Source organism: Sylvia atricapilla, chromosome 7, assembly GCF_009819655.1.
Source record: "Sylvia atricapilla isolate bSylAtr1 chromosome 7, bSylAtr1.pri, whole genome shotgun sequence".
Taxonomy (NCBI): Eukaryota; Metazoa; Chordata; class Aves; order Passeriformes; family Sylviidae; genus Sylvia; species Sylvia atricapilla.
The window spans coordinates 32,118,893-32,407,250 of record NC_089146.1 but is presented as its reverse complement, the minus strand read 5'-3'; the positions used below and the strand labels follow the sequence as shown (position 1 = coordinate 32,407,250).

Below are 288,358 nucleotides of genomic sequence, written 5' to 3'. Positions count from 1 at the left end.
TTTGCATTCCTCGTATCTCTTAGAGTTAACAAGGCCCATGTAATTTCACCTTGTCAGCACCAACAAAAAAAAAGTACTATTTATTGCATTTCCAGACATTTTTCACAAGTTCCAGTACAGGTCTTTACATTGCTCAACTACTATTCTTTTTCTTGAGTCCTTATTTCTCACCTTCTTAGAGCTCCCTAATCCGCAAGAGAACTTCCTTCTTATACTGAGATAATTTTTTGAGTGACTTTATCCACATAAACTGTATTTACTATTGTAGCTACAAGATTTCCTGTCCTCAAGTAATGAAAGAATTCTAATAGACTGCAAAGATAATGTTTTCCTTAACAGGAACTATTTTGATTCATTCTTTGATAACAGCTTTATCAAAATGATTCATAAAACCCCATACCAGCATGATCTCTACATTTCTTGCAGCAACTAGTCACAAGGCTAAGACTCACTCTCTCAAACCATTTGTACTCCCTACATCTTCCACTCTTCCCTTTATCTATTTGCTTTATCTTTATGTTTGCCTTTCACTTAGATCTTCAACTATTTGAGGATGGCTTTTACTCTTTTTTATGTTTGGACAGGGTAGAGTGTGGTGAGACTGGAGCACACACATACAAGGAGTACCTTGCAAAGACAATAGTGCCATATTGCATGGCAAATGTTTCAAATAAAATGATTTACTGCTTATCACATGCAAACAGACATTTCTATATCTTCTGTTCAGGTACTTCTCTGCTCAGTCCTGATACTAATAAAAATAGTTCTTTTTTTTCCCCATGGTTTTCTTACATCAGCACTGCACTGATCCAAAATAATGCCACTCTTAGATTAACTCTACTGGATGTACAAGAAATGAATCTGGAGACCTCTGTCTATGCAGTTACCATCCTTAGACTTCAGATTGTATCAGTTCAGACAATGATTTTTCTTATCTCCATTTCAGAGTAAGTTTTCTCCTTCTCCCAAGAAGCAGTTCAGTATTAAAAGTTAGGAAATGCCATCACCTTGGTACAAGCCTCTCTACTGTCAATAAAGTAAACTGCTTGTTTGCAAAAGCAAGTGATGCTTTCATTACTTTTACCAAATAAAATGTTATTTACACCCTATTTAGTGGCAAATAACCAACTAGGGCAGATGGTGCCAATCCCCTGTGCTGTAGCAGGAGGAAGAGCAAAGACGAATGTGACAGAGCAGATGTCCAGGATGCATGTGGAAGATGACAGACAAATGAGTCACACTCAAGGATCCCACTTCCACTTCCACAAATGGATTTGTCAAAGGCGGGAGTGTGAGGCTGAACACCAGAAAACTGAGACATCTCATAGGAGGCCAGCTTGTTGACAGAGGAGAGATTCCAGGAGAGTTCCCAAAGGTTCAGGGAATGGTATGACTAAAGGAAAACCTTAAAGCAAGTTATGTGTGTCATGGCTCCTGCAAACAGCTTTCACTGGAGAGAACACTACACTTTAAAGAAACTATACAGTCATGGCTCTTGGAGACAGCAGAACTGCAAGCTCTGAGATTACAACAGATTTACCCGGCTACACACCAGAATAGAAAGAGAGAAAATGGTATTTTCCTTTCTCGAGAGAAATGGTAGGAAGAGGCTACCTCAGAGAATGGCAGATTAGAGATAGGGTCCAAGAACCTGCTCACCATCATAAGCAGGCACAGTCACTTTGGCAGTACCTGCCTCACTGGGCAAGTGAGCCCTCTGAGCCCTCTCACCAAACCCCTTTTGCCCCCCACCCACACAGCTTCTTGATTATGTCACTGTCAAACTCACCAACACTGCAGCAGGAAACCTAAACATCCCCTCTGCCTTTACAAGAGGCCCCAGCCCACTCTGGTTGAGCAAGATCAGTACTGGGAAGGGTTTAACACTGAGCACCAAGCCAGCAGCTATCCAAGCTTTCCTTTTCTTGAACAGTCCATGGATTAATTAACAATGTCCAGAAATATTCTCATCTCTGTATAAAGTCTGCACTGGAAATAGAAACGGCCAATATTCAAATAGTTTTCAATTCTTTGTTTGCTAGTGTAGACACAGCTTTAGTCTCTATTCTACAGTGCTACAAAAAAAAAAATATCCCCAGTCAGAGCTGGCAGTCAGCTTCCCTCCTGGGGCACTGGAGCTGGCAGTGCAGCTGACTGTTATCATGTCAGGAGCAGACAAGGAACTCTGCTCAACAGTGACAGTGATGAAATCTATTGTTCAGTCCACAGCCAAGATGAATCACTCTCCTTTTCATTTCTTAGTGTCTGCAGACCTTTTAAGTTTAATACATTAGGTTATTGTGGAAGGAAAAAAAGAAAATAGCACTGAAGAAGAAATTAAGCAGGGCCTAATGAAATGAGTCCATCTCAGGATAGTGGGAGTTTGCACATTCCGCATAGTCTTAAACTCTAAAGCACTCTTAGCATCAACAGGCTTGTTCAAAATATGGGAATAAGTGGGTACAAATAAAGGGAGACTTTGGGATTGTAGGTGATCAGTTTTACCAAAGATCCCTGAAAGATTTGAGCACAATGCTTTCTTGAAAAATGTCAGTATTAAATGAATTTTTAAAAAGCAAGCCAAAGGTAAAAGCCAAGATAAACGTAGACACCACTACATCCATTGATATATGACTGCTTGACAGATGACTGATTGACAGATTCATACCATAAACATTTATGATCATACCATAAACACTAGAATCTGGGTGTGAAAATGCCCTTGAGGGGTTGTGCAACCACACCAATTCCTATCCAATACCAATGTGTAACACTTAGCATTCACAGGTGTCGAAAAATTTAAACACTATTTATTGAAACACTGGCTTCCACACAATATTTCATATATTTTTCAGAATATCTTGTATTTCAGTATCTGATGAAACATCATAGTATTCTCCTAAACATAAAACTAATGGGAAGCTGGCAATAATGGTTTCACATGATGAATGTTTAAGATGTTTCCACTAAGAAAAGCTTACAACTCATAATTCATGTAAAACCAAAAAGCTCTCTGAAATAATTTCGATACAACCTTCATTTTAATTCAGGATAAGTGTATGCCAAGCTGTCTTCTTACCTGCATTGTTTGTTTCACAAAAGAGTAAGTTGAAAGACACCTAGAAATGCTCACAAGCTGCCAGAGCCAAAACTGATGTGGCATTTTCTTTCTAAACTTCAGTTTTCAGAAACAGCAGCTTTGAACTTCACCTTCTGGGGAGAATTGCTCTTAGGACATAGAGAGAAAGGACTTTTGAGAAAATTTTAAGGAAAGCCATGACCATTTGAGCTAGCACGTGTAGAAAGCTTAACATGCATTTAAGAATGTGCTTCCATGTGTCCATCAGACCAAGGATGGACACTCACACACCTGCCCTCACTCTCTCTTGTGTACCCACAGCCATGGCAGGAAAGGAGCCACAAATGCAGCTCACAATCCTTCCTTAAAACACAATCCTGCCTTTTCAAGTCAATGATATAACCTTGAAATCATGTACACACTGTGTATTATAAATAAATTTGAGCTGGAGCTCAGGCTGCAGCCTGCACTTGATACACAGCATGCACATTCTTTGTCTCAGCTGGACAGAGAAAGATCAAACAGGATCTTACATTAAAGGGACACCCACTGCTCACCTCAGTGCTTATTGATTTCAATAGAAATAATATTCACCAGTTATGCAGAGTTTCACTGGTAGATTTGAAAACATTTTACAAAGGAAGTCAACAATATTATCACCATATTATAGCTGTGAAATTTGAAGTAAAGGGAGGTAAAGTGGTTTGCCAAGAGTCTCCAAAAACCCCAATGGACTGAAGGAAAGTGACACGAAGTCCAGCACAAGGACTGTGTTAAGAGCAGGGCAGGACACTACAAATGCATTTTATTGAAAAGAGGTGCTAACAGAATGTAAGAAAAAGCAAGGAAAAGAGAAAGATTAATGTAGAGACCAGGATCATACAAAAGAAGAATCTTGACAGGGAGATCTGGAGCAGCACAGTAGACATGAGCAGATGCTAAAGGAACTATCAGAGCCAGTGCAAAGCAGAGGCAAGAGGGATGTGAGAAAGAAAAACACAGGATCGAGCTCTTTGGTATGGACCATAAAGGGTCCTGAAAGGCCAGAAAACAAAAGGCTGTAGCAGTCCAGATGAAACCAATGATACGTGTTGGCAAGACAGGGTTGAAGCTGTGCTCAGGTGGTTTCTGACCCAAGCAACTTGAGGTTGAGGGTTTTTTTAACTTCAAGCTGCAATCCACACTGCAGCTTTGCTAAAACAAAGGAGTGTATTTGCTTTTCATGTTTCTCCTCTACTCGTATTTTTTTCCAGGGCAGTTTTCTCTTTTCTGCTGATTTATTCCCTTTCCTGTCACTTTTTTTTTTCCCCTATGCTGATCTTTACTATCAGTTCTCAGATTTTGTGAGAATACCTCCCCCCTGGATAGTACAGGGCTCTTTATTTAAATTGATTTAAGCTTTAGTTTTTTGCTGTAAGAAATTTCTCTTCTCTTCTGCATTGCCACGACCAACACTTCTGCCCTCTACCTCAATCAACATGATAATGGCATTTGTGATGCTATGCTATCCAGCCTTGATGTCAGAATATTTTGTGGAGAAAAACAGAGTGGCAGAGAATTCATCTATTTCAGATGCAAAAAAATCAGGAAATTTTCTGTCACTCTCTCAGTGAACATGCCTGTGCATTTCATATACCAATCTATATCAGTTTGGAAAGGAGCACAGTATGAGAATAATGCCCTTGCATAGAAGGAGGTTTATTCATATTTGGACATTTCTTCACTACTGGAAAGCAAAATGTAAGATCCTGTGATTGCAGCTGCAGTGGTGGAATGCAGTAATTTACCTATTTAAGCTTGTGTGTTTGCAGGCATGTGGTACATCCCCTCCACCAGTACAAAACCACATGAATTTTACACCTTAACTTGTGCAAATACAAGTCCCAAACTCTGAATCATCTATGATTCAGAATTATCAAAGTCCTGTTCCCCTTGCTTGAAGCTACAAATATGACTTGACTTTATGACAGTTGCCTAGAGAGGATATGAGATACAACTTTACCATTTTGTCCTTCTCTCTCCTGTCCATGTGCAGATAACCCAAAGTCTCTTTATTGATGGCACTAAGGACATTTCATGGCACAGTTCATGAGTTGACTTTTTCAGGCTCGACTGAGCCTGGGTTTCTCAGTATGTGACACTGAGTGTCTTCTAAACTATCACATGCTTAAGGTTCTTTTGGACATAGCTTTTCTAAGCCACACATCTCTTGGTTTTCTCCCATGCACACTTTAGGGAAAAGAAGCCAAAACTGGTAAGATGCTAAATTTGTTTTCATAGTAGTTAATATTTCTGACCTATCCCATTTTTTGAAGCTCAGCCTGACTGGAATTTAGGAATAAAAGTTAAGTATTGTTAGTGTATATAAAATACTATGTATTTTTGAGAATATGCTGTGGTGGGGTTTTTTCCTGGTGTTTAAGCATCATTGATATTTTTCTGATTAATATCTTCTGAGACCTTCTCAGTTTCCCTAAAACTGTCTTGGATCTTGCTCAAGTATAAGCAATTCATCTCGTTACTTCCTTTTTTGTGTCAGGGAGTATTTCTTTCTAATGACCATCCACATATGCTACATTAATTAATTTGTTTTGGTCACAAAGGAATTAATGCAATTGTAAATGGATACTGATAGCCCTCTGCAACACAACCTTACATGCAACATTTCTTGAGGAAAAAAAAATCATAAAAGGAAAATCTTTACTCCAAAACCGGAACTCCAAAAGTGTCATCTTTTGAATGAAGAAAATCATAGAGAACTTAAATATGTGTCACCAGGCACAAGGATAGTTGAGCAACATATTTTTGCACATAATTCACTAATGCTTGAAGAACCAGGGCTCTCCACCTAAAACATCCTGTATCTGCTTTTCCACATTTCTGGACTGGCATTCCTGCTAAGTTCCAGGCTTGCCCAGTGCACGTCAGGTTAATTGCTTCACTAGTGAAATATCAAAATCTTTCTGCACCATATTTTTAAAATTATATCAGTGTGGCTGAATAATTTAACAGGAATACAAAATAGTAAATTCCTACATCTAAATATTTTGATTTCCAAAGATTCACAACATCAAAATCAGATCTTTTTCAACCTGACTGTTGAAATGTTCCGCTGTGATTTTTTGTTCTTCTTGAAAGTCCTTGAGCTGCTTTCATATGAAGCACTGTGGATCAAATAAAAAGATTAAGACTTAGACAAATGTTTTCACAATGCCTGGATCTTCTGAGCTCCCCAGATATCAAAGGACGTTAATCAAAACACAGCACAATTTGAACTTAAATAATTGTATCAAATCTTTGACTCATCACGTAAGGAAATACTAGCTCTTCAGGCAAGTACATGTGACAAAATTAAGAACCTTCCTTAAATTCAAATGAATGAAGAAAATAATATCAAGGCATTGCCAAAAAAAATTGTCACTTGCAATTTTTTATATCGAGTCCATTGCCAAAAAAAATTGTCACTTGCAATTTTTTATATCAAGTCCTCAAAATGGGCACCCAGACAATATCTATACCTGAGGGTAATGAGCAGGAACGAACAGCACAACTTCCAAAATACTGTTTTGCCTTTACAGCTGTTCATGTATTCCATCCTCAGCAGCACCACACATTTCTGACATACACATAAATAACCATTAAAGAAGCCTAATGAATGGTGCAGCATGGACTGCTTTCTTTTGTGCATGTTTCACAACCAGCTCACCAAAGGCACATCAGAAATTAGGCTTTACTCACATAATGATTTATTTAAAGAGCAAGGTAGGAAAGATTGCCAGCTACATCTGCTCATTAACAGGCTGAAACACCTCTGTTGGTTATCAGTGCCTTTTCTCTCAGGAAATCCCAGGAGGTAATTCCCAGTGTGTTTGTTTTCTGCTTCATGTGTGTGTCTCTCCCTGTTGTAAAACCACTGTACAATATGCATGGATGTTTGCTACATGCATATTGCTACACATGCATAATGCATATACACATTGTACATAATGTACAACATCCCACATAAACACATGCACAATGTTGTACATTAATACCAGTATTTCCAGACTGAAGCAATTAATGAATCTCAAAATAATGCACACAAGAATGTGTCTTTTCAGTTGTACCATTATAAAAATAGGAAGGGTCTGGATTTAATAAACCTTCTCAATGAAGGCTTGCTTCCTCAAGGCTGAGAGGATCAGGAAAAGAGCATTTTTTAAATATCAAAACAATTTTTTTTAATGAAGGAGATTATATGCAGGTCCAAAAACACATCTGTACAGAGGACTTGCAGTGAGGATCTGTCTCACTGAGCCTGCAGTGCATAACAAAGCATGGGGAGAATGATACACATTGTAATGCCGTGCAAACCCAAGGCATCCAAAAATCACTCCCTTATTGAATCAGTTCAACTGATACATTTGAAACAACTCACATTATAAACTAACCCACATTTTTAAAAAGAACTTCTTTTCAGTTAGCATCTTTCTGTAGGTTTCCTCTTTAGACATTAAGAACCTGTATTTACAGTCAAATAATTACATATGTGACATTTAAAAAGAAACAGATAAGGTCTTTGGAATAATGCTTATGTTTTTTACTTAAGAAATTGAAGGTACAGGCTGAAGACACAAACTTATTGTGAAATTCCCCTTTTATATATAAATCACAGAAAAGTAAAAGGAAGTCATTCATTCAGCTATATTATTAATACTTACCTCTAAGCCTAAAAGAACTCACATTATGTCTGTCAAAATCCTGAAAATTATTCTTTTTCAAGTCTTCAAATATTGTGCAATGGATTTAAATCCATTAAAGGAAGATTTCACTTCAGATCCATAGCATTATATTAGAGTCATCCAGGGATATTTGAAAATTTAAGTCTGTGGTACCTTCACAACTGATTACTTAATGGCATTTAAGATAATACACACCAACTGTTTGGAATTACCTGTCTACATCAGTGTCACATCAAACTAGTCTTTCTGCCTACATTGAGATTTTGTGGCTCTATCTGGGAATCACTGTGTTATTCCTGTCATTCACACTTTTAGTGCTGTGCTGTTATTCACCGCTTAAGCTAATGAATAAATAATAGCTATTTTCTCTATTTTTGTCAAATTAAACTTTACTTCAGTTGGTCTTTTGCTATTTTTTCAGCTCCACTGGGAGGAGAAGGGATTTACAGGAAGGTATGTTTTCTGAATTTAAACTTAGCAGCGAATCTCTCTCTTCCTAAGCAAAGGAGTGTATTAAGCCAACCCCAGCACTGCATGCAAGCAAAAGCAGAGGCTGCTTGATTTCTCTGTTCATCCCAGCCCAAGCCTGTTTGATGGCTACAAAGGAAATATCCCAGTCCAAAGGATCAGAGAGACACTCAGAAGCCAAAATCACACAAATGCTGACTGTGTGGAAGATCTTCACATTTTATTTTTTCACCCAGCTGTAAATTCCCTTTCCTGAGTACAGATGCCAGATTGTCACCTGAAAAGGCTGAGCAGGAGCACAGCCTGCGTCCTCCTCCCAGCTTTCCAAATCCCAACAGATGTGCAGACCCTGATCCTCTCCAGTCCAGCAAGAGGGACCATGATGGGGGTCCTGTGGATTTGCTTCTGTGGCCTCTTGCAGAAGGCAGCATGGAAATATGGGAGACAGGAGGGAGAAGTCTCCCAGGCTTTGTGGTGTGCCATCTTCCCATATTGTACATGTAGGAACTCCCAGTGCAGAATATGGCTTTTTTTCAAAGGTTTCTCAAGAAGACTCCTGAGCTAGATCTGTCTGTATCTTCCAGATAAAATCAGCAATCAAATATCTGGTAAATCTCTACCCCTTCTACAGAAAATAAGAACTGGAAAATATCTTTGAACTGGATAAACCCAATGAGAATTAGCCAAAACCACCATCAGAGAGGGAACAGACGACAAGCAGAGAACCTTGCAGTCTGTCAGAGAGAACCTCTTATTCTGTTTGTCAAAAGGCCTGCTAGTGATGCAGTTTATATAGTTTTGCCTTTACCCAAGATGAATTATGCAACTTTGTGTTACATCCAGATTCTACGATTAGAGTGAACATTTTTAGCTGCTTCTTCGACTTTGCTTCCACGAGTTCAGCTCCAAGCATCACCTTGGCTTCAATGGCTGCAGCTAGGAACTATTGTAGCTACAAGGGATCACTTAGGAGAATCCCAGCTTGAGACCAGAGCTTTTCATGCTGCTTAGCCATGTCCAGCCTTTCACTTTTAAAATGTACTGCAAGAGTGTTTGTGACACGACAGTTTGTCATCCAGGAGTTTCCAGACCCACTCCTGCCTTTCCATCTGGCTTTTGGGTTGGCTTGTAGAATATCAGAAGTGTAGTTTCCTTTGCCAAGTCCCTGCAGCTGTGAGCATGGGAAGTTTCTGTTCATCTGGTGGTGACACTGAACTATTTTGATATTGAAATTTTTAAATTCATATTGTTTGCTGAATATTTTATGATTAAGTCTTGTTATTTAAACACCGCAGAACACCTGCAACTACAAAAAGTCTTGCAGCACAAGAAGCAAACTTCACTTACATACTCCATCTAGTTAATAAGGCTTTGTATGGAATCTAATGACAGACAACAGGAAAAAATCTTTTACCTGTGCTTGGAACAGAAAATAATTTAAACTACTGGGAAATTTGGCTTTTTAGATGTCATGGAAAATGCATGATGTGTTATAGTCTAGATGGCTACTGACAAATTATAGAATAACTTAGGAAACCGTAACAGTGAAAGTTAAGGGATTTTGCATGCAAATTGATAGCTGGGATATAAGTTCTAGGTTGGATCCCAAATAGGAAAGGATATTTTCCAGTATAAACAGAAGTATATCCTTCTATCCCAGGCACACCCTGGGCCTCACAAGGCTTGTAACATTTATGACCAAAGACTTTGTGAGAAGACCATGTTAGAATTAAACTTCATCCATGTTAACCCACAGCCTTTATGTTCATCCTCAAATCTTACTGCTCTGCTCCTAAGCCTAATCCAGATCTAAACTTGCACAAAAGATATTAAGGGATAGGCTGTTCTATCCCTGTTGAATATTGTATCTTTGAATACATTATAGGTTTTTATTTTAGTCTTCCAATTACAGACACCATGAAAGCATGCACATTTGGTAGCTACTTTTTAAAGCTGAATTCTCTACAAAGTCTTACTCGATACAGTAAGGATCAAACAAAAACACACATGAGGGGTGTCATAAAGCATTTTCATAGGTCATCCTTTGACACCTTCCTCAGTGGTAATGAAGCCAACTTCCTTTGCTGTTTTCAATGGAGTTGTCACATGATAAATTTTCTCCTAAAGTAATTCACAGATGGATGATTTGATCAGCTGCTGTTTTCATGCAGTACAAAAGGATTTCTCTCCTGTCTCAGCTCTGTGGTACAAGCATGAGCTGCAAAAGTGGCACCTGTGCCCTCTCTGAGCTGCACCAGCATCCTTCAGACCGGAGGAATTCTGAAACACGTGGAGGTGGCACCACTGGCTGATTGCAAAGCCTGAGACTCAAAAACACTGCTTTTCTTTCTCTGGTGGGGTCAGACCAAGAAATGCTTCAAACACCAAGAACTAAATAAGAGCTTTCCCTACTACAAAGTAGTAATTTTTTCTTAAAATAGATGTTTGCTCTGAAGTGTTTTTTACCTTCCTCTGCCTATTTTGTGAAATTCTCTCTTACATCTATAAATTATAGCTACACAGGCATAGGATAACAGCTCAAAGGCAGTAGAGTGTCAGGGAATAAACATGCTTTTAGATGCTTTCATGGGGTATTTGCTTTGACATTTCCATGTAATTTAGGGTTAATGTATGTGCCATTACAGCCAAACGTGTAATGCCAAACACTGGGGAGTGGTGAGGGTTTTTTCCTTTCACTCTTTTCCTTTCAGCTTGAGCATTGCACCCGATTTTCTGTCACAGCCTTTGAGTGGCAGCGCTCCTGTCCTCACTTGTGCACACCTGGGGGATGCAGATTCTGGACCTGCAGACAGCACAGTACCAGAGCCCTGCCCGTGTCAGGAACATCCACAAACGCCAGGAGTTTATGTCCAAAAAGGAGACAGGGGAGTCCCGCAGCTTTATTCGAATGAAGGCGGAGAGTCCACTGGCGCACACGCCCGTGGGCTTTTTTCTCTCAGGCTTTCCGAGGGCACGGCCTCCCTTTTACCCCAAACTCCCGGCTGCATGTTGCCCCCTTCCTTTCCCAGTTGGCTGAGGTACTAGGAAGGTACAGCCTTCCTGAACCACTTTCTACATACTCCCCCCTTGAACCTACTGTTTTACCCCGAAGTTCAGAAGTTCACAAGTTCAGGCTTGTGCAGACCGTCTCTTTCAGGAGCCAGGCTGGCTGGGATGTGTAAATAACCTGCTGCCCAAAGTCAGTAGAGACAGTAAGATCCATTTCAAAGACGTTAACACCCATACCTTCACCCATCAAATTGTCCGTAAAGACATTAGCTTTCCTCTCACCCGCAATTCCCTCCTCCTCTGAGGAAAATGGAAGGAGTAAAGATTTGCATTTTCCCTGGGCTGATAGCTGCGAGCCGCTCGCTGGCCGTATGGGCACCGGTTAATTCATGTCCCCACGCTGGCCGCGCGTTCGTCTGCAAAACCACGGGCGGGCTTAAAGATTTGGAACAAGAATCGTCATGGAAGCATTTTCCGTGGAGCCGTTCATCTCTGAAGACCGGGCTGATTTTTAAAACAAGGAGGGTTTGGGGTTTGGGTACACCAGGCTGCCCTCCGGCGGCGGCCGGCGCGCCTCGCCCGCTCTCTGCTCTGCCAGAGCCGCTTCCCGGCCTCGCTTCTCCCGCTCCTCCGCACACCGAAGCGGCCGGGAGGAGCTGCTCGGGGGCACAGGCAGCTCAGGGATCCCCAAAGCCTCGGGAGAGCCGCCTGTGAGCCGGACAGGCTCCCAAAGCCTCGTGCCTGGGCTCCCTCCCCGCGCTCGGGCTGCGACCTCCCGCTCCGGAGGGGGCAACCAGAGACAGAGACAGATGTTCTTTGTCATCATTTTTGAAATAAAAATCTAAACGGTAGAGAGCTGCCCCAAACACGTGTCGTTCCTGGCAGTGGTCGGTGCTCTGTGTCCCTGCGAGCCGTGCCCATGGGGATGCCATCCTCCTGGTGCTCCGTGTCCCCGTGACCTGTGCCCATGGGGACAGCATCTTCCTGGTGCTCCGTGTCCCCGTGACCTGTGCCCATGGGGACAGCATCTTCCTGGTGCTCCGTGTCCCCGTGACCTGTGTCCCTGGGGACAGAATCTTCCTGGTGCTCCGTGTCCCTGTGACCTGTGTCCCTGGGGACAGCATCTTCCTGGTGCTCCGTGTCCCCGTGACCTGTGTCCATGGGGACAGCATCTTCCTGGTGCTCTGTGTCCCCCTGACCTGTGTCCATGGGGACAGCATCTTCCTGGTGCTCCGTGTCCCCGTGAGCCACCTGTGGGGATGGTGTGTTCAGCTGATGCTTTCAACCTGCCTGTGAGTCTTCAGGGACCAATTGTAGGCTGCTGGGTCAGTATTAGGAAGGAAGCAATAATTGCATTTGGTTTCTAGACACTCTGAAAAAACTGCTTCCTTTAGTTATTACAGCAAGATAAATGGAAAATGCTTCACGTTTATTTTTAGAGGAGATGGTTACTATAACCCTCAAGTCAATTGCTATTATCAGTGTTCAGAGAAGAAAAGGAAGTGCTGCTTTCAGAGTGCAGCGGTCTCACCTGCTCCCATTTGATTTTAAATGCCTCTCAAAACCAGGGGACATTTAGTAACTTGTCACTGTGTATTCTACGAGCTGAATCAGCTCCAGTGCAGAAAGGCTGAACCTGGGGCCAGTCGGATGCAGCAGGTTTGTTCCTGTTCATGCTCAACCTGCTCAGATCACAGGCATGGGAGATGAGTCATGTGGAACCAAGGATCACTCCCTTGCAGCAATGACCTGAATTTGTGTGTGAATTCAAACACTAGCAGTGGTGGGGAAAGCAGCAGTGTCACAGCTCTGGCTGCTGACAGGGTACAGAAGTAGCCAAAGCCAGCACTGAAAGTCAGTGATCTGTCAATAGGTATGAGGCAAACCTCTCTTGCTTTCCGTGTTTGGTAAAGCTCTTATTTTCCTTCAAATTCAGAATTTTAGGGTAATTTTCCAACACAATTACATGGAAGAACGCCTCTACCTCTAAGAGGACAGTGGCCAGAGGAGATGCAAAGTGTTACATGACTATTTAGCAAACTCTGCAAAAGGCTGGTGTCCTGCAGGAAAGGACCTACATGTACTCTACAGATCTTGGTGCAGAGATGTAGAGAATGGAATGCATAAGAATGTGTAAGAATGCACTGGAGGTTGTTTCAGCATTTATGAGCCCAAAACATCACTGATAGCTCCACTGTGGCCATCTTACATTCTGTCACAGAAAACTATCAAATGCCAGGCCAGGTCTTCCTAATATCTGTGCTAAAAAGGGAAAATACCCTTGATATGCAAAGCAGGAAGGATCAGTCGGTTTGCAGTGGACACTAATGGTATGAAGAAGCACTTTATTCAATTCTACCACATCTCTGCTAAGTATGAGAGAAAGGGTGCCCTGCACAGTTAAGTTAAAGGGTGCCATGCTGCTGGGGTTAAAAAGCATCTCCCCAAAACAGTGTGAATGGGAATATGGCTCTCACGTAAAGGAGATTCATGTACAGGTCACCCTTACACAGCATCACAAACCTGAGTGCAAACGGTACAAGCACTACCATAAGCAACTGACCACAGAGATTTGACACACATCATCACCTCTTTAACAATTAGCTTATTAGATCAGATTTAATTTAACCAGGAATCTGGTTAAGGGTTAAATCTCTACAATTAAAACCTTCTCTTGCTGAAGATTTTTTTTTTTTAATAAAGAGCTTGTAGCTGAATGGTAAATAAGATTTAGACCTGTTAGAAGATTAAGTGTTCTGCTCTGTTCCTAAGCTTAATCTTAAGTCAATTAATAGTTCTCAAGGTCTGAACAGGAGGGATATGCATGAATTTTCTTAATTCCACCAGCTGAAAGTGAGTAGAATGACTTCTGCCTTACATGGTCACATAAACACTGGCATGGCTTGCAGTGATGTAAATCAGCAGTAGTACAAGATTATCCACCAGTGATCCATAGAAAGAGTAGTACACCATAATATATTACAGCAGATTAAAAATGTGTAAAAGAAAATCCTTTTAGAGATCATAGTAAGAACAGGGACTGTTTGGATGTTTTCTTCCCTTAACTTACCCTCTTATTCAACTTTCCTGCTGAAATGGATTAAGTTAATGAAGCAGTTCATAAAAAATAAAATAGTTGTCCACATCTGCATTATACTGTGCTTATTGTGTGTGGGTATGTGGTGTGACATGCACAGGGATATATTTCCATCCTGGAACATAAAAGAGCATAGGCACAACCTCTGTTTTCCCAGGTCAGGATCCCGAGACTATTTTTCTTGACTTCCCATTCCCACTGTTTCCAAATGAGCACTGCAATCCCATAGTTCCCTTTTTAAACTGTATATACTCATTTTGTCAGCCTCTCTGTCACGTCCTGAACAAGGAGTACAAGCAGCATTCCTGGGTGATCAGCTGGGATCACGTTTGGACCAAGACAGAAGCTGTGAGAAGCTGTGGATTGATGTTGTGGCATGCATTCATCACCTGGACGCCCCCACGCAATGCCTTTTTGTGGGAGTCAGCTTTAACAGTATCAAGTGTTAATTTGGTGCTCCTGGTGCCTGACAATGACACACTTCATGGACCAGCAGCAGGTCACAGAGCAGAGCTGAGCATGGCTTAGGAGGTTCTGGATCACATGGTGGTCACAGCTGCTTTTGTCTCCCAAACAGTGACCCATAAAACAACAGCAAATACAGGAAGTGATCATTATGAAACAGCCTAATTAGGTTTGCCATCTACTAACTTATGGTGTTATGAATCACTTTATCAGCAGGGATTATATCTTTATTTGAAGTTCCCACTTTGTGCAGTAATTATATCTAAAAGCCCTGTGCAGTCTGTTCACCTCAGGAAAGGTGAGTTACATTGTTAGCATTGCAGAATTGAAATTCTCTCACCCCCTCAGGTGAGACAGTGTCCTCAATCCACACCCTTCAAGACCCACAGGCAGCAAACCACCTGCAGCCAAATTAATTATTTTTTTTAACAGTGTTTCAGCTTTTTTTTTTTTTTTAATAAACCACGATTTATCTTCCTAATAATTTGAAATAGTCATAGTAATATCATTAGTGTTGGCAAAGAGAGAAATTCCTCCTGTTTGGGTGCTAGTCACTCCTCACTGAAAGGTCTGTGAGTCATTCTGCTATTGTCTCTGTTTGGCTAGACAAGGGGACTTGTTTTTTAGTTAAATTATATTAAATGTAAAACACAGTTTCTTGTTTAACTGCGTGCTCATGTGAGGACATTTTCATTGCTCTTCAGAACCCTTCTGCTTTCAGGGGCACAGGTTTAGCTGATTAATTGTTCACCAATAAAGACAAAAAATCCCTTATACCTACGAAGTATCCAGCAGATTTTCTTCTCAGTAACATGTTAGTGAATACCTCTCATTTGTAGCTTTAGAGTTGTGCACCATATTCTCAGAGGTTTCTAATTAAATCCTCGTTAATTTTTGCATTATAGAGAAGGAGCTTTAAAATTTCAAGTGGGTGTCAAGTTGCATTAGGACTTGTGTACTCATTCTGCCTGAACTGTTATTCATGCACAAACAGTGTAAGAAGTGTAAGAGTGTCCTCTTCTAAAAGAGGAGGATGCTGCAGACCTCATGGTGTGAGCATTTTCATGTGTATTTCATAAAAAATAAAATTGTTATAATGTGTGTGTTTGGTGTGTATTTTGGTGTGCATTCTACATCCCATGGTGCAAGTTAATAAGAAAAACACATCAGTATCATGCCAAGGCAGGTTTCTCTGTTCATCAAACAATTGCTCTGCATATCAGTCAGTCTGTCAGAAATTGTCTGCTTTAGGAACTCTAAACACATTTTTTCCTGTTTCCTCCTGAGTAAAGTTCTGTGCTATGCCTGAAAGTAAGTTTGGCTATAAAAGATACTTTCACTAGTCCAAGAACACAGACAACATGTATGCACTGAGATTTCTATGATTTTTTTAATAGTACTATTAATAAATTTCATTGACTTTGTGTTCTATTTTGCTATTTAGCTCAGGTTTTTGTTTTCTTCTGTCATGTGCAAATTGTACTGATATTCCACAGGAAGTTAATAAGACAACTTTCTGTAACTCACTGAAAAGGGCAGGAGGTAGGAGTCTTCCTTTCCAAATGCCCACCAACAATGCTGTCATCTCAAGTTCAAGGCCATGTGAGCCATAACCAAAGAATCACGAGGACAGATACCTAATGATATGAGATCTTTACTCAGCTGCATGAAAATTGAACCATTTAAACAGTTTCACTGCCGCAGAATAAGGCAGCTGAAAGGACTTTTTTGCCTCAATTTCCTGATGAAGCACGAGAGCAACCTTGCAAGGAACAGTGACAGTAGAAATACAGCACACACACGCCCTGACAAATAAAACTGTTCTTTTCTCAAATGCAGGGTAAAAGCAGAGTGACTGCTAATTCACTTTTGAACCTGACAGTGTTGCTCACCTGTGGCAGAAATGTAACAGTCTCTACAGTGCCTGATTTTTATGCTAGAGTTTGTTTCTCTAGGAGAGCATGGGAAGTTGATTGAGTCATGGAATTTTTAAAACTTGTAACATAACAATCTCTCTGTAACATAAAACCACAACCAAACAATGTTGAGGTTTAGATATTTCTACCTGCCAGAGTAATGTGACTGGTCAGTATTATTCCCATTATTTGCACATTTTCTTAAAACTGACCCTTACACATGCTTCCTTTCTTTTATTGAGTATGCCAAAAACCAAAAAGGCTGTGCATGAATTTTTCAAATCAGTATTAACCTTTTTTTTTCTTAAGCTATAAAAAATGTAACCTATTTCTGTTTCAAAGTTATTACCAGGCAAGCTGATGTTCTGCTGGATGCTTTCAAAGCTTTTCAGTGCAGTAAATATTGTTGATATAATTCCACCGACATATGGATCAGAATAATAGAGATAGTTCATAGCCAATTGTTTGAGATACGTTTGTGTAGGAGCATCTAAGAGGAGTGGGAAATAAAACAAAAGCTTGTAAAACTTGCTGCCAGCATCGAGATCAGTGGAGAAAGGGGTATTTGAAAACATTCCTGTTTTACAGCAGAGGAAGGATTGTTATCTTATACAAGGTCAAATATGTGGAAAAATCATCCCTTATTTGAATAAAGTGTAAATATTAATTAGCTCTAACATAGGAGCCTGGAACTAAATTAATTTCTAAAAATATGTGATTATGTATTAAATATTCACCCAAGGATCAGAATAATAAGGTGACCAAGAGACAGTCTAGTATATAAACTGGAACAAACAAAGAATTACAAGCAGCCTCCTTGCAGTGTAATCGATCAAAGACAGTTGCACTTAGAGCTGTGTGTGTGAATGTGTGCTGACAGGGTCCTTTACTAGCACAAACACAGAAAATGAAATGGCCATTTCCCAGTAAACTGCCATCTCTGCCACTGATGGGCTGCTTTCTGCAAGGTGAGTTGGCTCATTCACTCTCCCACCGTCAGCCTCCAAGCTTCAGGTCCTGGAGAAGGAAGCATTTCCTTCCTCATCACCAACACTCTGAACGTGCACATTGCTGCTGTCAGGTCCAGGGAGGCACTTCTGTCCTCCAAACCTCAGAGCACTTAACTGCTCGCGTGGGGCACTCTCTGATCGCCTGTCACTGACAAAGACAAGAGGAAGAATCAAAAGCAAAGCTTTTCTTTTTTTTCTTGTTTTAAGAAGTGAAGACAAGAATAACTTACTTCCACCCCTGATTAAACTAGTCAATATATTTTTAAAGTTAGGCATCTCCCAAACTGCATGGGGTGTCCCTGTGTAGGTCCAGGAAGCAGAAAAACTCTCCTCATACAAAAGTGGAAAGTATGAGAAGAAATAACTATGTTATTCACAGATGCATTAATTGCAATAAAGAGAGTAGAGTGGGAATGAAAACTACAGCTCACTTGGCAGGGTGTAAGCAAGCAGAAACAATCCCCTGAGAGGTCATGTAATCAGCATGGCAGGTGGTTTTATTGTTGTCCTACAGGCCATGGAAAATATCCATCAGAATTGACATCCAACACATGAACATCAGTGGATATTAAATAAGGCCATGAAACAATTTTTGTCCCTGATTTCCAGCAGCATTTCTAGTTCAGCCACACCAGCTTTTCTATTTTTATTCACAGAAGAGAATCTCATTTCTGTCCTAGTATTGTAGGTCCCTCAGAATTCTCGCATAATGCAGACATAGCTATTCTACCTCCAAAATGCTTCTCTGACCTAAACTGTGTCCTAAAATTAAACCATCCAAGATTCTGATATACACAGTGAAGAGTGACATTGTCCATAGCTGCTGGCAACGCAGCAGGAGGTTTTCACTTTGGAAGGGAACCTGAAATGGAGGCACTCCAAAGTTAAACAGCAGCTTCAGGCTGTCCTGGTAAGGGATGGAGGTAACACCTTAATGTTACTGAAATGTGGTGTCCATACTGGCCATGCAAATATACACAAGACCAGCAATGGAGAAATGGTTTCCTGACATTTCTAATAACAAGTGTGAATTTGGAGGCCTTCACATTCTTTATTCCTCCACATCCTTTAAAGTGCAGCACTGTTGGTGAAGTGGAAAGGGAGGGAAAAGGATTTTCAATGTAGCCCCACTACACCTCTCACATACAGATTACAGCTGGTAAGAACAGACAGACCATCTTTTCCAAGCTTTATAAAACGTGTCCTTAGGCAGCAGTTTCAAAACCACTTACTCTGAATTTTAAGTCTTCTGAAAGTGATTCATTTTCTCCATGAATATTTGATCCTCACCCAGACACAGAAAACGGAAAGAGTTTTGCAGTCTTTATTCCTTTCCCACTCACTTAACATGGAATTTGGTAAGGATGATGTTACTAGATACCAAATCAACCAATTAGCAAGACTATTTATCTCATGCTTCTGCTGAAGAAGGAACATGGGAGACTTGAGAATACTGAAAGAGCAGTAGAATGTGCAAACCATCAGGGTGTTTCATAGACTGCAGCCACTTTTCACACAGAGAGCGAGGATTAAAAAAAATCTCATTTAATTATTTCATCTCCCACTGTTGCTGTCACCTACTATAAACAACTGAGCAAAGAAAGATGAACTAGGAAAAGTAAACTAAAGCTTAATTAAGAAGGTATTTTCCTTTCTTTCCTACTCAGGCCCATGCGTGCATCATGTCCCTAGGATACAGCAGATGTGTCATTTCCTTACTCTGCTAATTAGAGACACCATATTCCCTGAACAGAGTGTTGGAGGTATATTTTCAACCATTTATTTTAAAACAGAGTGACAGTCATGTCTCTAACTTGCAAGTATTTGTGTAAATGCAGCTTATTTACCCAACACCACTTAAATCAAATTGACATTTCACACCTTTTCAAAGCTAGAACTGTTTGAAAAGAGGTCAACATTGAAAGCCTTGGGTACGACACCAGAAAAGTTGTAGTAGGTGGAGCTGAGACAGGAACATATTTTAGGCTATCGCTGAAAGCCTGTGGAGGCCTGAAAGACATGAGCCCTAATTATTATATCTGAATCCAACTGAAACAGTGGAGTGACTGCTTAGCAGGCAGATTAACGACCACGCGGAATATCTGTAAATTACCAAAAGAAAAACCAAAATCTACCCAGCAGATCTGTGGCATGTTATGAGCCTGTACAGACCAGGAAGTACTTAACTTGAGTATTTAAAGATGCCTATCACAAATAAAATAAATAGTGCTGCCAGTAAGTGGAATTTTCTACATGTTTATGCATGGATAAATAACCAATTTCAAGTTGCATTATAGAAGATAATAACCAGGAGGAGAATGCATAATACAATGTAGGAGCTGGCATACAAAGGGGATGCACAGCTTCCCTTCTTTGGATTCAGGCTGCTAAAGCTCTGTGTGTGCCGTTTCATCAGCACAGTGTGTATCTGTCACCCTGCTCTCCCAAGGAAATTGCCATGGCAAATGGACTCTGAGGAAGAGTGTGGTGGCTTTATAAGGACTTGGAGTAGGCAATGGGTGCCCCTGGAAGAGCAATTTGCGTGTGGAATACCCGTGAGTGGGTTGGCTTGAGTCCCCTTAGCTCCACAGGGACAAATGTGCCTGAGGTTCTGATTAAATCCACATTATTTCAGCATTATAGAAAAGGTACTTTAACATTTCAGGTCGTTGTTAAGTTTCTTTCATCTGATGACCCTGTGGCCTCTGGTTCCATCCTGTGCCCACAGCTCCAAGGGGTCTGGTCCCATCACCTGCCTGCTCTATTCTACTTTGTGGTTTATTGTAGGGTCATGGATATTTGACTCTCACTAAGGACAACTTGTCATTACCACCTATTAATTACAGAAGCACACACAAGCATAAGCATTAGTGCTACATGTGCAGGGGCTCTCCTTGACATCACCAGCCATATAACAGGGGTCCATGTGCTTAGGTGGCTGAACAGCATTTTAATGCTTTTACCAGCTTAAAGATAAACTTCCAACAACCGCAGCCAACCTCCCCATCTTTAATAGGAAGGACAAACTCAAAAATCTCTAGTAACCTTGCTGAACACATTAAATGGAAAATGTCTGTAAATGTATTGAATATTAGAGCTGAGCATCACCCTTCACATAACAAAGCTATTCAGGGAGGGCATTTCCATCTCAGAAAAGTGCCCAGTATCTTGCAACATATAATTTGCATAACCAAGAGATGGCAGCACTCCATCAACGGTTTGCCTGAAGCAGTTATTTGGAAATGATAATGCATCTGTAAGCACCATACCTGTGTGTATGAACAGCACTAGGAGACTAAAAACAATGGAATAACCATGAAGCGAGACCTGTGATTATTATTCTATTGCTTTACAAAGGTCAGGTAAAGATGAAATTCATTTACCAGCAACTTGAATTATTCTTTACCCACCTTTTACTACGACTAGGACATAGCAAGTATTTGTTTTCATTTGGTTGTCTCATAGATGTATATTCTCAAAGCATATTTTGTAAGATTAAAAAAATGACCCTTCACAAAAACTTAAGGAACACATATATATCAAATATACACTTTCATTTAAAGCACTTTTTCAGAAGCTGAAAAAGTTTCTTCATTATAATCTTAAGGATCAAGGCATGTGTAAAAATTTAACATTTAATTTTATTTCTTTATTTATATATATTACACATATATACAGGTGATTTTTCCTGCAGACTGATGCTGGAAACAAATTGGAGGAGTTTGGGATTTCCCAAAAATCTCCACTATCCCGTATCATCAGACTCACATGCACACAGGGGGTTTGGCAGCAGTGATAATTAACATCTTTTACCACACTCGGTGCAATTTCTTTTAGATTCTGTGAATAGGGACTCCAGCAACAGCCTTTGAACAATGCTATAAGGAAAATGAGCAGCACAACTCTTTGGATACTATGAGGTGATGAGGAAACTGGGTAAAGGGCTGATAGCAATGAAATGGATTGAAAAGGAAATTGTTGAACAGAGTTGTTGTTCTTGGATGAATTTTGAAAGCAGCATTATTTAAATTAATGAGACTCAGAGCTGACTAATGTTAACACTACTTTCCACCTCTGTTCTTTATTGCTGAAAATAATTTTCCAAGAAAAAGGCCAGCTTCAAACAACATTGATTATATTTCAGAAAAACACATCACAAATAAGTTGCATAGTGTCACTAAGGGTGTTTCAGGTTTTTTTGATGTAAATGTTATTCTTGCTTTAAAATATCTGATTAGATACAACCTTTTAACCTTAGTCTAACTCCATTGGTGGTACATTTAATTTAATCCAATATACAAGGACAATCTATTTGTTTTCTTAAAAAAATATTTGTGGCTTTTGTTCTTTTTTGTTTTTTTTCACTGTGACCTTGTTCTTCCATGGTATCTCCACCTCCACAGAAAACATTCACCACTACAGGATTCATTCCTGGTGTTTCTAGTTGTACAAAATATTGTCTTCCTTAGAAGACCAGCAAATGGGATGAGTTTTATTTAATAGTCTAATAGGAGTGAGAGTATCATAGCAGCAAGAGCATCACTCAAAAAACAATTCGGTATTTTATCAGACAATACCAACTGTAGGCGATAACCACAAAATGGAATATGTTTTTATTCTACACTAGTGTGTACATCCTAAATTACAACAATCAGACTAGATGAGACTCCAGCCATCATGAGAACAAGTCTAACTGTTCATCACTTCTAGTTTTTACCTACAGCAGAAGGCTGAAGCATCAGCTCTCTCCTCTTTCTCACACAAATTAATCCTGCTGCCTGTAATGAGCTCCAGTGTCACTGGAAGGAGATCCAGGTCACTGTAGATCAGTGATCAAATCACTCCATTCACCAAATCACTCCACGAAACTGAATAAGTTTGCCCAAAAACTGACTGGAAGCTAAGTGTTTCTATTTATGGGCCTGGAGTCCCCATTCATTGTTAGTTCAATGCATTTTCAGAGGGTGGAAAAAGAAACCTTAAGAACATATATCCCAGGAATTTATAACAGCATGTTTCTTGGATTATTATTAGCTCAATAGAAATCCTGTCTTACATAAATAACTTTAAAAGACCATCCAAAATAAATATAATTCCTGGAGGTAAAAATAGGGTTTTTATTTTTATCCTCTCTCCTATCTATGCTTCTGGAGCTCCTCTTCCTCCCACTCTGTGATGCGGTTGTGTCAGAATCAATGATCTACTTATAGATAAAGGGACAATTTTTTTACTCAGCATTGAGTAGATTTATACTGCTTTCAGCTGTATTTAGCATCCCTTTTAAGTTGTTGGGCATTTTTTATGTGGACAGGAAACTTTAGATAACTGCTTTGATGATAATTCTCATATCAAGCGAAAAGCACAAAGATGACTAAAGTTCAAAACTTAAAGTTCTGGCTAAGGGAAGAGAGAGACCTCCAAGCTGTTCAGAAACACTGATATTTAGCTCATTTCCTTTCTCAAGTTTCATACTTCTCAGCCTCTATCTTTGCTTGGAATTCCTCAACCTGGTTCACATCCCCAGTCTGCTGGTCAGCCAAACAGATTGTGGTTTTATTTCTTTTCCTCATTTCTGTGACAGAGGCTTAATTTTAAGATACCCACTCCTGATACACCCATTTGTAACATGTTCTTATGTGTTCTAAATGCACTTTTACATACCTTTCTAGGCATGGATCTCCCGAGTTTTTATAAAGTGAAATTTAACCCTTTTACAAATGAATGTATGGTGCCTTTTAAGTTGTATTCCTACAATTTTATTCAAAAGGGCAAAATCTCTCCATTTAAAAAATGCTCAAGGGCGGTGGGCAGCACCACAGCAGAATTTAGATACAAACTTTCCAGCACTTGATGTAAATTTTGAGTTGAACCCTCCAAGGTGCTTGTGTCACTCGATCATTATTTGTCGTGATTTGGGTTACTTAAATGAATATCACACTTTGCTATCTCTGAAGTCACTTCTGGTTTACCACAATTAAAAGACAGTTAGTTTCAGGGCATTATTTGATGACATTTAAAGCCAGTTTTAACTCAAAATCAGTAGGAATGCATACGTGCTTACTAGAGAGCACATTTGTCAGCTGAAGAACTCAGTGGAAGTTCTTAGGAAGGACCTAAGAAAGGTGTTTTGATCATGCTTCATGTAGAAAAATGTTTGCATGATCCTTATCCATTCTAAGGTAACAATTTGCTGAGAGATTTAAGCACAATCTCCAAAATTTGAACCAATTCGTCACGAAGCAGAAATAGAGAATGTGTCTTGAGTAAAATTATGTATCATAAATTAATGCAAGCTGCTGAATAACATAATATTGGAATTTTCAGATCAGTGGTTTGGTGGCAGAATTCAGGGGGCGGAACAGCTGTGGTAGCCTGACCCATACCAAAACTAAGCTGCTGGAAATTTAGGCAAGCTCAAAAGTCACTTTTGTCAAAATATCTTGAACAATAAGCTTTGTTTTCGCCCTGCTTTTACAGCAGTGGAAACTCCGGTGCTCTGCCAGGGGGAGGAGCCACGGTTCATTCAGCTCCTAAAGTGAGGCCGATTAGAAAGGAATCTGACTGTAGAGCCTTGAGAAATTTCTCCGATCACCTGCAAAGCGATCCTCAGTTCCGTGAAGAAAAACACATTTAGAATTAAATGTCTCCGCATTAACACCCCCGATCTCAGCTCCTTCCTCTTACTTCGAATACAATTGCCTACGAATTGTAAATTTGCACTCCTATCTACCAGTTAAACACTGCATTTGTTAAGCGGCGGCGCTTTCTCTCTTTCTTTCTCTCTCTCTCTCTCCTTCTTTCTCTCTTTCTTTTTTTTCCCTCTCTCTCTCTTTGTTCCCCACGCCCGAATTGAAGCACAGTTTTGGTGTTTTTGCAGGAAGCCGCTGCCCAGCAGCCCCTCCAGCGCTCCCCGGCCCTGGCCGTGCGTCTGTGCGGGGCCGGGGAGCGCGGGGCTCTGCGGCTGCCGGCGGGCTCCTGCAGCCCCTATCGCTGATCGCGATAAACCCTCGTGTCCTGCTCCGGCCCCTGCAGCCCCTACTGCTGATCGGGATAAACCCGCGTGTCCTGCTCGGGCTCCTGCAGCCCCTATCGCTGATCGCGATAAACCCGCGTGTCCTGCTCCGGCCCCTGCAGCCCTATTGCTGATCGGGATAAACCCGCGTGTCCTGCTCGGGCTCCTGCAATCTCTATCGCTGATGGCGATAACCCTCGTGTCCTGCTCCGGCCCCTGCAGCCCTGCTGCTGATCGCGATAAACCCGCGTGTCCTGCTCCGGCCCTGCAATCCCTATCGCTGATGGCGATAACCCGCGTGTCCTGCTCGGGCTCCTGCAGTCCCTATCGCTGATGGCGATAACCCGCGTGTCCTGCTCGGCACGGAGCCCCGGGGCTCCTCCCTGCCTGATGGAACGTTTCATTTCACAGATAAACCCAAGAGCCCGCTCTGCCCTGAGTAATGACTCACATCTTCCTAAACGCTCCGTTGAAGTTTGTTTACAGCGCCGGCGCTTGCTACATCAGGGCAAGGAGGGCTCTGTGTTTCCTTTTTTACTTTTTTTTAAAAAAGCAAACACAACTGACAAAACTGTCAACTCTTTTTATTGTTTTCTAGTTGTATAAACAGAATTAGGCTGCAGGGAGTCTATTAATAAAGTCCTACACAACAAAACCGTTCACAATCTTCAAGGCAGGTTTTAATCTCCCAGGAAAAAATCAATTTTATTTAGAATAAACTAGTAAAGAATGGAGATTACTCCAGGGAATTAGTCTTTAAAGTATGATGGAGAAATATAGATTTTCTTCTCTATAGGAATATGATGTTGCAATGCATATAAAATGTGCCATAACAACTACAGAAAGGCTTCTTTTAAATTTCCAGGCTCATTAGTCCTATAGCTTTCTAGAAACAAGTGCTTCTGGGGAGGGAAAAAAAGCAAGGAGAAAAAAAAAAAAAAAAAAAAAAAGGCACGTAATTATAGAGACAAATACCTGGCAGAAAAAGTTTAGTGTCTTGAATGCGTTCCACTGCACTAATGAAGCACTCCACCAAATCCCAGGAGGTCAAAACATATTATGTGTGTGACTCCAGTGCAGGAGAAGTAACCTTGTGCCCTTGCTTTCCATTTCTATGGCATCTCCAAACTGTCACAAAGGGATCAATGCAGAGGGTGAAGATATATTAATACAAGTTAAATGACCACCTGGAATACAGCTGCCAAGACCTTCGCTCACAGATGGCGACACTTTGTCTTGGAGGCTAAATCTGGACAAATAATCCAAAGATCACAAATTCTGCTCTTGGCTATACCTGTGCTGCTCTGCAGCTGAGCATGTCTTCATCAGCTGCGGAAGAGACAATGAAGCTGGTTTTACTGAACACAGAACCCGAGGCATTTCCACTCCAGTACAGACACTGCTGGGTTTTAACATTTATAGCTTGGAGAAGTCAGAATAACTTCAAGTCCTGACACTCTACATTTACTTGTTAACAGGGTCAGGATTTCACTTTTACCTCTTGTTTTTATTTCTCTTAGCCACATAAGTGAAAACTGAACTCTGGTTATTATCCCCACTGCAAAAATTTAAAGCCCCTTTTGTGTCACTGAGAAACAAACAGCGTAAGGCTGTACCACAGGCAAAACCACTGCTCAGATCTTTACATTCTTTAACTGTTTATGCCCCAAGATCTTAATCAAGTATCTGTTAAAGCCTTGTCCTAACAATGAATTAGAGAAAACTATCATTTGTATTTTGCAAAAACTACAGAGCTACAAGTGCAGTGACAGCTGTGTGGTTTAGGAGGAAGGTTTTATTGGTTGGTGGAGTTCATGTACACTTTCTAAAGACATTTAGCTTGCTTTTTTTCAGACAAAGAAGCAATCTACCATCCCAAGCTTGAATACTCCATGACTCTCAGAAATTGCTTTTTAGCAGTCACAGCCACTTTAGGCAGAAGGCAATCTTGTGTCTGAGCAAGGAGAAAAGCTCTGATCCAGAGCTCAGCTGAATTTTGTAACTTTCTTGTCTTTATTAAATTCTGTTATATTCATGAATATTTAACAGTTAAAATATTGTTATTACTGCACAAACATTCTTCCAGCCTACAAATTGTTATATTCTGCTTCTGTTTATACTTTAATTTGATTTTGCTCCAAAGCAACTATTGTCTATTTTTGCAGAGAATTCAGTTTTCTAGTGGAAAACCTAACTTCTCCTCCATCTGTGGAAAATATTTATTGGCCTTAATGATGGCAGGACCTTTTGCTTAAGGTTACATTAATTAATAATTCAGCTAATTTTGGTGTAAATGGCCTGCACAAGAATAAAACCAAGCTGACACAGAGATGGCTTGTGTGGTGTGAGACCCAGCTGAGCTGAGTGTCACAAACTCGCGTGGAAGGGTTTGATCTGGTGTGACTCTCACTGGGGGGAGGAGAAAAGCTCGCAGAGTTTTCATCAGAAGGTGGGTGTGGGTGCAAAGGCAGCAGTATGGCAGCAGTTAGCACTTCTCCTGTACACCCACACTGCTGAGGGAAGGTGGAAGCTCTGCGACAGCTCTGCTCTAACCACGCATCAGGGGCTCCGCTTACATTGTCGCCTGCAGCGTTTCAACACCGGCTGCCTTCCGTCCTCCTCCTTCATCCCAACTCCCCTATTCTTTGTTGTAGGAAATAACAACCCAGACAACGGCAATGTCTCTTTTCCTTATTGGTAAACACTCTCTGGGCACATCTGCAGTGATGATGATAAGGCAGAGGTCTGCTCTCAAATGGGAAAAACAGAATGTCAGTTTACATAATGGCCAGAAAACAAGAAAAAGAACCTACACGCTCGAGCAGCAAGCCTGTTTCTATCTTGCTTCATTGTCTTAACAGGATTCTTATTGTGTTTATATTTAGAGACATGGGAAACTGTGCTAGCCATGCTCCCCATTGTTACTTAACCTCAAACAACCTATATAACACACTGTCCATTAAGGAACCTGAATGAAGACTCTAATCAAGGTGGCTAAACAAGATATAGGAAAATAAAGCTCGGTGCTTCCTCCTTGTTTGGGAAAAAACAAACAGGAAGGCTCCCTCTTGTACTCACCTCAGCAGAAAAGAGGGAGGGAGAGTTTGTTTTTACAGGCTCACAGAAGATTTTAGCTCTCTGTTGTGCACCTGTTTGGTTTTGCATCATTCACGCTGCCAACAAATGGATAGAAACACTTCAGCTACTTATTTCCCAACTGGGAAACTTTTTATTTTCTTTACTTTTTAGGAATAGTGTTTATTAGAAATTCATGTTTAAAATCAACAGTGGAAACCTGACATAACAAAGCAAAGACTATGAGTGGTTAATCATCAGAAAGCTGCTTTTGATAACCTGTTAGTGCTTGGGGAAGCTCGCCTGAATGCTGAATAACAAACGAAACATTACCAAAACCTCAAATCCACATAACCAATATTAAATTGAATGCAATGACAACAGGAACTCAATTGCTAGGAGTTAATGATTCCAACTCATAGAGACCAGGGTTGAAGAGGATTAGAAGTGGCAACTGAGCCTGAAATTCTGAATGCAAAACCATCTCACACATAGAAAATATTTACGATGACTCTTGGTTAAAAAATTTTATTATTTAAACAGCACATTTTGGTTCTACTTTTTTGTTCTGAAGCCACAATATGTGGGCCTTTCAAATCAGCCAAGGATGACAATCCTACAAAATCATCCACAGATGGCATTTTACAAAATCAGCCAAGAATGACAATCATAAATCCTTTAAATGAACAAATTTATATAGAGAGCTTTCACCTCTTTCTGTGCTGTTCTGTCTTGTCCTAATCATAACATCCGAGATTCCTCAATAACTATGGGGAGTTCTTACAGAAACATTCAAACTTTGGACATTCAATTGAACATAAAATCTTCGCAGTCCCTGGCATATATCAGAGAGACAAGGTGCCATCAGAAAGAGTTCAATTCTTTTTTTCTTTCCAATGATTTGGCCCTGGTGCATGTCAGGCTCTGAAGGTGCCCCATCAGGCCTGCCTGACTAGATAAGAGCCTGAAGACAAGGTTGCTCAGTGCTATCCCTCAGTAAATATACTTCCTTGGTGATCACACTTCTTACTGTCTTGTCACCCAGTCATCAACTATGAGATGGATGTAAAGAGAGTGCAAAGTCTGTGCTTCTTTCTTACTTCTACTTTCACCTTCCAATACCTCTGGAATCCTGTGCAAAGATCAAAAGGAAAAGCAGGAAAGGAAGGAGAGAGGCATGCAGAAGGAACATCAGTCTCCAAGAGGAGCTCAGAGAGATCCTTCATGGCACCTTCCTACACCACATGCAAGGAGAGAACCCTTTCCTGTCCTAGTTTTGTTTCTCTACTGCTCAGGTTTCACACATGTACCATACCCAGCACATCCTGGATTTAGTGCTAGAGGTGAAAACAAACTGATCTCTGGGTGCGAGGTCAAAGGCCAGCCTCATTGGGAATGGCTGCAGTAGGATTTCAGTTAGATTTCAGAATGAGACATCCCTTTACCATGCTTTCATCTAATTGTCCTCACTGCTTTCTCCTCCCCCCTTAGAGTCTCCCTTTCTTTCAGGTGGTGGCACTGCTGCACCATTTGTGGTGCTCGGCACAGCTTCCTCTGCCAGATTTCAGAGTGTATCTTAACAAGTAATTAGAGCAATTTTCACTAGCTCATGCTGTCGGCTCTCCAGCTCCTGCATGATCCAAATGGCTCTCAGGGGATGTTACATTATGGTTGGTTTGTTATTGTTTGTTCCAGGCCAGTGCCACTAGACAAAAGCGTTATAAAACCGGTGAGTGGTATTAATCACAATTTCTTAGATGTCTATGTCTGCAACGTCCCTATTCTCACTTTCCCATTTTTTTGCTTATCTCTCATTTTGTTCTGAAAGAACAATTAGGATGTGATGTACAGAGTCCTGTGCCATATAAAAGCTCAGCAATAGGCTCAAATATTTATAAGGTTGGATAAAAAAGCAGGAGAGAAAGACAAGAATTGCATTTCAGCAACTCCACCTCTTTGTTAGGAATGACTGGATTAGTACCAGAGAGCTTCCTTGCAAACAGCCAGAATCCCACCAGCTTTGAGTATTTCAGGCCCCTAAATTCAACTGAAGCTTAACGACTTACCCATTGTGTGTCTCCATATCTAACTTGACTTCAGCATACAATGCAGAATGTCCCCTGCTGTGCAGCCCCAAAACAAGCCCCTTTGAAAATAGTATTTCTTTCAATTCAGTTAATCCTTGTCATTTCAAAACTCCACTGGCTTTGAAATTCACAGAGATGTAACCCTATCCCTGTAGTAAGAGATTCGGTCATGTAAGGGGAAGAAAATAAACATAGTAAATATAACTAATTTATTCAGTTTCTGGTCTTATTGATTCCAGGTCTGGGGGGCTTTTAAACCCCTTAATTGAGGCAATAACAAGTAATAATAGGTAATAATAACTTTGGCCTGTCTTCCTCCTGGGTCTTTTCAGCACAATGAGGTGGCTATTGAGTGTTATAAGAAAGAAACCTTCCAATTGAAAACCCACCAGCACAACTGAGGATTCTCTAAAAATATGGAAGAGAAAGAAAAGACAACCACTTTGATGGGGTGGCTAAAGGGACCTGGACATCTGTTAACTATGTTTTGCAAAGAGGAATATGATCCTGGTAAATCATTGACTGAAGCAGCAATAATAACAACAAGCCTGCATTTACATGGTACTTTACACCTTCAAAGTGCTGTGCAAACAATAACTAATTGATCTAGTCAAAAAAGAACTGATTCCAGTGTAATATCAAGTATGTAGTCACAAGAGAACACGTTATTAACTCAAGGAAGCAATTTATTTCAAAATCTATTACCATAAATTATAGCAGTCTCTTTTTCCTCCTTTTTTAAGTTATTCCCTCTGCAGTCTGATTAATGCCTGGATTAATTTGCTCAAGATTTCTGGAAATTTAGTAAGTGCAAACTTAATAGGAGACTGATAGAAATGTCAGAGGTAATTGATGCTTTAATGGGCATGAAATCTGGAAAAGTACCCGATCAGAATAGATTCACAAAGGCCTTTTTTAAAGCATGAGGGTAAAGGCTCATCATCCTGGAGTCACTTCTTTAGACAAGTTTAGTAAATTGTGTACTGTGAGTACTCTCTGCTTCCTAAACTTAGAGGCACAAAAGGTGTATCAGATCAATATAGCACTTTTTCCATTAACTCCAGACATTGTATTATTTCCTACCTCTTTTTTATCAACATTTTAAAAATATGACATTTTCAAATGAATGTCTGCAAAAAAGATTTTTTTAAAATTATAATAAGTAGGTTGTATTATGCCACACGAGGATAAAAGTATTATAGAAGTTGCAGCCATTCTATTTCTTTATTTTTCCCTGCTTGTATTGATACGGAAAGTTGCTGTTCCCATTCTTGGTTTGCCTGTTCCTTTAAGCAAGGCCTGATCTGATCTCTGAATCAGGTAAATCCTATTAGTCCGTTTCAGCCATGAATACAAAGGAAACATTCCATAATCTGTCCACAAGAATCTAATCCACGTCTGTTTCTTAATGCAATACACACACAATAACACATATATTGTGTGTTATCAGGAGCCAGAAATGTCTTCATCTGTGCATGCTGTTAGGTGCAAACACCATGTTTATCACTGCAGTGTTTGAAAGCCTTTTCTTTACGGGAGAAATAAGCTGGAAAAACACCAGCGAGTCTCAGTGTGCCCCAACAGACTGTGACACTCTTTCCTCAAAGCCTCTGCCATGTATTTGAAGTCAGTTCCCACTCCTTTCCCTTTCTCTCTGTACCATGGAGTTCTGGCTGCTGCACTTGCACTACCCAGCCCCACGTTAGCTCTTTGCAGTAGGCAGTAAGTAAAAACCATTGTAATGCTGTCTGGCTTGTAAATGAGAAGAACAATAAGGAAAGTCTGAGTGTGACAGCCAGCAGTCCATGGTGATTACAAAGAAAAGGGACCGCATTTTTTACTCGCTTTTTGTTATTGTTATTAAGGTCAGTGTCATCCATCAAGATGCGGAGTTATTTCTGACACAGTTTCAAAGGTCAATTGGTCATGTGCAACGACAAAATAGATCCATGGAATAATGTACCCAAAAACTCGGGAATGTGCCTTTCCACTTTCTATTGTCATGCCCCTACTCATATTTCAATGCCAAAAATCAACAAAGAGAGACATTTGAAAATACCAGTTGAGCAAACAAACGAGAAGAAACTGCTACTCATTGATGTATAGTTTGAAAGCCATGGAATTTCTCCTTCTAAGCTACCATTCTCTTCATTCCAAATATCCAGTCAGTTTTTAGCCAGGAGAAATATTTCATGGGCCTCCACTTTCTACAAAGCAACAGATTTCTTTAAAAGGCTCCAATGAAAGTTTAATAGGAAAACTCTGAGTGTAACATCTCATGCTACAATTCACTTGGCTGGCACACAACCATCTTTGTCTGTCCTTAAGGAGGAATCTTTTCCTGAGTTTTAGTTCATGGGAAATTTTGGGAAAAGTCTGCTGAGATTTCATCACCATACCTGCCACATTTCCTCAGGAAGAACTGCTGGAAATGCTAATAAATGGGTGAATCCAAGAAGCAGCAGGACACTGAATGAGAAAATCCACTCTCACCCTCTCCTGTTCACTAGCTGCACAAATACAAAGCTGTAATACCTTCTGTCACCCTCATCCATCTCTCCTTGATAGGAGAGCTGGAGCATCAGTGCTTCCCATGTTCTAGAGCCAGGCAGAGGAGGATTCTCTACAGAAAGAGACAAGAGGCCCTTGACTCCCGCACTCCACTCCTTTATGACAAATAAACTCACTGGTTTCTTGTTTCTCAGTGAATAGCTTTTGAAACAAGGACATCTTTTCCTAGTGAGTTACAAAGCTGAATTTCCAGGGAATAGAAACAGTCTGATTCTCTTTTGAACTGATCTATCTATGGACATGCATGGTATGGGCTCTCAGCATCCAGGCTCACAACTGCACTTCTGATAAGTCATGTAGCAGTGTTCAAAGTGACATCTTTGTGCATTTATAGAGGGAATTGAGCACGTACCAAGGCATGGGTCGGTACCTTCAGCATTTCCACTGCAGTTTAGCTCATTGCATTTGGTAACAGCTTATTTGCAGGCCACTCACAATGTGAGTGGTCCTGGCACTCATAATCACTGTTGATCAGTTAATTGCAATGTGGTACCATCACCGGGGTAAGGAAATTATACGGTAAGTAATTACCAAGCAAACAGCTGCTTTTGTTTCATTCGATTTCGCAGCTTTGCAATGTTTATCATGGTAGTTCATAAATTTAAGGGGTCCCACAAGTGGTAAAAAGTGTTTGGTATTAGTAAGTTGAGTTTTTTCTTGCTTCAGATGTCTGCAATATAAAAATCAGAAAGCACATGTTGGAGGGTGCATTATACAATTCAATATGGAGTACAACAACCAAAAAAAGAAGTAAGTCTATATGGAAGGATATACTTGGAAGTCAGTCTGTGAGGCACAAGACACTAGTAATCTCTTCTTTACTGCTAAAGTTCATTGTTCATAGTCATCATGTGTCTTTACCCAGCCCTGGTTTTCTAAACCAAAATAAATACAAAACTAATATTTTGAATGGATTAGTCAGATGCATTCAGTTTAACAGGAATCAGGACATATGCACTGAGTCAGGTGTTAACAGCCTGTTTAGTTCCACTTCAGAGATACTGACAGGCATCAGATACTGACAAAACAGCTCCCAAAAGTAAAAAACATACATTATTTAACTGTAGGATCAAATCAATCATTAAAAAATGACACTGTGAAGAGCTGGAGACATTTCTGGTTTATCTTCGTCAAAAGCTCACTCTGTCAGCCATTGGGATGGGCAGACCTTGCTCTTTCAAACATGCACACCCCAGCCTGCCTCCCCCAACAACTCAGTGACCTCTCTACTGAGGGAGAACCCCCATTTCACCACCCAGTCACAAGTGTGTTGTCCCTCTGCATTCTCAGGGTTTGCCCTTCCTAGATAAAACCAGTACTGTAAACTCAGCAGGAGATTAAGACAAAGCTCTCAAAACCAATGGCTCAACCATTGTCCCTCTCAAGTGTGGGATCGAGATAAGGCACCTCTTGGAAATAATTTCTTTTTTCCTGCTTCTTCCTCTCCACTGCCTTTTAGACAAACACACTGGGTTAATGCATCTGATGGCCCAATAACACAGAAGTTAAAAGACAATAGTCAAAATTACTGTAAAATAGCTTCAAATTCTGTCATCTATTTTCAGAGCTTTGGTAGTTATCACATTTAAAGGTACAACATTTTAAAACAGGCTTCCCAGTTATTCTCTTAGCTCCTGTTACATTGTGGTTCCTTCTATGAAAAACATTTAAAATATTAGTTAGATTATTTTCGATTAGTTAGATTATTAGTTAGATTATTTTGCCTCTGCTAAAAGAGAAATAACCTGGCACTAAGACACGTTGAGAAATGGAGTTGCACAATTTCTTTAACTCTGTGTATTGCTCATTTTCCACTGGTAGACAAAGATTTTCAGTGAAAGGATTATCTTTTCTAAAATGTTGGGATTTGCAGGCGCTAAGAGGTCCTAATGGCCCTGCTCAGCTCCCCTGGGACCCACTCCCTTGCCCTGCGGTGTGGCCCGGGGGCTCCGTTTAATTCCAGGCTTTCAGTCCCTGCCCTAGCTGCTCTTTAGGCATGTTTGTCTCCAGCTTTTTCTGCTGCTGGACCTTGACCCAGGCGGCGGGCAGCGCTGGTGCACACACCGCGGATGTGTGTTACAATCCAAACCCTGGCCGGGGCCGCATCCCCCAGCTGGATTTTGAACCCACCGGTGGCTTTGTCTCCAGTCCTGCCCCTGGCCCTGTCTCCTTTTACCCCTGACTGGGCTCCCTGGAAGGGCCCTGGACCTGCTCCATCCCTTGCCTTGTCTGGGGCTGTTGATGGACCCCGTCATCAGCTCCTGTCTCTGTCTGACACCGTGGCCAGACCCTGATGGACTGTGACAGGATCAGTGAGGGCACTGCTACCACAGGGATCACCCTCAGCACCAGTATCACCTTCCCCTTCCCTTGACGATACAAAACAAAAATCTATAAAAGTGCTCTAACAGCAGCACTAATAATAATTTAATTTTCAACCTCGGCAAAAACTAAACCAGAAAAGTGGAACTTCCTCAGTGTTCCCCTTTAAGCAACTGAAGGTGAAATGAGTTGTTCTGAAGTCCTGCTCAACCCTCCCCACAAAGTGCCTTCTGTCACAAGTGATTAAGATGGATGACATCCCATAAATATCATTTCATATGATGTGCTGTAATTGCCATAAGCCATAAGTTAAACTAATTTATTTTCAAAGAAAGGACACTCATCAGTTGCAGCCTTGAAGTTTCCATCCACTAATTGTTAAAATTCTTCCAGGTGAAAACAAAGAGCTGGAAATCTTCGAGCCTTTCAAATTTAGGAACTTCTCTGGTGGCACAAGTTGAGAATGTCAGGCAGTCATATCCAAAGGTTACTTATCTCAGAAAAACAATGCTCGTTTTAACTCAGGTATGCACATGACCACTTAAGGAGTTGACTCTATTGCTGTGTATAGAAAAGAACTCACATTTTTAAGGGCAGAAACAAATTTTCATGGTTGGAAAAGGAGCTAATTTGACCTGCTGAAAGCATGCCAACCATTACAGGTCAGCACAAGACTTAGAGAAAATGGAATACAGAAAACAAGATGGACTTGTTCTTTCTTTTTGCTCAAAAGAGCATATTTGTGCTGCACAGGGCACGCTGATGTATGAGCATTTGCATTGTTGTACACAATTTGAAGAGACATATGAGAGTCAGGGGTCAAATTTCCAGTAAGCGACGTTGCATAGAACATAATTTTATCATTTATTGGAAGAATGATTACTTCTGAACTAACTCAATATGTCAGTATGTATAATCAATGTATGTTGACCTATGGACATGCTGAGGTTTGTCAGCTAAGGCTCCCACTTGTCAGGGAAGAATCTAAACTGCATTTCCATCAGTAGTCCACATCTGCTCCTCACTCCTTATGGGAAGAGACCCTTCCCATAAAAGTCACATCCTGCCCCAGTATGCACCGTTGTAAAGTCAGTCACCCCACTGATTTTAATGGTGTTATTTGTTCATTACACGAGCACCCGAGAGCAGAACTTGCTGTTGTATGACCTCAGTGTTCACTCGGCATCGACAGAGCGATGCTGACTGTTTGCCAAACATGAAATTGAGTTTTAACATTGTTTTAAAGACCTATGGGGTTCTGCATAATTTCATAAGTTGTCTATTAAATTGAATTGCTGACTCTAAGGTACAGATATCATTCAATTCTGATCTATTGATCATACAAAAAATGCAGGCTAAAAGTGTGTGCAACACTTGCTATAAATTTCTATAAACCAGACTCAAAATGCACCGCTGGCCAAGGTATGAAAGCCAAACAGACATCCCTGCTTCAGCCTAAAGATCTTTGCTCTTGATAACTTTAGCCTCCAAGCAAAAGACAATTCTGTATGACAGAAACACTATTTTATTTTATTTTATTTTATTTTATTTTATTTTAAAGTACTTCAGAATGTATTTGTATATGGGATGCTTGTACACCTGAATGCTGAATTATGAGGACTTATGTCACACTGATAAATTGTTTTCTTTGCAAGATGCAGCGCAGCTTTCACAGGCTCATACCTATTCAAATTTAAAAAGCACTCAGCTTTCAACTTAAAGGAGAAAAAAGACTGAAAATATTATGAAAGATAATTAGATAGTATCTTTAGTATTTTCCTGTCATTTTGTTAATCACATGTATAAATGGTAAAAATGACCATACATTCATTTTCATAAATACAATCATTTTACAATGACTACCATTGTACTGTGACCCAAAAATCAGGGATAATATTAGAGCATTCCAGACAAGCAAAGAATTCCCTGGAATTACGGGAAAGATTAGCAGAATAAACACTTCCAGGCTTTCTTACTAAGTTTGTTTAAATAAGAGAGAAGGTGGAGACACTAAAAACAACTGGAGAAGTCACAAGTCTGACAGGACGCCCTTAACTGGCCACTCCCTTCCCTAATGTCCTTCACATTAGCACAAGCATCAGTAGACTGTTGTTTGGTCGATCTTTTGCACTACAGCTACTCAATTTACCAGCCCTTATCAGCCAGAGGCCCAGGAATCCCAGGCCTGTTTGTTTCAAATCTATTCTCTCCAAAAGGCTCTCCCCTGAGCAGCTGCCATTTGCAGTTCTAGACAAAGGAACACATTATCACTTGCGTTGTTTTCAGCTCTCCTGAATCTTCCTTGGCGTTCACTCTGAATCCCTAAGGAATCCTGACCTCTTCACTGTAAATTCGGACTGTAAACCAACTGATTTGTGTCTGCTTTACCTACTTGTCTGGTATGGTCCTTGGAGCATTTAAATTATGTTCGTGAGCATGATTGTAACAATAAAAAGCGTAAAAATAATAAAAGAGATATTTTAATTGCTCACGATAAAGTGTTATTCCAACAGACTGAATGAAGTATTAGCATCCTATGGTTGTGTTTTACTCCTAAAGAAGAGCGGAGCTTGGATAATGTGGATAGATGCGTACACAGTTTGTAATTACGAAAAGAGCTGTCAATAACACCCCACCACTGTCACTTTTATTGCCTGGCTCCCCCTCCCGTAACACCACCTCATTTGTAGCCATGGTAAGATGCCAAATTGCTTTATTTCCAAAGTGTATGACTACATTTAAAAAAAGCCTTTGTGTGCAATATATTCCACAGTGCTTACTCTCATTAGTATTGCCTCAGCATGCACGGATTCACGACCAGCATCCTTATTTCATATGGAGGCATCCTTTAAAGAAATTGGATGCTAGAGGGTCTATACATCAATGTTATGATGCTGTATTTTTCACGAAATCTGTAAATAAGGTCAACACGATAGGGATATTCCAGATGACAGAATCTCTAATAGTTTTTGAGGAGCAGCCTGTTTCCCTTTAAAAAGTCAATTTGCTTTCAACCCATGCCTATTAAAAAGTGCACTTAATCTAGCAGGGGCAAAGCCCAATTCCAGCAGTTTTCGTGGCTCAGGGTAAATATTGCTGGGGTGATGTATGCAAGGCTGGCTACCCATGGCTGAGGAGGGGCAGTAATGGGGACTCTGGATCATTGCAAGTGGCTTTGTTTGACTCTGTATTTCAGGATCTCAAACATGATGAATTCATAACTGAGATAGTACGGCAAGAGAGAATAAACAGCGGCGTTGGCCTTGTGAGAGCTGTGCTTTAGAGAGCCAAGAATGCCATTTCTGTTGCTACACATGAAATTTTAAATAGCTTAAGCTTCTTCCAAGACTTTGGACCCCATCCTGATTCCCTGGGTATCACTGACTTCAGCAAATGGAAGGTCAGACTATTTCACAATAGAGAGATTTGTAGTTTCTCCTCCCAGCCCCTGTTAGCAGCTAATCTGAGGCCACTATAGAACTTTGAGCTCAGGTCAGAGGTACCAGTAGGATCCAGGCTGAAAGTCACCACAGCTGGGCAACTGAGAAGTAAATTGGGGGTGGTGGGAAGCTAATTCCTGGTGAATGTGTGTCCACGGTACAGAAATCACCTCTGTAAGGAGAGGGGTAACAAAGGGCAAACAAAAACTAATTGGAAGAAAATACAGAGGGGGAAACAGATAAGAAGATATAAAGAGAATCAAATGAGGCAGGCAAAACCAGAGCACAAAGCAGTCCAGACATTCAGGCCAACATCATTCTTTGTCTTAGCTAGAACACAGAAAATGAAAAGAGGAAAACTAAATTAATATGAACAAAAGTGAATAGAAATAAGGCGACCAGAATAAGACAAAATAAATGAGATTATTTATAACAATGGGGATGTAGTTGTGCATCACACACCTGCTTTCTGGCCCATTCTTATAAAGTTCCCTCCCTTCTGCCACTGACTGACTTAGATCCTGTAACTGTCCCCAGAGCATAGGGAACAACAGGTTACCAAAAATGGGTTAGCAAAAAACAGGAAAGGTTTGTGTTTCTGCTGATGAAATTCTCATTGTACTGATCAGTTAGTCCATAGCAACTTAAGAACTGATGTCTTTCAAGAATAAATGATTAGACACAGAATCTTTAAAAAGATTAATGGACATCGAATCTTTAAATTGGCCTAATCTGCCTTTATTTACACTCCTTTTCGACAACTCTGTTTTCCTTTTTTTTCATCCCAGTCCAAAACATCTTCCTCTTTAGAATGGAAAGTGAATTTAAGTCCTTTTCCTTTTCTTTCAAGATTTTATCTCCTGCCTGAGCCCATCCCAAACTGTTCCCTTTCCTTTTGTTCCGAGGTGCAGCCACATGTTCCCGGGACCATTCAGGTGGGGAACCCACCTGCTGGGTCTTGGAGCCAGTGTGACGGGACATTTCCCTTCCACACCAAAGAAGACACAATCACTTTGTCACTTTCATGGCACCTCTTTTACTGCAAAGGACTTTCCCTTTTGGAGAACTCCCCTAATTCCTTAATTGCTGGCTTCTAAAGACCACGTGTTTTGCAGCACTGATTAGCTTTGGAGAGTATACAACCGTTTGTCAGAGGAAGATTTTTATATGAAATGGGCAGAGTTTGTTTTACAGGATAAATCCCTCCGCTGTATCTTTGGCAGCAATATCCCACATTGTCAGTGCAGTCAGCTGAGTGTATGGCCACCAACGTCCCCTAAGGAATGTGGGAGCCTAAGCTCAGTGCACTATAGTGGGGAAAGGCATGGGGAGAATAGTTAGCCCACAAAGAAACTATTAGTGGCATTAACAGAAATTAGCCACATTAGCGGCACCATTCAATCCCTCTGTGTTCAGTGGATTTCAGGATTCCTGCTGTGACATGTATTCGTTCATCCTTGTTCCTAAGGAAGTGTCTCAGCTTTTCATCCATACCTACCATACATTAATTAAGTCTTACAATCTTAGCCAGTCTGCTATGTAGTTTTATAAAAGGGTCAGCAACTTTAGGCAGGGTGTGAAGATATAATTGCATTTTTACTCCTGTGTGATTATTGCTTCTGGTTCATCAAAATCAAGTCATTTTCCTACCTAACCTTTCCCTGCCTAATCTTTCTGCTGTGTGGGATATAATGTGCCTTCAACTCCAAGAAAGCCATAGAAGTCCCCATTCCATGACAGACTTGAACCCACCTCCCTGGACATTTTAATGCATTTTAGCGCTGTAATATCTCATTCACCACACTGCAGTTTGTGTTTATTAGAGGCATATAGGAATTTGTCCTATACACGATACCACTTCCTAGACAATCAAACAAGTGTCAGGCTGTTATCTGTCAATCCTTCCACCTTTCATCATCTTCTGGCAGAGATTTAACCACAGGAACAAGGATAAAGAATAGTCTGTAACTTGCTAATTTTCTTATCCATCCATATCACTAGCAAAAAATGTTGGCAAATACAAGTTTACTCTTGCAAAAAGTGTTGCTGAAGTTACTATTCTCACAGAGCACAGAAATAATGAAGCAGCATCTGGCAAAGATAGAGGCAAGAGTCCTGAGTTCTGTCATCAGTTCCTCTGACATATTTTGGGTAATATTATCAAATCAAATAAAATCAAATCTTTTTCTTGAGTCTCCCTACGTGTTGAACAATCCTTCAGCACCTTTTAAAGTTCATGGGCATCTGCAGCCAAGAAGTACTAAATACTTCTATGATAAGCTGATTGGAACAAACATGTCATGGTGTCAAACTCCCAGGCTTTATTTTAAACAAAGCTTTGGAGAAAAAGCTGTTACACAATTATTAAAGTCAAATGAAATTTTTTCAAAAAGCTTCATGTCTGATTGAGATGACTGCTATTCAGTATTTTATCTGTAATTCAGTAAAATAACAAAGTCTTTAGCTTGCAGGCCTTTTTATATACTAACAAAAATATATATTTAAAGTCTTATCCTGATACTGGTTGAGTCTGTTGGCATTTGGCATTAGATTTCCTAATGTATCACTTGGAGCCCTTCCAAAGAAGAAAAGAAGGGGAGACAGAAGAGGCGGGAGAGAGAGAAGACATAAAGAGAGAAAGAAAATTTGATTTATGTTATTTTTTGTTTTAATCACTTCTCTCTAAAATAACACACAATGGACTAGAGGGTTTCAGTGGTAAATGCTGAAATATTATAAGCAGTTCAAATGGCTGTGGATTCTTCCCATCTGTCATGGACTGCAACTGAGCAGTATAACAGAAAAGTGATATTAGTTTCAAACCAAAAATAAATCATCAAGCCAAGTCTGTATGTCTAATCCTACCTACACTGCCCTACCAGTGACCTTTCCATGGCCAGGACAAATCATATTCTGTAGGGAATTCATAAATTCATTCTTCATGCTAGCTTGTTTTGGGTCTTTTTGTGGGGAAAAAGAAAACCTCAGATCCCTCAGATTGAACCCACCACATTAATGTCTCAGACTGTGGCAATGCTAAGCTTCTCTCCATCCCAGTCCAGCCATATTGAAGATCTCTGAAATTGTCTACCAGGACATTAGAAGGGCTAAGTCACTAGCAGCTGATGCTTGTCCCTGAAGCATTCCTGTAAACAGGGAAAAATAATGGAGTCTCACTCCAGACACGAATAACAAACTGGGAGGTAGCATTTTACACATACAAGAGTAAATGCAAAGATAATTTCTGCATACATTTAGCATCCTCTTCCAAGGCCTAAGCAGGTGCACTTTCAGGAACTATAAAATCCACTGAATTCTGTTACACGGGACAGGATCAAAGCTGCTTCTTTTCCACACAATTGATTCAGGCCAAGCTAGATTAATTCTTGAAGTCAGATTCATCCTGCTATAATCTTTGTAATGTATAATCTTCACTCATTCATGAAAATGGCCTGATTAGTTTGTGCTACTTGTTTGAGAAAGACAAACAAACCCAGTAACTGGAACCTATTGGTAGAAGAAAACAACATCATCATTCTTATTTTAAGAAGATCTCATCAATAGTCCAGAAAAGGGAAGTGAAAAGATGTTCTGCACAATGGGCTACTATATGAAAACAAAGTATTTATACTGTAGTGCCTTGCTTTAAGATGTGTATTTTAGAGTGGGAAAAAAGTAAAGTTTCTCACAGATGACAACTAAAATCACAGATATACAGAATATCTGAAATAAAACAGGCTTAAAGTACCTTTTGTGTCTGAAAATACAAGTGCCTGAAAGAAGAGGCCTTTAAAAAAAAGTCTTTATGTGACAAGGTCCAAGGCCAAACAAGATGTTTGTGTCTGAATCTGGGAAAGGACTCAGGCTTCCCAGATCCACATCTTAAACAAATGATTTGCCTTTGTTTGCTTCTGAAAATGCTAATTTGCACATACAAGTTACTAGTGTGCATCTATGACCATACATGTTTGTGGGAGCAAATTTAGAGATTGCTTTCCCAAAGCTAACTCATGAATCCAAACTTATAAGAAAGGCTCCACACAAAAGGTAAGTTTCTGAAAATAAAGAATCACAATTTCTAATCAGTTTCATTGATGTTCAGTGTTTCTTGTCCCCATGGTAACCTACACACACAATAAATGGTGTTTTGTTTAATCAGTCATGAGAAAGAAGTCTGGGCATGGTGAATCAGACTGAATCAGAAACAGTTTCCTTTACTACTCTAATCAAAATAACTTTGGTGTAACTATAGGACAATTCCAATCAGCAAGACAAGATCAGGCTGTGAAATTCAGATCTCAGTTCTGTTTTCAGACACTCCTCCCAGAAGCTCAGATGAAAGTTTTACCTCTGTTTCAAAGACAGGAGTTTCTGCAGGATGAGATTAGCTCAAGGTTCAGATTTTATCTTGCCTTTACTGTAGGTAGCTTGCACCTGGCTGAAGTCCAGCAGAGGCAATAGATGTTCAAGCCAGAAAAACTCAAAATAATTTTAGGCTCACATAGTAATTGAAAATATTAAAAGAGAAAATATCTCTTAAATAGGGAAAACATCCCAGATTTAATAACAATGGAAATAAAATTTCCTTACTCCAAGTCAATGCTTTAATGCATCTATGGCTGGAGTCTGCTTTGCACCAGAGGAAATAAAATATAATTATTAGATAGTTACACATTTTTAGATAGAAAAATAAAAAACATGTAAACTAAAGGCATTGAGGAATAGGGAGGTTTCTGATGTTCTCAGAAAACACTTATAAAAGTGGCATTCACGTGGCTGGTCCTAAACCAGCTGTGGAGTGGAAAAGGATTACCTTTGATGTATGAAGATCAAAACCCCCATTTTTTTTCAGGTAATAAGATCTCTCTCAGATGGATTTCAGTAATATGAACATGTTTTCCACGGCATGGTAATAAAAATAAAACAATGTAATAAAACTACATCTAGGACTAAGTCAGTCACCCTTGAATTCTTAGTGGAATGTCAAACAAACTCACAGCTGGTGTTAACAGTTTCTAATGTAACAGTGATATGCAAAGAAAAATTATAAAAGCAATGTGGGGAGTAAGACTTGAAGTAATTTTGCAGCTCTGGTGACATCATAACAAGATTGATCAAGTGGCCTATGATACAACCACAACTGTAACAATTTTTTCCAGAATTTCAGATTTTAAAGGAGCTTTAGTAATGTGAGTGGAGAAGGAATATAATGTAAAACTTTTCTTTGTATCTATGTTTAATTCCTGTTCAGACTATACCATGAACTTTATTCCTTTCCCTTGCTAATTGTACCTTCCCTCCTAGAGGCACTAAAACCTGAACATTTTCACAGCCATTGCATTCATCACACTTTCATAAGTAATGAATCTTTTTTTCAAAGCAAACCAAGTTTTTTAATTGAGTACTCGATCCTCGAATTTTCAAGTACTGCTAATTTCAGTATATTACAGAACATTTCAATGCAAATACTTTAGAGACAGGCAAGATGAAAACAGAGGTTCAGTGTGAGAGAGTGGGAGAAGCAGGAATTAGACCCTGCAATTCTGAGAGTGGGAACCCTTTCCACCCATTGAGCAGAATCTTTCATAGTAGTTTCTGAACTTCTGGGACTCTTCTGCTCAAGGCAGGACAAGTGGAAGTGAGGGCTATTGAATGCCATGCCAAAGCCAGGGGAAAACATAAGAGCAGAAAAAATTACTGTGGCTATCAAATTCACATTCCTTGTGGATGGCACCTTGGTAATAACAGCACATTGAACTGCTTTGTTTGAACATACTTGTAATGGGTTGTTTCCAGTGAAATGCTACATATTAGGAAAGACTGCTTAGCCAGAAAAAAATGCCAAACATGCTGTTTTCTGTCTTTTGTTTGAATCCTGTTGTGCCTCCCATTGGTGTAAAGGCAGGGAAACACCTGTACATTTACTCATTTCATCTATTCAGTTCAGTCACAGAACCAAGTTTCCACTGCAGTCTTTGCTTTTTACCTAATTTTCCGTCTGAGCTGGCAGAAGATCAAGAAGGTCAAATGATTTGCTCGGGATCACATAATGAGTCAGAATCTTGAGCCCAGATTAACGCAAGACAGTCTCTGGCTCCCGTGCACGGGACTTGCCTACTCAGTAAACCACACCAGTTCCAGCTGTTTTCCCTCCTCATATGAACAGAATATGAGGAAGTTTGTAGAGAAACTGTCTGAAGCAGAAAATCATCCAGCAGCAGGTTCTCTGTAGTGAAATGCTGGATTTAATGTGGGGATAAATCAGTACTCAGGACTGTGTGCTACCTGGTACTGTACTTTCCATTTCTTATCCCCTTCTGTCTCATCCAAGAAATAGGGAAAGGTTTTTTTTTAAGTTTTTGTTATCACATGTAATCTCTGAAGACAGAAATAAACAAAAAGAAAATATTGCACCACAGAACATTTCCTGCAGCTGCTGGAGTTCATGCTTTTATTCATTTGCTAGATGGAGAAGCTGCATCACTATTAGGTAAAATCACAGCAGAGGAGAAGCCTAATCTAGATGAATTACAAGCAAGAGTCAGTGTTTCAAATATTCACCACAGATACAAATTAATCTTCATGGCAGAATTAGAGAGCTCTTACAGGTTACTGAGGATTCCTGAAGGAGAATTTAGGAGTACATATAATTTCTACTGGAGTAAGATAGGAGCATTAGGAATTATCACTGCAGCTTGAAGCTCTCAATTTTTTTAACATCTTGTCTGAGTTAATAAATTTGAGCTTTAATTAGGTAAGGGCTGAAACTTATCTTGCATGGGAGACCACTATAATACCAAACTTAAAGGGATGCTATTCTATCATCAGTGCAAGTTCTGCAGCAGCCTAGAAAACCGAAGTGCACTTTATGTAATTAATAAGTTACAGGGTTAATTTAAATTAAACACTATTCCTAGTAGGAATGCTACTGAATATCTTTGAAGAAAAGTTTGTATGTCACAAACAAACAGATGAGGGACTCCTGATTTGTTCTTCAGTGATGTCAGCCTAAGGAACCATTTGAATGCTACACTGGTCCCAGCTCTGTCACTATTTACTGTTAAGGCATACAACAGATCTGTTACTTACAGTCTCACCAAGCCCTCTCCACTAAGAATTGACATTTTGGCCAGTCCAGCTCTTACCACCTTGACTATGTCAGATTCTCTCCTTTGATCCCAACAAGGATTTACCAAGTTCTCTGTAAAAGACCATCCAAAGGCAAAGGCCTAGGAACACTTCAGCATCTACCTCTAAGTTAGACTGTATAACTGCCCCTGAATTCCTCAGTCCTATCACCACTGTGATGTTCCTGTTACCAGCAAAATCCCACATGCAGAAAGCAAACTGGTGGGAGATCATCCTCAAAGAAGATGCACATTCCTCTGTAAGAGGCACCTTGTATCCACACCCTGAGTATTGCTCTCTGCATAGTGCTTGGTTTCCAACAGTCACAAAACTGCTTCTGCACCCTGGTAGAGCAGAGACCAAACTGTGCCACTGAGGTTACAGACACAGAAACACCACAGCTTAAAAGGGTGCCCTAAAAATAGATACACCCCACGTGATCCAGCTCTAGGATGCTCACACCCGAGAGGCTGCTCTTTCTTATCTACCCACTAGATCATAACAATGCAGAACATGAGTACAGAGGTGCTGACCCTCAGGAAATGCCAACAATTCAAATTATAGCAATGCATGTCCCCTGAAACACTCACTTTCATGAATGTATTAAATATGTCCTGCCTTGACACCCACCAGAATGATGAATAAAGTTTAAGACCATTCATTTTAATCATATGGTGCTCACCAGTTTGCTGCCTGGCAAGACGTACAAATTATTTTATACACCTTTAGGGTAAAGGCTCTTTTTGACAGCTTCTTGCTTAGAACCTTCAGAGCCGGATCATAATGGTGACACTCCCTCATCCATCCTAGAGCAGGAATATTCTGCATTGCTGACACAAGCCTACAGAAGGAATTCCCTGGAGAAGGAGAATGTGCTTCCTTCTCCATGTTGCACTTGTCTGACCTTATTTTCTCTAAAACAAAGAAAGATCACTCTGCATACCAATATGTGCCTGCACCTCTCTTTGTGTTTCTCTGTGCATGTGTGTGTGTATATATGTATAAATTTGCATATTAAAAGCTTGCCAGATTAATTCACTGTGTGCACGCTTGCTCCCAGGGAGCACGCCAAGCATCTGGCTGAGTGTACAGAGGGAAGAGCCTCCAGGGATGAGCACAATACCTGAGTCTGCCTGGAACAAACCATCAGCACTTCCACTCACGGAGGATGTTAACAGGGCCACAGCCCCCAGCTGCTGCCAGCACTCTCTCTTTTAAAAGTTACAAGGTAAAGTTCAACTTTATAATTCCTTGTAGGTTCACACAAACAAAATTGACTCATAGGAAAATTGCTGGGGCTTAAAAGCTGTGAATACAAAAATATAAACCTCAGATTTGAGGCTGACAATGGCCTGGTCAAATATGCACAAAGCTCTCAATCATATATTATGAATGTCAAGTGAAAGAAAATGTTAATATTCTGATTCCTCTCACGGTTGTCTGTGACCCAGTTATTTCCATTAGTACCACTCACACCCTTAGTGCAACATTTGCTTTGACAATCTGAATCTGTCTGAGGTGAAACTCACATCATATCATCATCTATCCAACAAACTGATTTTTAAAAACACAAGACAGACAAGTACACTGATTAGAATATACTTTCTACTGGCAATGAATATCTCATATATGAAGAAGCTATACACATTTTGCTCAGGCAAGTTGTCGGCCTGTTCATCAAACACAGGCAGCTCCTTAGCTGTGATCAGAAACCCTAAATGGACAGGAAAATCAGTGGAAATTATCCTTGTTACCTTGCTGCAGCTTAAATGCAATTTCAATGCACTTAAGAGCCATTTTACATTGTTAGAGCCCTGCAAAGATCCCTTAATTGTAAATAAAAGCAACACCTAAGTGTTCTAAATGTTTTTTATTTTAAATTAATAGTTATCACTTCTGGGGACATAGTTAATCAAGCAACACAAACCAGATGAACATGTACTTCCTTTTGCTGCAGAATAAACACTTTTCAGATTTAATAAAAGTTATTCTGAATTCATGCTGAATCAGAAAAGGAAGAGCAAGCCAGTTCTGACTGCACTCCATCTGCTACAGTGTTTGGAACTCTCAGGATTTTATTGCACATAACACCTTTGTGTTTTGGTTCAGGCCTCTGCTGATGTAATTGTGGGCCACCATGTGACCTCAAGGAGGAACACTGGCCAGTGTGACTTGGGTGTATCCTGAAGACACAAAAACAAGAAGTCAAACAAAAAGAACTTCACAAGTATGGCAGCTTCAAATTCTCATGACTTAAGCAAATCTCATGATGCTTTGGAGGCCTGCTGATGAGCAAGGGAGGAGAAGCTTATCCTTGTGGTTGGCAATGTAGCTGATCTTTTAGAAATGATGGCATCAAAAAGCCACTTTGAGAAAATCTAGCACTCACAGCCAAGAGAGAGGCAAAGTGTCTTGCATTCCTTAGAACCCTTAGAACAGCCCAAAGAGAACAAATGTCTAGATGACCCCCTGTGGGGACCCTTTCTCTAAGATGACCTGGCATTTCTACTCTTGGAGAGATGAATCTGGGAAGCTCCCACTGACCCACCACAGCCATCCTTACAGAAACTGTGAGGTTTCTTTTTAAAGTCAGGAAACAGCATTTCCTATTTCCTAAAAAAACATTCCCTCTAGGAAGTGCTAGATTTCAGGATCATGTGTACCCAAGGATGTCCCTCCACTCTCCTTTCCTCTCCCAGATAGAGGGGATAACACACATATGGACATTTTTAGTTGCAGATACAGAGTATGATATTAGACCCAAAATTATTACTATTTCACCCAAGATTTTACACATAGAATACCATTAACTTTCATTAGTAATGACTTTTTATATCAGGCTTACAAAATTCATAATAGACTTGACTGAAAGAAGTTTTCATTTGTCCTCCATGTGAAATAAGGCATTTTTGAGTGGCTAAGTTGCACATCAAGAAACAAGAATTGTAAATAAGGAAGTACTTTGACTAGTGCAGAAGATTGATACAGCACCTGACAGCGTTCATTACGTAAATCTAATTTATTTCAGTAAACAAGTGACTGGAATCATGCATCATTTCTAAACGAGCTGACCCTCAGGTTTACATGGTTGGCTGATATGGGTTTGAAAACAGGAAACTCCAGCTGTAACATGAGTGACCCAGACAGAAAAAGCTAGACACCAAACTAAATTGGAAGGCAGAAGTCAAAGTTCATGCTCATACCACAAACAATACAAAAATAATGAAGTTCCTCTGAGATACATTTGGCAAAGCCAAATGTCATTGTGAAGCATAAAATATAAAAGAATGTATAATATAAATGTTTATAGAAAAACAGAGCAAAGAATTGTTGACAATTTTCCAACAGTGTTCCAAAGAGCTAATCTATCTGCATACATTTCCATAAACACTGTATGTCCACCATAAACGGAACACTGACAGGATGCCTAACTCCCTGAGGCTCTCTTAACCAGGCCATTCAAAAGCTCTGGGTTTTGATATCTTTATTCCTTGGTTTCCTAAACCTTGATTTTAGCTCTCTCTCAGCTCCCAGAATACTGCTAGCATCCCTGCTCCATTAGGCACTTCTCTCCTGCTCCTCTGTCGCTCTATTGTAAAGCATTTTTTACTTCTCTAGGGACCTGCCTCTCGGCACTTTTGAGCTCTAGAGTGTTCCACAGGTTCACACAAAGCCTTTACAGCCCACATCCAGAAACATATCACATCCTGTTTGCATCAGAGCTCCCCAACGATTTCCCCAGCAGCTACGCTTGGTCTGTTGCTGTTACCTCCCGGGACCACGTTTCTACACAAACACTACAGAGACAAGGGGACGTGCCTACAGCAGAGCCAAGGGCTCATTCTGGGGACTGAACAAGCCAGTGCAGAAGAAAGTCTAACACCTAACAGACGTGCAGCTCTGCAAGTCAGGGATAACACTGCTGAAGCAAATTGAGAGATTGACATCTGAGCAACTGGTGGTTGCCAGAGTCCTAATCTAGATGTACACAGATCCCTGAAAGCAGGAGTTTTATTCCACACCAGGGCTGCAGCAGTTACACTCTAATCTTCCTAATTCCACTCTGCAGGATAAATTTGAAGTTTAAATTTCATGTACACTTAATTTATCTGGAACTATAATTCATCCCTAGTGTTCTGCAACCAACCTCCCTTTGCTCTGATCTGTCCCACAGCCTGGAGCTCAAAAACTGCAAAGGTAATTTCTGCCTCTGCCTCTCTGAGAGGCATCATCCCCATTATGTCTATAAACAATGGAAGGATTGATACAGCTGCACCCTATGTATCCTACAGAAGATATTTCTCTGCAGAATTCAGGCACTGGAGCCTGCAGACACAGAAGGTAAACTCTGCATTGTCAAACATCTGCAAGAGCTCACAGCTGATCTAACACTTCACCACACAAACAACATTGGTATTTTCCACAAACCTTGCTCAGATGACTTTTTTTCTGAAGTTCCTTTTTAATCTAGTTTGGGTTTTTTGCTTTCCAACTTCTCTTGTTTATTGCCTTGACTTCTTTGTTACAATGAACCTCAAAAAATATTTTCCCCTGTTAAAAGAGTGGCCATCAAGTCACTGCTGGGCTTAGCCATGCCCTAGAGACCTCCTGAAGCCAAGGGGCTTCAGCACATGCATGTTTTGTGGAACCAGCTTCTGTTTTAGAATGTGGATAGATTCTTTTAAATTGCAACACATGGGAAAACTGAAATAAAAGACAGGGATTTTAAAAAGCTTCCTCTTTATTGACTACATGTTTTCATAATAGGCTGGGCAGTTTCTGTATGAAAGAAGGTTTTTAACATTTGAAGCTTTAGTAAAATACTGTCAATTTACCTGGCAAGAGTGCAAACCACATGAATTCAGAAGCTTTACAAAAGCTTTACTTCTGTTAATAGTTACTGCGTACACAGAGGTCATTAGCACATGCCACCATTATTAGTAACTATTTTATTCACAAGAGATGTCAAATCTCTTCAAGAAAAGGCAAAAAACTACAATAAAAACAAGTGAAGTTTCCTTTGTCATCAATATTTTGTAAATGCAAAATCAAATGCAAGTGTAAAGTCCAAAGTGCAGACCCACAGGCTTGGGTCTACACTTTGAAGACAATGTAGCATTTTGCATTCTGAAAATCTGCATATTAATTTTGAGATTATGGACCCATTCTTCAAATGAAACTTTAGTGCCACTATTTACTGCTAGATTTGCTATGGCAACACTGAACTGGGTTTGGTGATGCAATAGCACAGGAAGAAACACAAGGCAGGAGTGTGGGATAAACTGGTACCTGCATGTACATTGGTCTGGAGTGAAAATACAGATGTGTAAATCTCTGAAAAGCAAACACAACATTTTAAGCTGGATATTCAGGGGCTGGCAATCATTTTAAAGATACAAGGGCTCAGGCTGAGGTTGAATTGTGAAACAAATTGAAGACCATATTAAGGTAAGGGAATATGTTGGAAAATATCTCAGTAACTAGTCAGTGAAACTTAGTTTATCCCAATTAAATGCTAGCTTTGTATTTTTCAATAAATGTAATTAGTAGAATTATTGCAGCTTCTATAAAACTTCTCTGATATATTTACAGTGCTTTAAACCTTTCTTGCACACAATTCCCCATAAGATAAAGAAGTCTACAGTCTCAGGGGAAAAAACTTAAAAAGCATTATCAAAATGGATAAATGGATTTAATGACAGGTTTTGTTTTACTTATGCCTGGTGTTTTCACATTTTGCAACTTAAGTTGTGACAGAGCTTCAATTTGTTTCCTCACTCAAGTAATTGAAGTTGCAATACTGTTTCCTGAATTTGCAATTTCAATTTGCTCATTCTTCTCCTGAGACTCATCTTTCCTCTTCATAGCAAAGGTTAACAGAATCAGTCAAATATGTCTTATCTGTGTCCCAGATTGGACCAGTGACAATTAATAATGTTCTGTGCCTCACCTGGTTTGACATAAAGGGATTAGAAGTGTTTAGGAAGGGAAGATAATTATTATCCTCTTGTTTAATTATGGTGATAGGTTACTAACAATCACTTCAGGGAGGGAAAAATGCTTTTTGCTAGATATTTACAGCATTTTCTAACGAAGATTTTCTCATTCTAAAGATCTGTATGCATCAAGTGGACAGAACATGTAACTCAAAGGTGAATGTTGTACATTCACATAACTTTTTTTTCTCCCCAAGCCAGCTGGATTTGAACCCAGCATCTTCAAATTATTAAAACATGCCTGTCCATCACTTGACCAAATGGAGCAATTCAATAACTAGCAGATGTGCAAACAAGCTCTCAGAGCATTTACTGGTGTGTCCCCAGTCTCCCAAAACGCTGCTCTGCATGGCCCAGGACACAGCAGCTCTGCTGAAGCAGCCTGAAAAACAGGCACAGGCAAAGTGTAAATCCTTAGAGCAGAAAAAATGGTTTGCAAGAGGCCAGTTTTGACTTCCCTACTCAAACCACTGGGAGCAAGTTCTTTCCCATGCACTGAACAATGCTAGTTGAACTTGTAAGGTGTGCATCTAAATATATTTTATTGAAAATAAAATCTGATGGCATTTTTAATTAGTTGAGCAGTTTTATGTGGCATTTTCCTTACATAAAATAAATAAATATCCAAGTTCACCTATGCACTGTGGATTTTTTGATCTCAAAAGCTCTTTCTTTCTCTATTTCTCTATGTACCCTTCCAGATAAAGAAACTTGGTATAAATTTGGTATGAATTCAAAATTAATCTCTATTAACTACAGAAAACAGCAAAAGTCTTGCTTCTGCTGTGATGTCTAAAATGGAATGGACTGCCTGGGCACGTGCACAGCACAAAGCACATTTCTCAGCTGGCTTCAAATCCCAGCAAAGATCACTCACAAAGCAGAAAATGAGCAGAAATGTGAAGCAGTAGGTTTTTAACAACAATGCTTAAACAGCAGCAATATGTTATTTTGCTCTGATCTGAAACTGAAATATTTTCAGTAGACAGAGTTTGGAGCTGATCTTTTTCAAGGACGGGGAGGAGAGTTTTTCTAAGTTATTAAATCAGAATTTATAGATTCAGCCACATAGAACAAGATCAGATGTGTCCAACAACTCCTCTTCACATGTGTTGTACCCATCAAAGGATAAGGAGGCCCAACCTGCCAAACAAATGTTTTATATTGAGCTGGAGGGTTCCAAATGTCTCACAACAGTGTCAGATAAACAAAAGGAGACACAAGAAGGTGACAGGGAAGCTCTCTCTCAAGCATTGCTTCTGTTTCAAAGATGAGTGACAGACAAAGAATTTTCCCCCACTTAACAACAAAAAGAAATCTCAGACTACTCAAGTCAGACAGCCAGAAATATCAAGGTTATAAAAAAATCTTTTCTAAGATAAAGTGGAAAAATATATTTCTGGTCTAAAGAGAAACCCAATCAAAATAGCATAAATTATGTTTCCAATTGTAATGTTTAATAAGAAAATCAATACCACAGTAATAACATTTCAATAATGTCATTAAACATTAAACTTTACTGACCAAAGAGATTGCCCAGTTATCAGTTTAATTTCTTTTCTGCTAGAAAATAATTGTATCAGATAGCAATTGATTGGCCAGTAATGATTCATGTAATAAATGTAATAAATATACATTTAGCTCCGTGCAAAATTACTATAAAATAAATTTCCCCAGAAGAAGCATGAGATGGCAGAATTAAAAAAACAAGAGACAACCAGCAGAATATCCATTTTTTTTCCTGTGATGGATATTGATTTACGATACAGCGGAAGAGCTGAAACCACTGCCTGCTTTGCCACAGTAAAACTGCAGCCCAGCAGCAGCCAGGGCCTGTCTCAGCACCCCACTGGGGGAGTGGGGCAGGCTGGGGCAGCTGGGGACACCCCAGGACACCACCAGGGCCTGGTGACAGAGGCAAGGAGCAGGGCTGGGCAGGGCTGTGGCACCTCACTGGGGGCACAGACGGGGTCCTGAGCCATGGGTGGGGTGGCAGAGGTGCCACAGGGGCTGTAAGGGCTCTCGGTGACCTCTGTGCCCTGGCAGCAAGTCAGTAAATGCTGTCCACTGAAACTAAAATACAGCAATGTTCACCTCCAACCACCAATTTCCAAGGAAAAGAGACACCTAACATAAGAAAGATCTGTTTTGATAGAGCCACAGCCTGCCACTGGGAAAGCTGTTACACATATTTCCATTTTGGGGGGGTTTTTTTTGACTTTTTACGTAAATTTATTAAGGGATAAGTCAGCCTGGGCAGATCCCACAGTCCCATTAGGACCTGTGCATAAATGGGAAGCCTGTAAAGATGCAAATGAAATATATATACAAAGCTTTTTTATAGATCACTGAAGAAATGAACTTGTTTCTTTTGATGGGTATAACAATCTTCCTAATTTAAAAAATATTCCTAGCACTTCCCGACTATTTTAAGCCTACTCACTTGAATAAAGTTACTTCTAATTTCAACCCCTGTAAGACGGAAATCAGACATCAGTGCCAATGTCCTCGCTCTGTAAATTTCTCTCTCTACTAAAAGTGAGATTTCACAGTCAATTTAAGCTGATCTAAGACTGCACTGCTCCTGAACAGGGCAATCCAACTTTCTTTTATCTCCAGCTGCGTGTTCCCACCACTTCCCTTGTGTGGGCTCTAGAGATCATACAGCCAAAGGATAAACAAGATCAGCTCACTGATCCTACTGAAAACTAACACTGAAAATACTGAGTTTTCCAGTTTCCAGAGAGTTGAAAACACCCCTCTGTGTGACAGTCTACAGTTAACCCTTGCATAAGTTGCTTGTGAAAGCTCACCATTAGACATAAACCCAAAGAAAAGGAATTTATCAATAACTGAGTAACAAGTTAGATACTCCAAAAACTTGGCAGTATGTTGCAAGCAATTACAATATTTTAAAAGAACAGGGTTTTTTTCAGTTTAGAAATCCCCAGTCTTCACAGATGCTAAGGTATAAGAAACAACAGTTAAAATGAAACAAATTTCAGCAAAATGCTAATTTTTCAAAATTTATTTCAAATCTACAAATACTTAGTTCACATAAGAAATATGATCCAAGGAAAAAACTCAAGATGAAAATATTGTCACTCTTCTCTTAATTTTTCTTTAGCATTTTTCTTACCTGATTGTTTTAAATTTTTATGTATTTTTAACCTGGCATTGGAGATTTTAATTTGCATATTTTTTCAGGTATCTTTTGCAAACTCTGCTTATAAAGCAATTAGGAAGATCTTTTTTCCCCTGTTCCCATCTTTCATGTTTGCTAGATTTTATCTGGGCATTCTTGTGATGATAAGCATCCTGTTCCTTTCTGAGGTTCATTTTGTGCTGTTTCTGTTTTTATCTATCTTTTAATGTGTGTTGTAAGATGAGAAAGAGTATCTTTCATAGCATCTAAAGATACAGCAATAGAATCATGTGGGAAGAATAGGTTGCTCTTACTAAGTTAATTATACCATTATGAAGTGGTTTAATGTGGCAATATGGATAAATGACATCATCCTAGACAAAATTCTATTCATTAATAATATCAAAACAATTGGCCAAGTTCTGAATTTTGAAAACAATCGAGCTCAGAAGTGTAATCATTCTTTTCAGCCCTGTTCTGATGCTTACATTTTATAAATACACATTTTTTAATCTTGTAAAGATAGTAACCCATCTGATGTGGTCTCTATGCAGGTGGAATTCCCCGAAAGGATTTATAAAGAGCTTCCAAATGTCCCCACACTGTCAAAAGTAAATTAAGGGCATCTATGAAGTCTGCTAAAACAAGATTCTTATTGCAGTCATCATTTTCATGCTGTAAGCACACAAATTAAGACAGGTAAATATCTTTATTATAGGCCTTTGAAAAACAATCAAACAGTAACATTTGGTAGATACAGACCTAAACTTGATTTGAATTGAGGACTAAAAAGCCTTAGACAATCTGTCCTATTACTGTTCTCTGTAGCATTTGGCTTTTTAAGTGTTCTTTTTTTCTAATGTTATTATGAACTGGATTATTACCAATTGCTTGTATGTGCAGCTTTTCCCCTGTGCACTGATTTGTATTTTTAATAAAATATTCCCCATTCACAGACTAAAAAATCAGTCAATCAGCCAGCACGTACAGATTATTGAAGTTCTGTGCAGAATGGGTCAGTATCAGTTGGTGCTCTATGTCTAAACTTTATTTAAACATTAGGTTTTTCATGGTGCCCTCCCAAACCAACAGCTGGGGCAAAAAAGATGATTTTCTTGAGAATGGGCAGCAGTCATCCACACACCAACAGGTCAAATTAGTAAAAATGGGAAGAGCCTTCTTTTTGGCTGATCATGGCCAGACAGGGATTCCTGGAGATTATTCAGTGACTCAGTAAACTCACTAAACGTGACAAGATGCTAAACCACTAATGGTTTCTATTCTGACCTTTTCTACTCTTTATCTTTTTGTCTGTCTTTTTATCATGTAACCTCGTAGGGAAGGAAATATTGCCTTCTTTTATGTTGGGAAATTGCCCAGAACATTGCAGACACTACCCAAACAAGGAGTAACTATAATAATAACAAAAAGAGGAGGAGGAGAAGGAGGAGGCTTACTTGACCCCATACCAGCATTCCCCTAAAGACTCCTATTAGTCTTGATGGAATGGTAACCTGCCTTATTGCTTCAGCAAAATTGTCTGTAGTAAATTGCATCAATATAAAAAATGCTATCAAAATTTACAGCAGAAAGGGAGCATTGCTGTGCAATCAAGAGATAGCTGAACTATCTAGGGATGATAGTGAGTGTAGCTACTCAAGAATATACAAATCCATACCTGTTGTGCTGTCCTGAGACAGAGTTAAAGAGATCTAGTCAGTTCTGCTCCTGACTTCATAATCTTCAACATGGCCCTGGGAGATAACTCTTTATGTCCCCATCTCACCATCTGTAAAACAGAGATAATGGTTTTCTGCATCAGAGCATTTGGATATCTACAAATAAAATGCTGCATAAGAGTTCAATACCATTAACAGTCTTCCTCCACTGAATATGTCTTACAGACAAACCTTTCCCTCTGATCTTTTTTTCTGCAGCATGCCCTCTGCCAGTCCTCAACAACACATTTTAAGTAGTGTATGAAAAAAAAAAAATTCAATGAAATTAACTCTGCAAAGACCTCATTTTCCCTAGATTTGATGATGGAGATTCTCTACCGTGGTAACATTTTTTAACCTTTATAATTTCACAAAGTGCTCATACCAGATTCTCTTAGTCCTCATATTTCATGACATGTAGTCCCATTTATCTCCCATCTATGAAATACAGCACGAGCATGACATTTCAATTTTATAAACTTGCAGTGCTACACAAGGAACGCTCCTTCCTGTGTCATTAATACCAACATCATGATTCAGACCCATGGCCTCTAAGTCTTTCTTTTAGGTTAATTTATAGCAGCAATAAACCAATTTCTTTGCTTCCTTCTACTGTTTTATATAACAGTGTAAAAATTCGAAAAGCATATAAAAACTTCATCTATCCTTAGAATTCTTCTAATATTTCTATGATCTCACATATGTGATTTTGCCACCAGCCCTGTGACTACTGGTGGGGCACCCCACGAGGATTTGTTTAGTTTTTGTTGATCCTTATGAGTATTTGGTATACCAGACAGTAAAATAATCATTTGTATAGTTGTCATAATCTGTTTCCTTAATTAAGAGTGATCTTGCTCTGTGCTGCATGGGAAATCTGGACTATAAAAGAACAGAGTTTCTACTGGAAAAAGAAGATGTATTAATACAAATACAAATACAAATATAAATAGAGAACATGTGTTAAATAACAATTCCTATTGAAAAAATTGCCCTAAAATAACAAGCAGATTCAAAGGTATCTTTGACCAAGGCTGTATTTGCAGCTCTGTTACTGCTCCTCCCTCCTGCTACTGTTCCATCTCCTGCTATCCACAGGACTTTCCTTGGTGCAAAGGACTTTTCTTCACAGCTCCATACTTTGGTGTGGTTTTAGTTTAAGTCCTGGGAAAACGACATCTGGCTCCCTATGACTGTTTCTCCCATGACCCAGCTTTCAGTTTCATTTCTGATTCTGGACAGTATCAGCAACAAAATATTTAAAATTCTCATAAACTTCCTGAAAGTTCCTTTGTTGTATTTGATAGCTTTCTCACTGAAAAATACTTCAGCTACTGTATTACTAATATTAACAAGTCCAAATGTCCACATGCAGAAAATCTGAGAACTACTTTCTCACATCAGATCCAAATTACTCAAAATTTCTCCAGTTGGTGCTGGTTCAGAGTATGTTATGCATGGATTTGAACTTTTGAAACACCATTTTTTATTGCAGATTGTGATCTTTTAAGACAATCAAGACTAGTAGCATTAATAATAAATGAAATTCTGATAGTTTTAGCTAAGGAAATACAGCTGAAGCCAAAATTATTCACTTTGTATTGATCATGTTTGGTGGAAATTTTGTCTTAGTAAAGCTATCAGAAGGGGCTTAAAACATTGATTTTAAAAATGGAAGAAATCAGTGGGGTTTTACTCCCTAAGACTTTTAAAATAGAAGGCTTGATTAAGTGATAGTTAAAGACTGCAAAAAATATCTTAAAAGAAAATACTAGAAATAAAATTTAAAAATGCAGATTAAGAGCTGGAAGTAGGTTTAAAACATAAATTATTCTGTGGCATTGCCAGACCTGTGTTAAAGGTTATCTACACACACAATAAAATGCAAATACAAATAATGCATTTCTACTAAGACAGAGCTGTTCCAAAGATACAAGTACAAAAGCACATTTCCTTAAAGTATTTCCTAAAGTTAATACATATAAGACTGTGCCTCTTTATGTGGCTTTAATGTTTAAGGCAGCTGACACAACCAAATTAAATATATTTGTATCAAAAATATGTTTAAATAATTATAAATTTGTAAATCCAAGCCTTGACAATGAGAGAAAATGGAAGAAAAGTAGAAAATAAAGATTGGTCGTCATGTTGGATTTGTTTCTAATCCCATCTATTGTCCTACAATTCCTACCCATAAAAAAAATTAAATCTATTATTTATGGAAGCATCTATAACCTTAAGATCATCACACAGAAATGCCATTATGTGGAACCTTGTAAAAATGTTGCCAGCAGTGCCTCTGCTGTACTCCATAGCTGGCATTTCAGCCAGCCTTCTGCAGCTCAGAGTCACACTAACAAGATTTTGAAGTTTAAATCTCTTTAAAGGAGAAAAAGCTGCTTTTTCATCCCTTTCTCCAAGCGTACAATATAATTGGCAAAGTATCAGGAATAATAAGACAACTGGTTGACACAAACCCCAGGAGGAACAGAGCAGCTTTTGTTCTGAGCTCTCATCAAAATCTTGGAAATCTTGCAATAGGAAATGTTGCTGGAATGTAAGTTCTTATTCAGAGTTCTGACACGTTAGGCCTGCAAGATCTGAAATCTCTTACCTGTGTCCATATCCATTGTACACCTTTCCTTGTGCTGCCTGCAGCTCCAACTGCTCTACACTTTACTATTCAAAATTTTCTTGGTACAAAAGATTTCATTCTTTATTAATGCATCATTATTTGAAAGAAAAGAAAGAGAAAGATTTGCATTGGTTGTACGCTTTTCTGTGCAAGTAGTCTCCCCAAATCTGTTTTTAAGTGTGCATAGACACATCATTCAAGCTCTCTAAAACTGAGTTACTTCCTTTTAATCAATGTAGTTACTGAGAAGAGGGCATCATGCCATAAAAATTACTTGAACTGCTGTGTTTTTGTTCACACTGCCTCCATTTACATATGATGTTAAGATCTCTAGGGAAGTGTCCCACAGATGATGAGAAGACTGAGTTGGATTTGTTCCCATAAGTTTTGTTTTTACTAGATGTCTCTTCTGCTTTTAAAAAACAGAGGTAAAACAACAACAAAAAAAGCAGATTTCTAAAGAGAAAATAATATTTTAACAAAAATTTCTCTGACAAAGAATTGATTGTACTATATTTGTTTCTACTACTGTTCAAGGCAGGAAAAAAAAAGTCTTTAATATAAATTACACCAAGAAATCCTCAGCTCAAGGAGTAAGTCCATTTCTCACTTACAGCAGAAACCAAACAGAGAAAACTTTGAGGTAAGAAGCAGAAAAAGTGCCAGTGGGCAGGAGGTTTCAGATCAATTGATGCCACCAACTGCCTTTTGATTATGTCAATGAACAGAAGATGCTCACCATGAACCACAGAAACCAGGATGCCATCTGTGGCAGGTTGATGGCATTTTCTCCTCTCATGTGACACCACACCAAGGCTTTATTTTTAGGTGGGTCTGCAATTAAGGGAAGGAAACTAGAACCTGATCACCGGAGCTTTCTTTCCCTTTCAAATTTCCACTTTCAAAAATACAACAGACCTCCTTTTAGCAACACAATAAAGTTTTGCTAAAGATCAGAAATATTAGTTTATATGTTTAAAAAATTCAGTGTATTGTCTATGTTCTTGTAAGATATTGACAATTTTTTTTTTTCCATTTTAACTTTGCTCTCTCATTTTCAGTTTGAGTGACAACCTCTTAAGTTAGAAACCTAAGATCTGAGCCATCCCCCCCGAGTGGTCATGTCCTGCATCCTTGGCTGCAGAGTGGTCAGAAAATGGTTACTGGTGTGAGATGTCCAATGAAGTAAGGAAAAGATGCTTAGAAATTATAAAGTATCATGTTCTTACAGACCTCTGAGAGACACAAACATGGGAACATCACAAACAAAAGAAAACGTCAGTGGTCTCAGTTCTACACAAAAACTAATCTGACAATAGAGATGTATTTAGCAATTGCTGGATGTTCAGAATGTGTGTAGCTCCTTCTGCTTTCAGACTGAAGTTCAGGAGGGGATTTTTGAGGGTGGAGGGCTGACGGAGAGGAACAAGGAGAGGAACAGGGGGGTTTATTGTGGAGCTGCAGTTGAGTAGTCAGTGGCAGTGGCCATTGCTTTACACAGAAATCAGGCCAACTGTAGCAAAAGGAAAAGGAAAATTACTCAAAAACTCAATTTCACTTCTTTGTTTTCACTCTCTTCACCCACTCTTGTACCATCAACACAAATTCACTGATTTCAGCTTTCTAGTTATTTTAGATGGACTACAATGATGCCAGCTGGTGTAACCAAGAGCTTTCAGTTAAACACAGAGAGAGGAACATTGTACAACTAAATGTCAGTTAAACAGTTCCCCAAATTAACTGGTGCTGTGTAGCCCAAGGCTATGAAAAGTCTTGACTGGGCCAGCAAACTTTCAAGGCTGCATCCTGCTTATCTTCCTGCCTCAGGGAGCCTTTGTATAGGGCTCATTGTTACAAAGCAGCTACTTCAGCAAAGGAATCACTGCAGGAATTTAAGCCTTATTTGAGGGGGTTATCAGAAGTCGTTGGTTTGATGTTTCTTAATTTTCAAGGTTGAAGAGAAGAGATGCTAACCCAGGGTCCAGTTCATTGAACTGTATTCTGAATTCATTGATTTTCATGTTAGCTCTGCTCTGTGTGTTGGTCCTCATTATTTTTTAATTCATTTATATTTTTGAGGAAATAGCCATGTTTCTTTTTCCTGAGAAACCTCAGGATTCTAACCTAACCAGCTGATAGGCAACTCCCTTTGCAGACAACCATAGAGAGGCACTATTAACTCTGAAGTCATTCAGATTGGATGTATACTACAAAATGGGGAATTTCTGCCTAAGCCACAAATTTATTTGCCTCCTGGCTTGATGACTTTTTCCAGGCAAACACTTCCCTTTAACCTCAGATACAGAGGTTTCTATTTGGATTGAGATAAAACCATAACAGAAGTGAAAGGTGAGGTTTGTCCTAGTTGGTAAAACTTTTTCTGCCTTGATCAGAAAAAGAACTGTTCTTTATCAATTTTTTTGGATATTTACTATAGATATTCATAGACTGATGGCTGAGGAGTCCAATTTTCTGTGTCTACAGGTATAATCAATGTTTAGAAGGACGTTTCACTAAACCTTCAAACCAGTGCAAAACCACTGGGAATCCATCATCATCTGCATGTTCAGTCCTCCCCATTCCTCTCATCGGGACATTCACTTAGGTTAAATTATTTGTTCTCCATGTCCAAGCTCTCCTTCAGTGTCGTTTAAATGAGGGACCATTTCATGCTGTGTGATCTCAACTTCCCTTGATGACAGCTCTATCCTACTGGAACTATGAAACTGTCAGCACCAATAGCAAAATTTAGGTGTGCAGAAGACAAAAATGGCTCAGCATCTATCCCACAAACTCTTTCAATAGAGGTCAGCAACCTCACCATCTACAGGGAAAACTGCAAAGCTCAATATTTCCCTCCAGCAGCCCAAAATATGGCTAAAAGTTTCTTGCTGGCTGGAAATAAAACCAAAATATTTTGTAGATCTTGCAGTTTCAGAAGATGAGTAGAATAGTACCATGACAGACATAGAATAAGACTACAGATCACCTTGATTTAGCAGAGGTGAAAGCTGTGCATGGTCAGCCTTTGGGGAGTAAGGCCTTGGAGTAAACTGAGGCGCTATAAGGTGACTTTGTGACTGTGACAGACAGGGCACACTTGTAGTCTCCCCTCTTCTAAGGTACAGTATTGCCACAGTCAATGTAAGGTAATTTGAGGTCACCTTTACCAACAGATCAAATCCAAATTTGGTTGGTTTTCTTTGGTTGCTTTTGGGTTTTCTCCCTCCTAAAAACCTAACTAAAGAAACATTAACTTATCGTGCATGTTTCCTAACCCAGCCAACATGCTGTGAGATCATCTAGTATTCAAGGTTTTCCTGGAGTCCAGTATACAATGTGTTATCTTCTTTTCAAAAAGCATTAAGCTGCTGCAGTGGCAGGGAAATGGTTTGCCCGCAGTCATCCAGCACATGAAAAGTAGAGCCATTATCAGAAGCCTGGAGCCTTAACTGACAAGTTCTATGTAGCAAGGACTGGAGTCCTTGCTTCTCTCTAGGTAAATTAAAATGTTGTGGTTTATGTCAATGGAAATATGGGAATTTCTGCACCACATTAGGCGCTAGCACATATTACCTTCATTTGTCAGTGGCCAGCAGGAGAAAATGCAACCATCCCCACCCCCCACCCAGCTGATAGATGTTTTGCTTTTTGCCCTCATGCCAGCCATTATATTTTCCATGGATCTCTCAAAATGCATTTTCACATTAATGGTAAGAAGATCTAATGGCTTGCCCCACTAATGTCAGTCTTGATTCTGGCAATATAATCCCACCATTTCCCTTGTATGGGCTCCAATTCCACAATGAACCAATTTAGAGAACTAAAATGTCACAATATTAACCCTACCAGGAAAAAAAAAAAAAAAAAAAAAAGTGAATAGCCATCTATCCTTTTTCTGCCTGAAACTTATTACTGTGGGAGCAGGTATAACAGATTGGAATAGCTCTGGATATATACAATATTCTAAAAAGCATCTCCTCCTTTCTGGAACCCCTGTCCACTCTCAGGTTCAGCAATCTGAAAATCACAGCAGTGCTCCCAACATGCCAGGGCAGTGACCTCCCTCTGCCACTGGCTCTCAGGCACCCCAGCTGTGTGACTTCCTCAGCCAAAGAGCAATAGGTCACATCTATATTAAGTTCATTGACTGTCCCCTTATTTTAGTCTTGTAAAATTAGAAGACAATAAGCTCCTCCTCTGTTTTCTCTAGGCCATTCATTATTTTATAATTTGCCCCCTTGTTATTCATGTTTGTTCAAAACTAACAGTGTCAGCTTTTTTTGCCATGGCCCCTGCCCTGAAGAGTCTCATTACTCACTCCTGGGTACCTCCCCTGACAGAGACAACCAAAGAAACATTTTAGTGATTTCAAAATGCACTGCATTTACTCACAGCATTGTCATTCATTTTCATAAATGCAAATCTGCCCTGCAGGAATTTGATTCTGTATTACTTTCCTGTTCATGGGTTAATTTAATTACATGTAAAGTCGATACAAAATGTAACTATTCCTAGGAAATAATACTTTGCACCCATTCTATACTGACATAAATTACAGTATCAAATAAACTGGAAAAGAATATCCAACCTAGAAAAATACAAGCATATTAATTAAAACACACTGTCTGTCCCTTACTAAATTATACATTTTTACATCTTTTAGAGGCATGCCTTTCCAAACAACTCAGGGGATTTGCAGTTGCCTACCCAGCTTTTCATTTCTAGGTCACTTGTTAAATCTACCCCAGGTCAGCTCTGACTGAAAATTATTACTGTCTGGCAGCTGGTTTGTAGTCTACGTAAAATGAATTAGTGGTTTCATTCCACTTCCTAATGGACAAGTGGCCCCATCTTACACTTCGACCTGAGTGACACTCCATTGACTACTGCAAGGGAAGAACTAAATAAACTCTTTTTATTCTGTAGGTAGGTCCTCATAGTTAACAACGAAACTGGTGGAACTCTCAGGGCTATTATATCACTACTCGACAAAAAATAAAGCTCTCCACCTATGGAAATCCTGCAATCAGAGCAGATAAAATGCCATTTTGTGAGTTGTTGTGGTGATTATTTTGGTCCTTTGTCATATGGTTCAGAGGGGAATATGCTACAAGTTACAGTTAAAAGGAGATTTGTCCCCTCCATACAAGTGCACAGTGCAAAGGGCAGAGAATGTGTGTACGTGTTCTGCCATACCAAGCAAGCACTCAAAGGAATAACTCACAAAAGCCTCCTGTTTAATAGTAGAAGAAAAAAAATTGCTATTGGATAGATATAAAAATACATTTTAAATGTTTTAACAATGACATGGTTGACAAATAGATAAAGAGATCTGCTACTTAACAGCAAGAGATGGAAATCATAACATCATCCATATTTGGCTTCTACTGGTTATGCTCTCCTGGCACTAGGGATGGAACAGGTTTACTTGTCTTGAAAACTGCCAATCTTACACTTTCACAACCATTGCATTCCTATCTTTTTAGAGTAGACACAAGCACAAAGGCACCAACGTATTATTAAAGAACATTGCGTCTGCCTATTTGTATTTAAAGTATTTCTCACAGAAATAAAGTGTAACTAAGTCCATTATTTTCTCTAGTTTCTCTTGTCTTTTTTCCTTGGATGATAAATAAGTCTGTGTGATTCTGGTACTATCCCTGTCTGTACTGAGCTAGGACAAATTTCCCCTAAGGCCCCCATTTTCGTCTCCATTTTCATTTGTCATTCTGCTCAGCCTGCAGCAATTCAAACAGGCCTGCTCCTTGACTGAGAAATCTTCACCTCTTCTCATGCACTTTCAACAAGGTTGCTTTCCTATGGTTTTGTGACAAGCAAAAAAACAAAAAAGGACTATCAACTCCATCTGTCACCATCTTTTCATGTTCTTGTCCCCCAGTGACCCCACTGTCTCTGTTCCTATCTTTTTGCTTTTTCTGAACTTATTGTTCATCTTTCCTCTTCACTGTCCTCACTCTCTTCATTGTTTAACCTGAAGCAGCCCTCATTCCACAATAAAAAGCTGTTACCATCAAGGTGGTTTCTCCACCTTGGGAACAGCAGCAGGATCCAGGCTGTGCCTGGCTGACCACATTACTGTTGTGAAAAGCCAGGGCAGAAGTCAGTCTGGCTCCTCGGGAGATTACACCTCTGGTACCAGCACTTGCAACTAAATTATTGAGCTGCTCTTCCTCCTTCTCTTATTTAATGGATGATATTTTGTGTTGGACAAGCTGTTTTGGGATAAGTGTACATGTATTACATTGTATATACAGTATTATTTCCATATGTTTTCCTTTTATCTCTTATCATGAAGTTTATTGTCTTTTAGTTTTTATTCTGTGGTCCTTGCTCACGAGTTATCTCTCTGAGATGGAATTTACCTGTATGGGAAGTGGGTTTTGTGTCATGAATATTACAAAGAATCCCAGGCAGACTTGTCAGTGTTTTGTTACCCAGAACTAAGAGCCTTTTCAGGGACTTTACATTAAAGACTGGGCATGAGGCCAGTTAAACACTCACTGCCATTTCTTGTCCATCTGTCCCTGACTGGGGTGTAAGAAGCTCCACAAGTTTTGCTTTGCATTCAACTGGATATTATCTAGAAGTAGAGACAAGCTGTTGTTCTTTATTACATTACTTCTATTTCATTGTGTACATCCAATTTATAAGAACAGACACAAATAAGCATTCAGATTCTACAGGGTATTTAAAATTTAAAGACACATTCTGGCAGCATCCAAGCTATGATAATTAACAAAACCAACTTTACAATGGATTTGTGATTGTGATTCTATTTCCTAATATCTAACACGATGCACCCAAAGTATTTACTGTTTAGAGTGCAGCCTTTTCCTTAGTGGGGTAATAACTCAAAAATCAAAGTCTAAGAACACAATTAAACCTTGCTTTTAGCATGTCAGGCACTGACCTCCTCCTGACCCCCAGATTCTGGCTCTGCATGTTTACATTTTGCTTTTACTTGCCTTTTCTTGCCTTTGATTTCTACCTTTTCTAGAGGAAACCACCTTCCACTGGCAGTAAGACAGATGATGGAAAGGCTCTTCTGTCTCTTTGTAAGATTTGAATTGTTTGTGTTTGACTTCAATTCAAAGACTAACAGTTGCCTTTCTGGAATCTTCTCTACAACAGCAGTTCTCACACAGTCAGAAACTACTGAATCAATGATTCTGATTGAGTTCTTGTGAAAAGCAGCAATACAGAACATGACTGATTTTACCCTAAGATACATATTTTCAAGGTACAAATACACTTGACACAAGCAGCTGTTATTGTATTGGTCAACAGAGATTTGCTCACCAATTCTGGCATAGCCTGGACACTAAAATCTGACACTTGTGGCTGAAAATTGCTTCTCCCTTAGAACAAGATCAGGATTTTATGAACTATTCAATACTACTTTGTCTTTAGGGGCCAGGAGGGTACTTTTTCAGCAGCTCATCACACATAAAACTGACTTTGCTACCCCAATAGCTCCTGAGACCCAAAAAAAGAGAGACACAAAGTTTCGAATTTAACAAAAACGCATAGTATAAAAGTTACACAAATGCTTATATTCTTTGATCATAAGTATGTGATATTTTAAATTTCACAGACAACATAGCCATCAAAGGAATAGAATTTCAGACCAGAACTTAGGATAATGGTACTGATCTAGGGTCAGCAATCCCAACAAATCTGTCAAAGCAGGGAATTGGTTAAAATCTTCTTTTTATGGGGAAACTGTTCTTTAAGCTCATTCCTCTGACAGTTAACAACTTGTTCATATTTTTACAGCGTGTATTCACCATGGTACCACCAGTCATTCGTGTGCCAATACTGGTTGCAGTATTTCTTTTCTTTTCCAGATGTCTACTATTTTGCTTCATTCCCCCTTTCAACATCCCTTTTGTGAACTGATGAAAAGAAGCTCTTTCAGCCTGTTCTTGCAGGAGCAGCTCTCCATTCTACACTTCACCTCAATCACCCTTCTCTGCACCTATTCCATTTGAATTCGTATTTCTTGTTAAGAATTGTAAAAAAATATTTCAGAAGACATCTTTTCAGTGCTCTGTTTGGCAGCAACAGGACTTTCTCCCCTCAGTACTTCTTTCTCTCTTCAGTATACCTACTTGATGCATTCAATGAGCAACACAGCTTTCCCAGATGTACAGGAGAAATTCAGACTCATTTGCAACTGGCTCTTGTCTTTGAGTGTTCCCACTTCTGTCAGGTTTGAATATCCCAATTTCAGCAGTGGCACCTCATTTTCCCCTAGCAGTGAATTTCAGCAGTTAGCTACTTTTTGTTCCAAAGATGACACAAAATAGAGTAACCACTGTTCCACTCATGAATCTTGATAAGTTTGCCTGGTTGCATTCCAGCAGCCTACTGGCTCCCTTTCAGTGTCATCACTGCTATTTTCCTTTATAAATTTCTTCCTTCATACTAGACACATTGTATTAATTCTCAGAGACTACCTCAATGAATAGTCAGCACTTAAAAAGGGTCCTATAAAATGCTGTACTGAGACAGACAAGTGGAACCTATTGCATTTCATTTGCCTAGAGAACTGATTATCAATAAAAGCTATTAAGTAGTCCTACTACAATATACCTTCATAAACTCAACTTTCTTTTTGCTCTATTTTCCATTTATTTCCAAAATTTAAATATTCTTCCCACCAGAGATTTTTCTAAAGCTTTGCACTCCAGTAAGACAACTGAGGCAATAGCAACCCATGTTATTCTATTTAGATCCAGGCTGTGCATTTGCAGTCAGTAGTCACAGAACTTTGTCTTGGTTTTGACAGACTTATTAAAAACTAACCATTTCAAGGCTTAACACAGCTCTTTCAGAATTTGATGGAGCTGAGAGGGTTCTTTTGATCTTCTTGGGCTTTGCTTGCACATCCAGCAGAGCGGTTTCCATTTCCATATACTCATTCACTCTCATTCATATTGGGAATCTTTGCCTTTGTCCACCTATTCAACACCCCCAATGTTCTCGAAAGGTAAGAAAAATCTATAATTAGTTTCTCCCCTCAGCTGGATTACACCACTCCTACCACCCTCAGATCCTTTGTAGGTCTATATCAAAGCACCAAAGGAGGATTGCCAAGCTACATCATGATAAGTACTCTACCTTTCACTAAAATGCATTTAGAAATCTTTCTGTGACTGACTTGTAAGATACATGTTGAAAAAAGATCAAGTCTTTCTTAATTCCTAGGTTCAAGTTGACAAATTTCAGAAATTGAACAGCCTCTTTCCAGATGAGGTAAAATGCTAGATATTTTGCATTGAATATGATGCTTAAGTGGTTTCTGAGTGGTTTTCAGTTCTAAACCACACAGCAATCAAACCTTCCCAAGAGATATTATTTTGGTGGAATAAGTGCTATCAAGCAACTTTGCTTTAACATCTTCTTTGCTTAGAGAAGAAGAGGGAATAAAAAAACAGAGCTTTCAAACCACAGAGAAACCGTTGAAAACTTAAAACCACAATGTCTAAGAGCAGACTGAGCCTATGATTACCTAACTTAAAATGTGGTTTAAACTGGGCATCCTACCAAGTTTTTCACAGAAAACCAGGGGAAAATGGAGTATAAGTATCCATGGTTACAGTGACCCCTGCTTGGCACTTGAAGAGATCTTTCTAGAAAGAGCCAGGTAGAAACATTTGTCAGGGTCCTCAGAAGAAGCAAGTCTTCTTCCTGTTTTCATACATTAAAAAAAAAAAAAAATCGAATATAATTTGGTACAGACTGTCCTGAACACAGTCTGTAACCTAGGAGTATTTTTAGAATTCCCCTCTTGTATGTTTTTCACAATGTTCACTCACTACTGAAAAATAACCTCAGAAATATAGAACCATCTGCTTAAGATAACGGCAAATTATTAAAATAATGGCAAATTCCTAGAACAGCAAATTCATCTCTAAATTGAGCATTTACAGCTAAAATTTTTCTTCCCATGTTCAATTGTACTGCACTCATGAATGAAGGGACAGGATTGTAGACTACAGTTTTAAATGGAAAAGGTCTGAAGTGTAAATTGAGCTGAATTGGAGCCATCACTTTTAAATACTGGAGGTCCTACACTCCCCGTTCTTGTGTTCAGGTGTACATTGGTGGTGATGAAAAACCTAAACACAGAGACAGTTTGTTTGGATGGTGCTTTCTCCTTCTTCTCCACTGACACTCACCTGCTCTCTGTTTATATGCAGGTTTGGGGAAGATGTTTTTTTTCTATGTAGCCTGATGCAGAACTAGGCATACTGAAGCGTGAACCACTGTGCACACATGACCAAATATATTCATGACCAGCATCAGTTCTAGATGCTTCTGAGATGTGGGCAATAGTCTGGTGAGACAGTGGGAAAAGAACTGCTCTGAGTTCAGGTGGAGACTTCTCCTCTCCCTGGCAGGGAGGAACAGAGCTATTTCACCTTAAAGCCCATGCACAAGGCAAATGCAGATCTCCTTGTGCAAAAGGAAAAGGCAGGAAGAGATTTTTAATGCCTTTCATTTCCTAGGGTGATCATCTCCTACTCTTCATGCTCCTTAAGGGTTCTTCCTCAACTTCTCTTGTTGAGACAAGGGCTCCACAGTTCCTCATTTTGCTGCTGAATTCCCAGTTCCCTATGGATCTGACCTGGATCAGGCACTAGCATGCTGACACTACTCTGTAGAATCAGCCAGAGCACACACCATGATGTTTGTACAGTCATTGTCCAGCCATTATGGAAATCATGTGGATGATGCCTGGTTCAGCATAAAGTTTGTCTAAAATTGCCTGTTCCACTTCCTAAAAATTAATCTAAGCCAGCAAGATGAAAGTTTAGCAAGCTGAGTTGTAAGAGAGCAGCTCTCTGTGTCATGTGACTCTTATGTGGCAAGAGATATTCTGAAAATTTGGTTTACCTCCCTATTAAACCAGAAAAAGAGGTTCAACATGCCAATAATTTCTTCAAACAGCTCTCTTCCTTTCAAAAGGTTGGTCATCTAATGACTGAGAAGAAATCCTACTGTGTGACTTAGTGATTATTTACAAAGTTTAGGCCTCAAATCCTACCTACTAAATTTTTAAACCAGCAAGAGCAAATATCACTATTCATGACAAATCAACTAAAATAAGGAGTGTGTAGTATCATGCTCATTTCACTGGAAATTAATGAACAGAGAAAGGAATGTACCCACCATAAATATTCCTACAGCTCTCCATCTACATCTTTGTATTTGGCTAAAAAAATGGATAGAACAGGCTCTATATGGGTATTTACTCATGTATTTTGTCAAGTACTGTATATAAAAGGCTTGGCAGCAGGACAAAAAATTCATCATCATCTAATAGAGATTTTTTGATTGTTTTAGAAATGTTTGGTCATGTTTCAGGAGACATCCCAGTTACTGAGCTAATGCTAATAGCTAAGTAGGAAGAACTGACTCAAAAATGTAAGCTCAGCCTCACTCTTGTGCATTTCTCAATTACATATGGCAAACCTGGTTTCCAATACTAAGGGGAAAAAAAAGCATTTGGAATTTTGGAATTCTAAAGTAAATTCTCAGGGAAATAGTGGGAGGAGAGATCCAAAAGAAACAAACTACAGGAATGCTCATCACCATTTTTGGGCAACCTTCCTACTTGCTGAACCAAGAGAAATCCTGGATTCTAAAGCAAGCATCTGAGCTGACATTCAGCACCCACGTGTACAGACTTTACTTCAAAGCTGATGCAATAAAACTAAAACATTTGTGAGCCTCAAATGCCAAACTGAGCTAAACAGGAAGAGTGGTTGCTCCTGCTCTGCTTTCAGTGCCACTTTGTAGAAAAGTGGGAAATGAAGTAAGTAAATTATTTCAACAAGCACAGAAGTTTACAACGTGTGGAAAATAAATGCCTACCATGGCATCCAAAGAAAAGAAGTAGAAGAAATGGGTGAAAATGATAAAGAAAACATGGCACATGCCAGCATACTTTACTACATCCCAAGCACACAATTCCACAGATACCATTTCAAAAAAAGAATTGGTCAAAAACTGTCAGGGAGGAAACTCAACATCAAAATGCCATTTCCATTGTGTAGAGCAAATGGGTTTAATGTAATTAAACATAAAGGGATTTGTTTTCATCCAGATAACCCTGGGCACTGCTAGTAGCAGAGGCATGAGGACATGGCCCGATGGAGGGATTTTCAGTCATAGAATAAGTCAGGTTGGAAGGACCCTGTGGATTCCAAGCCAGACCAGGATGCTCAGGGCTCTGTTCAGTTTCTTAGCCTCCAATTAGCCGAGTCCTGTTTTCACAGGCAGGAGCAGCAATGGTCAGTCCCAGATACAACTGTGTTTCTGAACCTATCTACAAGAAATCAGGACATTTGGCAAATATTCATGTATGCATGGATAGCTGGACATGTTTTCTAATTTATCCATATGCTCTTAAGCTCTTAGCACGGATCCCCAGAAAGAAATCCTATCCTCAGTAATCCAAACTGAACTGGAGCAAGTTTCTAATATAACTTTAGAGCATAAAAGAACATTATATGAAATACATCTTAGAGGTAAACAGAAATCTTTCTAAATGCTCTAAAAGCCAAAATCCTGTCTGGTTATAGGAAAGAAACTACTTATGGTATAATTAGGGAGGCTTTACTTTGTTTCCATAATTTTGATCTGGCCACAGTTCTGGGAAAAAAAACACATCAACATGTCTCCAGAAGTGTTCTGCTATAGAATCATCAAAGATAAACTCTTCAGCTCTAACGAAATGAAGACGTGTTTTTTAAAAGGATTAACAAAGTTGTTCAAAGCATCTTTTTAGTCTACTCTGCTTCCAAACAAACAATAAACTGTCCACATGCAGTGAGATTTGCTAACCCATAAACACAGCCAAATGGAGGAAGATCAGAACCTTAATGAGCTTGGTCCCCTTTGAATTCTAGTTGATCAGTGTCACCAATAATTTCAACAGGCTCTAAATTAAGCACTTTCTGTCTTCAAAGTGCCTTGCAAACATCAACCAATTAATCCCTACAAGTCTCCTCTGAGGTAGGTAAGTAGGTATTGTTATCCCCATTTTACAGTTGGCTGAACACAGTCAGAGGGTTAAGTGATTTGCTGCAGGCCACAGATGGAGGTGGGATTAAAACACAAGAGTCACTATGATTCTTTTTAGAGGATAGCACTTCTCTTTTTTCATGATGACTTTTCAGTGCTGACTTTAGACATACTGGCCTTGTGGCAATACTTAGAGGAAACAGAATAAATTGTCCTTGTTAAAAGCAAGGAAACAGAGAAACCTGGGGTTTGTGCTGACAACACTTTTGTTGCCTTATACTGACATTAAGGGTTTTCCTATAATTTTGTTCTGATGTCCAAGTATCATTCCTTTCATACAGGGACTTTTTTCTGTGGCAATGTAACATGCTACTAATTGAAAGATATGTCCTGCTCCTCCACAGGTTTTATTTTGTCCTTGTGCTTTCAAATTAGTAAGTGTAGGTGGCATCCTGCCCATAAATGGGGCACTTTCCTTCCAGGATCAGGGTAACAGTTGGTAGGCTTTTTCCACTGCAGCACAGGCAGGAAGAAATGGAGAAAGAGAGCTTTGAGAATCAAGAGCAAAGAAAGCCATTAACTGAAACCCAACCCCAGCAAACCGCTTGTAACCATTCTAACAGGCGTAAGATTGATACCTTTCCCACTTCAACAGAAAGATCAGATGGAAAAGGGAGAGTATATCCTTTTCCTCTCTATGTATACAACTTCAGGCCACTTGAAGACCCATTTGTCACTAAGTCAATCCAGTGTATTGTAATAAACTTCGGAGTTTTATCAGGAAACTGCTTTTCATCTAGCGGCAAACCCACAGCAGTTCCCTAGAATACTTTTTACAATAGAAAACTCCGTTACTCAAAGCTGGAAGATGTCTGCCAACTCTTGAGAATACTTTCTGTTAATTTTTCAGATGGCATTCTACTTTCAGAAGGCTCCCAGTACAGGAATTGACAAGCACAGAGAAAATCAGTGAATATTTGAAAATTATTCACTTCCTACTATACAGTACAGCCATTTCAGCCATATTGCTGCTTAAGTATTTTTATGATACAATCTTCTCTGTGTCCTGAAAGTATAGCTCCATTGATGATAACCCCCCCTCCAAATAATTTATTAATACACCATTGTAATTAATACATGATGGTGTTAATACATTACATAATCTAAGGATGATACCTCCTTTGTGTTAGGTGTTGCCCACAGGAAATGGTCTCATCAAACTTTTATTGGCTAAAAGTTGACTTTGTTAAAGGCACGTGTGAAGCCTTCAGATTAGTTTAATCATTTAACATAGGGTCATGATAAAATAAAATGCAACTTATTTTTCTGCTTCTGTGGATGCGGAATCAAAAGAAATTTTTACTATTAGAAAGGTTGGTTAGTAACTACTTTGCTCTTACATGACCATTACTTATGCCTCTTTTTAAGAAAAATAGTTAATGATTCACAGCCTGAGGAACAGTATAACTAACTAACTAACACTGTTAGTATAACAGTGTAAGAACACGTAGGATTTTGACTCTTAGAAGGCATGTTTTCAGTAATAAAAACATGTATTACGTGAGTTAGGAAGGGTTTGATTTTCACAGTAATTCTATGACCAGGAAAACATATAATGCAAAACATAAGCTTGGAAATTGCTATTTGCTAGCTCTGTCTCAAGAAGATTTGTAGCTGGCTCAGAATTACATGCTCTGCAGAAACAGCTCCCTTCTTTTATCACTTTGGAAATCATTAACTTGCCCTGGATGGTCCCCTGGGCAACAAAGGAAGTTTTCACATGGATTTTCTGATAGGGGAAACAAAAGAGATCATAGATAACAAAGCAGCAGTGTGAATGACAGCTTTAGTGGACCTTCATCCAAACAAGCCTCAGTAAGATCTCATCAGATCGGTATCATCCCCAAATTTCCCTTCACTCAGCACTACCACGCTTCAGGGCTCATCCAGTGAACCATTCCTCAGTTCAGAACTTCACAGGCTATCTACGAACACAAATAACTGAGTAATTGTCCCATATCCCACTAATTAATATAATCCATTTCTACATCATCTATTTTGCTGTTATAGGTCTATCTGCACAATAAAATGGAGCTGTGGGAACTTTTGTCTGCTTGGGTTGTGACTACACTCACAGTTCTGAGCATCCCTCCACACATGCCAATGCACTCCATGCTCTCCATCCCAATGAAGGGCAAGTATCAAACTTCTCAAACAGCTCTAGACCTCACATACATATATTATATTATATTATATTATATTATTATATATCTTTTGCTCATCTGCAGCCATTGCCACAAGGCACCTGCATTATGAGCATATTTTAATGTCCTGCACTGCACACTCAGAGAAGGAGTGATGTTTAATCATCTATGCCTCTGAGATGATTAAACATGAGAATACTTCTCCAAAAAACACATCTGTCACCCATATGAATTGTTGGCAAGGTAGAAACCAATCTTTCCTTAAAGCTCACCTCCCCTATTTGTGGCTCCGTGTCCTGATCGGTTTTTCAGAGCCTGTTCAATAAGCGTATTTCTGAAAATCTGGTTCACAGGTTCGCATGTTTAGCAGGCTGGAGAGCCTTTCCAGCACCACATCCCTGCTGAAAACTGCATGGCAATTGCTGGTGCTATGAGCTGGGCATCCCCTCAAGTAAGTGAAAGAGTGAAAGATGATTATTTAGACATGATTCTACTCATTTGTATACAAAAATCCCTCAACTGCTCATTTATCTCCCTGGTCATCTAATGTTGTTCTGCACATTCTGTGATGACTTGGGGAATGTGTTTTCCTGTTTGAGTGTCTAAAAGTAGCGAACATATCACAGATTCTATGGAAAATAATGAATGAATAGCAATAATTACAATTTTGTCACATTTGTTTCTAAAAAAGATTTATGGTATCATAAGCTTAGGGTTGGTATCTAAATATGGAGACTCTGGAGAAGATCTTTTATTTCTATAGAATTTTAGCATGGTATCCCTCAGATTTTTCTGGATATAAACACAAAGTAGATACCGAATTTTCTGAAGACTGGTAATTCCTGAATTATAATCAATTACAACTTGTATGTTATATTCCAGACCTGCTAACAAAATATGAATTACTACAAAATTACAGTGCAGTTAAAGTACACAATCTCATTATAGGTCATACCTTACATGCCATGTTTTTAAAGACAAACAGAGTTTGGTTTTTAATCATAACCAAATTCATACTCACTGTAGGGTGTGAGAAAGAATTCTAGAGCAGTTAGAGAAAGAGTAAGATAGCAACTCTTGTCAAATGCCTGAAAACAATATTTGCATTTGAAACTGGTGTTTTAACCAACTCAGAGCATGTAAAATGATAATAGGGGCATTTTAGAATAAAACTTTGATCAAACTTTCATTTCTATGACCCCTTGAGGCTACCATGGTAATTTGAGCACATTTTTATTACATAAAGAATATTCTCTCCCTTCTTCTTCTTCTTCTTTCCACTACAAAAATCAAGAGTAAAGAGTAAATCTATAGAACTGAATGAATTATTCCCAATACAGTTACTCACTGTAACTTTTTGTTGTGAGTTATGAAATTGAGGGGGGACACACATATGACACACTATGCTAATCAAAATCTTTTCTGCAAATTAATTTGCCTGCATGAGTATTACCAGTACTGAGACCCCAGAGATAACTGTAGAGGAAATCAATTATTCTGTTTTGTTTGTCTCTATATTTGGGTTGGATTTTTTTCTGGCAAACCTATCCTACGATTGTTATATATATTCTACATATATAATTTCAGGGTTTTGGTGTTTATCTTTTGGGTCTTTTTGGTTTTTTGTGTTTTCGTGAGGTTTGTGTGTGTGTATGTACGTGTGTGGTTTTTGGTTTTGTTTGGTCTGGGCGGTTTTGTGTGTGTGGTTTTAGTTGTTGTTCGGGTTTGTTTGTGTTTGGGAGGTGTTTGTTTGTTTGTTTGTTTGTATTTTTTATATTTTCTGGGTACGTGAAGCAGATCATCATCTGACTTCTCCCCCAAACTCATAGGGGCCAGAGGAGTTCAGAGCGCGATCTGCAGCCCACTCAAGTTGCAGCCCCAGAGAGGTTTGTAGAACTTCTCATCTCTCAGTAGGGACCAGCCCTTGCTTCCTGCCTCTCCTCAGCAACGGGGAAGAGACAACTTTGGGGACAGAGTTGCCAGTATTTCCAATGGTATACAGGACCCCTGCTTTTCCTCCTGCACACGACTCCTGGACCAGTGACTTCATTCGGAGCCCGCCTGGGGTACCCATGGCAACACAGGGCTCTACAACACACTTCAAAGAATGTTCTTGAGGGGAAATTCAAAAGCCCGCTTGTATGAACACATCAATCACAGGGGGGCAACTGCCCCCGTGCTGAGCGTGGCCCCCGCGGGCGCGCCGGGCAAGTGCAATTCCCATGCCCGGGGCGGCAGACAAAGAGCGGCCCGAGGCGCCCGCCCGGAGCCCGGGAGCGCGGCGACACCGCCGGGGAGGAGCCAGCAGCGGCTGCCCCGGGGGCGGGGGGGGGCGTCCGGAGACCTTATAAAGAGCCAGCCGCGTCCCGCCACAAGAGCGGGGCGTGCGTGCTTCAGCGGCGAGTGGTGTCGCTGCGAGAGGCGCGGCTGCGGCAGCGGCAACAGCAACAGCCTGAGAGCGCGGAGCCGTCCGATGGCTCTGAGCATGGACAGCAGCCTCGACAGCCTGGATGTAAGTGCCGGGAGCGCGGCCGGCTGCCCATGTGCGCGCTGTTTGCAAACAAAGGTGCCCTCGGCGGAGGCTGCGGGCGGCGGGGGTCGGGACAGCGGAGGGGTGTGCGGGGCGCGAACGGGCAGGGCTCCCCTCTGAGCCCCGGCCGCCGCTCCCTCTGCCTGCAGCGCTTCGGACCTTGGCACAGCTGCAGCCACTGCAAATTCCAGCTGCAGGACTCCGCTCCTTCTTGGGGCTCTGCTGCTCGGCCGTCAGTTAAGAGTGACATGTCCTTCGTGGACTGTAAAACGCCGACAGAGCAATTAGCGGTACGGGGATGATAAGAGGGGAAGAGGCGAGGAAGTTTGGAGCGGTCTGACTCCAGGGAATGGTGTCCCTTTGCCCCGGTGCGCGCCCAGACCTCGGGCTGCCGGCGGGACTGGGAGCGGCGGCAGAGCCCGGCCGTCCCGCCCGCTCCCCGAGCGAAACGAAGGGGCGTCCCGTTCTTCCGGAGGCAGCTCCTCTGCCTCGGTTTGGAGAGCAGTTAGGAGCAAAAAGGAGATCTCCGGCAAGTTCCAACTTTAGGGCCGCAGTTAATGCCCGCGTGTAGCCGGTGCCTCCGCGTGCGAAGCGCTGCGGGTCTCTGGGGCGCGCCCTGCGCGGAGCACGGGGCTCCGTGGGACACGGGACATTGACAACAAAAACTGTGAAAACCTGAGGAATTGCACATAGCCAGATGGCACTCTCCCGCCAGTATTGCTTTTACCGCCGTGGTCAAAACCGTTGGTGGTTTCCTGGCGCTCTTTCATGCCACTCACCAAAATTTCGCTTCCTTTTTATCACCGCTGTGCTCACTTGGTTGGTCTGGCTGCAGCCCCGCGCCGGCCGCCCTCAGCCCCTGCCCCGCAACCGCACAGGGTGGGGAACAAAGGCAGGGAACGTGGCCCGTCGTGGTGACCCTCCACGGGGTTTGAGTTCCCCTGAACAAGGTCACCTCTCTCTTTCTTTCTTTATGGGCTTTCTGGGTTTTTTTGTTTTTCCTTGTCTGACTGTGTGGAGCTGTCAATTGCTTCTCAGCAGGGAATTCTTGCTATTATTTATCCTTTATTACATCAGCCGAGGGTACCTTCTCTGTTTCTCCTTGACCCCATCCTCTTAATGAGAAGAGACTTTGGAGCAGCAGTTTTTTAAGTTTTTTTTTAATAGCCCTCTATTGTAGGAGTTAAATGTGATAGGTCATGCTCTGTGTGGACAGACTTCTCGCATCTGGCACTTTCTGGGCTCTCCCATTTGTAGTGTCCATCTTACAAGAGCACTAAAGTGTCCAGAACCAATGATATTTCTGGGAGTAGCCATTATCTTTCTTTGCTCCTTCGTGCCCTGCCCTTAGCAAGATCTTGCTCCTCAGAGAAAGACAAAGGAAGTATTTAAACTTATTCTGATTTGCTGTGCATTTTATATATGTATATGTAAACATTGTATTTTCCCATCTGGTTTGCCCATTTAACACTGGAGACTGTTCAAGTAACCTTTACGTACTGTCATATAGAATAAGTTTTTGCTGAGGAGATAACATCTAATTTTATTTTTTTCCCTTTTTTTTTTAGCTGTCATCTGGGTTATTAATTGATCTTTCTGAAAATGGCACGGATGAGATTGGTTCAGCTGACTATGGAGACTACGAAGAGCCATGCTTTCAGCATGAGAATGCCGATTTCAACCGGATCTTCTTGCCAACAATCTACTCCATCATCTTCTTAACTGGAATAATTGGCAATGGATTGGTTATTATTGTTATGGGCTACCAGAAGAAGCAAAGAAGCATGACTGATAAATACAGGCTGCACCTCTCTGTGGCTGACCTCCTTTTTGTCATCACCTTGCCATTCTGGTCTGTGGATGCAGCCATAAGCTGGTACTTCGGGAATGCTCTGTGCAAGTTAGTTCATGTCATTTACACAGTCAACCTCTACAGCAGTGTCTTGATTTTGGCCTTCATAAGTTTAGATCGTTACCTGGCAATAGTCCACGCTACCAACAGCCAGCGCCCACGAAAGCTGTTGGCTGAGAAGGTGGTGTATGTAGGGGTGTGGCTGCCAGCTTTCCTTCTGACTGTGCCCGATATAATCTTTGCCAGTACCAGTGAAGTAGAAGGAAAGTATATCTGTGATCGCATATACCCTCATGAAAACTGGCTGATCTCTTTCAGATTCCAACATATCTTGGTAGGACTTGTCTTGCCTGGTCTAATAATTCTGACTTGCTACTGTATTATCATATCCAAGCTGTCACACTCCAAAGGCCACCAGAAGCGCAAAGCCTTGAAGACCACGGTTATCCTCATCCTCGCCTTCTTTGCCTGCTGGCTGCCATATTATATCGGCATCAGCATCGACACCTTCCTCTTGCTGGGAGTCATCAGGCACAGCTGCAGCTTGGAGACCATAGTGCACAAATGGATCTCCATTACGGAAGCCCTGGCATTCTTCCACTGCTGCCTGAATCCAATTCTCTATGCCTTCCTGGGTGCCAAGTTCAAAACATCAGCTCAAAATGCCTTGACATCAGTTAGCAGAGGATCAAGCCTCAAGATCCTTTCAAAAGGCAAACGTGCTGGACATTCTTCTGTTTCCACAGAGTCAGAGTCTTCGAGTTTCCATTCCAGCTAACGCTGCTCCTTGCCATCATTTTGTAAAGAGACACTTTAAAAGTTGTGCAGGATTTCAGACAAATAAGACTGACCATAATGTACAGTTGGAATTTTATATTATTTCTGTTTGTCTCTGAAGTTTAATTGACTTATTTATATAAAAAACCTTTCGTATTGATGATGAACTGTCTAGGCAGGTCCTGTGGACAAGTGGTTGGTTCACAAAAGTTTTAGTGACTGTCTGTATGTATAGATATGTGAACTAAACACTTTGGATTGTAGCAAAGTGACTGTTAAAAGTTTAGAAAATATTTCTCTGTTGTTTATATGTAAATGTTTTTGGTGTTGCTGTTATTCTTAAAAGTTTGGCTGGATATTTTTACCTTACTACAAGACATTCGGTTTACAATAGCTTAACTCTGCTGTAGAAATGGCACTTATAACCAAAGCCTCCTCTGTTACAAGCTAGGGTTTTCCCCTTCATTCTCAATAATTGATGGTTTGCAAAATTTTCTGTTCAAGGTAAAATAAAAGTATACGAAAAAAGTTATTTTGAGTGGTATTTTCATTTCTGGGTGAATTTTTCTCAGTGCTTTTATTTACAATTCTAAATACGCAATAATGTCTTAGAAAATTGCATGTCTTGTGAAAAGCAGGGAAGTGAGTTTCAGTACATACTGATTATTCAGTTGACACCTGAGTTCCATGTCATATGTTTTTTTCACCAGAATACATTTGCTTCAGTTAAAATTATATTTAGAATTACTTAAACTGTCACTTAGAGAACTTTCTGAGGCAAAATATCTACAAGTGAAAACCAATCTATGGAAGCAATTGCTAAAGTTTACAGCCTCAGGAGCCAAACTCAGATTACTGCAAGTGCCTAACCTCTATGCCATGTGTACCAAGTCAATCCTACATTTCTTCTGCCTTTGCTGTGGTTCTAAATTTAGTTTCACATGTTAAGAATAATCAAATGTAGCTGAATCAAAGTGATTTTTGATTAGAAATAAAGTTATGCTATTATATCTGCTCTGAGGGAGGCAAGTGGTTTTCTTCTATGGAGCTTTCCCTATCCTGTCTACATTTAGATTTTCTTAAAGTAATATTACAGTCTTCATATTCCTTTAAAAAACACAGAGTGTGTGCCAATTCTTGAAAATATTTTTAGGAGGAATCAGCCAGACTATAGGATTACCTATAATTAGTGCTGAAATCTTAATTGTCTAGTTAGTCATGTCTTCACATTAGTAGAGTGCATTCAGAAGTAATTAATACCCAAGAGAGCACAACCATTGAGAGTATTTGTAATTACATTAACAAAACAGACACAACTGTTACTTATATATAAAAAAATACAACAAACAACCTAGAAGTAAAAGAAAAAAAATTAATATCTACTAGTCAGAAGAACTGAAATAGGCAACATGGATATTACAGGGGTGTGACCAAATTTTTCACAGGCACAGCAACCTAAGTGACTTTGTGGAGCCACTACCACTATGCTAAACTATACATTAAATTCCATGTTTTATATTAGATATTTTTATAAATACAAGACCTGTTTTCAACTTCCCTTCTCTCCAGTGAGGAGGCTGCAGCCTTGGCTGCATCCTGCACTCTTTCCCTCGCAATGACAGTAGTAATCATCTGATTCTGTGTTGAGCTGATTCAGTGCTGAACCAGCACAAAACCTGGCAGAAAATAGGTAATTTCCCAGCAATTTAGTGAATTGAATGCATTCTATGAGGAGCCCAACAACTACTACAAAAGTGCAAGATTTTGTAACCTGGAGCCAGGCAAAGGGAGAGAAAAGTGAGATAAAATGAAAAGGACACAGATTTCCTCCCCCACTTTTAGAACTAAACTTCTAGATCAGTAAAGTCTAATGTGTGTTTTCACTCAACATAAATTAACAGCACAAAAGATGCAATCTCAAGAAACAAAAGGTCTCACTTTGATCAAGCTGTTCCTCCTAAACAGGGTTGAGAAATGAGGAAAGTGTGGTATAGGAGCAGAACTCCTTAAATGGTTTATTTTTGTTGTTCGTTTGTGTGTTTTCTTAATTTAGTGAGGGTTTCCCTGTGAAGAATTTGCTGTTCTAAATGATTCTGGGTTTCACCCCAACCCAATCAATCACTGTGATTTAATTGCACTTATAAAATACTTACAGGCTATCAACACGCTGCTGCTTATTTGTTGAGGAAATGTTTAGAGCCCCCAGCATTAACTTAGATTATTTCCATTATGCTTCAGTCAACCAACTGCTACCTCAAGCAGTGTTGACAGGAAAGAGGGTGCAAGAAAGAATAAACTCAGCAGTCTTGTTACTGCCAAAGACCACTAAAAGGACACTAAACAAACAACAGAAAGAATTTGTGTAGAAAATTAATTAGCAAAATTTTAAAAAACTTAAACCCATGCCCCAGAGGGATGATTTTTATAAAACTGCCATTGTTCTCAGTAGAATTAATGAACTTATGGAGAGAAGACTGTCTCGAAAAGGAGTGGCAAGTTCCTTGGGGTTTTGCTTCAACAAGAAAAATGAGTCAAAAGCCACATGTATTTATTTCTAAATAACTTTATATCTCTATAAATATAATATCTATTTCCACTGTTTACAGAGCAAATATCTGCAAATTGGATGAAGTTGTCATGAAGAAACATAGCAAGAAATTATGAATCCAGCTCTGTCTTTTTACCTTTGAGTAAGTCAGAGAAAATAAGGCAAATTTCTCTCAAATTGACTGAGCTGTTCCAAATACACCATGTTGGTAAAAAATATTCATTTACTCCATTTTGAAACAAAATCACCTTTAAGCTATTTTTTTTGTTGAGGCTGTGACTTTTTAGGTCTTTGTGAAGCAAAAGTGGTCCCGGTAAACACATTTCTCAAAGTGTAAATTCAGCAACAAAGGTGAATGAACCTAAACTGGAGATTTATACATTGGACAAGTCCACACAGACCAAGAATTTTCCAAAGCTTTTGAAGGGATTTCCAAGTCTTTTTCTAAGTTACTCCTCTCTAGCACACAAAATAATCATGACATTCTTCAAGACATACACAATGCACAGTCCCAGCACTTTCTTGAAGTCATAAAACAATAGCTGTGTTGAAGTAATTTTAAATATGCAACTCAAGACACAGAACAGAGAACAAATGTGAGTTTGGTTACAAATCACTGAGTATTGGTTACAAACTAGTTTAAAATGTTATGTGGTGGTTTAAAAGATTTATAATGTATTTACAAAGACTTTTTTTCCATTAATTCAGGCACTCAGTATTTTGCTATGGGTTTTGCAATGTGCCAACAGCAATGCAGCACTAAAACATGGATATTCACCTAATACTGTAATGCACACATTTTGAGTGCCTGAGATTAGTTAGAAATCCTTTGGATCATGCAAAGCTAAACCAAGAACAGAGCAAGTACACGATCTTACTTTTGCTTCCTGAAATGCTGTTTGGAAGTAAAGTCAGAACACTTAAAGCGGTGGGGTAAAATGCCACCATAACCCACTGTTTGTGTGGTATTCCACTATTTGAAGGTGTGTTTTTACTTTGTCTGATCAGGTGGTACCAAGCCCACATTAGAGGAGCATGTGAAAAGCTGAGGGGTGTAGTGAGGCTGCCCCAGTGAAATGTACACTGAGGGCAGTGAGCAGGGAGAGTCACTTGCTGCTTTCTTGGCCAGCTTTATGACACAATCATTATACAGGGGCTTGAACTTCTATGCATATACATAAATCAAAACAAAATCACCACGAAAATAAAAAAGGAAGTTGCAGTAATAACATGGAGCCATTCATGCAAGTGAATGGTTTATCTCACGATGGTTGGGCTCTAGTTGGACAATGTACAAAGTGACCACATCTAGATGTTTGGTTGAAAAGACCATTTTTTACATTGTTTGGGAAAGGAAACAGCATGACGAGGAAGTACTTCCTTGATCCAGGCATGCCTCCAAAATCCCCTAACAATGGAGTATTCTCATATTCTCATAGTGCTGAAACTTAGGAAACACTTAAGCAGATAGAGCCCCAGAGGTTTTTGCTCAAAGGATGCCACTCCCTCACTTTATGTTTTGAAAGAGCTATACAGACTCCTTTTCACAGCCATAAATCACGTGTCAATTGAAACTACATGAGCACTGGGATTATTGCTTATAAAGAAGGCACAGATTTCTTAAAATCCTTTCTCTTTAGGTAACAAATTTTCTGTCATTCTTTTAATTTTCTCTGAAAATCTTTCATCTTCAACAGGGTGAAATTTAAAGAGAATTTGTTTTGACAACAAGTCTTACTATCTTCCCACCATTCTGGTTCCATCAGGACATACAATAAAACAATGCTACTTATTGTTTTGGAAAACATATTTTAATAGGAGCCGATTATAAATGTGCTTTGTGTTTGCTTATTTATGAATAGGTAACATAAATATATCTACAGGTATATAATGATGTCGATTACAAGCACCATTTTCAATTGCTGATACAAGTAATCCAGACTCCAGCACAGCTACCACTGACTTCAGAGGAGTCAGGGTTCATTATACATGTAGCAGGTATTGATTTAAACTACTATTTTCTTGGAAGGACAGATTGCTTCAGTGACAATCTCCAACTGAATTCAGAGACAGCAGGGTACCTAAAGAAATATGCTTCCTAAAGTCTACAACTTAACAGCCCAAATCAATTACAAATGAAGATTAGAAGTTACTGACTTCACTTGCAGTCAGAGATGTACATGAAACTAAATCTTTCAGCATGGAGCAGGTGGAACCCTTCTGCTGAACATAACAGAAATAAATTTTCAGCAAAATGGTTTTCTCTTACTGAGGGCTTGCAAGCTTTGCATACCCAGCTAGCAATGGTCTCACAGCAATTTGTCTTCAGTGGCACAGTGTTTGAAAGAAATAGGTCAACATTTAAAATATCCTTGTTCTTTTGGAATTCACACCAGGAACAGATTCTCACCACGCAAACATGTCAGAGTAATTAGTAATTATGGATTTTTGAAGAGTTACACTGCAAAGAGTTCTTTGGCTTCTGTTCTTGTTTGGTTTTGATTTGGACTTTTTTGCTGTTGATGCTGCCTTTTATTCCTACTACCCTCTTTTCACAACTTCTACATAACTTTTCCTTCAAAAATATATCTTTATAGAATTTTAATGGCTCTATTCTGTTAAGACTACGCAAAACATCCAGGACAAACAAGAAAAAGTAAAAAGAAACTTTGCAAATAAAAAAAAATACAGCTTTCACAATTGTTTCTATGTCTTCTCATGTGTATTTCCATTCCAACATCTGCTTTTCTTTAGCTGAAGGATAGATTACTTCTATATTGTATGAAAAACTTAAACTCAAAGAATAAAACTTGGTTTTACTCTCAAGTTTCTTAAAGTGCAATCTCAGCACACATTCGTTTACTTCCTTGGTTCTTTCTTATTCAGCATTGGTAATGGGGCAGATCTTCTGGATAAGGAAGGCTGAGGGGGCTCCTTACCTCCTTGTCAGTGTCACCACCAATACCAGCACAGCCTGAAGAACAGGAGCTGCCCAGGAATTTGGCACTCTGCAAGCTACAATAAAACCAGACAGCAATAATTCTCACTGGTGATAATCCTAATCTGTGACACCCTTCAACAGACATAACACAAAATAAACTTTAGAAGTTCAAGTAGAACATCTTTCCTCTATCTTTCCTTTTACAACTCCTTGTCATTTTTCTTATGGCTGCTCTATTTCAATACTGTCCTCTCTTAGGCTAATATTTTTGGTTTGTTTTTTTTTTTTTTTTTTCCCCTTGGGGAAAATATTTCGTATTTAAAGTGTGTTTAAAAATACTGATTCTGCCAAGCCTGAACATGAGTTCACCAAAGAGAGAAATGCTTGATAGTTGAAGATGAAACTGGGGCCTCAGCATCCACAGATCAATTCCATCTTTAAAGTCTGTGGGAATCAAGAGAATAATTCTGGTATTATTACAGACATGTTTTATTGTGATAGCAATAGATGTGTCTTGCCAATATTAGATTCATTGCAAATCTGAAATCTGTCATTCCTGCTCTTCGTGGGAGGAATGACATCTCATGAAAGTGTTAAGGTCACTGTTGGAACTCAGTACAGGAATGCATTGATAAGAGAAGCAGGAGTCTATCAAGAATACAAGGGAAGAAGGGATTATTGTACAAGGGCAAGGTTCATGATAGATTTAATTTGACAGCAAAGGAAATGTAGAGTTCCTGTCCTCCCCTGCCCTTCAGTGTTCACCACCTTCCTTTCCAAGGCCTTTCAGGTCATGCCCCCGCCTTGCTTTTCTTGTTCTCTTTCTCCTCAACTGCATTGAGATGATCCCCTAACAGCTTTCCCACAGGGAACTGGGCACTAATAAGGCATTGACACAAGGTAACTGACCTCATCTGCTAATCAACGGGACACAAAGGAGTCTCACACCTCACAGCCCTCTTCCTTCTCTCCCTCACTCCTGCCTGTGCAGACCCCTAAGCTTCTGCACATGTGACTCCCTGGCAAATCAGTTCAGCTCTTGAAGATTGGAGTTTCACAGGAATTTGAAGTTGACTTCCTCTCTTGGGAAGGTCTTCAGTCTCCCTCCCTCTCTGCCTCTTCTAATCCTTTCATTGGATATCTTCAATACTCTGATTCTAAATCCTGTGGGCCTGTCGCCTGCTGTGCATTATCTATTGAATAAGTCACACATTATGAACAGACTTAATTGATTAAATAGACAGTATCTTTTTTTAAAATGTATTTTATACCATTTTAATGAAGTTAGCTCAGAAACAGAGCTGACTACACTCAAGATTTTTAAAGAAAGTAATCAGATACACAGCTAAGCAAAGAAAGAACAGTTGTTACTTTTTTCACCTTTTCTTTCACCAGCAATACACTCTTAGTTTGACTCCTGTTTTGTAAAGCCCACCAGCCACAAAAAACGAACAGAAGGAAGTGAATGGATCTCAGCCAGCACAGTGAACTGAACTGGGACCCGGGCTTTTGGGATCCCAGCTTTTGGGACCAGCGAGTTGTTAGACCAGTTTAGCTATCTTGTCAAAACGTCCTTAAGTAAACAGCCAAACTGTTAAACATATGAGTTCTCAGGTAGGGGGCAATAGGGTGAAAAACTATGGAGAGAACAGATGCCCCTCATTAAGGGAAGTGAGCCCTATCTGCTCCTGAAGTAAAATACCATTACCTGTTGACTAGTTACCATGGTCCTGCAGAGCACCTTTCCCTGAAACAAAGCTCAAGAAAGAGGTCTTGAATAACAGTGTTTTGAACTAACGAGATCTCTAATAGGTCTCAATTATCAATCATGTTCTTGACCATATTGCTAATCGGATTTAATGCAGCTATTGTTAAGACTCAGTGCAATTCTATATTAATATATAGAGTCCATAGGAATTTTTGAATGAGGCGGATATTAGCACAATTTTAAAAAGCAGAATACTTGAAAAGCAGAGAGCAGGTCTTTTCTCATTTAACAGTTGCCAAAAAAAAAAAAATCTACACAAACAAACAATCAAAAATCGCACCCAAAAACTCAGCAAAGCACTTATTTTGAGTGTAACGCTGTGATTCTCTCAACCTAACAACTAAGGAAGGCAGCTGCCTCTTGGTATTGCAACTGCTTAGGAAGAAACATTGGACCCCTGCTTCAAAGGCAAACTCAGTTTCACTAGTTGAAATGTAGTCAGCCCAGTCATGTCGAAGCCAGACTAGATATGCTCAGATTGTTCAGTTTAAATGGCTCTCCTAATACTCTGCAATAAAGGAGAGAGCGTAGCAACTGCAGGAGTATTCAGTGTAGTGTATTCACCAGTCCAGTAGTTTAATCATACTTCAGCCCAGAGAATGAACAGCCAATGGAGCCATGAATCCTTGAATGTACTCACTCTTGCTTCTTCCTACAAGCTAATGTGGAGGGTGTATTAAGAAACTTTGCCTCCTCATTAAGCACTTTGTGGGGACTCTGTAATAAAAACCATAACAGATGAAGGATACAAGATCCTTTGTGATATTTAAGATTACTCTGCTACCCAGGTGTTTGAAAGAGATCTCATCAATCCATTCAGCAGTTTAAGTAACAATTAAATAATAATAACAAAGATTTTTGTATCTCCTCAGAACCCATCTGTTCTTAGTAGCATATACTTTACATGTACTCTTTCAGTTGCTATCCAAACTGGGGCTCACTGTGCCCTCTACAAGCCATGTCCTGAGAGGAAATTGAAGGTGCATCTTCCTGAACTGGAACATGGGACTGAACTGCTGAGGTGACACTGACTGAGCCCACTTGTGCTGTTGGGTTATATTAGCCGAGGTAATATCAATGCAGCCAGGGAAGCAGCTGTGATTACCTGTCCCTTTTTCCATCCCGCCTGTCCTGACCACTGGGCTATAGAATTAGTCTCTCTCCGACTTGGTGAATATTTATTTATGCAAAGTTCAACATTTTCAAAAGGACTCACAAGACAAAAGCACCCCATCAAATACAACAGCGTGGTGATTAAGCACCTCCCGAGAGACAGTGGGTCTCAGACTGCAAGGAAACCCGAGCTTTTGCCCCGATGTCCCTTGACAAGGGACATTGTTTTTGCAAGAGGGCTCCTCCTCCTCTCTTCAATGTTTTGTGCAGGATTAAAACAGCACCTATAGGAGTAAGCACTGTCCTCGGGAAAAGCTGAGAAGTGCTTTGTTTATGACCTCTGCCGCGGGTTAGGCAGGTCTACTGTCCACTTGTCACTATGGTTCGTGCATTAGCACCAAGAGATATGTGGGTATCAGATCGACTAGGAACCTACGAAAGCTTCTTAAGGTTATGTTTACATTTAAGTGTCCATATCATTTGTACAAACATAATGTGCTGCAGTCTTGCTGTCAGTCAGAGGAGTCTAGATCACGACAGAATTCTGTACCACCTAAAAACAGAGCTGTGGAGGATATTCACACCCCAGACAGAAACAGCTCCATCGTGTTTTTCTCCTCAGTCTTTTCACAAACTCCACCAGCGAGCAGACAGCTCATCCTAATGAGTGTACCACTGAGGTACACTTAATCCTGAATCAGCAAAACCTGATAATAATGCTCAGCTGCTTGAAACGGAATTATTTTCTGATGACTGGACTTAATCCAACCAAAGGTCAGTACAAATAAAAAATTGCTGTCAGCTCAGGACTTAATGATATATTCTTACCTCTGTAGACCTATAATTTCTCTAGATACCTAAGAGGTCATGTCAATCCTAATGTCTCCCAGTTTTATGAATACAACCATAAGCCCCTTCTAAATCAGATTACAAATGATTATTATAACTCTAAATCAAGGGAAAAGCTCACCATTTGCTCTAATTGGAAAGACTAATTTAATTATAATTATTCTCTTTCCAGATGCTTTGTATTTGTTCCATTACATTACAATAGATAGTCTGAGTTTATGGAAAAGAAACAGTTAATTGTTTATGACTTGGGAAGGATGAAAAATTAGTTCACATCTGCTGGTGTAGCCACACTTCAGCCACACTCCTATTGTTTCTGAAGGGCAGGTACCTTCATATACACTACACGGTGGCTTCATTGCTAATTTAAAGTAGCTGAAAAGATGATGTAAACAGAAAACTTTTGCTATTCTGAGATTTTTTTTAAAGATCTGCTTCAATCTTAAACAAGCAATTGATAAAACCATCAGAAGTAAAAAGCTAATCATTCAATATTTACAAGTCAGTGGGCACAAAGTGAAAAATGGTAATGTATTCAATATCCCAGCCTGATTTTGCACTGAATTAACATAAATTGACATACCCTCCTCTTGTCAACAACCTCACTTTGCCTTATTAAAATCATTGTGGTATGTATATTATTTTTTGTTTTCAAATTGCCAAATATTAAATAGGCCAAATCCATATTCTGTGTAGCTTTGCTGAATTTAATGTTTAATTATTTATTAGATATCAAATGCATAACATCTGTGTAAGAAGGCTGACATATGTTAGGACCTTTGACTTTGATATATAAAAAACTGTCTGCTGAGTTAGGAATCTCTCTATAAATTAATTAGATAAACATGAATACAGCATTTGTATTCTTCTAAGCCCTTGCTTCCCTAGAGATGAGGATGATGCTCATTCAAAGCATACAAGAGTGAATGTATGAGTGGATCCCTTTTGTCTTTGAATTAACAAGGTTCTGCTTTATGCTTTCTTAACTTTTTGGTGGATGGCTTTCACAGTTTAAGGATTTCACAGTCTAAAGCTTAATACTTTTCTCTTCTCTGAAGCTGTTTCTGAGACTCTGACAATATGACAGGAAACTATAACAGTACAATTTCCTAGATTTTTTTCATTGTAGTAAATTTTGTAGGCAAGGCCTCAAGTAAGAACATACTTCTGGAAACATGTTTGTCTTCTCAATACTTCCATGCGAGCACACAGACACACACCCACAAACCCAACTGATTATTCTTTGGGTCAAAATCTCTATTTTTGATAGGAGACTTCAATTTCATTTATCTCCATGGCTGTACTTTTGAGTTGCCCCCCATCTAAAACTTGCTTCTCCAGCTGTTTGTTATTCTACTGTATAATAACAAATAATTTTGCCTAACATTCCTGAGGAAGCAGATACTACTGCCTATACAAAGGTATTTCCTTTCTCTCAGCTAGATTAAAACTGTAGTATTTTTTATAAAATAAGGCAAGGGTCACAGTTGATCTTCTGGTGAAAGTGCAGAGCCTTCTCCGTAACAGCGTTTTCCTTCCAGAGATCCCTCAGTAGAGAACATGGGGGGTTTATGATTTTTGTTACAACTTTGCAAGAGAACAGGAGTGGATTATAGGAGAGTATGCAAGGTTGTGCCCATTCTCACCACTGAAAAGATATAATCTTCTTCTAAATAAAGCTGCCTATAGCAGTTATATGCAGGGAAACTGCCAAGAGCATCAAACGGCATTCTTTGCCTGAGTAGGGCCCATAGTGACATGCATGCAAAAGAACTCCTGCTTTTTCAAAGAGCAATCCTGAATAAAAACTCTTCTCATTGAAGATAGAGGCCTTAAGGAACATCCTGCATGTTAACAAACATCTTCAGATAATGCCGAGTTTGATGCTCATTTCCTAGTTATTCACAGACTCTCTTAAATGGAGCTCTTTCACTTCTGTGGCTTAGCCTAAGGAAATCCTGCAAGAACAATGTGTGACTGAAACACACACAGGTTTCCCAAATGGTAGCAAGACCCATTGATGCTGCTTCAGATAGCACCAAGACAGCAAGTTATAATACCAGCTAAACAAGAAAGGGTCTTGTTTGTATAGGACTGATTTGGGTTCAAGCTTTTTCCCTTTCAATTTGCAGTATATTATGTAAAGTGTCCTTCAGTGACGAAGTTATTTAGCTGCCAATCAACATTATTTTTCCTCAAGTATTTCAGTAGACAGAATTTCAAAACCACCAGTTGCTTACTCCCCAAAGAAGCATTCTCATTTACTCTTCTTAGTAAAGTAGCCTGGAATACACCTGCAGATGCTGAAGATTCTGGTGATAGAAAGAGAAGCTTTAAATACTCAATCTCTAAAATCAGATACCATGGTAATGTAACAGTTTTATTAATTAAGGTTGATCTATGCTGTAGAAGATGCCTTCTTTGATGCTCTGGAATTTGTACAACCTCTAAACATTTACAGAAAATCTGCAACATTGAAGATTTTACAACTTTCTTGGGACTACCTTTATAAACAAAGCAAAATCCTCAAGGGCCATGGATTATCCAGCTTTTCTGCTGAAATCATCAACAGGGTAGAAGTTATTCCAGTACATGGACATCTTTCCATTGTACAATGGATTCAGACCATTGATTCATGGTCTAAATAAACCTAAAATCTAAATCTACCTCCTCCTTCATCTTTATTTCTGTGGCATTATTCAGTCACAGTCTCATTAGGGCTGGTGCTGGTACCTTCTCTAGACAGAGCATCCCTACTGGTATTTTATGCTGTTGTGTTTCCTGTCTTCTTATTGTTCTTATTGCAGAGTTTCCTCAACAAAGAGGACACACAACCTTTTTGTATTCACAGCAGGCATTACACAGCACTACCTGATTATCTGTCCTCCCCACAAGATCATATTGATCAGCCAACCAACTCCTGAAAGTTTAGATTACTTTTTCCATTCTATTTGTGAATACACATTATTTTTCTGTTGAGATGCTTGAGTCAGATGGTTCTAGAAAGTTGCCTAAGTAATTCTGACTAATTTTTGCTTCAGATACTTGGGGCTTTTCAGCAAGTGGGCCCTGTGTGGTTAACTGATGTGCTGAGCAGGAGTGATATATTGCAAAGTGAAGTGTTGGGCAGGAAAGCTAAAACAATGAGTTACTCAGAAAATAGCTGGAATACACTATGCTTATTCTTTGCCTGTTTATACATAAAAATTCTTTGGAGCTTATTTATTCAAACATGAAAATGTATCCAACTTTAAATTCAATTTCAAAATCTCACATCTCTAGTTATAAGCCAGTTCTACTTACAAAAAGCAATGCTCATTTACCCATCAGGCACTTCTAAGCACATCTTTGGATGTTGTTGCTGTTGTATAGTTGAGCTATTTGTCTTAAGTAAAAAAGTGGCATCTGTATGCAATTTCCACTTGGCACCAGTATCTCCTTTTGATGACAGTCTGTACTGTTTCCCTTTCTTCTTCCAGTCACTCCAGCTGCAGGACCCAGATGTCAAACTCAGGAATGTATTTTTTTCCCAGCAGTGCTATCTGATTCTGTTGTTGGCACCTCTGCTCATGGCTGCTCTGAAGCTGCCTGTGTGCAACTCCCTATGTTTAAAATGCAGACGGTGCTTTTTTATTTATATGCTAAAACCTTTTCAGTTGCCTTAATTATGGGAACTGAATATTATATATTCATCTGATACACAAACATACAGATTCCATTATTTATGATATTGGTTTCATGACAACTGTTACGCTTCTGTAACGAGAAACTGGGAGGCAAGAAAAAAGCTTCAAAAAGTGCTAATGAGACATCAAAAGTAGTTGCTTACTTTCAATAACTAATCCAAACAAAGAAAGGTAAATATAAAGCTATCAAAGGGTGATTGATGAGAATAAAAAGTAAGGTAGAAAGGAAAAGGTGAAAACAGAAATGCATTAAAAAGGAATGAACAGCAAAGAGATGAGGGGAGAATAAAAGATGTTAGAACTGTCTAAAAACATTCTGCCACACGTCTCCAAAAAGTGAAGTTCTTTAGAAGAGAAGCAAGGCAAAAACTTATTCCAATTAATACCTTTCTGTAATTCTCTCTTTTTTCTTTCTCCTAGTTTCCTGTTTTTCTCTTGGGGACCTTTTTCTGCGGTATTTGATTCTCCATCACCAAGACAAGGTATTTGTCTCCCAGGTTCTTTAGCTCGCTGCCATCCAGTGAGTGGTCAGGAAGTGAATGTGTCAGGCAGCTCACATCCTCCTGCAGGCACCTGACAGCACCTGTGTGCTCACTCTGCTGCACTCCACCTGACAAAGGAATTTTCCTGTCTACCGAGCCCTCAAAGAACTGCATTTCTCTCCCCCCAGCATGAATTATCTTATGTAATGTAATAAACATAAATTTGAGACAGCTTCCATCTTACACAAATAGTAACAGTTCTTCTACACTAATGCACACAGTCACAAAACCAGCTTATGAAGACAAAAGAATGGTATTTTAACAAACTCCTAGTCAAGAAACTAAGCATTGTTAGGTTAAAAGAGGTAACTTGAAGGATAAGAGAAGGGATGTGAAGGGCTGAATCCATTATTAGGATAAAAGAGTAGTAGTAAGTGGTGAGTAACCCCAGTCACATAGATAGACTGAAAAGTTAAGAGATATGAAAATATTAATACATTTTAATAAATATGTATAACTACATAAATATTAATGCAGAATTCTACTATCTTGACAGCCCATCTGATTTCTATCTCAATACAGAGATGTTGGACATTGAACACTGAAGTGATAAACTACATGTAATTCACATTTTACAAATTAAACAACCATGACCAGAAATTTAAGGATTCAGATACCAAGAGAGAATTAGCTTGAAATCCAGGAATATAAAATGTTTTCTAGAATAATCCATTTAACCAATTAAAAATTAAATTGATTTTGCCATTCTGTCTGGCAAGATGCCAACACCATGATTCTTTTCCCTGGGTTATGTATGTTTATGTGCACCACAGGTATGGAACAGGTTCTGTACGAGGAACAGAAACATACACGGGAGTCTACAGCTGCAGATAGACACATAGACCAATCAACTACTGAATTACACAGGAGATAAATAGATAAGAGAGTGTAAAACCAGGCTGATATAAAAATGAGGGGGTATCTGGTCCAAGCTACCGCTTCACAGCACATAGCTAATCTAAGAAGAACAAAAAGATGCTAAAAGTTCATAGGGACACAAAAAGTGGTGTCATAAAATTAGTGGAAGAAAATCCAGCCTGGACAATTAAATGCAAAGAGGCCATATCTGGCTTTAGAAGTTCCTGCTCTGAAAACTACTGGAGGCTGGCAGAGCATTTTGGGGAACTAGCACTATATACTCACTGTCTTCTCAATTCCTTTCATGTGCTCTGATGCTGGGCAGTGCCAAGAAAAGACAAACCTTTAGTCTGACCAAGAGAAGTTGTTCTTACATTCAATTTTTGGGATTTGAGAAGTCTTACTGAAATCAGTTAGATGGCTAAATTCTCACACAATGCAGGTCTGAATACCCAGCTTTTTGTAGGAACAATCAAGAATAAACGTAACTAAATAAAAGAGAGTGACTTCCTTCCTTTTTTTTTAAACAGCTTTAAAGAAGTTAGTAGTGGGGGCACTGGGCCTGTGAGTTCTATGAGAGAGGATGAAGCACTTTCATGAGAAAGCACAGAAAGCAGGAAGACAATTCTGCTGCATTTGGCACTAGACAGAAAGCTAATGAGGCTGAGGCTGATGGAAGAAGCACATTCCTGGAATGAGACTGTGGCATGATTGTTGCCCTCCTACATGGGATAATAGGAGTCAGAGTTTTTAGCTGGATTCATTTGGACTGTGCAGATTCAGCAACCATGTCCCACTTTCAGCACCAATAATTTCAGCTGAAAATTACAGAAATGTCCACCCATGCACCCTCAATCACCAACCATTTCTGAAAATGTATTCTCAATGATTTAGGAACATGCAAAAGCCTCAATTACAGTTGAGTTAACCCAGAAGTTATCACAGCTGAGACTAAAACTGTGCAGACTGCAGGAGCAGTGTCTATAACTTACAGCATAGGGACCATGACAGGGAGACTTCAACAAGAAGGGGAACCCAGTACAAAAAAAATGGTGTGAGAAGGTAAATTCTGATATTTTGGTCCTGAAGGTGAAAACAAAGAATGATATTAAGAGTGCTGCTAAGCACAAAATACACTGACAGAATACATTTTATGCTGAGAGAAAAAGGACTTCAGTCACAAGAAGTACATTATCCTTACTTCAAAAATATTTGACTTCAGCAGCATGACAATTTCTAATTATTCTTACAGTTCTTCCTACAAATAAACTTACAGAGATGAGGTGCTCCTTGGAGTTTGTGATCAAAGCATCAGAAACAGCCAGCTACGCTTGTAAGTGTGAAAACTGAAAATGCTGTCACACAGATACAAAAGAAAATAATGCATTTTATCTATTTTGCGTTTAAGAGATGTCACAACTGTGACACCTAATCACAGGTAAGATTAGTGAAAGAAGACAAAGACAATGTGTTTAGAATTTCTAAAGGAATTGTCACATTCTTCTGTTCACCATAATTCTTTAATACAGCAAGATTTTATACAAGAGGGAGACAAGGTTTCACATGCCTTCTGCAAGAGCTGGAACAAATTCAGGAAGAGATCAGCTTTGGCCAACCCTGGTTTATTGTAATTACATTGTTTGCATTGTGCTTTATCTTTCAAATGACCATCAGGCAGAGCTGAAGATTTGAGAAACTTTCAGGACAGACTTTGTGTCCTGAAATGCCAGAGCCAAGAGATGTATACACAGCTGATGACCCAGACAGTGGCTGAGGATAACAGAACATTCCCTTGCTAACACTTCGTGGGTTTTTCCAATATGTAATAAAAAGATTTGACTCCTAGAGACCTTGTGTTCATCATGTTCACTTGAGGTGCACAGCTCTCAAAGTCATAATTACATTCTTGGAATTAAAATTTTCGAGAGAAGAAATGGTTCCCCAAGTTGAGTAGTGACATGAAAGAATAAGCCTCCACCTCTTGAAGGGTAGATCCTACATTTGGAATTTATTTCAGGCACATAAGATCTGTTAGAAATAAAATCAAGATGGGTTGTTTCATGTACATCATGGCTTGAACTTCAGAGGAGACTGTGACATATTGACTGCGAGTCTTAAAGGGTTAATAAGTGAAAAACAGACTGTGCAGTTTGTAAAACATTTTATTTGCCAGCTACCAAGATCTAAGGGTAGAAAATAAGTTAATATGAGCAGTGGCCACTGCAAGAGCCTTTGGTATTGACCCTCAAGGTAACAGAAAGATTGAACTGCACAATCCTGTACAAACAGTGACACTGGGCTGCAACAAAGTGATGACACTTCCTATGGAATGGGCTACAATGTGCAAATAAATTAAGATTAGGAGAGAAAAGTGAGTTAACCCTGTGAGACATGGTATTATTACAATCATTATCATCCTGAGCTTGAACTGGAAAATAAAAACGTTAAATGAAGTCACAGTCTGAGATGGCTCCCTAGCCTCCTTTCTCCTTTTGATAATAAAAAATAAGTACTGTAAAACACCTTTTCTCTGATATATAAGAGAAGACAGTCTGTGGCTTCTAGATTATGGAAGCAGGTGTTGTATTTGGAAGGTCTATGTGGAGGCAACAGCTGTGGACTACACAGATTCAAGTAAATATAGGGAAAAAAGTGGCCTATATTTTAAGAATCTTATACGGCACAGTAGAAGAAGCCACAAGATTTCAGGATCAGACTATAAATGTATATTTCAAAATTCTATAAAGTTTTTTTTTTTTAGAATAGAAACTGCCACATGATTGTCCCAGTAAGAGGAGTTTGGCATGGGAAACTCTTAGCCAGTACAGCAAAATGGAGAAGTATTTTAGCATAAAGATTAAAAAAAAAAATAAATTGGAAACAATCCAAAAGGGAAACTGAAAGGGAAATATCACTATCATGCAGACAGATTAGGGACCAAAAAAACCCCCACTATAGCTGTTTTTTTCTTCGTATTTTTTATTATGCTCTTGGAAAACATTACCCAAGCACTTTTTCTGCTGACAGTCAACCATGATATAATTAGACATAGTCAAGTAAATTTGATATGAGAAAATACAATGAGATTTTCTTCCCCTTTCAGCAACTTCTTCCAGCAATTGAATACCCACTCTGAGGAAGGAATACTGCAGATTGCACATATGCACAGATTTCAGGTCTGAGTGTCTACTTCAGCCACTAATATTGGAACTCTGAAGAGACTTACATTTCTCTAACTCCAAAACTGGATTTGTAATGCCATATAATTCATAACAGGATATTTGACTTTTTTTGCAGTAGATAGTAAAAGCAACTATTTTAAACTAAAGCAGAACCTAAAAGCTAACACTGTTTTATACAGCTTTCAAATTCACCAGCATTGTGCAGAATAGGAATATTCTATTTCTATGATAAAGTTATTATATGAGTAATCTTCAGCTAGTGAGTATCCAGCAGATGCAGGAATATTCTTTATCACCAGCATTCAGAATTGATGTTTTCTCAAAACATCTTTGTGACAATGTCCTTTTGCCAATGTTAGAGGAACAGTTCTTGCTGTTTCACAGCATCCTTAGGAGCCATGATGTAGGGATGAGTCGCACATGGTAAAATACACAAGTGAGAGAGAATGAAAAATAAGAAAAATAAGCACTTCTTAGCTGAGTGAAATTTAAGGGTACCTGGTGCAATTTACAGTTATAGCTAAATTAGCAGTTCAAATGTCATGAGGTAACATTATGGAACCCACAAACTGACTTATGTTCACTGAGACTTTGTCTATAATCTGTTCTCTAGCTGAGACTAACTCAGGTTTTCTAGATTTTTTGGCAATGAAAACAACGTCTGCAGGGCAGATGTCTGACGGAAACAGAGACAAAAGCAATATGATAGAAGTAATCACACCAGATGTCCAGAGCAAGCAATTATCCAAAATAAAATTAATTGATTGGAAATTCAGATCTTAAGGCACCAGTTACCTTTAATCACTTACACCCTACAAACACTGACAGAGGAGAGACAAGTATGAATTTTAAAAGCAAACCCTACTATGTAAGCCAGTAGCTTTGCTCTCCTAAAAAGTATCTTACAACAATCAATTCAAAGGTTGCTGTTATTCAATGGCAGTTGACCAAAAAAGCATTTTTGCAGAGAAATTTCTAGATTTTTCCTCAAACTGTCAAACTTTTCTTCATAAGTAATTTTACGCTTCATTCCCAATATCATATAAGAGAGTGCAGGTATTTTAAGCCATTTATAAAACTGATCTTGTTGAGGAACTGGTAGGTCATGTATCACCTATCCAGAAGAATCCAGTTTGTTCAGAAGAAATTGTGCTACAAACATGCACATAAATATCTTAGCTTTATGTCCTTGAATATCTACTGTAAATTAGGTGCACACAATATGCACCTAATATGATTACAAGACACAAATTTCTGGGTTTGCATTTGCAAGTATGATGAGAGCAAACACCAGCATTTAAACAAAAGTGGCACTCTGAATATTCACTTAGGTCTTTGGAGTTTTGTTATGATACACATGGGCAAATCAGACCAAGACTTGTCATTCTACCAAATTCATAATTAAAGTATATAGTATTTGTAATGCAAGTTATAATTTCTTAGAAGCAGATTTTTAGTGGGACTTTTGCAATAACTAGTGGCCAATGTTAATCATAATTCTTGTCTCTGCTTCACAATAGAACCATATTTCATTTTGGTAGGACACTTCACAGCCAAGAAAAAAAATCTTTGCAGGCATCCATATTTATCGTAACTAAAAATAAAATACATACACTAACAAAGATATTTAATGATCAACAGTTGCTAACAATCATATTGTCACAGAAAGCACTTCAGAAAGCAGAACTCAAACCCTGTCGTCTTTTGAAAAGTTATTTTAAAGTTATCTTCTTTTGAAGGTATTTCAGACACATTTGTTCTGGAAGAAGAAGTATTGGTAATACCAAACAAGAAACTTTCTACCAAGTTCACATAACTGAGTCTTTAGATCATGTACCTTCCATATGATATGAGTCACTGAATTTTTGGATTATGTAAATGAAATCAGAGCATGTTTAATTTCATTTTGGTTTGTTAGAACTATAAAAGAAGACGGAAGAAACAGCAATTTGCAAGGAGATGGAAAACAAAGCAATATAAATAGAGAAAATAGTTACACTTAATGAGATTTGTTTTCATTGGAACCGCTGTTGGGTTTCACTTTCAAACTACAGAGTTATCTACTTTCATTTGATTAGAAACAATGCTATGCAATCTGAGCTGCTTTGATTCTCTCACCAAATAAAAGAACAAGTGCCTTCACACTTAAAGAGAGAAAACATTCAATTTAAGGAAGTGAAAGAACAAAGAAAGAACCTAGTTACTTTAAATACAAACATGAAGACAATTACATCACAGATAGTAAATCACAGTCAGGCAAGGACACTGGTGGAGAAATTCTGTTCTAACACAACCCCCAAGAATTTACTGAAGTTCACAGGATTACTTTGGAAGAACATAGTTGTGGATTTTTTCATAATAAAACTCCCAATCTCAAACACTTTTTTTTCTTTTCAGTAGTTGTTCCTGAACTTTCCCTTTGTTGTTGTTTTCCATCATCATCCTTCAGTCTTCCAGTGACTAATGACTTCCATCTCTCCCTGTGCTGCAGCAGTCCTTGCCACCTTTTTTCCTTTAAACTGGTTAATGTAATTAAGTAACTTAAATTATCAAAGTAATTATTCCCAAATGGAGCACAGGTTGACATTTGCTGTTTCTGCACCATCTCTCTTTCTGCCCTGCATTCCCAAAAGCTTATTCTTTTCTCCAGCTGAAAACTCATATAAATAAGGTTTTGCTTTTCCTAGAAGCCTTGCCTTGCTTGTACTTCTGAGTTCTCAGATCATCACAGCCCTCCTGTTATGTATGTGCTTGCACCACCCATGTGTTACACGTTGTTACATCCTGAAAGGTGCACTCCTTCAACACCTAATTATTACCTGTGTCCTGGACAAACCTTCGCCTCCTGTTCAAAAGCCACATATTCTAAAAGAATAGCTGCAGTTATATGCTATACATATCTTAGTAAGCAAGGACACAGCCTAAAGCACCCCTAGAGAGGGAGCCAGAATGCCCAGCTGTGCTGACAGCATGGCCCACTGGACTCCATGATTCAACACAACTGCTCATTCAGCCTGAATGAGGGACTTAGTTCTCTCTGAAAAGACTGCCAAAGTACAGCATTATCTTAGAGATGGAAGGAAATAAAATTTAAGAGCTTACTAAGGAGTTCAAAATACCAAGTGTTAGTTACAATTGAAGTTTTCTGTGTGAAGGCTACAAACTGAGAGTTAAAACTGTATCAAGCTATGACAGGTTCAGCCTTGGAGGATAAATGCTCAGCTACAGGCAATGGAAGCAGAGTCTTTGGGAGCAGTCTCCAGCAATCACTGTGGCCACAAATTTGGACCGTATCTAATGGCATCTGATGACAATTCCATACAAGCTGGATCTAAGGATCTGTATCTCAAGCATACCACTTCTCACTGGGGTTGCATGGTATGTGGCACTGACTCTCCACTTCAAGTGTATCTGACTTCCCTCCCAAAAAGCAGGAGAATCACTTTGTGGAAGAGAATGGAGGATAACTAGGAGGGAAAAAAAGTTGTTTTCACAAATATAGTTCTAGTAGGAGTAATCTGAAAATATGACAGTATGTGCATATAAATGATTTAAGCTGTCTAGGGATAGCTAATATTTTCAGTAGACAGAACAAAATATTCAGTAGTTGCTTTAGTTCAGCATTAAATAAGACCTTGTACCCTAGAAAGTCCAGCTGTTTTTTCACTTAAGTCATTTTTCTACTACATGACATTACTTCTTCATACGAGCCTTGACTTATTTTATGTTCTCTTATTTGCTGTTTCCAACTGTTGTAGATTATCAGAGATCTCATGTTAAGTGTGTGGTTATTTTTTATGCACTAAAAGATAAGTTGTTACTTCATCTTTTACTGGCCTTTGAATAAATTATTTTTCACTTGAATGCTTCAAGCTCTTTGCTAACAAAGTAAGTCTACTGTCAGTGGTAACATGTTAATTCAAGTATATGTATTAACAGGATTCCCAGGCCCTAATAACCATTACTTCCTGCATTCATAATAAAAACAGTGTGAGAGGGCTATGTTCTCACACATCAAACAAAACTTCAGGACAGCCCAGTTAAATGATTTGCCAACAAACTATTTGATACAGCGCTAGCATTTTCTGAGTCTTTCTCAATTATGCAGAGAGCTGTTTAGGACACACCAGGTTAAATGCTCGTCAGCACTGCCAAGCTGTTTGATTTAAATGATTTGTTCCATGTTTTGAGATAACTTTGGCAATCTTAAAATCAGAGGTTGAATGCTGCAAAGTATTTTTTTAAACAGTTTGCCAAACCTTAATGTGTTTCTTTACAACATATGGTATAGTCATTGTTTAAAGGCAGGTTCTCAGCAGTGCACATCTTTCACTACAGGGATCGAAACTGGGGACCCATCTGCTCAGATCTATTAAATTCTCAATACTGTTTCAAACATTTGCTGAACTGATGACACTTTCAAATGCAGCAGGATTTTTATAACGTAGGTGAATAACAGGAACATGGTTTCACTTTAAACAAAAACATCTTAAATTGTTGTCAGAGAAAAGAAGAAAGGGAATAAACAGCTGCAGTACTGAATCACGTTAAACACAATGCCAGGGCTGTGTGATACAAGCTCCAAGTTATAAAGCTTTCTTTTTTCCTTTAAACTAAGGAATGTGCAAATGGTAATCACACTGGCTCAACAAGCAAAGCACTTTATAGCACAACCAAAAACGTGGAGGTGATCTCTTTTATTAGGGCAACTAAAAATATAAAGATGTAGTCTTTGAGAAATTTTATTTTAATTTGTTTTATCAGAGCTTGTGAGCAGTAAAAAAGAAAATCAAAGGGTTGCCCTGTGTGGTTCCTCTCAGTGAAATAATCGGCTTTGAAGTTATTCTGTGGATAACACAAGACACTGGGTTAAGTCAGGGGCACCTCCTCAGGATTTACTCCCATTTGATACAGCACTGCCAAACATATGTAAATTTTATACCAAACTAAATGTGAAAACATTCATTATACTAAAAAACCTCTATGAACACTATGATTGTTCCCTAAATAACCACACAGCTGAGAAGAAGTCAGAGGAAAACACAGGAGAGTAAAAGCAAGGAAAATCTAGGGGGAAATGTAAAATGAAAGAAAAACTGATCACTGATTCACCAATATTCTTGCACTGGCCCCTCCCCAGCTGGAGTAATATATCACAGTTCATCAAGTCATCAGTTATGACAACTTAGGCAACAAAGTTGTACAAATTCTCTGTACCTATACAGAGAATAAATAAAATCAGATTTGTTGTCAGTCTGACAGCCATCATATTTTAACAGTAATTTACATTCATTTAAAGAAGCACATCCCTATTAATGATACTTAAAATGCCTGCTGTAAGTGAAAATGTGTTTATTTCTTAACTTACATCTTTTTTCTGTTGATTCACTGCTTTTATTTTCTAACATAAGTGGAGAAAAAAAAGTACAAATAGAACAGATAAGAGATAGAAACAGAAAACCAAAACAAAACAGGATATACAGTAAAATGAGAAAAAAAAATACAGACCTCCTCATGGCAGCAGTATCTTGAGTACAAACATACATACAAGTTCAGGCTTTTCTACAGAAATTTTAAACTGAATATATTCCATCCTGCCCCACAGCTTTCCATGGCATCTTGCAACAAAAACCTGCATATACTAGAATAGCATGGTGATAAAAGTTAAGGCCTTGCCTAAACTCTCTCATCCAAGTAAGACAAAGTACACATTCGAAGTAGAACAACTACTAAAAAAAATTTCCAAAGATCTAAATTCTCTCCATATGGACATTATTATTCCTGAATAAAAACATCCAAGAGTGACAGTAACAAGAAAAACCTCAGAATTATTTTAATACAGTTCATAATTTGTTTCCTGTACCCAGTCTTAGAATCACTGAATGGCTTGGTTTGGAAGGGATCTTAAAGCCTGTCTCATTTCAACCACCCTGCCACGGGCTGGGACACTTTCCACTGGACCAGATCATCCACATCAAGCTTGGCTTTGAACACTTCTGGGGATGGGATAGACACAGCTTTTCTGGGCAACCTGTGCCAGGACCTCTCCATCACCACAGGGAAGAATTTCTTCAGAATATCTAATCTAAAATCTTCCCTCTTTCAGTTTAAAGCCATTGCCTCTTGACCTATCCTTCCATGCCCTTGTAAGAAGTCCCTCTCCAGTTCTCTTGTAGCCCCTTTAAGTACTTGAAGGGGGTCTAAGGTACTCCCAGAACCTTGTCTTCTCCATCCCTTCCCTCCACTGTGTCCACCACACCACACAGATTGATGTCATCAGCAAAACTGCTGAGGGTGCACTCAGTCCCACTGTGCATGTTGAACAGCACCAGGTCCTGATGCCAACCCCAAGGAACAGCACTCCACTCACTGGCCTCCAGCTGGACATTGAGTCACTGACTGCAACCCTTTGAGTGCAGCCAGCCAGCCAATTCCTTATCCACCAGTGGTCCAGCCAGCAAATCCATCTCTCTCCAGTTTAGAGACAAGAACATGGTGTGGGACAGTGTCCAACTGAGCTTTGCACAAGTTCAGTAGATTATATCAGTTGCTCTGCCTTTTTCCAGCAAGACTGTAACCCCGCTGTAGCAGGTCAGCAAATTTGACAGGCACAACTTCTCTTTAACAAAAAATCACAGCTCCTCCTACACTGCTCAGAGGGTTCAATGAACACCATGCATTTTCCTTCATTGCTCATTTGAAGGCACAAAACATCTGCAAAAGGTGTGAGTTTTTGATGCTGGTACAGTCATTACGGTTTCCTTGTGGTTCTTCCACATAATCTCATTATTAGCAAACTGTAGCTTTTGCTTGATGTATACTTACTATGAGGTGACTATTTTATCATCAAAATATACTTACTGGATGATTATATTAAATTAATTTTGATATAATTCTGATATTTATATTAAATTGCTTCTTGATAGCAAATATGGTAGGAAAAATACATTGAAGTTATTATTTACACTTCTTATAATACTTTGCCAGTGGCATATGATATAGCAGTTCAAATATGCTGTGTCCTTCCAGCAAAGCAATCTCAGACAAAACAGCACAACAATTTTCAAAATAATCTAGGTGAATTGTTAAATGATATGTAAGAATAATACCATGCCAAAATGAAGACAAACATAAGAGGAAGTCAATAAACAATAAAATCTAGATGTCAAGTCATATTAGTGGAATCTGTGGAAACCTCATCAAAGTGAACAAGATTTGTATCAAAAGCAGTTTTCATGATGTCCAAATGAAACTGAGTAAATGTGCTTGGAAATCTATGTCTCAACAAGACTAAACAGCTCCATGTGGGGCTGTAAAAGGACAGCAATTGACAGCAATTGAGGCTCCAAATCAGGTACTGCAGCTGCCATTTCAGAGCTTCAGATGCAGAACAGGATGACCAGAGGATGTTTCTGAAAGGCAGAGAAATTCAGAATAGAACACAGGCTCTCAGTTTTGAATGCTATCTCTGGATAGCAAAGAAAAAACTACTGATGCATAAAAACATACAGGAGTAAGTACTGCAACTAATCTAGTGAAATAACTTTTTAGGCATTTTGATAGTGGGTGGGAATATCAAGATGGGTCAGATCACTGAAGAATCCTTTTGTACAATAAAGATCACAGCACAGCAGTAAAAAATTTAGGATACTTTCAGTCCTCAGCCACAGACCCTTCATCTTTCGTAACATTCTGATTGTTGAGTGAAGATTTTAATGAAACCAGTATTTCAGAACTTCCTTCCTTTGTGAGTATATGTCCTCACCTTCACCTTATTTTAACATTGTCTTTGTGTGGGCGTTTATTGTATTGCAGAGTATGGCAAATCTGATAAGAGAAAAGCAACGACTGAGCCCAGTCTTATTGTATCAGAATGGCTGAAATAATTACATATCCTGGAAAACCTGAAAACTTCAGATCCTACTTTCAGACACAGAATGGATACACAGTTTTTGATTACAGAAAATACTCCTGCAGTCCCACACAAAGCCAAACTTCAGTTGTATTCTCTGATGAACAATCAACATGGCTCATTTCCTGGGCTTTGGGAGAAAAACTGTTTCTTGCACAACCCAGTGAACTGAGAATAATAGGAATGATATGCTTGATGACAGCAGCAACATAGAATCTGAAACATATCTCAGAAGACTGCACTTTTGAATTAAAGTATGAATGTCATAGGGAGAGCACACAGGATGTTTGATCCCAGAGGGTTTCTTTCTTTCAGTACCCTATAAAGCTACAGCTGTAGCTGTCACAACCACCCATTACTTGGATACTTAATTCTCCCCATTCTAACTTGTTTCTCAAAAGATCCTGACACTTATTAAAAGACTACAAAAGCCAGTCATTTTTGTTCTAGTTTCCAAAGGAAACAAAATTATTTTACCAAAATTTTATTTTTATTATAGCTTCTTCTCATGCCTTGCGATAAAAAAGAAAAGAAAAAAAAAAGAAAAAAAAAGAAAAAAGTGTAATTGACAGGGTTTGTTACTTTATATGATATCATTTTTTAGATATAATGGAAATATTATTTCCACTTCTTGGTGTATCTTTTTGAAAAGAGCTCACCACACCAGCCTCAGATACAATAACTCCTGGCCCATTACTTTGAATTTATTAAGCACATTTGTATTTCTATCTGGATTCCAATGTATACCTAGAGGAAAATCAAAGCAGATTGGACAATTGAGTGTGACAACAGCTCCTGGCAGCATGCACCACAGAAGTGGTTCACTCTGAAAAAATAATTCACACTTACAATATATTCAGTTGTCTAGAGGGACTTACAGCCCTTCCAGAGTTCTTACTATGACCAACCATATTGCCATATATTTTCTTTAACATTTACATTTTTAAAAGTAATCCTACCACAAAGAGATTACAGTTTAAGAGATACCCTTTGCAGGCAACCCTCTTCAAAATTATTCCTAATATACTTTCCTGTGCTTCTGGTAACTGTCAAAAATTGGCTTCATATCAAATGGAATACTGGTCTGACTTAATACAGCATTTCCTGTTTGAATATTTAACTAGCCCCATTATTTTCTCCAGGGCTTGAGATTTCACTGGGAAAGCATATTGCAAGAGCTTCTAGTGAAGGCTGTTTTGGTGCTCATTTCCTGAGTCTGATCTTGACTTCTGAGAGAATTACATTTTAGTTTAGAAAGTTGCTAACTCTTAAAGTGGTCAAGATGTCTGTCTTCACAATTATTTGCTTCACAACCCTCACAGCAGAATTTAGTTGGAACCATTTGAAAGCTTGCTCCATAAAAGCAAGGACTCCAAACTGTTACCAACCGAAATTTCTGACAAATGTTTCTGCATGTTAAAATGAACACTCTGTATGTATATATGAGAGGGAAAAGAGTCTTGGACAACAAACAATACATTTAGCTCTTTAGAAAACAGCAAGGCTCCTTAGGACTCAGCTCATTAATTTTCCCAGAGAGATATGCAATTGAAATTCAGTGAGAGTTAAACACTTGACTCCCGTAGGATCTTTAAAATCCCAGATGAAGTGATATTTAACTAATTCCCACACAAAGAGAAATCGTTTGGCAGAACGATGCAATCCGATTGCTGGTCACCAGAATAGATTCTGTCCCCAGCACAGCACTCAATGACGTCATTAGAGAGCTCCCACGTCCCTGGGCACACCGGAGCCCAGAGCCACCAAAGCCACCACCCCTGTGGGGTTCCAGGGAAGGGCTGCACTTGGAGGAGCCTCTCACTGCCTGCGGCAAGGTTGGGAATGTGCATTCAGCTTCCCACAAGCACCCTTCCTTTCCCAGAAGCTTGGATATTCTACATGTTAGAAACAATATATTCTTTGGGTGTGACCATCCTCACATATCCTATAAAATCAACGGAATTAGATCCCTCCCTCTGACTTATATGAAATCAAATTAGATTTGTATGGAAAGATTTACTCTCAAACAGCAAGAGTTTTTCTCCCCTTTCCCCGTCTCATTCCTGGTGTCCTGGCTTTGCTGCCAGAAATTTCTAAACTGGTGAGCTCATCTCCCCCCTCCTCCTTCCTCTCCTCCTTTCTCCCCTTGCCCTGCCCGTCGGAGGTTTCAATGGGCTCTGCAGCCACTCGGGCGGACAGCATTCCGTTGCCAGGCAACTCTCTGAAAAGAAGCACATGCTGCTGCGGCGCAGACAGAGCGTGCCCGTCTGCTCCAGTGATGCTGTGGCCTAATTTCTACCTCTCTTGTGCTGGATACAAAAGGGAACATCTCCAGAGTTGAGGGTTAGGGAGTACTGAATTATCTGCATTTTTTTGTTGTTGTTGTTGTTTGTTTTTCCCCGCTCTCCTGATCGGGTGCATCCCCTTCCATCCGAGGGCCCCCAGAAGTCATGCATGTCTAATCTGAATGCATGCGTTTGGGACTGCTCCCTGGGCTTGCAGAATGCTGACAACTTTCTGTTAGCTTTTGGCTGAGTTAATAGCACTTATGGAGATCTGTTAAGCTTCCCTGTAGCTCTCCCCACAAGGGCAGTTTTGCATGTAAATTCTCTATTCATCTTTTCCTACCTGACTCTTTATTGCCTGGCTGTTTGGGTTTTTTTAAAGGCCTCTTTAGGGAATGTAAGTATATCCTTTCTTATTTTCCCTCCTTTCACCATGCTTTCCTGGGAACAAAGACCAGCAAACTAAGAAATTCCTTTGGTTTTTCCAAAGCCTGAAGAAAAGATCACTGCTTTATCTACGGATTTAGTTTTGGGCTGCCTAATCTTCTCAAAAGGCAAGCCCATACGTATTCAGATTTTGTGGTTTGAACTCAGCCCTGCAAACACAATCCTCCACTGTCTGTTACAGACAGTATTATCATTAGGTAAAAAACGGCAGTCAGATAAGAGGCAAGCTTCATTACAGCTACAGCTAGCTTCTTTAAATTTCCTGTGAGCATGTTTTCCATAGGAAGGGTGCTTGTGCTAGTTGCCTTTTGTCAGTTGTGGTCACTCAGCAGCTCACTCAGCAGCTCGCTCAACCTGCAAGCAAACCTGAACCTCAGAGAGATGCTGCACTGTATTCAGCCTGACAGAGTCTAATATTGCTCTGGTGCTCTGGGTATTCCACCAATCCTCCCCTCACTTCTGGATCAAGTCTGAAGTCCCAGTCTTAATTTACAAATCCCTAATTTGGTTAGTGCACATCTACTTTAAGAGCAGCCAAGAACTCTCATCCTCTGATCCCTGGAGTCAGCACCATACTACAGATTTCTTCCAGCACAGCTACGTCAACACAACTGTGACAAAGCATAACCTGCAGCTGCCACTGCTGCACCAGTAAATGCCTGGTTCATCCTCCTTAATGCCACCAGGGCAGCACATTTGTCAGCTTCATTTGTGCCTTCAGAAGTGTCCCAGAATTAAACAGGCAAAATCCAGTGGCATGGGAAAATGTGCAAATTGCAGATGCCCTGTAATAGCAAAGCCAGGGTCACTGTCATGGAGCACATTATAAGAAAGGCCCTGTAAGACACAGAGATCCAATAGCTCTGGAGAAGAAAGGTTCCAGCCCAAATGTTCCAATTTTTTCCAATGGCACAGTACTTAGGTGACAGCAGACACTTCTCATTCCAGAACACTTAACGTGTATAGGGCTGTGGATAAGACTCTGCTTTTCTTATCTTTTGCTTATCTCCTACCAAAAAATCAGAACTGTTCAACTTTGTGGCAGCAACAGTAAGCTCAGATGCACTGGCAAAGTCTCATCCTTTTGGAGTAGAAGAGTCCTTTCTTCAGTCCCTGAGAGTGTCACGCACTAGGAAATCCCCACATTATTTACAGAATGTTTTGAGACTGTCTGGGAAGAAAGGTGCTATATACAGGCACAACAACAGTTAGGACTGGCATGAGTCACACATGCACAGCTTCCAGTATTACACAACTCCTCAAACATCCCTCTTCCCCAAACACTCTCTATAAGATGAACCGTGGGACTTTTTTCCCTCAAAAACACAACAGCAGTAAAGAAACAGCAAAGTGTCTTAATATTACATTAAAAATTCACACTCCCATTTGAAGTCAGTCTGAAGGGGGATATTAAGGCCCCAGAACTGCTCCTGGCTATGGCAAAGCTAATAAAAAAATAATAATAAAAATAATTAGGTTATTCTTTGCCAAACAGGTAATGAACTAAAGTTAAAAACACAAGCCGATTCGCCATACAGACACCAACTTCTTACTTATTGTCCAGAGGCAGTCCATGTGTTTTCCTATGTATTTTTGGATCCTGCATCAATTCAAGATGATACTACAGTTTGGCCCATGGCCAGAAACTGGCAAGTGAAATAATGTTCCAGTACATGCACTGTGCACACACAGCTGGCTTCAAAGGGAAATGGACTAATCCTACTTCATTTCCCTTCTTCAGTGTGTGTTTAAAGAGCTTTGGTGCGCTGAAGGAAATCGACCAGAATTCATTAGTTCCCTTCTGATTCAGCTCATTGCTGCTGGAAAGGGAAACAAGTCGGAATTGCAGGATCCTACTCAATTTCCTTTTGGAGCAGACTTTAAGCCAATTCTGCTCTCAGTTGTACACACACAGACCTTCACTAATGATGCATAAGTTCAAATGCAACACTTCTCCAAGCTGCCTAAACATATGAAGACTATGAAGGGATGAAGAAAAATTAAATCATCTATTGAACCTTCATACCATTGAGAACTTTTGGCTGAGAATATTCCTGAGAAAGAAACTCAGAAAATCAGGAGAACTTCTAGAAAGAAACACAGGAATAGAGAGAGATAGAAAAACCCAGATGAGGCTAGGAAAAGATCACAATGAAGGGGAAAAAATATTTTTACATAGGTCATATACATTTTCTGATATCCAATGAAAAATGACAGCAAACTAAAACATTGATTTTAATAGTTATAGAAAATACTAGGGATAATTTTGATCCTGTTTGGAGGTGGTTTTGGAAATGGAGACATAAAGATAAATCATTTGCTCTGAACAGAAAGTTTTTCTGCCCACTCATCATCATATCTTTCAATTTGTCTCTTCAGAGTTCATGCCATAAAAATATGAGCCTTCTTAAGGTTCTGTGAAGCAATAAGATTTCAATTATTCCCTGTTCAGTTTAAGGCCACTGCTTTTGAGACCATAAGCCAGAACCAACACACTTCCAAAGCAAACCTACAATTAACCACCTAAGGCAGAAAGTGGCTTGTGACAAACAAAGCCGAACAGAAGAAAGCTACAGGGTTCATGATGAGACCACAGCTTCACTCGAGTCAAATAAGCACAACATGTAAAAATCACTTTTTGTAACTGCAGTGAAGACAAAGAAGTATTATTGCTGTAATGACTGTCTCTTAAGCTTGAACTGTGATACTTTAAATAGTGAGCAGCCTTATGAATCTGGTTTCCCCACTAATTACAGATCCATTAGCTTGAAGCAGTATACTGCAAAGAAAATGGGTCCTGGAGCTGAAATAGCACAAAAAGCCTTTAAATTATCAACACTGTCTCTCAGATGGGTGACTCCAAACTCCTCAGGTTTTAGCAGCTTTTATTGTCTGAAGTTCTAGAGGTGTTTGAGGAGCTGTATGTGACAAATTAAAAATTTGATTCTTTACCAGTTAGCTGCAGAAATCCAACACAGACACAATTTATATCCTGCACTAATAGCTTCTCAGCACAGGAAAATAAAGGACAATTAGAGAGCAAGTAATGCCTCAGTGATTCTGTAGAACACTGTACCACCTACAGAGCCAGTTAAAATGAGATTATTTTCCTTTGTGATTCTATGTCAACCTCAGTTTACAGCCTTAACTTTTATCATTAGACCACAATTTACGATGTTATTCAACCCACTCTAGAAAAAGCTATATGACATTTATAATTTACAAAGGCTGACAGCTCCATATAGACCCACTGGGATAGACACAGCAATTACAGACAATCCATTCTCTTTGTATGTGCAATGTATTTTCTCACTCTAAAGACAAAGGTGGAATGTCCCATCCCTCTTTAGTTGTAGTGAATAGATATTGTATAGGAAGAAACCAGTCACCACTTGTGGATATCATTACAAACAGAAAAAATATTTCAAAGACATTTCACATTTGAGTTTCGCAGACATTAAAGTCAAAACCAGTTTATTGGGCATTATCCTCATTTTTTCTTGTTTAATGTGCTTTAAAGTACATTACAGTAGATCATACAAAGGCAATTCTAGCTCAGTTAGGTCACCCAGTATATTTTCTTAATCCTTTCTTGTTTGCCACATTTATGTCTCTGTTATTATGATTCTTATTTGCTAAACTGATTACACAAAAGATTCCTTTTGTATTGCCTTTGCAAATCCAGAATTCTCCTTCCTACCTGCCCAGGTAGTTGTCTGTCTCTCATAAAAAACCATTTCCTTTTGTTCATGCCATGCATACATATGACTTAAAGTTCATTTAGTATCACTTCAAAATTCAAATTTCCCTCCAAGCTGAGTAAATTGTTCTGGAAAAAAACTATATTATAAATGTAATTAAGCCCTTAACAGAGATAAGACTTTTGTTTTCACTGTCAGAAATATTTCAGCTTGCAAAACACGTTCCAACAAAACCTTCCCTTGATCCCTAATGTAAAGAGCCATGGGTTCCTTTTGTGAAAAGAAAATTGAAGGGCAGAATGAGAAACATGGTTCTATAATAACTCACCCAACCACAGAGAAAGAGTTACTATTTACAAATGGGAGTTAGTGTATGGCAAGGAGAATTGGGCTCTTGGAGACATAACAGGAAAAGAAAACTTCCTTTGATTTACATCAGAGATGTCTCTTGGATTTCATATAGGAGGCAGTGAAACACTGAGGGACAGAAATTAAATCCAGTGGCAAGAGGTAGAACACAGTGACAGAGGACACCTGCCCCTACTGCCATTCCTTGACAGGTACCAAATGACCAGATTTGCCTGCAAGCAGGATTTAATACACTGTGGAGACTGACACGGGCTGTCCAGTGGAGGGAAGAAGGGAAAGGAAAGCAACCAGGGAGCCAGGAAATATCAAGTCTTCCCACTGTGCCCTGCACACAGTGCAAATGTTTGTACAGACCACTCTGGCCACTGCATGTTGCTTGAGCAACTCATCCCTCTATTTATCCACAATTAGGCAGGAAGGAGATTGTGGATATTCAGAGACTGTGGATATCACATGGCCTTACAGTGACCCTGGCAATAGGTTCTCTGGAAATACACAATGGTTCCTTCAACTTACAGACATGGATATATATCCTGCAGTCATCAACCATACATCCTAGTGCAACACCTCTTTTTAGACATCCCAAACTGAGAAGAGCTAGGTAATTCAATGATAAGAGATTTGATATCTACAAACTTACTCTCACTAAGAAGCTTAACCTATGACTGGTCAGTATTATCTCATCCCTTGATTCTTCAAATATAAAACATCACAAACCACTAGCAACATTTCCTCTAAACAATAGTCTCCTAAGCATGAGGTTTAGAATTTTGACATTTCTAAAAAAACCACAGATTTCTCAATTAATTGCCAAATGTGTGCTTTAGTAATTGTGCCCAAACCAAGAAAAATTACTTTTCTTTTAACAGAAAGTCCAGTAACTAAACTCTAAATGAAAAAAAAAAAAAAAAAAAAGTATTAAAATTTTCATTTTCTCTTCAACCTTGGATTAAGCAGGTGTCTATTTACCAGGGATTTAGGAATACTCCAAATAGAATGCAGCCTATTGTTATGCATTAAAGAAGTGAACTTTCTCTATGAGAATATCCCCACTCACTTCACTGTACCGTTCAGAATATGTGATGTGTATTGAGAAATGTGGGGAAATCAGCCCACCACAGCTATTAGAAAATGTTGTGTTTGACACTAACCAGTCCAGCTGGCTTCTCTGCCTTCTCAACAGCCTTTGCAGCTTCCTTGAGATGTTTTCTAAGGTCTTCCTTTGGCTTGTCATGTTTACAGCACTAGGAGAGGAAGGAACAAAGCAATTTTAAAGCTTGCTGAGAAGTACTTCACGTGCTATTAATAGTGACCTTCCCATTCCTAATTCTATTTGTTCTTCTTCCTCTACAAAATGGGTTAAATCATTCAATTTAATATCTGAGCACCCTTCAACAGTCAGGTCTCTGAGAAAAGCATTCAAAACTAAGTCCTGAGATGTCCTGACCTTCTGGAAATCTTAGAGCCCCATTCTAAGAAAGCAAGAGAGTCACTTCTTAGCAGGTTGAAATCTACTGATGTATTAGAGACCAGCCCAACTCTGAGCACTTCCACACCGGGTACAGGAAGTGTTTATCACAGCAGTGCCACTCTCCAACGGCAGAAAACCCAAGGGCAGGTCTTCTCAGGATGATTCACACTCCAGACAAACGTGTCTTTGCAAACAGTTGTGCCCTACAGGCTACTGCCCACTGACTCCTCCTCAGCTCTTTATCAGGCTCACTTGAGAGGAAGCAAACCCTTACCAGAGGAAATCACTAACCCTCACGTGTGCTGTGTGCTCACCTGAGCATTTCTCACTGTGTTTCAAGTAAGGTCACCAGCTAAACAAACAGCGGAGCGTGGTGCCTGGATGACTTTGTCTGGAACAGACAGTGGTGCCTTACAGAGGCAGCTCAGTCTGAGAGTGTGGCTGCACACTGAACTGTGGTGTAAATACAGCTGATCACAGAAGCTGACCTGTCACACAGCTCTGGGAACAGCCAGTCTCTCCCAGCTCAGTGGCAGAAAAGACCTGTCCCTGGCTCCAGTTAGGTATTCACAAGGGGAAATTTGTAAATCCTCAGATTCTTCATCCACATGATCACCTGGTTTGGTTTTTTTTTTTTTTTTTTTCTGTACCTTGAGCCTTCAAGTGGTAAAAACTTGTACCCAGTTCTTGAATCTAATGCTCAGTTTTGCTAAGTCTTCCTCTCCAAGGAAGGCAGATGAAGTTTTAGCTTTGTGCTAGTGTCTGTCTTAAGCTGACAGCAAAAAAAATGAGTAGCACACCAGTCTTTGTTAACTGAATAACTACAACAAAGGAAAAAACACTGCAAACCTGAATAACTGACACAGAAAATTGAAAGGTGGGCATTTTAAAATGTTTCAAAAGGTGTAACTTAGTAACTTTTATATCTTATTTTCCAGTTAGATCAGTTCAAGTCTACAGATCATAAAATCCAGAATCTAAGTACAAAAATTTGAAAATCTAACTGACAGACCTTGACAGTCACATAGTCAAATCATATACAGCAGCCAAGGAAAATTAACAGGATTATCCACTGCAATCCAGTAAAAAGAGTAATCTATCAAGACCTGAGAAACAGAATTTTCAGAAAAAAGCAACCACCACTGCTATCAGGTATTTAGCCATTCTGAATGAAGGATAGTTAAACCAAAAAGCTGTTATTATGTAGATTTGCGTTTTCATTTGTTAAAAGGAGATGGGAGATGCCAGAATAATCACTATTTTTCTGTTTCTCTGGCACTAGCTGTTAACCATATAATCATAATTTTAGGTCTTTAAAAACCAGCAAAATGGAGAGTGGAAAGGCCCACAGTAGCACTACAGAACAACACCAGCAGTTCTGTATGGCCCTCCCACAGCCTGGAACACCGTGAAGTTTATAAATATCTGCAAACAGACAAGAGGAGGCACAGCACTGAAGGGTGGCTGCAGTCTGAGTAGAGGGCACTGGTGTCACACTGGTGTCCCCAGCCTGGCACTAGGCTGGAAGTCTGCATGTAGGCTGCATATCTTTTAATCACACTACTCGCTCAGAGTTGAAAGTTGTGATCATAATCTTCTTATTCTCTCTAGAGGAAAATAAAACCCCCACACATTTCCAGAACTCAGGACTGCATCACAGAAAACCCCTGACATATCAGATTTGCAATGGGAGGTGTTCAGAATGAAGGCCCAGATCTTACAGAGATGTGATGAACTTGGCACTCTGTAATCCCATTGCCTGGAAACTAGAGGAACTGGAATTTCTAGGTATTTAGACCACTCTGAAAATCTCATTTGATTTCTGTAGAAACAAAGCAACTTCAATCCCAAAAGCTACATTTACCAATCTGTTCTGACCAAATTTAAGATTTATCTTATTTCTTACTGACATGTGGGAGCCATCCATAAAGGATCACCAGTACAGACATTTGAATGACAAAAGCTTGTTTTGATTTTTTTCTCCAAAATGAAAATGACCTTCCTTTGTCCAAAATTCATGAGAATTCTACAAGCTGAGAACAAATACAAGCAAATTAAAAAATCTCCCCAAATGAAATGCCTGCAATTAAAAGAAATGTAAAAGAAAGAGTATGACCTTTATAATTATTCAGAATTATTCAGTGTATAAATTATATAATATATAATAGATACTCAGAATTTGCTGAATATCTTTGTCAAAATAAAATTTGATTTTTTCTTGTGATGGTGGATACAAAGGCTGAAGTCATACTTAATTCAAATCACAGCACTCTAGTCAATGAAATTATCTCAGCTTACAGGAGGAGAGGTCTCTGGTGTTTGCCTGGTAGGTCTGAGAGAGAAAACTCTCAGCTCAAAAAAATTGAACTCTAATGACAGAGTGTGCAGAATGAGCCACATTACCTTCCAGCTAAGTACAACTTTAAGAAAGCTTTAGCAGTTTATCATCACTATATGGTAATGATGACTTTTCTCAGACACAAAGAATTATGGTTTTTATCAATGGTTCATGCCCAAACCAAGTCTTAAAAGAAATCAGCTCAAAGCAGGTGCACTGAGCTGTCAGACCTTGAAATTTGTTTTGAAACCAACCACCTGTTAGTGTAATTGTGTAGCTGTTCTTCCTGGCTTATGGGATTTCAGTTCAGCTGTTGTTCTCATGCTAACGCTTATTTCCTCTAGGAATCAGTCTGTCCATTTCCACCAACCTACACACTTGTGTCTGCCTTGTCTTTGCAGGCTCAGCCAATGGATGTATGCAGAATGTCTGATGGAGCACTCCTGACCAATAACACACTTTGTTTACAAAATACTTCACAATTGCCGTAAGAAAATGGCTCAAAAATAGCATTTAACATCCTCTGTGACACATTTAATCATTCAGATGACTCGTCTCTGCTTCTTGTTTGTTTCAGACAGCAACAAAGAGCACTTTTAATGAGCAATCTCAAAGATCAGACTTAGTGCTGGGGCCTGACTCACATCTACTGATAACACAGCACTGTTCCTGCTGCTGAAACCAAGTCTGAGGCAGGATTCCCATCACAACTTTCTGTTTCTAAAGGTTTATAACTTCGCCAGAAGTTGACTCTGGGTTAGAGGTCAGCAAGGACACGGAACACTTAGCTGACAAAATCTAGAAGAAAAAAAATCTGCCTGCACGTGAGATAAAAGTGTGAAAATTATCAGAAGGACAATGGCTTCAGATGGTTTCTGTAAACGAGAAATGCCACATAAGAAAGAACAATATCCTTGTGCTTCAGGGCTCAGCCAGCACTGCAGTCCCTTTATGCTCCACTTTGCTGTTTTCAGCACCCTTTGGACATCAGCCACCCCAGAAAAAGAACTGGACACTTGGGTGAGAACAATAGCTGAGCTGTTCATGAAAAATCTCCTGTGCCAGCCAGTCCCACTCCTCTGGCAGCTCCACACTGCCCTCCAGGGAGGGCCAGCATCAAACTTACCATGTTTCCCTCAGCTTCCCACTGGCAGCAGAGAATTCCTTGGGAGTAAACACATAAAGCAAGTAAGACAAATACAGCTGATACAAACATGAAAATGTGCGTATTTCATGACAAAAAAAGAGTACAAAAAATTATAAAGATTAAATATTCCGTGTGTTCTTATTCATGCAAAGATAACTGCTATGCAAATGCCTTTTTCAAGTGCCATATTAGGGGAAACAATGAACAATTTATGGATAATAGCTCATAAATATATGCAGCACTGTATGTCCAATGGGCACAGATATTTTACCACGTAAGACACGACAACTGGATTTATGCATGATCTAAAATGTGAGCTTTTTGCAGCTATTTCAACTAATATGGGGACACAAAAACTGTTAACAAGATATCTCCCATTCAAATGTATTGCCCATCCCTTGCTGCAGAGCTTGTTGTCTTGTGTTTATCAGAAGGAACACTTCCAAAATGCTTTGAGAAACTCCATTGTTATCATTGTCTGAACTTAAAAAGACTACACCTTTGTATAGAGTTCTGTCAAAAGAAATCCTGCCGCTTATCATAAGCACGTACTTCCCCAAAGTTCCTGTTTTTTTAGAAGTTTTATTAATTGCAAATGTTGTTTACTAGAGGAAAACCGTGACTGAAGCTCTAAGACAAAGAGAATAGTTGCAACTTTAATCCTTTCAATAAGCCTTTGTTTCCCATTGACTAAAAACTTCCTAAAGGAAGTAGAGCTGCGAAAATCCAGGAAGGAATTAGATTTGCCAAATTCTGTTCCTACTTGGATCTAGATGCAAAGGCTTTGTTATTTATTGTACAAATGTTTCAGCAAAAAGAGAATGATCAATTACAAAAATACACCTCTGCCAAGGTTGAAATTATTAATAGAAGAGCTTTCCCTATCACAGAAGGCACACTATGAACTTGTATAACCTAAAAATAAAAAATTTATTAGTATTTTAGTTGCTCCTGCAATTTTTTCCTTCAGTGGCATATTTTTTTTTCTTTTTTGTTATCTAAAGCAAATTTGGGTACTGGCCTGACAATCATACAAGAACCTAGATAAGTAAACAAATATGGAAAGGGAAAAAATCAAAGGCAACCTCTTAATTAAATTACGCATGCTTTGCAGCATCCAAAATAGGAGAAATCTTCAAAATCCATTTCCATGACAACAAGTAATTGCACACGAAAAAGTGTGCTATTGAGGCAATAAAGCTGAATTCCCTGAAGACCTTTCAGAGACACTACCAATTTGTTTTGTATTTTTTCCCCACATGCTCTTTTTATCTCTGTACCACTTCATGCTTTCTAGGTTTTAACTTGCCAAATGAGTAGAGACTAGGTAAATATGTTCTGATTTACTCCATAGGGCAGAGGTTGTTTTAATTTATTCTCCTAAAATAATTTAAAGGTGATTCCTACCTCCTTCCCACCAACCCTGTGTTTATTGCAACTTTTGATTTCCTGGCCAATAGTATATGGGAAGATTAAAGAATATCTGAGCCACCATTTTTGTAAGATGCAGTGTAAGGACAGGTTATGGATAGTGCTGACTACTTCTAGCTTCTTGTGGTTTCAGTGAAAATGTTTAGCATATTTAAATAAAACCAGCTCAATATTTTAACAAATGTCAAAGGTTTGGCCAAGCTTAGCTGGACCACTGAGTTGGAAAGGCTTCAGTTTGAGCAGCCATCAGCTGTGGTTTAACATCACACCCATCCCTGTGTGCTGCTGGCTGCAGCATCCTGACACAGGCTGGGCCTGAGCTCCAGCCTGAGCAGCAGCAAATGCCTCTGGATTCCTAATGAGACAAATTTATGGCTCTGCTATGGCAACGCCCATGGAACATTTGTAACTTGAAACACACATAACTAAATCTTGGAATGGCTTTGGTTTAGGACATTACAGGTGCTAACGCCCAAGTTTCAAGGATATTGTGGATATAATTATTCACAATGTCTTAAACTTTCCTTTATCAATTTTCTTCAAATAATAGAGATACATGGGATACATCTCCAAAGCCACTGAGAAGTGTTTTGATACGATCAAATTGTAACAAGAGACAGAAGAGGAGAAAAAAAAAGATTTTGAGCATTCCACTTTTCATCACAACAGTTGACAACCCCCTCCCTGCCTTGAAGATGGGAAAGCCAATTTTAATTTAAACTACAAACTGTTGACCAGGCCTCAGCTTGGCTTTGCAATTCACTATATGCCTGAGGGATAAATTATTTAGCATTAGCACATGGTATGTCATGTCTTATTACTTAAGTGGAGGATGGCCTCCATCCAGCTGCACCCCCGGGGCGCCCCGATTGGCCGGGGGTGATGTCATTTCCATGTGCTAATCCCGGGCCAGCTCCCGGGGGACAGCGCTGGCCGCTCCCCCGCAGCCCCTCCGCCTCCCCCGGGCTGCGGCTGTGCTCGGTTCAGGGCAGGTACCGCTCGGAGTCACGGTTCAGGGCAGGTACCGCTCGGGCTCACACCGGCGCCCCGGGACAGAAGGTGCGGCCCATGAGCCTGCACCTGACGGTCTGTGCTCCTCACAGGGCATTCAGCAGCAGTACAGTGACATGGAAGATACGTTTTTGCTGCAGACCCAAGCTAAGTGGAGAATTTTGAAGGGTTTATTTAACTACATACTAAATTATTCTTAATTTAATTTTTCTGGTTTTCTGTTTTCAGCGTATTACGGATTTTTGTTCAAAAAAAACCTATTTCCACACTGCAAGACAAAGGGACCTTGGACAAATGACGTGAGAGCATGAACTCTGCAAAATGCTTCTTCTGGAAGTTTGGCAATGGAATAATTAGACACGGTGCCCTTTAAAAGGCCATATTTTGTTTTCAGTTAACACCCTCATTATATATTTTCCTTCAGAACCACCTTCAGGTTATTTGCCCCAGAGGAAATACTCATGCTAGTCACCACTGGAAGGCTCCCAGCACAGAAATAAGGGTTACATGGCTGGTTTCTTTTGATTGAATTTCACAGCAAAGTCGGTGAAATGCCAAGAATTACAGAGCACTGTGTCGTGCAGGTGGTCCTGTCTCACCCTCCGTGCTGAGGGACAAGATTTGCATCTGTTAGTTCAGGTTCAAGTTGGGCAGTGGTTCTACATGACAGGTAACAGGAGACATAGCTGACAAAGAAATCCATGTGCTTTGTTGCTGTTACATTAGCATTTAAGCACAATACACAGTACCCCACCATCAGAACTTCGTTTCTTGTGGTGAGGAATGAAAACTGACAGTGATTTGCCTTCTCTATGACTGAATCTTAATTCCTTTCAACAGTGCACGAGAAGAAAGGATTTTGTGAAAGCTGTGTGGTCTCATGGTGAAGTGACAATTCTCTGAGATAGAGGCTCAGAGAAGGGGAACTTTGCAAGGGGATTCCCACAAGAAGAGATGTTGAACCAGAGCAGCACAAAGTGCTGCAAAATAAACAACTGTAGGACAGGAAATGAACAACGCTAATCGATACTGCAAAAGAGATTAGTTACTCAAATGTGAAAATTCAAAACTAGAATTTAAATCAGGACCACTAACTCTTTCTTGCCCTGCACAAAATAAACAATCTATACATTCGCCAGCTGCATCCAGCTTTGATTTCTGTCGTTTCAAAGCTGGCACCTGCAGCCAGCCCTGGCTCACAACCGTAGCGTTGCTTCAAGTACCCAGCTGCAGGGAAACACCTGCATTTGCACTATTGCTCATCCTCTCAAAACTACCAGACCTACTTGTAGCTAACTAATAAACAGCTAATTATAAATAGGGCCATTGGGCAAGGGCTCAGAACTGCTACCAGGGTAAGCAACGGGAAGTCACGTTTGCTGCCCTAATACAACAAAAGTGCATTTTGATTTGGCTCCACGCTCATTAGCTGGCCACCTCATAGTCCAACGTGTTTATTTATATGAGTATAAATATCTTCAAGGCAGATGCCAAGAGAACGGTGCCAGACTCTTTTCAGTGGTGCCCAGCAGCAGGACGAGGAGCAATGGCCATGAACTAAAAACCAAAGTTTCACCTCAACACAAGGAAGAAGAACTTCCTTACGTGGAGGGTGGCAGGGCCCTGAACTGCTGCCCGGGAAGGGCGTGGAGTGTCCCTCTCTGGAGACATCCCAAATCCACCTGGACACATTCCAGGTAACCTTGCACTGGCGGGGGGATTGGACTGAGTGATAGATATCCAGAGGTCCCTCTCAACCCAAACAATTCTGTGATCCTCTGATATTACCTCTGGCCACAATGTGATGGACTGTGGAGCAGGGCGAGCGAGGACCACACCCACCCTGCCTCAGCCCTGCCCTGCCCAGCACAGCACAGCTCCGCAGCATTCGCCTCAGCATCATCAGCACGGGGCTGGAGGCGGCCAGACTCGCCAGGACGGCGGCGGCCCCCTGAAGTCCCGGCTTGTGAGGGGAGCAGGGAGCCGCAGCCACCACCCGATCCCCGCCGGCAGGGCGGCGAGACACCCGCCCTCAGCCCGCCCTGAGGGCACGGCGCGCTGCGGGAGGCGGGCAGCGCGTGCCGGGGCAGCTCTCGCGATACGCTCGGCCGGCGCCGGGCGGGGCAGGGCGGGCGCGGCGTTCTCGCGAGAGTCGGGCGCGCGGAAGCGGCGTGGCGTGCGCGGAGCCGGGCCGTGAGGGGCCGTGAGGGGCCGTGAGGGACGCACCGGCCGCCGCAGGATGCCGAGCGCCGCCGGCCGCGGGCAGGGCCAGGAACGCCGCCCGGAGAACGAGGACTCGTCGGCGGCTGATGTGGGTCTCCGCAGGGAACGCGGCGGGCGCGCTGTTGAGGCTCCCCGGGGTGGGGGTGCTGGGCCCAGGCGGGGTTTGGCTGAGGCCGGGGGCAGAGCTGCCCTTGGCTTTACCCTGCCTGTCCCCCCACTCCCCCTTCGCCGGGCCCGGCCTCTGACTCCCTGAGGAGCTCTAGTCCCCCCAGAAACACCTGGGCTGCTCCCCCACAGCGGCAGGTTTCTGCAGGGGCTCCTGCCGGCCTGGTAGCTGCTTCTGCCTTGTTATGTGAAGATCACAGAGCAGTGCTGAAAAATTACAGGCCGATGTTTCGTCAAGAAAACAAAAGTACTAACAATGAGCATCAGTTCATTTTGTTATAAAGTAATTTTTGCTTATTCTTGCATCAGCAATAAGGAATTCCAAGTATTGGTGGCTTCCCTAAAGTTAAAAACATGCCACAGTTCATCAAAAGCAGATAAGCAAAGACCCTCCCCAAATAAAGTATTTAGTAGGAACTTTGGCTCATGTATTGAATAAAATAAATGAACCAAGGGGTTTTATTTGAAAATGAATGGGCTAGTTGGGAAACTGAAATTAAGATATTTTGGTGAAAATACTGCATTCCTCTGTCCCTTACCTGGAAGATTTTGTTGCGAGTCAAGCTCCACTAGGCTGTGACAATTACATGTGATCTGCTGGGTTTTTCAGTGTGCCTCAATATGGGAAGGAAATATTTAATCTATCTACTTATGTAGGACTCAAATATTTTTGAGGAGTAGGCTCTCCGTAGAGGTAATCACACTAACTTTCTGTATAACAAGTAATAATCCTCATGCATGGTTGTTGTTGCTGGAATTATTTTTTTCTTTGAGGGCACAATTGTCTTCTCTCCCTTGTATATCTCCTATGAGTCCAAAATGCAATGTTTTTTTAATACTATAGCTAATTATTTTGTGTTTCCTCAGTTCATTCTGATGATGTTCAGTTTTTTTGTATGTGCTTCTTTGATATATGTTTCTCACCTCCATTCTAGGATTATGCTAAGGAAAGATATGGAGTGTCATCAATGATACAATCTCAAGAGAAACCAGGTCAGTTGAAAAACAAAAAAGTTTTTGCACGAGAGAGGGTGGGAAAAAAAAGAAAAAAAAGAAGTTACCTACCAAATATCTTTAGTACTTCCTTGAGAAATCATTTACCAAAGTTTTTCATTCAAATCCCACTGGCATTTTCCCCCTTTATTTGGGATTAATTTGGCACTTGTGGGACACTTGCATTTGGAGCGCCAAGTGCAGGTTTGGTCTCTGCAGTGCCAGGAAGGCATTAACACTTTGGAGCAGTCCAGTGGAGAGCTCCCATGTTGCTCAGGGGACTGGAGCACAGCTCCTGAGGGAGCTGACCTTGCTCAGCCTGGAGAAGAGGAACGTGGGATGATCTTTACAGTTTAAATCTGCTTGATGGGAGGGTGTAGGAAAGATAAGGCCAGGCTTTGAAGGTGTGTGGTAATTGGACTGGAGGTCATGGACACGAGTCAGAACAGGAAATTGAGATTGGAGGGAAGAAAAAAAACAAAAAACCCATGAGTGTTGTTGAATATTGGAGCTCAGTTCTGGATTGAGAGGAATCTCAGTCTGCCCTTGCCTGCACCAGGCCTTACACAGTTTGTCAGTTTTGTGTCTGTCCATCACTGAAGGCTTTTTTCTTAATTATTAAATAATTGCTATTTATAATGTACTGAGTCCTGAAATGTCAGGTTCTTTGTGTGTTTGGAGTAAGTTCTGCTGTGACTTATTACAGCAGTGCTCTGTCTCTGGGTATGATCTATCTGCTTATGCAGCCTTCCATTTCTCCTGTGTGTGGACACCAGATCCATTAATATTGGATATTAATATTTATGGGTTTTATCAGTCATACCACTCTGAATTCAGGCAGTCAGGATTTTCTCCTGATGTGGAATTGGCATTCAGAAAAACTTAGCAGCTAGAGAACAATCTCCCAGGCCAATATCCCAAGAAATAGTAATATTTGTATTAAATTCAGTGCATGAGACAGTAATGAGGGAAAGTAACAGACTGGCTCCTTGTAACTCCTTCATAGTAAAATGTAAACCAGCAACATCATCTGTGATGAGGTGAATACTAATTCTCCCTGGAGTGATTGTTTTGGTTGATCCTCCTTTAGGAAGGGAAATGCAGAATGTAGGGAAGAGAAGCAGTCACAAGAACACTAACATTGGAAACAACTGAAGGGGAGCTTTAGATCAAGAGTGTAATGGGACAAGAAAATCAGCAGAGACTGCATTAGCAGTCATTGTTGAGTAAAATACCTTGTGGCTGCCAGAGAAAGGGAGCTGGAGTTGGAATGAGGTTGGAAGCAGCCCAGCTGTGTGTTCCCTCTCCTGGATTTGCATCCCAGAGCAAACAGCTGTGTGGGGGACCTGAGCTGGCAGATGGAGGTGGCACATCAAGTCCTGCTTTCATGGAGAAATGCCAACTGTCTCCTGTTCAGAAGATACACTCAGAAGTACTGGAGAGAAAGATATGTTGAGAAGGAAAAGGGTGAAAGCTACAGCAAATTATATGAAAAAGGCTGAGTGTCATATTTAGTTGCATTGTCCCCTTGACCTTTCATCCTTATTTACAAAAACTTCTCAGTATATGGACAATGTTGAGTGAGTTTTCCATTTGGCTTAAAATGCAATCTACAGCACTCCTGCTGTTCTGTAATTTTAGGAAGTAGTTATCCAGTACAACAAAACTGGGGAACAATAAAGAAGAAAATGTCTATAACAAAAAAGCTGAAGATCAGCCTAATCCCTTCCTAGAGACTATTTATTTACAGATTCAATAGCTCCTGCCAGGGAGAGCTCTTGCCAAAGGATTCAAAGAAGGGTGAGATATTGTCATCAGTAACTCTCCAAAGGGTTCTACTTGCCTTGAGTGTCTTGGAGGAGCTACTGCTTGGGACAGGGAGTGGTGAAGCACAGATAGGCATGTTCCCATCTCTCTGAAGTGTATTAATTGTGTTTCTGAAGTGTGTGAAGGCTCTGAAGGCTGCCTGCCATTTCTGAATCAGAGTAGCCAGTGGCGGTATGAGGTGTGCAGCCCACACAGGGGCTGGTGAGCTGAGCCAGCACAGCCCTGGCTGGCAGCTCAGAGGGAGCTGCACTGGTGCTGTTCTGCTTACTCAGGTTACTGCATTGTCCTGGGATCAGTGGCTGGACAGCTTACAGTGATCAGGACCAGTTATTCTTCCTTTCCAAGGAGTGAGCCTATTGTCCTTTGGCCGTGCTGATAGATTGTTGTTCCTCTGCAGGCAAATTAAAACTCTCAGGTTCACAGCTTTGTTTCTCCACCCTGCTCTGTTGAATTCACACACACCTGTGCCTTCTTTCTTGGCCCACTGAAGTCTTTCTTCTGCTTATGTTGGCTGCCCTGGCCATCTGATGTTCTTGCTTCTGTCATGTCAGGTCTTAAAGTCCTTCCTGCCTGCTTGCTAGTAAAACTCCATTTTTGGCCATTCCTTTTTGCTCCCTTCAGATCCATTATCTCATATCCCCTCTCTGTAAGCTGCTTTCATCTAATATTGCTTTTGATTTTCAGGTTTTTATGTCAAACTTGCCTTCTTTTTTTCAAAATTTTTACAGTACTTTGAAGATGCTGGTGCTACACAGAGACATCAGAAATCCTGATCATAAATTCCATGATGCAGGATCAATTATCTTAGTAAACAGGTTGATGTGACAGGCAGGGAATGGGGTCTGGAGGTGAAAAAGTGTTGTTTTATTTATCCCACACAGCTTTTTGGACTTTAATCCTCTCTTCCCATGTTTAGAAGAGGTTGGAGTTCTGAGAGAAAAATAAATAAGGATATTTAGTATGTTGGAAAGAAGAGATTGGGCTATACATTAAGGGAAAAAAGAACTAGCCTCCCATCCTCAGCCATTCTGTGATTATGTGATCTGCTGTTGGAAGAAAGGGCTTTATGATGTCACCTTTTTAATAATTAATACCACATAAAAATTCTTGTGTTAAATGTGTCTGGTTTACCCTTGGTGAAACATGAACTGTTAAGTATCTGAAAGAGTTAAAAAAATACTTATCTAATGCAGATGGTTCCTGAAACACTAAGGATCCATGAAAGGTGTACTGACTCATTCTGTCTTTATGCTTCTGCCTAGAAAATATTTTAACTTTGTAACAATACAGCTTCAAGTTGTCTGAGGTAATTTCAACTGTCTGAGTATCAAACTCTTAAAAGTACTGAAGGTTGTGGATTGTGGTGGTTGCATGTTTCCTACAGTACTACACAAAGTTTGGATATTAGAAGTTGCTGGCAAATGATAATGTCTTTATTCCCATTTCTTCCTTCCCAGGCACACACACACTCTTCATGAATATATTTGAGTCAATTTCCTATCACATTTCTCGGTGCATTTCCATTCTGTTCCGGATTTGATATGTGTCTGTGAAGAAAGAGCTGCATTGCCCTGACATAAGCTAATAAAACTTTTCAATCCCCTGAAATCCCCAGTGCAGAATAATAGGCTTGCAGGGCAAGCTGTGACTGGTATTCAGAGACAGAAGGAAGGAGTCCAGAAGAGCAGATGGTAATCTGGAGAGGGCAAAAGCTTGGGTTTTTTCCCAAAACTTTAGAAAAGTTCTGTCAGGAAAAGTCTACAGTGGAAGTGTCTAAGCAAATTTAATGTTATTTTGAAAAGAGGGAGAAGTTGGTGAGGAAAGAAGCAGGCCAGGAATAACCGCAGACACCCAGTGTATTGTTAGTTCATAATGATTGTATACACTTTTTAAAGTCCTGATTTATTTAATTTTCCTTGGTAACTTTTTCCCCCCTTTGCTATCCAAAATGTGTCCTTTCCAAGCTATACTTTCCTGTTGTTACTTAGCTTTGCAGCTACATTGGGTTTGAAGGGTTCTTCTGATCCAGTCTTGGCTCTTACAGTGATAATAGTGCTTGATCAGGTGGTCAAAGAGATCCTTCTTAAATGAATGTTAACCATTTTACACAGTAATACTCTTGTTGCTCCAAAATGCCATTGTTTTAATCATAATAAATTTTTTTAAAAAATTTATAATGCATTTTAAATTTGTGTTTTCTTTCTTTTCTTTATTTTAAATAATAGTTATTTGACAGTTATATTCATCCTACTTAGTTAGGGTAGATAGAGAGAGTAATCCTGTTACCTCTGAGCCTTTGTTTTGCTGGGTCCAACAGAGCAGCTTTGACCCTGCCCAGTGCAGCAGGGCACACATCCCTCAGGCGGCAGAAATTCAGACTGATAAGTGCAGGTAGTACAGTGAAGGCCTATCAAAACCAGTGTAGTCATGCTGGGTTCTGCCATCCATGAACTACACGAGTCTTGCTGTTGGTAAAGTGCAGTGTGGCCCTGCTGTGTAAGTCAAAAATAAACTTGAACAGTTTAGAGCTACTGCATCAAGTCACTAAGAAAGGAAATGGGATCTTGTGTGTTTTCAGTCGGTTACACTGTTGATAGAAAAAATAATTTTTGCATTTATTGTCAATTTTATCAATAGCAATGTAGAAGGTTTATATGGAGTTTAAAGTGAAAAACTGTTATAAAATGTGTGTTTTTTTCTGCAATTCAGATAGAGTTTTGGTTCGCATAAAAGACTTGACGGTGGAGAAGGCCGATGAAGAGGTTTGGGTTCGTGGCAGAATTCACACCAGCAGAGCTAAAGGTGAGAGGCCTCCAGGGTTTTTGGTTTTATTTCCTCATGTCATTAGTACAACCTTAATGTTTATTTTGGTTTCATAACCTGTTACTTATATCTTGCATTCAAGAAAACTTTTGCCACCTGGTTACTCAGGGTTGCCTCAGTGTTGCTTTGACTGGTTCTTTCTCTTTTTCCACCTCTCTTTTTCCCAAGAGGGGAAAGAAGATTTTGATCTTAGCTGTGTGGAAATCAGTCATTGTAGTAAAAGTGAATTTTTGTTTTACTCTATTGCTAAATAACATATGGACAATTGTAAATAATAGTAATTAAAAATGTCATCCTTCTCCTTAAGGTGTTAATGGTTGTGAGATAAAACACTTCTAGGCTTCTGCAGTAAAACATACTTGTATTATAAATGTATTGTCAGACAGGTCATCTTTCTTCTGCAGCACATGTAGATTTTCACCACACCTTTTCTTTGACAGGAAACAAAAATCTGTTAAAATTTCAAAATTCTTACTTTCGATTACTGGTATCTAATTATATTGATTTGAACTTCAGATAAGAAGCATCATCTTTCTTCAGCAAGACAAAAGGGAAACGCTTGTGTACGTTCTCAGCAGTGTGGGCTGTCACACTTGGCTGTCTGACAGCCATATTTCTTCCCTGGAATCAGAAGTTCCCTCTGGAGACCAGGTTGCCATATGCAAACTTCAATAGGCTTTGGCCTTTGCAGCTGACATCAGATGCTGACAACTGTTGTGCTGGTTTCAGTTATGTTTAGCAGCTCTGTAGATATAAATAACTTGTCTTTCCAAGAATTGAAAAAAAAAAGGCATAAAGAAATTATCATCACAAACGAAACTTAACGGTAGTCTTAAAATTGGGAATGATGCAAATTAGGGATGAGAACCCAGTACAGAATATCATCAAGGTATCAGCTTCATTTCTCTTCTTGAGAATTCATTTTCTTAAAACATGTCCCTCTTAATGGGTGTCTGTGCTGCAGTTGGTTAAAATAAGGAGCTGCATTAAAATATATACATATGGTGCACATTTTAATTTGTGTTAGAATCTTTAAACTTAAGGAGTCCTTTGTGATTTCCTCAGTAATTTTCTAATGGAAATCTCTCAGTTAATTGAAGGAATTGTCAGCTCCAAAAGGTATGAGAGCCTTGCTCATTATAACATGAAGTTGTTCAGACAGAAGACACTCCATCTGATTTAAATGTTAGTGTTGTTACTATCCGTATATAAATTAAAATATCCTTATGGCTTTTTTTTTTTCCAGTTATAGGAAGAGTTCAGGCTATTAACAGAATTCAGGATATTAGAAGCAGGTATCTGTGCAGACCTTGAAAGCAATGTAAAGTGGCTCTCTGTAATACATTGGTATGTGGGGTCTTGTGTGATATATACATTTCCATCAAACACAGTAACATCTCTGTAGCAAGGCAATGTGAACCTAAAACAAGCTGTTGTAATCCTTCACTTTGACCTCAGGAAAGACTTTTAGTTTTGATGAAACAACAGTGCTTATTTTCAAAACTCTTTAACACAACCTGAAGAGTGAAAGCAAAAGGAGTTGATCATGGGCATGAATGATCTGAATTTATTGATGGTGTCTCTTGTTCCCTCTTGGTCTGACAACACAGAACAATTCTGACATTCAGGGAGTGCTGCTAGGGAATGCCATATGCTTGTTTACTTAAGCTTTGAGGAAAGAATCTTACAAGCAAAGCAAATGTTTAAGAGTAAAAAGTAATATTAGCCTTTCCCACACACAACATGGCACTATTCCTACTGCTGTGGAAAGGAAAGCCTTGCAGGAAACAGGAAAATCTTTCACAAAAACAAGCTTTAGTTTTTCTCAGAAACTTGAATTTGACTCCTAAATAACCAACATGGCCTTTATTTAACCCTGTCTGGTTCTGACCAATAAACCAAAAAAATTGATGGGAACAACTGCAGATTCCAGCTGTCTCCTATAGCAAGTCACTCATGGAGTGTGATGGAAATTAACTGAAGGATGTGTAAAGAATGGGGTGTTGGGAATTTCTGTGGGTTGTACTAAAATTAAAGTTCACAGGGCCCTGTGGTTTGTTTCATAGGTTGAATAAATGTTATTTCTGGCCTTATTTTAAAGCCAGCCTAATCTGCTGATCATGTTTATCATTGAAAAGCCCTTGGGACCTTGGTCTGGGTTTGGCCAGGCAGCTGGGGCTTGAGCAGAATGTTAGACCTGAACTAGATTTTGGATTTTGAATCCAGAGGGCTATGAAACATCTGAAAATAAGAATTCCACCAAGAGCAATTTAAATATTGGGCCAAATTTTATAATAAACCGTCTAAAGTCTTCTCTTTGCTGGCAAGTGTATGTAACCATCATTTAATTGATACAACCAATGATTTTTTTTATCTTTATACACATTACTTCCTTACATCCTTTTCTTTCATAAGGTTTTGTGTGATTAGGTATTTTTATCCAACACAGACAGTGGATTACTGGTTGGTTTCTGTGCTTATTTTTGATGGAATTCTCTTCTTTGTTCCATGCCTGAATAGTCTATGCATTTTACTGTGTCAGCTGTTTTTAACCAAATTTCATTTGAAAGGTTTCGTCTTTTAGGCATTCTTGTGGGACATGGTATTGTTTTTTTAATAGGAACTTAGAGTAGTTTACTGTTGAATGTGAGTAAATTTAGTGCTATATTTTCCACCTAAACACCACATAAGTATTTTCCAATGTATAGAGAAGATCCTATTGTCCAAATTTTTTCTTACATGGTTCCTTTTTCACATCTCTGGATCTGGAAAGGCTTCTAAGCATGAGCTAGATTGGTCTGGTCTTTTTGATACTTTATTTTGAATGCCTTCAGCTCTCTCAGGAAAAGTTCTCTTCCCTCTTTTAATCTATGTGCTGGGATATTTTAACCAGTCCTGTGAGTGAGGTCCGTTTGATCACTTATCTTTCTGTGTGATTAGAAGTGTTGTTCTGCTAAACATCCTCCTTCATGAAAACAGCTACTGTTACTCATGGCAAAGACATTTGAGTCCTTTTATAATGCCCATTATTCATCAGAGCTCCAGTGTTTGGGATTAAGTACAACCACCAGACTTTTGGATGAGGAGCTGAGCAAGCTGGTCTCAGTGACTGAGATGTCCCTGCAGGGGGTTGGACTGGATGGCCTTTAAAGGTCTCTTCCAACCCAAACTATTCTGATTGCAAGTCTTTTCATTATTTCCCTGTCTTACAGCTGAGTTACATCGTAGCTGTCTTCAGCTGTGCCTTTTTTGTTTGTAGTACATCAGTGCTGAAACTTTGATCATATTTTGCTAAATTGTTTGTGACTAAAATCATGGAGACAAATACCATCTCCTAGGAAATACTGTATCCAGCCACACTGTAAGAAACGCTGAGATGTCAGAGATGTGAGATATGACTCCCTTATCTAAAGAAACTCAGCATATCATGTCCTGTGGAAAATTTGTACTTTCTTTGTTGCTGGATCTGTAACACAGCCTGTGTTTTTCTAATTTAAGTCTGTTATTTAGTGTCTGCCTGCAAGAAATTTGTGTATCTGTACCATATTGAATATTGCAACCTGGAATACAGAAGTGGTTGTACTCTGTTTCCTGAAAACATGGAATTAACCTTGTTGCATTTTTCTTGTAGGGCAAGATTAGTTATTCTCAATAATTATAATTAATATTTAATAATATTTTTTACTGGTTTTGTATGTTTGCTTTTATTTCCATGAGACTGTGTGTCAGGGGTTCTGCATTGAATATTCTGATACTCTCGAATTGTCTGTAGCTATGTGTCAGGAATGGTAATCTGCATAATTACAAATTAAAACTGCCAACTGGCTTTTTAGTGTCAAGTTTCAAGTTAGGTATGTGGTGGTTTATTGGTTTAGAGTTTAAGTCAACAATAGCAGGGAAGTAGCTGTCTATAACAAAACTTCTGGCTTCTTCCTATTCTCACCATTTCAATGGAAATGTTATGACGTTCTGAGTCAGAACTTGGGGTTAGAGTCTTACTGGTGCCTTTATCAGATATTGGTACACCAGTGAAACGTTTGTTGTTCATTTCTCTCTAGGAAGAAGCTTTTAAAATCACCATATTTCCTTAAAACTAAGTTAAGGAATAAATGGTTATTAGAGATATGAGAAAAAGTATGAAATGGTTATAACTGTCAGCTAAACAGATTAGAATGAGCTTTGTTGACTTGGAAATACCCATTTTAAAAGTCAACCAAATGCACTATGTTCTTTGTACATTATTATTAATTCCTATTAACTTCTTTTTCCCTAAGCTGTTCATGAATAAATTGCTCTTACAGGAATTTTTAATTGGGTCTTTTAGGTTCTTGTCATTCACTAGAATCAATACTCCTTTTGTTCCCCTTCTTTCTGAATGTGTGGTGTATTATAGAATGAACATTGTTGGTTTAGTCCTTGTGGTGCAAAATGAAGCCTAATTCTCTCAGAGCAGCTTTGTAAAGTGAATTCTACAGCTTTGATTTGAGAAGATGAGAAAAAACTTTAAAATAGTTCAGACTTGAAGTAGTTGTGAGCAAAGAAACAAGAAGTATGATATATTTCTTGCAGTTGAAGAAAAAGTTACTTTCAAAGTTGTAACTTCTTGTTTTTCTTTTGTCTAAGTATTCTTTATCTTGGAAGGCTTACTGTTATTTTTAGAAAATGTCCATTCAAATGTTTATAGATGTAAGGCACAATTATTTAATTTATCTCAGTGTTTGTGTGTGTACACGTACAGCTGAGGAGTTTGAAGCAGCTTTTTGGAGGGGAGGCAGCGATGAATGAGACGCACATACACACAAACACTTTAAAGCTCAGTTTATGTTTAAGTAGTAAAGAATTTTTTCTCATTCACAAAGACCTCGAGTAACTTGTCCTTAATACACCTGTGTTGTTTCTCTTTGTATTCAGGGAAGCAGTGCTTCTTAGTCCTGCGTCAGCAGCAGTTTAATATCCAGGCTCTTGTGGCTGTGGGACAGCATGCAAGCAAGCAGATGGTAAAGTTTGCTGCCAAGTAAGTAAGCAATTATATCCTGTTGTCAGAGTAAACAATGGTGGGAACCAGGACTCCCAGGGGTTGGGACCATTTTCACACATTAACATCAATGCTTCGTTTGTTTTAAAATGTAGTTATTTAAATTGTCAGCTCTCTATTGCGTTGAATACATTATACTGACAAAAGATAAAATAGAGAACAGGCTTGAAATTCATTCTGAACTGCTGAAGCAGCATTCTCTTGCCATAGACAACGTACATTTTCTTCCAAGCTGGCTAACAAAAAGTCTGGCAAGCTGAGCTTAGTGGGGCACTTGGTTTGGTGTGTGGTGGTGCTGTGTGTCTGCACATGTTCAGCGTTTCTCTTAGACCAGACGTGCAGTGTAGTAATACATTTTATACTTAGAACTGTTGTGAAGAAGTCCCATATTACAAGTGGCTTATTGAGTTGAAGAAATTAAGAGTAGCTTCTTGTGTGCTGGGTTAGTCTTATCTGCACCTTATTTTTGGCACTAAAATTTTAATTTTAAAAAAATTCGGCAAGGGCGATAGTTAGACTTGCCAGTTGAAAAAATGTTTGTTGCAGCAATTTGAATTCACTTATTTGGTTTGTTTTGTTTCTAAAGATAAAAAATTACCTTTCCCTTCTGTTGGCATCAAGATTGTGCTTTCAGGTTGTCTTGTAGTAAACATGCTTGTGTGACAAATGTGCTTTATAGTAGAGCTTTAATCATGTCTATTTGCTTGTTCACAGATAGAAATGTGGATCAATTCTGTGCAGTTTATTCGGTGCAGAATATGTTTAACATGTGGCACTTGAGTTGCTTCTGTGTAGTTCTTGGCAATACTCTCATGCCTGGGAAGAGAGCCCCCACTAATTAGCTGCAAAAGTGCCACAGCCTTCAACCTTCAATATGTCAGGGAGGGGAAGGATTCATTATAGTGGAGACTTCCAGAAGCCAAGTTAAGAAGGTTGGGATAATGCTGCTGCTGCTGGGGTTCAAGGCAAGAGGAAAACAGAACCAGCAGTGTTTGTTGTTTGGCGGTGCTCAGTGCTGGCAGTGCCAGTGTGAAACATGCTGTTCACAGGTGTTTATGAGCCAAAGTGAAGTGTTCTGTTTCTTGGTGAAATGATTTGTTCTCTCCAGCACTTGGAATGTCTGAAAAGAATTGAGTGTTCCCTAATTCATCTCCCTGGAACTCCCAACAGTCTGCCTGTACTCCCTTGAGAAACTTGTGCTACAGAACAGAGGAACTACTCTTAAAGTTGTGATGCACACTCTTCTGTTCTCCAGTTCTCTCCAATATCTCTCCTTTTTCAGTTTTTGTCGTGGTTCTTCCCTCCACAGCTGAATTCCTTACACTTCATGATTGGTAAATCTTTGTGGTTAGGAGCTCATGAGAGGGAAGCTGGTCTCTGTTTTTCCAAATGCTGACTGCCACTCATAAACCTTCTGTGATGGTTTTTTGTAATTCACTGATCGTTTTTTATTCAATTAGTGTTCTGCCAGATTAGTGATTTAAATTAGGCCATGGAGGTCCAGAGGTAACGAGGACTGGTAAACAGTGGAAGAGGGTATCTGGAAACAGTAGAGGGTGAAGCTCCTTTCTCTTCTGGCAGCAGTGAGCTGTTAAATCAGGCAGAACCTCATCCTTAGGTTCTTCCCAACTCCCTGTCATCATCCCTCTTGATGAGACAGGCTTGAATTTCTTAGAGTAGCTAGACTGATGGTGTTTTACTGTGTTTTGACTTTTCCTTCTGCTCCTTTTTTGGGATAGCATTTGCTAGCTGAATCCTGGTGCTTCAGCTTCACTTACTTTGTAGCATTCATGTTTCTCTTTTTATTTGTACTTCTGAAATGATTACATGCTCATCATGTTCTCTGAGTAGTGTAAATATTACAGCCTTCTGGATTTTCTTTCGGGGGTTTGCTTTTGGTTTTTCTAACACCATTAGTGCAGTCATCTCAGGATTCCTTCCCACCAACAAACCTATTTTATTAATATCCTGCCATGCTCTCACTTTTTCCAGTGTTTCATCTCCTGATGAAGGACAATTCTGTCTTGCTGTTGCCACTGCAGCTGCCTCTTGTCCTTCAGAGGCTGCTGCAGTTCCCTGCCTGGTGAGTGCACATGGGGTCACTGTGTCAGCAGCACCTGAAGCACAGCCCCAGTACGTGCCTTTCCTCAGTCACTTCCCTGCTGCCTTTCACCTGCTCTGGACTGATCCCATTATTTCTAGCAGATGAGGCTGGGCTTAGATGTCTAAAAATAACTGTCCTGTTTCCCTGCCTTTCTCAGTGTCTTTTTTTACCATCTCATTTCCTACACGTTAAATGAGGAAACACAAATTTTTGAAGAAAAATTTAACTCAAATACCATAAATTTCAATTAATTTTTAAAATGTTTTCACTGATAGGATATAAACTATATTTTCCATGTGCTATTTTCTCATATTTTCATGCTGTGTCCACAAATTTGTTTAAATCATTCTGTAAAACTCTGGATCTTGAATTTTTAATTTTATTTGATTAAATAATGAGTGGGTTTTGTAAAAATTTTCATAAATTATAAACAAACCTGTTCCTCTTTTAGATATTGGCACATGGAAACCAAGAACTTTCATAATGTTCTGTGGTCAGCAACATTCATACAGTAATTAACCACCATTATCATTAGAATGTGAGTTTTTAGTGAGATACTTCATAGTGGTTCGACTCAGGTTTACAAAGAAATTTCTGTGAGCTTAACCATGGAAAGTTTCTAGTTGAACTTTCAAAACAAAGGTAGCACAGAGCCAGCCGAGATTGGCAGTTGTGGAATTGTTCTTCTGCCTTTTATCAGAAAAAACAATTCAGCCTGGTCCTGCAAGGGATGCTGTGTAAGAGAAACAGTTAATTGTCTGTTTTAGACAGCAGTTATGCCAGTTAGTAATTTATCTTAGTAATGTATCAACCAGCTTTTTTCCATCAAGCATTGGGTGTGGCTGGTTTTGGTTTTCTTTCTCCTTTTCTGTCTCAGCATTGAGCCTTTCTTGCCACGCCACTGCCAGGGCCATGTGAGCTGATAGAGCAGTTGGGAGAGGTGGTTAACAGATTCTAATTCAGCTGCTCAAAAAAATTTGGTCTTGCACAGGAAGTAACTTGTTGGCTCTTTGTAGTAGAACTAGAAAGTAAAAATGCAGGAAAGAGATGAAAATGGAGGGTGGGGGAAAGGTAGTTCACAATTCACAATGTAAAAAAATATATGTAATTTCTTTAGCTAGATAAACTGGTAATACCAGGAAGACTGCTGTATATTGCAGAATGTTTTCTTTATCCATTTCAGTTTAATTTTTGTATCAGAAGACTGGAAAAAAATGTCAAATTGCAGCTAAGTGTGCTGGTTACACAGAAATTGAACTGGTAGTTGGGGACTCAGGAGTGTATAATAACCAGGGTTCGTTTAGAATAACCACTTCAGTGCTCTTCAGTGTGAATTTGTACCTTTGTAATTGGTTGGTCAAATTTTGTGGGTGTTCTGGATTGATAAATAGAAAAGTGCAGAGAGAAATGTGAGATTGTGGTAGATAACTGACTTAACAGGAGCCCATGCAGTTCTCTGACATTTGGAAAAGAGGAATAAAATGCCATTAATGTAATATGTGCCTGGTTTTAGGCAATTCTGGAATATTTTGTCCACTTTTGTTGTCTTTGTGCCTGAATGTATGTCAGATGGGAAAAGGTTGATGGTGAAGTTGCAAGAAGAAAGGTCTTGCTTTGATATACCATGATACATGGTCAGGCCAATCTGCCTTCTGTGAGACTAAGAAAACTGTTCTGTCCTGGAGAAATCAGTGAGTGATTTAAATCCTAGTCTGGTGATGCTGCCCAAGGTTTTCCACCGATGGAGGGTTCTTTACATGGCAGATACAAAGGTATGACAGGATGCATTGAACAGAGGATGAAATTAAGGGAATTTGGAAAGGAAATAAAGTGTAGGGATTTTGACTGAAAATTACTAAGAATGCATTGTGGATTTTGTTATTTAAAATCTTTATGAGCAGATTGGCTTTTTTTCCTCCAGAAGATACCCAAGTTCAACCAAGTTGGTGTAGGAAACCGATCATTACATATTTAGGATGAAGAGAGTAGGAGTAGGTGTTTATCTGGCCTTTTTGTACACAGTGTCAGATAATTTCCTTTCAAGGGGCTTCATGTATACTTGCTATATTTGTGCAGATAGGATTACAGTTGCTCTTGTTGTATAAACAAAAGGTTTATACTCTTAACTACTGACAAAATGCACTCATTTTTTGAAAGTAAACCGTTGCCTTCACTTTCATGGGCATTCAGATAAAGGATCATTGATATTATTTATTAAGACAACTATTTAATGTTTTGTGTTTAATAATGTACTAATATAATTTGTGCAGTCTACTTACAGAAAGGTGTTGAAAAAAAAAAAACAACTAAATGCCAGAATAAAGTATAGACGGTATAGAAGAAGTAAATGTTTTCTATTTAAAGTCTATAAATAACCAAGTTTCTTCCTATTCTTCAGGCTTTTGACCAAGTTGATTGTGATTCACTTTGGGAGGCCAGCATGGGTTCAGCTTGCAACACGAAGCTGTTGATGAAAGATGTTGTTATAAAGACTGCAATCCTGTGGTTAAAAGAGAAAGTCTTGGCTAATAGACATGCAGCTAATTAAGAGGGACATAAGGCATCTAGTGGACACTTTAGAAATTATAATCTTGATTATTTTGAATATACATATAAAATAGTTCCCTATACAGAGAAATTTTTTATTGTTGCACTTCATGAATCTATATACTTAAATAGTTTCTTGTTGGATTAAAAAAATCTAAAGATGTCATCTGTCTTTTCTTAATACCTTATGTATCCTACTTTAGTTTCTAGTTCCTGATAACATTAATTACAGGTATAAATGTTGTTGTCCTTAGTGGAAATGGTGGTACTTTGGCATGTTTTTCTGCTACTTGTTCCCTTTTATTGGTGTTTGGGGGTTTTTTGTTACCCAGGGGAATTTTATCAAAAATCACCTAGATGACTTATTCCTGCTGCTGTGAAGACTGCTTTGCTGTAGTTACTGGCATTTTATTAAAACATCCTGTTTCTTGTTATGACTTGAACTGAAAATGCCATTTCAGAAACATCCTGGGAATTACCTGTTGGGATCAAAGCAGCACCTTCCAGGTTTCTGTAGTTTACGTTTGATGCAGTGTTACGGACTTCAGACACTTCAGCTCTAGGTCTTGCTGAGCATGGTTCAAACAGAACTCGAAACACAAGCTTTTATTTCCATACTGGATTGAATGTGGAGTTTCAATGAGGAAAAGCAGATTTTTAAATTATCAAATTAAAGTTTACAGGAGATGATGGATGTTCAGAAATACGAAGATGGGCACATGCAGTAGGACCCTTCCTCCTAATGCTTTTGTGTGCCCAGGCAATTACTTGAATATTTGCTTACAGGGACCTACACAGTTAGGAACAGAGTTGAAATACGTCTTAAAATGATGGCAAATGTAATGACTAAGGAATACTACAGTTTTAAATATGTTCCAGATCAAGAAATATATTTTAATTGCAACTCCAGTGTAGACATGGAGAGAAAGCTCATTTTATCCTTTCTGCAAAGTTTTCAAGTTAAGCAAGTTTGCGGAGCAATATTGCAGTTACAGTGATGTAAAAGTCAGTTTCTTCCTCTATTTTTAACCTGGTACCATTTTGCATGTGTTGAATTCTGTGCATGTTCTGATCAGAGCTCTGTACAGACTTCACTAACAGTTCTCATCCATGGGATTATCAATCTAATTATGAATCCATCATACAATACATTTATATTTGACTATTCTTCTCTTTTTCACAGCACAGAGAAATCCCTTCAATAATTTTAAAAAATTATTTGCTGTTATTAGTGAGAAGGTTTTTATCCAGCAGATTAGAAACTGATATTTTCAGTGAAGACACTGCTATTCATGTAATTAGTGGTATTTTCTGGACATTTGCCAAAACGTTGACATGGAAAAGGAAGGAGGAGACTGTTTAGGGGAAAAGGTTAAAGAGTAAGAATAAAACTTGATTTCTTTTAAATAGTCATGCATTTGAAAAGTGAAGGGAATTTATAGTTACACTTTATACTGGTTTAGCATCATAGATGATCAGGCTCTCTTGTATCCAAAGAGCTGTGTTGGTTCCACAGTCTGTGTAAGGAGTTTCAAACACAATCATTTGTAATAGGAAGCACTTGGTGTCATTTCAATTATCCTTTCTCATGTTTGTTGCCTCTGCTAAACTAATGGAGGTGGAGGCTTACCAATAACTAAATGGATTCTTATTTAACTCTACTCTACTCTCAGCCTCTGCTTTGTACAAATTTAGTCGTGATTTGAGCAGCTGTAGCTCCTCAAAGTGTAAATGTACCAGAAAAATTTTCTGTTCATGACTTTAATGCTGTACATGGAATTACCTTATGGTTAAGCAAGTCATGCATATGAAGCACCCTTGTCTGTATTAGAGCAGCTAATAAGTTCTATCACCTGAAAGTATTAACATTAAAAAAAAAAATAAGTGTGATCAAGTAAAATACTCAAATTTGGCATTTTGTTTTTTAGTTAACTGGAATTTACTTAGAGTGCCACTGTTAGATTTTGAGAATTTGATGTTTGAATTTTCCACTGTTACTTTAATATCATTGGAGTTTTCAATATTTTTATTCAAAGTAAAAAAGTGCCAGTCTTTTAAAGTTGAGGGTTGTTAATGGCTCTTTGCTTTACTGCTTTCAGCAGTGGCCAGCTTGTCTGATGACATCCTCACTCACCTCCTATTATTTGCAATTAAATTGTGGGCCTGATAGTTTCCTGCTGTCTAAGGGCTTAGGTGGTCAAATGATGTACATAAAGTGCTTTCCAGCTTTCTCAAGAAGTACTCACAAGTGAAAGATTAATGTAGCATTAGTTTTCCTAAAAAGGAAAATAATATTTTTAGACATTTGGTCTCTTGTACGCTAACAGAGAGACAGTGAAAATAAATTTCCAGTTAGGGTGAGATTATCTGTAGAAAAGAGCTGATTTAAACTCCAGTACCTTAAATGCATGAATGAAAACTGCTCATACAAATTCTTTTCTCACCTCTGACGCTTTGAGGCTTTTGTTGTTTGCTTATAGCACACATACTTTATATCATATCTGGGAAGACTTTCAGGATGGTGTGTGGTATTCTAATGTACTCTTAGTGACTGTTAGTGGAGAGCAGTTAGGATGTCTCCTCCCCTGTCACAGAGAAATTACTTTGGAGCATCTTGCATCTTTCAGTAACAAGTCATGTAGTTTAGACAAGCTGAACTAGTTTTGATTTTCCCCTTCAGTTCTAGGATCTCCCTTCAGTTTGTTGTTCTGCTGGTGAAGACACGTCTTGGAGATAATGGCATCAGCTGACACATAGAAGAGTGTCTATGGCCTAGAAGAAGAGCTCTGCCACTTGTCAGTTTATGTATAAACACACACACAGAGAATGGCCAAGCACTGAGCTCAGTCACAATTCCTTCCCTCTCAGGTCTTCCATCCCAGTTTGAATTCATTGTGGCTGGGGATATTTCAGCAAACTCCTTCATCAGTCATTTATTAGATATGAAAGTAACTTCAGATCCTTTACTCTCTTCTGTTCAGCAATCCACACAGGGCATGAATGCTGCTCTGAGGCTGCTGCAGTGTGCAGTGGAACTTACTGAGCCTTCTGTCTTTCTTTATTGCCAGCATCACCAAAGAGAGCATTGTGGACATAGAAGGCGTTGTGAGGAAAGCATATCAGAAAATTGGAGGTTGTACTCAGCAAGACGTTGAGCTTCACGTTCAAAGGGTAAATTTTTGAGCAAATGGAGCGCTGGTTAATTGTTTGATAGATAATCTGTTGAGACTGTCTGTCTACATATATAAACTTTTGTCAGTAAGGAATCCCATGCCAGAGAAATAAGCTGCTTTAAATTACAAATTTCAGTGGTTTGTATGTAAAAATTAAACACTTCTGGTTTTAAGATACTTGGAGTTTATATTTCCCTGTTTTTATCTGCCATTTGAATTACAATATCAAGTATTTCACTAGAACAATTTGGCTAGGAAAGCTTATAATTCTAGTTTTTAAATCTTAACTGCAGTACATACTGGAATAAAAAGTCTGCTTCTTTTTAAGTACAAGTCAGGAGTTTCTACTTTATCAGAGTTACAATCTTCCCCTTAGTACAATGGACTGGAATACATAATTCTCACAGAAATAAGCTCTCAGTGGCTTAACAGTATGGAAACTTTTGAAATCTAAAGTTCCTGGAGCTTGTGCTATAGGGCTGGAGGAAGTGTAACTTTATAATTTGTTTAAATAGAAAGCATATTTAAACCTTTATGTAATATCCTTTTCTTCTAAAGGTTTTTAACTAAACTGTATGCCTACAATACCCCTGAAACCCAGTCACCTCAGGAGTAGAGCACAATGGCTATTACAGCAGGGAGGTAAATCTTACCTAAAAGCATTGGGGAAAATGTGCAGATCTTGAAGAAACATGTTTTAATATGTGTGCAGATTATCCTATGCTTGATTTTTCTGAAAGAACATCAAATTCACTGCCCCTCTAGGAGCAATGCTAAGCCATAAGGCACAGCAAGGTGGTTTTCATTCTCTGATTGTATTCTAGTTATCTCATAAATTTTTGAATCCAAAATAGCTCTTTCAGCTATATTCAGATGATAAATAAATGATACATTAACAAGGAGAAGAACAGGATGATCTTGCTGGAATCAGAACCTAAAACTTAGTGAAATCTGGTATATTCAGAGCTGGCATTCATGCCAGAAGGCTTGTCCCTCAGGCTGTATGAGCTTGCTCAATTTGGTGCTTCCCAGAAGAAAAAAAACATGCTTCAAATCTTTCAAAGAGAAAGCAAGAACTAAGTGCTTCAGTATTGTCATGAGAATGCACAGTGTATCTCAAGTACTGGAACAAAATCACAGCCTTAGAGCCAGCAGCCTATGCAAACACTGTTTCAAGTCTCTGCTAGAAATACCCTTTTGTAAATCACACCTCCTTTTGAGCAGAGCCTCATGCTATTTCTGTTCTCTCTCAATTTCAGATCTATGTGATCAGTTCAGCTGAGCCCCGGCTACCCTTACAGCTGGATGATGCTGTTCGACCAGAAGTGGAAGGAGAGGAGGTGAAGACTTTGCATCCTCAAATGCTTTTTATTGTCTTTGTAGCTGAACAAAAGCACAAAAGCCAAGCAACTTCCTTAATGCGGTGATTCTGGGGGTTTGTTAGGTTTGCATTTACTTCCTTTGTGCTATCCAGAACTGTGTTCAACATCTCTATAGCTTTGATGTCTGCTGAACTGCAGAAGAAGGTCAAAACCAGAAGGCTTCCAATTTTGTGCCTGTGTCTGCTGCATCCTCATAGTTGGGTTCTGCCTGTGACATCTGGGAGAAGTTACACCTTAAACTTTGCTATGCTGCCAGTTTGCCATATGTTCTTTCTAGAATGATCTAGAAGTTCTGCTTAACATGGAAATAACCCTCTGCTTTTAGCCAGAGGGTATTTTTCACCATTGATTTTGTTTTGTTAAGTTTTGGTTTTGTTTCTTTTTTGGATGTGTGTGTATTCACCATGTGCTTTTGCACAACTGTTTAGGACGGAAGAGCTACTGTAAATCAAGATACAAGACTGGACAACAGGATCATTGATCTGAGGGTAAGGAACATGCAGTGTTGCAGGCTTGCCTGCAAGTGTTTGTTCTTCATATTTCTGATCCACAAAGCAATAAAGGTCATGGATTTGATGGAATTGTATTGTTGGCCAGAAGAAAAGGAAACCGTATGTTTTTGTGGTTCTGCATGGTATTGTAAAAGCACAGGATTTTTGAGTCCTAAATGTTCGCCTTTACCGACATTAATTAAAGAACATAAATTGGTAGTTCAAAGGCAAACATCGATGATTTGACATGTGGCCATTTACATCTGGGCTTTTTAGCTTCAAGGGTCAAAGGTGACTGAATAAGGACAGTTTAGAGACAACATTTTTTCTCAGGTGTACTTTTTGTTGTCCAAAGCCTGTGAAGAGCTCAGTTTTGAAGTATAAGATGAAAATTCTGAGTTTTAACAGGCAGTTGAGGTGCTATAATGCAAATTTCTCTGTGCCTTGCCAGAGAAATTGTACCAGGCTACAATACCAATCTCATACTCTTTGTTTCTTCCACAGCATTCATGTATTTTCCCTTTTCTTCCTGAAACACCTTTCTTTCTCCAGATCATAGAGACTCAATCTTCTGTGAATTCATAGACCTCCCAAATATTCACCATTTCTGATCAGCAGCAAAATAATCTCTACTAAATTACTTACAGAACTTTGATTCTTTTTTAATGAAACAGCAGCTGACACTTAAGTGTGTAACTAACTATTACTGACTTGAGGGATCCTGGCTTTTTCCTAGGCTTTTTAGCCATTTTAGGCTCTCCACAATAAATTTTTAATTAACATTGAATGAAGAGTGTGCTTAACTCTGTTGTTTTTTTTTTTGATCCCTAGTACTGCCTTCGGAGTTCTTGATAATGGCAGTTTCTCAGTAAATCAATCTTTGCACCTGTGAAATGTAACAAAAAAGTCATTTATTGGAAAAGCTGGAAAAGTTCTGGCACTGAGATACATACAGCTTTTCAACATCTGATCTCCTTATTTCAGTAACTAAAGCTACTTGTGTCAATTGTTCTACTTGTAACAAAGTTAATTGCTTTTCACTTGACCCTATGTACAATACTGAGTAGCTTCAGTCTGTGGTTACTTTTCAGGGTACTCACTATCTCATCATATTGGTCACTTAATCTGTCTTAAATTAAGCCTTTAATGAAAAAAATTCTATACTAATGATTGAAAGGGAAAATCATTTGAAGGACCATCAGCTTATGGTAGTGCTAAGGCACTGAATTGAAGGGGGAAATCTGGGATGCTTGAACTGCAAGCTTTATTTGAACATCTGGTAATGAATAAAACTAACCAACAGCACTCCAGACAAACCATTATAGAAATGGTAAGAAAATTCATTCTATTGAAGAAACACCTGTATAATAAACTGAAAGGAGCCATGAGGCCCAAAGAGAGCAGAGAAATTACACAAATGGAAGTAACATTTAAAAATACTGGGTGAATATGGCTTGGAGGTATCCTTGGCTGTAATTGCAGTTGGAGGCATCTACATAGTAAAGCCTAAGGTAAACAGTAATGGAGAAAGAAGGAAGACTCATGCCAGAATAATAAACACAAGAGATGGAATGGAAAGGGCTGGACTAAAGTTCTTCTGCCCCTGTACACATCCAGTAGTTCAGCATGACCCTCCCAATATTTCTGAAATATCTTTGTCAGTACCGCAGTGTAGGTCATTAGTTGTCAGCATTCTGCCTGGAGGCTGCAACTGCTGACCTAAGTGGATGTTGCTGTAACCTCTCCTGTGTCCCAACCACTGTTGGGACACCCTTTCTTCAGCAATGTCTGGCACCTTGTTTTGAGCTCTGAACCTTAACTCTGTGTTAAGAAGCTGTTTATCTCTAGCTCCAGCAGCTGCTGCAGTGTGGTGCTAAGCAGCTGTTTCATGCTGATCAGGAGTTCAGGTTGGCTTTTCACAGAACTGTTGGAAGGATGAGATGCCTGCTCTCAGTACTGCAGTGTCCATGTCTCATCCTCTGCATACACCTGTGGCTGGATGTGATCTGGTCACAGCTTGCCCATGATTAGGCTTAGGTGTCTGTCTTGCCTTCCTCCTCTGCACAGGAAAAGTTTGTCTCAGACTGTGTCACGTTTCTTTGTGTCTTTTCTGTTGCACCTTTCATTATGTGTTTCAGAACAAAAGCAGATTCTAAATGTGTGTTATTTTAATCTGTTTTTTAAAAGGGAGTGTTGAATAAGCAGAAAAGATATTTAATGAAGAAAGAGGAAATTTCAGTGAGAACATGTGCATTTATATGTATATGTGTACATCCTAAGCACTGCATGTAGTGGAATCACAAGAGTAGGAATACGAAGAAACCCAGAAAGTAGCAAGTGATTTTCAGTGATTTGGTTCCATAGGTTGGAACTACTGGAGCTTCAAATGGGGCTTCAGAGAGCATTTAAAGTGTTTCAAGGGCATAAGTTGCATGTCCTAGGGAGGATTGCAAACATGATGTGTTGTCTGAAACCCTTGTTCCCACAGGTTTTCTAGGAAAAACATGTCATGGACAACGGGGAAAAGTGTTAACAGAATAGTTCTAGTGGACATGCTGTGATGATCTGTTCCTACAAGTGTGGGAGGAAGTGTAGCCACAGATAAATGTATCATCTAGTTCTGGTTTCCTCAGTGCCCCAGTTTTTTAAGGAGGAAGGTGGTCACTGAGCATCAAAAATAGAGACACTTATTTTGAGAAAGATTTACCAAACTAAATGCATAGATCTTGGTTAGGCTCAGACTAAAAAAAGTCATTTGTATGCAGCTAAAATTATTTTTGTCCAATTAAACATAGTATTTAAAGTAGTTAAGCAATTAGCTAATTTTAAATAGTGATTAATGAAGGAGTTAACTGGATAGGGATAGTCATGATAAAGTAGAGCTGGGAAACTCAGTTATTACATGAATGTAAAAAAACTGGACTTCTGAAAATAGCATCATTCCATCTAGCTATGATGTATACCAAGGAAGGTTTGATTGTGATGCAATACAAGAAGTGTAATTAATAACAAGGAAATTACATTAGTGAAGATGAAAGATGCAAAGTATGTTACAAAGATTGCAAGACTTCCACTCTTGTGTACATGTGGAAATAGACTGAGTATTGCAGTGAATTATTAGCAATCTTGCTTTTTTTTTTGCTGACAGAAGTGTCTGGTTTAGTTTCTTTGAGGTTGGGGATGGGAAGTACTTAAATGCCAAGGTGCCAAGCTACTGCTGTAGTTGTTACCGTGAGATATGGAGAGAAAATGGTAATTATTTCGGGCTAAGGGGTTTTGAAAATCATTTCCAAAGAATTGATTACTGGAGAAGAATGAGCCTGTTCCTGGTGGGTTAACTTATAAAATACTGATCACACCCTTGGAGTAGAAAAGTTGATGTTTCAGAGAAAAGAGAGCTGGTAAGAAGAAAGAAGTTCTTGTATAGAGCAGATTTTCTTTCACATAACTACAGGTGACTGTGAGGAAACCACTGTTGACCTAAATATCTGTTTTTCACAGTGGCAATGAAAGTCAAACCACTTGACCATAGAGATGTGTGATTTGTCATTCACTTACTGCAACAGTTACAAAGGGCAGAGCACTGACTGCTCTGTGTTTTTAAATCTTTACTTTTCTGCTGTTCCTAAGTTTCACTGAAGTATTCAGTGGTGTGTAGACTTCCCATGTCTGTAAAAAGACCTGCAGAAACTGTATTTCATGAAGTTCTGTGGTACATGAAAAGTAATGAAGAAAAGACCAGTGAAACACTGATTCTTGTAATTTGCTTCTTAAAAATACCTATTCAGGTTCATCCAGTTTTACATTGTTTAAAAAACAATGAAGAAAAGACCATGAAAGAAACAATAATTCTTAAGTTTGACTTCTCAGTTTGTCTTTGAAAAAGTCTGAAGAAAGGAACTGTTTCAGAATCACCCAGGTTTACTACAGCAGACCAGACTGATGTCTGTGCTCTGGTTTATTTTTTGTGTTCAGGAGGACTCTTATCTCAACAGTATCTGTCCAAATGTGACTTGAATTATATGCCTTTTTGCAGTCCTGTTGCTACAATTGTGTCTGCTAATGCCCAGCTCATTGAGAGCAAAGCAAAGCCTTTTTAGGGTCAGTATTAACCCTGTTTATGCTGCTCAGGGTAGAGCATTAACATTAAACTGGGTCTTTAGTAGTTTATGGATGTCAGACTGTGTTATGTGATAATCCAGCTGTACACTGATCTTAATGCACTTTTTTTTCCAAATACTCAATTACTTCAAACTTGATTTCATTGTGTTGGATTCAATTTCCTCTTTGCAAAAGCTGTGTTTTTCCTGACTGAATCCAAGCTGTAATGAACAAGCAAATGTACAGTTTATTTTCTTGTGGTCAGTGATTTGGCAGTGTGTACATACACAGTCCCAGTCATTTAGACCACAAACTCTGTGTTCATACATTCTCGTACTACACGTAGTGCTGAAATTTGAATGAAGTTGACTTCAGTCACCTTAGGGTTAAAAAAACATTATTTAAGATAAATTCTGTTTCCTAGCAAAACCTTCATTTGTCCTATATATAGTGGAGGAATTGCAAAACTAGTTACAATATTTAAAATAATGTATATTACTTAAAAGAATATATATTATATTATTTGGCCCAACTGTGTGTTTAATGATTGTTCCTGGTGGAAGATAGGTAGCTACAGGAGGCAAACAGAAAAGCAAAAATCAGGGGAGAGCAGAACAAATTCTGCAGCTGATGTGAGGGTAAAAAAGTTCACAACTTTTCATGTCTGTGTGTCAGTCTCACCTCTCTGAGATATGATTGTGTTGGTGTGAACTGCCCTCAGTTCCTCTGAAAAACGTTTGGCAGCACATGTGGCTGTTGTTCTGACCTGCAGCTTGTGCTAAATGAAAAGTGATACTTGTTTCCATAATCTTACAGTGCTCAGTTTTATCATTGATACCTTTCTTTGTGGCATCTGAGTAATAAACACACAGGTGAAATTAGTGAGGTTATGGCTGAAACTCATACTTCAGCATTGTTCCCTAAACTTCTCTTCTCCTGTCTGTAACAAAGGTGATTATTGAAAATAGTGGGTTTTCTCTGTCAAATTAACTTTGCAGACTGAGTTAAAACATTAACATTGTTGACTGCAACAGTATTTAAGTGTCATGAATTTGTTTCTCTTTCTGATTAATTCTTGAAGCAATATTGACTATCTTTGCCAGTCTCAGATAAGATAGTTTGTCAATATGTATGTGGAAGGGTTCCTATTGCAGTAAACACTACACAAAAAGAATGCCATGGCAAAATCTTACTTTAAGGCAAAGGTAAAAATCAATTAATTTTGACAGCTGTCTCTGTCTTTAGTTTGCTGAATTGTACCTAAGCGTGGAAGCTCAAATTGTGACTGTGTTGTTACCATTGTACAAATGTTGCTATGCATACCAGCATCTCAGTTTCTGAATTATTTTCTTCAAATGAATTTGTTCTCTTTGTGTTCTGAACATCACACCAATGCAAAGAATGTTATTAAATCTGGAAAGTTTATTTTTCATTTTAAAATTACTAAGAAGTTGTAGTGGCACATTAAACTTTTGAGGTCATTGATTTGACTCCACTGCAAATTGTCAGATGCAGTTCTTTTAGGAGCTTGTCTCAGATCTCTCGTGGGTCTGTTAAATTCTTACAAGGAGGCTGCAGTATCACAAATTCCCAACAGTTATCCATGTTGGCAGTCTCTGAATGAATGGACACTGAAACTCGGCCACCTTTAGTGAAAGAAGAGTGGTCTTGTCAGATCTAATGTGAGGTATGGAGAATTGCTGCTTGTTCTTGGTCTGCAGTTGAATAAAAGCTTCACTGTCCAGTTCTGTGAATTTGGCTGCTTTCATAAATGCTGTTTGTAAGCATAACTTATCATTATAGATGGCTCAGGAAGACAAAATCCTTGCCCTGCATCCTCACAAAGGACAGGAGGAGTTACTGCCTGACGAACCTTTGTGACTAGAGAGCTGTGTTAGGTATTGACTGGCTGTGTTTCTGTGCACAGTTTTAGGTCAGACCATGCAATTCCTTTCAGACTGGGTTTAGCAACCAGTTTTCTTTTTCCTGGGGCTGTTTGACTTATTACTGCATTCTCACCTGCTCTGGCATGAAACTGCTGTTGGTTCACACCAAGGGTAGAAGAGGCATTGTTTCTATCCTGCTTAATGTTAATGTTACGCACCTTGTCTCTTAGCAATTTTAGACGTGTCATCAAAATTTCATCAAACACTTTATTGGGAAACTGCAGTGTGACTTAAAGTTGTCACCTCTTTCACCTTTCAAGTAGGAGATGGTTAAGGAAAAAAAATCCCTTTGAATCATCTTGGTACTTGGATCTAACACTGTCAAATTATGCCCGTAACTCAGGCAGGGTCATACCGTATGTCTGGTTCTGGGAGAGCAGTGTGAAAAAGGTGAAAAACTTTTAAGGTACTTTTCTAACTGTTGCTCAAAACCTTATTTCCTTCATTTTGAACACTTAGAGCAGTGACTGTGTTCTGTCAGACGTGTGGTTTATCAGACAGTGAGAACTGCTATTATTTACTAGTCTCAGCCACTTACCTGCCTGAAATACTTCATTGGTCAGCTAAAACGGCAAATAACTCCAAACAGCTGCAGGTCTGCAGTATTATTGCACTTTTCTCTTTGGGTTTGTTGGTAAAAGGATGTCTTTATCTTGCAGAGATGATGGATGTAGCTTTATTTCAGCGTCTCTACTGTCTGTCTAAATTTGGCTGCTTATATAATTTGTTTTGGTTGGGGGTTTTTGTTTTGTGGTTTGGTAGAGGAGTCATGTGAAAAAGCCCACAAGGCCTTTCTTAGGCTCACTGAAGAGCTGGGTGCTGTTCAGAAAGAGAAGTAAACAGTGCTCTCTGACGCAGGTTGTCGTAAAGAACTGTTCTCTTGCTCGCTTGCAGGAGCTCGTTGGTCTTTTTGTACCCTGGTGGGTTTGCTCACTGTCACGTTTGAGATGCTGAAAGATATGGCTTCAGTGCTGACGCCTTGCAGTCTTTGCAGCTGTCACTAAGGTGCTGGTTTTATTCTTCATGCCAAAAGTGTTCCAGGAATGTTTAGTGTAGGCACTTGCTACATTGGAGATGTAGCTCAATTGTGTCACGTGCATAAACAAAAATAAAATTATCAATTCAGTTAAATCTACTTCTGTTTTCTGCTAAATTCACTTTTAAACTAAGGTGAAAAAAAAAGAACTGCAATTCATATCAACAGGTGTTATGTGGGTTGCTTAAATGTTGGAAGTGCAGACCAGTGGGTTTGGGATGTTTTTGTGGCAGTGCTGTGCATGGTTAACATGTGGCTGTGTTTTTACATGAAAAACATTGTATTTGGTAGCCTTTAACAGACAGACATTTCTACCTTATGTAAGTTATTAATGGCTTTGCTTTTATCATGCACTGTGTGTTCTGCAGCTGTTCTAGTTCAGTGTGCTGAAAGCTTTTTAATAGATTTAGTGCTTTTATTCAATTTCTTACTGTAAAACCTTTATTTGCAGAAACACATCTCATAAATCAGTTGTTTTTGTTTTTTTTTTTAACGTAGAATTGACCATAGTGCCTCGTTTATAACTGAATATGCTATAAATTGAAATTAATAATTTCTCTGGTTTCCTTTCCTGTTTCCTTATGGGTAACAGACAATTACGGATTCACACTTTTCACTGTTTAGGCAGCTACAATAATCAGGTATTCCCAAGGGAAGGAATTCATCCTTCCAGCTGTCCAGAAGAAGTAATAGAGTCAGGAAAAACTAACATAGGATTCATTATTTTATCTTCTTCTTGTAGACCTCCACTAGTCAGGCAATCTTCTGCCTTCAGTCTGGTATTTGTCAGCTTTTCCGAGAAACTCTTATTCGCAAGGGATTTGTGGAAATTCAGACTCCCAAAATCATTTCAGGTATTGTATATGTGATCCAGCAGCTACAGGTGTGCTTCTTTTATAGTTGCTCAGTGTACTTATCTGACAAAAATTTAGTAAGTTTTTATTAAAAAAACCATAAATTTTCTTTCTAGCTGAGAAATTATAAATTTTGCTTTCTTTCAACATAGCAAACTTCTTGCAGGTGTCAGAGTTAATCTTTATTTTTCTCCTGACTTAGGCTATTGAAGAATGACAAGAAAAATTATGTATATACCTGATTTATGTAGTTTGCAATGCATACAAATGTTTAATTCTGATCATATGCATTATTCTTCAAATCAGTGTTCTCAGTGTTAAGCACTGCCTGTTCCATTCTCAGTATTAAAAAAAATACAGGCTAATTTAGATTAAAAGCAGATTCCATCAACAAGATGTTGCAACAAATATATGGTATATGGCACAATTTGTCACTTCTTTAGCCATGAGAATGTGGCAGAATAGAAGGTGGTAGACCTTTCTCATTTTGGAAATGTGGAATAACAGATAAGCCTTAAAATCTGAAATGCAGATTTTGCTTCTAGTTCTTCTGATTTGCTGTATTGTTTTCAAAGGTCCAATGGCTTGATTTACTGATGGAGGTTTTTCTTCCATCTTACTGGTGCTCTCTGAGGTTTTGTTGATGCCACTAAGATACATGGCATGTAAAATCAGAGCAGAACATTTGTGTGACTGTGTTATTGTATGTACATTCATAAAGTGCATGTCTTGCTTACAGAATTTTGTGCTTCTGTGTTTATATTTTGGAAGACATCTCTTGACTGAGATAAAAAGTGAGCTTTTTTACAAAACGCGTGTAAGCAACTGTTCTTTCATCATGAAAAATGTCATTGAACTAGAAGATTGGATGTTTTTTTCCTATGGAGACATATATATAGCATAAAGTACTAAAAGGCTCCCAAGTTATTTATGTAGGACCTTTGAGGAAGTGTGCAGTGTCCCATTGAGAGCAAGCAAGCATCCCACTGCTTGGATGAGATCATATTTTGTAAACTTACTAAGTTAAGTCAATGCAGTCCTTACTAAACTTCCAATTTAAACATCATAACTGTTTTAAGATTTGAGTTTTTAAAAGTTACCTGTGTTAGGCCACTGCACCTCTTATGTCACACACTGGGAAATTGGCAAGGTGAAGTGGTGCAGTTTTGGTAGATGCTTTCAGTAAGGGAAAGGCATGTGGTCCTTGTTCCTGTAGCTGTCCATGAAAATTGCCTCAAACTGAGAAGAAGCTTTATAGCTCCTGCCTTCTGGTAAATCTGGGATTGGCTGTGGGAGATATTTGTGCCTTCAGTTAGAGAGGATGGTCCTGCGCTTTGATCTCAAGGTCTGCAGTGAACCCCTGGCAGCCTGAGCCACTAGCAGAGATTGGTTTCCACAGAAATGTGGGGGTGCAGGTAGATGTGTTAGTACAGATATGTATTCTCTGCTGTTCTCACTCTAATGTGAAAGTCAGCTGAAACAGTAACATTTTAAACTACCCCAGCTACATTTGCAAATTTTCAAGACAAGGTATGACAGTCCTGAGCTGCAAAATTTACCTTGGCATGAATGGATGGATGCAAATACATTTTTTTCCTCTAAGATGCTTTGAAGAAAAATCTCTTTCTGGTCTTTAAATGTGAGACCAATAATCTATCATTCTACTTCTGACTGATTTTTTACATTTTTACTTTAATAACTGCCTAATTTTATTTCAACCATTCCTTATAAAAGCGCTTGTTTTCTAGCTGCCAGTGAAGGAGGAGCCAATGTGTTTACTGTATCCTACTTCAAAACCAGTGCCTACCTGGCTCAGTCCCCACAGCTGTACAAGCAGATGTGTATTTGTGCTGACTTTGAAAAGGTTTTCTGTGTCGGGCCAGGTAAGAAAAGCTTTGCTGGGTACAGTGTGTGAAGTGTGCCCTGGTGGCTTTTAGCAGCTGTGGTACAAGTAAGATAACACACACACTCTAAAGCTTTGAATCATTTCACTTGATGTAGTTTCACTTGCCACACCAAATTTCAGTTGAGATGACTGATGACAGTAAAGTTGACAGAGAAGTTGCTGTACATGTACCGAACAGCATTACTTAGAACAAGCTTACTTTTAACTGTCAGTAAATAATAAAAAAATGAATAATTTCCTGTCCCAAGCTCTCTTTCTCAAAAACTGATAGGACATGGCTTCTTTAGGTGGTGATTCAATCGTTTTCTTCGAATACCTCAAGTGGTTTAAAGATACCGAACCTCTAAATGCTGAAAACAAGTCAATAACAGTGTATAAAACAAACAAACAAACAAATTCCAAGTAATTCAGAAGGTCTTAAATTTCTTGTTAATCACTAACAGATGAGTCATGGTTTATGGGAAAATGTGTTTATATTAGACCCATGTTCCTATCCCAGAAGACACACGTGTACACGTCCACTTCCTCTGAAGAGCAGTTTTCAAATCTGAAAGTTCTTGTGTGCCTTAAAGCTTTTCTGTTTTTTCCACTTGTGTCTGTCGGTCTGAGCAGAGATCCTGCCTCTCTATGGGTTGTGTCTGTCTTGTATCCTTTGAATACCACAGCTGCAGTAATGCTGTCAGTGTTACAAATGATGCTCTGAGGCTACTAGTTATGTTTGTCTGTTTCAGTGAGAATTTTCATGTCTGTTTGATCCAAATGATGATTGTTATTTTTCCAACTGGAATGATAATTTCAGGTCAGTTAGAATTTCTTTTGTTTAATTTTACAGTATTTAGAGCTGAGGACTCCAATACACACAGACACCTGACTGAGTTTGTTGGTCTGGATATTGAAATGGCTTTTAATTATCACTATCATGAAGTCGTAGATGAGATTGCAGATACCTTGGTGCAGATATTCAAGGGGCTGCAGGAAAGGTAATAAAAGCATTTCCTTCTTTAAATGAGCAACTTTGTTTGACCTCTCTTGCACTGTGGAATGAAGTAGGCAAGGCTTTTATCCTCTGTTTGTAAGATAATCATTGATAATCTGATTTACAACAATTTCAAAATATATTTTTGCTTTGCCCTTCAATATTTCTTTGTGCCTGATTTCTAAGATTCACTCAAGCCATAGGACAGTGAACTACTTTTAGCATCTCCTGGAGTATGCACTAACAGCACTAACAGTTGTCTGTTGTTAAAAGGACTTCCTGGGAGAAATGATCCATCCTTAACTTAAAGTGTTCTTCTTTGTGCCACTACTGGTAGATTGTTCTGTTTTAAATATTATTTTAATATTTACTATATAAGAAACTTTTGTTGATTAGAAGTGAGTGTACCAGCCTGCATTTGTTCATGATAACAGCAAAGATTATTGTCCATTTTTCACAGTCTAACTCATTAAAAAAACAGGCTAGAAATGTAGGAAGTGGTTTCCATTTGCTTACCAGTTAGACTGTTTTGCCAGCAGAAATGCAAATCTTCGTCTGTACAGAAGGAAATTTCTTGTTTATATTCGGATATTACTCAAATCAAAAAAGAACCCAGGTAAATACTAAAAATCAGAGGGGTGATTTCAGTGTCTTTACTGTGAAAATTTAACCTAGTCGATTATTTCTTACATGAGGGATGAACAGAAGTAGTAATAAAGTATTAACATGTGTGAAGTAGATGCATTAACTTCGTTGAAACAATCCACTACAGAATTTCTCCAGAAGTGGTTTTAATACACTTTTTATGTTGCAAGAGAGACCTCTTGTGGCAAGATCGCAAAATCATTTTTAGGTGCAAGTTCCTCATTATTTTGTATTTGGCTTCTGTTCTTGTTTCTTTGTCTGTAGATTCCAAACTGAAATTCAGACAGTGAGCAAACAGTTCCCATGTGAGCCATTTAAGTTCCTGGAGCCGACTCTGAGGCTGGAATACCGTGAAGGTGTGGCCATGCTTCGAGAGGCTGGTGTGGAGATGGGGGATGAAGAGGATCTCAGGTACTCAGCAGGACGTAACTGTGTCAGTCTTGGGAAAGTGGTAGTGAAGTGTCAGTTTTGTACTGAGCACCTGACAGCCCTCAATAAGGAACCACAGCTTTTAGAGGGATAAACAGCACTTTTGTCCACATCTCTTGACAAGTAAATGAGTGGATGTGAAGGTAATCCTTTCTTTTAACGTAGACTGTAGATACAAACTCTGAAATCTGACAGAAAATAACTGACAATATAAAATGAGAGCAGCTTGAATCTTCTAAGGAAAAGAAGTGTTTGTCCAGCAATTGCAGTCCTTCATGTGAATTACAACATGTCTTTGAATAGAATTAAACAAAAATATTCTGGTGCCGTAAGGGTTTTTCCTTTAAATAACACCCTTCCATTTTTTCCTTCCACCTCTCAGGAAAATGATTAAACAATCTTGATGAATTCCCATTGATTTACTGAGAGATGGTTTAATTAGCAGTTTATATATACACTTTACTAAAGACATTTAATGAACTAAACCAGTTCTGTTCTTCCCCATAGTATATCCAGCACCATTAGGGTACTGTGTAATTTTAAGTGAAATGATCTGTGCATCAAATAAAGTTTTCATCATAAGAGTTTGGTGGAGGAAAATCATTTCCTCAACAACTGTTTCTGTGTTTCTCACTTACTGTGTTATACACAAGATGTGTGACAATAGGAAATAGAGTACTCAGTTCTTTAGTAATCAGAGTATGATAACTAGGAAGAAGTTGCATTGAGAACAAGAATATTCTTAGGTACTAGTTAATTTAATGGATTTCTAGGACCAATATGAAATATTTAGAAACAAATAGATATACTTTATTTCTGCAATTTCTGTGTGCACAACCCAAAACAGTCAGAAAGAAGTACTAGATTTTCTAAGGGTCAGGGTACAGCAGCTCTGTAGCTTGTAGTCTTTTGGGCTTTGTGAAGTGTATCATCAGTACAAGTTTAAATCACTTCATTTTAATGATGATAATCTTTTTCAGCACACCTAATGAAAAGCTCCTGGGACGCCTGGTAAAGGAAAAGGTAACAATTATTTTAGAGTAAATAAATATGTCACTGAATCTGAAACCTAATATTGTGGAATCATAGGGTTGGTGCAAATGTGTACATATAAACAGTATCCCAGAATGTGCAGAAGTTGTGAAGAGTTGGTGATTACCATTTTTTAATTAACTGCATTCCCATTTTGGGGCTGTTGATTTAATCTACTGTCAGTTTTGTCTTTGTCATTAATAAGCAGTTTCAAACCATTTTCAGTCTTTTATATTTATTTCTGTCATATGTTGTACTGAGGACACCAAACAGGCTAGTATTTCCAAAGCCACTTCTTAACAGACTTGGAAAAAAAAAAAAAGCAAACCAGATTCTAACAAAATCTGTAGGAGAAGATGAGATCTTTGTGGGGGAAAAGTACCTGTTACCTGTTACAGCAACACATTTTACTGCTCAACATTTGTAAGTTTACACTAGAAATAGTATTGAGAAAGGATGCACCACTTTTATTGATAACTTAGACAATATTGTGGGCAGCTATTGGGAAAATATTTAAAACTTTATTTCAAAGATTCATTGGTTCTGTCTTTCTCTTGTGATTTGTTTTCTATGTAGTTTTCTCTTGTACTAACTGTTCTAAATTACTTATTCAGTACGACACAGACTTCTATATTCTTGACAAATATCCTCTTGCTGTGAGGCCTTTTTATACAATGCCAGACCCAGCCAACCCTGTAAGTAAAATTCCTTCTTGTTGTCAATGGGGTTTTTTTTCCTTTTTTCTTTTTTTTTTTTTTTTTTTTTAGTTTAAATTATTCCATGTAGGGATAACTTGATAATACGGATAAAGTGTATTAATATGACCATAGAATCATTGAATGGTTTAGGTTGGTAGGGACCTTAAAGATCATTTAGTTCCAGCCTTGCTGTAATTAAAATTATGGTAACAAAATCAGAATAGGGTTACATGACTTACCAGATGTTTTCAGTTACTCTTCATTAGTGAAAACATACCAGAAAGAAATGAGCTAAAACTGAGAGAGCTTTATGAAGAGCTCTCCATGGTCAAACACTGCTGCCGTCACTAAAAAGTGGCAAAAACATTATTCCAGGGCAGCAGACACTAGCAGAAAATGAACCTTTTTTACCACTTTGGATATCAGAAAGTTAAGTTATTGAGAGGTAAACATTTGCAAACTATAGAACTGTAGGTAGGAAATAAACTCCTTTTTGTGTTCCCAGAAAACCTCTAACTCATATGATATGTTCATGAGAGGGGAAGAAATCTTGTCTGGAGCTCAGAGAATTCACGACCCTCAGCTGCTGACAGAAAGAGCCAAGCATCATGGCATTGGTAATTTTAATTTGGCAGTGCTAATTTTAAATCTTTCGATTTTAAATTTAATTTAGCATTTAATTGCCATTGCAAATTTTAAATTGGCAATTTAAAAGAATTTAAGTCATGACTTGATCTGTGTCCTGTAGAGGAAGAATTTGGGGCAGAATATGTTATGTATATGAGTGGTAAAATCAAAGTTGTTTCATTCTTACTGTTAATCCATCTAAGTCTGTTTAACTATCTAGAGTGGGGTATTAGGAAACTAGTGAGTCTTCCAGCATCACTGTGTTTGATAGTTATTAATAAATAGTTATTAATAAAATTATATAACAAAACTGTTACAGTCATAAATTCTACATAGCTCTGGACAATTTCCATGTTCAATGAGTAAAACCTCACTGTTAGTTTGTAATTTTTTTGTTATGCTTATAGTCCTGCAGTCACTTGTAAAATTGGCTTGGGGTTCATTAAGCAGTTGAGAAACCAATACTTTTCTTTTCTAGATTTGGAGAAAATAAATGCTTATATTAACTCCTTTCGCTTTGGTGCACCTCCACATGCAGGTGGTGGAATAGGTAAGAATCTGGTTTTTGTTTAGCCTGAGCTTAACTTACACTGCTCAAGCAGAGTTCAGTATAAAATTCTGAGTAGTGACCTTGTTAGGTAAATTTGTGGGGCTGTGGGGATGTTTATCCTGGAGAATTTAAGGAGAGAAGCTCAAATCATTATAAAATAGGCAAAATACTAGTGGCACAGTCTGAGAAGTTTAAAAAGAAAATGATCACAAGAAAAAGTGCCACCTCACTAGCCAGGCACATCACTTTCAAATTTGACCAAAGAGGAAAATTTAAGGAAGCAAGAAGATAATGTATTATGTATGGATTTATCAAAGTCACCATCATACCAGCTGCCACTGGTCTCTGTGTATTTGATGAAGGTGTTTTGCACTGAGGAGAAATAAGTGATTACTTCTTCATCTGTTTGGGAGTATGCAACATTTGCAGGTAATCCAAAATAATTTAGGCCAGTCAGAACTGACATCAGGAAAGCTGAAGCTGGATCTTTCCTTCAGAGTAGATGGTGCTCGTGGCAAAGTACCAGCCAAACAGGAGATGCCATGAGAATTAACACTGGGTTCAAGCTGTTCCAGGTGGACACCTTAATGTAGGAGGCGTGTGGAAAACCAAGTGTGCATCTGGGTTCCACCCATCATGGCTGGGGTGCTTATAGCCCCAAGGATTAGGAAGTGCCTGCATGATGGGCTGTGCTCACGCTGCTGTGGGAGGCTGGCTCCAGCTGGGAAGGACCTGCAGCTCCTGTGGGGATTGGAACAAAGCTGGCTGTGCTGATGGGCTGTTTCCATCTGCTGTAGGGCTGGAGAGAGTGACCATGCTGTACCTGGGGCTGCACAACGTCCGTCAGACCTCCATGTTCCCCAGGGATCCCAAACGCCTGACGCCCTGACAGGAGCTGCTCTGAGACTTGGGAATGCTCTGCCCTGCAAATAGGATCTGACTGCAGGCACTGCCCCTGCTGCTGATGAACATGTATTGATTGATTTGAGCATTATGATATGCAATTAAAAACAAAATTCTCCTTTATTAAGTGCCACGGTAATTTTTTTTATTATCCTTAGTTGTTTATTTAAAGGAAAATATTTTAACAGATCAAGACTCTTTGTATTGGCAACTGCACGTTTTTAATGAAAATGGGATACTTTGAATTAGTATTTTAGTGTCACATTAAATTATATCATTTTTCTAAACATTTTAATAAATTATGCAATAACCATTTTGCATTTTTAACTTATGTCAGCAAGATTGAATATTTGGAAGTACTGGCTCCAAGATAAAGTGACTGGATGCTTGCAATTTAAAAATCTGGAGAGACCAGCCAGTTCATAATTTACATGAGTGTCAAGTAGGGAAGCAGGTGAGAAGATCCTTAACAAGAAATCTTCATAAGAACTTGTTAAAATAGGTTGAAATAAAGCTCTCAAAGTAAATTAGATACAAATCTGTCTGGTTTTTTGCTTTGTATCCTCACAAGATAATGAATCAATAAGGCTTTTTTAGTTTGCCTTTTTAACTGATGTAATAACCGTCTAAAATCAAAATTTATTTTCTATCTTCTCCCCATTTTTTTGAAAGTTGTATAAAATCCAAAGGCCTGGTCTTTATTTTATGTTACTATTTGAGAATGGTTGCAAGTTTACACGTGCTCATGGAATACACAAGGGATGTATAATATTCTCAGAAGAGATATGGATAGTGAGTTTGAGAGCATGTCATGTGTTTGCCTGACCCAGCCTGTGAGGTAACAAACAAAACAAGGATTTCATGCATCTTTTACCAAGGGAAAAGACCCAAATTATGTAAGTCAACCTATTTCATGGTGGTTTTTTATTTATAAATGCTGTGAACAGCCCAACTTTGTACACTTAAGAAGAATTGAGTGTTTCTGTAATTCAGGAGCACTTGTGACATTCTTTCTAGATATACTTTTTCAGATTATTCACTCACTTCAACTCCTAAGTCTGCGGTAGTGCACAAAGCTACCTCTCATTGTCCTCCAGCCAAGCCAGAGAATGTTCCCTGCATTTGGAGAGGCACCAGTGTATCTGAAATTTCCTTTTGTACACTGCATCTGAGAGTTGGTTTTCAAATTTAAAACTTTTTGTATATGTTACTGCCAAAGAGCAAAGGATTAAATTCCTGACCTGGGTTCTTCAGTAGTTGTTCTAATATTCATACTTATTTGTAATTCCTGACTTAATTTTTGTTTAACATTTTACATGATCAAGCTTTCAGTAGGAGGTATGGTGTGGATGGTCTGTGTTATTGTTGCTACCTTGATTTTTAAATGTCAGAGAAGTCATATATTGGTTATGCTACAGAAAGGTCAGTGAGGCTGTGTATAAATTGTGTAGAGTTTCACAAAAGGGCAAATCATCTTTGCAGCTGCCATTGAACAAGACCTAATTTTAATGTCTTATGACAAGAGTTCTCCATTAGAAAACAATCATACTAAAGGTCAGTCAGGTAAAGTACTGGAAATGTAGAAGTTAAACTTTGTTTAGAAGTCACACAATTCAAGGAGTAACACTTAGCAGCTTTGCTTATGAATCTGTTGTAATTAATTTACTGTGGAATCTTCCCCAAATTATTAACTTGAAAATCTTACACTGTAACCAATTGTACTTTGCAAAGCTCAGTGGATTATAAACACAGCTCATTGTCACAGACTTATTACTGATGATTCCAAGTTTCAAAACAGTTGTTTATTTAGCTAAGCCAACTGGAATGAATTTAATTTAATTACCTTTGTTCATACAGAACCAGTAATATATTCCACTTTGGATGTGCATTCTTCTAACCAGGAGCAAAATTACTGACTTATATTTTCTGTCCACAAAAAAATGTCCTGAGTGCTGTTTCTTGCTCTACATTTGGCAACAAGTTTTGCGCATACATGTCCGTAACAACTGTGCTTAAACCAATTCTGTTAGGAGTTATTCAGACTCCTGCTGTAGCTTGATTTATTCACAGGAACTGCACAAGAACAAGAATTCAGGTGGAGGCCTCGATTCCTTTGTATGCTGAACCCTTTCATGCAGCCTTCCTTAGCTAACAGGAAATAATTATGATCATAAATCAAAATGCAAAATGCATTTGTGCTGAATGTCATCTTAACAGGATACTTCAGTGGAAGCTGCAGTGTGTTAGAACTTAGTTTGAAACCCTGCAAATAATGATGATCTGGAAGACCTTGTTGGTGTTTTGATAGGTAGCAAGTCTGCTAAAATAGTTCTGGAAAAGTAAAACCTGTACTATCCTTTATTTCCAGTAATTTGCAGGAAGTTTACCAGTTTATAAGGAGTCCACATTGCTGCTGCCTCTCCACCAGGTAAAATAGTTGTGGTTTTATTTTCTTTCATTATATTCAGACAGTAATTACATTAGTGCAAATTTTTAAACTAAGGAACTATGAAGTGTATTGGTTAGAATAGGGAGTCTGTCTGCTCAAAATAAACAAAGCTTCAGTTTGCTTCTGAAGTTTAACTGCACTGTTTTCCTGTGAAAACCCATCTGTGTTCACTGGGCTGTCTGAATCTGCCCAGTGGGAAGGAGGACTCAGGCTGTTCTTTTGGCAGCCAGGTGCAGGTCTGGCTCCCCATGGCTGCTCACACCTGCTGGGATAACCCTGGTGAGCAGCACCTCACAGCTGCTTGCTCCCTGCCCAGTGGCCCAGGGCAGGAGGAAGGGAAGAGTAAAAGCAGGAAAACTTTGTGCTTTCACCACCCAGTGCCTGTCAATTCCAGGGATACTGGACGCCACTCTGTGTGAAAGCAAGGGATGGAGGAGAATGCCTTGACAATATCCATTGTGGAACACCATATGGCTGCCTTGGACTCTGGTTCATACTAGGGTTCCAGAAACTTCCCCAAACAGATTTTAATTATTTACTGTTTCTTCTTTGGGTAATAGTAGATTTTTTTTTTGAAAGAGAGAGAGAAATCATCTAGGATGGATCATTTCTTTCTAAAACAAGCCTCACAACCAACTTGTGCACATCTTCCCTAGTATGATCTCACAAAAAATGGAATTTACTCACAAGTGTTTTAAAAATTACTCTCTTATTTTCTTTACCATTTTGCAGTTGTCTCTGTTCACTATATGGCAAGTGCGCCAAAACATGAACAAACACCTCTGCAGGAGGCTGAAAGGGTTTCAAAACTGAAAAAGACCCTTAGCTGCTTTAATTACAGCAAAATTCCCAGTTTAGGCAGAGATTAATGACTTTGCAGGTGGCAGAGCAATTGTAAGCAATTTTTCATAGATGTTGAAGCGGTTCCTGCTGGCAGGCGCCGTGTGCCAGCAGCTGCCATTCGGGAATGGCCATCAGCCATGGCACTGCTTGGCAAATGTTGCCTTCAACCATCCCACAACGGTGCCAGCGAGGAGCCAAGGGTCCAGACTGTGGCCTGGCACTCACCTGGCAGAGTTTATACCCTTTCACCAGGGCCAGTTCTTCAGAAGCTGGACATGCTCCATGGTGTGGGTCTCCTCAGCAAGCAGCTGCCCAAGGGCCTCCTGCACACACTGTGAGGATTCCCTGGCTCAGGGGTTCCTCAGCAGTGTCCTGGCCACCGCAGTACTTTTGTCTCCAGCTACCAGAGCTGATTTCTTCTTGGGGAAAGCAGTGCCGTGTGGAAGTTTAACTGCAATGCTGGAGCTGCCCACAGCTGACACCTCCATGCCTATGGTTCTGGCATCCCCAGCATAAGAGGGACATGAAACTGTTGGATCAAGTCTACGAGAGGGCCACACCTCAGCTGCAAAGACAGGCCGAGAAAGTTGGGGATGTTGAGCCTGGAGAAGGTTGTGTGGAGACCTCATAGCAACCTTCCAGTATCTGAAGGGGCTACAGGGAGGACTGTTTGTCAAGAACTGTAGTGACAGGACAAGAGGAATGGAGACAAATTGAAAAAGGGGAATTTCAGTGAGATATTAGGAAGAAATTCTTCCCTGTGAGCATGCTGAGACAGTGGAACGGGTTACTCAGGGAGGTTGCGATTCCCCATCCCTGACAGGGTTCAAGACGAGGTTGGACATAAGGCCCTGAGATACATGGTCGAGTTGGAGGTGTCCCTCACATGGCAGGTGTGTTGGGACTAGATAATCTTTAAGGTGCCTTACAACCCCTTAGCATTCTATCCCTCTGTTTCTCCATGGGAAACACTGCTACTCTGGCACAGCTGTAAGCCGCACAGCACTGAGCAGCTCGGTGACAAACCCTCAGGCGGTCCCGCTGGCGGTCCCTGACGGCGCGGCTCGGGGCGGGGCGCGGTGCCCGGCGCTGTCCCGGCGCTGTCTGTCCCGGCGCCGCCCCATAGCCCGCCCCAGTCCCGGCCGCCCCTCGCCTTTGGCGCGCAAACGGCGGCGGCGGGCGGGGCCCTGCGGCACAGCGGCCGCCGATTGGCCGGCGCGGCGGGCGCGCGGTTCACGTGGTGCGCGGCGTGGCGCGAACCGCTGAGGGGCCGGGCCGGGGCAGCGGCGGCGTTCGGGATGGATCTGGCAGTGGCGGCGGTGGGGGGCGCGGGCGCGGCGCCGCAGCACCAGCAGATCCGCGATGAAGTGGCCGAGAAGTGCCAGAAGTTGTTCTTGGACTTCCTAGAGGAGTGAGTGCCGGGGGCCGGGCCTGGCGGCCGGCGGGCAGAGCCGGCAGCGGGTGGTGGGCCGGCAGCGCCGCACGGAGGGGCCGCCATTTGGCGAGATCCTGTCGGGGTCCGGTGCCCGCTCCCCTTGGCGTTCAGCTGGAAAAGCTCTGCTGTGGCCTCGGGCTCTGCCGGGAGGAACCTGTAGGAAGGCAGCACGCCCTTGGTAGGCAAAACCCTTCTCGGAGAGTTTCCGCGGAAATGCCCGGACAAGTTGGGATGTCCTGGAAGCGTCCAAGGCCAGGCTGGATGTGGCTTTGGGCAGCCTTGTCTAGTGGAAAGTGTCCCTGCCCATGGCAGGGGGCTGAAACGAGATGATCTTAAAATCACTTCTAAACCAAACCATTCTATGATTATATAATTTTTAGGTGCATTTAGTCCCTTGTAACAAAGTACCGTCACGGCTGTGTTGAAAACCCTTTCCACGGCTTGGGTGTTACACATTAATACATCCAGCTCTCTGCGTTTTGCCTCCTGAGGGGCCCACCCGCATCAAATAAGGAAACCATTAGCATCACCCGGAGGAAACAAAACCTTGCTTGCTGGTGCAGAGCCATTGTTAAACCCTAAATAATTTTTTTTCTGGCACTGGGTCAACTCTCCTGCTGTATGAAATATAAACCCGGTGTGTCTGTGCTAGGGTATGGATAGAGTAGATGACGCAAGGGGGTGGAAGAAGAAATATTGTTAGAAAAGGCTTTGCAAGGGCCTGTGGGATGCCTGAATGTGAGTTATCCTTTTCTCTGTCTTTTCCCCTGAATTCAGAAGTATTCAGTTGCTGCCTACTGTGACTGAAACGTTTTCCTGAATCCCTTTCAGGTTCCAGAACAGCGATGGGGAGGTCAAGTACTTGCGAGATGCTGAAGAACTGATCCGGCCAGAGAGGAACACGCTGGTTGTCAGCTTTGCAGATTTGGAGCAGTTCAATCAGCAGCTCTCTACCACTGTTCAGGAGGAATTTTACAGGTAAAATGTAGAGTGGGGGTTTTTTTCAGGTAAAGCTAAGCTCTGCGGGAGTCTCAGGCCCATAATGTCTTGCTTTTATATAAAAAAAAAGCAGCGTATCTTCTTTACACATCCTGAAAACACTTATATTTAAGATTTTTTTTTAATTGGCTAAAAACGTTTTTAGTGGATTCCTCTCTGAAAACCATGAGTTAACCAGATAATTGCATTTATTGTGGTAAAGAAGTAGGTAGTCAGTATGACAATAGAGAATAAACTCTAAAATTTAATGCTTTGCCAATATTTTATTGAGTTGGTTGCTTATTTTGAAGATATGTTTCTTAACATAAAGATAAAAGTGTCATAAAATGAGACTTTAAAAAGTCTATTATCAAACAATAGTGCAAGTAACATTATTATGCAGTGATCTCACATTTAGCATATTTGGAGTGTCTTTTTTTTGGGTTATACAACATAGCATTAAAAGCCAGAACCTGGAAATCTGATAGAAGCCTGTGATGTAATCTAAAGCAGGGAAGGCATTTTAATAGCTTCTCTAAAATTTGAACTTTTCTTCCCATATTTCAGGGTTTATCCATACCTGTGTCGAGCAACAAAGACTTTTGCCAGAGACCATGGAAATGTTCCTGCAAACAAGGACTTTTATGTTGCATTCCAGGACCTGCCTACCAGACACAAGTAGGATGATCATTAATTCCAGAAACTTGTGCTGTTTTACTACCAGGGAAAAGATGTGTCAAAGCAGGCTGAAAGTGTTTCAGTTATGTAGTGTGAAATGTGCAGTTGGCCAGTATAGTTGTGACAAAGTTTCCTGATCTTGTGCAGGAGATTTTTTTACACAATTTTTCATTTGTAAATCACACTCAGATACTTAAATTAATCGTATTTCACAAACAAGTGTAACCTCTCTAGTTCAAAAAAAAATAAATAAAATTGTCTGTGTTGCTTTTGAAGTACCAGTAATGTAACTTTTGCATTGGTTTGACCTGTAGTATTAATTGAAAAGTTTATGTAAAATCATAACATGAGAATATATTGTAGTAAGTTTGTTTCTTTTGTTTGTTATAGCAATTCTTTACAGAGTGACACTGTATTGTATCTTAGTACCTTGGGCCTAAAGCTGTCAACTCAATAATTTAATCCTTGTGAATTCCTGTTTCAAACAGAATTCGAGAACTGACTTCAGCAAAAATTGGTTCCCTGCTGCGCATCAGTGGGCAGGTGGTCCGTACCCACCCCGTCCATCCAGAGCTGGTCAGTGGAACCTTCCTGTGCCTCGACTGCCAGACAGTGATCAAAGATGTGGAGCAGCAATTCAAATACACCCTGCCAAACATCTGCAGAAACCCAGTCTGTGCCAACAGAAGGAGATTCCTGCTGGACACAAACAAATCGAGATTTGTTGATTTCCAAAAGGTACAGGGAGGATGTTGGGGCATGATGACAACCAATAATGTTCCTGTAGTAGTTGGAAGGTGTTATTTGTACTTCTACACGTTGAAGATGGTTAATTTTTGTTCTGTAAGCATCAAGAAAAGACCTCCAGAAAAGGCACTGCAATTTCTGCAAAATGTTTCTTCCTGTCTCTGGAAGACTTATGTTTAAGAACAGGAAATTACTAGTTTTGCTGTGTAACATTTACTGTCTAAGTAAGCCACTGAAACCCCACGTATTCAGACTAGAGTTAGTCTCATGTTGGCAGTATATGATGTGTAGCTGCTTTATACAAGTATGAAAAGAGGTGTTTCTTGGTATCTGCAGTGTCTTGTTCTTCCAGGTTGATGTACTCTCCCAAATCCTCAGCACTTCACATCCCACACTTATATTTTATGTCAACCACATTAACTGAAATTTTCAGTTTCAGAAATTTACTTTTCAGAATTGTCACTGTGGCCCTTTTACATCGTCTAAGCTGCTCCAAGACTCCTGGGATGCTGATTAGGGAAGGGATTTTTGGTTGTTGTAAGAGCGATCGAGATGGATGGCAGCAGTCAGAAGCTGTTGAGCACATCTGTTAGCAGTGTAGCCTTTGAAGCAGTCTCAGATCTGGTGATGTGCTCGGTGTTGACCCTCTGTCCCCGCCAGGTGCGCATCCAGGAGACGCAGGGCGAGCTGCCGCGGGGCAGCATTCCGCGCAGCGTGGAGGTGATCCTGCGCGCCGAGGCCGTGGAGTCTGCCCAGGCAGGCGACAAGTGTGACTTCACCGGCTCGCTGATTGTCGTGCCTGACGTGTCCCAGCTCTCCACACCAGGTCTGTGGCTACTCGTGGCCTCCATGAGGTGTCCTTGGTGCTGGGAGCTGCTGTCCTGACTCCGGTTTCGCTGGCAGGGTTACGCGCGGAAACCGGCTCGCGGGTGACGGGGACAGAGGGCTACGAGAGCGAAGGCATCCGGGGGCTGCGCGCCCTCGGCGTCAGGGAGCTCTCCTACAAGCTCGTCTTCCTGGCCTGTTATGTTGCACCAACAAATCCACGGGTGAGTCTGCAGAGAAAGGACATTTAAAGGTGTTGGCGATCTGTGCTCTCTATGGTTTTCCCTCAGATCAGGGAGCAGGAATGGGTAAAGCTTTAAGTGTGAGTGTGTGCCGCCTTTCTGTGTTGGTTTGACTGTCTTTATATTCTCATTGAATTTACATAGCAAGGTTCTTTTCTTGTCTTTGTTGCTCATAGCGTTTTTCACAGATGTAATTACTTGCCAATGTTACAGTTTGTTCTAAACAGCTAACTGGCACATGGATTTCCATTCAGCTTTCATCCATTTCTGCAGTATTTCCTTTTCTTCCAGGAAATCCTATTGCTGCATTTTGTCATAGGAAAAACAGGGAACCTTTCTATTCCCTCTGGTTTATCAAGTGATGTCTTGGGATGTTACTGCAACATGAGTAATACTGACTACACCTAGGTTTTGGCATGGTATGGTACTGTAATCTATGATTCTGCTAGCAGCATCACCATCATATAGGATAATAAGAGTATCCAGTATGTTCTGGAAGTAGAAGTTTCTAGCCCCCATTTCAGAGCAGCAAAAGACCTTGGAAGTTCCAGTTAATGTAAGAATGCTTACAAAGATAATTTTAGTCAAAGGAAGTTATATTGGTTTTACTCTATTTTTGATCTCTGTACAAGCAGCTCACTTGGGATTTTCTCACTAACTGAAGTTACACCATTGATTTTGCCTCCTAGGAAATTGGCTATTGGTTTTTAAAGGTATAAGGTGATGAGGTTAGTTAGCCTAAGGGCAGCTTTTCAGAATGTGTTTCTCCCATTTAGATTTCAGAGCAAGTTTTTGTGATCTGTCTGCAGTGCTCACATTCATTAGTGAATCTATTATTACTTTTATTGCTATTTTATTTCCTTGATTTAGTTTGGTGGAAAAGAGCTCCGAGATGAAGAACAGACTGCAGAAAGCATTAAAAACCAAATGTCTGTGAAAGAGTGGGAAAAGGTTTTTGAAATGAGCCAAGATAAGAACCTGTACCATAATCTGTGCACCAGCCTCTTCCCCACTATCCATGGTAAGAATCCATTTGTTGCCTCAGAGAGGGAGGATTTCATTTATGTAAATTTTAATTCCTTTTGCTGTCTCTCTAGTTTTGGGGAGAGGTTGAAAGCCCTCTGCCAGCTACTACAAACTCTTTCCCCTCAGCACTGGTTGCACTAAAAGAGAAAAATCTATTTTTTGAGTATTTGTGGTGTTTAATCATTAAGGCCTGCATGCCCAATCCAAAGGGTTGGGTTTGATGGCACGTGTTCTGCTACTGAACCCTATAGGTTTTAGTGGGTGTTTAGCAAATAGGTGAATTCTGGGTAGATGTGCTCAAATGCTCTAAAATTCTAGTGGGATAAGTTGTTTTTTTTTTAATAGGAAAATTGTGGTGTTTTCTTTAGATGTTTAGTTTAATATCTTTTCTGGGGCAGGTAATGATGAAGTAAAACGTGGGGTCCTGCTGATGCTCTTTGGAGGAGTTCCCAAGACCACTTCAGAAGGCACTTCATTGCGTGGGGACATCAATGTTTGTATTGTTGGTGATCCAAGTACAGCCAAGAGTCAGTTTCTAAAGTAAGATGAAGACCCAGTATTTAAATATTGTCCAGTGTGACTAGAGCTATAATTGTGCACTATGCCTTTTTCTGTGTTAATCATAGGAAAGGGAAGTAAAATATTTGAGAATATTTCCCATAAGATTGTGTGGATGGTGATTGAAGTATTTGAACAGGGCTAAAGCAAACTCAACATACGAATTTCCAAATATTTTCAAGGGACATTGAGTATTAAAAAGACAAATCAATTGCACATTTAAAAATATCAGAGATAGATAAATACTGGAGGTTTCATTACCCTTTTCCCCAGGCACGTGGATGAGTTCAGCCCCCGTGCTGTGTACACCAGTGGCAAAGCCTCCAGCGCCGCGGGTCTGACGGCGGCTGTGGTCAAAGATGAGGAGTCCCACGAGTTTGTCATTGAGGCTGGAGCACTGATGCTGGCAGATAATGTGAGTCTGGGAAGGGGAGAGGCTCCTGCACCCCTAGAAGGAGCTTGATTGATGACAGAGAGCCCTAAACTGTCTTAGTGATGCTTTTTTGTTCCAAAAGTGATTGAATCTGGGTCACTTATTTTCATTCTTCTGCTGCAGGGGGTTTGTTGCATTGATGAATTTGACAAGATGGACGTGCGGGATCAAGTAGCCATTCATGAGGCAATGGAACAGCAGACAATATCCATTACTAAAGCTGGAGTGAAGGTAGCTTGCACTACTCCTCTGTGTAGTCTGTAGCATCACCTGTTATGTGTACTGATGTGGCTTCACCTGCCAGACCTTCATGTCACCTCTGCAGCTGCCTCACTGTGGCAGGACAGAGATCACTTGTTGCAAAGTTTTTGTGGCACAGACCCAGAGAAGGTCAGAAATGTTACTTAGAGTTAAAAAGAGATAGTAGTGGACAGGAAACAGAAAATGGGAAAAGCCTAACCTTGAAGTAACCCTAAAAAAGGTTACAGAATGGTGTATATTTGTAGAAAAACAGGATCTTGTGAAAAGCAGTTTTAAGGACTTGTTTCAGTGTTACTGGCAAGAGTGTGGCAATATTTCAATATTGATCATCAAACTGTGTCTCGGGGCAGAGACCTGGTTAGAAAGGGCTTGTTGGTGGAGTTTGGGTGCTTTGGAGGGGTGATTGTTGTAATACTTGCATTGAACTCCGTCTAAAATGTGTTATGCTGACCCATTTGGGTTGCAATGAAGTGGTCACAGATACAGGCTTTTTTAAATTTATTTTTTCCTACTGTCAGGCTACTCTGAATGCCAGGACCTCCATTTTGGCTGCAGCAAACCCAGTTGGTGGCCGCTATGACAGATCCAAGTCACTGAAACAAAATATCAACCTGTCAGCTCCCATCATGTCCCGCTTTGATCTCTTCTTCATCCTTGTGGATGAATGCAATGAGGTAATTTTTAGGAATTACAGAATAGTTTGTGTCAGAAAATATCCCGTGAGGTCTCTAATCTAACCTTGCACTCAAACAGATCATTGAGAACAGTTTGCCAAGACTTGACCCTAGTGAGTTTGGAGTATCTCCAAGGATGGAGATTCTGCAGTCTCTCTGGGCTCCTGCAATGTGTTCAGAAAATAGTAACTTTTATATATCTAATCAGAATTTCTCATGGTTCAGTTCATGGGGGTTACCTCTTATCCAAGGAACTATTTGGCTTCATCACATCTATGCTGGCCAGTGGAGCAGTTGCTTTCCTTTCAAGCTGAACAGACCTGGCTCTTTTGGCCTCTCGTACATCATGTTCTCCTGCCCTCTGACCATCTTGGTGGCCCTCTACAGTTTTAAGTGAAGCAAATCTCATGAGAGTGTTTTGCTCCTGCTTTTCTGCTCTGTCTGTGCAGCTAAAAGCTGGCAGTACAAATTTGAACATGCTCTGCTGAATACAAGGACACTGCCTTTTCATCCTGTAGTGGTTTGACCTGCAAACTTAACACCATTACTCATTTTTACAAATGGCTGGTCACTAAGGCTGAGACTGCTGCCACCTGTCTATGTGCCATTTGCCTTGGGAACACATGAGAACCAGAGATTAATGTTGGTTCAGCCACTGTTCTGCTCAGAGTGATTGTCTAATTGAGAAGGGATTGGTGAGAGAGACAGAGCAGGCTGAAAAGGAAGAAAGTTCCCACGCTGGAAAGCACTACTTTCTGCCTGTTCTCTGGCTAACTTGTAACCCAGGAGAGTTCCAAGAAGTTATAAATCCTAAAACTGCCTTTTATCCCTCCTCTGCTGTGTTTCCTTGTACTGAAACCCCCCAGGGCATTCTCCTGGACCTGGCAGAGAGTTTGGCCACTGGAAAGGCCAGCTCTGCCGTGAGGATTACAAGTGAGCAGGGGGAGCGGGAAGGAAGAATAGAAGTGTTGCTTTGCCCTTGGGCTGATGCTGTGGCAGTGATCCTGACAAACCCCAATGTCCCAGGTGGTGGATTACGCCATTGCCCGGCGCATCGTGGACCTGCATGCCAGAGTGGAGGAGTCTGTTGACCGTGTCTATTCCCTGGATGATATCCGAAGGTATCTGCTCTTTGCAAGACAGTTTAAACCAAAGGTAATTTTACTTTTTGAGTAAACTGTGGAATAGTTTTTCTGTCTGAGGAGGTGCAAAGGAACAACACTCTGCAGTAGGCTTTTCTCACCAAGATACTTGGGGTAGTGCAACATGGCTGCTGCAGAATTTTTTCTATTTTGTTGACTTACTGCTTAATCAGTTTGTGTGTCTTTATTTTAGAAGGGTGTTTTTCCTCTATTTCTTTGCTTTTTGGTAAAATTCAGAACATGGGAAACTAGTCTAACTAGAGATTTTTTTGGGGTCTATCCAAGTAGCAGCTTGGATGAGCTGTGTGTTGGATTTTTAGTAAGTCTAAACAGAACAATCTAGTAGGGACAGACATGAATTATGCCTGGAAGTAAGTCAGTGGAACAGCAAAATAGAAATGATGAAAAAATCTGCTATAAAATAATTAATGCAGCTATGTACTTACTATAATGTCATTATCATTGATAAGTATAATCATTATTACAACATAATTTCAACATGATGTGATTGTTATTGTACTTCTGTAGAGTATGTGTATAGCATAGAATATTTCAGATTAAAGCAGTAGCCAGTAGAACGAAGGCTGGGAACTGCCAATCTACTGCAAGGCAGAAAAAGCTTTAATACTCTGACCACTGGAACTCTGTCCCTGTGTTTGATGCCACACAGATCTCCAAGGAGTCTGAGGACTTCATCGTGGAGCAGTACAAGCGGCTGCGGCAGCGCGACGGCTCTGGAGTGACCAAGTCGTCCTGGAGGATCACAGTGAGGCAGCTGGAGAGCATGATCCGCCTCTCCGAGGCCATGGCCCGCATGCACTGCTGTGATGAGGTATCAGGGGCCTCGGGGAAGTTTGGGTACATGTTCATGGAAATGTGTGGCAGTTCTGCATTTGCTCTTTGATTGTGATACTGGGTGTAGTCCTGTGGGTGAGGAGGAGAGCTTGGGTCATACTCAGTCTGAATCTGTATGCCAGAAACACTGTTTGTAAGGGATGACCTGTAAAACTGGGGTCAGCTGGTCCAAACTGAGAACTTGCATGATTTTGTGTCACGGCTGTGTCAGCACTCTCAGCCTCCTACCTGTCAAATCGTGACAGTCACCTGCTCCTATCAGCCAGGGCTGTTGGCAGTTTCTTTCCTGATCTTTCATAGTTTGTAATCTCTTGGCTCTCTTCCATTTGCAGTCTTAAAGGCCAGAGTTCACTGAAGTATGTAGACCTCCCCAGGAGTACCTGTATGTGTGATCTGAGCTCCTGCTCACATCAACCACTGCTGAAAAGCACATTGTGTTGTGGCTGTTAACTGTAGTGTGATTACTGCCCCTCTAGTCCCTGCTTTCAAACCCAGCAGGCTTTTTGAAATCTTGATTAGAGGCTATGTGACACATGCAGGGATGGAACCTTGCTGGCTGGTTGTGTAAGGACACCCTTTGGGTTCTTTTAAATTAAATTCAGCTTATAAAGAAACAGATAGTTTTTAGCTTATGGCTCAGCTACAGATGATTTTTCCAGTTTTCGCTTTTCAGTTCTGGAGGAGAGTACCATTAATTACATCTCTCTTTCTTTCATATTGTCTCTGTTCAGACCCATTTCTTTCATGTTTCTTGCTCCACTGATCTTTCTCCCAAATGTTCTTGGCTTAGTAAAAATTTTATCGACTCCACATGATTGCTAAACCCTGAAGGATTAATCAGGCTGCTTTTCCCTCCCTAACCTTGCATGACCTCTTGGAGTACTTGTGATGGGATATAATTCAACTTGCAGAGTCTTTACTGTTTAGGATTAATCAGGTGAGATGTGTGGAAAATGCCTTTGTCAGAGTTAGGGGTGAGTTTCTGGAGCTGTTGGAAAACTAGAAGAACCCCTGTGCCTATTTAATATGTTTTTTCAAATGTTCCTCAGGTTCACCCCAAACATGTGAAGGAAGCTTTCAGGCTGTTAAATAAGTCCATCATTAGAGTTGAGACTCCTGATGTCAATTTAGACCAAGATGATGAACAGCAAATGGAGGATCAAGAGGACCAAGATGGAGTCAATGGTAAATTACTTACAGAGAAATTTTTCAAAGGGGAAAGTCCTTCTAGTCTTTACAGCTTACCTTGATTGAGATTGTGCTTCTCTTCAGTTTCTCACCTGTTTCTTGTCTAATGAGCTCTAGAAATCTGGACTCCTGTTCTTAACTCTTTCTTCTTCAGCCTTCTTCACCAACTCATCTGGTTGGTCAGTGGCTTTTCAGTGGCTCAGAGTTTACAGCAGCTAAAAGATGTTGCAGCTTTACACGTGGTCATGTGTCCAAACAGGTGAGGCAGAAGCTCCAGCTGGGGTCAATGGTGTTGTGAATGGGATCAATGGCCATTCTGAGGATGGGGGCAAGGATGCTGCACCCAAGGCTTCTCTCAGGCTGGGCTTCTCCGAGTACCGCCGGATCTCCAATCTCCTGGTGCTGCACCTCAGGAAAGCAGAGGAAGGTAAGGATTGCTTTATTGCAAAGGAGGCAGACCCTGACTTCAGGGAGCAGTTGTTACTGCATTTCTTGCTGTTGTACATGGGATTTTCACTTTTGGGACAGCAGACTTGTCAGGTCAGGTGTAGACCTATGCTCATATGACGATACTACATCTGATGATGCAAATAGGACTTCTTGGAGTTTATAGTTGTTACCTTAGTCATTTATCAAAACCCATTAAGCTGAGGAGCATGTCAGCAGAGCAGAGAAAGAAGAGGATTTGTAGCACACAATGGTGTAACCAAGCTAGGAGAGTCTGCAGCAGTGAAAACTGGAGCAGGAGTTTTAATGCATGCCAGCAACCACAGCCTGTCTTAAGCAAATGGCTGGATTAGTTCTTCAGAAGTGAAAATATTTCCATTGCAATGAGGCTACTCCTGCAATGAAATGCAGAGTTGTCTCATAGCAGATACTAAAGCAGCAAAGCTTTTGGAAGGGCGTGGAGACGACAGTGTCTGTTCAAATGCTGAGTACATGTAGAAGGATGACTCCTCTGGCTTTGTGTGACAGAATTTTTCTTTAGCCCTTACTTAGAGGAAAGGTGTGTGAGTCCTTACAACTGGTTTCTCCTGAAGCTGAAGGCTGATGGGGTTTGGAAGCCACTTGAAGGCATAGGACTGAAAGCTTCCATTCTCAATCTAATTATCTCCAATTAAACCATGACACAACACCCTCCTGTGCAGAATGTGGTGTTTTAAGAAAAAAGCCATAAAAAGACTAAGGTCTGACATTTCCTGAACATCTTCAAAAAGCATGTTTCTCCCTTCAGCATTGTGAATGTTAATGTGCAAATCCTTTTCTCCTATGGTTTGAGTGGTGGTTTACTGCTGCTGTGTTGATGCAAATTATTTTCTCTGCAGAAGAGGACGATGCAGCACTAAAGAGAAGTGAACTTATTAATTGGTATCTAAAGGAAATCGAATCTGAAATCGAATCTGAAGAAGAACTAATAAATAAAAAGAAGATCATAGAGAGGGTCATTCACCGACTTACACATTATGTATGTATAGAGATGTGTGGGCAGTGAAAGAGGGTTTTAACTTGTATAGGGTTGTAACATATATTAAAAATGTTTCATTTTTTAATAGAATACATTCCTGTTTGGAGAAATCTGCTTTGTTCTTCTATTATATTGACTGATGCAGTATAAATGCCTTCTTTGTTAAACACCTGTTAAAGTAATTACAGAAAAAGCAGAAATTAATTAGAGATGTGTATAAGTAGAAGTTCATAGTGCTATACTATGTCACTAAAGAAGTGTGATATTTTTCTGTATTTCTATAGTATTAATTATACATTAGGATACAAAAATAGAATTAACACTTGTATTCAATGGATAGCCGTAAGTCAGAGGGGTACAAGGGCATTTTGGAGGAAAAAATATGACAAAATTAACTACTTTTCACTTTTAAAAACACAAAACCATTAGACTGGAAAGCCCTAGGCTGAAAAGTTCCCAGAAAGGATACAACATAGAAGTGATTTCCACTTAATGTTAAGTATCTATTAGAGGGAGTTCACAATTAAAGGGGTTAAGTAATTAGTAAGAGGTTTTACCAATATAAAAATGCCTTTCAAAGAATACAAACAAACCTGTCTGCCTTTGTTTTAACACAAATCTTTATGTGTTGCAGGACCACATTCTGATTGAACTGTCCCAGTCAGGACTGAGAGGATCCAGAGAAGAGGAGAGTTTTGATGATGACCCATACCTGGTTGTCAACCCAAACTATCTGCTGGAGGACTGAGGGCTGAGAATAGCATTGTAGAGCTGCCTGGTTACAAGTTGGAAAGTGCATTCTTTTCTTGCAGGGGTTACTGTATGGCTAATTCCTTAAATTCCTGTCACTGTGCCAGAGTGTGGTCAGTAATACATGATTTCTCATTTACACTGAGCATGCCTGGAAAGCTTTTAAAGACATGACACACATATATTAGTTCCACTGTTAGCTCTGAGTTTCAGTGCCATCATCTGGATGCGGAGGAGAGTCATCCAACAGCTTTTTTCATCATCAAGCTATGTAGATGTTTCTGTTTTAAATAAGATTAATTTTACATTTTTCTTCTTTAGTAGACATTTTATACTACAGGCTTTTACTGGTTTTCTTATTAACATAAGTAAAAGTTCATTTAATGTTTGCGAGTAGAATTGTTTTTACTCATATGTGAGATTGCTGTTTTATATGCCTGTAATTTGAGTCTGAAAAAAACAGTGATCTAAATGTTTTATGTCTTAAAGAAGACCAAATTTCCTGGATGACAGATAATCTTTTTGAAGAAGTTTAACTTCCTGTAATGGATAATGAGAAACTGATGGCTTCTCTTTCTTTTAGATGGAGTAAAGATGTGCAGGCTCCTGTTGCATATGTAAAGTAGAAAATTGCCAAGTCTTTAAGTGAGCAGGGCAGAAACCCCAACTTGATGAATGTCTTGGCTTGTAAGTGAATTGAAAACTGCCACCATTTGTGAGGGATTTTTAAGACTATATCTGTAAACCTGTTTGTAGATCTTTCTATAAGAAAACTTGCCTTGAATTTCTGTTCTCAAATTTTTTACTGTAAACTATGGGATTATTAAATAATCTATTAAGAATTAAGAATAAGTGATTTTTTGTCTTGTTGACTGGATACCAGCACCTAAGAAACATTTGTAATGCATGAAAGATATCAAGGTTACATATTTTACTTAGAAATAGTGTGAAGTAACTATTTCTGAAGGAGGTTCAGAAGTGGAGCTGGTTTGTAAGACAGTATTCTTTTCCTGTTAATCTCTCCCAGCTTTGGAGAGTTACACCTTGGTCTAACTAAGCGTATCATTAAAATAACAGTTCTGTTTAAGGAGTAGAGGGAATGATAAATATTTGTCATCAGCGCTACCCCATCACTGGGCACTAACTCCAACTGCAATAACTTCTCCACTCATTTCTTTCATAAACTACATTTTGGCAAATTCTACATTCATTAAAAATAGCCACCCACCTTAACAACACTTTGATATTACTCTGTATTGTTCCTTTACTTTCAAAATAACAATAGGAAGATGTTTGGCCTTAATTTTTTGTTTCCCCCTCCTCTCAATCTTTGTTTGAAAATAAATACTCTTCATGTAGGAGAAAGTATTTTTTCTGCTTCTTTCCCCAGTTCTGTAGGCTGAGAGGGGCTTTCTCTGAGTTAATGCAGCTCTACTGAAAAGTAAGCACCAGGTGGTGCTGTAAAGTTAATATTCAAACTTGCTTTTCAGACATCAGAGTGGAGTGAACTTGTTCAGAACACTCAGCACAATGTTACAGATCTCTAGGGCTTCCTGAAAAAAAAATCATCTAGGAGTCAAATAGGGCCAAAGTACACAGATTACAATCCCTGTATAAGGTTTCAGTAACAGCAGATGTTGAGGGGTGTCTTCTGCTGCAACTTAAATATTTCTTGACAGCAGTAACTTGCCCAGATGATTGCAGGTATGCTTCAGACAAAATTCTGGGTATTGAAGGAAATGAACTCTTGAGATAGACCCAACATTTCATAGGTATGTAGAATTTTGTGTTTGGTTGGTTTAAAAATGTTCTCAGCTCTTTTAGCTCTGCCCTTCATGTGAGTGATCTGAATGTGTCCACCTTGCTGGGAGAGCAGTGTTTTTAGGGCTGAAGGAGGGAGTGCTTTGGAAAGCAAAGAAATGATACTCCAATTCCTGGAGGGAAGGGCAGGAGGAAGCACACTGTTGCTGCTGCCGAAATTCACATCTGAGTCACTTTTCCAGCTGGCTGAGGTGCCCTATCTCAGATTTCCTTTATCCACCGAGGATTAGAGCACAAAACATGCCTCCTGCTGCCCTGCACGCCCTGAGCCATGGTAGACCCAGCCCCAGCCACGCAGATAACACTGCTTTTGTTGGTTTTTGCATCCAGAGCTGTGCCGGGATTCTTCCAAAGCTGAAAAAGGCCAAAAGGAGAGGGCAGGTTTATCTGCTTATTTTGTCTTCCTCGAAATGGGAGGCAATATCAGCAAATGTCAACTGATATTTAAATTTAAAGGGAAACATGAGCATCTCAGAAAATGTTTTCACATGACCTTTCTTAACTGATTGGAAGCGTTTCCTATGTTCATCTCTCTGTCTGATTACTGAATGAAAGTCCTGCCATGTTATTCCAGTGTCAGCTAGTTCAGGGAACGTTTATCTATGGAACAGATAAATATTCAGTTAAATATTACTTCTACTGGTGTATAAGTAGTGTGGAATAATTGTTTCAGGAGCAGGGTTCAGAAATGGACCTGATTTGTAAGACGGTCATCTTCTTTCTGTTGGTTCCTCTCAGCCTTGGGGTAGATGGGGGCTTTGCTCAGGATTTTATCACCATTGCAGGGCCCCTACCCAGCGAGCTGGCAGAGAGGCTGGGCCTGCAGGGCCAGGTGCTGCCCGAGGAGCAGCAGGGTGACCTGTGCCAGGCAGACCTCGTGCCTTCCGAGCTGTCCCGGTACTTCCAGCGGCTCCGGGAGCTGGGGGTGACCCACTACAAACTGCCGCTGCCGTGGGCACACGTCCTGCCCCAGGGGAGCACCAGGAGGGTGGATGGAGCCCGGGTGAGGTGCTACAGACAGCTGCTGGAGGCCCTGGCTGCTGCTGGCCTGAGAGCCGTGCTGCTTCTGCACCAGGGCCCCATCCCTGGCGCCGTGGCCGCCCAGGCTGGCGGGAGGACAGGCAGGGCTTTTTCTGAGCTTTTTGTGGAGTATGCAGACTTCAGCTTCCGTGCCTTTGGGGACCTGGTGGATGTGTGGGTCTCCTTCAGTGACCTGCCAGGGGTCCTTCAAAGCCTGCCCTACACTGAGCCCCAGGAACGAGTCCAGGCCCTGGCTGCTGCTCATGTAGGATTTTACAACATGCTCCATGAGAAAATCTCACCAGCAGGTAAGGAGAGCTGGGTTTTTCAGTATGACTCACAAGTATTTGGTGATAGCATTAGATGGCAACTGCTACATGTAGTTTCTATGTAAATATTTTTGTGTGCCTCTTCCTGACCCACAGGGGAAGGACTGAAACCTTTCTGAAATGTACCTGAAACCATGAAAAAACAAGGCACAAGAAGTCTCCTGTGTAATAATAACTGTGAGGAGGTCTGCAATGTCCTTTGTTTGACCTTCCTCATTGCAGACACTGGGGTTGACAGGAATTAAATCCCAAATCTACCTGTGTTACACAGAGCAACAGAATTTCACCTCTTCATGATGGGTACTTGGGATTTTCCAAGCAGATTATCACCTTGGGTCTGCGTTCTTTGGCCTTGGAATTTTTCTGTCCCAGACAGACAATCAGTAGAGCTGGCTGAGTCACTATTTCTTTCCCCAAATTTTTAATTAGTTAAATAATTTTTAATTCTTCCATTTGTCAGAAATACTTTGTTGTACTATTCACACTATCTGGTGATAGCCCTTAGAAGCTTCTCAGATTCCCTCCTGCATCTCCTGTCCCTTCACATTCTTGCCACCCCAACATCTCAAAAACGTTCAGCATTAAATGGATTTAAAAAAAAATAAAATTGCAGAACCATCACAAAGGCATGAAAATTAATAAAGATATTACTTATAATTATGCGGGGAGTGGAAGAGCATTTTATTGATAAAGGCTCCATGAATGATGCCTTTGAATTTCTACCTTCTTCAGTTCTCCATTGAAATCACAGAGGGTATTCTGAAATCAATTGCCCTGGAGCATTTTCTGGTGTTCCACAGATTCAACAATTTAAAACTGGTTTTAAAATAACTGCAGTAAATGGAAATTTTTATTTGTCCGTAATATGTTACTAACAGACTGCCTCTTTCTTTCTCAAGGTGGAAAGCTGTCCATTGCTTTGGAAATGAGTCATGTCTTGGACAGTGCTTCATCAGAACTGCTTTCAGTTTTCCTTCAGGTAGTGCCTTAAGGAAATATTTCCAAAATTATATAAGTTTCCCTTGATTTAGCTTTGATTTTATGTACAGGATCAAATAACTTGTTTCAAGTTAAATAAGATCTTAGCAGGTTGAGCAGTTTGGTACGCTTTAATTATTTGATTAGTCTGATAATGTGAAGCTGCTGATATAAAAATTGTTTCAGTGTCCTTTCTTGGCTGACAGGCACTGATTAAGCTACATGGAGACAAACTTTCTCTCATAATTGGCAGTGTTAGCAATGTACTTGCTAAATGACAAGGTGTCTCCAAAACGTTAGCATTTTCTCTGCAGTTAATGCACCACCAAAGATGTTGATGTATTATCCTAATTAGCTGCTATTTAAAACATTTGCTGATTATGTTAAAACCCAGACCAAGCTGTGCTACAAGTGATGTAGTTGCACAGGGATGATACAACATGAGAAGAATGTAATCTCTACAAAGGCAATGACCTCCTTTCTTGAGGATCCAGTTCCTTTTTCGTAGCTGTCCTCACCCAGAGGATGTTGATGTAGGCTGTAGTGCACAGATGACAGTGCAGGGATTTTTGATGTATTCATAATCTTTCAAAACTTAGAACTAGGTCAAGCAATGCCCTAAGTGTGACATTGCAAGGATTTAAGCAAGGTGTGGTTTGTAGGGAGAGCAAAGTGGTTGTTTGTGATGAGCTGACTGAACTAGAAGAGAACCTTGGACTGAAAAACAAACTGAAAGCTTATCAGTTTTCTTCCAGCTCCATCAGCTGGTTTAACAGGAGAGTGCAATCTGTTTCCTTGAGGTTGATGACTTTTTGTGGGATAACCCTTGTGGTATGGAATGATTAAAAATTTCTGAAGTGGACTTTCAGCCAAGGGTTATTGATAAGGCCTACCTGAACCACATAGTTATAAAGATTTCTCTGATAAATCAGAAATCAAGAAATTACCTGTAAATCATTAGTATTAAATTCATAAAATAGAATTTAATCAAGTTGTTTAAATTGTACTTTGTTTAGAAGGAGACATGCAAAGCACATCTTCCCATATAGTTTGTGCTCTCTATATTGTCCAGTGCTCCCATACAGCTGTATGGCTTCTTACTCCAGCAATATGTCTTTATCAAACCTAACACAGTTTTATGTATTTTTACTGTAATACTTAAAAAAAAAAAAAAAAAAAAAAAAGTTTTTCTTCAGCATGATTGTTTTCCTTTTCTTGTTTCCAGGATTCAGTAGACTTTGTGTCTCTTAACCTTCAGTACCATTATGGAAATGAAACAGATTTCTACGAGAAATTGAGTGAATTCCAGGTAACGTTATACACAGGGTTAATACGATAGCAGCAAGCAACAGACCATAAATAGGAGCAGAATTTCATGTGCTGTGATGCATGTCTAAACAGTTCTGATTTTCTGTGAAGGCTCAGGCAGCAGCTACACTAGGAAGCAGCTGCAAACTGCTCATTTCTCTGTTGTTATTCTGACTTTAAATATGTTGTTGGAAAATGCTGGGAAGGATCATCTTGGTCAATGCTTATTATTGATGCATTAACAACTAGAATTCTTTTGAAAAGAATTCTTTTGTGTGGGACTGAAAAACCTTCTCTCTCTCATGATAAATGTTTGATAAGCTGTTAGGCCAATACCTAAGTAATGAAAGATATTAAACTCCAGCATGAGCTATACAGCAGTGCTACCAAACTTCACATTCGTCTCAGCAGAGTGCTGGAAATGTTACTGAGGGTGAGTTCATGAAAGAATTAGATCTTCTGGCAGCACCAACATCAGTGATGCTGTGGGCTGGTACCTATTTTAACCTGTATTAAACCTCTGGCTGTGAACTGCATTCTTAAAACTCATTAAGCAAAGAGTCATCCAGCATCTGGGTAGCAGGAAAAGGAGCTGTAAAATGCTAAACATGCCAAGAACATGGTTTTACTAGCTGGCTGATGCTTCTTTTCATACCACTCCCTGATTTCTGGTTTGCAGAGTGTCTGGAAGGACAAAGACATCTTGGTTTTTAGTCTTAAGGTCCTTGACTCTGCTTCTGTGGAAGAGCATCCTTACATCCCAGCAGCTGCCATTGTCACTGGTGAGTGATGTTTGAGGGAGAGTTTTTTAGTTAAGATCTGCATGATAACTTCTGGAGGAAATTCAAAATCATCCAATCTAGGCTGCTGCTATTAGATGAAATACCTTAAGGTTATATAGTATTTTTGGAAAATTAGGGATGGATGGTGAGTGTTGAGGGAAGGGAATCAGGAAATCTTTCCCAAATCTTTTCATCTTCTTCATTGACCTCAAATCACAGAAGGGGAGGTTGAGGTTGGATATTAGGAGAAGTTTCTTTCAAGATATAATTATTTGTTACAAGCAGTGTCATGCAGTCCATGGCGCCTAAGACTGCATCCACCACTCACCATTTGTTTGTTTCCAGCTCTTAATAAAGAAGAAGAACATATAATCGGGTGTGACGTTAATGAGTTCTTGGACTACTTATCTCATGTTTTAAGGTACTATAAAAAATACTGTAGCACCATACAATACCGTAACAAGATACAGTAATAAAACAGTGCCCTCTAGAAACCTTTGTGCAGGGAGAGACATTTTAGTGGTAAAGTCTGCTGTTAGTTGCTGAAAGGGCTGCAAAGGGCTGTTTTTCTGCTGACCACAGTCTCTTCCAATTACTTACAATCCTTTCTCCTGCTACTAATCCTATAACGTAATCCTCTTCCACTCTCTCATCCTTGGTTACCCAAATTGCACCTTCAAGCCAATAGAAACAAGTACATTTTTCAAGCCTTCTGCTTTTTTCAAGAGCAAAATGGCTATAAATAAACATGCAATAGAGGCTTTCCTAAGGGAGAAACCAAGGCAGCTTATGGAAACATGGGAGATGTCACACTGCAGGGAGATGCTAAGGATTACATAGCAGGAAACTCATGATGCAGTTATAGTGTGGGAAATGCTGCTCAGTGCAAGGATTTTGTTTGCACCAGAGTCTGACCTAACTAATGAATTATGAGACTTTACATGCAAAGAGCTGTTGTGCAGTGGGTACTGCCCTCTACCTTCATGTCCCAGCTGGGAGAGAGCAGGGTTAGAGTGATCAGATGTCAAAGGAACTATGTGTGGATTATGTGACCTGAATGGAAAGCAAACTTCCTTTACACTGTGTTTGCAAATTTTATGGCACTGGCATCCGCCTTGGAGATTTTAACTTCTATGTATTATATTTCCAGTGAAACAAGTACTCTACAGGAAAACCTAGATGCTGTTCTTGCCCCTCGGTCCTCCTATCAAACAGTCTGGGAAATGTTTGCTGAGCAGTCTGAAGCTGAGAGGGATTCTTTCCTGCAAGATGTTTTCCCAAGTGGGTTCCTCTGGGGCATATCCACAGGTGCCTTTAACATCGAAGGAGCTTGGGCAGAGGATGGGAAAGGAGAGAGCATCTGGGACCAGTTTGGGCATGAGGGCCATGTCCACATGAACCAAACAGCAGACGTTGCATGTGACAGCTACTATAAAACCAGCTATGACACTTACCTGCTTAGGGGAGTTCACCCCCAGCTGTACAAATTTTCTGTATCCTGGGCTAGAATTTTCCCTGCTGGCACCAACAAGACCATCAATTCCAAGGGTGTTGATTATTACAACCACTTAATTGACCGCTTGTTGGAGTCTAACATTGAGCCCATGGTGACTCTGTTCCACTGGGACCTGCCCCAAGCTCTGCAGGCTCTGGGTGGCTGGCAGAATGAAAGTATCATAGATGCTTTTGTGAGCTATGCAGACTTCTGCTTTTCCACCTTCGGGGATCGGGTCAAGCTCTGGGTTACATTCCACGAGCCCTGGGTTATCAGCTACGCTGGCTATGGCACCGGGGAGCATCCTCCAGGAATCGCCGACCCCGGAGCAGCATCTTACAAGGTAAGGGCACAGGAATAATTAGGATCCTGCAGCTACTTTTATTGGGTTGTTTTCCATGATGGTTCTGTGCTTTAACTATGTTCAAACCTAATGTGGCCTCTTAGACAACTGTTTGGTTGCTGGATTTATTGTACTTGTTAAAAATGTGTTAGTTAACAGAGACTAGGTGTTGTTATTTTATTTTTCTGTTCTGAAAACTGACATGGATGGATAGTCAGATTCTTTTGCTTGTTCCAAAACCTACTACACTCCTCGTCTATCATTATTTCTTTTGGATGGAGAGGACATTTTCACATAGCAATAAACCCAATGCTTAAGAGTTTTTGTGCAATACAGTGTGACATATTTTCCTCTGCTTTCTGCTCCCAGGTTGCTCACACAATTCTCAAGGCTCATGCCAAGGTCTGGCACCTGTATAATGACAAATACCGTTCTCAGCAACTGGGAAAAGTGGGGCTGGTGCTGAACTCGGACTGGGCTGAACCCAAGACTCCAACGAGCTCCGAGGATGTGAGGGCATCTGAGAGGTACCTGCAGTTCATGCTTGGCTGGTTTGCTCACCCCATATTTGTTAACGGTGATTACCCAGACATCCTGAAGGCTCAGATCCAAGAAGTGAACCAGCAGTGCCCCACGACAGTTGCACAGCTGCCTGTGTTTACAGAGGAGGAGAAGTCCTTGGTGAAAGGGAGTGCAGATTTCTTTGGCCTTTCCCATTACACTTCCCACCTGGTCAGTGCCGGCACTAACGGGACGTGCACACCAGGCTACGAGAGCATTGGGAACTTCTCCTTGCATGTAGATCCTTCCTGGCCACAGGCCGCCTCTTCTTGGATCCATGTGGTCCCTTGGGGATTAAGAAGGCTGCTGAAGTTTGTATCCCAGGAATACACAGGGTCCAGGATCCCAATATACATAGCAGGGAATGGTGTGCCGACAGGAGACACCGGGGATCTTCTCAATGACACTCTGCGAGTGGATTATTTCCGCCAGTACATCGATGAGGCCCTGAAAGGTATGGAGAAATCAAATGATTTTATTTTTTTTAATGACTAATTTAATTGATTAATACTTCTCTCACACATTTCTCTCACTAAGCATTTTCACCAGCTCCTATTAAGGTGGTGGCTATTTTCCCTGCCAGATACTGCTAATTGTTTGGGAAGTTTTTTCAGCCTTTAAAACCATTTTTAAGTGTTTGGCTTGTCACACATGTCCTTGGCTGTGGTGTTTCTGTTGTGCTGAGCTGTGTTCAGGAGATGTTCAGGTGGGTATTTAACAATGTCTCGTTGTTTCTGTGGCAGCTGTGAAACTGGACTCTGTTGATGTCCGGTCCTACATTGCTCGGTCCCTGCTTGATGGCTTTGAAGGCCCAGCGGGATACAGCCTAAAGTTTGGGCTGCATCATGTGAACTTTGAAGATAGCAACAGACCACGGACTCCCAAGGCATCTGCTTACTTCTATTCCAGTGTTATTGAAAAAAATGGTTTTCCATCCCTAGCCTTGGGCAGAACCTCTGCACCAGTGGTGTTTGACCGACCTGTGCCAGCAAAGCTGCCCAATTTACCAGCATCAGAAGTTCCCTCCAAGGCAAAGGTTGTCTGGCAGAAGTTTTCATCCCAGACTGCCTTTGAAAGAGACATGTATTTTTATGGGACGTTCCCAGAGGATTTTACCTGGGGTGTGTCTTCCTCTGCCTACCAGATAGAGGGAGGTTGGGATGCTGATGGCAAAGGACCCAGCATTTGGGATAACTTCACCCATGTCCCAGGGAATGTAAACAATGATGACACTGGAGATATAGCTTGTGATAGCTACAACAAGGTGGAGGAAGATCTTTACATGCTGAGAGCCTTAGGGGTAAAGAACTATCGTTTTTCCCTGTCCTGGCCGCGAATTTTCCCCACGGGAAGGAACAACTCGATCAACAGCTATGGAGTGGACTACTACAACCGTCTCATTGATGGACTGATTGCAAGCAACATCACTCCAATTGTCACCCTCTACCACTGGGACCTCCCACAAGCTCTCCAGGACATCGGTGGCTGGGAGAGCAACGAGCTGATTGACCTGTTTGACAGCTTTGCAGACTTCTGTTTCCAGACCTTTGGGGACAGGGTGAAGTTCTGGATTACCATCAATGAACCCAACATCGTTGCCTGGATGGGCTACGGCGAGGGGCTGTTCCCACCCAATGTCAAGGACCCTGGCACTGCTCCCTACAAGGTTGGCCACATCTTACTGAAAGCTCACGCCAGGGTCTACCACACCTACGACGACAAATACAGAGCGAGTCAGGGAGGGGTCATTGCCCTGTGCCCCTTCATTAGCTGGGGTGAGCCGAAGACACTCAGTGACCCCAGGGACATCGAAGCTGCTGACAGGTATCTGCAGTTTTTGGTGGGCTGGTTCACACACCCCATTTTCAAAAACGGGGACTACCCCGAGGTCATGAAGTGGAAAGTTGGGAACAGGAGCGAGCTCCAGGACCTGCCGTCGTCGCGCCTGCCGGTTATCACAGCGGAGGAGCGTGAATACATCCGGGGCACGGCAGATGTCTTCTGCTTCAACACATACTCCGCCAAAATTGTGAGCCACTCAACAACACGTCTGAGGCCCTTCTCTTACGAGTATGACCAGGAAATTTCCAAAACTGTTGACAGCTCCTGGCCTTCCTCAGCTCTCAGTGACCATCGGCCTGTGGCCTGGGGTCTGAGGAGGCTACTGAACTGGATCAAAGAGGAATATGGAAACCCCCCAATATACATCATTGAGAATGGTGTTGGGATAAATGCCAAGTCGGATGTTGATGACAATGCCAGGATATTTTACCACAAAACATACATTGATGAAGCTTTAAAAGGTACCAGAGTTTGCTTTTGTTCTGTCAGTGTTGTGTGTGTCTTTCCTCTAGATTTCTGGTTACTTAGCTCCTCTGAAGCTTTTTAAAAGTGATTGATATCAGTCTTTAAATAGTCTGAACACAATTTAAACATAGCATTTGTTTTTATGATCTCCTTTGCTTGGCTGTATTTTTTTTTTCCTCCAACTATGAAGATTCTCTCAATGACCTTAGTTGACCAGTGCCACCTGTGTGAAACTAGGAGCCTGTATGTGCTTGCATGTGGACTCCTTAGGGTTCATTTAATGTGTGATTATGCCACTGATGCTCCTCCATCTTTTTCCTGGTCTTTCAGCTTACAAGATAGATGGTGTTAATCTGAAAGGATACAACGCTTGGTCTCTGATGGATAACTTTGAATGGGTGGATGGTTATGGTCCCAGATTTGGATTGCACCAGATAGATTTTGACAACCCCAACAGGCCGAGAACGCCGAAGCGCTCTGCCATGTACTATGCAGAAATCATCCACAATAACGGCATCCCACTGCCCAAGGAAGAGGAATTTTTATATGGAGAGTTCCCAGAGAACTTCTTGTGGAGTGTAGCGACTGCAGCTTACCAGGTCAGGAAACTGAGATGGACTCCTGAAGTATCCGTGGACAGTTAATTCATTGCATGGCACCACACAGAATAACAGGCTGAATTCTTTGCTAGGCCGAGACCTAAATTTGGGTTTGCTAATAATTCTTCCTCCATTTTCAATTACAGATTGAGGGAGGATGGAGAGCAGATGGGAAAGGACTTAGCATTTGGGACAAATATTCCCACACTCCCTTGAGAATCGGCGACGATGCGACTGGAGATGTGGCCTGTGACAGCTACCACAAGATCGAGGAGGATGTGGAAATGCTGAAAAGCCTCAAGGTGTCTCACTACCGCTTCTCAATCTCCTGGTCCCGTGTTCTCCCAGATGGGACCACCAGGTACATCAACGAAAAGGGACTGAACTACTATGAAAGGCTGATTGATGCCCTTCTGGCAGCCAACATTATGCCTCAGGTAACTATAAAAAAGCAAACCCCAAATCTGATGCTTAGAGCAATGTGTGTGTTTCTGTCCGTGCCCTCCTTCACACAGAAATTGTTTGTCATGTTTGTCAAATTTTGTGGAGAAACACGGGGTATTTCATAAACAAATGAACTTGGAATGTAGGGATATGTTGAAATTACTGCCCAGAAAGACCACAGTAAACTTACTATTGGCTGTTTCCAAATGCTTTCTTGTCCCTTTTACCTTGGAAATAGATTTCACAGGGACCTATGCAAGGATCTTTCAGACACTGAGGTGAGACTGACTGATGTACTTCCAAGGATCTTCCTTCATGCCTTTCTTAGAGATGGATGTAACTTTGTTATTTTCCTAGGATTCAGGAAACTCCACTGGTCAGTGTTATTGTCACATACAATAGACAGTGACCTCACTCCTGCATCAATCAGCTCTTTCAGCACTGTTGAGTGACTCTGAGCTGTCCTCATACCCCTGTCCCAGCCCAGACAGGTGTTCTAGTGGATTGTATTTCACCTGAGAGTCAAGGCAGGTGCAGCAGTTCTTCACTGATGAGTTCTTGCTGTCACAATGTGGTTTTTGGTAAAAGCCTAATCTTCACCATTAGAAGAAGATTAACCAGTCCCTAAAGAAACCATTAGGCAGTCTCTAAAGAAACTGACAAAAATGTGTTTTATTGAGTGGCATGAGTGATCACTACAACAAACTACCTTAGGAACAGGTAACTGCAGATGAAAGCAGTTATTTGTGTGCTTTGATCTGCAGTTAGCTGTTCCTAATGCAGTTATTACAAAGCACAAATGTAATGTGCAATTTTGTGGCCATAAATGAATCTGAGGTACTGTGAGAGTGACTGATTAAGTCCTTTGTCCTCCTGTCTTTCCCCACAGGTGACTCTCTATCACTGGGACCTCCCACAGGCGCTGCAGGATGTTGGTGGGTGGGAGAACGATACCATAGTTCAGAGGTTTAAGGAATATGCTGAGGTCATTTTCCAGAGGCTGGGAGATAAAGTGAAATTTTGGATAACCCTCAATGAACCCTACAACACTGCCTATCTTGGCTATGGCGTTGGCACAGCTGCTCCAGGTAAGACTGCTGGGCATAACCTCAGAGCCCTCACGGCACTGTCAGCACAATTGCTTTACTCTGCAGCAGAGTACTTCCTTGGGGCTTCCAAAGGTAGAACAAGGAAAATGGTGTGCTGTGGATAGATGGGGTTTGGATTGCTGTGGTGTGGTGAACAGGTCCTTCTTTTACTCTGCCTATCACACCCAAGTCTGGATTACACTTGCTGCCTGGAGCAGACTTTATTTCCAGACCAGCTCCAGGAAACTGGAGAAGAGTTCGGGCTGAAGGAAGACCCAGCTCAGCAGCAGGGTAGAACCAAGAGAAGAGAGGATGTGAGCTGACCTGAGCACACAGCTTTCTGCTTTCCAAACTGGCAGCAGCAGCCTGCTGCCATTGCTGGCAATCCGTGTCCCATTCAGAGGGTGAAGAGGGCAATGCAGGGCCCTCCTTGCACAGCCTTCCCAGGGCAGCTGCCCCTTCAGCTGCCTCTGCCCAGCTGATTGCAGCCCAGGGCTGGGCTTGGAGCTCCAGGTGTTGCACATTCATTCCTTTACCGGGGGCGGTTCAGGGTGCCCCGGGGCTGTGTTAACCCGGGAATCAGCCAGGAGAGGGCTGGGAATCAGCCAGGAGAAGGCTGGGAAGTGCTGCCCCAGTGCCCGTGGTGCCCCTGTCCCCGCAGGCGTGTCGGTGCGGCCGGGGCGCGCTCCCTACGCGGTGGGACACAACCTGATCAAGGCACACGCCGAGGTCTGGCACCTCTACAACGAGACCTACAGGGCCAGGCAGGGAGGGCTCATCTCCATCACCATCAACTCTGACTGGGCAGAGCCACGCAACCCACACAGCCAGGAGGACATCGAGGCTGCCAGGCGATTCATGCAGGTACAGAGATCCCTCCCTGGTCGCAGCAATCCCTGCTGCTCCAGCTGACTCCCCCTCTTTGGATCAGCACCTCACTGGAATAAAATGGTCAGGCAGAAGCATCACTGTAAGGAAATGTATCCTACTCTTACGGGGGGCTGATCAAGAATGCAACAGAAATGAAACAAAATGTGGTTGCAGTGAAAAAAGCTTATTAAATTTACTGCTGTTATATGGGCATCCCTTTGTATCTCTACGTGCATGTTATAAAGTCAGGTATCACCTATAAAGCAGCACATGACAGAGCAACGGCTAAATCCCATGTTTTGATATATGATTTATCCTCCCTTATTTCCTGGTTTAGTTTTTTCTAGGTTGGTTTGCTCACCCTATTTTCAAAAATGGTGATTATAGTGAGGTGATGAAAAGAAGGGTTCGGGAACGAAGTCTGGCTCAGGGCCTGAGCAAGTCCCGGTAAGAGGCCAGGCACACACCTGCTTTTGTTTCACTTGGCTGTGCTGAAACATGCTTTTCTTATAGGAATGATACATTTCAATGATTCTATTCTAATGCGACTGTAAAAAAACCTTAATGTGTTCTCACAGAAAAATTCTAGCGTACGTTTTCAGAGAATCACAAAATGGTTTGTGTTGGAAGGCACCTTGAAGATCACTTAGTTCCAATCTAGGTAGTGAGGTTTTGCCTATTCCCTGTCTTTACCTCTCTTGCAAACTAAATTGACTAGTATTTGGGGTAATAAATTGTCAGCTCAGTGACACAGTAACTGCCCTGCATTAGCCACAGTACTTAACCTGATACCTGTGGTAAATTTGTTTAACTTTTCTTAAAACTATGTACTGATCTCATTGGTCCCTCTCAGTTACATTTCTTATTTTCCATTCCCAGTTTCTCTCCTTGTGCTTGTGGTGCTGGTACCAGGGATCCCAGCATTATGAGTGTGTGCACAGTGTATTCTCTGTTTTCTCTTGCAGACTTCCAGAATTTACTGAAAGTGAAAAACAAAGAATTAAAGGCACATATGACTACTTTGGTCTAAATCATTATACCACGGTTTTAGCATACAACCTAAACTATCCTAAGGGTGTCATGTCATATGACTCTGATAGGTAAGAGATGAATGTGAATTATTGGTCAAGTAAAATCTGCACACCTGGAGCCTGGGTTAACTGACAAGTGTAAATCTATAGCAAATGAAGCTGTAAGAGATAGGTGTTTTAGGCTGTTGTAAACCAATACTTGGGATAATATAACCAAGCAGTACCTGAGGCGCTGTTATTTTCACAAAAGTCCAGCAACAGCCTTTTTCTTACAGACATGAGGTGATAAACAGTATTTATCATATTTCCTGCTTCCAATCTGCAGTTTAAACTGTGAGTGTTATCCTGGTTTATGGATACTGATCCATTTGTTGTTAAACAGGTTTAAGTCCCTCATTGCATTGGGTAAATGTAAGTTCAAAGCCTAAATAGCTAAATTACTTCATAGATTAAGTCAAGATTTTTTATTTAGATACTAATTCCATTCCTCAGCTTGAAAAAGTAAACAATAGGGGCTTACTAGTTTTTCTAATGAGAATTCAGGTAACAGTGGGACCACATGTGGGGGTGAAATTGTCTCCTTTCCAAAATGTTTCCACAGGGAATAGATGAAATTGTTATCACTTTCCTTTGCTGCTACATCCCAACCCCTTATCGTTTAACCCTGTAGAACAGTGGGCTCATTACATTCCTGCATGTAATGTAAAGGGCAATTCTGTGTGCTCAAGCACTGCATTATGCCTTGAAAAGTAGAAATGGTGTCGTAGTATACAAAGATTTGGAACCAACACGAAGTTGTCAGCCACATCTGATTAACACAGAGTATTAACGTAAATCAAAGCAGGACAAGTGTTTTTTAGGCCTATGGGCACCAGCAGCACCTCAGCCCTGGGCACAGAGGTGCCTGGCAGCTGGGACTGTCCCTGAGCAGTGTCCTCCTCCACAGGGGTGTAGCCACAGTGACCGACCGCAGCTGGCTCAGCTCTGGTTCCCTCTGGCTGAAGGTGACACCCTTCGGATTCAGGAAGATCCTCAGGTGGATAAAGGAGGAGTACAACGACCCTCCCATTTACGTGACTGAAAACGGGATCTCAGAAAGGGGAGCCTTTGAATTCAATGACACTTGGAGAATGCATTACTACCGGTCCTACATTAATGAGGCACTGAAAGGTAAGAGTGATTTTTGACATCTGGTCATCCAAAGCTCTGCCACGAGACTGATAAGTACAAATCAAGTTGTGAAGAGCTGAAAGGCCACTGCCATCACAGTTGCAGAGATATATATAACAAGTATCTTGTTATACAGTTACATGAGCTTATTGAGACCACTTCCAAAAGCTTTTGGGTTTACCAAAAACTGCCTGTGGATAGTCACAAACGTGCCAGGAAAGATGATCTAAAGGAAGAACAAATCCTGAGTTTAGTGGGGTAACCTGCAGCTTCCCTGATTTGCTGCACCTGGTGAGAGAAGGTACTTCTACCTGCTAAACTCCTGAACTTCTTCTGTGTCTGAAGACTGCATCTTTTTTAAAAACAACAGTAAAAACCCAACCCCCAAACTGGTTTCATTTACAGCAGCAGTGAAACAACTTCACCAAAGGGCTTTTTCAGTTTGCTTTTCTGATGTACTGGGAACAGCCAGGTGTTCAGACATTTACTGCGTTGTAGCAGCAAGGTGCTACAAACATTTGTTTAGGCAATGGTTGCATTTTAATGGGTCTTCTTCTCTATTCCTAAACCTTTTTTTTTCTTGCACAAAAGCTCTGATTTTTGGAGCAGAGAAAAGCACTGTCCAGTCCTGGGCACTGAGTGAACTCCCCTGGCTGTAACTTGGCAGCCGAGCCAAGTCAATACAGGGGAGAGGTGGCAATGGGGGGACCAAAACCAGTGAGGCCCAAGTGGCAATAACTGTGTGCCATGTGTGGATGTTCTGCAGCACCTTCCTGCCCTGGCTGGCTGAGGGGTGACCACTGACCTGTTCTCTCTTCTCTCTGCTCCTGCCTGCAGCTGTTGTGCTCGACGGTGTTGACTTACGGGGCTACACTGCGTGGACACTGATGGACAACCTCGAGTGGGCCGTGGGTTTTGCGGAAAAGTTTGGGCTCTACCACGTCAATTTTTCAGACCCTGCCTTGCCACGACGCCCCAAGGCCTCAGCCAAGTATTATTCACAGATCATAAACTGCAATGGCTTTCCAGACCCAGCAACAGGCCCACATCCCTGTCTGGAACAGGAGCCAGAAGGTAAGTGATGCAGCAGAAATGATGCTTGTGTTTGTATCTAATCCTAATCCCAGAAGAGTTCCATAATCTACGGTTTTTAGAGACACCACCTTTTTCTGCAGCTCCAGTCAATGTCACTTCCCTATGCAAAACCAGACTAACAACTAAACCCTTGTGCAAGAACACATCAATACATGCCTGTGTTAAAAATGTAGCAAAAGTTACTCCATTAGATACCTCTCCAACAGACCTGCCCAGTGTTTTCCAAACCACACACACTCACTACTCCCACAAGATTGTTTAGAAAGAAATTTTGAATACATTATACACATCCTTGTTTTGGGTAAGGCTTTGGAAATACTGATTCTTTTGTCATTTGTGTCTTCTCAATTGGAGCAGTACAATGAAAAGCAACCAGTGTCAGTGTGGGAGTTTGGGAATGAGAATACTCACCTGTACTATCAGGAATTGCACTGTCAGCCTCAGCTGTGCCTTTACTCTGAGCTAGAACTGTATCACTCCCTGAGCCCCAGAATTACAGCTCCTGCCACAGTACCGAAGGACACAGTTAAAAGCCTGGTGGAGGCAGGAAGCAGCAGTGCCCACACCTGCAGGGGACAGTTCCCCAGGCTGTGACTAACACTTTCTCATTGTTTTCCATGCAGTGACTCCGACAGACCCCTCTCCAGGAGCAGCTGACAGCGTGCGCTTTTTGGGGTTGGATTTGACAGCCCAAGGTGCAGAAACAGCACTCTATGTGCTTCTTGCTCTTTCTGCAGTTGGGGCACTGGGCTTGGCTCTTTTTGCATACAAATATAGAAAATCATCCAAAAAATCCAAAAGACCCCATAAACAATCACAGATGGAACTTACTACTAAGATGTAGTATTTCCACCTCATAAAATGTTTGTTTGGCTTTTCTTTTTAAATAAAACGTGTATACCAGCAGGAAAAGAAACTAGTGCTTGCAGTATTGCAGCTTTCTGTCTTGCCTCAGAGATGGTTCCCCACAATTTTGTTGTTTCCTTTCCAATTTAAAAAGAGGGGAGGAAAATTATTTTTCTACGTTCACTTCTCTTTTGTCCATGGGCATTACTGATCTGGTTTCTTAAAGACCAAAGTAAAATAAAATTGCTTGTTCCCATCTGCATATAAGGATTCTGAACATCAGCTGCCATCTGTCCTTCCTTCATCATCATTACCAACAGTTCTGAAAGGACCCCTTGGAAGTTCTGCTTCTTAGAATTTTAAGACAAATTAGTGTCTCTCCTGCTGAAAACTGTTATACTGCAGCTACTGAACAGATTGGATTTTCATCCCTCTTTTCCTTTACTTCGTGTACAGTAAGGTCATTTAAACTGGAATAAAATGTTTGTCTGCTGTATTTTAAATTTCAGTGCATGACCCTGCTTTGCTTCCTTGTGATAGTAGAACATCAGAGCAACTTCACAAGACAGTCCTGTTTTCTGGAAAATAGTTTATTGAGTGCTTAGGGAATTAAAAACTACAAGGTTTTGCTTGCAGTTGCAGAAGCAAGAAAAAAGTTAAACATAAATTAGTTACCTGATTTGCTACTTATAGTGCTTCTGAAACCCTCATTTCAATCAGTCATTGCCTACCATGACCTTTATATGAATATATCTGGCCCTTAAATTTATGTAGCAGAATATTTATAGATTAAAAAGTGCCTTTCTATGGCATAGGGCAATATTTAAGAAAGCTGATGGAGATTTTCAGTCTTTTTACTAGGTTTCACCTACACCCACTTGATTTTTCTGACATAGGTGACTTTATTCCATAATCCATTGCAGGAATAAGAATTAATTCAGTCAGTGTAAAATAAGCCCCACTTGTCCAGAAGCTTTAGTTGACTTAGATCAAATAAGAGAAGGAAGAAGAAAAAAAAAAAAAAAAAAAAAAAGAAAGCAGCCAGATAGTAACTGCAGTTACTCAAAACTACATTTGTTGTGTAGAATTTCCATTCCAAGTATTGTTTTCATCTTCTCCATCATCTTGAGTCCTCAGTCTATATATTTTGCCTTCTTTTTTGAAGTCTTCCCCCCGCTTTTCCACTACTCGTTTCCTGACTGCTTGCCTGGGGCACAAAGAACAGTGAGGTTTGACAGTTTCCTCAGTAACAATTACACAAGAGAAGCAGCAAATGCAATAAACACAAATCATCCATCCTTCTCTTATCCTCAATAACAGTTTTCTTCAGCCCTTTGTTTCTTTGGGAAGCAGTACCCAGGTGAAAATTTGTCACTTAGCAGTCAGAGTGGCAGATTCATTTTCCCTGTCATTGAAGCAATATGTGGCTTTTTCACCAGGAACAGCCAAACAGCTCTCCTGAGTACACAGGAGATCTCATTCTCCAGGCAATACAAAACCTGTCAGAACCAGACTTCACCTGCTTCTGCTTCTTGAACAACCATCCCATAACAGTTTGATATCTCATTTTTAACATTTTTATCTTCCAAACAGTCTCAGCTGAAGTGAAGCTCACCTTTGTAGATACAGCTCAATTCCCTGCTCATAAATGACTGCAAGATGATGTTTTTTCTACCGTGTAATTGAAAGTTCAGTTCCCCACTCCAAAGTTAGAGCAATTGCAGCAAGAAGCTTGAGGAACAGCTGCCTTAAACACTTTGCCTTACCTGGTTTGCTCGATGCTGCCCGATGTGGAGGGAGCTGAGTGGTCCTGCTGATGAGCTGATCTCACAGAGGGCTGTGAGGGGGGTGGGCTCGTAAACAGAAAGTTGCTGATGAATCTCCAAACCGCTAAGAGGGGGTAAAGGATTGTGCCCAAGAACTTCCACAGATCACTGCCTGAAGCCTGAACAACAGAAGTCGCAGGTCTTCCCGCCTGTCATGAACACACCAAGCAACCTGGTCAGGTATTAAAGTCCTGCTCTTGTAGACAGAGTATCTCATGCATCACTTTGAAGCAGCTCAGCAGACACAAAGCAACAACTTTGGTTAGACAAGTGTCTATGCCATCATTTATCTGCTCCAGAAAAACTCCAAATCAGTCCTGACAAAAACTAGAGTAATTTTGCAACCTGTTTAGGCAAAGAAAATCCACAAATTCAAGCCAAATACTATCATGGCTGACTAAGAGCAAATATCCAGCTATTGTACTGCTGTCTGAAAAATCAAACACACCAAAACCCAACACCTACCGGCAGCAACACTACTGAAGCACTGGGTGCTAACTCGAGTTCCAGTAACTTCTTTCCATAATCTTCTTTGGTAAACTCCCTCCTGGGAAACATTGTCGCCAGTGAAAAATTGCCGTAAGTGTTACCAACCGTCTGTGAAGCACATGAAGAAAACATTTTATTTATAACTTCTCATTTTCAAACAACTGCGTATTTGCCAGCTGAGTATACCTTAACAAGAGTACTGTATCAAACTATCAATCATCCTCAGAGTAGGATATGAAATATCCCTCATTTTTCTCTTACTAATGAAACACTGCAGCAATCCAAAGGCAGTTGTTGGCACTGGAGAATGCTGCTACCAGAACTCCCTTCAAATACCCAACAAGGAAAGGAGTTGATGACAACTCCACCACCATCAACAGATGCTCACCAATCATAATCAGCACATAGCTGAAAAACAAAATGCCCATTTACCTGTGCAGCAAACTGCCTGGCTTCTTCTAGCCGTGCTTCCGATGGGAACTGGTTAGTGAAGGAAGATCCATCGGGGAGGCGGAACTGAATCCTGGCTATTGCACTGCAGGACAGGTATTGGGGTCAGTCAGGACATGAACCCTCAGACAAAGGCTCCTGGGCCTTTGGCTTGGCAGTGGTGAACTGTGGGACAGAGGGACACTCATCCTGCCCAGGGCAGTGCACATGGGCACTGTAAGCTTGAATTCACAGCGGAAAATCAGCTGCTGATCTCTCACACTGCATCTCTTCCATATCTATCTAAGGTCCCTACAGGTTTGGATAATTCTTAAACCAGTGCTGGGCAAGGCAGGAGACAGCTCTGACACAGGCAGCTGATGGCCCCAATCCAGCCTTCCTGAATCCAAGCCATCCACACACAGCCCCTGGGTCTGCACCGAGCTCCCCAGCAGTGCTGACATGATCAAGTCATTCTGTCCAGGCATCATCTTGCACATTCTCACCTTACCTCGTACCCCACCAAGCTCCATGATACTGGTATTTAAAATCAAAGCTCTTATCTAACTAAAATAACACACCAGAAAAAGTGGTTAGTGTTTCATGATCACAAATGTCAAAAGGATGAAAGCTATCAAGGAACATCATGTTCATGTAAATAGCTACCTTTAATGTCACTGTTTAAACAGCTCAACACGGCAACATGTTGTCAAGAGATGAGGAGATACCTCTATCCCCCAAAATACACATTTGTGTCTCTACTGCAGCTCACCTTCGCTCCCTTTGAGCTGCCTCTTTTCTGGCCTCTATTTCAGCTTGTTTAGCCTGAAGAGCTGCAGCTTTTGCAGCTTCTGCTTCTTCCCTCGATTTTGCAAAGCGAGCTGCCCTCTCAGCACGATCCTGTGGAAGGATCAGAGAGAAACCTTAATTGTTAACATAACCTGTTGCTTGACACTCATTAAAACAGACAGCTATGATCTATACTCATGAACCAACTGCACAAACATAACATACCAACAGACCATATGGAGAAAAGACAGTGGAACTGCAAAGAATTATTCATTGCCAAAGTGAACATGCTCGTGTCATTAGCCAAGATGACACTTCTCACTGAGTCACTTCCCACAACCAGTTGTAGCTAGATGATTTTCCCATGCAAGCTCAACACTCCAGGGAAAATTAAGGCAAAAACCTTATGGGAAGTTAAACAACTGCAATTCTACGTGTTCTATACCAAAACCTAATAATGAGGAATAATTTCAGTTGTTATCAACTGTTTACATCCATATATGCACACACATATAAACTAACTCGGAAAATCACCCTCCTCACCATTCTGAGAGCAATGTTCTTGTGTATCTTCTACAATTAAATACTCCTTGTGCATCTCTTTTAGTACTATGCCTAAATGCAATTATTTTTATGTTTATGTGATAATTCTCCACTAGGCTCAAGCAGTACGACAGAAATGTTTGTTCAGATAGAAAAGAATTGTGAAGATGAAAGCAGAAGTTTCATTTTATGCACAGGAAATGCTACATAAACCCCAAATATAAAAAATCATTACTATACAAGGCCAGAGGATTCCAAATGGAAAAACGAACAATCTTTCACAGCTTCGTCAAATGAGAAAATGTATCATTTTAGTACACTGTGAGGGAGAGAAGCAGCAAGCTCTCTTCCAAAATGCAAAATTTACCATTGCAATCTGTTGCCTTATGCGCTCTCTAGCAGCCCTCTCTTCTGCCTTTTCTCTGTTCCTTTCTTCTAGCATACGTTTGGTCAATTCTTCTTCCTGTCGTCTTTTGTATTCCAGCATTTCTTTACCAGTTTTCCTTCTTTCAATTTCTTTCTTAATTTCTTTCTGAATAGAGAGATATAAAAATTGGACCACAAAATTGCCTTGGACAAGAGAAAAGACTGAAGTATGTTTTTTTTTTCCAAAAAACCCCAATAACCTGCAAGGATTTTTACGTTTTTGTGTTACCTGTTCTTCTTCTTTCCTTTTCTCCTCTCTTCTTTCTTCAAGCCTCTTTGTTAACCTAGATTTAAGAACAACATCCAAAGTCTTATCATTGCAGTATTTTCAAATGTTAATGAAGCACTTGCAGACCCAGGAGAACACATGAAAATGAGCTGTAGCACAGTGCTAATACCTCGTGTACCAGCAGTGATTCATTCCCATGCGGGTGCACCATCCATGCAAAGGGTGGTGATGATTTCACCACCTCCCTTCTCACTTTTAGAGCTGTTCTAACATTCCTTTTGTCCTTTTGCCACTCATTAAATGAAGAATCCTACATATCCTTACTGTTGAACCAACTTACGAAGACATACAATAAGCAAACACTATTTATGATCTGTGGTAACAGAAACACTAAATCTCAATCCCTTTTTAGCTATTTAAGCCATCTGGTTTCTTCTGCACATCACCTCCTAAAAGAGAACACGAGTAATATATATCCCTGACATAGATGCACATGCATCTGTCTCAGCTATCCAGAAAAATGCCTCAGAATAAAAATTGACTTAAAAGAAAAAAAGTAAATTTCTCAACTAAATAAAATCCCAACATATTTGAAGTCTGAGGAAAGAGCAGGTATGACTCAATGTGAAAAGTCATATAATCAGAAAAATGTTTGTATGGTAGCTGTTTTCTATAAAAGAAAGTGGTAATTACCAAATACTTGGCCTCTTTTTCCCCCATTGCAAGTAATGCTGTAGGTAAATTATGCCAGATTTGTATGTAAGATTAATGCATTTTTCAAAAAGGAACACTGATAACTATATTAAAATATTGACTGCATTGTGATATCAGTGGTAGGTAAAAAATATACCTCTTGTCCAATAACTTTGAAAGAAAACTGAAATAAGCACGAAAAATATTTAAAATACATTTTAGCATTATAAATATTCCTATTTCCTAAACATGCATTATGGTTTTAGACAGGCTATTTCAAATACTATCAATCTTATTAAAAACAAGTTTATAAACAATATCCCATATTTAAAAACTACGAATAATGAATTAATCACGTTTTGAGCCAGGAGTTTCTGATCACCATACTTCAGAAACCTCAACTCAGCTCATTACTGTTCAGTGATCAAAGCATGAGTCTCAGAATTGGATTCTGTTGACTTTTTCAACGTCCCCAAACTACAAACAGTGATCAAATCAACAAGAAGTAAGATGACATCTCTATACAAAACCTAGGTTGGGATTTTATTACACCAGTTTCCAGTGCTTTAAGTTCAATGTTTCAATTAATTTAAAAACTTGCAGCAAACATATCATCTCTATTGAAGTTATATCAAAAGTGAGCACATATAGTTTTCCAGATAACCTCTTTCTTTTAAAGTACATGAGAAATGATACTAATCAAAACCCTGGTTTGGTATCAGCCCTAGAATTGTCAGAGACATGTAATACAAAATAAGACCATATAAATATTTGCCAGATGACAACAGATTAAGGACCAAAATCCTGTAATTAAATGTGTTTGTAAAAAAACCCCAAACCAACCCAAAACCCAACAAAACTGCTGAGAAGCAAATAGAGCACATTAAGAAGTCTGCAAAAGAAGACTTGCCTTTCTACTTTGAGTGTAAGGTCATTCACAGGCTGAGCATCATTTGCTTGCTCATCTGCAGAATTAGTTGCTTCCTGCCTTGCTTGACCTGGATTTGCTTCATCTTCAAGGGGTTTACAAGAAAGCAATGCATAAGAAAAAAAAAAAAGGTGTATTTCTTATCATAACAATTATCAGGCTCCTTGCTAGCCACAATTTGCAGCAACTGGGATATCTCAAGGAGATACCAGGTTTTGCTCCTTTGACTCCCCCCTGAACAATTTGGTTTCAGGTTACTAAGCCAAAAACAAAAAACTCTTTAATTGAATCCTTTTTCATGAAAGCATACACAATTTTATTGAGTTATAAACCACAGATTCCTCACTTATTAAAACTAAGCAGAATGACAAGTTATCCTTCCCTCTAGACTTGCACAAAGCATTCTGGAATGTCCCAAGTTTCTCCTCAGTGAGTCTGCTCACTCTATTGCCTTTTATGTACCAGCATGTGACAACTTAAGAAAAACCATTTCCAAAGCAAATGAGGTGGCATTTGTGTCAGAACACTAACCATTACCAGCAGAAGATGCTGTTGTCTCAGGCACAGCAGCCTCAGGAGAGTCACAAACCTCTGCTCTGGGTTCTGCACTTTCTGGAGCACCATCAGACTGAGAGGAGGGACAGGGAGCAGATGCCTGACTGCCGTTTTCCAAAGGCCGCCCCTTCCCTGTGTGCATCTAAGAAATTGGGAAAGAGAGAATGGAGCCCAGGGAAGTTCAAATATTTTTCACAGGTTAAAAGGTCAAGACTGAATTATTACTGAAGAATCAGCCCTACTGAAAATATAAAACTAGAATTACCACATATTATTGAGTATGGTACAATCATGCATTTCGTATTTTTTCTAATTTTAGTCTTGCACTTGAAATCAAAGTGATAAAGCAACCTACACTTGTGTATAACTTTACAAATCCACATTACAGAACAAAATTACAAAACCATGTTATGAGCTGAAGAGTAATCCCCTTAAAGGTGAGTTGTCACATTTTGTCATTCAAGTTTAGAGTTCATGACACATTTCTTCAGTACTGTGGGTTTACACAGATCATCTAAAAGAAACAAAAATTAATGCAGCACTTGTGCACAGTGCTTCCAACCTATGTACTGAACTCAAGGTTGCAGATTTTATTGCTGGAAGGACAGAACCAGTAACTCCCTGGTTCAACTTTCACCAGTAACTTCCCAAAGGCACAAGCCAAGGGCCAGGGCCATCACTGTCCTGAGCATCACCAGCTCCATGTGGAAGACCCAGCCTGTCAGCATTACCTGCTTGACTTTATGGATCCTGGTAACAAGCTCTTCCACAGAAACGCTGCCAGCAATGACTTCCAAAGGGATTCCATTGTCTCCTATAAAAAAACTGGATGGGACACACACTACGGGATCTGCACAGGACAGTTAAGGGTGGTCAATGACAGTTGTTGACAGAGTAACATTACAGGGCAAAGCAGATCTTCCTGCAGGAGCTTCTGGCCCAACGCTCTTATCTCCAACTGGACATCAGTAGCCAGGGCCAAGGGAGGAAGAACAAAAAAGATCCTGGCAAACGTTACATGCAACTGGTAAGCATTTCTGCTTTTCTTTGTACTGGTTTAGGCCAAAGTATTTTTCTCCAACTTTTCAGGCAACTCATTATGCTTTGACTTGAGAATGATTTTGTTTTGGTGTCAGGCAACATCTTAAGTAGACAGTAATGAAATCTCAGAGCATGCAGGAAATCCAAGTTAAGGTACAGGATTCCAGCATCACAGAGAATGAATGAACTGTCAGCAGTGACCCCTTTGGGCAGGCAGGGGTTTACTGACTTCACACCTGTGTATGTGACAGAACCCAGGCCACTGCTTGTTCCTCCTCCTCTGCACCTCTGAGCCCCAGCTCATAACTGAAACTACTTTTAGTTTGTTTTCTAATGCTGATTAGTAGGAACAACAGGTTATTTAGATTACATAAAGCTTTAGATAATTTTCTATTTAGAGAGTTACATAGGATTAACATAAAAAAAAACCCAGTTTGCTCACTTTCTCTAATAACTGACAGCTAGTTGAATACACAGATGGTATCTATTAACTACACAGTTTATTGCATAGTTTTGTGCCAAAATAAGTATTTTCAATAGTTGCTTGTAAGTATTTGTCTTAAGAAGGGTATTAACTTGTAAAGAGCAATTATCTGTAATCATAATGTAGCATCTAAATAGACCTCAAAGGATACAAATTTGAGAGAACTGCAGGCATGCTTCACTGTTAAAAAAAAAAAAAAGATTCATTTAGGAGTAGCAATCATTTTGCAACAACTTCAGATTAAGTCTTTCATCATAAAAATAACTGTCCTAAAAAACTATTTAAATACTTGAGAGAACACTAAAAGCAAATTTGCATTGCATCTTATCATTAACATTCTGCAAAAGTGTTGACATGGTGACAATCCTTGGTTATCACAGTTGACTACATAAGAATTAGGAAAACAGTGCTAAGAGGCAATTCAGGAAAAAAGGAATCTAGTCTATTGAGCACAAATAATGTACTAAATCTAATAAAATGTCTACAGAGCATTTCAAAATAATACCATTTGGGGAAATGTCAGTGCACTTTGTGCACATGGACTGGAACACAATCATAACAGAAATAGCTGAGTAATTTACCCAGGAACTTAAATGCTTCTCCATTCTATGTGTTACAATGGAGGCAAACACATTTTCTCTGGGGCTTTACAGATTTTTATCTTTCTGAATTCATGAAAGGTTTTTAATTCATTATGTAACTTGGCAAACCAAGAACTGCCTCTAGCACTTGCATTTTTATTCCAGCATTTTTGTGTCTCTTCCAGTTGAGAAAGGGCAACTTCAAGCATTCTATTGCTAGTGTTGGAATACAGTCTGAAATACATAATAAGTATATGCAGAACACAACAAGAAATTTTGACATTGTCTGAGGCTCTAGGGACTTCAGGAGTACTGAATTCACATCTGCTCTGGAACCCTGTATGTACACTATCTCCTAATCAGGGTGAGGACTTCAGAAGCCTCTTACTCTCATCATCATCATCACTGAAATATTGTATAAAAGACAGAATTAGAATAGGCTCAAACCTTTTGGTGTCGATTTTAATAGCAACAAAACCATCTGATGCAGCTTCAGTCACCTTCTCATCTTCCCACCTTGCAGCCATCTCAGTAGATTGTTCATCTTCACCTGCAAGAGACAGCACACACCTGAGTTAAACCCACCACAAACTGCTGTTTCTACCCAGATTTTAGCTTTGATCAATCCCTTGGAATCACCTTTGTAAAACACTCTGGGGATTATTTTCAAGTCAGTTTATAATTTTTTTTTAATAATCGAGAGACAATTCAGATGGTTCACTTTGATAACATGTCAAAACTATGTTCTGCTTGCCCCTAGTTATAAATTTAATTACATATTAGTACATCAGCTGCTAGTAGGTAAAACTATGTTCTCCACTCCCTGTAAATACACAGTTCAGCAGGTAAGGTTTCACTGTTTGACACTGTTAAAGAAACCCCAAACCAAGAAACATTTATTTATAGATTATTTGTAACTTAGTTTTGTATTCCAGTTCTTGACATGAACAGTAACAGCAGGAGGGGAGGAAAAGGTGTGAGCAGCACAGAAGAACAAGAATAACATTTATCTCTCCCCAAACACCAGTTTAGTGAGGGTGTGGGTTAATAAATAGATTCTGATGAATATTAACCATCTTTCAACAAGTACACTGGCCTGAAACCATTTTTTTCTCTTCAATCTGTATTACTTCCTAGCAGTTTGGAAGGGACTGCAGTCTTGATGAAGAATCTGAGTCACAAGTATAGAAGTATAGTAGCCCATTATTCAGTGACAACAACAAACCACTTGTTTGTTTCATCCCAGTTGCCATTCTGTACAATATTTTTGACTTGTTAAAGATCAGGAGTTACATGTGGAATCTCCCAGTGAAGTGCTGCTGTCTGGTCACAAGGGCTCTTACAGGGGCACGTATCAAAAATACAATTTTGGAGAAGTGGCTTTCAATTTTTCCCCTGGAACTACTGGAGCAATAAGAAAGTATCCACCTCTATTATTACTCTCCTGCATAAGCAAACAAATGTTTAGGCTATTTTACGTGGGAACCTTTCCTCTTGCTTTAAGTGAAGTGTTTCCAAGTGTGGTCAATGCAGCTGTTGTGCCCAGAGCAGCTCGGCCTCCTCTCCTGTTTCCAAACACTCCCAGGCAGCTGCTTCACCACACTCTGGTTCAAAAGGACACGTGCTCATCCCATTAGGCTACTAAAAATATCCAAATACTTGCCTGGCACTAACTTTTCCACACAACCAACTGCTGGAGAAAGAATGCTGAAAGACACAAACAGGGCAGAGGCTGCTCGCAGTACAGTCTGGGAGGACAGAATGAAAACGCTGATAGCTCATGTTTTATAAAGCTCTGTGCCATGATGCAGTGATTAATATTGTAACTACCCACTGAACAGCTGCTTGTTCCCGTACATCTTTTTGTTCTGATAACCTTTTCTCATTTAGGGGTTAGGGTACATTTATTATAGTTTTGTAGTAGTGCTTATTTCCTGAAATCAAAACTTCCAGGTCACACGAAAAACATCAGAAAAGTCAAAAGAGGTCAAGCACAAGAGAACTTGACATAATTCATAATTCTGATAAACACTGAACCAGCACAACTGCCACAAAATTCTACATCCCAAAACTCTCAGATTTCTTGTTCCTCAAACAAAAACATCACTTTATTTCACTTAGTGGAATGATCTGTGAACAATTCACAGTCATACTTTCTCATCTCTTAAACCTGATCGGGTAAATCTACATAGGGAAAACATTGATCATTTCTCAAGTGATTCACATACTGGACAAGACTTTTTCTGCAATAATTTATTTCCTGTATGAAGAATTTACTCAAAACCATCACAGGTTGTCAGAAGATTTGAATTTCCCTCAGCACGCACTCATCAGGGAAATGTTTTCCTTTCAGAAGGAGAGATAAGCCCAACTGACTTTTCCATGTCCAGCATTTCATAACTGCTCAGTGAGAGAGGATAGCCAGTCTGGAATGCCAGGAAGCCAGGACATTAAACCATTCACCTCCTCCTCCTCCTCCGCATCATTTCACTAACTTAACTTGAGAAGTGTCTTGATACATCTTGGCTACAGATAACTAACTAACAGCTTATGTGTACAAATCACAACTTAAAAAAATATTAAAGTTATGAACAAAGGAAGAAGGGTTTCTACAAATGTTATTAAAAAGAAACAAACATTTTAATTTAAAGCTTTTTATTGTCAAACAGTAACCTCTTCATTTTTTCACTCTGAAAAGCACTTTTTATGAGTGGCCTGGTGTTTTCATGATCAAAATATGTCTAACCTTTGGAAAGAATAATCTTAAAACACTTCAGTCAGAACAGATGAGGTTTTGTATCAAATGAACTATCAACTTCAGATTAGTGACTCCAAGAATCAAAGGCTTTTTTTTTAACTCTGTAGCCTACAAAATCATCTACAGAACAGCTACCAACAAGATACCAGGGATGTTCATAGAATCATTAACATATCCTGGGTTGGAAGGGACCCACAAGGATCATCAAGTCCAACTCCTGGCATCGCACAGGACACCCCAAAAATCCTACCATGTTCCTGAGAGCATTTCCCAAACTCCCCCTGAACTTTTGGCTGAGGAGCCTGTTCCATTGCCCAACACCCTCCGGGGGCAGAACCTTTTCCTGGGATCCAGCCCTTCACACCATCCCCCAGGCACCTGCCCTGCCAGACCAGTTTCACTGTCAGGAATAGTCTCCATCTGCAGCAACAGGGGCAAACTGCTGCTGGCGATTACTGGATGCCACAAAGTAACTCGACTGTCCCCCAGACACAACCCCCTTACCTGCTGTGCCCAGAGGCCTCTCACATCCCACCTTAATATTTTACACCAGTTCCTAAGGGCAGACCTGCTTCACCTCATGCTCTCTGGGGAGAATGGAGCAATCCATACCTTTTATCCCAACTTCCTAAGAGTTCAACAGGCTCTTTAATACCCTTACACCAGCCTGTCACCAGAATGTGCCACGAGGGTTTTAAACACTGAGCTCAAAAATGCTGGGATTATGGCTGCAAGCAAAAACGCTTTAGGAGAAACCTGCTGGAACAAGGTACACTTAACAATGACAAATGCCACCTCATTTTTAAGATAAATAACCACAAAATTCCTTGCCTGACTAGAAAGTATTCTAGAAGCAGAAAGAATAATCCATTTCTTCATTTTCTAGAGAAAATGTAAGTGAAGTGCAGAGGAGAGGGAGAGAGGGACAGGCAGATGGTGGCAGAAACCAAACACAGATGGACACAGCAGAATTTCCTCATTTTTGTCAACTGCACTTAAAAGCTATCCTCCACAATGGCCGCTCCAAAATGATAGTTAACTTACATTTTTAATTTCTCTCATTATTTTTTTCCTTTATTCATTTTTTCCCATAGACATTATTGGGTGAAGTGTACAGAACCAAACACTGCTGAAAGCCTGTTCTCCAGGTGCTTTCAAATTCCTGTCTCCAGTGGCAAGCGTGGAGTGTAAAGGCTCAAAGTTACCATCACTGTGCAGTGTAAAATGTGTTTCTACCCAAACACCAAACCCAATCTCTGCGAACACAAAACCAGACTATTCTTTCAGCACTCCACATCCTCCAAACACAGCTGCTTCCACACAGTGAGAAAGTTCTTTGGCTTCCCACCTCCCTTTCCCAGCACATGTAACAGAACAGTTTCATGATCAGCTCTGCCACGGGTCAGCTGCCCTGATCCCACGGTGCCCAGGGTGGAGCAGATGTCAGCAGAACTCTCCAACTCTTCATTTCGAGATGTGCCTGGCTCAAGTCACACTCTGCCTTTTCCAGGGCTCAGAAGAACAAACAAAACAAATCCTCACAGCACACGCAATGACAAAACTAGGTTACATCCCTGCAACCATCAATTTATCTCCCTTGTGTATCTACATATTCCTACATCCACCTAATCAACACCAGCATCTAATAGGCCCCATTTTATGCACAACTTTTATTTCATAAAAAATATTGGGCATAAGTTACAACATGCATTTCTGAGCCCCTGATATAGGTAACAAGTTGAAACTAGTCAGGTGCCCACCAAAGTCCCTCTGTCACTGCCCTCCTCAGCTGGGCAGGGGAGAGATGGTAATGGAAGGCTCATGGGAAGAGATAAGGTGATAAGGGGGGTGATCACTCACCTGTTATCTTCGCAAGCAAAACAGACTGGACTCTGGGAAAAATTTATTTAACTTATTACTAATCAAAAATCAGAGCAGGATTATGGGAAATAAAACCAAATCTCCTCCCCACCCTTCCTGCAGTCACTTCCTCACACCTTGTTTCTGTTGATCCTTCCTCCTCAAGGGTTGGACTCCTCATATTCTTCCAGCATAGAGTCCCTCCCAAATTCTGCAGTGTGACTCTTTCCCAAGGGCTGTGGTTCCTCACGAACTCCTCCACCCCTTCCCTTACTCCAACACCGACACAGCCCAGTCTGTGGTCTGACAAGGCCTTGATTTCCATCAGAACGTTTACTATCCAGCAGAAAATGCTGTTCTCCGAGTACATGGAGAGTTGTGTCAGCAAAGGAATTTAGCTGCACTTTTCTGTTCACATCCCCTTTGGAAGTGAACTTCTTGAAGCCACGTGAGTCCCACAGTTCAACAGTTCGTAAGAGGACAACACTAAGTCACACATTTAACCTTGTTGTTTTTCGAGGCACCTGAAAAACTTCAAGCCAGGAGCACTTAAGCCAACAGTAAAATCTTAAGAAACAACACACACAGAGATACGTAAAAGCTCAAAAATAAGTTAAAGAACTTGTCTAATCACAGAATATCACAGCTTCAACTGTGTTGGAAAAGACTTCTGAGACCATCGAGTCCAGCCTACGACCAAACACCACCTTGTCACCCAGACCACGGCAATGAGTGCCACGTCCAGTCTTTCCTTAAACACTCCCGGGGACCTCGCCACCCCCTGGGCAGCCTGCTCCAATCTCTAACCACCCCTTCCGGGAAGGAATTCCTCCCAGTGTCCAACCTCAACCTCCCCTGGCGCACCTCAACACTGTGTTCTCTTTCCCATCTATTTTCCATAGAGAAAGGCAGCGCACACAAGACGACGGGAATTCCTACAGGTTCCAATTACAGTGTTATGAAACACGCACTGTCGGTACGAGGGAAGGAAACGAAACACAACAAACAGCCCGGAGAGCTGCGCCCAGTGCGGAAGGGCAGAACGGAGGGGAAGGCGACAATCGGATGGACGGGCGATTCCGCTGCACAAGGCGGGCGGGCGGGGGCCGGACACCGACACGGCGGGCTGCGGCTGACACAGCACAAATCCCGCTCGGCGGGAGGGGCGGCGGGCGGGACACAACTGGGAAGGCGCTGCTGGGCCGTGCCGGGGAGAGCAGCGGGCGGCCCCGGGACGTACCGTACCTGCCACGAACACGACGAAGACGGAGCTGCGCTCCTTGGCGGCGGCGATGGCGGCGGGGACGGAGCCGCCGAACCACATCGTGGCAGCGCCGGCACCCGCCGCCCTCAGCGACAGCGGCACCGCGCCTGCGCCGCCGCCGCGCCAACCGCCCCCCGCGCGCCTGCGCGCGCTGCCCGGCGCCCCGCCCGCTGATTGGCGGCCGCGAGCGGCGCGCGCCCCTCCCGCCCCCTCCTCCCCGAGCGCGCGGGGGGCGGTACCGCGGCTCTCCCCCCTCAGCCCGGCGCCATCTTGGCGCTTTAGCAATGCTTCCGCAGGCGGGTGTCGCCCCCTGCGCTGTCCCACGGGGAAACGGGCTCGGGGCGTCAGGAGAGCAGCGGGAGCTGCCCGTGTTTAGCCTAAGGAAGAGAGGGCTGAGAGGGGATCTCGTTTATACAAGTCCTGTGAGGGGGCGTTTCAGCCTGGCGAAAAGGAGGCTCAGGGAGACCCTTACCGCTCTCTACATCTCCCTGACAGGTGGAGCCAGGTGTGAGTCGGGCTCTTCTCCCACGGAGCCAGCAATAGAACGATAGGACGTAGCCTTAAGTTGCGCCACGGCAGCTTTAGGTTGGACATCAGGAAAAATCCCTTCACAGAAAGGATGGCTAGACATTGGAACAGGGTGCCCAGGGAGGTGCTGGAGTCACCGTTCCTCTCGGTCTTTAAAGAAAAACTGGATGTGGCGCTCAGTGCCATGGTCTGGTTGACGTGGTGGTTGGTCAGTTTGAACTCGGTGATTTCAGAGGTTTTTTCTAAACCAGTTGACTGTGTGATTCTGTAATGCACAATAAACACCTCAGATAGTCTCAAAGGCAGGTACCGAGAGGATGGTGCCAGACTCCTTTCAGTGCTGCCCAGTGAGAGGATGAGCAGCAATGGCGGCACAAGAAATTTCACCTCAATATGAGGAAGAAATTCTTTACATTTAGCAGAGCACTGGAACAGCTGCTGAGGGAGGGTGTGGAGTCACCCTTCCAAACCCACCTGGACACATCCCTGTGTCACCGGGTCGAGGTGACCCTGCCTTGGCAGAGACTTGGACAGGGTGATCTCCACAGGTCCCTTCCAACCCTGACAATTCCGTGATTCTTGGGGCAGCTGCCAGGGAAAGGGGCACCTCCTGCAGCCGAGGGCTACCCACAGGACCGATGGCCACCCACAGCCATCCCTGCCCCAGCGCCCACCCCGGGGGACGCGAGGGCGGGCCTGGGGGAAAGCAATGGGGGAAACGACACAGATCCATGTTAAATCCAACAAAAACTGTGTGGTGTGCAGCGATCCTCCACAAGAGGCAGGAGGTGAAGCCAGGCCATCCTCCATGCTCCCGGGCTTGGTGGGGCACTGGCACAGCACAGCCAGCAAGGCAGGAGAACTCCTGATAGACATTTCACAGCAACGAGGACAGGACGGTTGATGTCAAAGTGCTCTGATGATAACATTTTGGACAGAACACTGCACTTGAGCTTTTCTAAAAGACCATTAGGACTGTGACTGTGTGTACTGGGTAACCCGCTGAGGCAGGCACTCAAACATTCAAAGGCCAAAAGACACACGGTCTCTCAGTCTGGGAAGCTTTCACTGCCCTACCTTGTGTAACTGGATAGTAACAACTAAAAACCCCTACAAACTTACAGTGAAAAGGAAGCAAATCAGTGTTGGTAACAGTGTACAAAATCTGTTTTACCTCCTCCAAGGTGCAGCATGTGGAAATCATGTCACAGCAATCCTGCTCACAGGGTAAGCTTTGCATGTGTGTCGTGCCTCTGCAAGTTTCTTAAAGAAATACCATCAGAACATGGTTGTAGATGGGTTTTTTTAAAAATTTGTATATTTTTGTATTTTCTTTCTTTATGATACAAAACATACTTAAGGGCAATGCCAAAGGTTGGATAGTATCAAATGATAAATTTATATTGGCTGTAAACCAAGAGACATCTCTGTTACACAAGTGCATGTAGAGGAGGAGGTTAGGTTGTAAGGTGTATTTTGAATTCTCTAATAAATTTGGATGTGTTGCACTAATTCTCTTGGCATTTCCAGCAACTGTAGTTTCCTGCATCTGATTTAGAACCCTAAGTTGGAAGTTTCACATGAAGGGTGAGTGAAATGTTGAACACTGCATGTGTTGAAAATTGTTTTGCCAATACGTTTTTCAAACTCTTTGATATCATTTGAAACAAGGAAGAAGAAGAAGGGCTTACTATTGACTGGACATGCAATTTTTGTGAAGGTGTACAATCTTTTACATCCTCAGGAACTATTTATGTTACATTCTCAAATAATCACAGTTTTAGAAGTGGAATTCTCCAGCTATTGGGTCACTGACTTGCTGCTGTTGGATGTGCCTTTGCTGTTCATCTGAGAGCTTTTGGCTCAAGTATGTCCGGAAACAACAGAGTGTGCAGTTTGTCGGCCTAGAAAAAGAGAGGATAACTAACTAGTAAGTAGAAAGTTTTATTGAGAAATATGAAAAATAGTTTGATAGCTGGAGCATTACTTGGGATTCAGTTCTTTGACAGAGGGAGTGTCTTGCGTGTTTCCAGTTACTGGTGTGGGAAACAATGCAGGGCAGTAATTCACATTCTAGGAGAATCACTTTTTCTCCCTGAAACCAGGACACTTCTATCTAGATTAAAAATGGGAAGTATCTATTAGGAAATTCCTTTTTTAAATTGCACTGTTGCTTCACCCTAAATCAACAGTTAATTAAAGAATCCAAGTTACCAGTTTAAGGCAGTAAAAAGTCCACAAATGTGAGCAAGTGTGGAGTCAAGGTCTGGTGTATTTCCCAGATTGTATAAATCAGGGTAGTGGACTATCAGAGCACACTTAAAAATGATGTTTCTTAGTAACTACACTGGAAAACCAAAGAAGGGCAAAGCTAATTAACTCTACAACTAGGACAGAAGTTAGGATATTAGAAAAAAGCAGAATGCTAGTGTCTCCCTCTCAACTTCAAACTGAGGCCACTGTAATTCAAGTATGATGTGCAATATTGCTTGTAAATATTCCTTTTAAACTGTCAAGTAATTCTGGGAGCTGAAGTGTAACAGATCCTTGGTGTGAAGTCAGCCCAGCACTGAGCGTGTCTTCCACCTCTGTGTCTGAAACATTCCACTGCTGTCAGCACCGTGGGTCCTCATCAATCCCCAGCTAATGCAGATTCCCAGTTAACTGGGGCACAGGAGCAGAATTAAGAATAAACCTCACTGTTAAGCATTATCCACAGCAACACAGTTTATTTTTATAACTTATTCCAGTTTTAAAAGCATACAACAGCTTGTCCTCTACAGCTCTTTGGTTTACAGCACCAGGCTCATCTGACATTCTGGTTTTCCTTCCCAAGTGCAGGCACAGTCCATTACGGCTGCATGCATCCCAAATTACGACTCAGTGCATGAGCTTTACCACTGAGACTGGAAAATTAAAAAATAGCAGCAAACACTGAAGTGTTTGTGTCCTGGACCAAATTATAATGCTGAATCATGTCTTCAGCAAGATCCACTTTCAACCCCACAAATTTTGACAAACATCGTGAAGCATCAAGCAGTTGCAAGCAGAATAAAAAAAATCAACTTTGCAGTGAGGGCTGCTGAACAGAGTCAGGGCCACACTGGCCCTGCAAGGACACAAGGCAGGCACTGATGTAAGAGGAGGCCCATACACCTTGTGGTGAGAACATAATTGCACACGTTTTCAAGTAATCTAAGAGGCAGCTTCATTTATGCTGAAGGTTTTAGATGTGAATGGTGACTTTGGTCTTAGGTTCCAGAATAAGGTAACTTACAGGGACCCAATTTTCAGAATGTTCTGCAAATCAGGCCCTTTTAAGGGTTCTGGTCTACACCCAAGAAATGAAGCTTCCAAAATGAAGTCACATTAACATTGTGGACTTGAATTTTATACTTACTGACATCAACAGGCAAAAGACTCAAAACGTTTTAAATGTGATTAGGAGGAGGACATTGAAAAGAGGCAGTGTATCAACCTTCAATGAAAACCAAGCTGTAGAAACACTGAAGGGATTGAAATAATTCCTTTCATAGTTAGAAATATGTTAAAACTCCAGTTACAATAATTTTTCATGACCTGTAACCTTGAAGTGTTTTGGTCAGTTTTCTCCAAAGCTTCATCTGAACAGTCTTTGCTTCAGGGCTAAATGCAGGAACTTGAAGCTTGCACTGGTTTTATGTGGAAAAATATATCATGGAGCTAAATAGTATTTCTAGAAAGTAAGTTGTAATTTTGACTCCCTTTCAGGCATCCAAGCTAGTACAAGGTTAACTGAAAACAACCGACAAGTGAAGTTTTAAGGCACAAATGAGTGTCACAGGATGAGAATGTAACTGCTCATTCCACCTTGAGGAGGAACTGGCTTGCAAAAAGGTAGGAAGTAGGTAAAAAGTTCACCCTGTGAAAGGCCTGTTGTGTACCCAAGTACCTTATTGGATTGAGCTGCAGTTCTTCTGGTGCCTTGATAAAACCCCATCTGCAAACAGCTGCCCTGCAGCACCCAGAGCTTGCAAATCATGTGTCCTACAGGAGGGTTAGGGGTGGCTGCAGGTGGAGACACCTGAGCTCTAGTCTGTGTACACCACAGCACAGGTTTCTTCCTACATGCACTCTGCTCCTTTACATGTCATTTTTCGAAGCATATGTGAGTGAAACCCAAATATTTCATGTTCGAACAGGTCACATTTGCCCAGGGAGGAATGTCAGGGAAGGTGTAAGCCTGTCTGCCTCACCAAAACACACCAGCCCCAGCCTGGCAGGCACGTGTGGGCTCTGAGCTGTGCTGCAATGATCCACCCAATTCCAGCATCAGGCTCACCTGGTTTTGGGAGTCCTCAAAGAATGGGGCTTAAATTTATTTTCTTAAATTTTAATTATCTTTTTGACTGTAATATCAGAAATTATACAAAGTGTTCACAGTTCAGGGAGGCATTTTACAACATATGGTAATTAAAAATTGAAATCAAGAAAGAGTAGCTTTTGGTGGAGTAGGTAATGGCTGCATTTGTTCAGCTTTTCTGCTTATTCTTCCAGTGCTTTTCCTTGGTTCTGAAACTTAAGACACACTCTCAGTAAAACAAAACATATTATATTGCTGCAATGGAAGTCCCCACTTAATTCCTTTTGCCACTATTTGCTTTCAAAATAGCTTTAATGGTAAATGAGAGGAAGCTGAAATACACTGGAGTACTAGGAGATTTGTTGAGAACATAAGAAGGCATTTTACATGCATCTATTTCATGCATAAAGTGCTTTTATTTGCTTTCTAGACTCTGATCCAAATCCGTGGAACAAATGCAGTGCCAAGGGTTTTGCACATAGTGCCTGGGCTTATGTCATTTAAGGAGCCAGAAGAGGCAGAGGGGTAGAAAGGCCAGGAAGGTATCAACTGTCTTGGGTAGATGAGTTTGGATCCTGTTTGCTTACTAGAGAAATCCAGCAATAAACACAACTGTGAAGTGGAAATATTTTAATACTTTCCCCACTGTAGACAGCAGCAGCCTCTGACAGTGCCAAAGTCCTGGGAATTGTCCCTGTGTGGCTCAGATCAGCAGATCCAGATAAAAATAAATTAACAAAACTGTCCCTGTTTAACACAGAAGAAATCATACTCAGAAAGGATGGCAGACCTGTAGTAACTGGAAAGGATCAGTTTCTGGAGTAGAATAGGGCTGGCTTATCCTATGTTTAAACTTTTTCTTCCAGTGCAACTGACATTCAAGTTTACAACTTCCTTGATAAAAATGAAGTATTTTCTGTGCTTTGTTCCTAATCAGTGTATCTCTCCTTTCCCATTGTTTGGGCTGCATCATCCATGCTCACCTCACATTACCTTTTCCTTCTGTGTTTGTTATGAGGGCAGTTTATGAAATGCACCAAGCCATGCAACGTCCTTTGGAAAGGGTTTGATTTGATGCAGGATTTAGTGCTGGGGTCACTCAGAAGAGATGGAAACCCTCAGTTACGGCCTGCCTTTCCTACACCTTGGAAGGATCTTGTAGTGGAATGAGTTCATGACAGGAGACACCTGTGCCTACAGCCCTTTAATCTCTTAGCTCCTTTTACAGGATTAGACCCTAATCCTAAACCAGCATGGCAATCAGCAAGAGGCAGTCACGTTGTCTATTCAGAGCAGGGCTAATTGATAAACTGGCCCTTTTACCAACTTTGGCCTTGGGTGCAGTAAACTGCAGAGCAGCCCAAGGAGCAGCAAGAAACACCCTCAGTCAGGCACAACTGGAATGCCAAGTACCATCCTTTTAGAAAAGCAGACTGGAATGAGTAGATTTGTCTTTCACCTGGAGGCTTGAAGCTGAACATCCTCCCCTTTGTTTTAGGGCAGCATCTAAGTTTATCTTTAGTAAATACCTGTTGCTACAGCATTTCACAGAATCAAGTCCCATAAAATTAATTTATTAGGCTACATTATTCCCAGACGGTCAGTTTTCTTAGTTTTCCTCCAAGTACCTCATCACTGTTTGGGTGTTCAGGGATAGAATAATTTGTATAAACAATGAAAATTAATTCTGGTTTAGGCAACTTAATTCTTCACCTTTACCCCTGTAAAATGTTTTTAAACACAAAGTTCACCTTGAGTTTCCTCTTTCAGAAGTCACAAATGCACAAAATGAAACCTTTATGACCAAGCACTTGCTTGTCTACACAGCAAACCAGTTCCTGAGGTAAAAATAAAATATCAAGAGCAGTCCCTTACAGTACCTGATTAATTTCTCTTTTTTACTTATATAGAGAAATATTTAAATATTATGAAGGGCTGGATAACATAAATGCCAGAAGAGGAACAGCAGGTGTTTTTTAAGAGGTCCTAATAAATATTATTTATTTTATGTGGGTTTAAGTTCTTTTCTCACATTTGGAAGGATCCCAGCCATTAATACGAGTTCATCCAGGTCTCAGAAGACTCCTAGAAGCTTAAACAAGTGCACTGAGAAAGTTTGTGTTTGTAAACATTTATTCTTTTGAACTGAAAAAGGCTTGCATCAGCACACATTGTACAGACTTGCAAATTACACAAGTTGAAAAAGTTTTGTTTCATTTATGTGCAATGAATCTTTAATGTCCAGTGAGCATCTGCAAATGATGAAAACTTAAACCATTAAAAAGGTTTCCAGCACTTATCAAACACAATTATCTTAGCGTGAAAAGGAAGAGAAAGAGACCCATACTGGTGGGAACACAATTAAAGTGCAAATATTTTGACACTTGTATGAAGATACCTAAAGTATCTTCACACTTTTGTTAAAAAGAAGTATTAAAATGTGATTCAGTGAACATTCTTTGTAACCTATTCATAATCCCCTTCTAGCAATTATTAAACTTGCTGGATCAGAAGCAAATTCTTCAAGGGCACAAACTTGTAATTTCTTTTGACATTTTTTGAATGTATTGCAAAACACAAGGACCACTTAAGAAGTTGGTTACCAAAATGATATTCTTTTTTTCTTAGAAAAAAAGAGGAAAAAAAGAAAGAAAAATTAAAAAACACACAAGGGACAAAGAACAGGTTAACTTGAAGATCTCGGGTAGTTTGGTAGAAAATGAATATAATTCCTTAGAATGGTTCTCTTTTCCCCTCCACCAATCCTCAGGGTCCTGCCTTGGAATGGACAGCTGTGTGCTGGCTGTGAAAAGGGATTATAAAATACAAATCTGCATATGGATTTTTATGAACATCTGCTGTACAATAGAACTTTGGATCTGATACAAGATTTCAAAAATATAAAACAAAACTACTATAAAAGTAGGGGACATTTCAGCAGCATTCCTTACAGAAAGCTGCCTGTCGCAAAGATGATTCCTTGCTATCGTCTGGGATTAACTCCGTCAATTTTTTTCTTCATCTTGCTGGATTCACCGGGTTCTTTATTCTTCAGTGGCAAATGTCACGTGACAAAACATCCCAGGAGTCTCTATGGAGAGAACAGAAACCCCATGCCATCAAACCGATCGAGGAGGGAGGACACGGAAGCAGTAAAGGCCCAGTGTCCAGCGGCGTCACTGCGAGCTGGCCCTCTCCAGGACGTGGAAGTCGTAGTGCTTCTTGCTGCTCCTGAGGCGGAAGTTGCCGACGGCGGCGCCGCTCTGTCTCCTGAGCGCGCTCTGCGCCGCGGCCATGCTGGGGAAGGTGGCCAGCACCGTGTAGGTGGAGGCCAAGTCCCCGGCCCGCGAGGGCTCCGAGCCGTCCCCGCAGAGCCGCCGCTGCTGCTGCGCCTGCAGGCACTGCGCGTCCCGCAGCCACCGGATCTTGGCGCCCACCTTCAACAGTTCCCCAAAGAGCTTCTCCGCTTCCGTACGAGTTATGCCTTCTGGCAGCTCTGTGATTTCTAGGACTTTACCCACAACTGAAAGAAGAGAAACGAGGGATCTGAATTGGTTATTGCACTTAATCATACAACACCCGAAATTAAAAATTTCATACTTGTATCTCCAGCTGGCTGATATCAAGCCCACAGGCTTTGCCTTCCGGATATTCTAGAGAGCCTTTGGTCTCACATTTAGCACTGCTCACAAATACTATTTGCTTACTTGTACAAGTGTGCAAGTAAAAGCTGGGAATACAAGGAGGGTCCTCAGAACAAAGAGGGGAAAATAATAAAATCATCAACAACTCATTTTGAAGCAGGTTTCAGAACTCACTATAGCATCTCACTGGCCTTGCCTGGTCACACTTCACCCATCACCATGCCAAAAAAACAAGTCTGTCTTATCTCAAAAAAAAAATCCTTTCCACTAAATTGTTAGAAAAAACTGATTTTTCTGTAACTTTCTGTGAAGAGTTGACAGTAGGTAGCAAAAATTATTTCCAGTAAAGGCATTAAGATAGATGCCATCAGATTTTATTTGGACGACATCTTTACCAATTCCAACAAGCTAACCTGTAGATCTCCTAGTCTGTCTCCCAAATCCGTGTATTTATATATGTTAGAATGGGAAAAACTAAAAACCAAAAAGCACAAACTAATGTGCTTATATTTTGTGCAGATAATATATTAATGTGCAAATAATTTGTGGTTTATGTCTGATTCCTCTTGTTACACCAGTAAAAGGAAGCAAGGGTGTGTGTAATTAATATTTAATGTAACAGTATCACACAACTCAGGTCCAGTAAACTGGACCTCTTTTAGTACTCTCCAATCCTGAACTTCTCTAGTCTTTTCTCCAGCTTTCAAAACTACACTTCTGCCATTTAACTTCTGTCTTCCCCTCTCCATGTCTTCCTCTCCATCCTTTTGTTTCCAATGTTTGCCATGTCCATTTCTGTCCAGTTACTCTTCACTCTGGCCCTTCTCACCTGTGCTTTTCTTGTACATTCCCAGCCCATCACCACAATTCATTTTTCTGGAGGACTGTGTCAGTCAGCAATATACCTACCTGGTTCTCCCGCACCAAGATCTGCTGAAGCAGCCTTCTTTGCTGGTTTCTTCCCCCTGTTTCCATGTCTGTTTCCAGGCTGACACTGGCAAGATTGACATAAAGGGTGTACTTTAATGACAATCCATCAGGATCTTAAAATTCCCAGTCACCTCAGTGAAAAGCAGTGCAGAGGAATGTCTGAAAAACAGCCTGCACTACACCATGGGACAGAGAAGATTTTCACATCCAATTTCAGTTATTGAGTTTGATAAATCCTACAGGCAGGCACATTCAATCCTTCACTGCAGAAGAGAGGAAGGCAATGATGGGGAGGAAAAATCACCTTCTATCTTGGAAGAACATTCCCCTGCCCCAGCCATCACATCCTCTAGCTGGCATTGGGTAGAACTGAGCAAGGTAGAGGCAGGGGGGGTTATGTGTCCCAAAAATTAGAGGGAAAGACTTTTCAACTTTGCTAATACCAATGTTTTGGGTTTGTTTTTCTTACAAGGAACAAAGCCACTCTTTGTTTAGAAATTACCACATGTATTTTTTTTAATGGTTACCTGAATAGAAGAAAATAGTTCTAGCAAAGGGGTCCCCTTTAGCTTTTTGAATTAGCAAGTGAATTGCTTAAAATAAAAAAAAATCATCATCTACACTGTGCCTAATAGGCAAAGTTCAGATAAATGTTTCTCACTTTTTTAATACAACAAACAATAACAACGGGGAATACTGACACAGAATAAAACTTATTGCAAAGCAAGCACCTTCCACTCCATTACTCTCCAGGTGCCAGAACACATTCCCCTGTTCAGGGTGGCTGTAATGGTAGTCCTGAATTGCTTTTTTTCATTGTTGCCATGAGATTGTTCTTTTAGTACCTGTTGGCTTGTTACTTGTCCACGTAATAAAGATGGATTGTACTGCAGGGGTTGGCCAAGCAATGGGTATCTGGCATCTCCTTAAAAAGAAAGGTAATTAGAAGGGTTTTTCTGTTACAGGAAATCTTCCTCCAAATCCCTCTCTCACTGAATGTTACACAGAAGAGAAGGAAGAACTGCTGAGCACAAAGCTGAGTGTCTGGCTGGCGTAACAAACTCAGAGCTGCCCTGACTCCATCAGTGTCAGCCACGTCCTGATCCCAAGGTGAAAAGGTACAAACTTTCTGCTATTTAGGGATTACACTCAGAGTTTTTCTTCACTGCAGTCTTAGGTAAGTCCTTTTATTTCAAAATGAGCTTAGTAAGTCTAAAGCTCCTCTCAGCATGCTAATTTAGTAATTTTCATGGTTATAGCCCTGATTAGAGCCAGGTCCCTCTACAGATTTCTATTTGTTGCAAGGATGCACACAGACAATGCACTAGAAGTTTTCAGTAATCATAGCAGATTAAGGGAGCTTCAAACAGGCCACCTGGAATTTTTACAACAACAGAATACAAAGCAATGACAAAGATTATGCAACAAATAAGACAAAGACAAGAAAATAAGGTTCTCTTTATCACTAAGAGAGACATACAGAATTTTCTGTAAGTTTTGCATTAAAGTAAATCTTTCTGAAAAATGGACCTGTTAATTTTGAGATAGGGAATTTTACCAGGATACTTTTGCTCAGTGACAAAAGATGTTTATATCACTGTATTTTAAACATTATCAACTATCCCATCTTCTGAAACCCCCCCATTTTTTGTTTTCCTGTTCACATGGCAGCAGAGGATTGAAATTCTTCTGCAAGGAATTTTCTGTGTCTTTGGGTGGGTCCTATCTGAAATACTAACTGAGGTACAGTCCTGGCTAGAGCCTCCATCCCACCATACTTGCTTCTACAGTGGAATGGAGAATACATGCTTAGGCAGTGGTGCAATTCAGTGCATTATCAGCTAATGATTTGTGCTTATTAACACTTGAAGCTAAATTCTAGCAAATATTTTATTAATATTTGCAATGCTGAAACGGGAAATTTGAGAAAGCCAGTGTGCTAGAGAAACACATTAATGAGGAGATGAAAAGCCTTTGAAGATATGGGGGACACTATCAGTGCAGAGTGATAAGGTGAAATTTTAAATGATGTTTGAGTGAATAATTTTGGTGGTTCTGCTTCAACAGCAATACTACTAAAGTGAGCCACAACTCATCAGAAAATCCTCATCTAACTTGTATTTTAAAACATTCAAACAGAAATCACACACACATTTTAGTTAACTGAAAATATACCTTGTCCAGGGACAAAAGGTCTAGAAAACTGGGACACAATAGAAAGAGGTGTCAGTGTGGGACGGATGTTCTTCATGTTTGACAGCTGGGCTGGTGCTGGTGACTGGTCTGGTGAGGTGACAGGGCTGGCCAGCTGAGGACTATGCTGCAGCTGGAATAAACAACACATCAGTGCTTCAAAAAGTACTACTTGAACAAGCTGAAAAGCATCCACAGCCTTCCAAGATTTAAATGAAGTTAAAATAGCTCTACTAAGCATCACCAGAGCAAGATTTTTATTCCTCAAAAAGAACTTTTGAAAATAGACAGAATTTACGCATATTTTAAATCACCGTGGAGAAGCAAACCAGCACGTCCTACCTGTGCAGCACCGTCTAAAGTGCTGAGTTCCGTGGCCTTGTGCCCGCGGGGGTGATCACAGTAGTACTTGCCGGGTTTCCTCTGCGGCGGTGACGGGTTCCGCGGCGCGGCGCCGCCGGGCACATTGAGCTGCATCATCACCACCCCCCCGGCGGGCGGGGGCGCTACGGCTGCAACACAGGGAGCCACAGGGCACCGTCAGCGCACGGCACGGCACGGCACGGCCCTGAGCACACACGGCACGGCACGGCACAGCCCTGGGCACACACGGGCCCTCGGCACAGCCTGGGCTCTGGGCACACACGGGCCCTGGGCACACACGGCACAGCCTGGGCCCTGGGCACACACGGGCCCTGGGCACACACGGCACAGCCTGGGCTCTGGGCACACACGGCACAGCCTGGGCTCTCGGCACACACGGGCCCTGGGCACACATGGCACAGCCTGGGCCCTGGGCACACACGGGCCCTCGGCACACACGGCACAGCCTGGCACACACGGCACAGCCTGGCACACACGGCACAGCCTGGCACACACGGCACAGCCTGGCACACACAGGCTCTGGGCACACACGGCACGCAGGAAGGCACCAAGGAAAGGGAAAGTAACACACGGAATATAGTTTGCTAAAGCAGCTGCTGATTCTAGAAAACTAGAGCAGTGTCTTCCTTACAGTTACATTTCCACTATCAGCTACACCTGCAATAGTTAACTTAGAGAGGGCTGCTTCCCAGAACAAGAGCCACTGAAACTCACTGCTGAGAATGTTTTTGAAAGAAATCATCCTATTTATTAGTAGCTGACAGTATTCAACATTCACTGCAGTGTTTATCAGAGCACCATGTTGCAGAATGCAATACTAAGCGAAAATATGCTTCATTTAAAAACAGAAGTTTCCTAGTTAGTCTTACATGATCTACAGCAATGCAGACTCAAAATGTTTTCTCTCATAGGACAGCAGAGATCAGAAAGACCTGGGATCAAGCTTTAGTCTAGGCAAGCTTACCCTCACAAGTTCTCCCTTAGGAATGTTTTGCTGAGTAGACACTGCAAACTGATCCCCACACTTGGGTAGCCACAGAAACTCTGAAGTCTGGGCAGAACACCTGAACATCCAGCACTGTTCCACAAGGTTGCCCACCAGGAGCTGTAAGGAGAGGCTGTCCAAGAGACAAACCATCTCCCATCTCTGCTCCAGGTAATTTATGCAATGCCCTTTTTATTTGTAAATGGTTGTTTGCAATTTCCTTCTCTGCTCTACCCTCTTTTTACAGCATTTCTCAGAAACCATGATTAAAACACAGTTTAAACATCATTTCAACATCCATCTTTAAAGCAGGATTCTGCAGTCTTCTCAATTTGCTGCCACATCATAACACCAAAATACAAATTATAAAATGCATTCATCTGGTGTTTTTCATAATGGACTATTATTTTCACTAAAAGAAAGAGACTTCTTCAAAAATCAAACCAAACAATGTAGAATAGGAAACTCATAACATTAAAACTACATTAGCTTTTGTAAATTTCGCAATTGTAAATTAGCTTTTGTAAATCTGGAAATATTTATTATATGGGTAACTGAATCAACAATGTTTTCACATCTATAATTTCTTTTTAATGGCAAGAAGTTTTACCCAGGTGTTACAGGTTGCCATCAAAGCATCAGGCCAGCCTTAGCAGAGGACATAAATTAGAGTCCCTGTAAGAGCCACATTGTGAATATTTCTGTTTTGTTGCACAGCAGGATAAAATACAGCTCTGTTTACGACTGCTACAAAATCCCAATAGTATATACAACACAACAGTTTTCCACTGGTAAAGCCATAAACTTCTCTAGTCTCTCCATGTAAACCTGAGATATACCAAACACCTATATACAGACTATGTCTAACACACAAAAATGGCTTCCATTTTACTATTATATGCATATGCTTATATATTTTATGAATTATAGTAATTTACATCTTACAGGTTTATATACAGTATTTCACTCTAGCATACTTTTTGACTTATCTCTGTGAGAATGGAACACCCAACAAAAACATGTTTGTCTTTCAGAAACGTCTACAGCATCATCTCTACAAGAGTGTCAATCTAAAATGCAATTTAAACTGCAAAAGAAAACTTTATACATTCAGAAAACCGTGTTTTTTCTTTTGCTTCTAGTTTCCCAGCATTTCAGGAAATGAAAATAAATGGAATTCTTCTGCTAACCAAGTATCCTGACACAATGAAGTGTCATAGAGTGCATAAGTCAGTTTGCAGACACTTTATGACCTGCCAAATCCCTTGAGAAGGGAAACTCAGAAATCCTTCAAAGCCTCCCAGCTTTACAGTCTGGTCCCCTGTAACACAACTCTGTCTGGGGACTGTTCACTGCCCTGCCTCAGAGGCCTTCATTCAGCATCTCAGTGTCTTCACTTACTGAAAAGCACAAGTTTGGGTTTATTCCCCAGAACTGCTCCCCCATAGAGGATCTCCTCCTTCCTGAAGCTTCATTAAACCCCAGTGTACAGGTCTGAACCCGGCCATCAAAACTGCACCAAACCAGCACTCCCAGCATAGACAGGAGGGCAGAAAAACAAACTAGTGCAAGGCCCACTTTAGACACCTGAAATGACAATCTTCCAGAATCAAAGCCAAACAAACTTGTAGCAAAATGGAAACCAAACCAAACCTGCCCATGAACTGCTAATCCAGCTGTCTTGCCACTTAAGTGCATGTTATCTATTTACTAATAAATAAGTTTAAAAAATCTTCAATGTTTATAAGAAACACCACATCTGTAGCAGAATCTAGGGTTGTTTAATCTAGTGTTTGCTTGTGAAATACTGAGAGAACAGAATTTGAGATTACCCCTCTTTTACCAACCAAGCCTTTAATGTATGGAATTCCCTAACAGTAGATAAAGACAGTGCCACTGTGGTCACAGGATTGTTCTGTAATCTCTTGTTTGGTGGTCAACCCTCCTGCTCTGATTTTCCTGACCAGTCCATCAGTTTTATGGTTGGACCTTCAGAGTTTGAAGTGTTTGGATATTAACATTTATAAAGGTTTCATGGATTGACAAGATCTATGTCAACACTGCTTTCAAACACACTGAAGCTTCTGTTTACACACCTTCTAAAAATTACCCAAGTGTTTTGTAGATCAAAACCTTCTGAACCTGACTTAAATGTTTCTGCTGAGTTACATTTGAGCCACTGTTTCACTTAAATTGCAAGTTACCCACATTATTTTAAAAGATACAATAATTTAAAAAGATTTTAAAAGATATAATACATTACAGATGAAGAATTAAAAATAAAAAATCAGAGATGGCACTCAAGTTGCAGCTGTTCTAGCAGATAGCCATGAAAGCAATCTGGAAATTTACAGCAGGTTCTAGACAGAATGGCTTAGATGAAAATCCCAATAAAATATACCTTTTTTTGGCTGCATGATGGAAAGACCAGTGGGTGAACTTTTACATGATGAGGGTGGAGACATTATGCTGTAGTGCACAATGGAAGCAGCCTGCTGTGGCTTTGACTTGGATGAAGGTGGCAATAATGTAGGAGGTGATGGCTTCTGACTTGAATGGTTGCTATAAACTATGAAAGTAAAAGCAGTAAATAAGGCTGCCATAAAAACAAAACACTCCACACAGCTTAGAAGTACTATCAGCTTTCCAGAAAGTCAAAAAGCAACCCCACAATGCTCAGTTTTCAAACTCCTCTCAAGACGTCTTAAGAAATTTCCTGCTCCTACTCTGTTAACTGAAATCTAGAATGGTTCTTAAGCAGAAGGGCCAAGTATGCTGCTTCCAAAATGTACCTTGCTCCTGTCAAACAGAAACCCAAATCTGGAAGTTTTCAGACCCATCTGGCTGCTCAGGAAAGGATGGAAGTGATTCTGCTGCCAGTGTATGGTTCACATGTCTGTCTTACCTCACCAGTAGATGTGCAAGGCATTATGATATATGGGATTGGATTTTAAGAAAATAACTCGAGATATTTTCAAGATTAAAAAAACATTGAGATTTCAAATGAATCTGCCTCAGGGTTAAAAATGGAAAATAAGTTCAAAAATGGAACAAAACAGGAAATAGAATACAGCATTTAATTCTAAATCCAATCCTTAATAGCAAATATCAAATCACCTAGCACAGTAATACCAGACATTTTTTAAGCTTATCAATAAAAACTTTGTTCACCCAACCTGCACACTGCTGTCCTTGAAGCTGCTGTGAGTTGCACGGTGATGATGTTCTAGGAAACTGTATCTGCTCTGATCCAGGAGGCTGCAAATATCCTACAGATGAACTGTAATAATAAAAAAAGAACATGACTAACAGGTATTTATGTTACATTCATTTAATCACAACTTCTGCATTTGCTGTCTACATGTACTGCAAATCACTGAGCTTTTGTTTATTTCAAATCAGTAATATTCCCACCTACCCCTGAATTCATTCATTCTGCAGAAGACTGAAGCTTCCCACCTCTTCCTTAGCAAAAACACATGTCCTGCCTACACTGAGAAACTGTATTAATTCACCTATTTTGATAGTCTATTTTTGTGTCCATAATTCCACATCAGCATAAAGACATGCAGCATAATAATAATAATAATAATAATAATAATAATAATAATAATAATAATATAAAGAAGACATTTTGTTGTCTTGGTCACTTAAGCAGAATTAGGTCTCAGTTAAGTGATGCCCACAGCCCCTGCCATGAGGATTTGGGATGCAGTCCCTCAGTGACAGCCCAGGGAGGGGATGGCTTTTCCAGTGGGGTGTGGGAAATGGAACAGGACTCCAGGGGAAATAAACAACCATTCAGCTGTTTGCAGAATGCAGGAAAAGGACTACTTTAAAAGTTTATTTATGCCAGGTAGTTTTTCAGGATAATCAGAAGAAAACCAGGTAACAGACACAGATTCTATTATATCACTAATATCCGATTGGTGGACCATAATCAGAACAGTGCATACAGAATCCTGTACTATCACATGAACATTCTAAGAATAAAACAATTCCTTCAAATTGTGGGGGACAAAAAGTAGGTTTAATCCTCTCAGATCTCCTATTTTTACCTATGTTGTCAAAAGTTCCATCCTTTGTCCCATAGGTCACATACATAATTTTAATTTAAAGATTCCCTTCCGTTAAAGCAGGCAAAACCAAGTGAAAACTAACACAGATGCTCTCACACAGCTTCTGATCTGCCTACTGATTCTAGTTCTCAGCAGTGACCTGTAGGTTTGACACTCAGCTCCTGCAGAACAGCATTCTGCTTTCCTTGTTCAAGTGCTGCAGCGTAACTATTCTGATGAAAGCAAGATGCTGTCATTGCTTGCTAGTTTGCTCTGAATTCCTAATAAATGACAAGGACATTCTAAATTACACAAAAGATCAAGCAACCAAACTTAATTCAAGAAAAGTCTGGAATTAAGCCTACCTGTGACTTCCCTGAATCTCAAATATAGCAACTACAGAAAAGGATTAAAAAACCTTCAGATCCAAAGAACAGCAATTCAGATTTAAGTGGAGGAAACCATGCAGCGATGACACAAATACTACTGAAGTCTGCACTCTCAAAAGGATGAGCAAGCTTCAAACTGATGCTGCTTGTTTCAAAGTTCCCAGGTATTTTTAAATGCTGCACATTTGTAAGTTCAAAAAAACTCAAGAAAGAAAAACTTGTAACAAGCATTAATCCTAATGAATTCTCCTAGGTACTTGCCTATCTGTTCTCAAATAGACTGCTTTGGGGACACAGATGTATATTCAGGGAGGGCTGTACATGCAGACCAATTTGCTGCTACCAAGGCAGGTTAAAAAAAAGAAAAAAAAAAAAAGAAAAAAGAAAAAAAAAAAAAAGAAAGAAAAAAGAAAAAAAGGTTATTTATCAAACAAAAGCCAAGTTTCTATACTTGTTTTACAGCCAGTTTGGTGCCAGCAGGCCTCATCTACAATACAAAGTAAGCTAAACCTTTTCTATACAAAGTTCCAAAAAAGAAGTCAGCCTTTTTCTGGGGTTCAAATTATTTTTCCTCTACACATTATTAATGTAATATCTTTGACAAAAGAAGTGAATATGGATAGTCATCCTAAATATTACTGCAGAAAGACTGAGCTGCTGAGCACACTGGTGTTTCATGGGTAAGAAACAGAATGCAGAAAATTTAAGAGGTGGAACTGCAGTAAAAGTATTGCTGAAAGTGCTATGGAGACAATGTTTTCCAACAAGTATGTCACAGTTAAAGCAGTACTGCTTGCTTCACTTAATTGCGTAAGAGCAAGAATAGAGTGCCTCTAAGTCTGCCTTTAAAATAATAGTTTTAGTATCTGCAGCACTAAAAGCAGATCCTGACAGTTCTTCCAAAGCCACTAAGCCAGTGCTGAGAAATGAAGTACCAGTTAAACTCACCTGAGGTTGTTCTGTTGGCCTGATGGAATGACACTGTAGTAGACTGGCATTCCTGTGCTGGGCAGGCCTTGGCTGGACTGACTGGGGATGAGAACAGGCTGCTGATATGTCTGCTGGGGCACTGCTTGGGAACCTTGAGGCACCGAAACCTGCAACGGGCCACACTGTAAGATTTCCTCCTGCAGACAATGTTTCTGCCTCTTGACCATCACCCAGCTGATAAAAGAATTTTAAAATAACCCCAGAAACTGAAAGATCTCCTGGAGATCTTTCTCTAAAGACAGAAGAATGGTGATAACAGTACCTAAAAGAACAGTGCTGTATTAAAAAAAATTCTTTAAATCTTTTTCCCCCCAAATGGAAATGTTGGCTCCAAGGGACTCCGTGAATTAACAAGGTATTTTCTCTACAATAGAAAGTGGGGTGGTGGGAAGGAAACCTTCCAAGTTTTTCTTCCCACCCTCTGAACTGCAACTGACACAGCACTTGGCTTCAACAGGACTAGAACTTGTGCACTTGTGACACTTTCTTCTCACTTCAGTTGTGGGTTTGTATCTTTAACTTCTGTCCCCAAAGTCACCTGTGACACCTGCTTGCAGCTTTCTACTATTTCTACCATAAAGCAAAGGATTTAAAGAAAACCCCAACATGCAAACCCACAGAAGAGTCATTGGAAAGTTACAAGAACATTACCCACCTGATAAGATGGCACTGAAGGATATGGAACAATCACACCTTGAATTTGATTCCCAATGTTGTTGTGTTGGCCACTGACTAGATTTTGATTCTGAGACTGCTGAACTCCAACTAAACCCTGGTAGTTTTGCTGCTGGTTGGGCAAAATCTGGTAACCTGAAATTATATATTTAAATCTTACTTTGAAATAATGAACACATTTTAAGCACAGTTGCCTATGCGAAAATACACGTGTAGCATTTTCCAATGGCTTGTTTAATCTGTCAGCTTCACAACAGTTGAACTTACCATGCATATAAAAAGAAGCCAACATTAAAATTAATGGATTTACTCATTTGGATTCAGCGTGAACTATTATCCCATACTGTTTGCAATGCTGCTCCCACATGCGTGCACTATTCATTTACACTCTGGCTTACATGCATTAACACCTTGATTGGACAGGTGGAAGCTGGAAGCACTTGAACAAAGCATGCTAGACAGGATCAAACCCAGTTCATTGTCTGCTACTGTGAACAAGGCCATTCCAGGTACTTCGGTCTGAAAATTCTACATGTGCAAAATTCAGCTCGGACCTCAGGTGCCCCAGGGGTTAGAGCATCTTGACTGCAATTCAAAACTAAATTAGACTTCAGGAAAATTTGCATAAGGCATATGTGCAAATCCTTTGAAAAGGGACAATTTCTTTTGAAATCTGTAATGCTAAAACCAACTGGGGACTGAGAAAATTCTTCTTAGTTCAAGCCATGTTGGTACATAGTGGAAGATGTTTTATATTCAAAATTATCTTAGGGATACAAATAAGGATTTTCATATTCACCCCTCTATAGTGTCTCTAAACCAATTTATTATTGCTTAAACTGGTATCCTCTCATATTTAAAAAAAACCCCAAAAAACAAAAAACAAACCTTCAAACCCCCATCCCCACCCTGCCCCAACCCCCAAACCAAAACATCTCAAGCATGAGTGCCAAACAAGAAATTTGTGCATTTATAAAGTCCAATCTAAACTCCCCCTTTCCTCCTTTTTTTAAAAAGCATTTAGCAGGTAACTGCTGCCATGATCCAAACACATGCAGGACACAAGTTCTTTTTCTCTCATGTTCTGTCATACAGGTGTGCACTACTTACCACATCAGCAAACCCCCAGCACAGTCAGTGTTTCTGAGACAAAGCCAGTTATCCCCCCAGAATAACAAAACTGGGCTTGTCAAGATGCACTGACGGCAAGAAGAGTCTGTGTTTGAGTTGGACACATTCACAGCCCACTGACCTTGACATTCCCCATGCTCCCTACCTTGGCAAGGAACTATAATACAGCAAATTTAGCTGCAAAAACTCACTTGGGTTTTCTTTAAACTGTGCTAAAAAAAGGCTTGGTCTATTCTGCAAGTAATTCAGTTAACATGAAACACCTTTTTGTGAGCAGCAGCCACCGATGTTCATTGATTTCATCCACACAGGGTACAATGAACATTGTGCACTAACAGCCTCAGCAGGCTCTCTATAGAAACTGCAACAATGAACACTAAGAGAAGACTGTTAATATAATCAAATATTGCTTCAGAAAATTAAAGGGAAGAAGGTTCAGTTTGTTAAAACCAAGACAGCTATTCATTAGGAAACACACAACACACTATAAATATTTTCAGAGGACTAGACAAAACTTCAGAACAATACATGCTTGAAATAGGATTAGTACTTAGAATTTTTAATAACTTCAGTTTGAACTGTGCACAAAATGCCCTTCATATCTGTAATATACAAAATGCTTCAACATACTTTGTTATAAAACAATCTGTGGCCCCTAAAAGCAGCAGAATGGGAAGTTGTGGTGTGACAGACCCCATCAGTGCCCCTGCACTCTGAACCCCTCATGTCCCAGAAATTGCAGTGGAGCTGTGAGTAGTTCTGCAGCCTTTTCTGGCACTTGCAGAGACAGACACAATCAATTCTGCAAGCAGAGGGAACTGGAACAATACAAATTGGCTGCCACGAAGGTTTCCCAGAGCGTTCCAAAGAATGCTCTATTTTTAGCTGCAGTTTCACCTCTGCATAGAGTGGGCTGACAGAAATGCAGCACTCAGCACAAACCCCACACCTGCCACAGCAGATTGTCCCATTACAAAGAATTACTCTGGAACTGGAGGTAAAAAACAGGAGCAGGTTTCTTCACATTTACATAACTCAAAAGAAATCACAGTTAATAGAAGAAAAGTTAACTCTCAGAATATAGAAATACATTTTCTGAATAATGCATTAGGAGTGAAAAACAGTGTTTATTGAAGAAGAGGAAAGCAAATACAACCACTTGGTTAATAAGCTGGGAGTTGATGAGCTTGGTTATGACTATTACAACTACTGTTACAACTGGAGTAGTTTTAACCCTGGCTTGTGAAGCAGGAGCCAGTTGAACTGCAGCTGATGTTCCTACAGGAACTGTAGCTCAGACTGGATTTTTAAACAACCTGCAGTTAGGTCTTGTGGTAACTGGGCTCACATTACCATGGCAATCAGAAATGCTTTTTTCTTAAGAAGAGGTTTCTTCTCCCAACATCTTTTGGGCAACAAAAGCATTTTTATTAAAAGTGAACCCCCCCCAATATTTCACCTGAAACCGCTTTAAAAAGGAAGCCAGGAAGCAGCTGAAAAAGAGACCGGTTCACTGTGAGAAATGTAAACCTCTCAGACAGTGTTACGGCCCCGAATCCAACAGCTCATCAATAAAGTCAGGCCACTCCTCAACATTAGACCAGAAGTGGCTCCACAGTTGCCATACCCTCAGAAGCTGTCATCTTTTATGTGAATTTATGTTTGCAAAGTTATTTCATAGTTAGTAATCACCTTCTGAGATGAACAAACCCCATGGCTTTTATGTAACGCAAGATTTGTAACTCTTATTTTTGCCCAGGCACTTTGCTGTATGAGCCAAGTAACGTGGTGCCTTTGGCTCAAAACCACACATTACTCAATAAGCATCAACCACTTCAGGTGTAGCTTTGTGTCAAATTAATACAAATATCAATGATTTAAAATAAATTACAAGGGAGAGAATTTTCAAATCACTATCTTATGAGGCGTTTCCAGAACAGATAACAAGACATGGAACCATCCACTTCTAAAATGCAGATTCAGATTTGTCTATAAAGCATTTAATGAGAACCAGCAATGGCTGGAGAGCAGTTTCGAGATTTTCAGTTGATTATGCAGTTTCTGGTAAGATCCTTCTTTCTCCCATTAGTGCTGGTGAACACCAAGTAACCAAACACTGAATAGAATTATTGGCTGGACCATGCCCATACTACCTAAACATGATCCCTTGATGTCAGAGTGCAGGTACAGGGGACATGACCAAAGCAGTAGAGCAGCTGCCTGCACAGCTTGCTTATTTTATTTCTTCCAGGACAGAGAGGGAGTTCACTTGCTGAACTTCTCACCCACAGGCAGTGAAATTCAGTTAAAATATAAAGAGCTAAAAACATGCAAGAAGGGAACTTACCTAATAGCAACCAGTTCATCCCTTTGCACCTTATTACCCCGTGCTTTCCAATTCAGACGGGTTTGTTTGGGTACAAATGTACACTGAGCTCTCTGAGTTGGGGAGTTTGTGTGTTACTCACACAGGGTGTCCCCACAGTGGGAAGTAATTCCCTTGAGCCTCAGACTTTTTGCTATTAAGTAGTCTAGGTATTAAAAATTCTAAGGAAAGCAGGTTGTGTAATACAGTTGGGTAACACATCTCTAACACCAGTGGATAACATAAGTTGCAAAACCAAGTAATTTATTTTCCTTTGAAGGAAATCTTTGTGAACTGAACCCTGAATAACTCCATCAAGTGTTGCTACTATTGGAGCACTCCTAGAAGTACAGAAGAGGAGCCATCCCTCTTACATGCTGCTTCGTAAGATATAAATAAATCCAGTTTCTATTTGTAAAAGCTGATCTTCCACCCTGTTTCTGTAGAGCAACACATAAGCTGGGGGCAGGGGAAGGAATTAAAAAGACTCTCCTGAAGGAAACCCAGAAGGAGGTTATGTATTCAACTAAAAGCTGGTATAAAAGCCTGGTCTTTAAGGATCTCTGCCTCCAAACATCACTAGTTACTTCTGAAGGTTTTGACCGTGAGTCAAGGTATTACTGAGAAGTAAATTTGTTTCAGGAATACAGATCTTATTGAAGAAGTCATAACAATATTTAGAAGTACAAGCTGTCAGAATAATGGTAGCCTACAGTTAAAATCTGTAAGGAAAAAGAGATAAGAAAGGAAGGAGATGGAAATGAAGCTTGCTAACATTCAAAGGAGGGTACACCTCATACAGCTGAACAGTCTTTACTAAAACAGGTAACCACGTAAGTCCCATTATATATTCCATCCAATACCCTGATACCTTTAATCACAGGACAGAAAGACAGAGTAAAACAGTATCACCAGTATCTTCTGCACAGCACTCTTTTTATGCCACAGCATCTAAGATTATGATCTTTACCGTAGAACTTTCACTTAAGGTACATCTCTTTAATGGTACATAATTTAAAGGTACTAATTTATTTTACTTTGCAAGTTAAGCAAGTTATTAGTTACTAAGTCATAAATTTTTAAAATTATTTTAAACTCCCTATAATTAAAGTTACAGCATGAGCCACTCAAAGGAATGGCTTGAATCCCAAGTTTCATACACAAGTGCCTCATATTTTTCCACCTCAGGTTAGTTTCACTTTGTATTCTACATTTGATCCTCTACTTTATGTGAAATTTTACAGCAAAATAAGTTTAAAGTGAGAAAGTGGAAGAAAAACCACCTCAAGTGTTGTAATGAAATGCTGAAAGAGTAGAACAAACCTGTCTGCTGGCCAGGCTGGGGCAGGGCCTGGTTCTGCTGGGTGCTGTAATGCACAGACACAGGGCGGTACTGCTGGCTGGAGTGCGGGTACTGGCTGGGGCTACAGTAACACGGTGGCATCTGCAAAGAACAACCAGAGGGTCACCACGGCATACAACTTTAGACAAATGCAAACTCCATAAAACAAAGATGGCAAAATTTATTAAAAGGTACAATGGATGTTAAATAGTTCAGTGATTCAAAAATCCCTTATTCTACATACATTCCCTCTATAAGAGCCAATTTCTCTACTTTCCTTGTCAAAGTAACAATCTCTAATTTCTACCAAGAGGCATTTGAGAGACAAGAAAACAATGCACAACGTGAGTTTTACCAGCCGTAAGTAAATAGGAAAGCCTCTGTGACTCTTCAAGTGAACTGAAGTCATTGATTACAAAACACACGCCCAGAAAAGAGCCCACCCCAGAAGAGAAGCAGAGCTGCAGCCCCACAGGGAGCCCCGGGCCGTCTGAGAAGGTCCGGAGCAGGAGAGCGCGGTCAGTTTTCCCCGCAGCTCTGGGGAGGAGCTGTGGTACCTGTGGCACGGGCTGCTGCACGAATCCCTGCTGCGGGAGCACGGGCTGCCCCACGGGGTGTGCGGGCTGCGCGGCGGGCGCGGCGCTCAGGATGTAGCCGGGCTGCTGCGGGGGCTGCAGCACCACGCCGGGCTGGAACAGCGCCGCGCCGGGCTCCGCGCCCTCGGCCGGGGGCTGCCGCGCCAGGCTCAGGTGGCTGAACTGCGAGCCCAGGTTGTCTTGCTGCAGGCGTGACAAAAACAGGAAAAACTACATTGGCAAATGCACGTCCAAGGAAAAAGAAAAAAAAAAACAGCCAAATACCTCAGTCAGTTTCAGACAGCACGTGTCACATTACTGGGCAGTAGCAACAGCAGCCAAAGAACAACAGCAAAGAATATGGAACAGTAGCAAATTATCTTCAGGGCTGACAGCAGGAGAGAACATCCATGTTCAGACTTCGCTATTTTCACTGCAAATATTTGCCTTTTGGATTACATCTGTCTTTATCTACTTACTGTGAGAATTCATTTGTCAAAATGAAAGTTCAGAATTTTTGTCACTAACATTTTCTGACTGGACCCCAAAACTTGAGTGCAAATATCTAACTCCAGTTAAAATCGCAGGATGCATTAGGATTGCTGAGGTAAAGTTTTGGATTTAAGAGTTTAACATAATGAGGTTCTAATCCTGAGTTAAAAGGTACATTCCTCTAACTGAGTTATTATCCTACATGCAAAGATTAATTATCTTTTAATCTGAAATCAAGTAACCACAGAGAAATGTGTTCTGGTGGTTACCCTCTGTCTGTGGTTTATTAACATCTGAAAGGATGGCACTGATTGCACTGAGCTCTGCACGGGTACTGGGCAATCTCGAATTTCTGTTGCTGTAACCCCAAACTCCTTTTCTTAACAAGCAATTCGGCATCCAATTAGCAACATCCCAGAAATCAGAAGTGATCACTGACTAGTATTGCTTTTTTTTTGCTAAACAGGAAGATTTGGTTCAAACTTTGAAAATGGACTCTCCAAATGTGCAGGAACATTAAAACTATTTCAAGATCACTTGGTCTTAGATCATCCTTAGACAGGAATTAATCAAGAACAAGTAAGTGCAAGCTTCATCTTTTACTGATTAGCTACAGTCACATTTTAAGATATTATGATTTTTTCATTTCCAGCTAAAGATATTCTTAATTACTGCCAGAAATATGAATTTGCACCTAAAACCTAATTTAGTATATCTTTAGTATGTATTTAGTACATCTTAAAAAGCCTTATTTTCATTAGATAATAATCTGGTTTTGGTATTTCATTCCTTAATGATGCCTATTAAATGCAACTATAATACTTTTCTGCATTGGGTTTTACCTTCTGCCTTTCCAAATCCTGAGTCTGAAAAGGAGATACTGCACGTGAGTTTGTCTTAATTCTAAGTAAGCCTGAAGTACAAACCCAGGCCACACCACACTGATTTCTGTTACACTACCAGTGTAAGTAAAATCTGACGTGGTTGCTTTGTCCTGCAGTGACAGGTGTGGTTCAAGCAGGACTCAGCCCTGGAATGGCATTCCCAATAAATGGAGAAAACACTCTCCTGGTGCCAACTACAGAGGTGTTACACTTGGATTACAATCCAACACCATCAATTCTTTTCATTATGTTACATAAGTTGCCATCAGCAGGAATAATTTTTGAAACTGCCAGGGCACTTAGTACTGGAACCCATTTCCTGAATGTGAAATGCTTTGAAATTACTACAAACAGGAAGGATTTTTTTTCTCTGCTTTAGACACCTATTCAAACTCTCAACTTCCAAAGCAACAACTCTATTGAATTTAGCTAAAACTGTACTTACTGTAAGACATTACTGATTAATGTTGAAAATTAGCTATTGTACAACACTGTGGTGAGTTACCCTTGGCTGGCTCCTAAGTGCCCCCCCCAAGTCACTCCATCCTTCCTCTCATCCTTAGCAATACAGGGGAAGAAGGTATGATGAAAGGCTTATGGGTCAAGAAAAAGGCAGGAAAATCATTCACCAATAACCAGGAAGATTAAATTTATTTACGCCAGTTAATAGCAGAGTAGGATAGTGAGAAATAAAAGCAAAACTAAGACCAGCTTCCCTCAACCCCAGTGCTTCTTCCCAGACTCAATTTCACCCCAAATCTTCTACCTCCTCCTCCAAGTATCACAAGGGATGGAGAATAGGGCTTGTGACTAGTTCCCAGTCATGTCTCTACTGCTCCTTCCTCTTCACCCTTGTGGTCCAGATGGGCTCTTACACACAGGATACCATCCTTCACAAACCTCTTCAATGTGGGTTCTCCCCAAGGGCTGAAGTCCTTCAGGAGTAGAGTGCCCTAGTGTGGGTCCTAGCAGAAAACCTGCCCCTGAAGGGCTCCTCTCCATGGGCTACAGCTCCTGCCAGGAGCCTGCTCCTGTAGGCTCCAGCTTCCTTCAGAGCACCTGTGGGATGCTCCAAAGGCTGCAGGGTGGATATCTACTCCACCATGGCCCTTCATGGGCTTCAAGGGGACAATCTGCTTCACAAGAACCCCCTCCCCAGGCTGCAGGCCCTGCTCTGTACCTGCAGCACCTCCTTGCTTTCCTCCCTCTGGCCTCGATATCTGCAGAGCTGTTTCTCCCTCCTGTCCCCCACACCCTTTTCCAAGCACATTCAGAGGTGCCACCAGTGTGAATGAGTGACTCAGCTTGGGCTGTGCAGGGTCAGCCCTGGAGCTGCCTGAAATGGGCTCTGTCCAATGTGGGGCAGCTGCCAGTGTCTTCTCCCAGGAGCCATCCCTGCAGCACCCTGCTCCAAAACCTTGCCACATGAACTCAACACAAACATGCACTCAGTGAGTATCACAGCAGACTTTGACCTGGACTCCAGTTCAGATTTTCCCTGGGATAACAACTCTCCTTTACTAAGCTCCAGTTTCACTTTGTGTGGCTTTTCTTCTTCTTTTTTCCCTGTTTTTGATAGACTAACATATTTTATTTCCAGCTTCTACTTATTAAACAATAGATTCTAGAGAAGTGAGTGTGTTCAAAGTTCTACCAAAGAGGCTACAAAATAGTAACCAGAAAAAAAAAATCAGAGCGGCTGATCGCTCAGAATGTATTAAGGTTCAGCAGAAGAGTGAGCAGACAAGGAAACAATAAGAAACAATAGAAAGAGGTTAATCCAGACATAAAAAGGTACTGACTGGCTAATGAAACAGCACTGAAAAACTTCCTTTACAAAGGGAAAGGGAAATAATGTATCTCAAAATATAGAGCTATAAAGATATAGCCTTAATTGCACATATTCCTGCTGAACATGAAATGTTCCCATCTCAGGTGCTGTGTCACTGTGATTGAAAGCCAGTCACTACCCTGGTGTCACAGCAGCCCAAGAGCCAAGGCAAGGTGAGCAGGCAGCAGAGATGAGCCTGTGCAGGGAGCAGAGAAGAGAAGTGTAATACCACAGAGTATTGCTGTGCAGAGGAGGCTGGCAGGAGCGGGGGTGGGTACGACACTGCAGAGTACTGGACAGGCTGGGAGGAGGGCTGCAGAGCCCGCAGAGGCTGCAGAAATAACAGGGTTATGAACAAGGTTAACACCACAGTAAGGGAAGTGAAAACAAGGCTTTTGTAACACAGAAAAGCAACTGTGCCCCAGAAGAGCAACTCGCTCCACTCTCAAAAACAGAATGGATACTTCTTTTTTCTAAAGCTTAAAACTGCATAGAATGAAAACAGAACTCTGAATATCTCAGTCTCCCAAAAGATATCCACTGCTTTATTTGTTATACATTATATTAGCTATGTCAGCAAATTGCTTCTACTTGACATTTACTGTTACCTTCAAAGAGACTAAAAACTCCACATGCATTTTAAGCACAAGCTCTTTCAAGGCATCTAAAGGCAGAATGAATTTACTACTAACCATGGATTCAAACATACTACTTGCATTTATTCAACAGTACTAAAATATTTTCTCTAGATAGTTATCATTGCTCATAATATTTCAGGCAGGTTTAATTTCAGCATCCATTGAGAAGGCAATCAGAGAATTACTACAGGATTTGTGATGAAAATGGCAAATATTACATACACACTTCTGTGAACTAGAAAGAGTACAAATGAGATCTTTCTCAGAACAGACCAGCTCTGCTGTGGCATACCCAGCTATCTGAACAAGCTCAAACAGGGAAAACAAACAAACAAAGCTAAAAGGTTTAGATGAAGTTCTACAAAGAACTTTTCAATAAAATTTAAGAACCATCTGAAAATACCACAAGAAACTACAGCCAGTACCTTGGTGCCTGAAATAGCTGCTGTGGAGAGGGAGAACTCTCCCTTCTGCCCATAGATTTTGCTTTTCTTCTCCTTCTAGGGCTGGGACAGTCTTTAATCTGGCCTATTTGACTAAAGTCTCGTACAGGACAAGGATAAAATACATCCTGTACTCGTGTGTGGTTTTGTGAGCAGAATAGGCTGAAGTGCTACTCATGAGATGTTCATGCTGTACCAGTCCTGAGCTACTCCTGTGCCACGACTCCTGCTTGTGCTGTACAGCCCAGGAATTCATCTGGCTGAGAAACAACCCTAAGACAAGAAACCCAAGGTTCCAGTTGGATTAACTCTCTTCCCAGCTGCCAACTATATTGCTGTTAATGCCTGGGTAACTCTACACTGCAATTAGGAATGAAGGCAGAACCTCTTGTTCTTGGTAACTGAACATTTCCATACTAAAATTCCTCAGGTATTTTTAAGAAAAGGCCGCCTACCACGCTCAGATATGAGCAGAGCTGACAGTTCTGGGGACTGGGAGGGCAGAAGCCCAGTTACCCTTGTCTGTGTGACTGTTCCTCACACCCACAGCAGAAGAATGAACAACCCCCCTGCCCCTGTTGCAGCGCTGAGCGAGAGCCCCGGTGTCCCCGAGCATGTGTTTGACAAGTGCACCTGTGAGAGGACGGGGTTTGCTCCGGGCTGGTGCTGGGCAGGGCTGGGCAGGGCTGGCTGAGGGGCAGCTCCAGGCACTTGGCTCCTAGCAGGCTGCTGAGGCAGCGGAGGGTTGTACACCACCGGAGTGCCATCGGGATTGAGGAACGGCTGACCTGCCCGGGGACACAACAAACACAACCAGCTGCACCATCTCGGCTGGGAGGAAACAGACAAAGGTACTTACAGCAGGCAAAATGAGTTAAAAAAATAACACTGAAAAATAAGTGAGGTCGTTCTGGTTGATATGACAGATTCATGCCCAATGCCCGTAACTATAACAGCAATGGCTACATGCAGCTAAACCCAAAACATTTAAGCTAAACAAAGATACCCCAGTCTTTACAAAATGAACATACATAAAAATTTCTTATATCCTACTGATCTTGAAACTTGATTTTTAATCAAGCAGATTGAATATGACAGGAGTAATAAAGGAAAACCATACTAAAATACTGTTTTAAGGATCTTTTAAAAATTAATCTCCTCTAATCAATTTGAAAACCAATCAGAACACAGGAGAGCTTAAAGGCAAACATTTTTCAAAAACTATATAAAGCAATAGCTGCCTTGGTATTCCCATGACTGCTAATGAGATTACTGATAAAGAACTCTCTGCCCCTACTCTTTGATTAATTGGCTTTTAGCTTTCAAAATAAATAACATAGAATTATTCTTCTATTTAATAACTTGCAACCTCAATATTATAGCAATGGATCAGTGAAAAATAATTGAAAAATCAACTCCATAAAAGTAAATGATAAAAAAGCCTCAGTGATTTCTTTTTGTGCCTGGGTTGGAAAAAACCAAAACAAATGGAAGGAGCAACAGCCTGGCTGGCAAGGGCCTGTGCCTACCTGCTTAGAGTCCTGCATTGGCTTATTCTGATGCTTAAAGGGCCCAACACTGATGTAAAATTTTCTCTCCTCTGATTTAAAGATATTCTTGTCCTTTCCAGAAAGGTGTAAACTGAGCCTAAAGTCTTTGCACCCTGTCAAAGCAAGTCATTAGTCTGCTCTTCCAGATTTCTTGGTTCCTTCATACTTAAATGCAACTGCCCAACACAGAGCGTAAGAGTTACTGAAGAAAGGACCAGGAATTCATTGCAGACTTCATTGCTCAGAGGAGCATGAACAAACTGGCAAAAATAAGCTATAGCAGCTAAACTGCAGCTCATGAGGTGATACTCAACTGAGCTCAACAGATTTCTCTTTAACACAAGAATTGAGAATATTCATATCAACAGGGACTCAGATTTTCTTATTTCCTTCTACCACTACCTGCTAATCACCAGAGCTTCACTTATTTCTTGGAGTGGTTGGGTAAGAACTGTCCCTTCCTAATTCCCAATGCACAGAATCCTGTCAGAAACTCTAAAGAACCAATCTCCACTTTGGCTGGCATTGGAACAATATAAAGCCAGAGGAACAATTACAGAATAGCATGATTTGAGTACACCAGAAATTGAAGTTTATCTTTACCTAAATGTTCCCTGTTCTCAAAGTGTTCTTTGTCTTTGATAAGAACTCATTAGACATCAATATAATTATGAAAGACTATTAATGAACTTAGCTCTAAGATGACAGTCTCCTCCAAATCCAATGGCTCTCTATGAAAATTAGGTCCTAGAGCAACTGATTTGTAACCAAATATTTAGCAATTGATTAATATTAAGGAAAAAGAGAAAATTATCTAATTCAATGTTATACCTTTTAATTAAAAAAATTATTTTCTACATGATCATTTTAACAACCCCAATGAGAAACATTTTGCTTCAAACATCATGTGCAGTCATATTTAAACATAACCTAACACGTTTAAATTTACAAGTTGATCTAGAGAACAGTATATATCCTGAAGAATTTTATTTTCTAAAATGAAAACAAATCATTATACTAAAATTAAAATATACAATCTTAATCTAAAATTATGATCTTTCACATAAAAGGTAAATTAAAAATGTTCAGTAATTCCTAATTTCTACGAGAAGAAAAGCTTGCCTAGACAATGCTAACTCATTATTTAATCCACACAAGTTATTACAGATCTCCTTGCACCTACATTATGAAGTATCAATTACCTACTACTTACTAAAATATACCAGTATTGGCCAATTATACCAACATTGATTTAATCCTGTTTTGAAGTGACAAGGAGAAGTGTAGAAATAGCATTTCATCATGTGCTTCTTTCTTTCACTTGTAATAACTCAGCCTTGAGCTTAGAGATGTGACCATGTTGCATCAAAAAAATGAAGGATGGTAAGTTCTTTCAAGTCAATATAAATCTTTTCTCAGGCTCTCTCCCCTCACTGAAACTGTTTTATAGTAGCACTGGAAAAGACATTTTCATCTCCTCAAAAAAGCTGAAACAATTAAGTTATTCTGTGTTCTGGATAGTAAATCGTATGATTTTCATATTTTGTGCAAGTCACTCATTAGAATTTTACATGTAAGTTAAAACTCTTCTAGAGAAAATCATGTGACTCCACTCATTCCTTTGATCCTCCAGTCATGCTTCCTTGTTTATTTAAGTGCACTGAACAAACACAACCACATTAAAAAACAAAGAGAAAAATAAAGGACAAAGGACAATACTGACACGAAGTCTCAGGGCAAACACTCGTGCATTTTTTAGCAAGTTCCCCAGTGTAACAGAGACAGTCCCAAGCATGTACCAACCTGTTTGAGGGTTGACCAGCACACTGCCAGGCGGGATGCCCGCTGCTTCCAAGGGAAGCAGAAAGAAGCTACTGCCAGCAGCAGGTGCCACTTGCCCGCTCATGCCACCATCAAAGGAAAGAGAGTTACTAGAGCTGACAGTTGGGTACACGGCAGGCGTGCCAGGAGAGGGCTGGCTTAGAGCTGGCACTGGAAGAGGCTGCTGGCTGTGAGAGAGAGAACCAGTGGAGGACCCTACACTACTAGAAGACTCTGAACCTAGGAAAGGAGTAACGAGAAATTGGTTTTACCTGGAGACAGTGACATCATGCTCACTTTAAAATACACACTTGTAAGTGCTCACCCTGAAAGCTCAGCATTAAGAACGTTATTCAACAGCAGCCTTGTCAATAGCCTCCCCCTCCATATCCCCTGGAATACCATTACAAGCCCCCCCCTTCTGTGAACCAAGGGTCAGTTCAGCACTGCTTTGCACTGCAAAGTGAGGCTTTCATATCTAGCTCTGGTTTTCTGGTCAGAAAATGCATATCTGTACCTCCAGAATGGAAGTGATTGGTCATTACTCCAAAATGGTGGCTTGGATGCACTGAGGCTGTGAATTCCCAGCCCCAGCTCCTGCAGCTGTGCATGGAATGCAGCTGCAGGGCCCCAAGGTCCCTGTGGATTCACCATTTAAAGCCTCATGCCCTGTACACACAGCCTGCATGCAAGCAAAGACAAGTTTCTTTCCACTGCTGGGGGTCAGATGTTCTCTGACTCACCTGCTGGAGAATTTGCTCTACACTAAAACCCTCAACACTATCTGTTGCCTCCTTTGACAATCTGCAGGCAGAAATCAAGAACACATCAAGAAAACATGAGGGTAATATGGTAGCTTTAGCCTGGCTTTATGCAACAATTCAAATTTCAAATGAAGTATGAAATAGCCAATTGAAATCATTAATCATTTTACAGATCTGAATTACTATAAACATTGCAAGGCAGTGCAGAACCAGACCCTGAGCTTCCTGAAAGCCAAGGCATGCAGCTAAAAGAAACATTGCAAAAGTCCAGTATGGAGAGGTCTGTGGAACTGCTGTTTCCAAGTCACTCTACACCTGGAGCTTTAAGTGCACAGTTTAGCAAAGACTTCAAAAGAAGCGTATGACACTTGCAGTACTTGGAAACAGAATAGAGTTGTTTTAATTTACAAACTCCTCATTAGCAGCCTCTATACAATCTAGAAGAAAAAGCACTCTGATGGAATTTATGTATTGCTTGAAGTTATTTTGCAGTCCTCCATAAAAGTTGCTAATTGTAACCCTTCTACTTGTGCTTAGGAAGAGAGCATAGCTTGAAGCACTGGCCTTTTTTATTGGTAAATGAAGTGAAATCAAAGCTCTTAATTGTAAACTGGGTGAGACAGCACATCCCAGCTCTATAAAACCATCATTGCCTGAGCAGAGTTACTTGGATTTGTTTCCAACTGTGTTCACTTCTAGATTATGCAGAGAAGTGAGGCTGAAGCCATACAGCCAATTACAGCCCTTAACAACATGAACAAACTCAAGCTCAACATGTGCCAAATCACCACAACCTGGAACTGTATGAAGCAACAACCATCAAGGTGGGCATTCCAAACCTGGAATGTCCAAACATTCAGAATGCCAAAATAATGTTTCCAGCAAAAATTTTAACAATCCATTTATGTTCTTGAAATTTAGCCAGTGGAGATTTCTAAGATTTTTATTGTGAAGTTGCAGTCTCTTTTAAGGCTGTGCCAAACAGCATCACTACACTGCTAAATGGAATAACTCTGAATGATGGCACAATTTTACAGCAGAAGTACCTTGAAATGCTTTGGGTTTTTTTAATGCAAGTATACAATGGACAAACAGAATTTGTTACTGGTTTACTGCGTTAAGATATAACAGTGTGGCCATTTACCTAAAAGATAGTGGTGATCTAAGAAAAGGCAAAAAATTTGTAAATAGATCCTCATTAGAAACCAGCTTTAGAAATAAGATCAAAGCCAGTATTAAGAAGGCAAGCAATTATATTCTGCCTTTTTACAGTTCTACTTCAAATTCTGAAGCTGCCCACCAGTAACCCACCCATGTATTACAAGCCCCAGAATTCTCCACGGATCAGTAACTGGATCAACTTATGTTGGCATTTGAAATACAAATATTTACTAAATTTTATTTTTGACCTACAGAAGATTCATTCCCATATTTTCTGAGATTTGATTTTCACATTAATTACAAGTTAACACCCTTTGAAACCCTGACTCTTACGAGTAATTTTCCCCAACATTTTTGAATCTTCAAATTTAACATTACACTTTGTTTCACTGACCTCATTTCTCAGCATCCAAAAATTAAGTAAGAATTTTAGCCATATTCATTTTAATGTAACAAAAGAAAGAGAACACAATAAAAACAACTACCAATTCATAGGCTTTAATGCTGTTGTACCTGAGCTAGAAGGATAGCAGTGCAGCTTCCTAAGACCATGCAATGCAGCTTTGCCCCACTAGAACTGAAGAGCTGAACTCCAAGTATTTTACACAAAAATATTTCTGATAAAAAAACGCATGAGATGAAAGGCACTGAACTTCAAGCCATCTACAAGGCACTTGAGAATCCTCCTTGCAAAGGCGGAAGCGCTGACCCCACTGTCACGTTACGGCTCCAGGGCCGGCTCTGTGGATGCCGTGTGTGTGCAGAGGGAACGGGATGCACGGAGCCTCCCCACCCCAAACACCAGCCGTGCCCAGCCGGCTGAGCCCGCCCCCAAGGCTGCTGTACCTGTCTTGGACAGCCTGCCCGTGCTCTTGCTGCTGCCAGAGCTGTCCCCACGGCTGAGCACGGAGATGCCGCTGAAGCTGCTGGCCTTGGTGACGGCGGGTTTGAGGTTGCGCAGGGAGCTGTCCGAGTCGGTGCTGCTCCAGGGCCGCGGCTCGCAGCTCCGCACCTCCGTCTCCGTGCTGCTCTGGTGGCTGTTGGCCGATCGCCCCGACGCCTCCTTATTGATCCTGCAATTACAAACTCAACTTTTAGCACTAGCGCGGCTTGCAAAATAAGGGAAAAGGAAAAAGAAAAAAACCAAACAAACAAAGAAAGTAAACGAAAAACAAGAAAGGAAAGATAAATGCATGCAGAAGAAGACTTTGGGTTTTGTTTTTTTTAAAAGAAAGCATCAAATACCTAAGTATCTGCCGTCTTTGTTGTGTACTATTAGTTTCTTCCTCCTGGATTCTGTTGACATTTTAATAAGATAGCTTAATATTTATTAAGAAAATAGGAAGATAAAACAGAATTAAACAGCAAATTCTCTTACCTTTTATCAGTGAAATAATTCTCTTGGGAACACAGGGACTGAGGGGCAAAGAAGCGCAGAAATTAATATGAATGACATCTAGAACCCCAACTACAAAACACACAACAGTCTGGAGTCTTCTGCATTATACACAGATTCCTACAGCACCCTCTTTATATTAAGCTGCCTGAAAAGCTTTACTTCTTGCAGATTCATTTCCATGAAGAAACAAGACAATATAAAAAGGCACATGAGCAGGAAATCAAAGCCAGCATGAGGGTAGTTACAATGCTGCTCAGTTGGTTTCTATCAGACTTTTTCTGAAGTTACAGTTCTTCCCTTGGGCTTTTGGTGCCTTCTGTCACTTACAGCTGGTGTGTGATTCCCAGGGCTGTCACAGCACCTGAGCTGCCTTGTCTTGTGCTGGGAAGGGTGCAGGGGTGAGGCCACTGCTGCTGCAGTAACTGCTCAGTGCCCTGGGTACCAGCCTGGGTATGCTACAGAGCACACAGGACACAACCAAAAAGGCTGCTCCATACTCAAATTATGTTCTCCTTGACTGTGACTCCCAACATCTGGCACAAAGCTGCTAAGAGTGTAATACACGGTAAATTAAGATGCAAAAGGAAAATGTAATTTTATATCCAAATGTAATTTTATATACATTCTTCTTGTTTGTAACTAAGGTGAACAAAAAAAAAATATTAGCCTCTCAAGAGCTCATTACTCTCTTCAGAATTTGGTTTTGGATGTGCAAGAGTTACAGACAAATGTGAGAGACGGATTATTAAAAGTAACACATATTTTAGAAGACATACTTGTTTTGCTTTACTCAATATAAGCACTACTTGCAATTGAATTGTAGCCTATGATGTTGTCCTGCAGGGTTATCTCCAGTCAGGAGATCAGACTGAGATTTCTGACAGGAATTTCACATAGGGAACCTCAAATCATTTTACTGTGAACACTCATAATGTGGTTGCTATAGATACAAGCAAGAAAAGAGGGGGTTTTGGTTTTTAATTTGCTTGGGGTTTTTTCTTCTTTTAATTATTGCTCTGAGCAACTGAAATGATTGCAATAGCAAAACTCTAACTTAAATTGCAGTGAGGGGCGAAACAATGCAGAGGGGGAAAAGGCATTGCACTCATTAATGCTAGAGAACACTCCTCAGTAATTCTTTGGTTGTTTGAGTTTCATACAGCAGCAATAAGGGAAAACAGATTTCTCAGTAACTGCAATATCACTTGTAACTCGCTCAGGCCACACTCTCTGATCTGCTCAGTGTAATTCAGAAACAAAATGTCCTGAAAAGCCACCTGTGCATATCTGTGTGTGAAAGGTTCACAGAAAAACAGTGCCAGACTGGTTTTGATACATACATCTTGTGCAAATATCCTTTCTCTAGCTCTCTGATATTCTTCTTCACGTTCTTCTATGGATTTACTTCTTCTGTCATCTTTTAATCGTATTCTCATCTAAATTAAGTGGTACAGTGTCAATTTTCACAGGAAAACAGTAAGAATGCACAAATACAGCAAGTGGAAGGAATAAGTCATGTGTGCTTTACCTGGTTGTCATCTTTGTCTAAACTAGAGTTATCTCTCTTAAGGATGTACCGCTTCTGGAAGTCATCGCTCTTCTCATCCTTTATATGCTCACAAAACTTTTGGTCAGGTCTGAGAAAAGTTGTTAAAAAGAAAACATTTATGGGTTTTGTAAACGTGCTGTACACACGGTGGAACAAACTGAAATATATTCAAGAGTCATTTAAAATATACTTAGTATTCTAACTGAAATAATAGATTTTGGCTGTCTGGGCAATGGAAAAGATGAGGTGCACCCCTGACAAGTCCTGTCCTGAGGCATAACAAACCTGCTTTTAAAAACCTCTTCCTCCTTTCAAAGCTTCTGCTGCAACTCCCAATTAAGGTGGGAAGCAAACCACATGCCCTTGGGGAATCAGAAGTGCTTTTGAATCCCAACTGGTGCCATGCAATGGATATTGGGCATGCATGGAAGTGAAGACAGGTGTTTGCCGCTAGAGCCGCAATACCTCAGAGTTCATTTCAAGGGAAAACAGAAGAAAGAAGGTAGAGGAGAAAGCACTGAAACTTAGAAACTTCTAAAACAAAATGAAGTAGAAATGATTAAGAGAAGAACAGTATAATGCAGGCAAGCAAGAGCTTCACACAGTCACATGGAGAGAGTGAAGCAATAGATTATAAATATGGCTTTGGCATTTTATCTACTTTGTGAAAGAAAAAGTGGCATTTTGCAAATCCTTGTTATTAAAGAGACGCACCAAGTACCTGAATGACAAAGCTACTGCTATCATAAGAGAAGAGTTCAGACAATCAGGAAATATTTGTCTAATAGAGGACAGAATAAATGTATGCTCTTCTCTATTTCTGCTATATATCATTACCTAGGACTTCTGGATGGAGCGAGGGGAGCTTTTCTATGAAACAGCCAGCCCTGCCTATTGGGTACTGGATGCCCAAACATAATTAGCAGGCATTTCAGAGAACCTTTAGACTGTCTTACCTCTTTCTTTTAAAGGTCTCTGAATTTACTGCCCTGCAATCACCAACTCCCACTCCACTGAGACGTGCCAGTGTGCACTGGGTGGTTGATGTCAGAAACATCCCTGCTCGGCGAGGGAGCCGCGAATCTGCCTATGAGGAAAAGGTAAGTTTGGCTTTATTCCACATGGAGCAGATCTCCAAGGTTTTCTTTCTAAATTCTTATTTTATATCCAAAGCGATTTAAAATAAGAATATTAAAAACATCAAGAATCTTTATGTCTGCAGGTTAGATGAAATGCCTGCTAATTAGTAACTACACCTACAGGGGCTTCCAGAGGCCACAAGCTATTTAAATATGGTCTAAAATTTTTTTAAAAAGCATAAGAATGAAATAATCTTTTATTACTTCTTATTCCACAGTTGAAGTGCTAGACTGAAGCTTCAGTCTAGAGATGCTGGTAGATGCAAAGGCAACATATTTGAAATGTTTGGCTTTCTAGGTCAATTTAGATATAGATTGTACAGCCAAAGCAAGAACACATACATAAATAATACAAGTATCCAACATATATTTAGGTTCTATATATATTTCTAAAACTCCGGAGGAGAAACTGTTTACTTAAGTGAAATTTCAGTGTGGCCTATCATTTCAGTCCTACTGACTCTAAAATAGTGTGGATGATTAGATTATTTTCTCCCAAAGCTATGAAGAGCATACCTAGAGACTGAGATTAGGATGCAGGCACTGTATGCTCCTGTTTTCCTGTTCAAGACCAATAAAAAATGGCGCAAAATAAAAATAGGCAAATGCTCCAAGTTAAAACTAGAAACTAGGTGGCATAAATATGTCAACACATTAGACCTTTGTCTTTTTGAGAGAGAATGAGGAGACAGAGCAAGTGCAGAGGATGGAGAGAACAGCTGGGTCCCTTGAATGAAAACCTCAATTCCACACAGGTTTCAGAGCTGCTGTGGCCTCAGTGCTACCTTCTCTGCCATATGGATTTTCCTGGGGGTTTCTCCAAGAACTCCCCAGCACCCACAGAAAAGCAGCACACCATGGCTTGTTGACCTGGTTGACATTTCCACTGATGTCTGTTTTCCCTGCAATGTTTATTTGTATGGCCATGAGAGATCTGTAAGCAACATTATTCCAACAGAAGGACTTCAATAGCTGAATTTTCCCAGCAGAATTTTACAATACAAAAACCAAAGTTGTGCAAGTCCCCTCCCTTCACCAAATGAGAAATGACCCCATTCTAAGGTAAGAGCTGGCTCTGCTATCCAGAAGAAACAAAGAATGCACTTTGTACACTTTACTGGTGTAAATCTTTGAACAAATAAACAGTTGCTATAAAGTCATAATTCACAGAAACAAAGTTAGCAATGCATCTCTGCCAGAAAAACAACAAAAATCCTTAACTTTGAGATAACATCATTCTTTCCCCAAAAGAATTCAAACATGAAAAAGATCACATTATTACACAGCAAGAGCATGAACAGTAAAGAGCCCTCAACTAACTCTCCTTGATGCCTGCTCCCAGTGAGGAGACAGACCTCACCTGCTACAGCATCACTGCCTCACAGATCCCAGGCATTAGAGCTACACATCAAAAGGGTTTTTCAAGGCTTTGACACTTACATTCTTGTATTGCTAGTTTTATTTACTATGACTGACTTCCCACTCTGGTCCACGTTGTGCTCTAATCCAAAGTAAGCAGCTACCCTGTGCAACAGCATTCTATGGTAAGATGTCATTGGGGGAAACTTTTTTCTTGGTACTCTGGAAGAAAGGAATAGTAGCTTTATTAAATAAACAGGAACACTCTTGAATTCTTTTTTCCTATGAGAGTACAGTACTTACTCATTATTACCAATGAAATCTAAAATTTCCTGTTCTAATTTCAGCAGCATCATTCTGTCCCTGAAAATAAAAACACAGCAACTCACATATGAGACACTCCAATAACTGCAGTTGTATTCATCTTAAGAATACACAGATCAGAGCTGTGATCAAAGGATGATGGCAGACTGGAAGTAGGTGTCAAATGCAGAATTTTTAGGACAAAGTATTCTCTTTTTGCTATTTGGTACTGAACCTGCCTAGTGAAACATGCTGTTTTGCTCTCAGATATCAGAGTACACAGATCCTCCAAGAAGTCCCTACCCAGGAGGCTCAGCAGGAAGTGCAGTCATGGAGAAGACAGGCTCCAGGAGGAAAAGCAGTGCTGAGGTTGTTCCTTGTTGGTTGGTGTGGGCAGGAGATGTGCAGAGGCCTCAGCTGGCCCTTGGACTGTGAAGCACATCAGGGGATCACTGAGAAAGTGATGAGGCACATCACCAACAACCAAGGGCTTAAAGCAGGCACATGATGCACTGTGCTGACATCTCAGAAATAAAAAAAAGCTAAAACTCAAGGTGGTAGAAAGGAACATTGATCCTGAAATTGCTTGCAGTGGTTCTAATAAACTATTAGGATGCAATGAAATCCAATGATGCACAGTTCATAATACGTGCACATCAAGTAACTAAGCTTCCCAGTCACTGTGCATGGAAACCCATGGAGATCTTCACCTACAATTCCTTATTTCCACTGGGATGCTTCATGGGCTCAAACAGGAACCACCTAAGGGTCTCACAGAGGTCTGTGCTTTCCAATTTTACTCTACAGGACTACGGCTTTGGCTCATGTCACATTTTTTCTGAATAAAATGGAATCCAAATAAATTATCACACTGGAAGTCCCATCTATAATATGAATGAGTAACAAATAGTGAAACAGCTTTTGTGGCAGAGCACAACTGCACTAAGTTAATTTCCTGCATTGTACTACAGCCACAAAGGCCCAGCGAGGGAAAGAACAAACCAGACAGGGACAGACTGCAAACCTCAGAGCAACAGAACCAGGTTGGCTCTGTTGCTAACAAATGATGGACTTGGATTAGGTCAGATTTGGTTTCTGATGTGCAGAATGAAAATCTCTAACTACAGTTATATGGTACAGTTTAAAAAATGCCTTTATCTGTAAATTCAGTGCAAGACAGAGTCAGAGAAGGCAGTTTGGTCTCTAACAAGTAGGTGCTAAGACAGTACAAGGTTTAGAGACAATGTACTGAAGCCCATTCAGGGAGAGAACTCCACACAGACTGAACACAACATTTGCATATTAAGCATTAAAAGCATTTAAATCAATTCAGTGTCCTGAACCTCTGCTCAAAAGGCAAACCAGTTATACTGGTGTTTTGGACAGTCTGTGCAACAGATTCTCACCCTGAATAACTGACATGAATAGTTGGACATTTAAAGAGGGGGAAAAATAAAACCACAAACAAAAAACAGGTAGTGTGACACCTCAGGCAACAAGAAGAGAGAAAAACATAAAGAAAGTTGACATTACTGATTCTTACCTGGGATTGTTTTTTAATGTATTTACTAAAAATTCATGAAGATCTATACCAGTGGAATCTGTATACTCCTGGCTGGAATCTAAGGGTAAGGGAGAAAAGAACAAAATCACACTCGGAGTAGAAGCAGCAGCAGCAGCTGTCTTCCAATTATTGCTGAACATACTATATATGCATTGATACTATATAACCATTAAGTACATTATTGCCAAAATTAAATGCTTCCAGTTTCCAGGAAAAAAGGCCCACAAATCAAAAACAAAACAGAAAACTCACCACCACACACTATCCCCTAATTCAAGGGCACTACAGAAGCAGGATTCCCAGTAACACCACAATTAACAACAGGCTGTATGTTGTGAAGCAGGTATCACCTGGAGAGACCTGATCTCCATCAGCCTGCCACATTTTCTCTCTATCCCACACTGCAGTGTGTGTACTCATCTGTGGAGCAGCAGCAGCCCATCTACTCAACTACTGGATGCTGCCCAAAGAAAGTTTGTAATTCAGAATGTAATAGTTTAACCTTCACAAGGTGGTGCTTCGCATTACTAAAAATCCTTGTTCTCTTGGGCTTTGTTTGCACAACATCATGTTTAGATGGTTCCAAAAAGAAATCTCAACCTTCCTTCTCCTTTCTGGTTTCAGTGAAAAAAAGTATTCAGTTACATACTATCCCCTAAAATCTGTCCCTGAAAGGAATGATTTAACCCCAAATGGTGCCTTACATGAGCACCTTCAGGTTCCAGGTACTAACAGGTGTTGGAACAGTATTTTTGGAACTAGATGTCTTCCAAGAACTACTTATGTGTTAACCTAGTCTCAATTTAGTTAATCATAACTCAAACTTATGCCCAGGTTCCAGCTCTTCCAGCTGCCCAGAGATTTTAAGTGAAAACAAACAAGTCTGAGCATTTCTGGTTTGGAATTACTTTTGATTCTGAAGAGGAGAAGGCAAAAAAAGGCTATCCCTGGTAAAAACGTCACGATTCAGTAATTACTTACTTCAATTTTTCTAATTTACAAGTGAGCAATGATTTAGTTATAGTTACTAGAACTGATGCTAAAATTCCATAATTTTCTATTTTGGCACATCCTATACTGGAAGGTAATTAACCTTCAGAGTGGCTGAATTCAGAACAACCACCTCTTCCTCAAAAGCATTTTGTCACTTTGCTCTCAAGCCCCCATCATTACCTGTTGGGTATTTGGGGGTGGTGTTCAAGGCATCATTTCAAAGACTGAGATTTATAAATGCAGGTTAAGTTCTCCATCCCAGTGCTTTTTGTTTCACTAATACCTGGCTGGCAGGTGGGACAAACTCCACATGAGGAATGCTGTATGGAATTGCAGGACATGAGCTGGACAAGTGCCACTTGTCTCAAAAAGAATTCCAACTCTAAAGGCATTTCCTATACTCTGGCTGATCTAAGATATCTAGGTAAACATTCTGGATGTTTAAAGCAAGAGCTGTAAAATGATTTGCCACCTTAAATGCATTAAGTCTCCTATCTGTAGGAGGCATTAGGGAGCATGGACAAAACCTGGTTTTTGTCATTGATTTCACAGTTCTCTTTCAGATTAGAACCCAGAGATTTTCAGCACATAGACTGTAATTTTAATCCAGAATACAGGAATATTTAAGTGAAAACGTAATACGTGTCTTTTTTATTTATATAGTTCTAGCCTTATTCCAGAACTTGACTGAAAAAAATCTAGATACTATCAAAGTAAAATAAACAAAGGAGAACACTGACGCCTGTTGAATGAGCATCAGAAAACGAACAAAGGCAGCTGTGCCATTTTCACTTCAGTTTCACAAGTCCTGTAACAACAAAGCCCAGAAACAAGACAGGAGCTTCCACTGACTCATAAAGTCAGCTTAAAGAACACTTGGACACAACTGAGACAACACAGCTGCTTTTTTATGCTGCTCTGCACAGGAGAGAAAGGAAAAGCATTTGCTGGAGTGTTTGATGAAACACTCTAAAGCTCTTTCCTCAAGGACCAATTCCTTCTCCAGCTCAAAGGTGTCTGATCCATTTGCTTCATTTGCAAAGAAAATTCAACAATGTTTATGCAATGAAGACCTGGAAGAAGAACTGTATTTTCATATGTTCTTTATCTATACAGTATATTGAAAAGCACAAGGAGAGATAGCAAACCTCTTGATAACATTTTTCTGGACAGTTTATCACTGGATTTTTCCTTTTCTGATTCATCTTTTGCAGGTTTTTCTTCTTTTTCAAAAGACTGTGACAACTGGATCTGAATTTTCTCCTGTCAAAGAGTAAAAATCAGTCACCACATAAACTATTTCAAACAATACCTGCAGGAGGATTGTTCGGTACTATATTGCCTGCAAAATAATAAAGCAACAACCAAAAATATTGTTTACGTATTCTTTCTCATTTCATATGTGCTCCATGTGATCACATAATAAAATTATTTATCAGTAGATCAGAAAATACAGAAAGCATAGAAAGGACCACAGACATTTCAGAGTTTACACACACTTCCAGGAGCTGAATGCTCTTGCAAATGAATCAAAAGTATCTTACTCCACTCATGTAAGAAAATATTCCAGTTTTTCAGATGTATTAATTTTATACTTGTCTATATTTTTAAGTCATATCTCATCCACAATACTTTTTTCCTCCCCATTCTTCACAGTTCTTTACTGTAAAAGCTTCTTTCAAGTTTTGATTTGGTTCATACCAAGAGAAAACAAAACAAAATAAAAATTTCTAAGACAGACCAGCATTTCCAGATCCACAAAAAAGGGGAAATATTTACAGTACAATATATCAAGGCATAGTTTGCAGACCTGTCATCAAGGCTTAGTTTCATAACTTCCTGTGTATTTTGAGGGAGCAGCTTTGTGTGCAATCACCTCAAAATCTATGGTTTTATACCAGAACTATTATAAAACTTGTTTCTCAAATACAACAAAAAGCTTCCCTCTGAAATTAGTAACATAATAGTTCCCTAAATACCCTGAGCAGTGCAAGACTGCAGCTTGTTCTTCATGCCCCTTTACTGTTTCAGGAGGTTGTCAGTGGAGGACCAACACATTCACAGCCAGGGTTGAGAGTTTGGGAGCAATGCAATCACCATGCCGGAGGGACTCCCATGGGAGCAGTGGCCAAGGCCTGTCAGAGCCAGACTCCCCTGTCGTCTTTAAACTCCCTCAAATGTCAGTTCTGCTTCCCCAGAAGCCAACTGTGTCCATGCTGTCACCTCCCCATTCCTGGGAACATCCAACCCTTCCCAACCCAGAGACCTGCCCCTCGTGCACTTTTATCTATCCCTCCTCTGCCCTGCACTTCAATCCTTTCCCACACAAGTCCTCAACTCTTCACTCAAACTTGTTCTTACCCACATCCAGGCTCTTCCCCTAAGCTCTGCTCTTGTGTCATTGCACAGCCTTGATCTGAGCCGTGGAATGCAGCCAGAGTTAAATTTAGCCAGGATCCACCAGCCTGGAGCCTGTTCACGTGCCCGGCCCGCAGCCACTCCTGCCTGTGCCGGCACAGAGGGAGCCTGCACCACCCAGGCTTTGTCCAACAGGAGCTCCCCGCTGCACCTCTGGGACAACAGCTTTTCCAAACGAGGGAAACGTGGTCACTGAGAGAGTTTACCAGCTCTCCCTTTCATTATGCCTGTTCCCCACACTGAATGTCCCAACTAAACTTCCTAATTCATGAACACACGCTAAACAGCACCTCAGTGTGAATGTCCTCACTCTGGACAGGATCTATAACCACAACTGATAAACACCATCCCCAGTCACCAGCAAGGAACTCTCTCACCTGATTCTTTCTTAGTCTTGAGAATTCACTCGGCTACAAACCTTAAGGAGTCCAAAACAACTCTTTGTATTCCTTGCCTCATAAATCTGTGTGTAATTCAAATGAGCAATTTATTTGTCACTACAAAAAGCACTACACTCACCATTCACCAAGTAGCTGGGTAACCTTTTTTTGAGAAATGTTTCTGTCTTGGAATCATTAAGAAATGATTCCTGACTTGGATTCACCAATTTATTATCCTCCATGTTACGATAACACTCTACAAAACTATCAGTAAATTAAGGAAATTTTCATAGTCCGATGTTTCTTCATTAGAAAAGTGACTGCAACTTCTTAACTCATTCTAAATGCATACAGCCATAGTTTAGTTAAAGGATCTCAGCAAGTAATCATTTTCATACTTCCTTCCCCAACAAGAGCTATAAAAAGGAATCACCATCTGAACAGCCAGTTCTGCTACTACCACCAGCTCTACTTCAAAGTGTGATACACCAGAACTGGGGACCAAAGGGCACTTTCTTGTGATTTCATGCTATAAAAACTGTAGCATCTAATTAAATATGACCTACTTGACTGGAAAGCTGCCGAAAAATCTTTCAACTTCTCTTCCCCTATAAAACTCTCTTAATCCCACCCTGTTTGCAGCAGGTCTCTGCTGGCATTTGGACTGAACAGACTCCTTGTGCTAACTCTGATCACCCATCCCAAGCCCTCATTGTAGAAGAGGAAATTTTCACCAAATTTTGATTGGGCTTTACAACAAGGATTAAAAATATGCAAGGTTTCTCAGGGAAAAGCAGCATCTTGCTTCATGTTACAATTGAACATAGATCAGAAAATAAATGGATCTGCTTGAGACAATTTCTTTGGTCTGTTACCCTCTTCCACCACAGTATTCTGAGGAGAAGCAGCCAGTGGTGCCTTGCTAAGTGCCTCCTGCACCTGTCTGTGTCAGGAATTTCACCCTGCTGGAGTTGCTGCTGTGAAGGAGTGACTGATGAACAGTCACAGACAAAAGCATGGAGTTATTCCCAAACTCACACCATTCCCCAGGTAAGTACATACATAGTTTCATCTTACCAAGGCTAGCACCTTCTAATAATTGTAAATTGTGATTCTTCAAATATCATCATCAACATTGTCCTGAATTTAATGCATCCTGTGTCTTAAAATCCACATTAAGTATTAACACTAACCTGGAAGTCACTTTTTAGTATCAATCACGGATACAACAGAGCAGTGACTCTTCCAGGAGGGGGAAGCATCAGAGGTGATTCTCCTGCTGCCACCTGGAACACCTGTGCAAGGCAGGCTCTTCCTTCCCTGAGCCACTGGACCCCCCACATCCCAAGCACAATTAATGCTTCAGAGTACTGAAGCAAGTTGGAGGCAAGTTAGTCCCAACTGCAGCAGCTGACTAAAGAGCTCTTCCACGCTTTCCCAAGACAGTTTGGGAAAGGAGGCAAAATGGGTGAAGAAATTGCCTGAGTTGTTACAGAGGGTCATAGGTGACCTGTGCCCCACAGGATGTGCACTCCAGCATCAGAACTTGTAACACATTGCCACTTCTAACACTCCAACACATTTCTTCACTCTCTAGGGAAGAACTAAATTTGTTCTCGCAATCATTTCTCTGCACAGCTATTGGGATTCATAAGTCATTTCTTCTACATTACTGCTTCCAAAGAAAACACAGCTAGCTCTAATTTTGTTCTTATGGCAATCTGCTTTCTGGTATTCCTTTTGTACAAACTTCCATTATCACACAATTCAGCTCATTCTGCAGAGCCAGCCTTGACGTCCCTCCTGCTGCTGCTGCAAGGATTCCTTTCAGGAGCCACCTGGCAGCACAGAGCCAGGGACAGATCCCAGAGGACTCGGCCACAAATGCCACCTTATAAACGTCTGACTTCAAACCATTCAACACATGGTCTTGTGCAGTGCTGGAGGTTACAAAATCCTAATGCCTCTTATGTTGGAAATATGCCACGGATGACCAGCCCACCACATCAGGCTTCTGTCTTCTTGCAATTTGCTGCAGTGTCTGAGAAAGATAAACCCCTCTGCTTCAGACTGAACAACTCGGTCTGACCAGATCTCTCAGTATATTTTATTATCTTATGGGAAACATTACAAAAGGACTGTAAATCATTGTAAACATCAATAACTCTTCTGTTGGCTTTTAATCTTTTACTCTGCAACCTATTTCAAACTGTAACTATGACTTAGATTTTCATCATGGTACCAGGGCAAGTTTCTGAATTCCTCTAGTCAACACTTCAAATTCTGGTATATTAGTGAAAGTCTACAAAAATAATATTTTCCAAAGGAACAACCCCCCCCCCCCCCCCAACCTAGGTACTGTTTCAATCTCAAAAATTTTAATTAGCTTGACAAAAACCTACATGAGCTCTCAATGTCCATCTTTCCTCAGAACTGAATTTCCACCTTTCCAGAAAAACCCCTTCACACCCTGCTTTCTACTGGTTTTTTCTTAAACCAAAGTGAGACTTTTCACAAAAGCACAGTTTAGAAGCTTTTCAGTAATAGCAAAGGCCCATTTCTGCTTTGATAAGCGTGAACAAAACCAGCATTTTGATGGCACTCACTCCTGCACAGAACTGAAGCCAGCAGTAGGGTTTTGCTCTGAAAGTACAGACTGGTGTAGAGGTAAAATCAGGAAACTTGGATTTGGTTTAAATTCTCTGAAGTAATTTTACATATTTTGTTCAGCATGTAGGAACTTCTGTAAGTGTGTTCTGTGATTTGAATAGGTTCATTCAGACATACCTTCAGGCAGGTATTACAGAGCTACCAGCAGTTGGGACTAATATGCAGGAATTCAGTTACAATTCCAGAAATCACAACTGTTTCTGTTCTCAAAATATATGAAGCCAATAAATTAGGCTCCATGCTTATCACAATATTTCTGTCTTACTAATAGCAGACAGCACTTAAGCAGTTTAAGAGACCCTCGAGTGCACTGTTGGACTGAAAAGTTAAAAGAACTGACAAAACTCCTCTTTCTGTCCATAGATGTCAATTTGTATAGTTCAGAAAAAGAAAGCAGCAAATTCTGCTCCCGATATCATCACCTCTATTAGACCACTGTTCCAAAAAAAATTTAAAACCACATGGTGTCCATATAATTAAAGAATACCAAACAGACTTTCTTAGAACAACAAGTTACTTGAAATTGTTCCAGAAACTTCAGTAAGGTGATTTTTACCTGGAGGTCCTGTGATATTTCAGCTGTGGGAGGTGGTAGATACTCTTCACATACAGCAAGGCTCCGAACTAACTTTAACTTTGTGTTTGACTAAAGGAAAGTATGTAAAATTAAAATCTATGGCTTATAAAAGATAATATAAATATACCAGAAGCAGTTATTTTTTTTTTTTCATTCATTATATGAAAAACAAAATGGCTGAAACCTGCATTTTTAAAGTTTTCAGTAGAATGAAGAATTCCCTTTAGGATGAAAATACTCAAGCAATTGCAGCTTTTGAAGGCACTACCAGCACAATAGAGCACATCTAAAGAAAAGTAAATAAAATGTTGGGAAAATGTTTCTCTCCGTAACAATAAGAAGCCACCAAAAATATAAAGGCAAAATCACAAAAGCAGACAACTAGGCAAGACAAAAAAAAAATCCAACAGAATAAAACAAAGCTACAATGCCAAAAAAATGAAAACTAAAGGCACTGCCCACAAAGTCACGAAGCTGCACCAAGCATGAAGGGCTCCCTTCGCATGCCAGCACACGCGGCTACCGTACCTTGGACCTTTTGGCCGTCTGTGCAAAGGACTGCGCTGGCCGCTGGCGACAGGCACAACAGAGAAGGGTTACATTAACTCAGTGGCACAAGTTTGTTAATGCAAAAGTCTCTACGAGAGAAAGCTTTGACAGTTAGCACTGACACGGGCACATCTGTGAAAGGAACAGCAGGTGCTTTGGGCTCACGGATTTGGCACTCTCCCACTCTCATCAGGCTTGTCCTTGATTTCCCTTCTTCATTTATCAACAATAGATAGCAGAGCACTTTTACAAGCATTATCCTTGTTCAGTGGCATCCAAGCAGTTTACTCTCTCAGCCAGCTCCTACACTTTCAATTCTTGTTTCCTAATTTCCTTGGCAACATGACATGGCTTTTATTAACTTTCTTCCTATTCCTGAAACTACCTGGAGAAATGATATTAAAAAAAGGAAAGTGTTTCCTCTACCAAGGGAACAGATAACAGATAATGACCTATCATAAGCAGCTTAAAACACATGGGTTTTTTTTCTTTCATCTTGGGACCCATAAAAGTATATTTTAAAATGGGCTACTGATCTTTTTTTTTTTCTTTCAGTTAGTAATTTACTATAACTTAATATGCTTTTTCTCCTCCCAGAGCCATTTCAGTAACTTATTATGCAATAATTTGCTTTTTCCTCCCAAAGCTCTTCTTCTAGTACAATTATTCCTTAAAAAAATTACCAGGCTTTTACTACAGTATGCACAGCTGAAAGGTACATTTGAATCAACAAAAGCATTTAATGATTTGTTAACTACATAGTTAAAACTAACTCAACCCTCAGTGCCAGTAGCACAAGAATAGAAACATTTAGAGTGGCATCACATAATTTAAGTACTGGTTTCCCTGGAGAACTAAAACTGGTGAATAGACAAGCTTTTAACAGAACTGGTTTTAATGAGCACAGGCCTAATATTTGTAAGGAGAAATTAACATCAGTAATGCAATTTCAAATGTTGTTTAATGGACAATATTTCCTCCTTTAAAAAGGAAACTGAATAGAAACTCCACTGGAAAACTCCATGAATGCAGCTCTCCTTGCCTTAGAGCTCACATGAGGTGTCTACCAAGTGCCTGAACTTCTTTCTTAGCAGGACATAGAACATCGCTAAAAGGAAACCTCACCTACAGCAAAGAGCTTTACCAGGGAAAGGCAGAACTGCTTTTTCTCTCATTTTCCTCAAGTCCCACACGTCGATTTTGGATGTTGCATCAGCTTAGCTGAGGAGCAGCAGAAGGGGAGCTCATTTAAGCTCATTTCACTATGTAACAGAATTTTAAATAGCTGCACTGAAAACTAACTGAACTCACCACCAGCTTTTTAAAGGAAGCTTGCTGAGATTTTGAGCAGCAAAGACAGTTCAAATGCTTCCATTCCTGGAACCATTCAGACTCTGAGTTTTGCTGTTTCCATACCTGGAACCACACAGAGACTTTGAGTTTTTCTGTTATGTGCCAAATATGTTTTCCTTTCCATCATCTCCTGTGAAAGCACTCCTTGCATTCTGAAAGCTGGCACTGCATATCCCTGACAAAGTTTCTGTTACACCAAGCTACTAAATTTCAAGAATGGATGATTTCCCAAGCTCCTATCAATTACTCCAGCCTCAATCAGCTTAGGTGTGTTCAAATCAAGTAGTATAAATTTAAAGTCACATCAGGACTGTCAGTGGAGTCCCCACTTCACTGTCAAGAGGCAAAAGAATCTATACTCAGGCAATTGTTTATCTTTTGCAAAATTTTGCAAGCTTTGAAGCCAGTACACAAGCCAAAAGAATATATGGAAGCAAACACCCCAGATCCAGATTTGATAGGGCACAAGAGGGAATTCAACTTAGTTACACAAGATATCAAGCTACTGCTCATTAATTAGATACATGACACATATTTTAGTTATTTTTAAGAGTGATTTGAAAGCAAAAGAGAAGAAATGGTTGCTGGACTAAACACCAGTAACACTGGGGAGAGCTGGAGGGCTACTGGAGGAGGGAAGTTTTCCCTCACAAATGAAACAAGTGTAATTCCACCCATCATATTCAAGCTTCTCACCTACAAACAACTGCCCTGTCCAACACCCCTGTGACGGGTGTGGCCTCCTGTGTGACTTTAAGGATGTCAAAACACAAAATCCCAGCCCCCCAAGCCCCTGCTGTGACTGTGAGCAGTAAGCACCACACCCGTGGCAGGTGAGAAGCACTGGAGGAAGCTGGCAGGGCAGGACTGCAGGGACAGCTCAGGTGAGCACAGCCCCATGGTGCAAGGTCTGGCCTGAAGCACAAACCCAAGGTCCTCTGACACCACCAGCAACTGCACTCTCAGAGCTTGAAGATGGGTGGCTACAATCCAATGACTCCTTTCTTGGACAAAAGCCACACTGACAGAGCATGACACCACTTCCACTGGAAGTAGGTAGCCAATGCACATTGCAGCTGTTAATGCACATTTTCTCTCTTTTCAGGCCCATGAATTTTATCTCTGTCCTAATTTCTCTGCATTTGCTCAGTTTTGCTCCTACAGACCATCTTTATGTCCCTCATTTTTGAAAAAGATTTTTAGCTAATTTGGAATATGCAATCCTTGGTGAGTGCAAATTAGGCAATTTCTTTATATTTGCAGCTCTCAAAGACTTTTACTGCCTTAAGAAAACACTGTGTTAATGAAAGCCCTATTTATAGTCATTACGGGCAGGATTTCAAGACAGCATTTAAAAGCAAGTATTCCAAATAATTGCATAATGAAAATAATGATTAGGTTCTTGCCTTTGATAAAACCCCACCAACACAACTTTTAAGACCAACTATTATGCTACATTTCCAACTGCAAAATAAAAAGGGAAGTAAGACAGCATTTATCAAAAACATATAAATAGCCAGGTTTTCAGTAGGAGTATTTGCCTACTTTATTTTTTCCTAAGTACCTCACCAGATCACATATACTAAATGCAAAGCAAAGATCTGGAGCTGTTACATGCCTTCCTCTATCATCACTGTGCTGTCTAAACAAGCTGGATAAAAACAGGTCAGGCACAGGATGGCAAACTCAGACGTGTGAAAGGTTTTGTGAGAAGGGGCTCTATTTCTGAAGTACCATTTGGGCATTTCTGAGGATAGGCACAACACGACAAACTTGAATAAAGAGTGTTCTAAGGACATTCAGTTTTTTACCTTTCTGCAAAATGAGGTGTCATTTTTAAACCCAGTCAAGTGCTGCAGCCCCAAGAACCATGGAGAGCTTTGTAATGCTGAGGGAAGGAACTGTGGCCCATGGTTACTTGCTGCCCTGCGTTAGTTAGCAGTGACAGCAATTTTCCATGACACAGTAGAGGATGACTGATGGAAAAATAGTTTCACCCTTCGACATGGAGGCAGCTCAAGAAGAAGAGAATCTGCCCAATCATTGTTCAAAAGTATTACATCACATATTTTGGAAACAAAGACAGGTAAATACTGACAAGACCAAAACAGCTGGGGAAGAGGCAAAGAAAGGCCTCAGAGAACTTCAGCTGTGGAACAGAGAGAAGTTCAAGGTTTGTGTTAGTATGATGGAAGATACTTGCAGGAAGAGAGATGTCAAGTTGCTAAGTAAAAAAAACAAAAAAACTAATTGCCCCAAAAGACAAGGATATCCATTTAATTAGCATTAAATAAAAATCAGAATTATACTCACTTAACACAACTTGCCTTGCCTTTTTCATACAGTAGAGGTGTACAACCTTGCACTCATGGCATGAGGCTTTTTTGAGTTTTAAAAAAGAAGTCTTCCTAATAATAAACATAAAGGACCATCTCACAGGATAAAATGCAGGATCTTTAATTTGTCAATTTTTCCTGCAGCTTTGTCCTTACAGTGGATGACACTGCCCGTCTCACCACCCAGAGACAGAGGCAATACAGAGCTCGTTTTCCAGCTAATTCTGAATTAGTCTGTTGTCACCTGGCCTGGGTAAGATGAACAGGTGGGAGACAACAGTGCCTGGCGAACCAAAACCTTTTTGATCACAAAACCCACCACACTGCACATGACTTCTTCGAAAGTACTTTTCATAACAGTGCCATTTAAATGACACTTGAACCTCACTGCAAATAGGCAATTTAGAATGTTCTCTGTATCAACAGCACTACTTTTGCACTGCTTAGGTATTTTCCTCATTCACATTGTACCTCCAAGAGCAGACACAGCAGCCAATCAGTTATGAAAGCACAACCTCCAAATAATCCAGAATTTACAACCACAGTTACGTTTCAAAATATTAACCATCGGTTTCTGAACTGTGCAGTTGCAGAAACATGCCTGAATTTAACCCATGTCAAGTTTAAACAGAGGAAAAATCACAGCCTGTCTCTTCCTTGGCTGTAAAGAAGTCAAAAACGAAGTGATAACTGTACTGAGGAATGTGACTGTAGTTTATCAGTAGGTACCAAACCTATTCTGCCACCAGGGAGGAGAGCCAAACCCAACCCCCACGCCTAACCCATCCTCTGATGCACTCAGTTAGTAAACAAAAGTACACAACAAATTCCAGTAAGCTTCTGATAATCTTTTCTAACATTTCTCAGCAAATTCTTTGCTCTTTTTCCCACCAGCACAGTAACATTAACCTGCACTTTATAAGAACCAGTACTATGCCCACTGAAATTCATCAAACTGTTCAACCATCCATTAGTTAAAACCTTGCTGACTGCTACTGTTCCACAATGGTTTTTTTTACTACGGATAACCCCAAATTTGTGTTTTGTATTTTAGCATAAAACATGTTTTAAATGAGAAATCCTCAAATATGAGACATATATATATATGTATTTGCACTGGCAGCCTCCACAGTACAAGTGACATGAATTTCTGCTGATTTCAGTTGCTGCAAGGGGCTTGCTGACAGTAGCCAGGTTCCATTTGGTAACTGTCTGTCTTCCTCTGGAAATCTGCATCCTCAGCCTCAGTTTTTAATTAAACTGCTCATGTAACAGCAATGTTCTGACTCTGATGGAGACTCCACACTAAATGCCCTGACAGCAGAGCTGTTTCTATCCAGCAGCCTTCATCAGAGTGTCCAGTTCATCTTGTGGATGTGAGATAATGATTTCAGCCACTAGCTCTTGCTCCTGAACGAGCAGCCAACCAAGCAATGAACCCCCTGCCAACCCACAGCCTCCGGCAGCACTGGCAGGTTCATTCCTCTGCCCCTGACAGGACAGCAGCAGTTGTTTGCAAGAAGGCTTATTTCTTATTTGCCACTTGAGTCTCATAGAAATTTCCACACTAAAATTTGTTACATGAGAAAATGTGAATGAGATTTTTCCAAATTACTGAACTGCATGAAAATAACTAAAGCGTAGATTATTTTTTAAGGCTCGCTACTAGAATATTCCATTAATTAAAGAAAATAGCAGCTCAGCTATAATATCTCCCAGCTTTTGAGGAGCAGTTATTTCTCGTGCTACAAGAGAAGTATTTCATTTCAAGGATTTATTTTTTTCCATAAAATTATCTATTTACACTGATGCCAGCCTTAATAAAGCCAGCAGATATTAAAGTGTAAAACTATTGTTATTGCAGTGGTCTACAAGATTTATCAGGAAGCAATTTAACACAGCAGATAAAGCTGACTTCACTCAGTGGAATACTGAATTGTTAGTCTTGAACAAAACTACTCCCCAAAGAACCTTTTACTCAAATCTCAATAACAAGAATCTAATAAGCTACTGTCCTGTTTTTGCAACCACAAGAGATCCCTCAGATCCCAATCAGGATTTCTATTTAAGAAATTGTTTAGTATTAACCCACTGACAAAATTCCTATAGACAACTACAGCTTTTGCCAAACAAAACTTCTGTGCTTCCCTTTACAAATCTGGTCTGTTCTGCAGGTCATGTCAGAGATTTTCAGTTGCTTTCCTGAACTCCTCCCCTCATGTGAGCTAACTGCAGTCCTCAGTGACCATGTGGGCAGCCTCAGCCAGGAGTGAGCTCTCTTGTCCCACACCTAAATCTCAGAGGTATTAGATCTGCTGCCACAAATTCCTAACCCTTCCTTATCAGCGTGTTCTCCATTGACACAAAATATTTTCACACTATTTACTTTGCCTCCTTCTCACTTGAAATGTGATGCCACGACTTCCTTACAGGAACTTCACTTCTCCCACCTGCAAAAGCCACCCATTTATATGCCTCAGCTTTTCCAGTGTGTGCACAAGGAACTGCCTCAGCTTCCCTACCTCAAAGTCAAAGCTGTCAAGCAGTGAAGATCAGAGAAGGGAAGGGGCAGGGAGTATCTGCTGCCCACCAAGGCAGGATGATGCTCCCAGCTCATTCTGCAGGTGGCTGGGGCAGCTCCCAGACCTGCTGACCTCAGGAGCTCTGGATCCCTCTGGCTCCTGGGGATCTGGATTACCTACAGCTGATGACTTCAGCCTTATGCTGAACAGCTCTGCTGGCAAATCTACACCTGAGCCACCTGTAAAGTGCAACAGCTCAAGAGTGCAACAGTCAAGAGACAGGCCCAGCTGAGCTGCAGCACCTTGCTCAAAGCAGCAACACTCAGCACACGTAGCCCAGCTCCAAACTGTCAGGATTCAGCAGCAGCAAAAGCCAGCCTTGAGTTTGTTCCTTGTTCTGCCACCATGAAAGACTTCACATGTGCACTCGGGGAAACACAGACACGGGCAAATTCTCTGGTTCCCAGCAAAACCACTTATCTCCTTCAAAGAATTAAAAATGGCTGAGTCATAGCTACATGAGTATAAACAGAGAAGTGGGGCAAAGGAGGAGACAGGAAGCAATAACCATCATATTTGCTTCCCTAAAACCAGCCAAGTTTTTCTCACTGTACCAAAGAAACATATAAGAGAAGGATCAAGAGAATGGAGATAGAGACACAAATTTATTTAACACAACACACTAGTGAAAAATAAAGTGAAAAGCTTCTTACCGGCATATTGTTTTTGTTATCAGGACAATTTTCATCCTTTTCCACTTGAATCTGTTCCTGACTTCCTGATTTTTTTAGGTTTTCAACTGGCTCTTTATCTTTAAATTCAGCTTCTGAACCCTTCATTGCATCAGCTTCATCTTTTACAGTAAGAATATCAGACATCCTCATTAGAAAAGGTTATTTTAAAATTCTACAAGAAATATGGAACCTTTAGGACAAAGAAAAATGAATTATTGAGTAATTTAAAATTAATTAAAAAGCCACCCACACCTAAACAGCTACCCAAAACAAACATGATTTTGCTGAAAAAAAGGATCCTCCCTGTGCTATGACAATTTTTCCTGTCTTGTATTAGAAGGAATGATTTCTGTTTAGCCACTTTTATCAGTGGCCTATAACAGCCGACAAGAATTAAGAGCTACGCTCCTGGATAACACTCACAGATTTGTTTCTTCCACATTTTAAGAATACACACCTGAACATTCAGATACTCCAAATCAAACTAAATTCCAACAGAAACAAGGCAAGATTTTCTCAAAGAAAAAGAAAATTACATATAGATTTATTTTAAAAAGGTTGAAAGTAAATAGATGAATCATAATGCCCCAAGTGTGCAAACATACAAAAATTTCATTAACTTCTTAAGTTTCCTTGTTGATAGGTAATAACTGAACAAGTTCTGCATACAGGAATTATCTTACCTACAAACTGTAGCAAAACTAGTCTTAATAAAATTAAACATTCTTTCAAAAGCAACAAAGAAGAAAGAAATAAACAATTTGGTAATTATGATAATAACCATGATCACAAATTACAATTTATAATAATAATAATAATTTAAAATACAAGATAAAGATAACTAATGATTAAACCCCAAATCTTCCATAGGAAATAAGAAACACAACTCCTTGTCATTACTCAGCTACTGCAAGATGCAAACCCAATGATTTTCTCTTTCCTACAAGAAATAAAGAGTAAGATCTGAATGCCTAAACTCCTTCATAAGAAACAAACAATAATCCAGTAATGTTATAGAAAAGCTTAATGTTTGATTTAATACCTGATATATCCTAGAGTTTGGCGATTGTGGTCTCCCACAAAAATGAAATCGAATAATCCAAAGATCCTTTTCACAGTTGTCAGCCAAGATGTCAGTTGTGATGAACCATCTGGAATCTGGCAGGAGGAGTCCCATGTCCTTATCCCCAGTGTAGAGTCCTGGACAGAACTATTTGGTCTTGAATCAGCAAGAACATCCCTTTTGAATGCCTGAAAATCAACAGAGGAAATGCATGATACTTCTGTTTGCTGTGGGAGGGGAGATGGAACATGATGATACCTAAAAGCTTAAATACTCATTTTTAAAGGAAAAAAAAAAAAAAAAAGAAAAAAAAAGAAGAAAGCAGCATTTGTCATATCCATCCTGCTCACTCTATCCAGCAGCAGTAACAGTTTCATTGGATGTCCAAGACATTTCTGCACTACAGGGTTAACAAGTAGTCATAATAAACATTTTGTTGGCATTCCTGAAAGTCAGCTTCTATAAACAAGCAGGTATCTTCCCAAAGAGTCTGAAATATGCAGCCAGTAGGTGTGGAGGAGTAAGAGGCCATGAAAGCTGACAAATCTTGTCAGCAGAACAGCGTTTTTCTGTTTGTTGGAGTTAATCTACCAGCACAATCCAAAAGACATATTTTGGGAATTCCAGAAGACTTGATTCAAGAAATTAATTGCCCTGGAATGAGGATTTACACATTTCTGTAGAACTGATGATTTTCCACCTTCCCTCTTTTTCACACTGGAGAAATAATAACAGCCCCAGCCCCAGGGAAGCATTTGAAGCCCAGGCCAGAGCTCTAAGAGCAAAGCCAGTGGAGCCCTGAGAACACCTCGTGGTGTCCAGCTCCTCCCTCACAGGGGAGATTAAAACCTGGCTACAGCCACTGCTCCAGAGCTGAAGAAACACAGTTGGGTAAGAGATGAGGTACTACAGACAGCTGGAGTACTGAAATTTGCTGTAAAGCATGGAAAAGAAAGATAAAAGATGGGCCATGATTCAGGCCTGTGAGAGATCCTATTTACTGAATCTAATGGAGAGGAAAGGATTACAGATGAAAGAAACTGGAAATAAAAAGATGCAAAAATGCAACAAAGGACATCCAGGATTGTTTGGTTGTTGAGGTGGTTTTTCCAGACAATCCAGATGGTGATATAAGATCCATTAAAAAGCTCAGAACCGTTACAGTAAACAAAACTTGAATAGAGATGCTGTTTCACTTTGTTGACTGACGTGATTTGCACAGTATTTAGATAAATGTTAAAAAAAATTAAAGGCTGAAGACAGCAACAAACAAAACACACAACTTTTATGTCCAGTTGCAAATATCATACTGCAAAGTAAGTGTAATTTAATTACTACTCTCTACACAAATCACAAACATAGTAATGATAATTAACATCTTCAAGTTTTTCTTTAATTCTATCAAATACACTAAGAGCTCCTGTCCCTTTGCAGCACCATTTTAAAAACACTTACCAGCATACTCAGTTACCAAAACACATTCTGCAAATATCCCTGCTTGCCTAGGTCAATCCAGGAAACTGATGCACAAGAAGTCCTTATATTTCCTATGACAAACTATGTGCAAATTAGTTTGTAACTTGTTCTGAACAGATTTTCCCCTGCAGATAGATTTAAAGCCTGCAGATTTGGTGCTATGTATCCCACAGTCAAAGAGACAGAACTGAGGAAAAGCTGTGGAGTTCCAATTCACATGAAAAAATATCTCAATTTTGGGTTCATAGAATGGAGCTATTTTGAGTCAACTGGAATCACCATATGTGCATCTATGAGTAAATGCCAATCCCTGTGTTTCACACTAGCAGCAAAACACAGAGAATAGAAAGATGAAGCTTTGCTTACCTGATTATTGTTTAATAATACCAGCCATAGATTCATTGAGATTGGTACTGCAATCTCGTGTTTGTGATCCATAAATCTGAGTTTAAATACTTGGATAACATGCCATCCCTGAAGTTTCCTCTAATTTAGCAAATTGTCATAGCTGAGATAATCTGGTTCTAGTTTCTAGATTTCCAGAGACGATTAAAAAAAGATTTAAGGAATTTTATGGGCTGCAGACTGAGTGAGGGAACAAATGACAGCCCATCCTTCTGAATCCCACCTCTTTAACCTCCCCATACAGCTGGATGTTAACTTCTTGTGTCCCATCTAGGACAGGTAAAAGGAAAAAAAAAAAGCAGGAAGGAAGGCAGTTGTTAGAAGCTGCTCTGTCCTTTGGGGGAGAAAATAGGGACTGGTAAGCAAATTAACTGAAATGAAACCCCAGCACTGGCTTTAGACCAGACTGGAATACAGACCAACACAGCATTTGCAGATTTTCATAGTAGGGACACAAATGAGGTTCTGCCCCAAAATTATCTAAACAGTTGAAAGGACTGAATATTATGGGCAGAGCATTTCCTGGGTTTGCAATTAAAACTCAAACAGCTCACGACACGTCTCATGAAAGAAAACCTACCAATTCTAGTATCTTTTATAGGTGACAAAAATAGACACTTTAGTAGACAGGAAGTGAAAGGACTTGCATGTAAGAGTGGAGAATAAAATGTCATACTTATGTTCTTCACCCTCAGGATTGCTGTCCCCTTCTAAATACTCAGTACTGAAATGTACATTCTTCTTTATCATATTAGCAACATTCATTACACCCCAATAATCATCCTGAAGTCTGGTAATCTTCTCTCTGACAAGTGCTCACCACTTTGTCCATGCAACTACTCTCCCTTTTCAGAGAGAGAAGGGTTATTGCCAGCTGTGAGATGGATGTCCAGTACTGCACAGACATGGGCTCTGCAGTCAGCAGATCAGAAAATCGGTCACTGCTGTGCTCTTACTGCTTTCTTTTGCACAGCCTAGAGGACAAGTCATAAACCCCCCCAACAGATCAAGCAAAATCATTCCTGATGGCAGCCTCTTGAATCCTGATACATGAAAAGCCACTGGGTCCCACATTTCAGGTTCTGATTTGAAAATTACCACATGTAAACCCATTAAATTGACTTGTAATGAGCAGAGATATTTCTGGGAATAAGATCTACTCAATCCAATTTCCCTAAGAGGCATCAAGAGATCCAACTCCTTCTTGCTGGCAGTGTAGATGGAGATAGGAAGCTTTACACTGCCCATGACAGAAGAAATCCATTCTTTTTCTTTTAAAAAGAAGTTAAGAGACAGAAGGTGAATTTTTTTCTTTAATTATTGATAGTATTGTTGTCAAAAGACCCCAGACTGCCAAAATAACTCCTATCAATCAAATTCAGGGCAGAAAACTGGACTAGAAGGGCGGGGTTAAAAAAAAAAAACCCAACACACAAAGTGGAGATGCTTTCCATGGAAAGGTAACGTGAAAATTCATTTCTTAAACAGCCTTCTGTTGGCTTATAAATCAACAGAATTTCTGCAGCCAGCAAACACTGGCCTCTTCCCAGAACTTCCACAGCTTTGTACAGCAACTTCCTCCACAGCTCAAGTGGAGGAACCAATGGATGAATCCTACCAAGTCTGTGGGAAAAGTTTTGCCTTACTCCTGATATAACAGTGGTAAAAACCTTTCTTGGATGTGGAAGTGCTTAATTTTTTTATTTTTTTTCCTTTCAAAAAAAGCAGGACCTTTCTTAGGAAAACAGATCTCTGAAGAGCCATATAAGAGACCTGCACAACAAGAGCTTTTCCCAGCTGTTTATCACCTCAAATCTATATTAACATCATAATCTCAGGGTTCCTGTGACTAGAACTCTCCCCATCAACTGAAAACACTCCAAGTTACATATGTTTCTTTGTTAAGATGGAAGAGGAAAATGTTTATACCTTAAGCAGAAAGGTATCAATCAAAACTGAATATCTATCCTAATAAATATTGGTACAGCTAAAAGAATTAATGCATGCAGCTACTGCTCAATCCCTGTGGACCACCACCTACACACAGCCCCTGGTAACAACTAATTTTGGCAAGGCAGACCAATGTTTTAAGACACCCAAATCAAGGGAGAACTCGAAGATGAGCTCCTGCTTCTTCCTTCTGCTCTCTAGAAGCTACAGGTGTGCACTGAGCATTTTTGGGAGCCCTGGGCAGCAGGAACAAAGCCCCAGGAGGAACAGCAGCAGCTGTACAGCTCTTTCTGCAGGGGTGACTTTCAGATCTGCCCCAGTAGGTCCAGTCAGGGCATTTCAATAGCACCAGCCCAACTCAAAGCAATGAGAAGGTGCAGATTAATGTTATTATCTAGCGACTAAGAGTCTCTAGATGAATCCTGAGAAAAAACCTGGACAACCTGACAAACATCTACATTTGAACAGATTGGTTCCTCCTGGGAAACTTTTGTTAAGGCAAAGGTGGAAAAAGGACTGGAAGAAAGTGCCTGAGGTGATAAAGGAGGAAAAAAAGAAAAAAAAAACAAACAAAAACAACCTCACACAACCTTAAAAACCCTGACTTAGAGAGCAAGGGAGAATTCCAGAGGGAGCAACAATTCTCCTGCCCACAAACAGACCAGGCTGTGCTCATGGATGATCCAAGAGCCATAAACCAGGGGCTGAGATTTGGCTCTCCCTGGTAACCAGTGCCTCAGTGGCCCAGGCTGTTAAAATATACTACACAGCACCTGTAAAAATGTAGCAGTTGATATTAAGATTGTCATTCATTTAACAGAACATTCAAAGCAGCTTTGTACAATTATCAGAAATATAAACTGGAATTCTGCAGAGGCAGCTGTTCCCTTTTTCCAGAAAAGTCGACACACTCCTGCTCTCTGCATGCATCTTATGGCTGAAGTTTGAGACCCATTAAATGACCACTTGGGAGCAAAGAGTCCTGCCCTGCCTACTGAACTCTGTAGGGCTGTGCAGGTTTGACCTTAATTAAAACAATTATTAGAAACAAACAAATAAGAAATTGGTCCACTTTTGAAGCATGAATCTAAACGATTCCCTGGTCTTTTTCACTGGGAAATGCTGTACAAGTGAATCCATGCTGCAATGATTTAAATACACTTAAATCAAAGATTTATGCTTTTCTTGATGATGTTATTTACAGATTTTGAAGCTCTCCATTAATCAGTTAACAACTAAGTGCTATTTACTCCATCAGCATTAGAAGATACTTCTTATTTGATTCAATTTACCAAGGTACTTAGTAATCAGATTTTCAAAGTATGATAAATCAGAATACAAAAGTATAATGTGCAGTTATTCTACCTCTTCCAAAATTAATTAGGGACTGAATGCATCCCACTGTCTGTGCACGTTATGTCCTACTACCAAGCAGACATCATTAAAAAATTAACTGGACAGAAATAGAACCAAATGCACCAGAAGCCATTTGCAGACTTTCTCAAAAGTTTCCTCCAATCTGGAAGGAAAATCCCCCAACTGTGAACCCAATAAAAAGCTGTCCCAGGTCTTGCTCTAGTTCGCCTTGCTGCATTTTCACAAAAGTGATCTGCTCTCCTATTTTCTGCCCTGCCCCTCTGCCAGAGGACAGGTTTACCCTCCCTCCAGCCGGCCCTGAGCTCCAGGGACTGGCCCTGCCCAGGGCACTGCTGGGCCCCTAGGAAAGGCACCACCACCCCTCTCCTCACTGGCACAGCCTGCAGAGAGGCAGGAAACGTGGAGACACCTCAAAGCACCAGAATGAACCTGTCAAACATCCATTCCACACCTCAGTACACAAGGTGGTACATGGACAAGGGCAATGCTGAGCATCAGAAACAAAACCTGAAACTTGCCCCCAGTCTTCTTAAATACCTTCTGTTCTTTACCAGGACATTTTGCATGCTATAACTTCTCACACACTATTAAAGAGCACTATAGTGTCCTTCTTTTTCACACTCAGGGCCTAAGATAGGACACTACCACTGCTCATAAGACAGTTGACAGGCTTCTAAAGAGGACACCTTTCACAGGAATAGGCATGTGAGAAGCCAAGGTGTATTATTAGCAACCATCCCTCCCCCTCCTTTTATATTTTAAATTCTGAGCAATACTCTAAGGCTCTTTAATCCTGCCTCACCTTCTCCTGTGAGTTCACTCCTGAATGCAGTAGAAACACTGAGCTGACAGTGAAAAAGAACAGCAAGGTAATTCCTTCAGGAATGTCGTTGCATAAACAAGAATAAGACATTTAACAACAAGCAAGACTAGAGCAGTCTTTTATTCTACATACTGATAGGAAACTGCAGTATTCAAATACCTGTGGAAATCAGGAGTCTGTTCTCATTTGTTATCCATAAACTCAAAAACTAAAACTTGAAACGTATCCTGAAAAAAACTCTGCCACTGTGCAATGCTTCTTCAGAGTGCTCTGGTCCCCAGGAGGCTCAGCTGCTCCATTCTGCACAAAGCACTGTCATCCTCCACTTAGTTCCCTTCTTGCACTTCACTTTCGATATACCAACAATCAGAGCCAGGTACATCAAAGGAAGTAAACACTTTTGGTTTTCTCCTGAAAAATGAAAAGTTCTCTGAATGTAGCTCCTGTTACAGTGGAACATGACAAAAGGGTTCTTGTAAGGTGCTTCCAGCTCACCATTAAATCTGGCAGTCTACAGGCACTGTTCTTTTCACCATTTAGGAAGGGAAGAGGTCGGGCATACTAGGATACTACCTAAGGAAAAAAAACCCACTACAGCCCTTGTTTTGACTAGAGGAGCCACCCAACATGAAGAACAATGAAAGTCCAAGTTGCAGGGTTTCTGATGAAATGTCAGTTCCAGCACTGAACAATCTGTGGTGAATGAACACCAGCCTGGCCAACATTCACATACTGTTATTATAAAACACAGCTCTGTGGTTAGGCCACCCTCATTAAGGTAACAAAAATAATCTTAAATGGTTTATATGCTATTTAAAGTTGTAGCTGTATTAGGATCTATTCTCACTTTTTTTTTTTTTTGGTAGCTTTGAAGAGAGAAAGAAAAAAATAATTTCCCAGACAGACTTCAAAACAGTTCACTGAACACTATTTTTTCTATAATTGTCTCCTGGCAAGCATCTGCACAGGGTAACACACGTTGGCAGACAAAAGCCATTTCAGCTTGAACACCATTAGAGCATTAACCTTTCCAAAATGCCATACCTCAGAGAGAGCAGAGCATTAGGTTAGTGGAAAATCCATCTGTTGAATGGCTGAGCCTCTCCTCCCCCAAAGAACACGCCTGTCCAAAGGCATGAGGACAGAACTATTTAGAAATGCTTATGAAATACAGCATGACATCTTTAGTTTTTGCTAGCATAGTTCTGTTGGCTTGGGAGGGGAAAAATGAATGCCCTTCTCACACGACACTGCTGTACCAGCAAAAGCTCTGTAGAAACAACTCTGCTGACGAAGATTTTGTTGGCTTAGCTTTCATCATTCAGAGAAACCCAACTGACAGCACAAAACTCCTCCTGGCCCTTGAGCTGTCTCTCGGGCTGATACCCAGAAATTTCTGTGTCCATGAGCCCACACCAGCAGCCTCCCACAGCTCCCAGCCTTTTATCCTTGGAGCAATCCCCAAACCTGCCCTTGCCACCCTCACCTGGTTCATGTTCATACTGCATGGTCACCCAGCAGCCTTTATCAGCTCCTTCTGACATCCTGCACGTTTTTTCACACAAATTTTTCAGTCAGTTTTAACTACACCTTTAAAAAGCTTCCACCAATTCCAGGAAATGCACACTGTAATACCTCATATAGCACAAGTCTATATCATCATATAAGCTGTTTAATACTTATCTCTATGTATCTATTTAATACCTTTAAGTCCTAAAGTCAGGCAGATCATGGGCCCAAACCCAAAGTATCTTACCTGTTTTCAACTATCAAATAGCAACAGTTTTCTAATTAAAAACAATCCTTAAAAACTGAATTAGAATCACCTGCTTTACATCATTCTCTGAAGCCTCATTTCCAGTGTGAAGGCCTTAAAATGGAATAAGAAGATCAACAATATGCTTTTTTTGGTGTCAATTGGAAATCAATAGTTTGGGATAAAAAGAATTGGTTTTCTCTTTATGAGACTGTCAATGCTTGCTAAAGGTCAGAGGTTTTATAGCACAATAAAATATAAGCATAACCTGAGCTGTTTACAGCTGCTTTAAAAGACTTTTAAATAAAAAAAAATTGGCAACTTGTTTTATATTACCAGACTGTAAACTAACCAAAGGTATCTTCAAGAATCTTTTAAACTCAGCATTGATTGATTTTGGTATATTAGAAACAGGACAAGAAGTAAGAGATCATAAATATTTTAGGTCCAGATGATGTAAAAAAAATTATCTTGCTACTCAAAACACTCCATAGAAAACACATAAGATCAAATAAAATCGTGCCATCTACAAGTCCCCAGATGATGCAGCAGCAAACTAAAACCTCAAAATAGTCAAAGATTGATTTTTTCCCCCCAGTTATTTTAAGTAAATGAACTGAAGCACTGCCTGTGACTATTTCCAGTGGAGAACCTCCAAATAGCAGCTTTCTTAAAAGACACAAATCTCCATTTCATTTAGAAAACAGCCATCGACAACTGCACACAGCAGCTTAAAATTTTCTGTGCATAAAACAGGTTTCATTCTTAGAATGTCTAAGCTAACACTTGTCCATCATATTTTCATCAGTAACATGAAGAAGTGTCTCTAAAACTGACACAAATTTCAACAGTGGATGGTGGGAACAGACTCCTGGAGTTACCAGGGCAGGTTCAAGATTCTGGTGAGGGCCCTAAGATATTGGTGATTATGCAAAAGTCTTAGTTTTCAAAAGTTAAGAAGCAAAAGCTCTAACTCTAACAGGCCCTTTCTTTCCATCTTACAACAGAATTCACGAACTTGGTAGATTACTGTACCATTATGGCCTTTCTCTGCATAAACTAAAGACAAAAATCACCAAAGCAAACAAGAGAAACATGATAAAACTTTCCCTGAGGCACTCTCAGTGCTCTCACCTCTGTCCTGCTGCCACAGCTTCACAAATATCACACCACATCATCACCACAGACACAAACATTATCTGGCTGCTTCAAAATCTGCTGATTACAAACACCAGGTAAAAACAAATCAGAATTTCAAAACTGTCTACCATACAAACTTTCATCCTCAAGCAGTGAATTTTTGCTTAATTTCTAATAAACCCACAGCAGGTCTGATGTCAGCAGTTCAGACAGTGCAGGAACCTGATAAAAATTAAATGACTGATCTTCATGGAATCAAATGTCAGCAATTTAACAGCCATCCAAAATTACTTCTTATCTCAACAAAAAGACATTTGGTCCATAACACAAGACAGTCATCAACTGCATTAGAAAAAACCCCCATTTTTACATAGCCTACTATAAATACTGTTGCTGTTTAGGTTTGAAACCTATTTTTCAGTTCAAAACTTATCTTTACAAAAAATAAAAAGCTTACTTGTAGCTTGTAGTTCCTTACTGGAATGGAGATAACAGTTACACTTTAAAAATACCACACTAAAAAAATGTGGGCATCTCCCCCATTTCTGCCATCTTGGGAAAATCTTTTAGCAGAGAGATTTTTAATGGTTTTCCAACCACAGCACAAACAAAACACCCAGTAAATAAAAATTAGCAAGAATTCTACCATTAAATAAGACGTAAGAAAAAATCTTTTTCAAGTCAATATTTAAAAAAAGGAAGAGATTTAAGGATGATAATGATCTCTGATAATTGATTAGGCCTAGAACAGCTTTTATGCAAAAAAGGGAAACAAAACGCAAACTGCAATTTGTCTGAGACATTTTATCCTTCTCCTGTCACGCATGTTTTGATGCCCTGTTCAGGACTCCCATACCTGCCTGCTATCAGCACTGTGCTCCATGCCTGAGCCTCGGGGTGGGCTCTCCATCCATCCATCCATCCATCCATCCATCCATCCATCCATCCATCCATCCATCCATCCCACTCCACCCGTCCCCCTGGCCGGGGCTCAGCCAGCAGACAACGGGGAGGCACAGTGCTGTCACTGTCACTGCCACCCAGCACCGCCACCCAGGGAGCTCCTCCTCAGCAATTCACAACCTCCCCAAGCTCTCCGGCTGCTAGAAAATGGCTGGACACATTTTAATCACTTTCTCAGTTAACAGTCAGGCTACTCTAAAATTAAAAGTTTACACCACGCTGCGAGAATTTGGATGACAAAGAAGCAGGACAAAAGCATTCGTACTGTAAAGATATTAATTTCTTCTCTAGACAGTTTTATTTCTTCACTTTGGCATCGTGAACACAACACAAAAAGTCATCAGTGAGTTAGTCCTCGGTGCCAGCAGATAAACACACTTGTCACTGGCAGAATGAATGCTATGATAATTTTCTGGACTGGCACATACCCACTATCAGAACCCAAATATGGAAGAAAAATGTCGTCTAAACAGAGGGGTAAAAAAAAGCCAGTTATATGATAATTATCATACTTCCCAAAGCAGTGCCCAGACCAGCAGTCTGCAGTTTTGTTGCTTGTGAGAAACCTCTATCCCCGGCCAGCTGCAGCATCACCCCGTGCTCAGCAGCACTGCTGCACACTGATAATCATAATCCCCCTTCGGGACTCTCCAGAGACCTCTCCGAGGGATCCTGCACACCAAGTTAGGCTGGAAGGAGAATGGGGCGGTATTTTTAATCTGCAGGCTCCAGAGAGGGGAATTACAGTCTTGGGAGGCTGCAATTCCTGACAAACAGGAGATCTCTATCCTATATATTCAAGCGACAAGATTAAAGAAACCATACACATATATATAGACAGACTCATTTCTACAATGCAACAAACACAGGAAATAAAAAATCTAAAACAATCAGGGAAAGACTCAGACCTGTCACAGACTGCAGCAGCCTCAGTACTAAAATAGAATCTTATAAAGAAATAAATATTTAAAAAATAAATATATATAAGTACATAAAACATCATTTGATATTGAGACTGCTGCAGTTTGCAACAGCTCTTCATCTTTCTATGCTTGCTATTCCCCTGTTCTGCTATTTCCCTGTTCTTTAAAGCCCCCACTCCTGCTGCCCACTCATGGCAGTGTCACACACTCCACACATCTTGGCTGTCCTCCTTGAGCAGCAACATCATGTGGGGAGGGGAGAAGTCAATCCTTTTGATTGAGCTGAAGACAGCAGTTGTTGGAATCCTTGTTTGCTCTTGTGCACTGGGGTCAGTGTGACTGCTGGCTGTGCCCCTCCTCTACACAGCAGTCCTCTCCCCACCTCAGCACACACCCCCACCACCCCTGAGGTCCCATCCCAAACTCGAGGAAAATACACACAAAGGGCAAAATTCTGCGAGGCCCTTGCTAGTTTTGCAGAGGCTCCAGCTGGTCTGCAATGGGAGCATTATTTCTCATGGAAAAGGCTTTCTCAGCAGCGTGCTAGACAAGAAAATTACTTTTATTTTCCTAATTGTATCATGAATTCCAAATAGGTGATCACCTATGTGCACAAGCCATTCACTGCAGGGTCCATACTCTGAATGCTGCCAAAGAGAACAGTTTGCAGTTTCTGAACACATTATACAGATCACATTAATGTCAGAATAATCTTTTAAGCAGTCTCCTCACACAACACTAGGAAAATGTGTCTGCTGTGCATGTCTAGCTAGTGTTATAATCAGATTTGGTATTCACATACACCCTGGCAGAGCACCTAGGAGTGTTTTTATAACCAGAAAGATCAGCAATAAGATGCAGCAAGCCCCAAACAGGAAATAAAATAGTACCCAATGGAGAAAGAATTGAGCCATGAACTATTGTTATACTCTGCCTGGCCCCTCAGAACGTTTTTATTAATTTTTCTAAAACTCACACACTCACACATTATGAAGAGCTGGGACTTCTGTAACTCCTGTCCTGGAGACTGATCCTACAGAAGAGGACAGACTGGCCTGGGTTTACTTTCTCATAAAACCTTTTTATCCCCTAGACACATATATTGGTCTGCTCTAAGTGATGGATTCAAAATGGGAATAGCATTCATTACCTGAAAAGTTCTGTACCAGAAATGCATTTTATAAATGCTCATCTGATGTTGTGTGTTCAGCTCTGTGGCTGCCTTTATTACAAAGATTGTGCCAAGCAAAAATGAACACAGGCATAACACGGTAACATATGGTGAAACAGGAAGATAATTTGAATGAAAGATCATAAAAATAATGCTGTAATTTCCCCCTCAGTCAAGATACATAATTAATATGCTTAAGAGCAGTAAAAACTTAAAGCCTGGAAAGAGGAGTTGGAGCACTCAGGGCTAATTTACAATTGCAACCCTGACGTGGCTGACTAAGTTCACTCAAAACATGTAAATTGTACCTCTACTATCAACCACACACAATTACATTTGCTGAAATACCATCTAACAGAATAGGCATCATAAGGTCAAAAACAGATGAGCAAATAAATTTAAATTCAATTTAAAGTTCAAAGCCATACCACAGATCAAACATACAAGCCAGGTATTCAAGAGACAAACAAAAAACTGTCTAGAAAGCAATCAGATGCTTGCCAAAGGTGCGAGAATTCTAGACCTAAAAAAAATGTGGTAACACCACCTCTTCAAAACCATTTACTTGACAAAACAATACCCTCTGTCACAGTTGTACTTAAAACTGCAGTATGTACACGATGCAAATGAATCTTCATTTTTTTTAATCTCACAACAAACTTCAACAACTCAGTAAGAGGCAAAAGTGCACCATCAAGTGTCTGCAAACCAGTGTCTGGCTCAGAGTAGGAAAGTCTGGACTGTCCTGAGTGGAATTTTCTTTCCAACTTGAAAAGCAGTGCTGACACAGAGACAGAAATCCCAACTGACAGAAAGGCTCTGCTACACAGGATACACTTGGGAAGATGTTCCTGGCTCTGCAATATCCAAGGACTTGAGGCACAAGGGTCTCATCACCCCAAAACAAATCCCAGCAAGACTTACAGGACTGAAGAGGCAGGACACAAACTCTGAGAAGGACACACAAACTGAAATGTTCTAACAACAGCCTTTTTCCATTTAGAAGAATGAAAAAGAGATGAGAAAGAAAATTAGTTCTTTGAAGATTTTTAAAGAACAAGACAAAAAGCAAGCATCTGGACCAACCAACCAAAAAAAAAAAAAAAATTTGAGACATAAAAAGCTTAAAAAACACTAGAATGGGATATTTCAACTACTTGTCCCAATTCTAAAATGAAATTTATCTATAATCCTAAAGGAAATAGAGCAGCTTTTCTTGTTATGTGAGCAAGGGAGACATTTACAGAGTTTGTCCCATCCACATGGACTTAACAGAAGCATCAGGTGAACCCACATTCTCACTCCTTCAAGTTCCACCCCCTGGACTGATTTGAGTTTGTCTCTTCTGAACTGCCAGCAACTCTCTAACATTTGATTGAACAGGAATATATTTATCTCCACCCTTAGAAACATTGTGTAACTCTGGATTGTCATGAAGGCCTATTCTGTATTTAGTTCATATCATCTCCCTATAAAAACCTCTCACTTCCAAAAAGCAGAAAGCAGCACTGCAATTTCATTCCTTTGCACCACAAACACAGTTCAGACAGCAGAGTGATGAAGCTGAAATAAACATCTTTCTCTGGTCGCTTCATTTTTCTTCTAAGAAATGAAATATACCCTGACTCTTACAAGTATAAATGAAACAATTTTACTGCTGTTTAGAAAGCAGTCACCATTTAGCCATGGATCCTACATGATGACAAGGTGTTGTCCAAGTCTAAATACAGGAGATTTTAAGCTAAAGCCTGAAATATAAATAATCCCCAAACACTGATTGTGCAAAGCCAGTCTTAAGGACTAAATACAATTACTTTTCAAATACCTTCTGGAGAATGGATATCAAATGAGCAAGTGTCTGTCTGCTGGGTCTGTTTGTAGGGCTGATTGCTGGTCAAAGATTAACTTATTGTTAATTAAAATGCCTAGAGTAACAGTGAAAAAGCAAGCTGATAAAAGTATTTCTAGGATTCACAGAATTCAATATTAAAAGATCTCTCTACAAGTACTCATTACAGCAATCTATTGAAAAATATCAAATGTATCTCTGCGTGTAAGTAAACTTGTGGTGTTAGCTGGAGTAAAAAATTCTAAGTAATTAAATAGGAATAACATTCACATGACCAGACTTTGAAAAGGAAAAAAAAACACCAACCAAACCTGGCATTTCTCAAAGTTCATAAAAAATGTGAGAAGGATGTTCTTGGGACCAGTTGAAGAAGCCAAAAGATACATTCTGTCCAATTCTTCATCTCTTGAACAAGGCAACTCTAATCTACTTACTCAAGGAGTGAGAACCACACAGGAAAAGGCAAATTCTAGTAGATGATCCTAAAGTATTGAGGTAGCCATTGATTCCATTAACTGTGGTCCTTAAAGTAATGCTTAGTGAAGCAAAAACCCCAAAGCCACCAAACTTCCTTTTTTCCTCTAGAAATCACATTAGAACACATTTCAAAAACCTGTATTTCTAATTTTCTGTGTGCTGGAGAATTGTGTTACACAAGAAAAGGAAAAGAAATGTTACCAGTAGAGGCTCTGGCCTATCTCCATAATTTGAAGTAAGAACCACTCAGATTATATTCAACCACAGACTGATTTTTGACATCTACAGAAAACATTGCTGCTTAATAAATGAAAACCAAAGCATTGCTTCTGCAGTTAAAGCAAACAACTGAGTAATGGCTCATGCTAAACCAAAGTGTGAATATATTACAAAGCAAGACTAAAAATCACTTACTTGATTGTGTCAGATGTTTTATCACTGTAATTTTTGTCCTTCCACCCCCAGTTGTTCCTACAACTAAGTATTCTCATTCACTCTTACTTCTAAAAACTGACTGTATAATCCTTTCAAGAATCTTTCCATTTTCACCACAATCTTGCTTCATTGTTAACAAAAAGAAAAGCAAATTAAGTGATTGTAAGTTTAGTCTTAAGATGAAAAATTCGTGCACACCTAATGGACTAATGTCTATTTTTGCATTAGTATCTTGATATTAACTTTCTCCTGAGCTGCAGTTTAGATTCAGACTGTTCTAGACCTTCTGTTTTATACAGTCTCATCTAAATGCCAGGCATTAGATAAGCAGAAAATTAAGCTGCTCAGAGGTTGGAGTTTAAGGTCATTCTCACTGTCTGAAAGCAAAAGCTGTAATATCCTCTCACCCACAACGAGGTTGATTGTGTTTTGGTTTTTTCAATGAAAAAGCAACTGTTTGAACACAAAACTGACACCATGGGCCAGGCATACGCACCTCCCACATGGTGAACAGGAACTCTTTAAAACCACAGATCTGCCTTAGAACCAACAGTCACAACAAACTTGTGTTGGTTCACTGGATGCATTTTTTCCATTTTTCTCCCAATATATTTTCTCCCTTAAGAAAACCTGGTCTTCATAAGGCTTATGATATGCAAATACTCCTTTGGAAGTTACTGATTTTGAAGAGACATCCAAAACTCATGAGCAATTCCTATGGATCTGTCACCCTTACCAGGGGATGAGAATGTTGAGAGGGTGTGAAATCAATTCCTTTTTCGGTACAGACACTATCAAGCAACCAAAACAGCAAAGAGCTTGTCTATTCCAGCAAAAAAATGACCAGTAGCTTTGTGAACACAAAAATGAGAATAAGGAACTGTAAGAACCTGTTTATACTAAGCCAGGGTTATTTTCTGCAAAGGGACAGCAGAAACACAGGTTCCCAAATAATAAAGTCTACTCCCAGAATAACAAAAAACCAAACAATAAGACTTCACTCGTGTTTACAAAATTCCATGTAGGATGATAGCACAACTTGTGTTATCATCCTAAAAATTCTAAACCATTAGAGCATGGGAACAGAGCTTCAGTGCAGGTGCCTAAAAGCAAGAAAAGAGGAGACTTCAGCTGAAATCACAATGAGCAATTCAGCTGTAATCCTCCATTTCAATTGCAACACTTCAGAGGCAAAAGACTAAAGAACACTGGTTTAAACCAAGGGAGATGTGAGTCTCAACAAATCTGTATTTTTCAAATGAAGTTGGACCACAGCTCACTAATTTATCCGAAGTCTTTATTCCTCTCTGGAACTCCGAATCTGGAAACCAACAGGTCAAGTAAGACAAGAGACAAGGCAGATTTTCTCAGAGCAAGTTTGTCTTACCTCCCACCCACACAGAGGGAAGGAGAGAAACTAAACTGCAGGGCTGAACCAAACCAGTGGCAGTGCAGCAGGGAAGCAGCACCTGAACACACAGAGCAGAGGGGAGCTTCTCCCTTGCTTCATGACAAGAGAGAGTTGGACGGAACAGTATTTGTAATGATCTTTTTCAACTAATTTATGTCCCTGATGAAAAAAAAAAAAAAAAACAGCGTATCAGTCTTCCTCTTAAATTTTGTTCCAAAAGTAAATGTCTCCTGAGATAAATATGGTCAACCTAAAGCAGTGAGTGCTGCAGTTGAGACTTGTGTTAGCTGTGGCATCAGCACTTCCAAGGACTTGGTTAACACCACCCTTATTCCTGCCCCAAACTTGACTCACATCAACTTCAGAAGCACAATCTTTTGAAATCCCAGAGTGCTTAAGGTTAAACAAGATCTGATTTTTAATGTAGAATTCAACAGGGGGAAGGAGAAAGGAGGGAGAGAGAGGAGCTCCTAAGAACACTGAAGTCAACAAGTGATTTTTTTACTTTCTTGCATATCTGTATAGCCAAGCATCCCCACTCAGATGATACAACGGCATCATCAGACCCCTAAAGGGACTTTAAACAAAATCAGCATCACATTTAATTATCTGTGACTAGGTAGGGGGGAAAATAATACAATAATTTTCAATTAATGTTACATAAAAGGAAATCATTATTTTTTAAACAGTTAGGGCTGGAACCTGGAGTCAACACTTGAGATGCAGCATGCAATAGTACAGATTGGATAGTGGGCTTTGCTAGATAAACAAAAGCTTTTTCATAGATGCAACACTAATTTTCAGAATGTTGCTAGGGCAACAGCAGACTGTAACAAGAATTTCTGAATAATGAGCAGGTGGCAATACACAAAGATCTTCGATTCCTGACTGAATTATTTATATGTAATCCAGAATAGTGAGATTTTGAAAAGCAATAGCCTTATTCCAGCATCACAAATGGAAATACTACATACCCCACCTAGAATATTTATTAAAGTTCTAGACATGCATCCCTTTTTTGTTTTAACATCCATGTAAGGCAAGATCACTAGTCTCACACCTCTAGCATAAAGAAGCAAAAGCAGTTATTTTGCACAAAAAAACACAACGTAAAAAACCAGTTTTTCTAATCCAAAGCTAAATCAAACTTTCTAACCAAGATTCTCCTTTTACAGATTCAATAATTTCAGAGGGGCAGGAACAAATCTTGGCAATTATGAAGTAGGGACCAGACTAATATAAGAGAACTGGACATGCTTTATCTATCATGCACATCCATAGCAAGAGTTTTGCCCGATATAAAATGTTATGGGAGGAAGCCTTATGGGCTGTCTAGAGTCTCTGCACTTGGAAAGCAATGGCAGCAAGATGTGGCAAAATTTTTGTTAATTTAAAACTTTCAACTCAGCTAAATCATATATTACTAACCCCTACTAACAAATCCCTGGCTTTCCAAGTTTCTGATTAGCTGGTCAGCAAAGGTTTGGGTATCTGGACAGGGCCAGCTGTAACATTATTCTTTCGCTGAATATGACAGATAATAACTATTTTAACTTACTCTTAAGACTGAACTGTTTCTCCCTGTGATTTCCCTGCAACACTGTAATAAATCAAAAAATCACAAACCTGGTCTACCTTTGGAGGCTTTTTGTCACAGATCTCTGTTTTAAATACCAATAAACCAGTAATAGTTATTTTCAGTAAAGTTCTCAGTTTTCAGAGATTAACAGAGTCTATATATTGAGATATAAACCCACATGCCACAAGACAATGGCATATGAATGTTCATAAATAAACTACAGAGCTCTTTTACAAGTAGCTGACATTATCAGAAAAACTTTCCAAAACACAGTAAACGATGGATAATCTAATTAGTTGATATTGTTTTGACAAATACTCTTAGTTGTTCATGAAGCCCCTGAAAAGACATTGAGGTGTTGGTGTGTGTCCAGAGAAGGAACAGGAGGTGTGGAGCACAGGTCCTGTGAGCAGTGGCTGAGGGAACTGGAGGAGGCTCAGGAGAGCCCTTATCACCCTCTGTAACTCCCTAGCAGAAAGCTGTGGCATGGTATGGGCCAGGCTCTTCTCACAGGTAACAAGCACCAGGAGGCAAGAGGAAATGGCCTCAAGCTGTTGGGGAAGTTTAGGATGGATATCAGGAAAAATTCCTTCATGGAAAGTACCAAGCACTGGAACAGGCTCCCTGGGCAAGTGGCAGAGTCCCCGTCTCTGGAGGGATTTCAAAGACATGCAGATGTGGCACTTGGGGTCATGGTTTAGTGGTGTGCTTGGCAGTGCTGAGGGAAGGGTTGGACTCTGTGATCTTGGAGGTCTTTTCCAACCTAAAGGATTCCATGATTCTGTTACTTACTATGTGCAATTGTTTCAGTTGATCTGATTTTCAACTAACTGTGCATTAAATTGAGGACAAGGCCTGGAACAAGTTACATGTTCAGTGGTGCTGTCACCCTGTGTGACAGCTGTACAGACCTCAACACCCCACAGACACACACAGTGAGGTTTTAAACTAAGTTCATCCAGTGAAATCTCAGAGTTTGACACCTGGTCAAGTTTTATCAGCAAAGAAGTCTTCCATGTCAGCAAAGCTTCTTGAATGAGGTTATGGCCAAAGCAATTCCAGAAGACTGTCCAGTAGAGACAATCAAACTCACAGAAGATTAAAGTATTGGATTCTTACAGTTGGTCTTCCTGCATTGTTTATAAATGAGCTTCTGTCCTCAACAGCAGCTTCATTCTGAACAGGTTTAACAACCAGTGCCGAGCAATTCCCTGCATTGCAGCTGAATCCTCTAAATTCCTTTGTTCCACTTTCTGGTCAGAGGGAGGTAAGAACACAACTGCCTCACTAATATGATACCTCATGGAACAGCTGCTTAAGCATTATCTTAGATCTCAAAACTGAGGAACCTGACAATAAGGCAAAGTAGACTAAAATGAGCATTTTGTTACTTCCTTATGAACACTTCTGAGAGTACATCATCATCATCATCAGATTAGCAGCTTTACTGCCTGGACCCAGGCAAAAGGGAGACAAAGAACTGATTCCTCCTCTCCCCAACTGAAAAAACCAGGCAGCATCACATTCAGCCACCATGGAACTCATGCCTTGCAAAGATATTTCGTCTCCTCACGCAGTGGTCAAGCAGCAATGCCAGCATTACACTGAGCACCCATTTTTGTGACGGCACAGGCTCCTTTCTCACGGCATGATCACTGAAACAAGAAACTTACCTGAACCAAACACTGTATCTCTCCTTAGAGGGGATGGGGAAAAAAACCCTCTAATTTAATGAAGATTTGTTTTACAGTATGATGGATTTTTTTTTATTTAAAAAAAATAACATAGGACAAATACTGCCACCACTAAATTGATGTTCTAAAGGATTTTTAACTCAGTTTAGATGAGAAATTATTGCAATGCATTAGAACTTAGTGAATTTCCTTGAGAAATTTTCTTGAAAGCTGGTTTTTGGACAAGTATAAAGGCATGAGGAAATTAAAAAATAAGCACCATTGTTTTCTTCAGAAATACTTCAAAGGTTACATGTCTGAGCCAGTGCAAATTAGACAGGAGAAAAAAATAGCCTCAAAATGCAGATTCCAAATGCACTGCTCCCAAGCTGAACACAGGCACTGACACCAAATTCTGGGAGCAGAGAGGTTTTCAAAGAACAGGAAAGGAAATCTTCCTGGAGATGAGAATTTTCACATTTGGAGGGTGTTTGTTTACAGCCTGTCTCATGCTCTGGATCGTGTCCTGGCAGTGTGAGCAGAGCAGGAGGTCAGGGCTACAGCCATCTCTGGGGGACCAAAGATGGGCTAAGGGAAGATGGTTTAAAGAGACCAATTTTAACAATGAACAAGTCAAGCCCAAAGAATCTTATTCATGTAGTAAGAATATTTAAGCAAAAGATTATTAATAATTAATAGAATATCTATGAATAATTATGACAATCCTGCATTTCTCTGACCAAAAGGCTTTGCTTTACAGGCAATTCAGGACAGGGACTTTGACATAGTCTTAGGCTACAACAGTCCAGGGATTGAGGACAATCAGGCTGCCCTTGACATATCACTTCCTTATAAAGATATACAACACACAGTTACATTAGAATTTATTGACATGTTTCAATGTGTATTATGTAGCATTTAACAATGTCATGTGTGTAAAGAACCATCTGTAAAATACCTGTGGAACTTGCCCTCCCTAAGGCACAGGGAAAAGAGGCTAGGAAGGGAAGAAAGCCCTTTACTATGAATAACCACAAATTTAGCTGGAAAAGTAAATGAGGAAGAAGGAAAAACAGAACAAAACAACCAAACAACAGTTCAGAAAGAGACAAAACAAAAAATAAAATCCACTCCAAAATACAGTGACCAACCAAAAGGTAAGCCTTGAAAGTCAGAAACAATTTCCAGCCTGAGTCAGAACTTTCTAACAAAAGATCCATTATCCATATAAACAGAAAAAGAACAAGTACACCAAAAAACCACTACAGCACGTCTGAAACTGAATTTGAAAGAGTACATTCAAAGGAAAAATAAGATTCAGAAAGTGAGTGCTGAAGACACCATACCCACGAACAGCAGAAAATTTGAAGCCTCTCATCAGATCACAAGTCCCAAATAAGAGATTTTTTTTCAACAGTACAAAATACATGGCATAATTTGGTGTTGGAACAAAAAGCACAGAACTAAATATAAGGAAAAAATAACTGTATGCCTGACTTCTAAACAAATTTTAAATGAAAGAATGAATTAAAGGCACCAAAGTCAGTGGAAAATGAGTTGACAGAAAAACATTGTAGCAGAGATTGTGCCAAACAGGTCTATTTAATAAAGTCATAGTTCCTAGGAAAGATAAATGGAGGAGGCCTAAACTATTTAAATTACAGGTAGTATTAATAGAGTAAACTGATAAAGCAGAGACAATGAAGATTAAGAAAATTCAAATTTCAGAGATGTAGCTACCATTCAATTTATTCTCAGAAAAGCTACAGAAGTACCATTCTAATAAAGCCCTGGTAAGGCCTTATATGGAAAATGCTATTTGCACTGATAAAAACTTGTATGGAAAACTTAAATTTCATGTGGCTGCAGTAGATAACAGATGGGTAGAAGAGCTACTTAATCTAGAGGAAAACTTTGCCACAAACCCATGTGTCTGTAAGTTTTCCACAGTCAGCCAGGCTGGAGGCCAGTAGATATCACAACCAGATTTTACAACTGCTGTTCAGCATGCAAGAAGATAACTAGCAATTTAATTAACATGAAGATAAAGTTTGACACAGTTAGGAAAGCATTATTTCCTGCAAGAAGAAGGGACTGGGCTAAATGACCCAGGCTCTCTCTCCTTTTCAGTCTTCAGGAACATTCAAGCAGTGCACAGTGCAATGAGTTGCATCCTTACCACAAACACTCCATTATTTTACTGATAATTACTGCTATTTAATACCAAGGTACTTGAGTGGCCTAGATTCAGTGGAAAACAACTGGAATATGTTTTTTCATCAGACTTTTCAAAAGCCTGTTAAGAAGCCTTCTTAGGAAGAATGTTCCCTTAAAATTGAACTGGATAAAGTCCACTTACTTGTGCTTTATTTCTAAAGACCTCAAAGAACAATTCTAAATCAATTTTATGTCCTTCCATGTTTTCTATGGGAGTCTGTCTCATGACATCAAACGTATGTGAGAATCCATCTTCCTTACAGAAGCCATGCCTACATCTAACCTACATCTACCAAACATAGTTCAGAAGTTTGACAGTCACTGCCACTATAACCAGGTAACTGCAGCATGTGCAGACATGAATAAAATAAGGACACAGAAAACAACAACTGACACTGCAAACAGCAGAGTCCCAAGGTTAATAAGTTATGAGCAGGATTAGAGCTGAGCCTGTTCACGTCATGCCCCAGGAGTTTCTTTCTGTTCATATCAGGAGCAGTCAGATCATCACATACACACCCCCAGCCTGGGCAGGTGTGACACAGAGCTGCAGGACACCCTGCTGCCTTTCTGCAGCAGGCACACACAAAACACTCAAATGCACCACAAAAAACCCATCAGATTCCTGTGATCTCAGTCAAGTCACAGCACTGATCTAAACCAAGCCTGAACTCACACATTGTCTGACCACAGCTGAAATCTTCTCAAGATCTCCCATCCCCAATTATTCTCCATGGTAAAAATGGGCTAAACTGTCTCTTGCGTAAAAATTTCACTGCATACTGGAGAACAGGACAACAAAGAGATACTGAAAGAATACTTACACATCTGTATTTCTTGATCTTTATGGAACATTACTATTTTAAGCCTTCACACTGCTCTGGACCAAGGGAGACAGGCACAGTTTTTAACATTATCCAATATTTCAACAGAAAAGGCCAGATAAAAAGCTGATTGTGCTCTGAATTGGGATAGCTTCCACTACTATTTTGATATGCAGGTCTTAATAAGGACTACTGCTCTTTGTGCTTTTCAAATCAAACGTTGCAGTGTCAGGAAATACAAGATTATGTAGCAACTAATGGCATGTCATCATGGTCAACAATGAACTGCTGGAGTATCATACATTGCATTAACTGAGTCAGCCCAGTAACACCATTTATTCTTCTCATATTACTGCTTCAAGAATTTAGTCTAATGGTACCATTTGAAGGGCAGAAATCTTCCTCAAAACATGGTATTATTTACTCTTCTCTATTTAATTCATTACTAGATAAGCTCACTCTGAACTCAGTTGTTTCTCCCAGTAACAAGAATGTCCACATAAAACAGGTGTTCTTCTCCAGAAGCCAATGTGAACCAGAGGGAAACAAAACAGCCCTACATGAAGTACTAGGATGAACATCATAATATGTTTATAAAAATATTATGTGTGAAAGTTTGTGTGAAAGATTCACATCCTTTTATTAGACCACAAGTCTAACCAGCCTGCAGTAGCATTCCTACAGCAGTTTCCGTGAAGTCCCTGAACCGCTTTCCAAGCACTGGGAGTCCTTTCCCTCCTCCAATCCACACCACAAGGATGACACCTCAGAGCAAAACCGGCCCTGCTTTGTGCTACAGCTTTAAACCCTTGAAAGAGCAGTTGATTTTTCCATGACAATAATGCAGTGTGCAAGCAAACATGCAGCTAGAAGCCTTTGTAGAGATTAAGTGCAATGAAAATGCATTAAAGATCACTTTGTTGTGCTTAAAACAAAGAAGAAACCACAACACCTGAACTAAGAGACTAACAACTTGTCATCTTCATTAGAAGTAAAAATTAAGGACTCATTACAGTCAATTCTAACGGCAATTTACTATCAGCAGATATTTTGAGTATCTAATTGTCATTTTACCAGTTTCTGCCACTAAAGTATAGGCAATACTCATTAGCACAAGAAAATTATTTAGTTTCCCTTGGCTTTTCCTTGGTTTTTCCCTTGGAAAGCTGTGAGGCAAAAGTTCTTGCTCAGATATAATCTGACTTCCCAAGTGGACGAATAAGGACCCATCAACTAAAAAAAGGCAAACCAGGTTTTGTTCTGAGTGCAAATATTGCCAATGTGTGTAACTTTGCTAACCAATGCAGCCACATGTGAGGGAAGACAGAAACTGGTGAGGGCTTGGTTCTTGCTCTAAGTTATGGAATAGATTCAATGGATTACAAAAGAAAGGAGAAAAAGATTCTAATCCTAGGAGCAAGGTGTACTCTTCTTAAACACCTACAGAGCACATTGAACCTGAAATGGAGCTCTCATCCAATGGATGGAGGGATTAACAATGCTTTAAAGGAAAAAGGCTTTTTTCTGTACCTTCTGTTGAAATGCTCCAAATCACGCTGTGTAACATGGACAAGAATTCCCCAGAGACTGATTTACTCATTTTGCTACTGCCTCATTTGAGTACAAGAACTGAACATCTGATCTAAGCCTGCAATTTTCCAATGCCTCTGAAAACTCCTGCTGTATCTCCACAGGAACACAGCAAATTCTTCCGAGTTCACTTAGAACATGGAAACAGATGGAAATCTGCCTGTGGATCCATCCCTGGTCAATGATGCAACTGCTCCCAGCTTCTCAGCACCAGCGGGAGGTTTTGATGCCCAAAGCTCTGACAGGAGAAAGAACTGTGAGAACACTCCTCAATCTGCTGTTGGCAGGAGCACTCGAATTAGTTCGAACTTCACTCACCAGCTGCACACCAACAGCCTTTTCCAGACTCAGCTGCACTAAAGAAGTCACTGATCTCACTTCCAG

General features: G+C 40.2%; 6 protein-coding genes across 15 annotated transcripts; 4 read left to right on the top strand and 2 right to left on the bottom strand.

The window, feature by feature from the left end:
- The first annotated feature begins 76,523 nt into the window (after positions 1–76,523).
- CXCR4 (C-X-C motif chemokine receptor 4) lies at positions 76,524–79,848 on the top strand. The gene is made up of 2 exons (XM_066323154.1): positions 76,524–76,669; positions 78,256–79,848. Exons 1-2 carry the CDS (start codon positions 76,631–76,633, stop codon positions 79,315–79,317), a joined length of 1,101 nt encoding a protein of 366 aa, XP_066179251.1. The 5' UTR covers positions 76,524–76,630; the 3' UTR covers positions 79,318–79,848.
- Positions 79,849–121,062: 41,214 nt separating this feature from the next.
- DARS1 (aspartyl-tRNA synthetase 1) lies at positions 121,063–157,919 on the top strand. Its single transcript, XM_066323153.1, has 16 exons — positions 121,063–121,226; positions 122,239–122,296; positions 126,833–126,925; positions 131,858–131,960; positions 139,701–139,803; positions 141,065–141,145; positions 141,616–141,675; positions 149,504–149,615; positions 151,364–151,498; positions 152,354–152,501; positions 153,407–153,553; positions 154,552–154,594; positions 155,218–155,298; positions 155,807–155,918; positions 156,407–156,478; positions 157,276–157,919. Exons 1-16 carry the CDS (start codon positions 121,155–121,157, stop codon positions 157,365–157,367), a joined length of 1,512 nt encoding a protein of 503 aa, XP_066179250.1. The 5' UTR covers positions 121,063–121,154; the 3' UTR covers positions 157,368–157,919.
- Positions 157,920–161,950: 4,031 nt separating this feature from the next.
- On the top strand, positions 161,951–174,782 carry MCM6 (minichromosome maintenance complex component 6). The gene is made up of 17 exons (XM_066323152.1): positions 161,951–162,084; positions 162,940–163,086; positions 163,654–163,764; positions 164,253–164,502; positions 165,172–165,337; positions 165,415–165,560; positions 166,449–166,599; positions 167,003–167,144; positions 167,436–167,577; positions 167,719–167,826; positions 168,375–168,530; positions 169,557–169,685; positions 170,343–170,504; positions 171,577–171,712; positions 171,975–172,142; positions 173,041–173,180; positions 173,815–174,782. The coding sequence occupies exons 1-17, from the start codon at positions 161,972–161,974 to the stop codon at positions 173,926–173,928; spliced, it is 2,481 nt and encodes an 826-aa protein (XP_066179249.1). The 5' UTR covers positions 161,951–161,971; the 3' UTR covers positions 173,929–174,782.
- A 1,657-nt stretch (positions 174,783–176,439) lies between these two features.
- LCT (lactase) lies at positions 176,440–192,052 on the top strand. Its single transcript, XM_066323338.1, has 17 exons — positions 176,440–177,079; positions 178,000–178,079; positions 179,304–179,387; positions 180,066–180,168; positions 180,514–180,589; positions 181,319–182,006; positions 182,376–183,021; positions 183,311–184,870; positions 185,205–185,473; positions 185,620–185,910; positions 186,807–187,005; positions 187,667–187,869; positions 188,213–188,322; positions 188,841–188,975; positions 189,853–190,076; positions 190,914–191,150; positions 191,795–192,052. Exons 1-17 carry the CDS (start codon positions 176,440–176,442, stop codon positions 192,013–192,015), a joined length of 5,766 nt encoding a protein of 1,921 aa, XP_066179435.1. The 3' UTR covers positions 192,016–192,052.
- A 539-nt stretch (positions 192,053–192,591) lies between these two features.
- Positions 192,592–207,027, bottom strand: UBXN4 (UBX domain protein 4). The gene is made up of 13 exons (XM_066323165.1): positions 206,894–207,027; positions 201,478–201,580; positions 200,601–200,629; positions 199,656–199,774; positions 198,901–199,066; positions 198,352–198,454; positions 196,749–196,803; positions 196,461–196,625; positions 195,534–195,661; positions 194,765–194,867; positions 194,309–194,440; positions 193,784–193,992; positions 192,592–193,224 (listed from the first exon to the last, which is right to left on the bottom strand). The coding sequence occupies exons 1-13, from the start codon at positions 206,970–206,972 to the stop codon at positions 193,086–193,088; spliced, it is 1,530 nt and encodes a 509-aa protein (XP_066179262.1). The 5' UTR covers positions 206,973–207,027; the 3' UTR covers positions 192,592–193,085.
- A 7,391-nt stretch (positions 207,028–214,418) lies between these two features.
- On the bottom strand, positions 214,419–264,045 carry R3HDM1 (R3H domain containing 1). Of its 10 annotated transcripts, XM_066323155.1 has the most exons (27): positions 263,915–264,045; positions 262,852–263,062; positions 255,907–255,948; positions 255,358–255,447; positions 250,482–250,596; positions 248,320–248,398; positions 246,777–246,836; positions 246,555–246,695; positions 243,955–244,063; positions 243,767–243,862; positions 242,406–242,443; positions 242,273–242,323; positions 241,874–242,100; positions 239,085–239,342; positions 236,365–236,519; positions 234,880–234,981; positions 231,426–231,647; positions 230,850–230,970; positions 226,011–226,165; positions 225,314–225,462; positions 223,095–223,198; positions 222,320–222,487; positions 218,892–219,061; positions 218,532–218,682; positions 217,202–217,281; positions 216,336–216,420; positions 214,419–215,305 (listed from the first exon to the last, which is right to left on the bottom strand). In XM_066323155.1, the coding sequence occupies exons 2-27, from the start codon at positions 263,020–263,022 to the stop codon at positions 214,959–214,961; spliced, it is 3,486 nt and encodes a 1,161-aa protein (XP_066179252.1). In that variant the 5' UTR covers positions 263,023–263,062; positions 263,915–264,045; the 3' UTR covers positions 214,419–214,958. The 10 variants fall into 10 exon arrangements, with proteins under 10 accessions (XP_066179252.1, XP_066179257.1, XP_066179255.1 ...); XM_066323160.1 differs by lacking the exon at positions 222,320–222,487; XM_066323158.1 differs by lacking the exon at positions 234,880–234,981.
- Between the last annotated feature and the right edge of the window lie 24,313 nt (positions 264,046–288,358).

What these genes read in the sequence shown, in the direction of transcription:
- CXCR4 (XM_066323154.1), top strand. Translation starts at nt 76,631, where the DNA reads ATGGCTCTGAGCATGGACAGCAGCCTCGACAGCCTGGAT. An exon ending in GCAGCCTCGACAGCCTGGAT is followed by an intron (nt 76,670 to 78,255) that starts GTAAGTGCCGGG and finishes TTTTTTTTTTAG; the next exon opens with CTGTCATCTGGGTTATTAAT.
- DARS1 (XM_066323153.1), top strand. Translation starts at nt 121,155, where the DNA reads ATGCCGAGCGCCGCCGGCCGCGGGCAGGGCCAGGAACGCCGCCCGGAG. An exon ending in CAGAAGTGGAAGGAGAGGAG is followed by an intron (nt 141,146 to 141,615) that starts GTGAAGACTTTG and finishes ACAACTGTTTAG; the next exon opens with GACGGAAGAGCTACTGTAAA. An exon ending in ACATGCAGGTGGTGGAATAG is followed by an intron (nt 156,479 to 157,275) that starts GTAAGAATCTGG and finishes CATCTGCTGTAG; the next exon opens with GGCTGGAGAGAGTGACCATG.
- MCM6 (XM_066323152.1), top strand. Translation starts at nt 161,972, where the DNA reads ATGGATCTGGCAGTGGCGGCGGTGGGGGGCGCGGGCGCGGCGCCGCAG. An exon ending in GTCCCAGCTCTCCACACCAG is followed by an intron (nt 165,338 to 165,414) that starts GTCTGTGGCTAC and finishes TTTCGCTGGCAG; the next exon opens with GGTTACGCGCGGAAACCGGC. An exon ending in GGACCAAGATGGAGTCAATG is followed by an intron (nt 171,713 to 171,974) that starts GTAAATTACTTA and finishes GTGTCCAAACAG; the next exon opens with GTGAGGCAGAAGCTCCAGCT.
- LCT (XM_066323338.1), top strand. Translation starts at nt 176,440, where the DNA reads ATGGACCTGATTTGTAAGACGGTCATCTTCTTTCTGTTGGTTCCTCTC. An exon ending in TAGCGACTGCAGCTTACCAG is followed by an intron (nt 185,474 to 185,619) that starts GTCAGGAAACTG and finishes TTTCAATTACAG; the next exon opens with ATTGAGGGAGGATGGAGAGC. An exon ending in TCTGGAACAGGAGCCAGAAG is followed by an intron (nt 191,151 to 191,794) that starts GTAAGTGATGCA and finishes TTTTCCATGCAG; the next exon opens with TGACTCCGACAGACCCCTCT.
- UBXN4 (XM_066323165.1), bottom strand. Translation starts at nt 206,972, where the DNA reads ATGTGGTTCGGCGGCTCCGTCCCCGCCGCCATCGCCGCCGCCAAGGAG. An exon ending in GCAGCTCAAAGGGAGCGAAG is followed by an intron (nt 194,868 to 195,533) that starts GTGAGCTGCAGT and finishes CCTGTCCTGCAG; the next exon opens with TGCAATAGCCAGGATTCAGT. An exon ending in CTTCAGTAGTGTTGCTGCCG is followed by an intron (nt 193,993 to 194,308) that starts GTAGGTGTTGGG and finishes TGTTCATGACAG; the next exon opens with GCGGGAAGACCTGCGACTTC.
- R3HDM1 (XM_066323155.1), bottom strand. Translation starts at nt 263,022, where the DNA reads ATGAGGATGTCTGATATTCTTACTGTAAAAGATGAAGCTGATGCAATG. An exon ending in ATAACAAAAACAATATGCCG is followed by an intron (nt 255,949 to 262,851) that starts GTAAGAAGCTTT and finishes GCCTGTCGCCAG; the next exon opens with CGGCCAGCGCAGTCCTTTGC. An exon ending in GCTGGTCAACCCTCAAACAG is followed by an intron (nt 236,520 to 239,084) that starts GTTGGTACATGC and finishes GTCCCCGGGCAG; the next exon opens with GTCAGCCGTTCCTCAATCCC.